A 236,303-nucleotide genomic window follows, 5' to 3' on the forward strand; every position below is an offset into this window, starting at 1 on the left:
AATAGGCTTATACGTGTCCTGGCTTGCCCAGATAATTTTTTTCTCATCTCCTTCCTTGTGCTTTTGGGGAGAAGCAACTGTGAGAAAGAGGACAAAGAAGCTGGTGCCACTGAGTCTAAGGACTCTGGCTTGCCCACTCTTGTTTCACTCCTGTTTACATCCTGGGCTAAACAAGGTACACACACTTGGCTCATGCCTGCCTTGTGCAAGGCCTATGTTTTACTCAACTTGCTTCAGGTGAACCAAGCCTGTGGCTTCATCTCATATGGTCAGTGTCGGCTTACTGCCATTCTGATTGGCTGTTCTGTGTCCAAAGGCCCATTGGTCTTGGGCTGTGTTGTTAAAAAGGAGAGATGTGCTCTGCCATTGTATTCATGTTTGCCTGCTGCTATTGCTCTCTGCTTCTGGCAGTGTTCTGCCTCACTGCCTTATTGCATCTGGAACTGCCTGGAAAGTGCCTGCCTTGAGGTTACCAGGAGCAGGCCCTAAATGCCTCCGTGCAATAGGCCTGCATAGCCAGCATGGCGTTGTGCTAGAACTGCACGTGGCAAGACATCCTGCCTACACCTGAAAGTCTCCTGCCAAGATGGGAAGTCCTGGAGGTACACAGATCATCCAGAGACATCGAGATAAGGTCAGAGATCGTCTGCCTCCTTTCCCCAGCACCCTGTGAAGTCTGGGAAGAATCAGAAGCCTCAGCGGCTAAAAAGACACTGACAGGACTCCCTGAAAGCATTTGGGAACTGTCTGAAGCTGTAGCTAGCCCTGCAAGTCGGGAGCTAATATTTGTGAGTGAATACTTAAAGCCTCTTGTAATTCATCCTTGTCTTCTGCCATAAGCAGAAAGAAGCTCCTTGCGTCCATCTAGTGGATAAATGGTATAACCAACCACAGGCAGGGTAATTAACTGCAAGAACCTTCTCTTCCTGTTCAATTAATGTTTCTGTTTTTGCTAGTTATTTCTTAAACCTTCTAGATCCTGTGCTATCATCTGTATAATGTTTCCATGACTGTTGCAAGAGAACCTGATTATCACTAAAATTCTTGATCAGAGGAGTGAGACTAAATACCAAAATTAATAAATATTAATTTTGAAAAATCATATCTCACATCAAATAATTTCCCTTCCATTACATTAGCTCACAATATTTAGCAGTGTTCAGCTGCAATAGTTCATCACCTTTTTGTCTTGGGCTTCAATTTTTCACAGTGTAAGATCATCTTTACTTTGGAGACACAGAGCTACTTTGTTCATCTTACAATGGTGCATGCCAGGTCTCTGGTCTGCTTTCTTCTACTGCATTTCCCAGGTGCCTTCCACTTTCCTACTAGTGCCTAGCTCGCCTCTTACTGAAACTGTCTGTGGGCTCTTTCCCTGAGAGTTCAATATGAATATCTGTTGGCATACAAGGCTTTGCACTCAGTGTTTCTCTTTATTTTGCCCCAGAAGTTCTTCAGAATATTTCAGTCCTTCTGCAAATGTTTTCTTCTAAATTCAATGCCCCTGTAAAGCTTCCTCCCTTTTCAGTTGTGTTGCAAATTTTGTTCATTCTTTGAGCTATAGTCAGTCTCCTAATGCTTGTTGCTATGTATTCTTGTTGTGGGGGTTTTGGCCCATTTTTGTTTCCTTTTTTTTCTTTTTCAAATCCAAACTGCATCATAATAGAGCTAACAACTTAATTTCTCTGTGTTCAGGCTTGGTAACTATGAAAATGCAATAACAAACAGGCATTGACTTCTGTCAATGTGCATAATAAAACTTGTCATCCAGAGAGATTAAATATGGAGCAAGACAAAGCTGGTATTCACTAAACATGAAGCCATGGTTACAGCTACCATTACAGCCCTATATTAAGAATTACTGTAAATGAACATTTTAAAGAGATGGAATTGGAAGCCTAGGAAAAGTTGTTTGTGCTTTATCAGAGAGCAAAGCTTTCAGTTATTCTGACTGAAGTATCCTGAAATTATTGCATTTTTCCCTCTAGTCAGCTGAAGCCAGTCACAACATGCTGAGACTGGTCTTCTCCTAATTGTTACCCTACAAAGTTTGCTTAAAGTAAAGCCAGGATCAAACACGATTTTAAACATCCCTGCTTCTCTCAAACACTGAGGGCAGAATTCTGGGAATGGCTACTTAACCTATCCTTTGGTACCTAGCCTGTGCTCCAGCCTGCACTGCAGTGTCAACTTGCATCAGATCTAAACACTTTAAGGTTTGGGCATATGTTGAAAGGTTGTTTCATACTTCAGTGTTTACTAAACTGTCTATTTTTTGAACAGTCACTTTTAAACTGAATGCAGCTGCATTTTTGCTAGGATGATGATATGCTGCTGAGCCTGAAGAAAAAAACACAGGCACAGACGTGATTGTTAGCAAGGCTGACAGCTCACAAATTCTAAATGAAAAAGTATTCTCCTGTTCTGGGATGCTGGGATCAAGCAGTCGTTTATAACGCTGGGATGAAGGTGCCAGAGGTTGCAAGATCATGTCTGTTTACTAACAACTAACCTTAAAAACAAACGTTGTTTATGGTGATGCACAAGCTTGGTTATCTAATTTCCTCTTTCATCAATAGCTCTTCCTCTGCAGAATTAATTTTGAAGATCTTTTGCTAGCTGATCGAAACAGAGGAACACGGAGTTGTATAAGGTATTCCTGTCTTTCCTAATTGCAGGTTTCTTTTGCCTGTGGAGGCGGGGGGAGAAGGATACCTTCAAGTGTCAGACGCTTTTTCAGCCTGAGGTTTCTGTCTGAAGGTACAAGTACTGTTGCAAAGTACTCTTATGGAGTTTGAATATGGAAGTACCGATGGAAACTTAAGGTGTTGTGGTGTGTAGCTGGATGTACAAACAGACAATTTTCCAAACTCAAAAAATGCTGGTAAGACTTCAACCTCATCTAGGTGTACCTTCGTTAGCAGAGGGTTGGGTTAAATGATCTCCAGAGATCCTTTCCACCCTCTAACCTACGATTCTATGATTGCACCCTTTACAAATGATAATCAGCTAGTCTGCCAAGATGCAAAGAGGGGAAAGCTCACTTAGAATTTATGTAATGAAGCAATTAAAATTTGCACAATGAGACAACACGTCCACCAAAGTCAGAAGCATAAATACTACGTTCTTTCCTTATCAAAGGTGAATTAATTAGTACTAAAGTGGTTTGAGTCTGCTGGTAATTTCCATTTGCTTTTTTGCAGAGGCAATGTGATTTTATTTATTTATTACTTTAAAGTCAAAATTACTAAATAACCTGTTTAACATCACAAATCATTACGTGTAAATCTGACACAGGTAAAAATTCAGTCAGCACAGTACTGGATTTCCTTCTGAAGACAAAATAAAAAAGCCAGAGAAGCAGAATGCTGCATAAGGCAGGGTTTTCAGTAAACAAGGTTTGTGTGTAAATGAGATCAGTGTTTTTATGCCTGTCTTGTCTCATATATGAAGATTTTTTTTTTCCCATGGATGTAAAAACGAGTAGAGGTATCCTCAGAGGGAAATTAGCATCATAAAGGGTTCAGGGAGTTTTTTCTTGCTTGTTTAGCTTGGGATTTCTGAAAGCTGCTCTGTTAGAGGAAATTCCTTCCACTCAGTTTACTTCTCAAGGATGCTTTAGTGGAGATGAAGTGGTCCTTGCTGAGAGGTAAGCCCTTCAAGGACTCTCTGGCACCTGCCCTTCGAGCAGCTGTATTATCCAATTCATTACACCCTTCTATTCTTCCTCCCACAGAAGGTAGTAGCTTGATTCCTTTGCCATGAGCCATCATGGCTGTGAGGACTATTTCACCAAGGTTCTTCCAGTGGTTCCTCCTAGGCTCTAACTGAAATATGTGTGTTTTGTACACAGCCTCTGACCACACCATGTGGCCCAAGTTTTACAGACCTGCCTGCCCTATATTACTGCTCCTCAGGGCCTTGTAGCACAAGGATGAAGCTGTGGGTTGAAGAGTGAACTACCAATTGGATCTGTGATGGCCACTGGGTCCTTCCAGCTCTGCCTTTAAGGTGTACTGGATTGCCCATAAACAAACTGCACAAGGATGTCCGTCAGACATTAAGAGTGAGTGGTTTGCATGAGACTAGAGCTGAGCAAAAAGTCTGAGAAGAAGGGTCGAGCCAGAAGCTTGTGTGCCTATTTGTAAAGAAAGCCTGTTTTAATAATCTTGGTATTTTTTGACCATCCAGGTTTTAGTCATGTGGAAATCACAGAATAAATATTTGCCTGGAAATGCTGCATTGGAGGCCACTGTCTAGGGTGATACACATGTTGATCTACTCAAGGCAGAAATCCATCTTCTGTAAGATTTTTTTTTTCCTGTTGCTTTGTCCCTGTGTGTGTGGATGCCTCATTGACACTACTCATCTTGAGGAAAAGTTCAAACAGGATCTTACTACTGTTCTTCCTCAGCCTCCTGAGTGCCCACCAAGGCTCTTTGGACATACAGACACTATCCCTCTACTAATGTAGTGTAGATATGTGATCTCAGAAAAAGAAGAGGATAGAATATGGGCTTTGGAGGAAGAAAAGTAACGAATTACTGTAAGAAGGGGAAGAAGTCTTCGCCTTCTAGCACCTATAAAAGCTGTCAGTAGTAAGAAGAGGAGGATTCAAGATATGCAAAAGATCGAACAGAGAAGGAATGCTTCTGCCCAGTTAACTTTGAGGTTAATAATCTCTTTCAAGATCATGATGCAGGTTAGTGATATTATTAGTAGTAGTATTTGTATAGTTGTGATATTTGTGTAAATTCTTTCCAGTACATGAAGTAAAACTATTACTCCAAAGCATTTGTGCTCCAGGAGAGAGATCTGGAGTGTAACTATCTCAGGGGCGACTTTCTATGTGCCAGGCAAAGTATTCCTTAAGGGATCAATTCAGTACCAACTTTGCACATGTAAGAGAAATATCAGAGAATTTACTTCTCCTTTACACAATTTTTATTTGCACAGGAAACAATCTGCACAAAACACTTGAGCTACGGCAGAAAATGCAGATGTCTCTACAGCTCCCCTGCCCTTCTATACAATAGGTATGTTGAAGTACAAGTCATATGTACAGGAGCTTTCTGGAGTTCTTAGGAAGAAAACCCCAGGCCAGCCATAACAATGCATAGGCTCAGTGAAGCACTGCTCAGGCTGGTTACCAAGTATTTGGGATTTACAAACCCATGTAATCAAGGTCTTTCACTAACGACCGGTAGTTATTTCAGTCTAGCTCTACGTGCAATCTAGTTCTTTCTGTTTTTTAACCAGTTTCTGCATCTCACAAATAGTTTACTTGCATCATAAAGCCAGTCAGCTTATGGCAAACACATACTGCTATGAAGTGAGTGACCTGAATCTGCAAAAGAAAATTAACATCGCTGCAACAACTTTCCAATTCCCCCTTCCTTATTTGTTCTTGTAACTGAGGAAGTGGACAAGGGTAATAAACTGTGTTGTGTTGTTGTATTTGTCAAATTGATTTAACTTTATCTTGAAGTCTGAATTGTTGTAACATTTGTGAGGGAAAAAAAATTTAGACCAACTGTACTATTCTTGATACAAGTGTGACATTTATTTTATATTTCAGTGTAAGGTCTTTCACAGAATCACAGAATATATTTGATTGGAAGAGACTTTCAAGATCACTCAGTCCAACCTTCAACCCCAGCACTGAAGGGTCAACACTAAACCATGTCAGTGACCACCAGGTCCACATGCTGCTTAAACACCTCTAGGGATGGTGACTCCACCACTGCCCTAGGCAGACTATTCCAATGTTTGATAACCCTTTCAGTGACAAAATATTTCCTAACATCCAGCTTAACCCTCCTTTGGTTCAGCTTGTACCCATTTCCAGTAACTGATACTTCTTTCTTCTTTTCTCCTTTTCTCTTTCTTCTTTTCTCCTTTTCTCTTTCTTCTTTTCTCCTTTTCTCTTTCTTCTTTTCTCCTTTTCTCTTTCTTCTTTTCTCCTTTTCTCTTTCTTCTTTTCTCCTTTTCTCTTTCTTCTTTTCTCCTTTTCTCTTTCTTCTTTTCTCCTTTTCTCTTTCTTCTTTTCTCCTTTTCTCTTTCTTCTTTTCTCCTTTTCTCTTTCTTCTTTTCTCCTTTTCTCTTTCTTCTTTTCTCCTTTTCTCTTCCTTTTCTCCTTTCTAGCTATTTGCCTCAAACTGCAAAATGAAAGTACTTCTTTTGTACTTTTCTTCTACTTGGATGTGGAACTTACTTTAAAGCCTGTTAAAGCAGACTGACTGTTTCCATTAAATAATACTGAACAGTTGATAGAGTAACAAATTCCAGCTTTCCTAAGTTTTCTGATTCCACAGGTTTTCTGAACATACAATACGCAGTGAGAATTTTGCCTGAGTGGGAATGATTGAACTGTTCCCGGGGGTGCCACAATGAAATAATTCATGTGCAGATGCAAAGAACTGTATCTGACAAACTTAACGTTTAAGGAAGTAAATGTGAAGAAGACTTCAGATGCTCTGAATGTCAAAGGTCATATCTTGTTAATTTTTTTCTGCACCTCATGCAAGTCAAGCTAGCTAGGCAGTGACAAACATATAGGCAGGTACTGAATCAAAATTGCTGTCTTATTTTCTCCAAAGAAACCTAGAAATGGCCTAGACATCAAAAGAAATGTATCTTTTCATGTCACAGTGCAAGTAGGTATGGGTAGAATGTGTGAGAACCCTAAGTTTTAACTGCAATTTTACTGCCTGACAAACCACAGAAGTCTTTCTGTCTTGCTCCTCCATTCTGTAAGGTGGAAGTGGTATTTAGCCCACATTTACTCTATGTCAGTGTCACGATGGAAAGTAAAAATCTATGAGTGGTTTGCAAATGTTATCACTACCTAAGTACTGTTATGCATTATTATTATATGATTCATTAATCCTCTAATGGATAACTTGCTTCCCACTTACACACTCAATAATCTACTACCAGGATATATGATGGCTGAAAGGAAATTAACTTTTGAAAGCTTTTTCTTGGGTGTTAAAGCAAACTACTGTAGATGCATCCTGTAATTCACTAACTCTCCTGGAAACCTTTTTGGTTTAGCTGTAACTCTGAAATAAAACTTCATTCGTGTCACCTGGATAAGACTCAAATTAGAAACTAAATGAAATTAAGTAAAAATTCTCAAACCCATTTTCATCTGACTTTAAAGAGCTACATTTTCACTTTAAAAATATTTCAGCCACTCAGTATATTTAACAGAGTTGTAACTTATTGTGCTGGTTTGAGGCTTCATCAGAAGCTTCATTTTTTTTCTCCCTTTCTTTCTCCCTTTCTTTCTCCCTTTCTTTCTCCCTTTCTTTCTCCCTTTCTTTCTCCCTTTCTTTCTCCCTTTCTTTCTCCCTTTCTTTCTCCCTTTCTTTCTCCCTTTCTTTCTCCCTTTCTTTCTCCCTTTCTTTCTCCCTTTCTTTCTCCCTTTCTTTCTCCCTTTCTTTCTCCCTTTCTTTCTCCCTTTCTTTCTCCCTTTCTTTCTCCCTTTCTTTCTCCCTTTCTTTCTCCCTTTCTTTCTCCCTTTCTTTCTCCCTTTCTTTCTCCCTTTCTTTCTCCCTTTCTTTCTCCCTTTCTTTCTCCCTTTCTTTCTCCCTTTCTTTCTCCCTTTCTTTCTCCCTTTCTTTCTCCCTTTCTTTCTCCCTTTCTTTCTCCCTTTCTTTCTCCCTTTCTTTCTCCCTTTCTTTCTCCCTTTCTTTCTCCCTTTCTTTCTCCCTTTCTTTCTCCCTTTCTTTCTCCCTTTCTTTCTCCCTTTCTTTCTCCCTTTCTTTCTCCCTTTCTTTCTCCCTTTCTTTCTCCCTTTCTTTCTCCCTTTCTTTCTCCCTTTCTTTCTCCCTTTCTTTCTCCCTTTCTTTCTCCCTTTCTTTCTCCCTTTCTTTCTCCCTTTCTTTCTCCCTTTCTTTCTCCCTTTCTTTCTCCCTTTCTTTCTCCCTTTCTTTCTCCCTTTCTTTCTCCCTTTCTTTCTCCCTTTCTTTCTCCCTTTCTTTCTCCCTTTCTTTCTCCCTTTCTTTCTCCCTTTCTTTCTCCCTTTCTTTCTCCCTTTCTTTCTCCCTTTCTTTCTCCCTTTCTTTCTCTCTATATCCTTGATGTTTGACTTCAGATCTACAATGTATACAGAGAAGTATTTGAGAAGTAAAAATGACATATTGGCACAAAATATGACTGGTCTTACTAGTGAAATGATCAGGTCCATAGGGAAAATAAATTATGTAACCTTGTTGCTAACACAGTGAACTTTTTCCACTGTGAGGGTGACAGAACACTGAAATCAACTGTCTAGGAAGGTTGTGGAGTCTCTCTCTCTTGAGATATTCAAGAATCACCTGGATGCATTCCAGTGTGATCTGCTCTAGGTGATCCTGCTCTGGCAGACGGGTTGGACCAGATGATCTTTTGAAGTCCCTTCCAGCCCCTGAGATTCTATGATTCTATGATTTCAGACCTTTGCTTAAAGTAGAAATCTCTGACAGTGATAAAGATATGAAAAAAGCAACTTGTTGGTGTAAGCTGGCATGAAATCATTCCTTTTCACTGCTAAAACCATTTGCATCTTAGTGCACACCAGTGCCTACCAAGACCCCAGAGCTGTTGAAATTAATGAAGTTTCTTGGTAAGTTGCTACCTAGTGCTAGCATTTGGATTTGATCAGTAAGCATATGTCCCTCTCAAGTTAGCTGAAATGAATGCCCCTTAGATTTAAAGATGACTCAGAAAGAGTGGGAGCAATTCCACACACTCAGTTTAAAAATGTTTTGATGAAGCAAAATTGTGTGATGTAGATGTAAATCTGTAGGAAGGATTTTGCAAAGACACAAAAATGATTGCCAGCTCCTAAGCAGACTTGTTGCTCTTTTCTCTTGGCAATCTAATTTGCAACATTTCATATTATACCTGTTTTTTTAGAAATTACACCTAATGAAATTACATATAATAGTTGAATAGTGGAGGAAAGAGTGAAAAAGCATCCAATTTATACAATGTTTGTAGACATTATGGATTTTATTGCTTTAATAATTACTGCTCAAACTGATAACTTGTTAAAGTCCTACTAGACTAAAAGCACACACATTTCACTATCCTCAAGAACAAACTCATCAGAGAATACATTTTAAAGCCAAATATAAGACATAGTTAGGAACCTAGCAAGATGTGGAACTGATTTTCTGTTTTAAGTTTAAAAAAATAGAATTTTCTTTTTAAAAACACCTCTTTTGGGGTTGTGGTTTCGAAATATCTCTGGAATACAGAGAATGCCTCAAAATAAGAATGTACATGGAGCTATTTGTGAGTAAAGCCCCACAACCATGTTCTTATAAGTACTGTTTTTCAAGTTTTATGGAGTAGGGAAACAAAGATGTGAAAAATGAGAACGCATTGAGTCTGTGGCAAATAATACCTCATTATTATGCGGGCAACAACAGCAGTGATGTGTTTCCATGTGTTAATAGCTAGAAATGAAGCTGACTTCATTATTTAAATTAACCTCTCAAAGTTATGTAAAAAATGGTGGACAGAAACATTTCTCTTAGCTTTTGCTATGGTCTCACTACATTAATATCTGAAAAGTTCTTCACTGTTAATGCAAGTTACTGTTTCCATTCTGTACCCAGGGAGGCAAATCAGGAAGGGTTTTGTTCATATTTCATCACTGCTGATTTTGAGGAAATCCCCAGTGAAGCCTGCCAGTACTTGGATTTCTGCTGGATGTGGTAGTACCCAGTTGTTCAGGGACTGCCTGAGCAATAAGCTATCAAGATTCATTGAGACAGTTGTCCTTTCAAAGTGTTAAAGGGCAGATAGAGCTCTCTATAATCAGTATGTTCCTGAATTGTTAAACTATTTTGTTTTGTCATTCTGATTGGCATAGTTATGAATTATGCATATGACAAGTTAGATCACTTGAATAGTCTTGACTTCTTAACTGTCTTTTCACTAACCACCAGACTCTGCTATGTTCAAACTATGTCATTATTTCTACAGAAGAAAATGCTTTCTGGCTGCAGCTTCATCCTTCATTACCAAGAGCAAAAAGCTACAGCTTCAATGGTCTCAGTTTTACTGCTGAAACTTACATACATTGGTGGAAAATTGGATTGATTGATGTGATAATACAGATTTTTAAAGTCCATTTGACATTTGTGTGTCCAAGCATTTAAATAAGTCTTCTGATGCCGGGACCAAACAGATTGTGTCTATTTATCTTTGAATTTCTTACAGTCTGTTAGTTCAATGTGACTTCAGCCTGCTGTCATGGAACAGCAAACTGATTTTGTTCAAAAGCAATAGTCTTAAATAATTACACTCATCTTATAAAGCTTTTTATATAAATTCTGTTCAGATTTTATTAATTTAAATCCACATTAAAGGCCTTCGGGGCATGTTCAGAAGTGATTTTTATCAGCTGCTTTTGCATTGTGTTTATTTCTCCTTAAAAAAAGAGTCCCCTGAGGCAGGTCTGTGTTCCCAACACATTTCAGACTTCAACTCTTGAGCTTTGGCCTGTTTTCTGACATATATATCCAGTTTAGTGTTGCCTGTGCATAAGTCAGACTGAACATAGTGAAGTCCCAAGTAAACCCTTGGCTCTGGGCTTCTCAGTGAGGAATCAGAATCAACCAGGTTGGAAGAGACTTCCAACATCATCCAGTCCAACCTATCACCCAGCCCTATCCAGTCAACTAGACCATGGCACTAAGTGCCTCATCCAGTCTTTTCTTGAAAGGAGGAGAGAGAGGTTGTGATGTACAGGAACAAGGAAACTGAGTGGTTTCACTTGACTTGCTTTTCTGTGGTGAGGCCAGAGTAGCTTTGGGAAGTGCTTCCCTGTGTGGAGTGGCATCTCTTCATTTTAACCTGCTATTTATTTAAATAAAAAAATACGTTTTAATTAATTAGGAGCAGTTTGATTGTATACAGACCTGCATCTAAATAGCATTGCTAGAGATGAAAATGAGAAAGGAGGCACTGGTGTCATTTAGTGAAAAGTAGCAACCAGTCCTATAATGAGGAAAAAAATCAAATTGTACAGTACTGAGATTGTCACAGGCTGTGCTACCATAGTATCAGGGGTAATAAGAGACGGGGAGAAGGCTTAACATAAGTGAGTTCCAAATCTGTTTATTGCACCCCAAGCATGGGTTTACATAATTTTTTTGTCAGAAGGCTACATAGTAGGATTACAGCATCATGTTAGATTCTGATTGGTTATACACACCTGTGTTAGGACTACGTTAGGATTACACACTGCTTGGCATAGACATTCTTCATATTCTCTCAACAGCACGTGTATTGTGTCTGGCAATTCTAAGTCAGCAGAGATAGGTGAAAACCACAGACTCCAGGCTTACACTTGTTTACATTTGCTACACCATTCTCTAAGGTCATTCCAACCTTCTATCTCTAACTCAGCACTTACTGAACTCTCTCCTGTCCATGGCTGGACAATAGCTGCACCACAGTAAGACAATTCTATAAAATCACCGCATTTAATATTACTATATCCAACACTGAGATTGCATCAAACATCTGAACAAGCAGTGCTCAGACATCTCTGCTTCTCACAAAACATTTTTAGGCAAATAACAAGCATGGATGTTCTGGTATAATAGATAACTATTAAAAATGCTAATTGAAAATGGAATCACAATGGAAACATTTCTGTTTGAAATCCTAATACGGGTGAAGGTCTCAGGGCATTAAATAGGTATTGTTCTTTTCAGCCGGCTTGTGAACAGAAGTAGTATACCTGGTCTGTTTGGCACCAATCCGTTGCATTCATTAGTAAAACATTCAGTGTGACAGCCTAGTAATTTGGTTAAATGGCACTGATTTCACTGTACTGCCCTATTACAGCAGCTTTGAAGAACTTTGTCATTTTTCCCCCATCAGATATTGAGGTTATTGTGAGCACAGAATCATAGAATACAATTGTACTGTATAGCATATACTGTGTCTTCCTGGAAATTCTCATGTTGTGAGAAAAAGTAAAGCACTGGTTTAATCTCCATGACTGATATATATAGTGTTTATGAAGCCTCTTTTAGTCCATTCAGAACTAGAGGTTCAAGCTATTTCTATGTCTCTATATCTGTTATTTCTGGGCTCTTGACCTTCAAAATATCACGTCTTATAAAACAACACAGAAGTTTATGTAAGTTGATAGACAAATGAGTTTCTATTAATAGACTGATTGCTGTGGCTGAAAAATGTAGTTATGCAAATGAATAGCCTCTTCATCTCTGCTGAATTAATTATTAAGGAAGAAGAACAGACTGAAACACAAATTTTAGCAGTGGTATAACTTAATGTTTCCTGATCCTAAGTAGGACTCTGCCCATCCTCCTGCAGCCATGTCCATCCTGGTCCATGGACAAAAGCTGCTCGTGCTGGCCAATGTCTGCCTCTGAGAGCCAGAGAAGTTTCACTTCTGCTCCTTATTTCCAAAACACATGTTTGGTGTCCTGAAAATCCTCCTGAAGGGGTTCTTTGAAACCAAGCACGCCGAATTGTATCAACTGCACGTTTTGGTCACCTGAATGGAGGTCAGGCCTGCCTAAAAGTGGCAGGGAAGACTTCATCCTTTCAAACTGACTGAAAAAGCATTGGAAGTTGATGAGGAAAAATAATCTGGCAGCCTTGGTTAGTTTAGGGTTAAATGAATCAAAGTCAAGCCCAGCTTGCTAAGCTGCTGCTAGGCAACAAGTAACTTTCTGCTTTCAAAAGTTCCCCACTAATTGATTCTTCACACAATTCCCCATTGGTTTGTATAAATAGAGAGCTGTTGCTGGGGGGAAGCAAGGAAAGCCAGAGTGGAGAGTGAGCACCTGGTTCTGGCATAGCCCCACCAGGTGGGTGGGATGTGCAGAGGATCACTTGCCATGGAGGAAGAGGTTCAGATGCTTATAGGAAGGAGATTGCAACTATCTGGGATTCCTATCTGATAAAGCAGTACTGGTGCTAAGGAGAACATAAATCTATAGAAGCCACAATAAATATTGCAGTTTGTTTGCCCTTTAATATGTGTCCATGAAGCACAAGTCTTGCATACACTTGTTTCTTGGTGATATGTATTCGACCAACAAAGGAGTAGGAGCCTACCTTGCACAACTAATAGTGAGTGTGGTGTCAGCAGGAGAGCCTCTGTGTGGATGTCTAAAAGCATATGGAGAGGACAATTGGAGCAGGGATTGGAGGTACTGAGAAAGTCAAGCTAGTGGAAAGAAAGGAGTTCAGTGAAGGAGAAAAGCAAGCCCAGCAAGTGTCTGAGTACCAAAATCCTCTTTTATAAATGTCTCACTTCTGGAATTTTTATTATAACGGATCTATGCCTAACCCTGATAAGATTTTACCCTCACCACCAACTGCAAGACTCAGGCATTTAAAAGCTTGCTTCCTGAGTTAAACTGTTGTTTCTCATAAATAAATTCTAATTCTTTTTTACTCTCATGCATTATTTATTTCACAGAATCATTTCCTATCTCTTTCTTCCGATGCAGAGAAATGAAAGGCAGAGAAGGAGGAGTACAAAAATAAAAAGAAGGAAAATGAGATGTTTCAAAGATGGTGGGAAGAGTGTGACTGTGTTTTGACAATGTTGAAAATTCCCTTTTCTGACACAGAGGTTATTGGTGGATGTTCATAATGCGCGTGCTAGCACTTGAATAATATTCTTTACTTCCTTTTAGCATAACAAAAGGACATGTACTACTGCACTCTTTCTGTATATTTCCAATTTTTGTGAGACATTGGAGGGTATTTCTTTCTTCTTTGATGACCTCTCGTTGTGCTTTGTTGCAATAACACTGGTGATGTGCTACTCAGGTGATGTGTTTCCCTACGCCGCTAAGAGGATGGGAAGTGAAAGGAAATAGTCTCTCAGAAATACATCAGTTTTGCAGGATATTCAATGATAACAGAGAACACTTTGGATTTTTGGATTTCACTTAGCCAATACCTTAAAACAGGGTTCCATTGTTGAGGGAGTTCTGTCTAATTGCTGATGAGCACATTCATACCCTTGCTTAGAAGAGGTGGAACTATTTCCAGTGAGCACAATCTTTTTGGTAGTTTCATTTATAGATTGGTAGCTGTTCTGTGCATGTTGGAGAAACTGCAGTAATATATTTTATCATGCTTTTCAAATATGCTGCAAATGCATATTTTATATCTGATTATTTCTTACTGCCTTTCTTTTTAACGGTGACAAAATCTATTTAAAGAGCAAATAATTTTTTTTTCTTATTAGAAATGAAGATTGTTTGTGTAAGGTATGTGACAGAAGAATCAGGAAACTTGACTAACATGCATTCATTTATAAGTGTATCCAGGTACATTTACCCTTTTTAAAACAGGAAAGTGTTCTATAAGTACTTAGGCAAATTTGGATCCTGACCTCTGCTGTTTGTGATTTCCTTGTAGAACTATCCAAGAGAGCAATAAGCAGTTGAGATAAAAATCAAGCTGACATATTTGTTCTTTTTTCTTTTTAAATTATGTCTACTTCTCTCTTGATGCAAAATAATTGTGCTACCATTTCACACAGGCTTACAAGAAGAGCTGAATATACTTTCCCAAAACCACTTCCTTTTTTAGATTCAAACCCATTTTATCTCTAAAGTTACGTAACAATATCAACTGCATATAATCTAATTTACACTACCTTGTTATTCAGAAATGCCTACCAGTCAGGTTAGTGCTCTTAAACTAATCTTTTGAACATACCAGCACTCCAGCACTGGCCCTGGGATCTTTATGGTTTCTGAATATTTAGGATTCACTCTGTAATACAAGTTTACCTGAACAAAAATGCAGTTACTATTCGCAAAGACAGAGCACATGACAAAAAAACAGTGGGCTACTGACTCTCTCAAGAGACATCTTAGAAGCTCTTCAGGGAGATACAAAGATTTATTTCTAGTGTAATTACAGGGACTCCTTAGAGATTTGATACTTGAGACCAATTAGTCATGGTGTGTACATTCTCATTGCAATATTTTTCTGTTTCATTTCTCTACCACACTTTGCCACTTTTTGCAGTATCTTTTTAGTCTTTAGGATGAAATTTTCAAACTGTAAGATGGAGATGAATTCAGCATTAGATAAAGTAAGTTGAAGCCACCATAGGTGGTGAACCTGTGAATACCCCAGTCAACTGTACACATACCTTTAAAGAATATTTTTATCTTTGACAAGGGCAACTAAAGTGGAGACAGCCACTGTTGCAGGTAAAGTTTTGCCTCTGTTTACCTTTCTTTAGGAAAGAAAATGCAAGATAATTGATGCATCAATATTCTATAATCAATCTGTATTGTCAAATATTGTTTCTGTTAATAACTATTAAGTTTATTGTTATTATTAAAATATTGGTTCTCTACACTAAAATGTTAACTGATGGCTTAAATGTATCACAGAATATTTTAGCTCACCTTTCATAACGCATCTTAGACAGTAATTGCAGTGATGACTTTGAGTAACCTCAGCTTAATGAAGGAATTGTGCTTGTCTGCATTTGGAATTCTTGCAAGGCAATCATGTAATAGATAATAATATCTGCTGGGTTCTAACATCACTGTATAAGCATTATTTATGATTGCCTGCTGGCAAAGCAGTTACTCCATTTTCCAAGCCAAGTTGCAGTGAAAATTCTGGCAGCAATCAAAGAAAAGCCTCCAAAAATATCTATGTGAAATAAATTAGATTTCAGTCTTTTAGACATTAACAATAAAAATTGGTGAATAGTCTCAGACTGTTACTCTTATTTATCTCTTCGCACTGTCACTGATTTCCCTCATGCTCTCAAGCTCATGGTTAACATTATCAGTCTAGGAGACACTTGCCAGAGAGGATGTCACCCTGCCCAGAAGCCTCAGAGCTACAATGGTGAAACTGAGTACAATGAAGAAAGACAAGATAAATATTTCATGCTTGCTGCAGTGTGATTTTCGAGCAAACACAATTTCACAAAAGCAAGAGAAAGATGAGTCAGCAACTGATTTTATAATTAGTGTTGGAATCTTTTCAAGAAGGGTCTGTTATTGACACAAGAAACAGAATAAGGAGATACTTGAGGCAGAGTCCCTGGGAGTTTTAGAAATCTCAGAGACGAACAGACGGATGCCCATAACACCAGAACAGCCACAAAGATTCACAGACATTATGTGCACATGGAGTAAAGAAAAATAATACAATATCTCCAAACTCATGTCTGTAGGGAATGACACAAAGCATGTTGTGTGAGTCTAACCAAGCTCCTCATGCACAGCAAGTTGGAATCTCACACCTTACCCACCCTTTCTTGACTGCTGTAATGTTCTATATCAAATAACAGAGTAGAATGTAAACCCTTCAAAAAATAAATGCTGGTGATCACTCTAGAAAGCACATCAAGACAAGCAGACAGTCCCAGATGAAGCTGTACAACAGCAAATGTTTTCAAGGTAGGAAAAAGAGGTACAATTGAGAGGAAGGAGAAAAGTATGCAGACAGAGGAATTTGCTTCTTGAAAAGTTTTAACAATCAATTTAATTCTAAACAGGATATGGATCAGCTAGTTTGGGATGGGAGAAGTGGCTTGTAAAGTCTTTTGCAAGATAATTTTCAGGCTACTAAGAGTGATTGTTGGTTGTGCTTACTGTAACTGTGTAATTGTAAAGTTTTAACTTCCAAAATGTGTGGGATATGAAATACCTTTGGTGATGATATGCCTTGCTGAAGACAAAAATGGTCTCTGCCTTGCCCACTAATCATCTGCCAAAAAGCAGTTTGCATTGGAAATGTTACATTTTTATGCTAACACTACTTGACAGTAACTGAGATTTCAGTGCTGGAACCTATGTAAACACCTCAGGAGAAATTCAGAATTGTCTGTCTTGGGGATGTGAGAATGTACAAAATACTATTTTTAAGGTTATGATGTGGCTGTTTTAAAAACAGAACAAAAAGTCCTCACATATTAGAGCCTCAGAGTCTGCTCATTTCCACCGTTATCTAATGAAGTCTGTACAATACATAACCACAATAAGGCATAATGAACGTGAAGAATTATAGCTATCAAATTAAGTAGCAAATACAATTTATAGCTTAGGAGAAAATAACTCATTTTTAAATGAAAAATAATCGATTGAGGGGTTTGTTTGTTTTCTTTTGTATACCATTAGTTTGTAAGAATTACAGTTGACAGACGTAAAATATTCAAGGAGAACCACAAAAATAGATCATCTTTTGTAGCGTTCACATTTTAGAAAGAGAAACAAAGAGACGTTGATAAGGCAGGTTAAAAAGCAAAGGAAAAGTTGTTTATGTTTCTTCACATTTTTTTCTTCTTTTTTTTTCCCCCATATTTCAGAAGTTCAAAGTTAGGAATGTTAAAATGGCATAAGCACATACGTCAGTACTGAGTCAGATCTTTTCCCTAAGAGCAGCCATAGTGTTACCTAAGGACAAATAAATAGAAAGCCAACAGTTATAGATGATATGATGCTTCACAAGTGTGACTGTGATTTGTTTTTACTGCTTGGGGGGGTCAGTATTTATCAAATGCCATATTTGTGTTCTTCAGATAGCTATACCAAAACAATTAGAATTGTGCTCAGAGACATAATTCCTGTAGGATAAAGAATTCTCACTAACAAATACTTCTGTTGATCAAATGACCATTATGTTTCATACTATATGCATGTCACTGCTTGAAGAAACAGGTATCTTCTACACCTGTACATGAAAGTGTAATACAACTAGCAAATTATCATTGACATAACCTTTTATTCTCATTGTAGTGGTTGAGAAATATTGAACTAAAAATTCAAGCACTGATAAATATCTTTGTGATACTAATGATGTCAGTGTCACATACATCGAGTCTTACTTGATTCTAACATAAATCAAAAGGCTGATATATGGTGGTAATGAACAGAAGCAAGAGACACTTGTAAAATGCACTGTTGCTACCAATACAATCTTTCTCTTGTTTTAGCTTGCTCTGCTCAGGGTACATTAGCTCTTCTGGACTTTGCATCCAGAGATCACTCCTGTGGCCAGGTGTGCATGCAGAGTATCCACACGATCTCTCCTACTGCCTAATTCTATAGCCTGTAGCGAAACAGCCTTCACAGTTAGCAGGCAGTGATGATCAAAAAAATCCTCTCTGTATAGGCAATCTGATCTCTGTATCATATTTGCATCATGTACTCCTCTGGATCTGGTTTGTAGTTTGAAGCGATTAATAAGCTTCTCACCTAATTTTTTCACTAGATCGATCTGATAGCTCGATCTAATACCTGTTTATAGGTCTTGTCTCCCTTTGCTCAGGAAAGCTCCACCAATCTGCTAAATCTATTTCCCTCTAATTTCAGTATTCATCAGGTCTAGAAACAAATAGATGCTGTGCTAGTTTGAAACTAGCTAGAATGTTTTGGTGAGAAAAACAGATTACAGGCTGTGAAAGGGAAACAGTGGTGGTCTACTTCACTCATAGGCTTGCTGAGAGAATAAGAAAAAGGATCCAAACATAGATAAGGCACTTCTTTTTGGGGCATTGCCTGAGCTGCACTTCTCTCTAGCCTCTCTGCCATCTCTCTGATTAATCTGCTTTGCTTCCTAACCCCCCGGCAGAAGCTCCATTCTTCCTTGGGACAGGGGTAAGGTTGACAGAGGTGCGAGAAGGTGAAAGGGTGGTTGGGAGCCCCTCCTGGGGACTCAGGTTTCTGGGAGGGGAGTTGTGTTTCTGTATTACCTTTTACTTTGTACATTTCTGTCTATAACTGTATATACTGTAAACATCTGCTTGTATATTGTGTTAGCTGTAAGTATAAGCTTCACTCATATTTCCAGAGCTGGCTGAGTCTAGTCTGGGTGATTTCCAAAGTGTGGGGGGGCAGGGAACACCCAAACCACTACAGATGCCCATCTTGCAGGAGATTCCACCACCAGGTCCACTTGTCCCCCACATAAACAACTGCTGAGGAAAGTTTGGAGAGGAGCTGTATACACGGAAGGGATTGTTCTGAATCCTCAGCAAGCCCTGTGTGCTATGTCCATGTTGAACTAAGAGACCTTTCAAGCTGGAAAAAAAGCAGCTGAGTAGCAGTACTAAATTACTAATAGATATCCTTTACAGCTAATTGAAGGTCAAAAATTTTTGTATGTTTTAATAAATGTTACTCTTAATAGGGAAAAGCACACATTTTCATTTTCTTTTCATTCTTTCAGACATTTCCTCTAGCCTTTTTCTGTATTAATTCAGAAAACGAACAAGCAAAATTAGTATTTATTCAGTCTTGAAGTACTTGGAAGCATGGAGAGCAAAAAAACCTATGCAATTAATGAGTTATAGTTGTTAAATAGACCACTTTATTATTACAATGTGCCCTTTAGTAATTCAAGGTTCTCCAAATTAGTAATAATTATTTCTATATTGACATATGGATGTGCAGAATCTATGCCCTGTGGCTCCTGAAAGGGTGATCTGTGTTTCAGCTGTCAAAGCCTAATGATAACCTCAGTCTTTTATAACATTGATATAACACTTATTTTTATTAACTGTTCTGAAGACAGTGAATTGTATATCCAGAGTATTACAACTCCTGTTTTTAAACCAGCCAAGCCTCCCAAAAAATTTGCTTCAGGGACCATTGGCAATGCTTATGTAACTAGTGAGTATAATATTTTCCAGTTTTCAAACCAAGGCTACATTGCAGAGCTAATTAATGACTGCAAAAAAGTAATGAGGTCCATTATGTAATAACAACAACAATAATAACGAATTAATAATAATAATTACTATATGTGAAATGTACACAAGGAAGTAGTCCTTTTTAAAGTCATTTGAAAGAATATCCTTGTTGAAATATAGACACATCACAACATAGCGTGTGTATACAGCAATAATATTCAATTCAGTGGTATCACAGTATCACCAAGGTTGGAAGAGACCTCATAGATCATCAAGTCCAACCCTTTACCACAGAGCTCAAGGCTAGACCATGGTACCAAGTGCCACGTCCAATCCTGCCTTGAACAGCTCCAGGGACGGTGATTCCACCACCTCCCCGGGCAGCCCATTCCAGTGTCCAATGACTCTCTCAGTGAAGAACTTTCCTTCTTCCTTTACCTTTTTCTCTCTCTTTTTTCCCTTCTTTCTTTTCCCTTCTTTTTCTTCTTTCTTGTGATTCTTTACTTTGCTCATGTTTTTTTTCCACTGCTTTTAATAGAGGAAAAAATATGAAGCTAGTGTAATTGAATGATCTTCATTAGTCTCAGCATTATTTTCTTGGCAGAAGAAAGACTGCAGCATTGTTGTTAGAGATCCTGCCAGATGTTTTTCTACTGCTGTAATTAAAATACCATGTCTGGCGCTGCCTGTGAAGGTCTTTTCAGATGTTTCTAAGGTAAAAAGCAAATGGAGGATCTCAATTTAAAAGAAAAATATTTTCCTCATCAAATGCACAATGCAGAAAATGATCTTAAAAGGCACATTCAAAACTAGATTATCAATGTTTCATAGAATGAAGTATACTTGCTCTTTTTCCAATAGTATGTGTGTGCTTTTCAAAATAACCTTTGAGAAAGGCAAAAAATACTACTGCAAAACTAAATAGTGAACAAATACTTTGATATTCCAGGTATAGAGCTAATGGGTTTTTTTTTGGGTGGAGAACAGGTGATCTTGAACTTTCCAAGAGCAGCCAGAGGCCGTCTGGTTCATCTTCACCGCAGTTTGCAGCTGCCCGCTCTGGGTCACTTACAAGCTGCCTGTGGGATCACACACTGAGCAGTTGTATTACTAGAGTACAGCATGGTCATGCCACATCTGTCTTCCTAATCCAGCTGTCTAACCCTGTGCAAAAGGATAAAAAACCCCAAAGGCTTAAATTAGGTGACTGGACAGAATGTAATTAGAGTGAAACCATAGCTAACAGAGTGTAAAACAGTCTCTGGATAGATTTTCTAGGTCAGTTTTTGTGCCATAGTATAGCAAAGACAAAAATAAAGCTTGTTGTGACTATACCTATACTAAGGATAAATACAGACACTCTCTCTCTCTCTCTCTCTCTCTCTCTATATATATATATATATATATATATATATGTATGTATGTATCACAGATGTTCTGTTTAGGCAGACCTTGTACTATGACCAATTATGTATTTTTCCAACTAATGTAAGGATTACTTGAATTTATTATTTTGGATTTTTTCCCATATCTAATGCAATAACAAGACCTCATATTTGTCTTTAAAAAATATTGCATAGTGAATGCCAGGAAAAAAAAATACAGAGAGAGAGAAATTAGCATTTGTGCAAATGATTTCTGCAAATTTCCAGTTTGCTGAAAGGGTGGCTGCAACCATTGCATGGAAGTGCTTGGATTAAAGCATCACTAAGAAACAATTCAGGTGTTGATGTAACACTTTCATGCACACATTCTAAGAATAAGATGGTCAGGTAATTTCAAATCCCTCAAGGAACCATCTACATTGATCAGCAGGTCAGCAGTCTATAGGTGAAAGAAAAGCTTTTGAACTATTTACCCTCCCTAGTGCCTTCTATGAGCATGAAACAAAGAAAATGTCACAGTTCCTCCTTTATGACTGAAAAATGCTTTTTAAGCTAGGAATTTGCTTGGTATAGCACACACATTTAACTTTATACAGTTTGATTTTATTCCTTTGGATGTAGGACATCTGGACTAAAATTGTAATTCTGCAAAAGATGTACTGAATTTGATGAGATAAAGCTGGTTTGTAGATGGTAGGACACATTGTATTTGTCTATTTGTTTTGGTGTATGATTTTGAGGTCATTTACAGTCCAAACTAAAATAACAAATCCAGACTTCACTGAACTTTTGTTCAGATTTTTTGAAATAGATTTTCAACCCATCACATTTTCTGCCTCCATTTAGGCATTGCCAAATACTGTGTCCTGACTGGACTTCCAGGAGCTCCATTAGCCCTTCCCTGGTGCCCCTGAGGAGAAGCTATACCCTATGTCGTTTCTGACAGATGTTTGTCTCTTAAAAGCCCCAGGTGACAGTCACTCTGCTGCATCCCCATGCACTCTGCTCTCACGCTGTTCTACATTTGCTTTTGGAGTCTTTCTAACCTAAATGTCCCTTGACACATTTTTTATCCATTATTTCTTCTCCTGCTCTCTATGGAGATAGAAAATAGATTAATTACTCTCTTTATCCTTTCAGTTGTCCTTTAGATAACCAAAGTTTGTCATCACATTCCCCCTTTGTCTTCATGATCTCCTCAAGAAAGACATTATTACTTAGCACATTGTGAAATGATGGAGGCCATATATTCTGGGAATATTTATATAGTTATTGTCAAGGGAATAGTCTTTTTATGTTATCAATTTCCAGTGGTATTTTCAATGGGATTGCATTAGGAGAAATTATAATGCTGTTCCTTTTTCTAGTTCTGTGGGGATAAAATGGTCTAATGGGAGCAATTGCAAGAGACAGAATCCTTCAATGAATTTTTGGGCTGCAGCTGACTGAGAGTTTCTCTTCCAAAGAAACAACAGTAATGACTTACTCTGCTCTTAGTGTAACAGCATGGGAAGGGGAACTTCAGGTGTCAAAACAAAAAGTAAAGGTTGTGTTTTCTAAGTGAGTTTTGGATGCACGTGTGCTTTCTGAAGGTGTGTCCTGCTCCTTTGCATACATTCATGTCAAGTCTTTATGTCCCTAGGAAAGAGTATTACCAACAATGAGAATAATTTTTTCTAACCACAGATTCTTCAGCACCTGAAACAACTTCTTTGCTCTCTCACAGTTGTGTCTCCAATGATTTTGAGTAACATGAGCACCTTTCAGCTGCCACTTTAGAACTGAGACCTGTCTTTTAGGATAATAACGTGAGCAGGAGCCTTGAAAACCTGAGTGTTTTGGCCCTACTCTGTGCTGCCACCAAAGAATCCTTTTTGCCCCACTCTGTATACAACTTTGACTACAGTGCAGAATTCCAAGGTGAAGGAAGAAACAATATTACATCACAGTTTTCTTACTTTTCATCTCACTGTATTGTTTAGGGGAGTCCATTATGGTTATATCACATATGCCTCCATGGTGCTGGCATGGAATGTCAAAACACTTCTGATGAGAATGTTATTCTACAAATCTCAAGAATCTTTTCTTAACCTTTACATTTATGCTTACAAGATGTTTTGCAAAGATGACTCAAGATCTCTCCTGGTGTTTATATTTCAGAGCTCATTCTTTACATTTCTTGAAATTTGGAGCCATCTCTATGTTTCGCTGTAAGTTGAGTCAATGAGTCATAACAGCTTCATCTAAATTATAATTGCTATTACTCAATGATCTTGAAAGCAGTAAAATCAAAACTATGATAAACAACACAGAGAGATTAAACTCAGATGTTCAATGAAGTTCTTTTAGTAAGTTTTCATTACAGAACAGAATGCTCTGTATAATGCTTTCTGATATATAAGTACCAGAGCAGCATTTGGCATTTATAAAAATTTACTTAGCAGCTAATTTGCAAATGGATGCATAAAGATGCCAGAATATATTCCTTCATTTGAAACCAGGACATGGACTGCTGAGATTTTTAAAGAGCTAATACAGAACTGAAAAACAGAATAATATTTTAAACACTTGTCAACCCCTTTCTTTTAAGGGGAATACATAAGCCACTATTAAGTCTATGCAGGAACTATGCAGAAGTCTTGTGGCTGATGCCACCCCTGTCCACACTTCATACTGTTCATCTGATCCACCATGCAGTCAGACCTGGCTGTGGTTCCTCAGCCCTTGTTTACAGTGAGGATCTGTCTACCCCGTGAAAAGTCACTGTTGCTCATCTTTTGCATATCCTGGGTTGTACAAGTGCCTGAACCCAGCTTCTTCCAACAAAGAGATTCAGATGTCTGTTTTCCTGTATTTTATTAACTACTTTTGAGAGTAACTCAGAGATTGCCAACAAAGAACTCTGAAAATTATTAAAAGGCCAGGCATGTGATTTCCCTGTACTTGTTCAAGGTGAGAAAAGCATGGTCAGGAAGGCTGTCTTCTCAGATTAAGATATCCTCCAGGAATTGCTGCAGGATGAGATAAAATGATACATTTTCCATTTTAAAAGTCTTTTCTCTCTGGCACACCTTATGAAGAAAGAGCAACTGTGCCTCAAATTCTAGTTAAGAGTTATGTCTCTTGTTTGGTGCTCTTCTGAGGAAGGTCAGCTATTGCCAAAGTATCAGTAGATGTTCATAGCTGAAGTGTCAGAGGCCACGGAAGAGATGCATCTATCAGAAATCCAAAGTTGCCGGTTTGTGAGGTGACTTCTGATAGGAATGATCATTAGATGCACTGTACGTGAGAATCACAGAGTCCTTGTGATTCCATCTCTCAATCCTGAAAATTGAAGCAGCTGGATTGCCTAACAGCTGTGGAAGATGGCAAACTACCAGACAAGTCTCTTCTGCTCATGGGAATGATGGGCTCCTCCAGTAATTAGATGTTGATAAATGGGTTAGGTGGGTTCCTGTGCTGAAAACCAGGCCTAAGTAGTTACATTAGTTCACCCTCAGTGGTAAGCTTTGACCTTTACTCTTGCTGTCTTGTACATTACCTTCCACCCTGAGCATGATTTTGCATTTGCCCCATTTTCCTATGGAAAAAGTGTTGTTGCAGCATTAAAGGTATTACTTGGTGGTCACCATAGAGAAGCAAACATTGAAATGTACAGTGATGAATATTTTATCATTCTCAATTTGCTGAGTTAGTTTTTTATAGCCACTTTCCATAGAAAGTTCTGTGTCTTTGCCTATGTCTCAGTACAACTCATAACTCAGGAGCCATTTGCTCAGCTCTTGGAGACCATCTCATTGTCCTGATGCAAATATGACATAGAAACTATTTTCACCCATTTTCCACATACTGCTCAGAATACAAATCATTAAGGAGACTTGAAATTTCCCATAAAGCCCCCTGATAATTGCATTAGTCTGTGTTGCTTTCTGTAAAGGTATAAAATAGTATCCTGAGAAGATTTTATGGGTATTTTTTCACAGTAACTATGAAATTTATTTACCTCACCACAATATGTTTGAAATTATGTTTAAAACTTCATGTGATGTTTATTCAGTTCCACACAGCAGCGAGCCATGCTCATAAAAATAAGGCTCATTTTAAACTACTGCCAGTGCACCAAATAAAATTTACAAACCTGGAAATGTGTTTTAAAGTCTGAACATTTTTTATTTCTCTAAATGTTAAATGAAAAACACTTTTATTAATGTATGTAGTCCTCTGTTGAAAAAGATCTCAAAGAAGATAAAGGCTTTTTTTGAGCCTCATCTATTGTGATAAGGACCAGAGGTAATAATAGTTTATTATTGGGTTTTTGTTTTACTTTCTTTGTGAGAAGCAAATATTAAAAATGGGAAAGTCAAAGTGCTGCTACTTGCCTACTAGCCTAGCACTAGACCTATGGCTTACATCATTGGCAGCTTGTGTATTTTCTTCCATCAGGAGTGTTGTATTTTAAGGTGCCAGTCCAACATAATCAAGTACTCCATTAGTCCACACTAAAGTTGAAAGTGATTGCTATCAGACTTTGAGATTCATTTGAGGTCAGTTGAGTTTCAACTCTATATCTGAAACACAATAACAGAAGCAAACTCTTCCACCAGTCTCATGACAGTGTTTTTAGGCGTGCAATTAGCTGACTTCGACATATTCTCAGTTCCAACTTTACTTGAAGTAAAGCACTTTATAAAAACTGTGGGTCAAATATCTGAGGGCACATTCAATACTTTCCAGTACTGATGTGCATATTTGGTTCTTAGTATATTGTCTGTTAACCAGTCAGAAAAAGCTTCTTTTTTGCTGTGATTGAGGTTCACCATTGTTGCACAGTAAGAATCATATTTGATTTCAATATCTTCTTGAAGATACATGCAGCATCTGTTCCTCCTGTTCTCTTTCTCTATTCCAAAATCCCCATGGATTCTGATGTAATTGTTCATCAGACTTCCCAAAGCTACATTTAATGTAAAAGAGCTCCATTAAACATCACTCATCTCCTGGAAATTAATCTATTATACTATTCATATGTAATGCATGGATGAGTCTAAATTAATAACTCTTTCAATGCACAACTGTAATTGGTTTCTTTATATGACACTCAGAGTTTACCATTTATATCAAGCACATGTAACTGTTCAGGTTAGAACTAAAAAGAAACCCAAAATCTCATAGAGGTAACTACTTATTGCAAAGAGTAAGTGCCTGTAAGTGTCCTGGATTTTTTATGTCCTTAGGCAAATCTATGTCATAATTTCACAATATATAAAAGAGAAATGATGTCTCATGACCTCTATGATAGTCCTTTGAGTTTTTATTTTACTGGAAATGTTATCCCTGTTGTTCTTCAAGGAATGAGCCTATCATATAGAACTGTGGAGAAGCTTCAGAGAATCTTGTGTGTGATTTGCATATCAGGCATGAGAAATGCCATCTCTATTCCTACCAAAAGCATAAGTAAATAGGACACAGATTTTTCCTCACAGAATTCTGCAAATGAAGAGGACGTTACACTATTTAGGCTGCTTGAGTATTGCTAGAGAACTTTCTGGTTGCTTGGCTGCTGAGTTTCTTTGACCACAGGAGAGCTGCAACTTACTGTAACTCACAGGTACCATCCTCTGTCTAACTCTATCACATACAAGAAAACCACAATTATCTTTGTCACTCCCCACCCCACAAAAAAAACAAACAAACAAATAAAGCACATAAAAATAGAATGATAAATCTTCAAAACTTGTTACGTGAAACTTAAATTTGAAGCAACCCAACAGCATTCCTCATCACTGGACCTGCAGTAACCTATCTTCAGGACTTGAAGAATCTTAGCAAAATAGAATCGTAGAATCCTTGTCATACCAAGGTTACAGCAGATAACTGACTGCAGTTCTCATTTGTAATGAATAAGAGAGTTGGATTAGTCACTCTGTCTCTTGCCATACATCTTTACAGGGGAAGATACTGATAGAAGAGTTATCATGGATGTACCAAAAATGCAATTATTATTATAGCTGCACAAACTTCAGTATTATATTCCCTCACATTTCTATCAGTCTCAATAAAATTGTCTCCATGCAGCTACATGGTATGAAAAGATATTCCATACAATGCATTTGCATCGATTGAAATTTCAATTACATCAATGAAAATTTAATTCTTAATTGTAACAAGAATATTTTCTAAGCTATTTCATGGAAAACAAGCTGGTTTGTGAGAGAGGAGATAATGGAGTTGTGTTTCTGGCGGATTTGTGACTTATCACATTTCTCCCATTAAAAAAAAAACATATTCAAAGTCTCAGATCACCTTCTGATGCCTTTCATCACCTTTTCTAAAACAGGATTCTCTGCTTCATCTCCTGATATTTATTTGTCTATTCTTGGGCTGGGGAGATTTGGTTGGAATTACACACAGTGGGTAGGCTTGAGGCACGATATCAGCTGGCTAATGTCTGAATAAGAAGAACTTTCCAAAAATTATTTACATTCCTGTCCCTTGGTATATCAGGAACAGAGTCCTAGTGAGACCTCCAGCTTTGTCAGATTTGCCTTAAGGTGGCTAACATACTAAAAAACAATATTAGGGGAGAACAGACATATGATCCTAGGAGGTTAAACAGAAATCTCACTATGCCCTTTTCTACTCCAAACCCTGAGCAAATGTCATCACCACAAAATGCATCCCCGTGTTGGGTCACAATAGCTTAGAGTAGTGAAACAAACACTATGTTAGCTCTTGTGCTAGAGAGTCCCAAGGGTCACAAAATGGGCTGGAGCATCTCCTGTCTTTTTACAGTATCACAGTATCATCAGGGTTGGAAGAGACCTCACAGATCATCAAGTCCAACCCTTTACCACAGAGCTCAAGGCTAGACCATGGCACCAAGTGCCACGTCCAATCCTGCCTTGAACAGCCCCAGGGACGGCGACTCCACCACCTCCCCGGGCAGCAGCCAGAGGCAGGAAAACAGGACAAAGAAACCCAGATAGGCCTTGAAAGTCTCCATAGAAGGAGATCCCACAACCTAAAGGTTCAGGTTGGAAAAGACCCTTGGGATCACCAAGTCCAACTTTTATCTCTACTCTACAAAGTTCTCCTCTAAACCATATCCCATAAATCATATTCAAATGGCCTTTAAACACGACCAGGGCTGGTGACTCACCCACATCCCTCAGCAGCCCATTCCAATGCCTGACCACTCGGCCCATGAAAAAACTAATCCTCATGTCCCACACAGTTTATGATTAATATATGGGAGAATCTATTCATATCTCTTTCTATACATTTTTGCCATAATATAATTAAGGTCATGAAAATGTCACATGCAAAAAGAAAGCTTATTTCACTGTTGGTCCTGATTTCAGACTGGTTTCATCCGGTCGCCTGAGAGGGGTTTCATAAGGCCCACGCCCCTGTCGCGTGCAAGGCCTATGTGCCCCCCGTGTTTGGCAGACAGCAGCCTGTGGGTTCTGCCTTTTTGGGGTCTGTTTGGGTGATTGCCAGAGGTGATTCATAGAATCATAGAATCAACCAGGTTGGAAGAGATCTCCAAGATCATCCAGTCCAACCTATCACCCAGCCCTAACCAATCAACTAGACCATGGCACTAAGTGCCTCATCCAGGCTTTTCTTGAAGACCCCCAGGGACGGTGCCTCCACCACCTCCCTGGGCAGCCCATTCCGATGGGAAATCACTCTCTCTGTGAAGAACTTCTTCCTAATATGCAGCCTATACCTACCCTGGCACAACTTGAGACTGTGTCCCCTTGTTCTATTGCTGGTTGCCTGGGAGAAGAGGCCACCCCCCACCTGGCTACAATGCCCCTTCAGGTAGTTGCAGACAGCAATAAGATCACCCCTGAGCCTCCTCTTCTCCAGGCTAAACAGGCCCAGCTCCCCCAACCTCTCCTCACAGGATTTGTGCTCCAGGCCCCTCACCAGCTTTGTTGCCCTTCTCTGGACATGTTCCAGCACCTCAACATCTTTCCTGAATTGAGGGGCCCAGAACTGGTTGGGTGAGTGTGTGGCCAATGAGACCATTAGCCTTGGCCATTGTCCTATAAAAGGGGGTGAACAGGTGAATAAGTTGCTTGCCTGCTCCTTCGTTCTCGCTCCCCTGCTGCTCGCCTGCCGCCTCAGCCAGCAGCTGATTGCACTTTGCAGCCCAGGTGGAATTCGCCACAGGACTTCTGTTGAATATTTTGCTGCATATGTTTTGGGCCACAGACATTAGGACTGGTGAGTATTCCGAATTCTTTATTCAAGTTGCTTAAGGAATTTGATTAACCTCACAAGCGGTGCATGAAGCTGCCAGACTCTCTAGCAAAGACATTTCTAGAACCTTTCAAAATTCCATTGCATAGACATTCTGTAAAACAGTTCTGATAACCACATCCAAGAGCTTGTGTGGATAGCTGTAAATAAGTTTGGGGGAATTATCTTTGTATATATTAATAAATTATTTAATAACTTGTGAATTGACCTCATTGCATTTCACCCCAAACTCAGATTTCAACTAGTCCCTTTGTAACAGCTCTGGAGGCATTCAAAACCCACCTGGACATGTTCCTGTGTGATTTACTCCAGGCAATCATGCTTTATCAGGATTTTTGGACTAGATGATCTTCAGAGACCAATTTGAACCTCTACCATGCTGTGACTGTTGTTCTGTGAAGACCGCTGTTGCAGAGCTAATGTCCTTCAGCAGAGCAATATCTTATCTGACATGCACTGTATAATTGTATGCACACTGCTATATCTCCGGAGCTGATCTTGATGAACTGGACTGGTACTGGAAGAGGGGAAGTATTTTTCCTTTGAAATTGAACTGTATAAAGAACAATGTGGAGATGTCACAGTATGCAGGCACCACTAGCATTACCATCAAATACTTGTATTGACGGTACCCTCCACCTACCATCTAATTGCTCACCTGAGTGAGGACTGATCCTCCTTGAGCAGAATCTTCCTGACATTTTGCTGTATTGCTGCTAGCAAGAATTCCCTAGCAGAAAGGAAGTGCTAGAAACTTGCAGTTTCCTCCTATTTTCTTTAGTAAAAGGAATGCCAGCACTGTCTGGTTCCTTCATTACAGTCCACTGTTCTTTGGTGGTTGTGAAGAAGATGCAGACACTACATGCAAGCTGCATTTTTCTTGCAGAATAGATTAAAAAATCCAGGCAGGGAAATGTTAACCATCTTCTCCAAAAATGGTGAGAAAGGGATGATCTGATTTTCCCTTGGTATACTTTCACATGTTTTGGCAATCTTCCTTCCTTAAAAGACTATAATCAAGATATAGGACCCCAAGGCAAGATCTTATAAGTTTCTGCAGCTACCAGAAAGAAGTCGTGTTGGTGTCTCCTCTCCAAAGTAATGTGATCAAGCAGACAATAACTCTTGAGACAGCAAATGACAAATTCAAACCACAGGTTATACTGGGAAACAGTTTTAATTACTTTTTTTTTTTTTTACATGATGTGTGCTATTGCAAGCACTAATGTATGAAGTGTCACTCTGGAAACATTTGGGAGGTGCTGATAGAGAGGAACATTTAATAACATTTTTTCATCCTATTTTGCTTACATGTCACATTCTCTAGAATTATTCACATTATTGTATGGTAAAGATATTGAATTTCAATTTTATGCCAAACTATCCATCTTTAGCCATCCACTATTGAACTCATATTAGAAATGATAATGGAATTGAGAAAGTAATTGTGTGCAGGATTTTTAATATTCAAAAAGAGATATTCTGCTTCAAGTGAATCATGAAAATGGTAATAACCTTTGCATGTTGTGCACTGCTTTGTACTGAAAAATACTGAAGCATATTTTTTTTAAAAGAAATGTCAGACACAGTCCACTGTAGGTACCCAAGGGACAAAGGTCTTCAAATTAATTCATCAGGTTTCTATGCAGAATGGCAATTCTTCAATAAATGTCAAGAAAGTTCCATAGATCATGACTTTAAATTAGCCTGAACTTCAAGAAGAGTATTGCTTCTTTAGGGACTAATAAATACCACCCTAATCAAAACCAGACAAATTCTCCACTGCTTCTAAGCTACCCTGAGCAAAGCAGAAAATGCAGGAGATAATGTGAATTCTGACAGAGAACTGGTTAAATCACCCCGATTCTCTGACTCAACCAGGCAGCAACTCAGAAGTGTACTAAAGATCTGTATCTTGTACACTCTTGTCTGCTGAAGTAGTAATCACATTTCAGCTGGGTACAAATGAAATGCAAAGTCATGTTTCAAGTTCCAAGAGGAAAAAGATAGTTTAAATACCTTGTTAGTTTCCTTTTAAGATTTGCTATTGGCATAACTTTCTGCTGGTCTTGTATATATAATTCTTTGTTGCTCTCTACCTCAAGTATGAAGCCTAGGTGTTTACCAGGAGGCTTTGGAATTCAGAAGGCAATAAATGTCTAAATGTGAGGTGAATACTTCAAGGAACACCTATAATTTCAGTGGTGCAGTACCTTGAGGACTCTGCCAAGCTACAGATGTGTAAAAACAAGGCTTAAGGGTGTTTTCCATCCTTAACATGTCTTGCAAAAGCTACCCTAAAAAAGAACCATACTCCAAAGAATTCAGCCTGAAACCATGGCGTGATTTTTTTCAGCAGCAGCTGTTGAGATACAACTCACCAGGATGTCAGTAAAAAAATCCTCATAGATTTGGGCTTAGAATAAAATCTGTCTTTTAGAATAGGTTAACATATTTTTTTCTGCATAGTGTTCAACTATGCTTGGATCAATATAATGTATGTTTTGCACAACAACAAGGAGAAAGTGGAATCATTTACTTGGACAGTGGGAATTCTTTACAAAAGAAAACCTTTATCTTGCTACATTTTAGCTCCTGGATTCTGATGAAGCATTTTTACTATGTGAGCAGCTCACCTACTACATTTCCTATTGGTTTGGAGAAATGTCTAATAACAAAGCCTACAGGAAATCAGTCTCATAATTACAGATGTAATCACACTCTTCCCCTTTTCCTGGATACTTGAGATCGTAACCTGGAATGCCAAAAGTATGTCCAAGTCTAATAACTACTGATTGTATTATCCCAAAGCACTTAATAGCTACCAAATATCAGTGCCTTTGAAGTTTAAAAGTTCAAGTCTGGCTAAAGGCAACAATATAATGGAATCCTGAAAAAACACAGCATTAGATGAATTCCTTGGCAGTCAGATATGCTGGCTGACCAGATTTCTGTGGTTGAATTCTAACAAAAAAAAAAATGCAACAAAAAGCTGGTATCTCTTTTTGTGTAGAAAAGTCCTGGGTTTTCATTTGGCTTTTCTTTTTTGAGTTTGGGCTTTTGGGTGCTTTTTACTCAGAAACATTCTAAATTTTTAACATAAACATAGCTATGTTTCATAATTTAAAAGTAGCATATTAGATTTCTAAATATGAAAATTGCTGAATGAAAAATGTAACAGATAAGACAGTGCTTCTATACAGCAGATAAGGAAATGAGTATGGTTCTAGCTGAACAATTAAAATTGCATTTGAAGTAGAAGGAAGTTCCAAATTGATACAAGCATTTCAGTCTAATTGTATGTGAGACAAGGACTGTTCATAGCAGCAATGTGTTTTTGCCAGACAAATTCTCATGCACACAAATCCTTCTCCAGATCTGAGGCAGCAGCAATAGACTTGGGAGTTAAATGTAGTCAGTGTCTTTTAAGACTAGAGTGAGATATGTTGGAGAGCTCCCCTTTGAGTGCAGTGAACTTGGGTGATGGGATAAAATTGTGTGACAAGTTGAAACTTTAGTGTTTGAGAGGAAGTGATATGGCTGTTGAGAGTTTGGTAATATGTCGCTAGAATTCATACGGTTGATGCTCTTCTATGTTGAGTGTGAGGATAAAACATAGCCACAAATCTTCTGTTGTGATGGATTTAGACAGGTCAAATCTCCTACAATTTTAATAAGAATATAGGTCAATTATTTTAGATATCGAGAGATGAAAGCTGTGTGCTTAAAACAGACACTGTGTCTTTTAAATATTTTAAAACACCCCGTGGTCCATCACATTAATTATCCAGTATTGTCCTGATTTGGTAGGACAGACTCACAGGCCAGCCACGGGCTACTGGCCACTAGCCGTTCTGAGTCAGCCAGCACAGCTGACTTGATTTGGCTCAGAGGTGTATCCCATACCAAGGAGGAAGCATGGTAAGGAGAGGGAGTTTTCTTCTTGGACTTCTGCTCTGCTCCTCTTCCTGCTCTTCAGGATTGCTTTCCTGTTTAGTGAGACTGCTGCATCCTTGCTGTGCTGAAAACAGCTTTATATTGTTTGTGTTGATGTTGGTACCAGCTTGGCTATTTTGTTAAATATGTTTTCACTTGAACCTGTGGCTCTTCATTACTTTTCCTGATCGTTCTTTCCTGGGGAGGTGTCATAAAGTGATAGAGTAAACACTCTATTTTGGCCATGGATACAGGCTACACATACACAAGTGTCTTCTATTGCAGGATTAAGAAGAGAAGGGGTTGCTAGAAATAAAATATGATACATTTTAATGTCTTCATTTCATATTATCTGAAGCCGGTGACAAAGCTGCTGTGTCATGTGCAGGATTAGTTGTTTAGAAAGCATAACTAAGAATAAGGATCTTCTTCGGGTGAATGGTAAATGCATAACAGTGAAGACATAACTTTATCATTTTAAAGGAACATAGGACTCCTGTAAGGATTATCACTGCAAAATTATGCCTTACTATTTAAACATTGCAGACACTAAAAGTCTTCTTAAAATTGCAGTTTTAACTATTCAAACCAGTCACATGAATTAATATGGTGCTTCTACCTCATTTGACTCATGTATTTTTATGTTTGTTTGTTTGTTTCCTAAGAGCATATTGTGCTTTGAATATGCAAATACTTTAATATATGCAGAACAGGGAAGACTTTCATGTTTAAACTCAAGGCCCTTTTAACAGTGTTCAGTTGAAAAGTGGACCTCAGGTACTGCTGGAAAGCTCCAAGCTCTTCAATGAAACATAATCATATTGGATTTACATCTTTCTTGGTGCACGCAGATTGACGTGGCAAATATTACGACTGTGAAATAAATCAATTGATGCATACACACTTTATTGCTAATGAGAAAATATTGATGTGAAAAATTATTTATACTTGGGATACTAAAACAGATTTCATAAGGAAGCCAAAGTAATTTGTGACTTGGGATTTGTGTTAATACTTAATTCTGGGATTTAATCAGCTATCACTTTTGTCTGGAAGTGTCTTTGGGGAAAACGATACTTTCATTCTTGTTCACTTTACCAATGCTTAGACAATTCTTATTTATAGAAGCTTAAAAAAAAAAAAAAAAAGAAAGCAATAATCATCATTTACGTTTACCCCCCAAAAAATTAACTGTTGTTTTTAATGAAGGGAAAAAATCCAAGGAGAAATACGGATAATCACTCTTCATTATCACTGCATCTGTACTGCAAGCTTTGTAAAAACATTTCAAATACAATATGTTCAGCAATGTTTGATCTGATTATTTTCCACTGCACTTCTCTTGGCTAATACTACTAGAATATTTCATATTCTGCTTCACTTTGTTGCTATGCAAAGAGGCTTTCCCTTAGGAAAACACAACTTGCCAAACTACAGTACTTGAGTAGCACATTTTCAAAACTTGCTTGCTCTTGTGAAAGTGCTGAAAAAGGCAATTTCTTTCCTTTGAAAATAAAAGCCTCTTCTTCACAAGCAAGCAGACAAACAAATTAGGTATTCAAATTTTTTGCCTATAATTTCCTTAGTATTGATCTGAGGAAGCACAAGATTGAGTCATCTTTAAAGGAGGAGTTAGTCTTTATAGAGTATCTCCAGCCACAGTATTTTCTTTATACCAGTATCGGGGGATGATTCTTCCAGTCCCTATGGGAAAATCAACACAGATATCTTTATCTTTAATGTGTGCCATATGCCAAAAAATAAGTAATAATGCTACAGGATTGAGAGCATTCACAAAATTAAAGTTTTATTGTACAGATAATAGGCATGACTTGGACAGAAACTTGGCTTAATAAACAAAAGTAATTTGTGTTGTTAGTGGCTTACAAAGATTTGTGCTTTCCCGGTTTCTAGACAGCAGATGTGCATAGCATTAAGTATTCATAATTGACATCATCTAAATCTAGAGGGGTAAATGTGCATGAAAAATGAAACACCTTTCTTCATCTCCTTCCACTTAATCACAGATCTTCCAGTCTGGGAGATCAGACGCACAGTAGATGATGTGAAAGAGGATGCCTGCAATGCAGATAGTTGTGCAGCTGGATTCTGCAGAGAGCTCTGAAGCTGTGCAGCTGCCAGTCCTTTCTTAACAACTGTTTTTCTCTGAAGTTTTTGTTTGTTTGTTGGGAAGTGGAGTCTTAAGGAAAACAAGGAGTAAGGAGACAACAAAAGACTAGAAATCTTTGCTCTATAAACACAGTTCAGCTTACTTCAGTCCTTTACCAGAAGGACTCTTGCAAAGTGTGACTCATCTGCAGCTGAACAGGCCCATCAGGTACACCCAAGTGATTGTGTTTCAACAAGAATTTGCATCTAAGGCAACCTACCAGAAGTTTAGGTTAAGACATCCTCAGGAAAGTGTTTCAAATGGGCATGACTAAAAGCAGGTAATGGAAGTGGTGATGGCAGCTTGGTATTGCAGTGGACTCTTTCAAACCATTAGTACCTGGCATTTTTACTAGAACCATTGTTTCACCTGTAATGCACAGGTGCAAAGACTAATAGGTGTGAGGCATAAGTGTGGGAGACTTAGGATGTAGTGCTATAGACCTTCACTCCATCTGGTGTTGTTTAATTGCAAAGTGCAGGTGGCTGTGACAATTTGGTACTTTCCACTCTTGCCTAGTGAGGCACCAAGTTGAAACAATTTGGCATCTACTTTCTTGAAAAAAACAAATGAAATAATGGAAATGAAAAGAACCAGAAGGAAATTTGAAGGTAAAGCAGTTTGCTCTGGGTGTGTGAGATTGCTTAATGTATTGTTTAGCATATTTTGCTATCTTTCTCTGTAAAGATTACTTTCTGTTCATAGGGAATTAATTGCAGTGCTAGAAAAGATGCCATGCACATTTTAATTAAAATATTGGACATGGCTGAATAACTTAAAAGGTTTTGAAACTGAAGAAACTTAATGCTCCCTCATATGTGTTGAAAGGGAGAAATGAGGGAATCAAGAATTACTTCACATGAAACCTCAAGTACCTACTTAAACTCTGAAAAGTAACAGACCTATCCGCATGTTTTTCAATTAGTAAGTCCTCCTTTTAGAGATCTCATTTTTAATCCCACTCATTTTTTATAAGTGCTATAGAAAATCTCCTGACATAATGAACAGTCTTTTCACTTTAAGATTGTTGACAAGAACTCTGTGCTGCTCCTATGACTAGGACCACGATGGATGCATTCATGAACATACAGGAATTCCTCAGTCATATTATTTGAAAATTAACATGCTACAGGACCTTATCAAGAGAGCTATTATGATTAAACAATGACACAATAAAACTCAAACAATGGGTCAATGCCCAGCAGGTGGAATTTGGAGCAAAGGAGCAAATCCTCTGCAAGAACAGCCTTGGCTTTTCACATTTTAGAGGGTCTACCATGGGGAAGTACTTAAATGTTTGAATTTATGTAGACCAGGTGTGACTATTCAGGACAAGTTAAGGTGATTCAATATACCACTACCAGTCAAAAATGTACTGTAGCATTTGTTATGAGAGCAAGTGATTGGAGTAATACAAGATCTGTTAAAAGGATTAATAACTTGAATATTTTCCTACAAATTCACAGCTTCCTTGAAGGCTTGCAAATCCACTCAATTCCATGGAACTTGAAGTGAGTCTTAAATTGTCTAAAATTCTAACCCCCTTTTTCCCCCTCTAGCTTAAATGCAAATAGACTCAGAGCTTGAAGTATGAACTGAAAATTTCTTTCTCTGCATGTGATTGCTTCCAATTCAACTTTAACTAACTTGTGTAACAGACAAAAACAATTAGAATCAGGTTTAATAGGCTGATTTCCATTTTCAAAGGAAAGCACTTGTGCATTTTGTTGAACAATTTGGTTTTACAGGCAGTTCTAACACTGATCTTACTAACTTGTGCCATTAAACCATGTAGGATGAGGTAAATGAAAAAGTAATTGAACATGGGATTGTACTGTAACTGGAATCCATGGTTAACAAGTTTGGAGGCAGATTTAAACTCATGTCCTCTGTCTGGGAACCTGAGGTAGACAGGGTACCATAATTTTCCACAATTGCTTCAACTTCTTTTAACAATTCAGTCCTGCATTATTCCGAGATATGACAGTCTAGGTATTATAGGCATAAATGAAGGAGTAATTCATCTGAATGAATCACTGTTCAAAATGAGGCACAACCTAGAGGAGCTGGCATCCATTATTCTAAAATTATTACATCCACCTCTGGCTTCAAGACATTCCTAAGTTTTAGTTCTGTGTTTTTAAACAGCCCCAAACAGTATCTTTCTGTTTTGTTTTAGTCAATGAGCTTCATGTGTTCTCAAGTGCATTGACATTATATGTGGCTGATGCAGCAGTGTAATGTGGTTCCTCTGGAAGATTCAATGACAGCAAGTAGGGCATTCAGTTGCCAAGGAAATGGAGCATTCAATATTCAGATGGCCTTTATAATAGATAGTTCACTGAGCATATCAATTGTATCTCTAAAAAACACTGATTAATATTATAACACTACTACTAAATTCCAAATCTATTCACATCAATAATAAATCCTACTTCATATTTGTCAGTGTTTCCAATATTACTACAGAATTTAGTAGCAGCAGATCTTGGTACAAGAATGGAAATAAATGACTACGTTAATGGCATTCTGTCTGTGTATGTAAAGGAAAAGAAGTTTCAAGCATTCAGAGATTTAAAATGCAAATTATAAGTTTTCAAATGGAATTTTCAACACTTTTTGAGTTGGAATTGTTCATATATACTGTTCATAGTAGAATTCAACAACTTCTGTTACCTTTGTTTTATATGAACTCTTTTTCACTTTCTTTCCCTTACAAAAGTCACCTAGCAAAACTCTCTAATTTACAGAATAGGTTATTAGTCTGTATCTGCATATTTTGCTATTAGATAAAGCAGTTCCTTATATTCTAAAGATTTTTTGATGCTTTTTGAACTATTAATTTCCACAATTTTCCATGGTAAAAAATATTATATGATTGTATGACAAACTGTGTGTTACATATTGGAAAATCATTTATAACACTGTTGTTACACTTGTCTCTGAGCTGAAAAAAAGAAAAGATGACTTATGCACAACATAGTATTCAGAGAGCTTAAAAAACATCCACAGATCTCTGGGAGCTTTACCATTGAGGCAGGCCCAGGTCATGAACACATTAAGCCTCCAGAAAATCATTAGATGACATTACCTACTGTGTCTAAATTCTTCTGCTGTGTCACTTTGTTGTAGGAGTAGAAAGTAATGCTTTCAAAAGCATCTGATGAATGTAGAAAAGCACTGGTGAATACTTTTCTAAGCAGACCTCTAAAACGGTAATGAAGTTTCCAATCAAATGCACATGCAAAGGAGTGAAATATTCTGGTATACTGATAAGAAGTAAAGTTCAGTGTGCTAACATTTTTTTTTTCTAAATGGCTATTTCCTTTTCACAAGTAATCTTTAATCTCACCTCATAAAAATTATAGTCTTCAATGGTTAAATTAATTGAGGCAGGTTATGTGTTACAAAGAACCTATCAGGGAATCTCAATTACTATATAGGTCTTTCAATCAAATTCAAGGTTTGTAAAGTAGCCTACCAAATTATCTAAAATTGCCTTAGAAATATGTTAACTCATGTAAGTTTCCTGTTAAAGCTTTCATTTAAAGACAGGTTGAACTAAGAACTGAAGCACAGCATGTTCATGCAGGAAACTGTTTACTGTATAGCTATGCAATATAAATTAATATCAATCTCTTCTTTAATGTATTTTTTTTATTATTACCTATATCCCTCAAAGAAAGCCCAGTAAGTATTAAAGGGCATAATATTATATAGCTGAATAGCTTCAATCTTGAAGAATGATTAAGAACATCATTAACCATATGTTTATATATGACTTCAACTTCAATAAGTAATAACCCACTGTCAAAGTTAGAAGCTGAGATGAAAGTAAGTATACAGCATAGCACTAGATTGGAAAACATTTGTTTCTAATTTGTGGGGTTTTTTTTTCCCCTAACAATATTCAGTATGAAAATTCTGTGGTCAGTTTTGTTTCCAAATATATTATAACCTGGGAAATAATTTTATATATATTTTTATTTCTTTGAGTTTGAGGCAGAGATAAGGTGCACTTGCTGCCCAAATGCCACATTAAATGGCACTCCACAAAAGAGGATGGAATAAGATCCTGATGCCAGAAAGCATTTTACAGTCATTCTCTTATCTCAGCAGCCGTGCCTAAGAGTGGTTGTGTGCCCTGCAGGTGCTGGGAGCCCTGTAGGTGAGGTTACAAGAGTGATCTGAGTATTTGTCAGCTTGATCCTTAGATCTGATTTTTCCTTTGCAGAGCCTTCACTTGGAAACAGCTATTGTACGACAGACAGCAGTGTTCCTAAGAGCAGAGATCTCTTTGCTCCATTCCTCAAAAGTATGCTTCCTTTACATGACTGAATTTGGATCATTCTGTCACCTCTAAAGGCAGCACCATCACTACAAAGCAGACACACTTTTGGGTACTAAACAGCCCTGTGTCCTCATTTGAAACCTCATTTGAAATCCAATCTGTTGATCCCAGAAAGAAGTTTAACAAACCTAACACATTAGGCTAAAGAGAGGCACGTTTGTCTCACAGCAATAATCCTTTTCAGGTGCTTCTGGTGAAACTGTCAAGCATACTAATTCTGCTGACATTTTATCAGCATCTCGGCTGAGGCTTTTTTTTCAGCCAACACCTTTTATTGACCTGTTAAAACTTGAGTGCTGTAATCCAGCAAAATGACCTTCTCCTTTACTGTCAGAGATGAAGCTTGTCTCCTCATATCATTAATTATCAGCACAGGCTTCACAGAACATCTTACAAGGTAAGAGCCTTTATCATTAAAGCCATACATTAAAAAGTCAAGAATTACAACTCCTGCGTGGATGTTCTAAACACGCTTCCAGGAGCATATTTAAGTTATCACAGAGGAGTCAAACTATTTTCCCAAGCTAAAAGAATTTTTTCTTTACCTAGCTGTGTCAGGTTTAGATTCCCAGAGGTAAAGAATGAAGGTAGCATGCTAATGAGCTTTTTCTTGTAGATAATTGTGGGCAACAGTCTGTAGCATATTAGTTTGTTTAGAGATGCTCTTCGGCAGAAAAGCTGCCGGAAGCTGTTGAAAAAGCAGAAAGAAGACAAGGAGCAATAACATTTGGTCAGTAATTTCCTGTTGATTGCGTTTTTTGGAGTGTCAGGGCAGGCGCTGTCAGCATGGCTTTGTTTCTTCATTTCCACACCTTTAGAAAGTGAAGCATCGGTGATGTATGATAGGTTGTATGCCCCAGACAGTACTTATATATCGGCAATTCTCCTGTCACTGCTGTTTTTCTTACTCATCAGCTGAAGTGACTGTTAGACACTGACTTCTAATAAAATACTGTCTAAATATTTGAAGTACACTCCTTTACTTAGTCCTTCTGCACCAAGCAGCCACTGTGTAAAGATACACAGTTTCAACAGGAAAGTTTTTCAAGTGCAGCTGTTTAAAAGAAACGAAAACTGGAGAAAAAAAAATGGAGCACAAGACACTCCTGGGAAGATTCTGACCCAGATGCTCTTTAAAAAACAACAACTTGATTTTCTAGCCAGCGCAGATTAAAATACATTGCTTTGCCTCTGCATTCACTGATGGTTCCATCTTTTATCATTACCAGTAAATTACATCACTCCTGCTGCATTATTTCTTTTTTGATGTGGTTAATCAATGACATCCTGGGGAGCTACACCACACATAAGAGGAAAGATGTTCCTCTTTCCTTTCCACTCACACATATGCAGATATGATCAGCGGGTTGAAGCACCTCTGCTGTGGAGACAGGCTGATGGAGCTGGGGTTGTTCAGCCTGGAGAAGGGAAGGGTCTAGGGAGACCTAATAGTATTCCACTACCTGAAGGGGGCCTACAAGAAGGATGGAGAGAGACTGTTTCCAAAGGATGAGGGGGAATGGCTTCAAACTAGAGAAGAGTAGATTTAGACTGGATGTTAGGAACAAGTTCCTTACCATGAGAGTAGTGGAACACTGGAACATGTTGCCCAGTTGAGCCTCATCCCTGGAGATATTCAAGGTGAGGCTCAACAGAGCTCTGGGCAGCCCTGTCTAGTTGAGAATGTCCCTACTTACTGTGGAAGCACTTAGACTAGATGGGGTCCCTTCCAGCACAGAACTTTCTATGATCCTACAATTTTTCCTCTATGACCCTGAGTCTGTGAAAATACCTGGACCTGAGTAAGGCATTTGACTCCTTCCCACATGACATCCTGGTCACCAAACTGGAAAAACATGGACTTGATGGGTGGAGCACTGCTGGATAAGGAATGGGCTGGATGGTCACATGCAGAAAGTCGTGATCAAGGGCACAATGTCCACCTGGAGACCAGTGACAAGTGGCGTCCCTCAGGGTCAGTGCTGGGACCAGTGCTGTTTAACACCTTTGTCAGCAACGTGGACAGAGGAATTGAGTGCACCCTCAGCAAGTTTGCAGATGGCTTCAAGCTGTGTGGCACAGTCGACTTGCTAGAGGGCAGGGATCCATCCAGAGGGACCTGGACAGGCTGGAGAGGTGTGCCCAGGCCAATCTCATGAGATTCAACAAGGTCAAGTGTAAGGTCCTGCACCTGGGTCAGCACAACCCCAAGCACAGATACAGGAGGGGTGGCAAATGGCTGAGAGCAGCCCTGAGGGAAAGGACCTGGGGGTCTGGGGTGAGGAAAAGCTCAACATGAGCTGGCAATGTGTGCACCTGCAGCCCAGACAGCAACTGTGTCCTGGGCTGCAGCAAGAGAAGCATGGCCAGCAGGACAAGGGAGGGGATTCTCCTTTACTCTGCTCTCTTGAAACCCCACCTGGAGTACTGTGTGCAGTTCTGGAGCCCCCAACACAAGAAGGACATCAAACTATTGGAGCGAGTCCAGAGTAGGGCCACAAAGATGATCAGAGGGCTGTAGCACCTCTGCTATGAGGATAGGCTACAAGAGCTGGGGCTCTTCAGCCTGGAGAAGAGAAGGTGTCGAGGAGACCTTATAGAGGCCTTCCAGTATCTGAAGGGGGCCTACAGGAAGGCTGTGGAGGGACTATTTACAAGGTCTGGTAATGACAGGACAAGGGGTAATGGGTTTGAACTGGCAGAGAGGAGATTTAAACTAGATGTTAGGAAGAAGTTCTTTATAATGAGGGTGGTGAAACACTGGAACAGGTTGCCCAGGGAGGTTGTGGATGCTTCCTCCTTGGAGGTGTTCAAGGCCAGGTTGGTTGACGCCTTGAGCAACCTGTTCTCGAGGGAGGTTTCCCTGCCTATGGTGGGGGGCTGGAACTGGACATCTTTGAGGTTTTAAAAATAATATCCTACTGTTTTCCAGAAGTTACAAGTATGAAACAAAAAGTCAAGAACCCTAGGTTCTCCCCTTGACTTTAAGTGGACGTTTGATGTGGCATTATTGTCTCTGCCACAGCTTAGTCCTTCACATTAGAAAAATATTATTATTCATGCTTTTTAGGCTGAGTTCTTTAGAGAAAAGATGCCACTGAATAAGCAAATTAAATAAGCCATGTGTCCTTTAGACACTTTTGCATTTTGTTGAAACCAGAGAATAAATGACTATAAATACTCTGCTCTTACCTACCTATATAATGCAACTGCATCACAGATCTCATCTTTATTATTGACAAAAATGGTCAGTTCAGGCATTCAAACTTTAACATTGATGAAGCTTACAAAAATTACATTTAGAAGAGTGAAGTGCTTTTCTTGTCTGTGGGTATTGTAATGAATTAAATTAATGGGTAGATTGCTAGAACTTATATATACATACATTTAGCCTAATTAGCAAATGACATCAGTAATCAGATGGCTGAAGGGAATCAAATGTTATGTCAAAGGTTATATTAAAAAGCACAAGCTAAAATCTTTGCATTAGCCTTAAATCGCAGTAATGCAAGGCCAGCAAGAAAAGGGTGCCACAAAGCTTCCTCATAGGACAGACAAACCATCTGATCACTGCAGTAGCTGATCAATAGGGTAATGATTGGGAAATAATGCATTCATTGCACATATCCCACACGTGCTAAACTGACCTTCTCTCTGGCAGGCAGGGTTAGAAGGGAAATAAGAGTGGTGTAGTTTCTCTTGAAGGAGTTGCCACATGATGCCTATTTGGCAGGAGTACAACCTGTGCTAACAAATAGCACTGATTTTATCGTAACTGTTTGGGGTTTTTCAGTGCTAATTTGGCATGACAATGTACAATGTCACTGGGTCTTCCACCAACTGCAATCTAGAAAGGATAGATGGTCTAAAACTCCTTGAACCACCACCCATAAGCCCTCATTCTCAAGTAGTCTCGGAAATACTTCAGGGTGTTGTATAACTCTGTTTCTTGACAAAGGAAGGAACATACTATAAAGGGATAAAAGAGGAGCTGTCTTTAATGAGCACACATGGCTCTCTGTCATAATAAATTACCCTGTGATGCTCGTGATTAATTGAGCTGCCACTTGTACGGCAGCACAGGAATGCTATCCAAACAAGCACAATGCAAGACTGTCTGTAAAATCAGTGAGCTTTTAAAAATTAGTGTTTATCACTGTCTGCTAGTTGTGACAATCCTTCAACATGTATGTGATCTTGCCTGCGGTGTCCTGAATTAAAATGGATTGTACAGAACCCTGGTTCAGTTCAAAGCCAGCAAACCTATCCAAGATGATGAGCCAGAAGGTGCCTCAAATTAAGATGGATTTGTGCCAAATCTCTCTTGATCTAGGTGTGTTATTACTACATCCCACTCTGCCTCTCTGTAAGATGTTCTGTCATCATGCTTTTCCAACTATGTCATCTTCTTTTATTCTCTTCATGTATTTTATTGAAATACATATGCTTTTCTTTCTTGTACCTGTTACATTGTGCATCTGTTTCTAAATTACTAATGTGGTGGTATTAAAAATGAGCTAAAATAGCATCACAGAAATCCAGTCCACATGGGATATGAATTCTTTGTTCAAAGCAAAATATCAGTTCTGGGTGAAAATTGTAATGCTGGGCTACTGACATGACCACTCTGCATCAGATAAGCTATTGAGATATATATATATATATATATATATATATATATATATATATATATATATATAAAGAAGAGTACATAATCTGAACAAAAAAAGTTTCTAAAATACCACAAATCGATGCTTATTAATAGTTCATCTTCTGGCAGTTTTGATGTTGCTTTTGCATTTAAGGCTGCTCCTGGTAAACTCAAGGCAGGCACTTTCAAGGCAGTTCAGGATGCAATAAGGCAGAACACTGCTAGAAGCAGAGAGCAATGACAGCAGGCAACAGCAGGCAAGCATGAACACAACAGCAGAGCACGTTCTGTTACCTGCTCATCTCTTTCATTAGTACAGCCCAAGACTAACAGACCTTTGGACACAGAATAGCCAATCAGAATGGCAGTTAGCAAAGCTTGACCATATTAGGTGAAACCATAGCCTTGCTTTCCCCAAATTTGGGAAAACATAGGCCTTGCATGAGACAGGCACAAGCTAAGCATGTGTACCTTGTTTACTACGAGATGTAAACAGGAATAAAAGAAGTCTGGGCAAGGCAGGGTCCTTAGACTCAGTGGCTTCAGGTTCCTTGTCCTCTTTCCCATGGTTGCTTCTCCCCATAGCAGAAGGAAGGAAATCAGAAAAATATGTCTGGGCAAGCCAGGACATGTATAAACCTATTTTGGACTATTCAGGCCTACCATGACAGATATTTACAGAGCTTTACTCTCCCTGAAGCTCTGCCATTGGAATAACAATTCAGACAAACTGAGTGGTTTTGAGAAACCCTCCTTAGAACACTAAAGGAGGGTATAACCTCAGGTTCCAAAGTTTGACACAGATATTTCTGTTGTTCAACCCTAGCATCAGTAGCTAGCATCACTCAGCAATTTCCCCCTCTGCCTTCTGGGAGAGCAGGTCAGTAACAGAGTGATGTGAATTTCTCTCAGCACTGTAAACATTGCAAACCACTCCATCTGCTTTTGTGCAGTTGTGTGTGCAGGTCTAAGAGGGCAAGGCTTTTAATTGTTCACTTAGCAGAAGGATGTTTTGTTTCCATTGAAACAATCATTCAGCGAAGTGCAATCAAGGACAAAGTGGTTTGTAGAGTTATATAGTAAACTTGGACTGCTACATGGACCAGAGTCTATTTTAAAGAGATTAAACTTGTAATTCTGTCAGTGAAAATGCACTGCTTTTTTTTTTTTTTTTTTTTTTTGCTAGAGTAGGTTATCCCAAAATTATAGAGAGAGGTTTAGAAGAATTATTACAGCTCAGAAGTTTCTCTGAGAATGACAGAGATGGATTTTTCAGAAGAAATACTGAAGCTCTGCTTCCAAAAGGAAATTCATTATTAATGGAGGACATACAAGCACCAATCTAAACCAGCAAAGAGAAAAGTCAGGACAAATAGCTGTAAAAATAGTTATTTCAGTCCTTTACTGGTGTTTGGTTGTGGGTTTTATTGGGGGAGGTTTCTTTTTCATAACTCCTGAATTGTTTGGTGAGCAGATATCTATTTTACATATGGATCATGATACTTACAAGCTGTAGAAATGCACCAGCATTGACTCAGGTCCATGCTATTTTTTCTGGAGCTCTGAGCTGTCAGAGAAAAATTATGAACTCCAGATATATGATAAATTGGGTGAGTTAGAAAAGAATCCACTGATGCCAATGGTCCATTAACAAGGGAAACAATGAAATGTATGTTTAATAAATCCAAGCCTATTTTTGTGTTTAAGTGCTTTGCTTAACCCTCTCTGTGTTGCTCCCAAGACAAAGTCACAGCTCAATGTTATAAATACAGCAGCTCACATTTAATTCAAGTAATTGGAAGAACATGAAGTGATTCTGTTCTTTTAATGCACCATGGAGAAGCAAGCAATTTTTTTCATAAAATAACTCAGTAGCCTGGGTACAGCTCTAAATCCAGAACCAGGACCAGATCCAGATTCAGTTGTCTCAAAAGGGTTTAAGTGTCTCCTTGGCAAGTATTTTTACCCCTTGACCAAAGGTTGCTCTGAGTCTTGAGGGACACTGCAAATAAAATTCAGGTTGCTTTGGCCAAGAAAAAAGTGTCAGGATGTTCATTTGAAAGAGCAAGAGATGGGCTCTAGCAGCTAGGATCTGAGTTTCCAACAACTTAACTGTAACCCTGTAGGGCTTTTAAAATGTCTTTGAGAGAAGCTAAGAGACCTTGCAAACAGATAATTTAGACAGCATTTTCAAATGAAATGATTGTTTAAAATGTATACATTATATATATATATTAATAGCTTACCCAGGGCTCACTAGGGCAATGCTGAAGTACTTGCCTAAATTTTCTAGCATTCATTTACATTAATTTCCATTAAACATCCCAATTCCAAGTCTGGCCCAAGCTACAAATGACCACACTTCACTGAAATATTTCACATTCTCCTGCACAATTCCTACACACATTTCCAGAAAAGTGGTTTGTGTTACTCCTGGGCTACCAAATCTTGTCACTCCTGCTCAGGTTAGTGGTGTCTCACTTGGCAAAAGGTTATGTTAATTTTGAGCACTTCCTCTTCTCAAACGTACCCTGAGCTGCAAAATCACAGTGTCTTTCAGCAACTTGATGATGACAGCAACTAAATCTGAGAAGTTCTGCCAATAATTCTTCACTGATCAAGATGCACTGACTTTGCTGTGAGGCAAGAGGAACTGTCAGAGCAGCAGTAAGCCCTTCTGGCAATCTTTCAGTGCCTTGCTCTATACAGTTGAGTTGCTGTTTTCTTAGGTTGCATGTGAAAACTTCTTTATTCATGTAACTATATTATGTTGAGACACGAAGAAGACCCACTGTGAGGAAAAAATGTGTAGAGTGTCCTGCAGCTGTTTCCAGACCTTATATCCATGTCCAGGTTTTGCCCCTACTTCAAGGAAGCAATGCAGACGGTCCCGTTATGCAATGCAGACCCATAGACTCTGGCCTGTATCAGGAACAGTGTGGCCAGTAGGACAAGGGCCATTATTCTTCCCTTGTACTCAACACTGGTCAGGCCACACCTTGAGTCCTGTGTCCAGTTCTGGGCTCCTCAATTCAAGAGAGGTGTTGAGATACTGGAAGGTGTCCAGAGAAGTGCGACAAAGCTGGCAGAACACAAACCCTATGAGGAGAGGCTGAGGGAGCTGGGGTTGCTTAGCCTGGAGAAGAGGAGGCTCAGGGATGACCTCATTGCTGTCTACAACTACCTGAAGGGAGGTTGTAGGCAGGTGGGGGTTGGTCTCTTCTCCCAGGCAACCAGCAACAGAACAAGGAGACACAGTCTCAAGTTGTGCTGGGGGGAAGGTCTAGGCTGGGATTTTAGGAGGAAGTTCTTCCCAGAGAGAGTGATTTGCAGTTGGAATGGGCTGCCCAGGGAGATGGTGGAGTCGCTGTCCCTGGAGGTATTCAAGAAAAGCCTGGATGAGGCACTTAGTGCCATGGTCTAGTTGATTGGCTAGGGCTGGGTGATAGGTTGGACTGGATGATCTTGGAGGTCTCTTCCAACCTGGTTGATTCTATGATTCTATGAAAAAAAAAACATAGATCATTAAAGCAGATGCAGTAAAAGCTGACACCATGTCAAGTGGAACTTTGACCCTGTTCCAATTTAATTATTAAACACCACAGTCATTTTCCTTATAGCACTGGAATCTGTATCAATCCTGATTCTGACATCACCTACCCTAGAGTGCCTATATTTGTTTTAACATAATTTTACATCAAATGGGGGCAGAAAGGGGTCACAGAATTAGCTGTGACTTGCTACAGTATAATTCATTCTTCAGCACTAAATATAAATTACTAATTTCATACTTGTTAAGCAAATTTCAGTCCTTTTTAATAAAAAACTAATTTTGGTGATATATATTATGTCTCAAAAAGCAGGTTATTCTTTACTCAAATGTCCACCAATGGCTTTTGTTTGCAATGATCATGGGTGATATGTCAAAAACCTGTGAGAAATAGATTCCTTATAGTTCAGAAGCATGGGTTACCAAATGCTATCTGATGCTACATGATAAATATAATGTACTTGAAAAAAATCCTTACATATTCTTTCATTTTATTCTGTAATTTTCTGATTTATGTCAAATTTGAAGCAATAAAAAATAAAAGGTCAAGCTCTGACATCTTTCTGCCTCTGTATAATTACCCTCTGTCAAACTTCTTGTGATTATATTGATTGAAATTTTGTTTCATTGTTGCTTGTAGCTGAAACACATTTCTCATTTATAGAGGTTGATTTGGTTTCTGTTATTTCACCATGTCATAAGCATATATTTAATGTTTATTTATAAGGATGAAAGAGAGTTCTATTACAATTCAGTAATTGAAAGAGGTATTAAAAACCCATTTTCTATCAGCATTTTCTGACTTGCTGAATTCTGTTTCTGTGAACACAAGAAAGAGAGTTTAATGTGACACACTATTTTTCAAGGAACAGGAATGCACAGACATGCATACAGTGTCATGGTTTTAAAATGTCATGACTCAAAACTTAAGATTTTTTGATGCTACATCTCCTCCACCTGTTTCTGACACCTGCAGAATCTGTCCTTCCAGAGTATAGCCAACCTGGCTGCAAACCCTCTGGTTTTTTCTGACTTTTCTTGACTCCCTATGCTTTACTAATCATATTTTTTGGTTTAAAATATTAAATTAAAAAATCAAAGGACTATTATTTCCATCTGACCGAGAAATATGCTGCAGTATAGTCCTTCTGGCTGCAGATCAAGACACTGTTGTAGTTTTTAAAGAGAAGATGACAGAAATTAAACTCTCAAATCAAATTGGAGAGAAAATGCAGAATTATATTTAGAAAGAAATACAGTGATAGATATAACAAAGCAATTACCCCATCCATGGCAAACCCCACTGATTTTTTTCCCCATCCCAAGAAAACTACGTCTACAGTCCCCAGTGCTCCAATCCTGCCCTCCCCAACGCCTCTACCATCCAAAGAGGCCTAACCAGGCCTCTGGTGGCCTACCGCTTACATGTTCTGCCCAATAAAGTGGCTCCCGCCACACACACAGGGCAGGAGGAGGAGGAAAGGAGAGCGAGCTGACCTTGTGAGTCTACAAAGAGAGAGCAGAATTAAGAGATTGAATAACAATCTTCCAGTCCCCAGAAAAAAAAAAATAACCCTATAGCCTCAACCTGGGACATTCCACCCCTATATTCAATCCCGTAATTCCTGCACATCACACTACTCATCTAACTAGAAACAGACTCTCGATATAGTGAACAGTGCCATCCAAATCCTGCAGTTCTGCTGCTTTTCTTCAAACCCATCTGTCGCTCAGATCCTGGACACAACTCTTCTCATTGAATGGGACTTCTCAGATGACATCAACTATCTGAAAGAGACTCAATAACAACTTGTACATACTTTAAACTCAAACTGTCTCAGTCCAAATCAAAACTTCTTTGCAGAGCACACTTATCTTGCCACCCTCCTGCATTGCCCAACATACATGTCCTGGACTTCCCCCACCAGGAAATAACCACCCCTTGGACAGGTTGTATCCCCACCCAAAGGCAGAAAACACCCATACGATTTTCCCAACAAATCCTTTTCACAAACAGGGGACTCTATTTCCACCTGCATTGTGCTCAGCAGCACTCAACATCATATAATGGACAGTCCCAGTCCATTCTCACTCAACATTTTGCAGTCCGTGCATCCAAGCAACTGCCCACGGCAAAGTCTCAATCACTCATTGCAGATTCCCTTAGAGTCCTTCTTGGCACAATCTGGCTCAGTCCACAGCCGTCTCAACCGGTGTGTCTCCACCCCTGGGGCACTCAAATGGGGCAACTAAGTCCAGTTCATATCCATTTTCTTCAAGCTGTTGCTCCAGTTTGCTTCTCACTTATGCAGGAGTGAAGATCCCTTTGTCACAGATGAATTCCATCTCTCTGTTGCAGATGAGTTCCAGTATATACGAGAGTCCCATGCTTCTACTTGTCTCTTGTACCAGGCCACCCACCACCCCTGGGTGTTCCGTCCTGCAGTTCCTCTGCTCTAGCTGCACAATCAGAAGTGAACCCCCACACCACCAGTCCGTGCTCTTATCTTCCTTCCCCAGTCTGAACAAAATCGTTCTGAATTTTATTCAACCTTTCCCAGCACCTCTCCCTCCACCTTCTCAACAGCCAACTGAGAAGGAGGAGGATCTATCTGGTGGTGGACGAGGAGCAGGTGGCAGAACTGGGAAGAAAACGAAATCAGTGCCATTCACAGCACCCACTGCCTGACCAGGAGCATCCATCCTCACCACTGCCTCACCGGCCGGAGGAGACGCTACCGTCAGGGCACCCTTGCGGCTCTCCCTGCCGCTTGAATTCGGCTCCAGGGCTGCCGCTGCCGCTAGTCCTGGCTGGCTACTCTGTGCAGAACCAGGCAGTGTGCTCGGGAAGCGGGGCAAACCCCCTCCCCCTCCCATGCTCGGTACCGCCAGTTCCGCCACAGTAGAGCGAAGGCTGAGTCGCAGCCGGGGAAGGGGATCCCCATCGCCGCTCTCCGCATCTTCGCCAGCAGGACGCACTCCAAATGCAGGCTCGCCGCCTGCAGCCTCAGCCTGCCCGCACACGCTGCCTGCGCTGGGACAAGAAGGGTACGGAGGCACAGCCGTTTTTTCTGGAGTCACCAGCTCATTGCCTGAATAGCGGGTGGCTGCGCCCAGCAAGGGGATGGCGCAAGCGGCACTCAGCCCCACGCCTCCAGCTCGCCCCGGGCAGGGCCGCTCGGCACCCTGCTGTGGGACAGCGCAGGCCGTGGCCGCTTCAGGGGCGGGGGTCCCATAGCATCAGCCTCAGACCTTTCAGCTCGCTTCTGGCCGCTTCTCTCTCCCCCTCCGCCACCCAAGAGGGGAGCGGCTCACTTCTCCAGGCTTTCCAGTTCTCCATGCCAACTTCACTAAGAGGCACCACTTTTCCTAGGCTTTAATTATGTGTATTTCTCCAATTCAGTCCATGCAAACCCAACCATCTCGATCCCCCATAGGGGCCACCAAAATTCTGTCACAGTTTTTGAAGAGAGCCGACAGAAAGTAAACTCTCACATCAAATTGCAGAGAAAATGCAGAATTATATTTTAGAGAGAGAGAAATACAGCGACAGATACTACAAAGCAATTACCCCATCCATGGCAAACCCCACTGAATTTTTTCCCCATCCCAAGAAAACTACGTCTACAGTCCCCAGTGCTCCAATCCTGCCCTCCCCAATGCCTCTGCCATCCAAAGAGGCCTAACCAAGCCTCTGGCGGCCTACCGCTTACATGTTCTGCCTGATAAAGTGGCTCCCGCCACACACACAGGGCAGGAGGAGGAGGAAAGGAGAGCGAGCTGACCTTGTTGTGAGTCTACAAAGAGAGAGCAGAATTAAGAGATTGAATAACAATCTTCTAGTCCCCAGAAAAAAAAAATAACCCTATAGAATCATAGAATCATAGAATCAACCAGGTTGGAAGAGACCTCCAAGATCATCCAGGCCAACCTAGCACCCAGCCCTATCCAGTCAACTAGACCATGGCACTAAGTACCTCATCCAGGCTTTTCTTGAAGACCCCCAGGGACGGTGCCTCCACCACCTCCCTGGGCAGCCCATTCCAATGGGGAATCACTCTCTCTGGGAAGAACCTCTTCCTAATATCCAGCCTATACCTACCCTGGCACAACTTGAGACTGTGTCCCCTTGTTCTGTTGCTGGTTGCCTGGGAGAAGAGGCCACTCCCCACCTGGCTACAATGTCCCTTCAGGTAGTTGTAGACAGTAATAAGATCACCCCCAAGCCTCCTCTTCTCCAGGCTAAACAGGCCCAGCTCCCTCAACCTCTCCTCATAGGATTTGTGCTCCAGGCCCCTCACCAGCTTTGTTGCCCTTCTCTGGACATGTTCCAGCACCTCAACATCTCTCTTGAATTGAGGGGCCTCAACCTGGGTCAGACACCATCCTCCACAGTTTGTTGTCTCCAAGATGTGTTGCTGCAGAGATCCTGGCCTCACTGATGAGGCAAACAGAAGTGGTCCTATCAGTTCTGCATGCACATCCCGATGATCCATCAACTGCCAAGTTCATTTTAAGGACTTCTTTTAAATCCAAGGACTCTTCAACAAGCTCTATCTAAAATGCCTCCACCTACTTTTCCAACAGTTGTTTGCTGTTATTCAATATCAGGATTAAGAAAGGTGAAAAAATTATTCTTTTAAGCAATTTCTTTTTTAAGTCCAACCTCTAAAGTTCTGTGATTCTGATTCTGTGATGAAGCAGTTACAAGGAAAGGAAAAGTTTGAAACTGAGAAACTGTGGCATGTACAAACCAAGCACCCGCAAAGCTCAGGGTCCTAACAGAACCTGAGCAGGGAACTGGGGCTTGCTAGAAGCTGGTGAAGATCAGCTTGATGCTCCTGACACCTGTGTCTTGCTTTCCTTTGCTTGAATAACCTGGTCCCCACCGCTAATTAAGCAACTGACTGTGATCAAACTGGCAGGTGTATAAATGGATCACTGCTATGGAGACTCTCTCTATGGACCTCTTGCTCTTGCTCTTGCTCTACAGAAGCAGCCTTTGCAGCTCAGAACATTTCCCCTTTAGAATGGAATCTATGGAACCTCACCCCCTGGCCAGCTTGGTGAGTATATATGTATATATTCATGGCAAATTTTCCTTTTCTGAGTTGTGTGCAGTTTTGGTTCATCTCTCCAAACAGTTTGATAGTTTAATTAGTGGTGCAATTGACATCTGAACTTGTCATTTTACTATGTTGGGGGAGAACAGAATTAACTGCAATAAATCAGTGGCTGTTAGCTGCACTGTAGTCAAAGCTGTAACAGAGTGGGTCAAAAAGGATTCTTTGGTAGCAACACAGAGTAAGGGCAAATACACTCAGGTTTTCAAGGCTCCTGCTCACATTATTATCCTAGAAGACAGGTCTCAGTGGCAGCTGAAAGGTGCTCATGTTAGTCAAAATCATTGGAGATGTGACTGTGAGAGAGCAAAGAAGTTGTTTCAGGTGCTGAAGAATCTGTGTTTAGAATCAAATATTCTCCTTATTGGTAATACTCTTTCCTAGGGACATAAAGACTTGACATGAATGTATGCAATTCATGCGCTGGTAAATATCTTTGTAATACTAAGGAAAACACACACCCTGCCACAAAAGAAGCAACAACAAAACTAACAAACAAACAAACCTCCCCTAAAACTCAACCAACCAACAAACAGAACTCTGAACACTGACAATCCTTACTGATGCATCAAGCAATTTGATCATGATCTTAGCTGCCAAAATGCCATTGCCACTTAATAGCCTAGCTACATCATACTTTGCAGTTTGTATTCCCATTCTTACCTTCTCAGTACTTCATTTGCCCAGACCTCTAGTACGTTCTGCACTATGTATCTTTAACTTTCTTAATCAAACTTCACAACTCTCTGAATACTCCTACACTGCTGAGCCCAGTTCCATCCCCTAATTTATTTCTGATTCACTTTCCTGGTGCAAGTCATATAAATTAGTTACCAGACTTTGAAGATATGTTGCTGATGGGTGAGTTTTCAGATGTTGTAATTAATCTTGTTATTTTTTCCAAGACTTCCTTCTCTGGATGTTTTAGATGGAGGTGGGAATTTTGTGGGTGACTGTGCTCTTTCTGCACTTTCCAGTATACATTTAGTGATCAAATTGTAATTTAAAAAAGTAAAATAATGAACCCATTGACTCCAGCAATTGCAAACAGCTGTGCCTCCAGGAAAAGAAAATCTCTTTATGCTCAAAGGCAAAATGCTAGATTACCAAATCAATCAGGGAGAAAATTGTTGTCTGGATTACTGCTTGGCAAGGAAAGAAAAGAATAGTCAGGTGTGGCGCTGAACTCTGGTTCAACGATGCATACAGACATACATATTCCAGCAGTCCTACATAATACTGAAACTGGTATTTAGTTGGTGCAAGGGAAATAACCACATCAACACGTTTAGTCTCTTTTTAGGAAGAATTAACAGCCATCAGTAAAAAATCATGTTACTAATTGAAAAAAATATATCAGTTTGCAAGTCAGCCTCTGAAATGTGTATAGGTAAATGCTAATACCTTCCCCCCCCCTTTTTTTTTTTTTTTATCAAGCAGTTGTGCCACATGAACAAGCAAGATTGCACCATTGCAGTCTGAACATTGGTTTGGCTTCAGAGCAGCTCAAACTGCTTAAGTGCTGAAAGGAAAATCCTTGACAGCTTCACCATAGAGGCAGTGTTGTATCACTGCAGATGGCAAAAGGAAATCCATCACCTTTGAGATTTTCTTGGAGTACCTCTATAATCAAATAAATTAACCAATTAAGCTCAGAAATCTCTTGTTAAAGAGCTGCAACAATGCGTGGAAAAATAACCTCTGTGCTAGGAGGTTGAATTTGATTTGAGGTTTTGGTTGGTTGGTTTTGGGGGTTTTGTTTTGTTGGTAATTGTTTGGGATTTGTTTGTTTTTAAGTTTACCTTTAACTTCACTGGTATTCAGTGTGAAAAGATGCAAGACGTGATTCTGTTTTGGTTTATTATGATATATTGCTTTTAATAGAGTCACTGAGACTTTGTTCCTGAGCTGCTATTTCAGATACATATTATACGGGTTTTTTTCCAAGCTATTAGTGCTCTGCTGAGATTCAAGCCCAAAGCGTGTTTTCTGTTTTAATTAAATTACATTTAGAAGATAACACAAATATTAATCTTAATAAGAAGGCAACATTCTGCATTGGTCAGGCCAGCTGTGATATATAATACCCTTTTGGCAAGGCTTGCTAATTTTTACAGGTTTTATCGATCTTCCTTCCAGTTTCAGTTGCTACTCAATAGCTGAATTACAAACCCAGTTATTTCATTACAAGTGATAAATAGTACCTCTTTTAGACCTACAGTGCCCTATTTAAGATTCGGATTCAATCAATACCAGTTCAAGCAAAAGGCTATTCCTTCTTCATGAGGAAAACATTAGCCTCTTTGGATGTAGTGCCCCAGGATGGACATATCCACCACTTAGGTTTGCCAACAAAGTTCAAAATGCAAGTATTAATAGTCAAGAGCATTATAGTTTGGAAGCTACCTGGAGGATGTGTCTAGCAACTTGAGCCTGTAAATCCTGCCTTCATATGTCTGCTGCCAAAGAACAGTAAAATATGCCTACGCTCCTTATGCTATCACTCAGTAATGTCAAGAGAATCACCTTTCAGTATGAATCAAGTCAAGCAATCTGCTTTTCTCCTGTGAACAAAGGTCTGTATAATAAGAACATTATGCAAATTTCATAAGTCTAGTCAGCTAACAGAATAGCTAGAAGCTACTTAAATATCAGCTGGAGGTGTTCTATTGACAATGCCTTTCTCAATCAAGACCCAGATATACCATTGTTTGAAAGTAGACCAGAGTGTCAATAAGTCTTTGAGCTGAAAACTTCTCAATGTACCTAATTCTTCTGATGCTATGCTGTTTTCTTAGCCAACATATACATGGCTAGATGTGGTTTTGTATACTTCAAAGGTCTAGATGCCAAAGATTTGCATCATGTTCCTTGTTCGTTTCTGGCTAGGAGAGGAAAAAAAGGATCAAAATGAATGAAGGCACTTAAGCAATAAAACTGAATCCAACTGTAATGGAAAGGCACCTGGGGACATCCACTCATTTTTGACATTATGGCATTGACACTGCACAGACTAGCAATTATACCCTGCATGCAAAATGTTCTTAAATAAGTGAGGAAAAAGTAGTAAAGATCAGCCCTTTATCAGAGTTTTTTTTAATGTAGTCATAAATACCTCCATAGCTACAGAGATAGCTGCAGACAAAATTACTAATTTTTTCTTGTCAAATGCTGAATTATTTTTTTTTTTAATTGGCTAGCTCTGAAATTTCTGCATTCATCACAATAATTTCTTATGCAGGCTAGTAGACCTACTGCTGAAAAGTATCCTATTTTTCTGATCAATTCAACAAGAGATGGAAATTTACTTTTCACTCCTTTCTCCAATTCTTGTCTCTCTGCTATTTCTAATTCCCAACACAAGGCATTGTTTTACTAATTTTTGAAGTTACTTGCGGTGTATTTATTTTTAAAACTGAGACAGGTTCAGAATCTTTTTTTTTCCCCTGACCTATAAAGATCACAGGAGACAATAAACATTCTGTCCACAAATGCAGTCATTCCAACAGTACAGTTTTACCAGTTGCATCACTTAGTAAATATAGTTGCCACATTCCCACATATGAAAATGTGAGTGAAATAACCCAGATGGAACCACATATGCTGACATTTTCCTGCGTCATCATCCAATCAATCTTAGTTAAGCACACAAAATGAAGAATCTCATTCTCAACAAGGATCATGCTGTATTTATTAGCAACAAACATTAAGCAAATGATTGCCCATCAAGAACATGATCTCCTGCAAAATTTTATCTTTTTAAGTGCCTTAAGGTTGGTTATTTTCTTGTACAGGTGTTCTGGCCCAATGGATTACAACTGAATATTGTATTTCCAAAGTCTTTGGAGTCCTACCAGTTCACTTCTAATAAATACCACCAAGAAACATGCAATATACAGTTGCTTTCACATTACCTCTCCCCATATTTGGCATCCTTGTCCATATGAGTTGCTGGTTAGAAAACCTTTCTCAGCATATGGCTGATCCAGGCTTTTAACTGACTGGGTTTTAATGCATACAATCTGTCTGTGAATTGTAAAGTCCTAAATCCCCTGCTAGTTATAAATTAAGGTTCTTTACTGCTTCTTCTTAGACAAGGATAAAATCAGTCATGATCATCTGCCTCTGGATCAAGAGAATGAAGAAAGACATATCATGATTCCATAGTTCAACATTGAGAACACTAACCTGAGAACACTGACTTGATATGGGAAGACTTAACTTTATTCCCATCTCTGAGAGCTACTTATAGGTCATTTTTCCAAGTGTTATGTAAAGGCAGTAGGATTAAATTTGCACATAAAAAACAGCCTTGAAAAGAAAGTTACACATCCATGGAAAAATGCTGTCATTTCATATAATTTCTGATAGGAACACTCACCAAATTTATATCTGCAGTTGACAGTTATCGTTATCTTCTTCTCTGTTCAGTATATAACATCTGTTCTCCAGAGAGTAATCTGGAGAAAAGGAGGAAAAAAATCAAGACTCAATGACCAAAAGCTGAATGTGAACCTTCTTCTGAACCACAACATTTGGCAAATTCTCCTGTTCTTGCCCTGCTTTAAGATTGCATATTTCTAAACACTAAAGCAACCCCTGACTGAGAAAACTACAGTAAAAAAATTCTACCCCAAGCCTACAGCATTTTAACACACCCTCTTCCATGCAGGTTCTGCAGAGATTTTAATCATTGTAATATTTACAAATAGAACTTCCCAGAAGTGAGATGATGACAGATTTTAATAAGAACTCCATTTTGAAATCTGTGCAGAGACAGAAGAAAAATCCAAATTCTTTAAAGGGATAATATACCTGGTGCCAAAGTTAAAATCTGAAAAACATTACTTTTCTTCAAGTCTTTCAAGAAAAATCAGACTGTCAGCTGAATTGATATTGACACTCAGATGAATTAACCACTCAAAAGCATATCCAAAGTAATATAAAACAAATGATCTTACGACATTTCTTTATCTAGAAAAACTTATAAAAGTGAATAAAAGAGTTAACTATAAGGCTGTGGACACATCATCAGAAAAATCACCTTAAAATCTATTTGCAAAGTTCCAAATCAATTATAGTAGCATAGTGAAAAGTCTATACACTGAGAAGATTAAGTTGAACTAATTAAAGGTGCAGCTGCCAGACTCTACTAGCAATGACACAAAGTAAGAGTAAAACTTGGTAGTAGAAAATATTATCTTACTATGGATTGCGTGAAAAAAAAATTTGCTCTAGGGAGCCTCCTTTATTCTTTCACAAAATTTATGGACAATTGTACAATTCCAATGAAAGAAAATAACCATTACAGGATTAAGAGGCAAGGAAAGAAATTATTCTTTCAGTTCTAATGCATAAGGATCTGAAGACCAGTGAAATGTATTGTTTAATTCTGAATGTTCAGCAAATCTAATTGCTTGCTTCTCCTATATACTTTGGCTATTAACCACGTTGAGAAACAAAATTATCAATGTGGCTCACTGTAGTGTCACAATGTTCTTCTTCTTTTTTTTTTTTTTTCCCCTGTATTTTTCAGTAGTAGCAGGATGAGGGTAATTAGATGTATTTTACAAGAGGTTGCTTGTCGGTTTTCTGACACCCTTGCATTAATCCAGCTCTGACTGATGTTCAGGGATCAATGTTTAATTCAGGGTAAGAAAGTTCAAGGGATAATAATTCCTCTCCATTTGCGTTTTGTCTTTCAGTGGTACACTAAAAATTACAATTCTCCAGTGATTCTCTCTTTCTCTTTTTGTTTGTTTTTTTTTTTTTTTTAACCACAGCCAAGACAACATCATTACCCAATTGACTGAATTACTCAATGACCTCTGAGCATATTGATAACACTTGTAGCTGTTCATGATGGCGAAGTATTTAATCTACTTACCCATCACTGTTTAATGGTAAATGCTCTTGTACTTGTGCTCATTTGAACTGTATGAATAGCATCCTACTTATTTCTTAGAGGCATATCAGCATTTATTCCTTGAATTCTATTTACCATTTTGTTCTCCTAAACTTTGATATTCTGTATTTAAAAATCACTTCAGTTCCGTAACAAAAAGGATTGTGTACGATTGCTCCAAGTGGATGTAATTTTAAAAATAGAACTACTGTAGTAAAATTGAATTAGCAGATACCTGTACTTAACAGGGAGTTAAATATACTCAAAATTATTCAGGGTCTGGAGCTCTCTGAAAGGGCTTCTTTCTCACGTTCATACCAGACTGAGGTAGTTATTGAGAATTGTTGCATTCTTTACACTGCCACCATATTTAATGGAATGAGAGGTGAGAACATTGTACTGTAGTGTGAAACTCCGCATTCTTTGTCACTTATAAATTGCTTATTAATGTAATGTGATACAGTGGCAGGGGTTTAAAATTAATAAATATAGCTCTACTTACATAGGAGTTTGTAGTCCCACTAATTGGCCTGTTCTAGATGCAGTTTTGGTCATTCATAATAATAGAGTATTTTTTAAATTAAATGGAAATGTTAACATCATGGTCAAATTAACTGTAAAAATGTATTCCTAATCACACACAGAGTCACACAGAATGTCAGGGGCTGGAAGGGATCTTGAGAGGCCAGCTAGTCCAGCCCTCCTGCCAGAGCAGGGTCACCTATACCAGATCACAAAGCAATGCATGCAGGCGAGTTTTGAGTATCTCGAGAGAGGGAGAGTCCGCTCATGCAAAAATTGGACATTCTTAAATGAGGTTGCACACAAACTTCTAGAGAAGTTACCTTCCTTTTTCAGTAGGAAACAATGTTTCCCCCTCTTTTTCAGCAAAAGGAAGAAGAACAGATTTAGAGAGTATTGTGTTACACTGCCCCAGGCAGGACTGTTATATCAGGTGCCAGACAGGACATAAAGTCTCATTTACCTAACTGAAAGACACAGTCAATATGCATTTGCATGTATGCTTAAAAAGGAAGCATCTTTAAACCCACACATTATTTCTCTGCAAAGAACTAGAGTGCGGCAAATGTTACAAAACAAGTGTAAACAACCATGTAAAATAAAAGGGTTTAGACTAAACTAAAACTGTCTGCAACAGAATCCTTTAGCAGTGTTTTCCAGTGATCCAAAATTACAAATAGGGACAGTGAACACTTCTGTTGCTGCCTCTTTGAAGAAATGAGGTTTCATGTCAGTCGTGTCATTAACCTCCATGAATTTCCCTGGGGCTAAATCTGAAATTTCATCTCATAGCATCTCATACAAAGTTATAAACATTTGAAGACAGGAATGTATCACGGAAATTCCTTTTCAGCCTCACAGAATTTCCCACTGGAATCTTGCCCTTCCAAGCATACAGAAATTAAGGGCAAACACAACCACCAATGTATACTAATACAAACAAAATATGGCATGAGACATATTTTTGTTCTTCAAAGTAGAGTTTATTTCAGAGTAACAGACACCCACAAAATGAACCTGCCTCTTTCCATTTTCACCAGCTTTTCAACTGTGAAAAATCTTGGGATTCAACCTAGAATAATTTTTTTGAATAATAGTGGTTCCAACCTGTTCAGATATTTCCTGAAAGCACATACTGTATCATTATTTTTAAAGTTACCAGTTGAAAAGAATTAACTTCAGTGCTTGCTAGGAGTTAACAATGTCCAATGTCTCAAAGCAGCTAGCAAATAATCCCAAAACACTTTGATTTATATAATCCTAGTTTGAAGTCTGAATTCACCATGTTTCATAATTTATGTTTTCTTGATCTGTGCTGAAATTCTGATTACTGGATACCTTTCTGTCATTCCTCATAAAATACAGGAAAGATATACCACAGCTTCAGCAAAAAAAACCCCATCAAATTGTCAGACATCAGTACTAAAATACCTTTAATTTATTTTTTGCTTCTTATTTCCCATCATAAGATTGATGATCTAGGGTAAATGTGCTGCTGTGTGAATCTGCAAGAAGTGGTCTGCTTGTGTAGTTGGGAAAGATATTTCACTTTCATAAGTTTTTGTTACTGTAGGACAGAGGAAATATCTATCTGGCAACTTGGCAACAAAAATGCTTCCCACACACCCTTAGTCTTGCTATCTCACACCTATTCTTTATATTTTCTTTTATCCAATTCATGGATATACAAAGATCCCTATGTCTAGACCACTACTGAAATGTTTCTTTCTGTCATCTGTGCAAAGAAAAGCCTGCGACAATCTACCACAGTGACTACTGAAAATGTATTATCTCTCTGAAAAGCATAAAACTTTAATGCTATTGAAGAATTAGTACATAAGATTAGTGCTTCTAAGGTTAGTTTTGCACTTTTAAGGCTCAATCACAGAACTCTCTGATTTTCAGTTTTTATATGTGAGAAGAGCACAGTTTCTAATCACACATAAACTTTGACCTGAGAGCTTTTGTGATACAATTCAAGAAGCTTAACAATCTCTGACTTTGAACATAGGAACACTTAAGTATGAACATTGGAGAAAATGCACAAAATGTTGAAGGGCTGATGATTGGATTTCTTACACATAGTCCTTCCACTGCTTGTCATGCTGCAACATGCTGTTATCTGTTGCTAGTTCCCTCATCTTCCTCACAGGTAGACTAGGATGTGTTGAAAATGTTTACCTTCACCAAATGCATTAGAACAGAGATGTTTTCACAGCACAGGTAAAACTTCCTAAACAGAAATATTCAGTGCCATCATGCTCTCTTGGCTGTGTATTGATTCACGATGAAAAGAACGTAAACATTTACTATAAAATTGTTTTTTAAGTTGCAAAAACAAAGAGTAAAAGACACCAGATATATATTCAAGAGTATTTAAAGCATCTACCAGACTTTGATCTACATCTGCTGAGACTAAGGATGGACAAATCAAACAGAGATAAAACATTTATATGATCCATCTTCATTAAAATACTTTGTGGTGCATTTAAATCTATAGATGTGAACAGCACCTCAGAAGGAAATAGAACCACAAAAGCAAACACATAGAAGAGAATAGCCGAATAAGGATGTTCTGTTACATGCAAAACAGTTTAGATAAATCAGATGTCTCCAACTAAAGTGTTTATTTTGTAATGGCTTCATTTTCCAAAATGTTCTTGCAGCTTGTTTTTGATTGCTTTCCCTCTGAATCCAGTACAATACCTGCATTAATTGAGTACATAGAAGTGGTGTTTTTATTACTATTGAGTTCTAAATAATGTTACCAGATATAGTCTAAGGGAAATGAGTTTATTTCTGTGTATCATGTCTACTCTTAATAGAAATATTGTAGGCAGTTGAAGCACATAGGAAGGCAAAAAAGTAAATCGATCCACTATAATTTTTTTGCCCATATCCAAATAAACTATTACATGTGGGTACTGTAAATAGACCAAACATCTTCTGTTCATACATTATACCAATTTGCATGTGCCCAGAGTCTACTTAATATAATCAGCTGCATTGACACTGTAAGAGGCCAATCTCCACATTTGTGAACTAGTGTCCTAGCTTGATCTTATCCCTGTGAACCTGCTTGTTGACAAGCACCTGGCCCTAGTTACACTCACTGGACCTGATTCTGCAAGTGGAATGACTTCCCAGGTTGACCTCAGACCTATCTCTTCACCACAAACCTGCCTTATGCCCTGAGATGGGGTTGTCCCCAGCTGATCCCTGTGCTGTGTTTCCCCACAAGGAGCCCTCACTGCACCCTCCTGCACTGGCATATCTTCCTCCTTAGATGAAGTGGCTTGGACTACCCAGCTTGAATGACATCTATGACAATTGTGCATTGGCCCCGTAGTCACTGTAATGTGCATCTTCCCAGTCTCAATCCCGGTAGAGTTGGTTTCTCCCCAGCCTGACTGACAGTCGGCGATATCGGATGGGCCATGTAGCCAAAGATAGAGTCTAACCCTGACAGCTCTGAAATGGCTCTGTTTGATGATGCAGCAACTTGGACATGTTTGTCAGGAAATCTGAATGCGAGCAGAAAGGGCAGAAATTCCTCAGAGCAATATTAGAAAGAAAAAAGTTTAAAGAAGTGTCCTTTTCAGAAAAGATGCTTTGGTAAAAATTGGATCTCCTTTAAGAAAAAAAAAAAACAAACCCATCTCTGTACATATTCCGAGTATGCTGAGTCTGGAAATAAAAATAAGGTGTTTGATGCTATGTGTTCCCATTTGCCCTACAACAACAACACAGATAAAAGACTTAATTAGATTTTATTCCTTCTTGTGCTTTTTCAAGAAGTTTTGGGTTTTTTGGGGGGGTTGTTTGTTTTTATTTTGTTGGTTTGTTTTTTTTCTACACCTAATTACTTTTATCTGCTGCCAGAGCAAAGCTGGATAAAAGAGTTTGTTACATAGCTGTCACCGGTGCTCTAATTTGATATCTATTAATGGTGAGGATGAACAAGATGGAAAGGAGTCATCTTGGCTCCTGAAGCTCACACTGGGTCACTAAGGCTAAATGCTGTAGGACGAAAGTTACATATAACAGCTTTGATTCAATTAAGAGCTTATCCTCACGGTTAACTTTAAACATATGTGGAACCTTTCTGCTTTGTAACTTTTTCATGTGTGATATATCATTCTCAGAGGCAAAAACCACATAGAGATTATACATTTTCTGTATAATAGTATTTCAAGAATAAATACACTACAATCTCTGGGAAGCTTAAACCAGACCAATACAGAAGAGCATAGATTAACCACTTATTTGGTATTTTCCTTCCCATGATTGACCTGACATGAGAAAGATGAGCAAGATGGAATCTTGTGATTCCGGAGTATGATCCATCATCACCTTATCTGAAGTTTCATTAGTTCATAGTCTTGTGATGTCCTAATGTCATAAAATAACTGCTTCTAAACTGCAGAAATGTACTTGTGCCATATTTAGTGAGCACTGTTGCCTAAGTCAGTACTGTAGAAGCACTGAAAGACCTCTGTTAGAGCTCTCTTAAATTTGTCTGCTTTCATTTGAAAGCACCATGTAGTAGCTGGGGCAAAACTGCAGTAATTTAAAGCATTCCCTTCAACAGCCTGAAATCTGGGATGTCACTTTTCACACCCTTTGGACAATGTCTTCTGTTTTGTAGCATGACCCATCTGCAACTTGTACAACTTTATTTCAATGAAGATGTATTTTGAAGTTGCCATTTATTTAAGTAGCTTTTAGAAAAAGTCAAAAGAGTCAGGGAGAAAATAATGTTACAAAAAATAACTCATCGCAACTCAAAAGTATCTAAGAAGCCACTGTAAGAAAATCTATGTGATTCAGCAATATTTAAAATTATCAAATTAGATTTGTATTTTAAAATCTTATTTGCAGGCATTCTTAGAGACTTGTTCTGTAATGGGATATGACCATGATTGTAAGGAACAATAAGTATGAGGAAGATAATCACTTAACAGAAGAACAGATAGATGTTGATTTTTTTAGTTATTCAAATCAGAAACTGGCTGCTCCCAAAGTTTCTGAACAATTTAGTACTAAGCAGTTTTGTAGAATATCCAAACTGGGAAGGAAAAAAACCAAACAAACCAAAATAAAACCTTGAAAACCCCACACCTATCTTAATGTCAACCCTCTTGACATTACAAATACTAATTATTTCTAATATGGGCACATTGTTTCAGCTCAGCAGGATAAATGTAATGAATGTACCGAAATAGAACTTTTCTGATGGGGAGAGAGAAAATAAATTGTTTAGACATAATGTATGTTTTTGTCAAATAAAAATGTCAGAGAGAGACTATATGAGAAACACATAAATTCTTTAAAACCTCTGCTGATATGGCAGCTTGGAGATTTGAGATGTTATCATTCTGTACAACTATCTGAAAGGAGGTTGTAGTAAGGTGAGAGTCAGCTCTTCTCTCAAGTAGTAAGTGATGGAACAAGAGGGTATAGCTTCAAGTTGCAGCAGGGAAGGTTTAGGTTGCATATTAGGAAAAATGTCTTCAGCAAAGGGATTGTAAAGGATTGGCACAGGACAGGCTGCCCAGGGAAGTGGTTGATTCAGTATCATAAATAAATGTAAGGACAGAAAATATATAAGACAGAATAATAGGACAGAAATACACAAATGTATCTCTAATTAAAATAAGCTTGCCTGATCTCAGATCTATGGGGGTAGAGAAATAAAGGGTTTATGAGGGGTTTTTTTGGATTGCAATACATATTTGAAAAGTTTGTCATAGATACATTCACTGAGCAAAGCAATGTAGAAGTGAAGCTTTCACAGTCTACTTGTGCATATTTATTTAATGTATAGCAAATTCTGGAAAGAATAATCATCCATGGTCTTTTCGCTGTGTAGTGTTAGCTGAAGCAAACCAGGTTAACAACAAACCCTTCCTTTTGTGAGGCCAGTTTTAAACAGACTGCAGTGACAGGAGGTGCTCTGCAAACCTCTCTCTCCTCACTAAATTCACTATAGGCACCCACCAACGTCCTTTGCATTTAAATAACACAACTGTAGGTCTCACTCCCAACTGAACACTCAACCTAATTTTCTTTGCCTTTTCAGCAGTTGCTGCACTGGCAGCATAAAAGAAAATCAGAAATTTAAAAGACTGTTTTGTTTCTTCATCCAAATCGTTGATGTTTATTCAGCACAGTCAATGTTCTGTAGTTCATTTGGATGGATAAACAGTAATGGCCTGCAGCAACATATAAAAGCTATGAATAGGATCAAGAAACATTTTTATGATTGCTGGCCTGACATAATTTTCTCGATACAGACCAGAGAGGCTGTTTTATCTGCTTGGTATTGTGTGTTCTGGACATTGATTTTTGTATTGAAGCATTTCAAATGTAGTTTAACCAATCTTTGGTCATTTATCATTGACAATCGCTTGTGTGATAGATGACTTACTGGTCTGTTAATTGAACAATCACAATCACATGTGATTACTGTTTTGGGTTTTTTTCGATCTGTGACCCAAAAACCTGCTTTGAAGTTATCAAAACTGCAAAGATAACAAAAAACATTGCAAACAAAACAGCAATTATAAAAAAAGCTGCAGAAATTATGAATACTCTTCAACAGCAGGTTTATACAGTACATAAACTGACCTAGAAACACAGAAAATGCCATTTCTTCAAGTATGAAATCCCTGCTGTGCAAATGGCCAACAAAAGAACATAAATGGTGATGAGACTTGCCTTCCTGACCTTCCCTATAGGGGGTGAATTTCACTTCAGGGATGCAACGACATCCTGTACACCTGCAGCAGAGTACTTTGACACCAAACTTGAAAATAACTAGCTCTAGCTTTATACTGGTAATGCCAACCTACGTGTTTTGTTATTTCCATTTTAGTCCTCAAAGGATTTTGTATTTGGACTGTTTGTTTGGCTTGTGGACAGGGGAATATTTGACCTTTTAAGTTCACTCTTCTTCTTTCCTCTTGCCCTCTCTGCCTCTCAGTATGAACTGCTTCATACAATTTCTTTCTTGAAAAGGGAGGGCAAGGCTTCACCTGCTTGTGATCACTTACTAGCAAACTGGGTAAAACACTATCATACTGACACCTCACTTCATCCCCATCTTGGAATGAGCAGCCGTGTTTGACTGTTCCTGGAGCTGGCGAAAAGCTTTCTCATTCCTAAAACATTCTCAAAGTCTTCTGAACCTAAGATGCCAAGTTAATCCATAATTCATGCCAGTGAACTCCAGAGGAAGTGAACTCTCCAGACAACTACAGATTACTCTTTTTTAAACTGTAATCCAGTGCCAGTAGAACTAGAGGTTTTAAATAGTTTCTTATGTTACTCCCCACTCCTCACAATTTTTTTCTGCTTAAAATATTAAAATATAAAGACAGAGTTGACACTAGGAGGAAGAGTAGTATTGGATTCAAAGCAGACAGATCAAGAGGAAATATTTGCTTAGATGCAGATTGTGAGCCAGGTTCTCATTTGAGATGAAAATCAGATAAATTCCATAAATTTATACTAGAACATAGAGAATAAATTAGACAAGACAACAGACTGGACTGCTTATCTCTGTTCTCCACCATTACAGGTACATAAAGGTTTTACACTAAGTGAAGTATGTCAAAGCAGATGTGATTTTTAAGAGAGACCATTCAATATTTTTAATCAGCAGTTAAGGTCATTATATAGCATCAGAAAGTACACTCTTACTGATTGTATCACAAAAGAGGCAGAAGTAAACTTCTATTTGTTTTGGAGAAGGAAGAGTTACTAAAAAAGTATCCAGTAGAAGTGAGGCAGTACGGACCACAGCACTTTCGCCCTGTATTTCCTTTTCATTTGGAGCTAACTCAAGAAAACTGATAGATCTGTGTAAACTCATCATTGTCACTAAGCTGAACATCCAGAAGGACAGCATTGCTTGTGTCCCAATCTGAGTATGGGTGTTCTAGGACAGGGAGACAAACAGAATATACATCACCTGTTTCTGTTCTACTGAGGTGTTTTCAAGGCCTTAATTTTCTGTTCTGGCTTGTGTTAGAATGGGTTTGAGGTACCAGTAAAAGGAACACTGAAGGAAAAAAAAAAAAGTAAAAAAAATAAAAAAGAAAGACAAAATACTTCTCTTTTTCAGTCAGTAAACAAAACTTGGGGAAAAAAGTCTATGTAAGAAAAGAGCTATTTGGATGATTTGAAGAACAGTGGCAGAAAAATTAATACAGAAAATCTGTTTACTGAGTTTGAGTTAATAGAGATGGTGAAAAGAAAACAGTCTTAATATGTCAAATAAACTACCAGGAAAACACTGATATTAGTCTTATATAAGTATATGCTTACACTAGTTACACACATATATGATTAGACTGCCAGTCAGGTTCCAAATATGCTATACTCTTCACAGCAGTGTAGAACCACCAAGATCGCCAGTTTATTTTGTGCTAAGCCTTAAAGGCAATCAGTTGGTAACTTTTGAGGAAGCTCCATTACTTACACTCACAGCATCATCTGATGATGTTCTCTTAATGGAAATGAAGAAACCATTCTTTCCACAAAAATCAACTGACCCTTTTTCGGATAGATTCCACTCATTGGCATGTGCTGCTAAACTGCATGTCAAGCAGGAACTTCATTACCTGCAGAGAAAGGGGATTTTAAAGGATAAATCAGTAAATTCATTCAACCTTCATTCCTTATAAAACCCAAAATCAAAGATTGTTTATTTCTGATTAATACAGTCTCCCACTTTGGTTAGTCTAATACTTATACACAACTCTGAAAAAAATGAAATTGTAGATTTTTTTTTTCCCAATTTTTAAAAGAAGATATTTTATATTCAGAGCTAAAGCCTCAGACATCCCCATTTATCTTCTAAAATGTGACTGAGATGAATGAATATACTGTGACATGAGCTGATTTACATTGTGTTTAAATGCCTCCATGTCAATACAGAGAGAATTAAACCTACAGATTTCTGCTAGCACTTACACACTTCATTTTGACTTTGGAAAAAAAGAACCATGGGCTGTTCCTTCAGGAAATTCAGCTTACAGTCTATGAAGAAATTCTACAAACTACTCAGCTAATTAGTATCTAACTAAAAGTGAAGTCACTAAAAAAAGCTTCAATTCTCTTTATTGGAGGATATGTAGGAAATTCAAGTTCCACAGAAGACTGCAAAAATGAGTCACTCCAGATGGAGTATATTACATTCCTAATTAAAGAGCACACACAGTACTTCACGATTTTAATGCTCTTAAACAATCTCACTGGCCATAAACATTGTGCTAACGTCTGTTGTGGGGAAAATTGCTTCTGACAGTGACAGTATGTGTTTGGGTGGATAGCAACAGAACCACTCTATGATCTATTCCTGCAGATAGTTCTTAATGTTTGTTTGTTTGTTTGTTTCCAGAGAAATCCAAGGCATCTGCTGAGATGCTACTAGATTTGAATTAAGATGTAACACAACAATGTGCACATTAAGATAACTCACCTGTTTTAAGGTGAACTTGCAAGTAATTATGAGTTTGGATTTTACACTTCATATTATTCCACTGTTTAAAATTAGAACTGGGTGAAGTGTAGAGAACTCAAAGAAGAAAACCATATCTTTTATTTAAAATAATGTTATGCATGCCTATGCTTACACAGGCACCCTGAAGCATGTGTGGAACACTCCAGCTGTTGCTCCTTGTCTTCCTCCTTTTTTTTTTTTTTTTTTTTTTTTTTTTTAAGGGACAGTTTTTTAATGTAGTAGCTGAGTCATTTAGTTTGCTGTGATGGTTTGGGTGTTAGCCGTCCCCCCACACTTAACAAAATCACCCAGACTAGACTCAGCCGATTTGGAAATTAGATTGAAGCTTTACATTTACAGCTTAGGACAATATACAAACAGGTATTTACAATATATGCAGCTATATACAGAAATGTACAAGTTTAAAAGGTAATACAGAAACACAGCACCCCTCCCAGAAACCTGAGTCTCCAGGAGGGGCTGCCAAACACCCTTCTACTTCCTTTCCACCCCTCTACCTTATTCCAGTCTTTGCCTTACATTCAAGGTGAATTTGGAGAATCGGCCAGGGGAGTTAAGAAGCAGAGGGATTAGTTACACAGACAGCAAGTTAGGGAGAGAAGGGAGCCAGCCAGAGCCAGAGAGAGCAACTGTTATCTATGTTTGGGTTCTTGATATTATACATCTCAGCAAGTCTATGAGTGAAGTAGACATCATCATTGTTTCCCGTTCACAGCCTATAATTTAATTCTTCTCACCAAAATGTTCCAGCTAGCTCCAAACTAGCACATTTCCATCTAATGTTCAATCCTTTGTGTAACTGCTTTCTCAGCAATATGAGAGAATTTATGCTAACATTCCACTTGGCTAATAAAAAATACTATGACACCATTTATTTAGATACATATAAAGCAAGGACTCCTTTACAGTCTTCAGCTTATTCTTATCACTCAGTATAACTGTTTCATGTTGTTCTTGTTTTCTTGGTGGTGTTTATTTGTTTGTTTGTTTGTTTTTAGGTACTCATTGCTTCTTATTTGTAGGAAGACATTTCTTACCCAAAAAACCTGTCCTTCTCCAGTGCTTCCCAGGGTCTTTCTAACTTGGAATATCCTCAATCATTTGAGCAATAGATCTGAATGGCAATATACAGGCACCACCTGCCCCTGACCAGCATAAAGAGCATAAAATTCAGGAACATACACACATCAAGCAACAGAGCAAATAATAAGCATTTTTTAACTAACAGAAATTGCTATCTTCATTACTGTCTGTTAAATACAGATCTGAGCTCTCTCTTGAACAATGAGACATGTTCTTTATGTTATCTCTTATTTGACTGTAGTCTGGTGATGAAGATATTTTCTTAGTAGGTGAGGTATATATCTGAGTCTTATTACAAAGGAATCAAGTAAATGCTAGTTTGGATTACCACCATCAGACATTAAGCCAAGCAAACTTCCACTTTTCACATGAGGAGTCAATCATTTACCCATTTTATTTGGAACAGGAATGATAAAAATTTGAGCACAGATAATCTGAGGTTAGTTGTACCCCATCTTTTTTGAAGATTTTGAAAATGTTCTGATATACATAAATACATCTGAATTACAGCAGGAACATGCATGGCATTCACCCACATGAGTGTTCCAGTAACTAAATTAATTACAATGTCAATCTCTCTTTTCTCCTCTCTTGCCCAATTAAATATTAATTTCTGAAAGCTAGAATAATTACAGCAAATAAAGACACATCTGCCCTTCCATAGTCCACTAATTAAAGCATGATCATATGAAACCAAGAGGAGCATTAGGACACATGAAATCCTCTCTTTAAAATGTATTTCCACAGCAGCATAACCTACTTTGAATTTTATCTTCTCACTTAGAGATAATATCTCAGCTGAAATTAGAGATTCACATGATTTGTTTTATATATCCAATGATACGCATCAGCAGTAGTGATAAACTTGATTGTTTTGTTCAGCCAAATTCAGCACCCTGAGAGTGATGACTATTCTTTCTTGCTTGGTTTCGGTTACAGTTTTCAGGTTTTGTAAAATGGTAAAACATATCTAATTTCAAGCCAGATTTTGAAAGTAAAATGAAATTAGGCTCACCTCTCGTGATGAACACCTCAGCAGAAAAACCTTGCACTGACTTATAAGTAGAACTGACTCTTTACAAAGTGCTCAGCTGTAAACAAGGACTTAAGCCACCATTTAACACTAAGAATTCCTATCAGTTGAAATACAATCTATGTCACTCAGAATTTAAGCATACTATCAAAACGTTTATCATTTTAATTGTGTCTAAATACACTTTTTTTACTGAAATACATTAATTTATTGTCTTAAGTAGACAAAAAGCAGGATGTCTACACTACTGTTGAAAATATTTTGGTGTTGCTAAGTGCAAAGAAGCCAGAGAACCAGCAGACTAAAACAGTGTTTGCATTCTTTAATAATCTGGAATAGTTTTATTTAAGAAAATGTTTTCACTGACTTAAATTCAAGAATCTAATTTTGCTTTGAATGCACCAGACACCACCTCAAAAAGACTCAAAAGCCACATCAAAAAGATTAGCAGATTAGCAGACTCATCTCCATTCAAGATGTCAACTCTTCTCAGGGCTCAACCCCATCTGACATTCACCCAGAAAAGTCAGAAAATGCTACAGAGAAAAGGGAGAGGCAGCAACTTCCTGAAGCATATCTGACACTATTCTTTTTGCAGTTGCTCTGCTTGTACTCTGACCTCCCAGCTGCACTTCTGTTTGCCCCTCCAATGTGTCCCTATCCTCCAGCTGCATAGTGAGTACCATACGGACAATGGATGCTGACTATTTTAGCAGAAGTAGTAGAGCTGTTCATGAGACAGGTACAAAGGGGGAAATGAAGTAAATGTGATTTTGTTCATTCCCCAAACTTTATCTTTGATGTAATTTTAATTGAAACATTTTTTTCCATTTTGATGGAAGGGGGAAAATTACTCCAAGGAGTAAATATCAAAAATACTACTGTAATAAAAACATCGAAGGACTGAAGCATAGTAGGGCACATATACTGTGATATGTGGGGGAAAAGCATAAAACTGGAGCAAAGAGATGTGCAGCATTGGAGAAGAGCCTAAATCAGATCTGAAGAGAATTGAGGTTGAAATGTTTAGAGTTAGAAGACTGGCAATGATAAAGAGCCAGGGAAAAAGGCGTTTGGTGGAATTGTGGGCTGGTGAAAGTGAGCCAAGAGACTAGTTTATAAGCAGAAGTGACAAGAGTTGGCAACTATTATTGCCCATTTTTGTCTCCAGAGTTTAGAACCAAAATAAGACTCATGAGTCTCACCATTCATTTAGCATCACCAAACACTTGTCAAATTAATAGGCAAAACTCTTGTTCACCAGCTATAATCTGTCAGTTCAAGTACCAGAATTCCAGCTCTTCCTCTTGCCTTCTGTTCTTGCATTCAGAGTTGCAGAGGAGTAAGGTTGGAAAGAAGGACACTTCAGTCCTTGACATTTGAATGCTAAGAATATTCTTTCAGTGCAACATTTGTGTGTTATATTCTAGGAACTAAAGTTGGGGGATGGTGGAGACGCCACCCCTGGAAGTTTTTAAAACCAGGCTGGATCAGGCTCAGTACAACCTGATCTAGTGTGAGGTGTCCCTGTCCTTGGCCAGGAGGTTGGAACTGGATGATCTTTGAGGTCCCTTCAAACCCTGACAGTTCTGTGGTTCTCTCATGTGTGTTGAAGGAGCCTGCTTGCAGGACTTTTGGTTGTTGCAGATTTTAGAAAAAAAAACATTAAAGGAGGAGTACAAAAGGTGGTCCCAAACTTAAGACTTCAAACTCACTCTGAGAAACTGCTTCTACCACAGGATTTTCATGTGCTGCTGGTTTGAAAGATCATTTTTTGAGTAGTCTGACATTATATTATGTGGCATTGTAAGGCTCAAAGAGATTGAAACAAGTAAAAGTTCAAGCACTATTTATGTACACTCGTGACTCCCATTACTACCCACCTGCATAAAGCCACCTTTTGCTCTTATCCCCCTTCTGCAGAAACTCTTTTTACCCTTGTAACAAGGAACACTGTCACTCTTTGATAAAGGTCACACGATATCACCTCCAGGGTGCCAAACACGTCTAAATAACCAGACCAGGCATAAAGTATCATTGTAAGTCTGATTTTCTGGTAAATACTGTAGAACATTTGTCTTTTCAAGCACAAGACAGATCTGAAGTAATCTCTGATTACTCACAGTCGCCCATATATGAATTTCCAGAAGGCTGGTACATCTGGAGTTAGCAAACATGTCTTCCAGGCAAGCTTCAGGCTCCTTCTGCACTACATGCACAGATAGATGCAGTCTCTGTGCCTTAGGGCTTGCATCCATGTAATGGAATTAATATAATCTTTGTCTTTGTACACAAGGTGCCACGGTGAGTTAACTGCTTTCTTGTGTGAAGCACTCCAGCACTAGGGTGATACCAATAAGCACCTGAATAAACTTCCACTTCTCCCTTCAGAGAGCATCTGAGCAATCTGTAACTAACAGACCATGACACTGCACGCTGTACACCATTTAACACATGCAAAATATTAAATACCATTTTAAGGGCAAAATTTATTCTGTCATTTCCTACATTGCAGATACTAGTTTCTGCAACCTTAATCTTATTTTAATATTGTTTCTCAGTATAATGTGTTTATAAAAATGCTAGCTAAGTACCTGCCCATATCATTGCTTTTTTTTTTTTTAATGTCAAAAGACATACTGGTATTTTGTTGCAGATAGCTAATTGAGGATTTTATGCAGACTGTATATATATTATAGCTCTCTTGAGCATCTTAAACTAAAGAAGAATGTCCATCCACCTGTAAAATTTCATTAAGTATTGATGGAGACATCTATCACTCCCAGATTTTATAAACATTCTCATGTCTTCTGTTTCATAGAGGTACTGTAACTTGTTCATTTAGCCTAGCACCCTTAGGATGTTCTCTTTATTTGTATTAGGCTCAAATATGAACACGTATCATTTTGGACTGCATTAATGGATGTCAATAGTAAGATTTAAGATATTTAGACACTGCTGCAGCAGAAAATTTTACTTGTGGTCCTGTCTCAGTAGACCTATGACTGTGAAGGTCACATTTACAATAAAAATGAAGGGACAAAATGGCTTTTACATTTCTTCCAATACAATTGAGATACAGTAAAACTTTCGAGGATTCTGGCTGGTTCATCAACACCTGCACTTAATTTATCCTTATGCTAGTCAGCAGTGCTTAAAAAACCTATCCAATGACACTTCTAATTGACAGCATGCTCTGTGATTATAAACCAATTAAACTCTATGATCCCTTATTCCCTTGTAAATGCTTGTCACCTTTCCCAACAGAAATTAATCAGCATTATTTCCTATTCATGTATGTTGTGTTGTTTTATTGAGTTAAATTTCACTCCTAAACTCAACAGCAATTCCCATTTATTATCATTATCTAGTCAGTACAGCAGTTATTTCTGTTAACGTATCTACATTTACTAAAGCAGATAGACTGAGTCAGGTTGGCCTAAAAAGATAAAATAGAGATGTCTTCTTCATTAGCAAATGTGTCTTGAATCAGTGTATCGTAGTAGTAGTAGTAGTACTCCTATTGACTATTCACTCAAGCTGAAGAGAGATGTTGCAAGTTAAAGCATCTGCAGACAGCTCTCAAAATCAGCTGAGATGGAGTCTTTTCAAATAGTAACTGTTCAGCAATCATAAAATTAAATATTTAATTTTATGCATTAAGTTTGGGACTTTTCTAATTAATGCCATCTTTTTAGGACTGTTTTTTGCAATGACTCAGTCAACAATGCCACAGTAAGACTGTAGAGTACATCACACTTCTTGTGAAAACACTGCTTTTCTTACTTGAAACTTATAAGTAGAAATTCTTTATCAGGTTATCAAACCTGTGCTCTAACAGTATCTCATTAATGTCAAAGTCAAGTTCTTGCAGAAGGAGCCATAGTGGCATAGATTAAAGAGTTGTAATTAGTCTATGAGGACTCTAGTACTGATGACAGCAGAGGTGTGGTGCATTAAAGACCGCTTGTGGATTGGAAGGTACAAATCCTGGGCAGAACTTGTCTTTGTAATAGATATAAAATACAAATATCACAGATTTTTCACTCCTTGTTTCCATAGAAACAAACACTGAGTGCAAAGCACAGACAAGATTTAAGGTCCCCAGCCTTAGATGAAATAAATGCACCAGAGTGCCCAGGTTCAATTCATATTCTACCCTCAATAGATCTCAGGGCCAATGGCCTATTTTCCCTAAATTGGTCAGCAAGTCACCCCAGCTATTGGAAATTACACTTATTTCTTGCTTGAATACACTAGGATAAAAGATACTTGCCTCATTGAGCCTCCACAGTTCACCTGGACTCTAGCAGCGCTTCTACCATATGACTTTGATTTACACACTGAGAGCACTCCTGCAGTCTTTGAATTATGAAAAATGTGAACTATTGAGGAATAAGCAGAAGATCTGGACGGAACAATTTTGATTCTGTGGAAAGAAATGCAACATCCTTCTTGAATTGAGGGGCCCAGAACTAGAGATAGAGTGTACTCCCATCAAATTTGCTGATGATACAAAACTGGCAGGAGAAGGCTATGCTGCCATTCAGCAAGACATGTACAGCCTGGACAGCTGGGCAAAGATCAATCTAATGATAAGTGTAGAGTCCTGCACCTGGGGAGGAATATATCATGCACCAGTACAGGTTTGGGGTCAATCTGCTGAAGATTCACAGAGAAGGACCTTGGAGTCCTGGGTGATAATAAGTTATCCATGGGACAGCAATGTGCCCTGGTGGCCAAGAAGAATGTATCCAGCAGGTCCCAGGGAGGTTCTCCTCCCCTCTAGTCAGCTCTAGTTAGGAATCTGGAATATTGTTTACAGTTTTGGGCTCCCCAGTTTCAGGACAGGGAACTACTGGAGAGAGTTCAGTGTAGGGCTACAAGGATGATCAAGGGACAGGAGCATCTCTCTTAATGAGGAAAGACTGAGAGACACGAGTATCTGTAGTCCGGAGAAGAGAAAGCTGACAGGGGAACCTTATCAACATCTACAAATATCTGACAAGTAGCTGTCAGAAGAAAGAAGTCAGTCTCTTTTCGGTGATACCCAGTGATAGGATGAGGGGCAATAAACATAAACTTAATCCCAGGAAATTCCATGTAAACTTGAGATGAAACTTTTTTACTGTGAGTGTGACAGAGCACTGGAACAGGCTGCCCAGAAAGGTTATGGAGTCTGCTTCTCTAAAGATTTTCAAAATCTGCCTGGCTGCATTCCTGTGTGACCTGCCATAAGTGGTCCTGCTTGACAGGGAGATTGGAGTCCATGATCATTGGAAGTCCCTTCCAACCTCTAGCATTCTGTGATTCTATGATTCTGTGAATTATGGAAACACGTGGAGTGATCTGACATGAATGTATACAACCGAGTCAAAGCATAGAACAGGTTAGATTTACAATGCTTAATATGATCTTACAGACTTAAGAGGTTTTCCTGAAGCCATTGCAAAGTAAACCTTAGAAAGGTATGTGAAAGTGAGTTTGATCTGTATTCATTCAGATTTCTTTGAAGGAGTAAATGTTGGTAGAATGAGACAGAGTGAATGGCACTTGACAGGACAATGAGTAGAGACACTTCTCTGATGCTGGCAGCAGTAGAATACAGAGGACAGATATTGGGAAGGTTGCTTGGAGGAAAGGCAGTGGAGGAGGAAAGTGGGGGTCCTACAAGTCCTCATGCCAGCAAACCAGCACCTCAAGTAAAGGAAATATCTAAGCTGTTACACTTTTTCAGTAGCTCACAACACCACAATACAACTTTTGTGTGTGTGTTTTTTTTTTCCAAGTGAGATGATAGCAGCAAAAGGATGAAATATTAATTAACGATATAGCATTAAAAAGCTGCATCTGAATTAAGTTAAATTGCATTTTTTCTTCCTAAAAAAAATTAAACACATTTACACAGTCATGTGAGCATAGTGGAATGGTTAGGGAATTAACTTTAGAGAAGAACCACTTTCTTCATTTTGCAAACTGGGAAATCATTGCCTAGGTTGGTGTCATTCTCTGAAGTTTCTTTTGTCCTTAGACCTGCACAGTCATGCTGAGACTTTTCTAGGATGTAGTCAAATCCTCTTTTCTGTGAATCTGTTTGATTTGACTTCAGAAGAATCAGTTTCTTTTTCAGTTCTGTGTTTACACTATACAACATCTCTGCGATCTGAGAGGATCAGGAACCCTGAACAAGGGCCTTTATACCCCACATTACTAACTTCATATTTAGGTTATAAAAGCCACGACATTGGTCTGACAAACCCAAAGCTAATGTCTGAAACATTCAGTAAGTGAAATAAAAACCCAGTAAGGGAAATCAAAACCTGGGGATGATTGAAAGTGAAAATAGGTGGATGCAGTAAGAAAAGGGGGCCCAGTGAAGGTGGGATAACATTTTTCTAAAGCCACACTTCTTTATCTCAAATAACCATGTAAAGAAAGGAAGAGGAGAATTGTCTCTGTGGATTTCCTTCCCCAGTCCATCTTCCCCTTACTTTACAGAAATGTCAACCTTTATCTGGGACATGGTCCTAGATGGAGAGATTTTAGTTACATTTTCTATCACTGATATTTGTTAAATTGGAGCAAAAAACTAAATGCAAGCAAAACCTCTAGTTTGTTCCCAGTCCTTTTCCATTACTACTGATAACAAAACCCTCAAGTCTGCACAATTGTGTCTCCATGGAGCTAAAGGTACTGTTTTACAGATAGAGATCAAAAGAGATTGTTTCCCTCTTGAAATAAGTGGAATCAAGGAGTTGTAGCTCAGTCATAATTCCCTACCTGACCTACTCCCTGGGTATTACAGCAGCATGTAGCCCACTTTCAGGACATAAAAATTCACTACATCACCCTTAATAATTGCTGTGGGCCTTTGTGATTTTGTTCTATCATTTTATAAATATGAGCAACCCGTGGTGCTCTGATAACTGAATCAGCATTTTTAACTTTGATCCTATTTTCAGTGTAGTATGTACAATAACCTCTCAGTACTGCCTCAGTCCTCGCTGAGACTGGAGAATGAGCTAGCTTCCAGCAAGAATAGAGGTCATTTCGACCCTGGAAGGTGCTTTCTGAAAGGAGTTTATTTGAAACCTCATTTAATGTAAAGAGCACTATCAATAAAATGAAGATTTTTAGTAACATTTGATGTATATAAAAATAGAGTTACCTCCTTGGATATTTTTATCTTCACAAAAATGTCTCCTTCAGAATCTATTAGAAAGTGGTGTTAGCCTAAATTTTGTGGTTTTCTTCAATAAGTATTTGCATTTTTAAAACTGCTGCAAAATTAAGGTTTTCTAATAGGCAGGTGTCATTGGTAAATTGTGTAGGTGATTCCTGGAAAATAAGAAAGGACAAAAAAGGGATTGGTGCTGTTTGAATGTCATACTCCAGCCAGATATATTTCAGTACAATTAAATACAGTATTATATATCTAAATTAACAATTCAGCTGTTTTTTTTAAAGCATAAATGTCTCAAAAACTAGTCCTTCACACATGACTTACAGGTTATTGTTTAGCTAGCTACATCAGTGTGAACTCTTCCTATGATGTCTTGCTAAACAGGCAAGTAAATTAATTAGTGTTAGAAAAATGAGTGGTGTCAAACAAAAGTAGGAAAGCCTTTGTGCCTCTGTACATAGCACTGGTAAAAATCAGTCTGGAATGGCCCTGGGAAAACAAGTAAGCACTGAATGTAGAAGGGAAGCCTGTAGTTAAGTAATTATAAAGCAAATGCATGATGTCGGGCTGTTCAGGATTAACTATGCTGTTTACTTAAGAGGTTGAAAGGTGACTTAAAGTGTATAGTTATTTGCACATGAAAAAGGCATTAGAAGAAAGACCTAACAAGCCTCAATGGCTACATTAAAAATCAGCAAATTTGAAATAGGAAAGAAATCTGAGATGTGTATATGCAAGTATCAGAACAACTTGTGCAGGGGACCACACACTTTTCAAGACAAGACTGTATATCTCACTAAAACACATCTTACTGACATTCAGGTCACTCTCCAAATCACTGAAATCTCCTGCTGCATGAGAATCTGTAACTTCACTATTTAAGCACTATTTAATGGACTATTGGAACTTGTCAGTTTCTCAAAGAGGTATCTACAGAATGATAAATGTAAATTGATTCAAACAACTTAACAGAAGAGTATTAATTTTCCTCCATTTTGGGATTTCTTGTGAAACTTTCTGAAGAAGAAGAGCTTGAAGCAGTACGGTGTGCTTACACTACCCAGACAAACAGAACACATCTGTTCCGTGAGACAATATAAATTACACTGTAGAAAATTAATAATACTATTTTTTAAACAATTGCCTGGAGAGATGGTCAGTTACGTTGTCATTTGCTCTTCAGTGTACAATCTGCACTAATTCCCAGAAGCAGCATCTTTGGAACAGAGTTTTCTCTCAGGCATTGATCCAAACTTCCTGATTACAGTGATTACAGTTATTCTCCATCTGCATGATATATCAAATCCCTCAACATTGTCCTCTAAAGGAATGTTCAATGTGTATAAGGCAACCCAAGCAATCCACTATTCATTCCCTGACACCAGCACTGAGGCTCTCCCAGCTACAGGAGTTTAGCTTTTCCTCAGCCCTCAACCTGGCAGTTGCACTCATCGGTCATACTTAAGTCCTCTTGCAGACATTAACAAGACTTCTTTGAAAACAATTTTTTCCCCTGAGATTTCTCAGAGCAAACAATATGAATACAGGTGGACAGAGGTCAGTGAGGATATCCTCTCAGGCAGTGGGAAAAATGGTCTTAGTATCAGGCTCCAGGCCAAAGTACCTGGTCTATGGGAACAGGTGGAGTAAGAGAAACCTTTTCTGTTGCTCTAGTACTGTGGGTGTGTTTTAGGCACATGCACAAGGGAATTTTGACTACAGAGGTTTTAGCAGACTAGCTTATGGCCTGCAGTCTGATATTGGAATTTAACATTTTTGGCTGCTTGGTTCTTTTGTTGCTTCTTTTTTTGTCTGCAGAGTTTCACTAGCTAAGTTCCTGATGATGTGTTAGGAGTTGTTGGAGGGTGTAAAAATCTCATGAGATTTCAGTGTTACCCATCTTTTGCTATCATTTCTGCTGATGTAGGAAAGCATTTGAAAGACAAAATTTGAAACTAGGAAAATATGAATCAGAAATTCAACAGTTTTTTTTGTATATAACTTGTAATTTACTTGGTCAGCTTACTGTACAATTGTAGCAGAGTTGTGAAGCTTTAGAACTTGACTGTTTTTCCTAGATTGCATCCCCCCCATACTTTCCTTTGGTTATCTTTCTATGCAAGGCACTTGTATTTTAGAGACTCATGAAGTTTCTTTAGAAGGCGCATCACACCTTGATGCCGAGATGAAATGCTACCTTGATGCCTCACCACAGCAGTGCTGTGCACAAGCAGTGGACTCTGCAGGTGTAACTAATCTGTCTTTGGCCCCCAGAGCAACACTGCTTGAAATCTCTGTGACTGTGAAGGCTCTGTGCTGGTTTGGCCACTCTGGGTAAGGAAGTTATAGTATCAAGTCACTGTAAGGAAGAAATGAATAGCCACTGAACTGCTAGTTTATCCATCACACTCCTGTTACATTCCTCATTTTCTACATCATCCTGAATATGGTTGTTTTGCTTTCTAGATAATAGAGATGGAGATAACACTCCTTGAAAACACAGACTAACCAATATGAAAGTGCTTAGAAAACTGCTGATCAGAAGCCTTTCATGAAATAGAACAGCTTTGAATGTCATCTCAGGTATCACACTATACACACACTAAGGGAAAATCATTTATTTTGGCTCTGCATTTTGATCAGATCTAGTTCTGTGTTGTCTCACATTTATTTTTTCAAGGGCTCCTTAAAGGCACAATAATTTTCCAGGAACAATTTGAGATTAATCAATCAGAAGGTAGATACTTTATGTAATACCATCTTTAACAGACTATTAAAATATTGTTAATCGATACAAGTAACTGTAAGAGGTGGTGTTGTGTCCTTGGAAGTGATAGACTGCTCTAATACTGCTAACATATAGATGTACTATAAAACCAAGATGAGGGAGGAAAAAAAAGTACAGTGCAACAAGCTTAAGTGAGGTAAGACTGAATTTTAAAACTGCTCAATTGGATTATAGGAAAAGAAAATACCCAAAACAAGCAAGGAAAATCACATCATCATGAGATGGACACGAGAACAGTTCAGTATGAAGCAGCTATAACTTGATAATTACTGCTAACTATAGCACAATCATTATACTGTTTGTCCAGACAACATTGCCACAAATAATGAAGACTAAATATAATTTCATTCTTACATACATGCATTAAGATCCTAACCCCCTAATAACAGAAGATTTGTTAGTGACTGTAACAGGGATAGTAGCTTAAGGTCGAGATTTTGTGTTCAAAATTCCAAGTCAATCAGCTGTGATTTGCTCAAATACAAAGACAAAAACCCTTCTCCAGGAAAATCCTCAATCTATCTTTAAAACTTGGCATTAATCTATTTTCTAGATGGACTTTGAATTGTGCCAGCTCATGTCAAACCAAATTTGGGCTATACTATGTAAATATTAAAAGAATTTTACAAGCTATTTGGGTTTTGGCTGTTAAGTGAGGTTTTGTCAAAGATCACCTGGCAAAGAGTATGCTCAGTTGTTCCAGTTGGGGCTTGTTGATTTGTTTTGTTTGTTTTGTTTTTAATTGAGTGTGGCTGACCTTCTGTGATTAAGAATGCTGGCTACATTTCTAGCAATACATATTCAACTAATTATCTCAGAATATAGAAGAGGGCACTCTGCTTTGGCTATGTGCTCTAGTGCAGTTGAAAAACCCAGGAAAAAAATTGTCATATAAAAGTGGTAGGAACAAGAACATGAAAAAAACATCTCAGCTAACACATTTCTATGGTTGTGTTGCCTCTGCCCAGTCCATGCCCCTTTTTATTTGCTGAATCACAGAATCAATCAGGTTGGAAAAGACTTCTAAGATCATCGAGGCCAAATTATCACCCAACATTACCTAATCAACTAAATCATGGCACTAAGTGCCACATCCAGTCTCTTTTTAAACATTTCCCAGGATGGTGACTCCAAACCTTCTTGGGCAGCCCATTCCAATGGCCAATCTTTCTGCAAAGAACTTCTTCCTAATATCCAGCCTAAGCCTACCCTGGCACAACTTGAGACTGTGTCCTCTCTTTCTGTCGCTGGTTGCTTGAGAGAAGAGACTAACCCCCACCTGGCCACAACCTCCTTTCAGGCAGTTGTAGACAGTGATAAGGTCCACCCTGAGCCTCTTCTTCTCTAGGCTCCCTCAGCCTCTCCTCATAGGGCTGTGTCCCAGGCCTCTCACCAGCCTTGGTGCCCTTTTCTGCCCTTCAAGCACCTCAACATCTTTCTTAAATTGAGGGGCCCAGAACTGGACATAGTACTCCAGTGAAGCTGGAGCGGCACAGAGGATGGCTAATGTGCTTCTTGGGTCACTGGAGACTTCTACTGTAGCTCAGTTCCCTGAACAGTAAACTTGCACTTTTCACAAGTACTAAACTAATTCTTGAACTTGTTAGAGAATACTATTTTTGTTGTTTTTTTCTTTTTGGTTTGAAAGAGAAGTTACTCCTGGCCTGAAATCTTACAAGCCAAGGTTCCGCTCAAAACGTATTTTACATCTGAGTTATTGCAGACCATTTAAATTCAGGATTTATGCTGGAATTGCTGACACAATCTTAACTCTAGCTGTTTGAATGGCACCACTGTAATTGTATGAGAATTTAATGATTTCGGTTGCAGCCGAACTGACAAGCAGCATAACCCAATAAACACCAGCACTTATGCAGGCTGTGAGTGCAGAAAGACATAGTAGCAGACTTGGGTAAATGCACTCATAGAAACCTGATGGAAACTTTGCCAGTTGAAAAATCTGGCTATAAATAAATGCCACCTTAATTTCCTTTTAAAGTGAAACAGAATAGAGTCACGATGTAGTTACACAGTCCTCCTCTCCCTTCTTATAAAAAGTGTGTGGGACCATGCAGAGAAACACAGGATATGTTAAATTACAGACTCATGAGTGACTCATCAATAAAATAAAAATAGATTTAAACTGAGAAGAGCCAAGAGAAATGTGCTTAGCAGTGAGTAGCAGACAGTGAAAAGCCAGTGAGAAGAATTTAAGTAGAAATTACTGTTAAAGAATTGCTAATGTTCTTTCCTATGCCACATACTAACTGGAGTTAAGAAATCAGCTTAGTGAATGCTGTGCACTCTTCTTTCAAAAGTAAAGCTCTTAGATTACTTGTGTCAAAAATTACCAAACCACCTTTTATGATCAATTGATTAATATGAATACTTATATGCATAATTTTGCTTCCCAGTTGTTTAGATAAAACTGTGTCTAATGAAAGCCAAGGTTTTGATACTGAGTAATAATATTTCATTTACATATTTTTCCATTTTAGTTGTGCATGTGTCCCCTCTGTAATTTATTCTGCCACAGATTCACAATCCCACTTCACACCTTCTGGGTAGCATTCAGTAAGTCTAGCACTTAAAGCAAATTTCCATGCAGTACTCCCAAATGGTATTACCTTGTTGGGGAGTACATGTGTGGAGCAGCTAGCTTTCCCACACATGCACCCCTTCCATTTTTTCAATTTTATTATCTTCTCAAAAAAGATTTTATCAGAATATCTGGGTCTGGCAAGAATTTGTGTGCTACTTTTTTTTTTTCATCAGATGTCTTGATCATCTTCTATCAATGGGATATGATACCCTTATTGATGTCACTCCAGAAGCTTACAGGATTTCATTTTGAACCCTTCAGATGAGAAAGCTGTATCATTGATTTAAGTGATTATAGCATCAGGTCTATATGTTTTGCTATCTGCTGGGGTTTTTTTATGTCACTGCTGTGTACAACTACCTGAAGGGAGGTTGTAGCCAGGTGGGGGTCAGTCTCTTCTCCCAGGCAAGCAGGAGGGGGCCTTTTTCTGGGGTTGTTCGTAGGTGGAGAGGGACTTTTTCTGAAAGCATGTAGTGATGCGAGTTGGATTAATGGCTTTGAACTGGAAGGAGTTAGATTTAGATTAGACATCAGGAAGAAATTTTTCACCATTAGAGTGGTGGGGCACTGGAACAGGCTGTCCAGATAAGTTGTGGAAGCTCCAAACCTGTAAGTGTTCAAAGTCAAGTTGGACGGCACCTTGAGTAACCCAGTCTAGTAGGAAATGTCCCTGACCATGGCAGGAGATTGGAACTAGGTGATCTTTAGGGTCCCTTTCAACCCAAAACATTCTATGATCGTGAAATAACATTCTATGATCGTGAAATAACATTCTATGATCGTGAAATAACATTCTATGATCGTGAAATAACATTCTAGGATTGTGAAATAACATTCTGTGATTGTGGGTTATTAACTACAATGGAAAAGTGTGTCATGGTGTACCATTTCCCGTTCTACTTTCCTTTCATTTTTATTTCAATCTTAAGCAGAAAAAGGCCTCAAAGACACGGGAAGATAGACAATTACATATATGCTGGATTGAGTGTGCCAACTCATTTCTTATCCCTTGTTTTTCTTTGAACACTGCTGACAAGCTTGTTTAACAAAATAGTAAAAGAAATCCATAACATTTTTACTAAGTTATGACTACCATTAATATCTGCTTTTAGTCTTGCTATTGTTATGGATTTAGACTGCATAGTGATCCTGAGGGAAATTTTGGCTCTGCTAGTGCTGCTGAAGAATCGACATGAAAATCAGATAAGTAATTATCTCAGCAGGATCTTGTGTTGAAATTTGCTTGGTATACCTAGTCCTTATACAGTTTCCTAAGAAGATGTAATTTCCTCATTGTCTTTATCAGTTTTTTCAAAATACATTCACACAGATGAGATGAAAAATTGAAGAGACACTAGTACTTGAAATTCTGTCTGTGTTTTAACTGAATATGGAAATAAAACATTTTTGAGTGTCAGAGATATTGTTATCTAGCCCTTTAGGTTTTAAACAGCTTCTATCTCCAGTTCCACAGTAATTGTCTAGTGAAGCAAATCCCTAAGTACCAACTTCAATTGATACATATTTATTGTTTTGTTATGATGAAACTGAAGATCATCTCATTTGATAAAGAGTAGATGAGATATTACATGAGCTGAAATAATTTGATAGTGTAGTGCAGACCTGCTTTACTTGACATTTTTTGTAATTATCCTCCACTGATATAAAGGAAGATAAACTTTCCTGGCTTTACCCTGCTTTTAAGAAAACTATGGATTTGACTTTATTATAAGACTGCTCTGCATTACATCTAGAGAGTGTATATATTATAGATACATATAAAACTCTGTGTGAAGTGTATGATACAGTAACTCAGTTTTGTATCTTCTCTTGGCCTCAAGGACCTGATTCACTAGATATACCCACAATGATTGGAGAGATTTGATCAAGAGAAGAGGAAGTATTTCTTTATTTTGTGATTAGCACAATCATTTGAGATACTTCCCAGAGGAGTGTCCAGGCTCTGCTTGACATCAGCCTACTAGATGGAATTATATGGACTTGTTGCTAGAAAGTTCAGGCTAACAAGCAAGCCCCTTTTCAGTCTCTACTACAAGCAATAAGTAACATAAATTACCTCAACACTGACTGAAGTGAATACTATAAATGAGATCAGACGAATGCCCTAACCACTTAACTGTAAATTTTCTCTAGTGCCCTGAATTTAATTATTCATTTCAAGGCTGAGCAGGAGATTTAAACAGAGCTCCATGCCAAACACAGCTGTTTTCTATACCTGGCAGTCTGCACGTTCACACCTCCTTATGCACCCATGTGATTGTACTTATCTTATTCTCAAATCTCTATCTTTCTCCTTATGTAGAAATCTTGAGTAATTAATTCTCTTCTTCAGATGCTGGAAGAGATGTGCTTGATGGGTTTTGCCCCTACTAACTTTCTGCTTAGATCTAGTTGCAATGTTTTAAGCCATCTCTGCTCGTGAGGTACTTGAGGTTCCTTTATTTGCCAGGGCCTGCAGGGAGGTGTACTGTAATACGCCATTTCATACCAAGTGTGACTTTAAAGAGAAAGGGAAAAGCAGATAGAAGATGAAAGTAGTAAGATCATATAGCTGCACAAATCATCCATATTCACTGTTAATGCTATCTGATGTATTATTTTTATCACTTCAAATTCCCAGGGTGCTCATCTGCTTTTGTGGTCTAGTTTCTGTTGCATTTCCTGCAAACTGTTTTGAGAAACCTGAACGTGAATGACAGTCTTATATGTTAATTCAAGGAAATTAGTAGGAGTACAAAAAAATTCAGGGTCTCAAGCGTGTTGTTTAAGCAATGCCAAAGAGCAGACTTAAAATGTAGGGCAGTTTACAGTTCTCATGACACATGGTAAACAAAGCAGTCATTAGAACTCTAGCAGTGTTTCTGGTAATTTTGAAGAAGGATGTAAGCTGTAAAAATGAATGACATGTAAGCTTTGCATCATGGGCAATGTGTGATTAAATGACAGCAACTTAAGACAGAACACATGAAGAGATCATTTTGCCATGCTCTCTGCTAAAAACATCCTCTCTTCTTCACCATACAATATAAAGCTGTCTGTTTACCCCCTACTCTTGCCAAATAAACCATCTGAGATTTAAATGCAAAATAAATGTATGTGCATATTCCCCTAGAGAAACAAGATAACTGCTGAACCTTTAAGGCTCATGCTGTAACAAGAGTTCAATCCTGTTAGAGACATGTGCTGACACCTTATTTTCTACTAAGTAACCAGTTGAAGAAAGTGTTATATTGCAATGCAAATCTAAATTGAGAAATACTTTACAACAGATTATCTTTTCAGAATGTTTAAAATAAATCTGTAAGCGACATAAAAGTAGAACATTTTAATTAAGAGATTTACCTTAATTGTGCTGTTAACAAATGCTTTGTAAAACATTAATGGAAAATCTGTTTGGAGTTACTGCACTATCATTTTTTTTTTTTCATAAGTCCCTAAATGTTTATTTACATAATAGATCATAATGGCTCTCAAGTGATCATTTATACCTACCACATAAATAGCACAAAGGTTTAGAAGTTCTTCATGACAGTTTGACCTGAATGTCCCAATATGCATATGAAACTTTGCTTTACATGCCCATTATTTCAGATGAATAATAAAACTCCCAGTATCAACTTAACAATACATAAATGTAAAGTAACTTTCTTTTTTCCATTTATAGTCACATTCCATGACAAATAGGAGTCTCATCAGAACGATTAATCATTAGCTTCTGACTTCAGAACTCATTTCATTCAGTCACAGTTTAAAGAGTAATCTGCAAGAATATGCACTGGATGAACTGTAAGATGTAATATACTGGTTACTTTGGAAGACTGAACAGGAATGCTAGGATTAATTACATTGTCAAGGAAATCATTAGTAAACTTGTGGTACTTTCTCAAACAATTACAATGAGCCTTTTAGCATCCAACATTTGCTGCTACTTACCTGTTCTAAAGAAGTGCAACTGATATCTGTGTGCAGAGGTGCTGTATACAAATCTGTAAGTGATCTAATGACACATCAAATTGTAATTTTTCTGAGCATCCAAGAAGAAATGATCTTTCTGTGCCTGACTGAACCAGAAAGAATACAAAGTACTTTACCACATCCTCACTCAGAGCACGCAAATGTTAGTCTCACTAAGTCATGGATAAAAACTATTCTGTACTTTGACTTCATAAAAATTAGATTAAGAAATGCAATTCTCCATTAGGCTTCTTTGTCTGGATCAGTAATTTATCAGGCCAGTTGGAATGAGCTAAGATTAAAAGCACTGGAAAAAGTAGAAAATACATCCAGAAAGCAAGCAGTGCCTTTGCAAATACTATACAAAATCATCACTATATTTAAGAAAAGAAATTTAGGCATAGTCAAATAAATGATATTGAAAGGTAAACAGTGCTTCCAAAAACAGTCTCAAATAGGCTGAAAATTCAAGTGAACCATATTCATGAACTCACTTGTGTTAACACATCCTTTTAGAATAAAAAGCTAAAGAAACACATTCTTTTAGAACAAAAAGCTAAAGAAACCCCTAACCAAATGCACATTTAACTATGTAGTTAAATTTAACCATCTGAATAAGTAAAAATGTACGTGTACACAAGACAAAAATACTCTGCTATCACTCTGTGAGTTTGATTTTCTCAATTAATAACAATCTAGAATTTCAAGCAGCTATAATCTTTATCTATGTATTTTCAGACCAAGTTACTTAGCCTTTAAATTCCCTTCCTAGCCACTGCAACAGAAATATATTCATGCCTTAACTCTTCTGGAATCAGTAGCTCTATAGTGCCAGCAAAATAATCCTATTGCTGTTAGAGATCATTAAAGATTTTACTTGAATTCTCTTACTAGCAGAACTGGAATCTAAGAAGTTGTCAACTAAATACTATCAACAAATTGCCAGAAAATATAGAGCAGTTGATATCCATTATGTAATAAGTTATTACAGATTTTGGAACTTTAAAAATTCACCTATAGTTCATAGGGATCACAGGATGTCAGCGGTTGGAAGGGACCCAAAGAGACCATTGAGTCCAACCCACCCTGCCAGAGCAGGACCATACAATCTATTTCAGGTCACAGAGGCATGCATCCATCCAGACCTTGAAAGTCTCCAGAGAAGGAGACTCCACAACCTTCCTGGGGAGCCTATTTCAGTGTTCTGTGACCCTTACAGTAAAGAAGTTCTCATTTGTGTTGAGGTGGAACCTCTTGTGCTGCAAGAGGCTTACACACATTGCTCCTTGTCCTATCACAGGAAGCAAGTTAGAAGAGCCTGTCCCCTGCCTCCTGACACCCAGCTCTCAGATATTTATAGACATTTATTAAATCCCCTCTCAGTCTTCTGTTCTCCAGACTAAACAGCCCCAGGTCCTCAGCCTCTCCTCATAAGGCATGTGCTCCAGTTCTCAAACCATCCTCATAGCCTTCCACTGGACTCTCTCCAGAAGATCCCTGTCCCTCTTAAACTGGGAAAGTACTCAAGATGAGGTTTCACCAGGGCAGAAGAGAGGGGGAGGAGAACCTCCCTTTGATCTGCTGGATACGCTCTTCTTAATGCACCCCAGGATCCCATTGGTCTTCTTGGCCACAAGGGCACATTGCTGTCCCATGGATAACTTCTTATCCACCAGCACTCCTAGTTTCCTCTCCACAGGGCTGCTCTCCAGCAGATCACATCCCAGCCTGTACTGGTGCATAACATGGGCAACATCCACTGCTCTCCCCTCATCTACCCAGATGGTTACACCATCACAGTAGGCTATCAGATCACTCACCTTGAAAATAGTTATAGTGGATCGTTAAGAACAGCTTCCTTGCTTCTTAGCAGTAAAATTCATGCTCAAGTCTACTTTTCCAGTTTATAAACTAATTATGATTTCAGAGATCATAGTCTGTATTTCCTTAGTAGCTATACACTCAATTTTATCCCAAATATGGTAATTCCCTTCAATTTCCTGATAGCAATCTGTTCCTCTTACTCACTAAAGATAGATGGATAAATCAGCTATTTAAAGTACAGTTAACAGCAAAAATCTGTAGCAGACGTTCAGTTTTGTGGCAAGTTTTGATGTTTTTATTCTTGCTTTTGGTTTATATTAGAATGCAAAGCAATACTTTATAGAACAGCATCAAAGGTGTGTTAAAATATCTATAATGAAGTGGGTTATTAAATTTGACCATCTTTTTTTTCTTTATTTCTTTGCTCTCACATTCTTTTTCCATTCTGTTAAACATTAAAAGCTAGCAGAAGGCCCAGGATTAAAGGAAAATAAATCATTCTTAGTGAAAATTGTGCAGAAGCAACTGTATGCCTGTGACATATCATATTCAATTAACCCATGTTTTGAAGACATTTAATTTAAACAAAGGGATGCTAGTTATACCTTTTTGTTACTATGCACGTCATCTCACAGGAGAGGATTGTGGCTTATTGTGGAGTATTATCACAAAAAAATGAGGTGAGGGCAAAAAGTCCAGAATGAATAGTTCTCAGTTGTTATGTATTTGTTCTAATGCCTTTCATAATACTATAGATAGAACCTTGTGCAGCTCTTGAGTGGGGAAAAAAAACAGTCTTAGCTCATTCTCCAGCAGCTAACTACAAACTTCTGCAAACTTATTGCATCTGTGTTTACACAAGTAAAATCTTTCCAGTACGTCTGTAGATGCTGCACATGGTAGTAATCTCTCTGCAGTTGCATCCTCTTCGCTGTGAACATCACATGTGTCAATCCAAGTGCAAATAAAAATCATGTTATACTTGGCTACAGATACTTTCTGAACTTTTAAGACAAAGATACTACTAACAATCTAATGTGGCCTTTAGATGGCCAATGTTACAAATGTGCTCTGTTCTCTCAGTTAAAAAATCATAGTATCACAGTCAAGGATATTCATGTAATTTTCCCTGAGCCAATACAACTCCTTATGTGTTACTCACAAAACTGAATCCCTGTATTCAAATTTCTATGTTATCTAGTACCTGATAGAACTTAGATGTTTTCATTGGACACAACACAGGCAAATATAGGTGCTTTTGCTTGCTCCTGTTAAATGTGGTGCTGAAGAATGAACAGACACCTGTAAGCTAAAAGAATTCAACTCGTGTCTATCAAAACCTGGAGAACCAGGTTCTCCTTTTTGTGAATCCAAAATTTATCTTCTGGCAATTCCATATTGAAAGTGAAAGAACTTGAAATTTGAAGACTTGAGTTTGTCCATTGCTCCACATGCTGTTTACCTCTGTGGTCTTTCCAGCTACCAGCTTGCTTTACATTGGACTGTCATATTTCCAAGTTTCTTTAGGTTTCGATCTTGTCTTATTTAGATGGAAAGATCAGCTTCTGCCCTGATCTAGAACTTCCTGCACCCCTAATCTCTGATCCTGGTTATGAACCTCTCATTCATAATTATGTCGTAACATCAGTAAAAGAACAAAAAATTCTTAACTTGCACTAGAATATTATTCTAAGTAATCTTTACCCCTAATTACTGATACTGGATGTTGGTAAACAATGTTCCTATTTTCCTCTTTTCTTTAAATAATATCACATATTCTTTTCCTGAAGACCTCAAGAAGAACCACTGCTGCAAGTAGATCTGAGATTTCAGATTCAGCTGATGGATTTTTTGTTAATGCTCAAACTGTATTCAGAAAGGATGCATATTTCACTGAGCTCTCTACTAGAGGCACTAGAGGTCATGGTATGTCTGTTTCAGGACTACCAGTTTAAGAATCTGATTCCAATAACACATTGTCCTTCTGCACATGTATTTACATATTGGGTGAATGTGGATCCCTTCTAACATGTTCTATTAAAGCCAGCTCTGCAGTAATTATTGAGCATGTTAATAATGTCCCCTGAGAGGAAAACAGTATCAGGGTTGCCTGATTTTGAGTCATGCATTGATCTTTGACTAAGTATCACATTCCAAGAACTCATTCTTTTCTGAAATGGAATCTCTCTGAACAAGTTTAGGAATATAGTTTCTGAGAACTGAGGGAATCTAGGTCAAGAACTGATTGCAGCAGAACTTACTCATATACAGGAGTGCATTTTTTCCTAAATAAATAATGTGCTTTCAAGCACTGGTGGAGGCAAAATAATGAAGAAAGCAGAGACAAGACAATTCAGTTTAAGAATAAAAAAATAAATACAGTATAAAATGCAAACTATATTACATATGTGGTTTATTTTTACAAAAGTAAAATGTTTTATTTCTTTGGGATTTGTGACCTAATCACATTCTGACAGATAGATATATATATATATTTCTGATGGGTTTCCCACCTGCTGTATGCTTTAAAGGCACAGTTAGATGTATCTTTTTATGCCATATGAGCTTCTCACATTCATTTCACAAACATTGAGACATTCATTTTCAAGTATAAATGATAAACATTTGTCTCCAAAGAGCCTAATTTTGAGTTGTAGCAATAAGAATCTAGCAGTAAGATTCCAGCAGTAAGATTCCAGCAAGAATATTGCTGTTCTATCAGTAAGATTCTACTTGATTCTGCATTTGCATGATAATAACGGACAGAAGTATTTTAATTCCTGCAGAAATCTGTTTCTGGCTAGATTTAGCCCACCTGCTCTCTGTTAAAACTGATGATTACAAATTAATGTAACTATCCCATGTATTCACAGCTTGAGATATGTAATATACAAGGAACAATCATTCCTAAAAGGGCCATGCTTATGAAAGCTGTATTTAATTAATGCCCAAGGGAAGGAGCAAAAGAGGAGGTGGAAATTACTGCTTTTGAATTTATTCTGGAATTGTAGTGATGCTAAACATTACATGCCAGGTTTAATGGCATGTATTCATCTAGCTAGCAGAGTGTCTTACTTGGAGCAAATGGTGCTGTCTGCCTTCAGGAGACCAGGATTTTGAAATGAGTTTGAGTGTGCACAGCATATTTCTATTTTATTTCCTCTATTGGCTTATGCTAGGCCTGCAAATACCCAAGCTCGTCCTGCTATGCAGATCAGCTCAGTACACATGCTATGTAAAATTCTTCTTTACCAGTGTAAAGTCTTTAAAATTGTGATGAGAAGCGTGCCATGCAGCAGCAATCTGTACAAGTCATAGCAATCATTTATGTTGAGACTGACACTTCATTTTTTTGTTCTGAGCTGCCACTAGTATATGTGAGAAGATGTAGATATGTGTGGTGTGAAAAGGGTACATGTAACCACTACATTCAGGAAGGCCAAATACTGCAGCATATTAAAGTTTGTCCTGGTTTAGCTGTAGCAATACCTATTCTGTTCAGTGATTTTGCTTTTCAACTCAGTCTCTTCTAAGTAACTGCACTTTCTAAAGCTTACAGCATGTTTCTGCAGACAGTGTTTGCTTCAGTGAAATAAAGCTTGATGATTCTGGCTACTGCTAAGAATCAGTACTTAGAAAGGCTCTTGCTTTTATTTGCTCCTGTGGAGACCAAGGTCAGTGCTAAATCTTGTGTACCATGTCGGGGTGCCATAGAATAAAGGGCTGCACACTCCACAAGGACCTGACAGGACGATGACCCAAAACTGACCAATATGGTATTCCTTTCATATACACTATGTTTAATACAAAGCTGAGGGATAACAAGGGTCGAGTTCTCATCTTCCATGGCCGTTGCCCAAGAAGGACCCTGTCTATTCCTAAATGCAATTCCAGAATTCAGCTTCTGAATCTGGTTCTGTTCTCTCACTGAGTTCAGCCTCAGACTTCTCCAGTGTCTGTCAGACTTTGCAGTTGGAGAAGAATTCAGTAGTTTTTCAGGAAGATTTCCCCATCTTTCACCAGGATAGATAAACTGCATCAGAAAATGGCAAAGCCTCTCTGAAATCCTGCTTTTTTTCTTTTCCAGAAGGACTTAACAGAACTGGCAGAAAGAAAAGCAACATAGTCAAAAGAATATGTATTTTCTCTGTGGAAAATGCAAAACAAATGAAATGCTTTACATTTTCTTTCTTCTTCTTTTTCTTTTTTTTCTTTTTTTTTTTTTTTTTTTTTTTGGGGGGGGGGGGGGGGGGGGGGGGTGTAACATTTCCTGAAAAAGTAGTGAGACATCTGTGGTATTCTACTTAGTCTAATACAATTACTAATATTGCTCTTAAAAAAGGCCACTCATAAGAATGGAACTGTTCCAAATCTGCAGACAGTGTCTTTTTCTGTATGCAACCACTGTGTTCTCTAGGCTAAAAAAGAAATAGGGCAATCAACTATACCACTGAGACCAAGAGTCAGACACTCTGACTCAAGATCCTGATTAGGAAAGGTAAGCTAATCACACTTCCTAGAGACACTGAGAGGTTAGCTAGCGATTGTGCAACAGCTGTGTGCAGCTACTGTATCCTATTCACATTCTGTCACATCAAGTAGTATCTCGAAAGAACTGTAACTTCCATGTAATGGAAGTGGCTTTAAAAGCTACTTTTTTTGCTTTTCTGCATTCTTCTGGGGATTAAATGTCACTTTGTTGAAGGTTCATTGATTTTCAGGGCTGAAAGGACACGACTATCTGACACGACGATACAAGTATAGTACAACAGACATCCACCCTGCAAAACACTTTTTTTTTTCAGATTAAAATAGTTTAACAATTATTTTCTTTTTTTTTTAGTGCCAGAGAGAAACAATTCAATTCTCAGTGCATAAACATTTTCTTTAAATAAATAACAGTAGTAATTTAAAACATACAGGAAAAAATATTAAAAGGGATAAAACAGCTTATAGTTTTGACCATCTAATAAGTTCATAGAAATGGCAGATACTGATTTAAGAGATTAATGTAAATTTATGTGCCATTTTACAATTATTGTTACTAGGTGGGTTTATGAACTTGCAACTACACTCTGAGATGCTGTTTAGGGGAAAGACATCATGAACAGCTGAGAACAATTTCTGAGAACCCTAAGATAAAAGACAGGTTCCACTATTTGCAGTCTTGCAAGAAAGGAGGGGAATAAGTGGTTTTTATTAATCAAAAGCTATTACTCAGAAGAAGACCATAAAGAGGAGGTTGTTGTGGGAGTTTTCTGTGGTTTTGTTTCGTTTGTTTTGCTTGGGGTTTTTTAATTTTATTTTTCTCTCTTTCCCCTATTTCTTCTGTAAGAATGCCTATACAGTTGATTTTTGAGAAGGGGCAATGTGACTGATTAAACCAGGCTGCTGCACTTTAAATATGCAACCAGTTACCATGGCAACAGCTTTACTTTGACACGCAGCTTATCTTGTTTTAAGGAGTGCAGCCTGTTGTTACAGCAATTTGGAACACTACTATTTTCTCCTTCAATGAAAATAATAAAGCACTAGTTAAAATTAGTTCAATAATTAAAAATCTATACCTCATTAAATATGTTGTAGAATGCTGTAGTTTCTGAAATGTAACTTGACTGGAGCAGAGGAAGAAAGAATGTTGATGAAGAAATAATGATAAAAGATTACATTTTCTATTACTGAAAGGCAAAGGTATACTGTAAAGGCATTTTGTAACAGATGAAATTTCACCTGTTAATCTACTGGTTTCTGCCTTCATGAAGAAACACATTACTTCTGTCTGACAGATTGCTTGAGGAGCAAAGTCTAAATAAATGGATATAGAAGGACCAATACAAATTATCCTCTGAAGCTCTTAGCATTATAAGTAGGATGAATATTCTATCTGAAATTTCATAAACAGTAACAGCAGATGATCTGAATTCTGTCCTAAAATAAACTTTTTCAAACAAGAAACATTAAGAACCAAAATGTACATACTTCTCCCTACTGATAAAAACACTGCACACTACATGCTAAGTAATCATGCACTAGCCTTCATATTTTAAATAAGAAGGAATTGTGTATGTCTTTTGCTACAGGCATATTGAATGAGTCTCTATACTTTGATCTTCAAAAACCTCAATTCATTTTTAAGCAAGAGCATGAATGGTCCTGGGAGTAGAGGATAAATCTGAGGGACATACAGTCAACCAGAACTTGGAAATAAAAAGATATTAGGATGGAACTTGGATCCAATTACACAGTCCCCAGAAAAGTAGGGGACTACATCAGGTAAGGAAGCTTAGTTAGCTTCCACCTGCTGGAATTAATTTTCTGGTGACATAGCCACACAATTTTGAAGAGAAGTATTCACTTATAAGTTACCCAAATTCTGAAGCAGATAAGCCACATATATTAGTCCCATTTTACCCAGTTTCTCATAGGAAAAATAATCCAAGAGTTCCACAGGAAAAAGGGGTCAGCACAAGATCTTTAGTAGAGTCTAGGCAGAAGAAATCTCTTTCAACCATCTGCCACAGAATTTTGTCTGCAAGGGTGCCATCCTTGGGTTTGACTGTCGTAAACATATACAACATGGTCTTTTTGTTATTTTTTTCAAATGTCTTTCAAAATATTAGTTTAGCTGAACAGTTCTTCTGGTTCAGTGTTCTGTACTCAAAACCAGCTATAAACTAAAACTTAGTTGAGATTACAGTCAGAGGGGGAATACTTTGTGCTCATCCATCACTTAGTTTCAGTTGAGTGGATTTCTTTGTTTAATAACCTGCCAACAACCTTCCTTGCAATCACAGTGCTTCTACACCTGGGTCCCTGGCTTGTATATGGCAGAGAGATATGGTGCAAGCGTTTTCTTCAGTTAAACGTTGCCTAAGTCCACCTCCTTTTATGGCTTTAGCATATTTGGGTTTGTTTGTTTTTTTTTTTTTTTTTTTTCCCTAAAATACAAAAGTTGTGTTGGATTTTTTAGTCTGTTTTAAGTTATGTATGAGTTTTTCAATATTGACCATGTTTTCTCTGGTTTAGTTGCTGGCAGTTCTAAATAACCCTATTGGTATTTCAGTCTTTACTGTGAAAAAGAAGCCATTCAGTATATGAGATTCATTGGCTTTGAAATATTTTTTTTTCTGTAAATATGCAAACAGAACTTCGTAGGTGTGATGTCTCCAAAAACATTTGTAAACAATATTCTAGCTTAAAAATACAGGTAGAAATGATGCATATGGCTATTTCAGTTCCCAAAGAGAGAGGCAGGAGAGAAAAGAGGAACTTTAGATTAAATCTGAATGTTATGCCCCAGGCCTCTCTCTTTTTCTTTGCAATACCATCAAAGTTGCTTTGAGTTTTCCAATTAGTTTCTTTAAAACACTGTTATTGCCTTGCTGTGATATGTCTTCTCTCCCTCTCTCTTTTTTTTCCTTCTTTGATAACTATTAAGAAGCATACAAGCTATTAGTCCCAATCTTGTCTCCTTTACACTGGTGCCTGTGAATTTAATTTCTTTTTGAGCTTATATATTTGAATGCTTCATTCCCTCCATCATTCTAACTCCTTATTTCTTTTTCTTAGTTTTTTCCAATCCTTCTCTTGATACATGTGGGTACTTGTGGTTACAGATGTTCCTTTCTCCTCCTTTAAGAAAATCCTACTGCTCCATTCATTTCAGAGAACATGAATTTGAAAAGACAGTGTAGGAGCCTTTTCTCTTACTACATATATGCCCAGAAAAGAAAGGAAAAAGTCAGTCTGACACAGTTCAGTATAATGCTGGACGTGGCTTACAAGATAAAATATATACGGCTGGCCATGGAAGAGGTAGCAGAGGCAGCTAAATGCCTTTTGACTGTCATTTTATGGGTGACTGCAGATGTGCAAGCGGCAGATGTTTTTCATCTTGCCTAGAGCTACACAAATCTGTGAGTTGGCAGTGAACACACACATGAAAGAATTAAACAGTGATCAGCTCATACAAGATACTAGCTTTAAGTATTTGGTATTTTCAAGCACTCTTCCAATATTAGCTATTAGTTCTTAAGAGAAGTTTATCTATCAGGGGATTACTGTTTACCTCTGTGCTCAAGCAGACAGAAGAAACCAACACTCAGGGGCGAGGTGCCTCCATTGATGCCTTTGAGTCTGTGGCCTAGGTGACTTGCAGGGCCATGCAAAGAAACAATAGCAAAAAAGTGGGTTTGGCAGTCAGTAGCTGCCTGGACTCTACCCATCATCAAGCTCCTAAGTGACAAGCTCTTCTAGGGGTGAAGATTTCAGTCACTGCTACTGTCTGAACTTTCTGTCAGTAGAAATTCAGCATTAAAAAGCCAGTTTAAATTACAGACATGCAGCAACTTCTAATAGTTATACAAGTAGACTGGGGAATGTTTATATTGAACAACTGAGAAATTCATCTTAGCGTTAAACATGTTAGACAACAGCTTCTAAGTTTCAGATTATTTCCTTAAGTTATTTGGATGTCAGCATCATGCATTCCTAATTGGAAGATTTCAGCAATATGACTATTGTTTCCAAAATAAGTTTTACTTATCACTTAGGTCTCTTGTTTGTTATCAGTGTTTTTCTACTTTCTTTTTGACTCCTGTTCTTGCAGTTTGCTTTTCCCTTGCCTTGCCCTTTCTTTTCTGTATTTCTTTGCTTTTCATTCTTCAGCAATAAATTTGGTGATTTAGCATTCCACAGATAATGGTATTAAAATACCATTTAGTGAAAAAGTAATGGAAGATGAACAAGTGATAACAGGGGGAAAACATTTTTCGTTCATTGGTTCAATAAGCAATTAATTTCTTCTAAATTCACAATTTCTATCAAGCCCATGTATTATTTTTCTATACAACCATGGGTTGTATGATGAAATCAGTAAATTTTCATTTGTCTCTTAAATTACTCTAATAATTTATCTTTTACATGGCAGCCTGATTTGGCTGGGAATTAATTGGCCAAGGCAGGAATTATAAAAATAGAATTATTTTTATTTTCCCCAAAAGCCCCACTCCTGAACTAAATACAGAACTAGTTAAGGTTTATTTACTAGTTCTAATTCAATCAGGAAACCTTCACAAGGATGCTTATGGGAAAGTTTAGTCATTCAGGAAAGTCAGAAAATGGAATAGAGTAAGCTACAACACAGCTTTACCCCACTTATAAACCAGGCTGAGCAGAGAACCTAGGGAACAGCAGACTTTACCCACAGAGGTGAGATAGGACTTTAGTGATGATCCTTGGTGAATTTCTCTGCAGCAACCTCTGAAACTGCAAACTCTATTCAATTGTGGATCCACATGGCATTCACCCAAGGTGAATAAAACCTGCCAAAGTCCAAAGCTTCCATGAGGGAAAAGAACATGGAGAGGCACTGTCTTAGAACTGCAGGGAAAAAGCCAGACTGCTGCCGTGTTCCCCAGCTCAGGGTAGCAAGCAGGAAGTCATGATATGGTGTGGTCCTAGAGAAGTCATGTCCAGGTGCTGCTGGCAGCTGTCTCTCAAATGGACCTAAGGGCTTGCCAAACTTTCAGACTTGTGGGTGAGTGGAATGAACTGTGCAAGAGCAGAACTGCACTGAATGGTGCGAGAGTGGGAGGGGTGCAAAGGCAGGAACTCTGCAAAAATGGGAACAGTCCAAAAGCAGGGACCACCATACCTTTTTCCTCACTCTATTTACTTTTTTATTTTCCCTACGGCATCCACTTGCCATATACACTGGGCACGAAGAATCCAGCCAGTCAGCAGCCCATTCCAGTGCGGGCATTACCACAAGTCAGTACCAGTGTGGAGAAGGACACCTTTGCTGTTCCTCTTCAAGCCCACAAGGGCAAGGGAGGAAAGTAGTTCTCACACCTTCTTCTTCCCCCACTCAAACCTCCAGGGACAGAGATGGGGAGGGGGGGGGGGAGAAGAGAATTGGAGTGCCCTACAACACAACCATATAATCAAATGCTAACTGTGTTATTTGCTCAAGCTACGGGGGGGAAAAAGGTAGCTTTCCTCAATAAAAAAAAATCATTTAGCTCTGCATCTTACTTATGCCCACATCTTTAGATTACTACAGCTGATGTCCAACTTTCCATTTATAGTTGATCATTATCACATTCTCCTTAACACTGTCACAAATGCTTACCTCACTAGTAAGTCTGCCTGTCCCCTAGTAATTACACTGAATAAAATCCAATCGCAGAAGGAATGTTGGTGAGTATGATATAGAGTTACAACAAATTGAAATGGCATTTCAAATTTTTGCTAGATTCTTTCTACTCAGGCCAGTCCAATTACTCAGCTTGTTCTCATTACCTTCTTTGATAAAAGTGTTTGATGGTTTGCTGCTGTGCATATTATCACATGGAGCTGGCAGCAGTTTGCAGTTGCTTTATGAAGAATTATTTCCATAAGGATGAAAAAAAAAAAAAAAAAACCAACACTGTGCAACCTGAAGTTGAACACCATAGGAGTCTGGCCTCAGATCTCACTTTTGCAATTTATTGCATGGGCATGAAAAAGTAAATTTGACAAAATCATCAGTCAGGTTTCGGTTTCAAGGAGAGTAGACCATCATTGCTATTACTGCTTCATTCTGAGTCACCAAAAATAGCAGCGAAACTTGGGATCAGACAACTATTTCCAATAATAATTTTACCTGTTTATTGAGCAGTTTTGTTAATAGCAGGATATTAGAGAGGGTGCAGGTTGGAAATTGTGTGGGACAAAACTAGTGAAGTAAGCAGAATCACTTTTAACTACAGTAGAAACCTGCAACATCAGCTATACAGGATGCAGAAATCTTTGGAATAACAATGTGATGTCCCTGTGGCTTCATCCATTGCTATATCATAGGACAGAATGTTTCTCTGGGGTTACTTGACTTCTGTGTCTATGGGACTAACTTAATGTTCCTTCTCGCTGCACACTGATCACCTCTTTCTCAGCACCGCTTAGTACAGCATCCTGATGCTCTCCAAAGGATACTCATAGCTTTACTCAGTATTTCAGTTGCCTTCATGCTCCAGAATTGTCTGCATGATGTGGCAGGAAAGGTTGCAGAGCTGCTAGGGCACAGCATTCTGTGTGCATATGGAATCAAAGAGAGGTGAAAGCATTAAAAAAAAAGGCTAGAAAATAAAGGTTTCCTTTCTTCTTAGGATACCAGTGTTCAGAAATTCTACAAAATGCAAAGAGTTAAACAAAATTAGCTTGCTAAAATGCACAGGCATGGTGCACACAGTCAATTCCTGTCTAGTGGAAATACACCATCTAGTAGAAGGAAAATTATGCAATAACTCCATATAAGAGGTAATTTGTATTAAAAAAAATATTTCCTAACATTTGCAATCTGCATATTTCAGAGAATTTATCTTTGCAGTTTGGTACTGTGTTGTAAAGAATTTCCTCTGATGGTATACTGACATTAGGTTTTGTGCACTATCAATAAAGAAACTGTAAAAGACATCCTACTCTTCTGCCATTCTGTCTCTGCTGCTCTATCTGCATGTTAGAATTGTTAGGTGGTGGTTTGACATGTCATTTAATTACTTAACAGTAAGGGACACTCAAGTGTGTTTTTTCTTGTCAAGAATTTCACTGTAGTCTACCATTAATTGTAGAATCATAGAATGGTTTAGGTTGGAGGTAACCTCAAAGATCATCCAGTTCCAACCCCCCACCACAGGCAGGGGCATCTCCCACTAGAACAGGTTGCTCAAGGCCTCATTCAACCTGGTGTTGAACACCTCCAGGGAGGGAGCAGTCACAACCTCCCTGGGCAACCTGCTCCGGTGTCTCACCACCCTCACTGTGAAGAACCCTTTCCTAACGTCTAGTTTGAATCTCCCCTCTGCCAGTTTAAACCCATTACCCCTTGTCCTGTCATTACAAGACCTTGTAAATAGTCCCTCCCCAGCCCTCCTGTAGACTCCCTTCAGATACTGGAAGGCCACTCTAAGTTCTCCCCAAAGCCTTCTCTTCTCCAGGCTGAAGATCCCCAATTCTTGTAGCCTTTCCTCATAGCAGAGGTGCTGCAGCCCTCTGATCATCTTTGTGGCCCTCCTCTGGACTCACTCTAACAGTTCGATGTCCTTCTTGTGTTGGGGGCTCCAGAACTGCACACAGTACTCCAGGTGGGGTTTCATGAGAGCAGAGTAAAGGGGGAGAATCCCCTCTCTTGCCCTGCTGGCCATGCTTCTCTTGATGCAGCCCAGGACACAGTAGGCTGTCATGGTGTTACCTGATTGTAGTTGTCGTTGCTTGGACTGCATATCACATTGCCTAGCCTGGATTAGTATAGTACTGTAATTTGGAATGGCTATCATGTCTGATGGGAAGAAGACATGAGTATTTTCATGCTCAGACTGCTTTGGAGGTGCTTTTGCCAAAATAGGATCTTCAAAAGAATTCTCAGATCTTTCTGTCTTTTATTCCATGGTAAGGTTTGTCTGTTAGTCTGGATTTTTGTGGTTTCAAACACTCTTCCTGTTTGAAGCTCAGGCATGTAATATCCTTTTCAGTTGTCTTCAACTGCATCCATCTTAATCAGGGGCAATTATCACTAGTTGTAGTGTCAAATATTAAACAGCCAAGCTAGAGAAAGTATTACAGCAGTTTCTAGATTACTCAGTGGAGAACAACCACAGCTGTAATTACAGTTAGAGGGATCACAAATGGGTACAGTAGTCTCCCACAGGTAAAGTTAATTTGTAAGCAGACCCTATATGGTTCCTTTCATTTTTTAATGATCAAACTAATGTTCCCTCCAAATGAGGGTTTGGTTTTTTCCTAATGGAGAGGGGAGTCTATGAAAGAATTCAGTTCCTTCTGAAATGAAAATTTTAAATTTATACAGAGCAGTCAAAAAGTACACAGTGGGAGAACAATTGCATGCTAACAGCATCTTAAAGATAATATGGAATAGACTTGGGATCCAAGGGAAAAAAACAAAACAAACCCAAAAATCCAACCAAAACCAGCAACAAACCAAAACCATCCACACCCAATCTGAGCTTGACTTTGTCTGACCTCTAGTCCCTGTCCTGAGTTAACTAGAGTCTCATTTGTGTTAAAAGGATGGAAGTAGTGGCACATTAAATACTAGAAGTCTGTTGTTTATCTGTAGACAGCAACTGGAGGAGGGACCTTGCCTGACGTTTTTCTCTCCCTCTCTGAATTCCCAGACAGACCTTCTGGGAGCCAGTCTGTGGCCTGGGGCTATGAGGAGCAGAAAGAAGCTGTTCTTCTCTGGTGAGTGAAAAAGGTGAACTGCTCAGCTCATTGCAAGAAGTTCATTGCAAAATTTTGTGCTTTCCATCCACTTTGATAAATTCTTTCTTTATATAACAATATTTGGATTTTAAAAACAGATCTTCCACATGGTACCTAAACTCTGCACTGTGAATCACATGCAATGATTCTTAGAGTGTGGTAGGGCCCTTGATACAACTGAGAAGTCCCGCTGAAGGAAGATACATGAACTGACAAGTATGGCAAGGATAAAGGGCCAAGACCTTAGCAGATGGCATAAGGACAGAGATGTATATTCTTCCAAAATCCATTTCTACATAAATACCACCTAACAGATGCAAGAAGCAGACTCCTAATATACAATTCTGCTCTGCAAATTGACTGTCTGTGCCAATGCACTAAAGCTAGTCTTGCTGTGCACTGTGAATCATGTCAGTTCATGTCAGTGAAAAGTTTTATACTGTATAGCTTTGGCAAAATCAACACAATTAAGTCTGAATGAGCTGCAGTACTAACCCCTATCCTATATCAATAGAGGTGTTTAATCTATTTAATCATGTCAGTGCCAAATACACTAAAGTGATTGCATCGTAGGCCTAACTAAAGAGCATCATTTCACTTAAGCTTTTTTATGACAAGTGATAATGTGCAACATGGAAAGAAGCCAAGAGTTTTTAATAGCCAAGACTGAGTTTGCTGAGCTGTATTTATAGGGGAAAAATCTGCAGTTGCAAATGTTATTCTTTTATGTGACAAAGAAATGCATACTGAGGATTTTCTTGTGTTGACCACATGAGTAGAAAGCAAAGTTAGTGCAAAGGGCATAGGTGCTTCCTAATTAGCAGAACTGAAAAGCAAAATACAACAGTATTCAGTGTATCCAAATCAGGTTCCAACTAAGTCTCTCTGAGGTCCTGAAGACAAGCTTTTGTTCCCTAGTGGACTGGTGACCAGAAGTTATCTGTGATATCAGAAAGCACTGCCTTGTTTCTTGACAGCACAGGAGATTGTCTCTTCTGTTCCTGACTGAAGGTGACATGCTGTAGAACAGGATGAGTGGCACCCTAGAACCTTGACCACTCACTAGATTCTAGAAACCTGCTGTGTTGGCAGACTGTTGACTTCCTCCATAACGCAGGCAATGTGTCAATGTGAAATTGTTCTGCCTCTGTGTCAAGGTCTGCTTCTGCATAAGTACTTGCAAGAGCTGCATCCGAGAAGCTGAGGGGTAAATGTATAGGAAATTATTTTAGACCTGAACCTCAACCACTGAGCAGTTGCTATTTAGTGGGAACAGAACTGCTGGAACAGATTTGCTGAGGCTTTTGCCAGGGAGGTAATGCCACATGCAAAAAATGTCACATTTTGACTTTACCTATTCTGGCCAGGACTAGTTGCCATCACAGTGAAATAGATCATTCTATAACTGGTGTGAAACCTGTCAAATCTCAAAATGAGATGCAGAAGTAATGATCTGGCCACTTCAAGGTCTAGCAGAGGCATTTCTCTATTCCAGGGAGACTTTTAAATCATCAGATTTGACACCAGGAAAACTAAATGCATCAAGAGTTAGTAACTCTCTCCAACTTATCTCAAGTCCTTCACTGCCTTTTTAAGGTAAAAAACTGCCTGAAGTCAGTGGTTCATGTCTGTAACATATCAGGTGTGTCTCTTTTGGCAGGGCACAAGATACATGTCTGATAAAAATACACAGTCTACCCAGCAATAAACAGTTGATTAGGATACATAACTACCAAACTGTTTCTTTGGTGTTCTAGTCTGTTCTGTTGAATTGTTATGAAGAATTTTTCCAAGGCTCAGTTCCAATGACATCCTCTGTAAGTGTAGAGAGACTTAGCAATTTTTAAACATCTGGTAAGAAAAATTAATATTTAAACCTCTGTTGCAAGTGCCCTTTCCCATCTCTGCTGAAAATAAGAATCAGCTACCTTCTCAGAATATTTACTATATCTATTTTAGGTATCTATGAAATTCATATCCCTAAAGGGAATGTTTCAGCTCGGCTGACATCATGGGATAATCACTTACTATGCATACAGTGCTAGCAGGCTTTTTCCATACTCCTGTGTGTTGTACTTCATTTTACAACACTTACTTATTAGGGTTATTACATTTTTATTGTATGCCTCTGCTGCTATGGTAATGCTGTCAAGTAGACTCCAGTATCCTAATTTGATTTCTTGCATTGTATTTGTCAAAGGCATCTGATGCTTTGGGAGGGCATTCTTTTTTATAAAGCCATGATCAGTCTACATAAATGAAGATCTACTTGTACTATGCATGATGTCAGGTAAAAAATAGCACTGAGAGAAAGAAACAAGAATAGATTATGTTAAGAGCAGAATAGTTACTATGATGCAATACCTATCTGCTCCTGTTGACATTTGGACAATTAAGAGGGAATGAATTTCACTACAGGCGATAGTAACTTTGTCCTTGACAAATGTAATCTCCAGAGGCTAGGCATAAGGTTAACCCAACTCTACATGTAACATCCAGGAGAACAGAAGTAACCTTAAAGAAGGCCCTAAGCTTAATATTTTTTTTTCTTAAGCTTGATTGAAAATGAGGTTGTACCCCAAAGGACACAAAGTATGCTACAGGACACAATTAAAGATGAAACACGCTGAGTATCACACACGCAAACTTCTAATGTCAGATTCTTGAACACAAAACTCAACCTTCTGGGAAGAGCAGAATTAAATGTACGAAGCCTTTTAAGACTTCCTTGACAATCCTTTAATTAGCTGGCCTATTCATTGTACTTTTGGACTTGCAGTACCTTGGGTAATAGAGCTTTAAGCTCACTTCCAATCATACAGCTTTGCTAAAATGTTTTAATTTTTATATGCTGATTGGGGAGCAATCCTAAATGGGAAATAGAAAATAAAAATACTAATGTAAAACCAGAAGGTTGCAACACAACACTTTAATAGCACTGATGCTGGCTTTTTGTAGTCATTTGTATTACAGAGTTTATTGTGTAGAACAGAAATTCTTCAAGCACCTGTGTGACTAGCTGCTTTTGAAAGCTGATAATGGTTACATTGCATGATCTTTAAACATAATAGAATGCTTTGTAGAACACACAGAAAACTTTTTATTATTTTTGGACGAGTTCTCTGGACTGTAAATCTATTTGGCACCTATCACTATGAATTTTCATAGAGTAATACAAAAAACTTAAATTGCATGATAGACCCCAGTAGCTCTGTCAGGGTTGGGGAAGGGGAAATTAATTGATGTGAGATTGTATTTTCCAAAATTAATATCATTTGTTTATTTTGCTATTCAGAACTCTTGCCACCCCTGACCGCTAATTTTAATAATATTTTGGTTCTTACATGGTTATGGAAACATTCTATGGATAATATCTACATCTAATAATAACCACCAAAATATATAAATATTAATTGAACTGGAAGAGAAGGTTCCCACTGTCAATACCACTTGCAGTCAATATACCGCTTGCCCAGTTGATGGGGTCAAGGAGCTCTTTCTGCAATGGAGAATTACAAAGAGGCATTGAAGTATTTACTCACAGATTATTATTATTACCCACTTGTGGATGCTAGCCACAGTCCAGACGGTGCCCAGATGCTTTCAGGGGACTCTGTCTTGTTGGACGTTGAGACTTGAATCTTTCCAGCTTCTGGGGGAAGGACGCAGACAATCTCTGACCTTGTCTCCTGGCTTCTTCTGGACAATCTGTGTATATGTCCAGGAATTCTAAGCAGGACCTTCAGGGGCAGAGGCAGGATGTTGTGCAGTCTCAGCATGATGTCACGCTGGCCACACAGGCCAATCGCATGCAGGCATCCGGGGTCTGCTCCTGGTAATTTGCTGCAGTGAAGTTTACCAGGCAAGCAATAAGGCAGTGTGCAATAGCAGCAGGGCTGGGCACAGCAGAGAGAGCACAGCAAAGAGCAGGGAAGCAAAAGCAGCTAAGCAAAAGCAGGTTGTTCACCTGCCTATCTCCTTTTATCAATGTGGGCCAAGATTAATTGCCCTTTGGACACAGAATAGCCAATCAGGATGGCAGTTAGCCAAACCATACCATATTAGGCAAAGCCACAGGCTCACTTTTCCCTAATTTGGGAAAAGCAGGGGCCTTGCACTAGGGAGGCACAAGCTAAGTGTGTGTACCTTGCACCACAGGACCCTGGGCAGGCCAGACTCAGCGGCTCCAGGTTCTTTTATGTCTGTTTCCAGTGCTTGCCTCTCTGGTGGAGCAGAAAAACATGCCTAGGCAAGGCAGGACACGTGTAAGCCTATTTTGGGTCTATCAGGCCTACCACAACAGCTAGATAAGGCAATATTGCTGTCACTGAAAAAGATAAATATCAGTGAAGATGTAGCACTATTTAAAAACTGTAGTATCCATATATGCCGATGGATAAAAATAACTAGACAAAAAGCTACAAATGAAAATCACAAACTTAGACATAAAATCTGAATTCCTGGACTTACAAAGAGATTAAATTCCATGAAGCAGTAGCTGTGTACTAAAAAGCTAACTTCTAGTTCTGAAAAACATTAAAGTGTGTCAAACAAAGTTAATTTACCAGACTAGCACACTGGACACAAGGTTTGTGTAAGCTACAGCATTTTTTTGTTCTCTTTGAGATTTAAAAAAAATATTGCAGGTAAATTTTGGAGAAAATCATATGAGGAGTGACTGAAGTAGCTGCAGCTGTTTAGTTTGAAAGGGAGGAGGCTGAGGGGAGACCTCATAGCTGTCTACAGCTATCTGAAAGGAGGTCATGGAGAGGTTGGTGCTGGTCTCTTCTCACAGGTAATTAGTGATAGAACAAGAGGGAATGGCCTTAAGCTGTGAATGGGTAGGTTTAGACTGGACATTAGGAAAAAAAATTTTCACAGAAAGAGTAGAGTCGGGCACTGGAATGGGGTTAGCTAATCCTTGAATGTGCCAGCAGATACATTAACAATCTTGAGAAAACAACCCCATTTGATTCCAAACACACATTTATCATATTTCACGATTTTCAGCCACAAGATTACTGATACTACCTTTAAATCAGAGCAAGCCAACAAGAGGAAAGAAAAGAGGTAATAGAAGACATTTAACAATTATCACACTTCTAGTAGTCCTGGTAAATTAAGACTGCAAGTTCTGTACACTGCAAAAATATCACACTGGTGTCTGCTGTTCAATTCCTTAGGGGAAAAACAATCCCAAGTTGTATCAGGCTCAGTTCCTTAAAAGGATAATTCCATTTCTTAGAGTGCATAACAATACACCTCTGACATCAGCATTACAGATGGTGAGCACTTCCCTTGTTCAAGTAGCTTCAGTAGAAGATATGCTGAGGAGAAGTGGGTCCTGCGTCAGGAAGATTTATGCAGAACGTTTAAACATTGCACAAACCTTCTACTGCAAGCTTCTCTGGCAATGTTTCAGCATTAGTCAACAATATTTATACCAGAATGGTAAATGCAAAAGTAAAATGCATTATTAAATATAAAATGCCAAGAGAAAAAAAAAAAAAGGCAAAAACAACAAAGAAAAGAAGAACTGCAGAACTGGGGGGGAAAAAAAAGGACTGATTCTTTTCCTTGAAATGATACTATAAATGACTGCTCAAGTGGATTAGTCACCTCATTATGAGAAAAAGAATATTCCACTTGGAACTCACATATTTTGACTGTTCAGCACATTTTTGAAGAGACAAATACACAGTTTGTTGACACTATAGCACATATATATGTAAAGTTATCTTTATAATCTGAAAGCAATGGCTACTCTGAAGAGATCTTCTTTCTTGTTCACTTACAGAAGAGAAGGACTGCACTCAAAACTGTATTAGTCTACAGAATACAAAACAGTATAGCTTTCAGAATACAAAGCTCCATATTTCATTGCTGAGGTTAGCGTGATTTTTGGACACCTTTGCATTCATTTGATGAATGCTAAGAAGTACATACACAGCCAAGCCAAAATTCTCACCATGGAAGAGTTTACACATTACAAATATGAAGTAACTTTTCTTTCAAATGTACTCACATGAAATCTGATGATAAGGAGACAATAGCACACACACATACAAAAGTTCAGGGGAAAATACTTGGAATTGTAGTCGCTTTAACAGTACAAGAGGAAAAAGATTATGATAACTCTTCAGATTACTCAAAGGAGAATGCTTTCTGACAGTTCTGCACTATTCTGCTCCACCAAGCTCCTGTTTGTGCCAGAATGAGAGATAAAACACACCATTTTCCATTTATAACTTTCTTACAGCAGTTCTAAGTTCCCACTAGATCATCACTATGAATAATATTTTTGATCCAGAGATGCTTTCTTAGAAATCAAAATAACTTATTTCCTCTACGGAACTGCTTGTTCTTAACCTGCCCAAGTGCAAAGCTTTCTTTGATCCTGTCTTCAGTACCTGCTCCTGAAGAGCTTAGGGCATTTGTTCTTTCAGATAAGTCCTTAGTTTAGTGAGCTTTTTTTTTTTTTTTTCCCATGGATATTGAATGAATTGTGGATATAACACTGATTTTCAAATTTTGAGTTGTAAAATCTGTTTACATCCACAGTTTTGTTCCTGACTCCACTCGGTTCAATGTTAAGTAATGGCAGTTAGGAAAAGAGAGAGATCCCTTACTGTTTGTTTTTTTTTTTTTTTAATGTTAAACACAAGTAATGTTGTGGGGTAGTGTTTTATTATTAAACAAACATACAGAAAGAGCAGCCGTTTAGTTTGGAAGCTGATATTATTAATTCTAAGGAAATGCAGCAAAAGGACAGAAGTGAGCAGGATATTGAGGATTTTATGACACTTTACTGTTCTCCGATGTCTATCTTCACCCCCTAGAAATTGATGTCCTGTATACAGAAGACTGCAAAACTCATTTGCAGTCCCAAGGAAAACAATTAGAATAAAAACTGACACAAATTATTTCATTGCTAAGGAACTCAATTGAAAGAGGAGAAATGCTGCTTTCATCACAGAAGTGATGAACCAAACAACTTATGAGTCTTGGGGGAGGGCTTGGGTATATAGATCTCAAGTGGACACTCTTGCTGTGTGGTTTCTGATAACCAAGCTGTGGAGTGCATTTTTGTATTTCGAATTGGTTAGCTCCCAATTCAGACACCAGGCCTGTGGTGGTGACTATGTGCGTTACCGTCTGGTGTTTGTTTAGAGCCGTACATAACCTAGGCCAAACACTTTGCACACATGAATTGAATGCAGGCATTACTGTTTGAGACACAGCTGCTATATGCTGTCATAGGAAAACACATTTTCAACTTTTCATTAGTTTTCTTCTTTCAAAGTAGTCCTTTTCAAAGCCTACAGCTAAAGGCATCACCATGAACCAAGCATCTCAAATGTTCTGAAAACTATGCTTGCAATGGCTCACAAGTAGAAGCTTGCAGAAGCTGACAATTTCTAAAGTCTTTAAATAGGTTGGGAATATCAGCTGGCTCCATATGTTCCTCCCAGACTAACCTGTAGGCTCGTGTGAAGAACATTTTCCAGCTAGAAGGAATTTGCTTTTAGAAGGGAATGCTAGATTCACTGTATTTTTCAAAAGCAAGCTGAATTTCTATTCCAATTTGGATAATTTAAAACACTGTTTCAGTGATGATTTATCCTGTGCCAGCCGTAGTAGGCTTCAGCTGAATATATTGAGGTTTGAAGGTCTATCAAACAATTCAAAGGTCAATTAATTCTAAATAGAAGGGTAAATTCTTTTAACGTGCTTCTCACTAAGTACCAGGCTAAAAAATCTGTTTTGCAGATTAGAACTTAGATTTGGGATAGCTGTTTTTAGTGACTAGAGTATGAAAGGTGTCACATGGGGAAACACTGGTCCAGCAATCATCATGGTGCACAATGTCAGATTGCTTGTGCTATTCACTCCATAGTTTCACAACTTTTAAGGCTGAAAAAAAGATTAATTCATCTCCTCTGACATGTAGTTCATAGTTCACTGCATTTCACTGCAATCAGTATCAATATTTTTATTTAGACCATCATTTTTCAATCCTCCAAAGACTTTTTAATGACAGATGGAGTGTAAGAGAACACTGTGCTTCATAAACATAGCCTGACTTAGAACAAAAGAACACTCAAAGCATGGCTTATTCACCACTGACAACCCTCATTTAGTTTTGACAGTGCCATATTCCTTAAGAGAAAGGTGGAGAACATTTGGGCAACTGTACATCATTCAGCATGATCCAGGAAGGCTAAGTCACTGCAGAACAAGACTTACACGATGGCACGAGCACCAACAATTTGTGTGCGTGCCTTTTGTAAAAGCTTCTAAAGCTTTAGTGGGGTATCAACAATTAGAGACAAAACATGAAGAAGCAAACTGGAGCAAATATCCTAGAAGAAGTGCAAACTACTAATCAAAAGTATGACATAAAAGTATGCAAACTAGAATAATACCACGTCTCTTGACATACTCTAGGTCAAGTCTATTTTTGCTCAATGAGAGTAAGTAACCCCCATATTTCTATGCAGAATATGAATTTGTGACACCTTTCCTCATATTGGTCCAGTTTCACCATTGCACCAGATCATGCTGCAGAAAAACAAAACCTGATGTTTTTCTGGCAACTAGTAATTGCTTCCATGCTGTGAACTAGAAAATGTTGAACCTTGCTGTGCACTGGATTGTAGCTGCACTCCTTCAGGTCTGTACCTAAGCTAAGAGGGCAGTTCTCCCTTGCTTACCGTTATGCTGCAGTCAACATGGGAGATGGTGCCTGATTTCCGGAGTTCAAAGTGAAAGAACAGGGGAAGAGGAGGAGAGAGGAAGCAGTCAGGGTCAGCTGTTGCTGTGTTCTGCAGAAAGAAACCACAGACCTCAGTGTCATTTTTCTGGTGGTTTATTGAATACTCTTGCTTTTATTCTTTACTGTTTGCATTATCAAACAAGGAATTTTGCTCCACTTTCACTGTGCTTTTCTCTGTTTTTCTTTTAATTTACATGCATCTATAGTCAGAAATACAGCAACAGTCTTTCAGCTCTCTTTTCTTCCTGTCGGAAAGAATTTATAGCTAGTTACAACGTTCACTTCCACAAAATGTAGCTTTCTTTTAAAGAAGGGAGCTGATATGCGAGGAGGAGCACTCTATTAATACAAATGGTTTTAAAATTACTAGTGAATTTTAATACTGATCCAATTATTAGAATATTACTTCGTTCTCTTGGACTGGAGAGGGAAGACTTTTTAACCATGCATTACAAATTCAGCCTGGTAAGTTACTGCTGTATGCTTCAATAATTTATGAAACTTCAGGAGTGCAAAGAAGTATTGCCATGCTGCCCAAAACTTTGAATCTGCATTTTGTGTTGTAATATAAGTGAGGCTAGACAGGGCTCCTGGCAACCCAGTCTAGCTGAGGATCCCCCTGCTTACTGCAGAGGGGGTTGCATTAGATGACCTTTGGAGGTCACTTCCAACCTAGAACATTCTGTGATAAAATTTGCAGCCTATCCGACTTCTGATTAGGATAATTTGCTATCATTCCCTTTACCCAATTACAGAGCTTTTATAGAATGAAGATTTAGTTGTTTACTTAGAGATATCCCTTTCTGTACCAAAGTGAGTTTCATGAGTTTAGCAATTTTTTCCTCTTTTTTTCTTCTTCTTTTTTTTAATAGGCTGAGGTGAAACCCGTTGCCTTAGATAAGCAGTTTTCTTGTTGACAGTTGCACAGCATTGACCACAGCGCTGCATTGACTTTAATGTGGCCATTATATGGTATTTCAGCAGCAAGACATAAAGACATATTTTTGTACAGTTTTCAGCAGTATTGAAAAATATATTAGTCTCTCCATGTCAACAAGCATGAGGTCGATAAGTATTAAGAATTGTTGCAAGCCTTTGCAAGATCTTGCCTGGCTCATAGATTTTCCTAATTTATTCTATCGTTGCAGAAACATTTAAACAACTTTGACAATACAATACTTGTTTACTTGCATAAGAAAACAGCTAAATCACGTCTAAATAAAATCTGGTCTCCTCTAAAAATGCAGTTTAGCTGCCATAATAGCTGTCAAAAACACCACTAGAAAAACATGAGCCATTTCCTTATTGCCTTTTGAAACCCATTCTGCCTGCAGCTGTACTTACTGGTGATGCATGCACAGGATAGAATGTGTGCCTCATTAGGAGCAACTTTGCATCTCAGATTCAGACACCAGTCTTGCCAAATCAGCTGCAGTTTCCTTCTAAGAATGAATTGTGTATGCTATTTCTCAAGAGGTTCTTATTCGTCTTCTCGTGGCTGAGAAAATATCAAGCAACATAATGTCTCTTGACAGATTATAAAACTGTGTGTAGGTATCTTTTGAAACTATGAGAATATTATCACCTAAGCTTTTATAAATACTTCATCATTGTACCCAAAAAGCAGTAGTCATCAAATTCTCATGACCCGTTTCCTTTTGTAGTCCTCATGAAAATCTCATGAGGGAACATGGCTAACCACAACATTTCAGTTCCCTGTATGGATTTGATCCTCAGTTTTTCATTACTAGGAGGAGCTATGACAGAATTTATAGCTCTCTTGACAGTATGCTGTGGACATACACAAGCTTGCTCTGCCTAAACCACTTGCTGTACAAAGGCTGTTTTAGTTTAGCCAAAGAAATGTTTCATTTGCTTTTAAAAAACGCTTCTTATAAGGAAATTTTAATTTATTTAACTTCTACAGAAAAAAAAATTCTATTTCATGCCCACCAAGGAAAGTTTACAATGATGAAACATCCAGCGGTACAGAATTTATCCTAGTTCTTTGGACTAGGCAGGACACGCACAGCAGCTGTAGAGCTCCCAAAATACATCTCAGGGTCCAGAGGGAAATATCCAAACACAAAACTTTTACTTGACTTTGAAGTCCTGAGGTAGTATGGATCCCTAGTAGATCCATTTTCTTTTGGCTCTATCTGGAACCTGACTGACTTAAATGTGCCCTTCTTTAGCGAAGTACAGGGTTCCTTAGGATAAGGTTGCTAAACAGAAAAATAAGCCAGTCAACTTCAATTCTAGATGATACTTTACAAGAAGTAACTATATGATTGAATTTCCTCTTTGCCAGTTACTTGCAGCTTCCAAGGCATCTCTCTTTTTCCTTTAAGGATCTTTCCACTTGCTTCAGTATTTTCCTCCCATAATTTATATAGAACTTCTTTGTCACATTGTGACATTTTTAAGGCTGTTACAACATTTTGGAATTCATACATAATAAAAGAAGCTTTTGCTGATTATATACCTCTTAAATGTTGCAGCCCATTAACATACTTTTAGTCCCCATCCAGAAGGCCACGTGTGACAAGTGAACTGCACAGATGGAGATCTGTCATAGTGCTTGGTTTATGTCACCTCTCCTTTCAACCCAGTTGCATCACATGCTTTCCCACTAAACTGTGACTTTTTGACAGCAAAGATATTGCAAATCACTAGCACAAAGTTGTGGAAAGAAATGGGACGAGACAGAGCACAGTGCTCTACTCTGTTGTAGCCTAGAGCTACAACAATAGCGTAAGGAAAATAAGTGGGTTTCTTACAGAAGGGATTGATGTCTCTAGCAAGACATCAAACTGAGCAGGAAAAGCTATCTTGGAAAGACAGGGAAGGCACCTAACCTGAGGAGGCTGACTGCATCCTGCCCAAACTACTTGCTCTCCCCACTCCACTGTATCTATACAGCTGTGCATCTGCTACGTGTATCTGCCATTTCTGAACAGGAGCAAAGTAGAATTGACACTGTAAGACAGATTGTTTTTCATAAGGCACTTCTGTAGTCAAGACAAAGAAGTCTGCTCTAGCAATATTTCTAGGTGCATCAAAAAGTCGAGGAGTTCAGAACAAATATTAAAAAAAAGACAACTAACCAACAAAACCCCCAGAAATAATCAAGCATCACAAATGTTTATTTTAAAACTATGAAGAATTAATGCTACCTTTTTTTGTTTGAAGTTGTGTTTAAATTTAGCCACAGCTTGTGTTATATAATACTAATATCAGTAAAACATTGCCAAAAAAAAAGGAAAATATCTGTACTTTTGTGCAAGTTTGTGCTAAGAGATTCAGACTTTGTCCTACTTATAAAACCACTTCAGATAAGGGTAGCCTACTTGCATCTTATTACTTTTCTGAAATAGCACAAAGCAAGGGGGGGAAAAAGATAACTTAAAAACACCATTAAGCAGGAAAAGGGAATCTCTTTCCTGGAAAATTATTCCAGATGCAGATAGCAAAAAAAATACATATAAGCAGAGTAAAGCTGTCACTAAAACACCTAGGGAATCTTACCTGGATTCTAGAATCTTTGCAGGTCCTCCACTTCTTCTCTTATTCCAACTATTTATCTATCTAGATCTATCTATTTAGAAAAACAAACCCAAGACATTTCAGGGAATATATTGATATAACCAGAAATTATAAGTGCACATGGGAACTCCCTGAATGCTCAAGGTCTGAAATTGTTTCAAACTGTGTTAAACACCTGATACAGATAGGATTCATGTCCTTATGCCTGTTTTTCTTCAAGAAGGCCATAGGGATAGTCAAAGTTTTCTTCTTTAAAACACTGGGTCCTAACTACTGAAAGGACACCTAGGAAATACTCAGATATGGGGTTTAGTGCTTTAAAGTCTCATTGTTCTTCCACGGTGATCTGTTGATATCTTCAGTCACAAGACAGGGTGTATTGCAGGGATCAGTTGCAGGTGACCAATGGATGCAACAAGAGTTGCAATGGATTGCACAGAACAAGGGGCCTGAAGCTTTAGGGAGAATATACTACAAAGAGTATATGACCTAAGTCTTTCAGGGCTTCAGGGAGTTCCCAGCTCCCACTCACTGGTAATAAAAGACATTTTAATTTGTTCAAGAGATGAATCAAATCCAGGCTAGATGCTCCCTTCTATGAGTATTGAGATCCATTCATTCTTTGGGATTCAATCAAAGCATGGTTAAATTGATTCTACTGAATCAAGAAAACAGCTCCCCTCCTAAAAGATCAACTACATCTAATAAAAAATTAACTTTTACTAACAAGATCAGGGTTTTTGTTCAATTTTGTTACTTAAGAACATGAAATTCACCTTAAAGAATAGTTACTTGGGAGAAGAGACCAATACCAGACTCGCTACAACTTCTGTTCAGGTAGTTGTAGAGAGCAATAACATCTCCCCTTAGCCTTCTCTTCTGCAGACTAAACCACCTCAGCTCCTTCAGCTGCCTATCATATGACATGCCCTTCACACCCTCATCAGACTCATTGCTCTTCTCTGGACACACTCCAGGAACTCAATGTCTTTCCTATACTGTGGTGCCCAGAATTGAACACAGTACTCAAGCTGTGGTCTGACCAGGGAGCACAACCACTACCCTACTCCTACTGGATGCAGTTTTTGATACAGGCCAGGATGCCCTTAGGCTTCCTTGTAACCTGGGTACACTTCTGGCTCATATTCAGCCAGCTGTCTGCTGGCACCCCCTGATTCTTTTCCACTGGACTGCTTTCCAGATGTTCTTCCCCAGGCCTATAGCAGTTCTTGAGGTTGTTGTGGCCAAAGCTTGGTCTTGTTGAACCTGCTTCTGTTAACCTCAGGCCATAGATTTAAGCTGTCCAAATCTCTCTGCAGTGCCTTCCCACCCTCAAGCAGATTGACACTCTCACTCAACTTAGTCATCTGCAAACTTGCTGATGCTGTGCTGGATTCCCTCATCCAAATAGTTAATAAAGATATTAAACAGAAATTGCTTCAATACCAAGCCCTGTGGGACTGGCCACCAGTTGGATTTAACTCCATTTATCCCACCTCTTTGGTCCTGGCCATCCAGGCAGTTTTTAATCTGCCAAAGAGTACACCTGGCCACAAGTTTCTTGAGAAGAATACTGTGGGAGATGATGTAAAAGGCTTTACTAAAATCCAGGCAGACAACATCCACAGCCCAACCTGCACCCACTAGGCAGGTCACATGGTCATAGAAGGAGATGAGGTTGCTCGAGCAGGACCTACCTTTCATGAACCGATGCTGGCTGGGCCTCATCCCACAGTTATCCTACACTTGCCATATGAGAACACCCAAGATGAACCACTCTGTTGTCTTCCCTGGTACCAAAGACAAGCTATCAGGCCTGTAGTTCCCCAGATCCTACTTTCACCCCTTTTTGTAGATGGATGTCACATTGGCAAGCCTGTAATCATCCTTTCTTTCATAGATGGGTAAGGGAAAAATGCAGAGGTGTTCTTAGAAGGACAAAATTAGGAAAATATCTCAAAGTCTCATTTCAGAAGTTGAGATTCTTTAAGGGTAGTCAGGCCATATATTCAGGAAAAAAATTAATGGTTGATACATTAATTTTCTTCCCATAATTTTCATTACAGACTAAATTTTGATGCCATTATGAATGCAGTACTGTAAAAAATTCACATAGGTTTCCAGAAAAGAAGGTTTTCCCCTCCAAGCACTTGACATCAAGCATTAGACTTGCTTAAGGAGAATGCATACCAAATAGAAACACCCCTGTTCATTGCCAGGGGGTGCTATTAGTCACCACAGCAAAAACAACCAGAGAAACTAAGGTCTGTATTAACACGGATAAGGTGTAGGTTGCTGCCAAAAGTTACTAACCTAAACGCTGCAGATCAAACATTAAAGGTGACATCACTGACATTTTGAAAGCAGCGTGAGGCTGGAAGGACTCCATACCTGTGAGTGCTATCAAGTGCACGTTTGCAGCATGTCTCATCTGTGACCCTGGATAGGCACCTGCTTTCCACTGCTGTGCACAGAAAAGGTGAGGTCCAGTCAAATAACTCATGGTGTCAAGCAAAGCAGTCTTCACAGGAGCCACTTAAACTACACTGATAGGGTACATAGTTTAAGAAGTATACAGTGAGGACCCTGTGACCAAAGAGCAGCTCTTCATTCCAGCTCCCAGCTGACTCAGGTGCCAAAGCCTGTGGGTCAGCCTGTAGATCATCTCCTCAAGACAATCAGTGTGCGCACTGTTACTAGAAGGCAACATGGCAAGACACATGAGAACACACTGCTGCCTTTCTCCTCTAGCAGAGAGGCTGAATGCCTTATCTGGGCACCTCAAGAGTCAGCATCCAAAATGAGGCAGGCTGCCGGGCTCAGGCTTGGGCCAAGGATAATGCCCAGACATGCTTTGGGTGTGCTGTTCAAGGACATGCTTGAGGTAACCTGTCAAGGCCCCACAGTTCCTTCCTTGTGATCAGGAAAGTATTCATGGGTTCCCTGCATTTGATATCACTCATGTGTTTTGCTTTTTTTCTCTTGCCTGCTGTGTCTGAATTAGATGAGTCAAGCTCTGTCCTCTGTTATGCTAGGGAAAAACAAAAGAAGTCCAGACAAGATGAGAAGTTACTCCAGGTGGTATTCGAGGGTTAATGGAGTAAAATTTGCTTCTGTGCCTGCAGCTACTGCTACTCCTCTGCTTGAGTAATAGAGCCTTAAACATTTAAGTGATGGATGTTAGTGCATACCAGCTGCAAACCAACAGAGCAAGCTGTAAACACATTTTAGTCACTTCTCTCTTTGTTTTTTTAATGTGCTGTTTTTCTCAGCTGAGATTCCCTCCACTCTCCAGCACTGTATCACACTGACATGAATGGGCTTAGCCAGTTAGCATAAGGGGAGGTATGGCCTAATGTGAGTCATGGTGTTCAGCAATCTATACTCATCAGGCTTACAGCACAGCTATGGTTGGCATCCAGACTACAGCATTCCAAACATTGCAAAGTCCTCCTCCGTTGCTTCAGCTGTAAGAAGGCATTCTTGTGCATCTGTAGGATTTTTCATTAAGGCTGCTGCTGTAAAAAATATTTATGTATTCACATGTATTTCAGTAGGAATGTGAAGAGAAACGTTTTTCTGAGCCCATTAGATCTGAAGCTGAAGCTGTCCCATCTGTGGAAGTGATTCCTTTTTTTGTAGACACAGGTATCTGTTTCCTCACAGGACTTGAGCTGTCTTGGGAAAAATCTCATTGCTGCCCTGTGTCCGACAGAGCTGCGTTTCATAAGTCAGCTGTATCTCATAACTCCACATTTCAGACTCTTTCCTGTGCAGGTAAATTGTTTCACTAATAAAAACCATACTGTGCATGCCTAAACCATGGGGAACCTGCACACTTAAATGGCACCCTCAGCACACAGCACTCGGACCCAGACTTGCATGCTCTCATTCTCTCTCATATGTAGTCATCTCATTTACTGGGAAACACAAAAGAGATAAGAAGTGTCCAGGCCCAGCAGACACCAAGAGGCCCTAATTGCCTTGAGCAGTTTCACCTGGGCTCCCCGCCCACACACCTGCTGCTCATAGGCCTGTGGCAGTACTTAAGCTCAGACCCCAGGCCTGCTCTTTTGGGTTTTTTGAGCTGTGGTGTATGAGTGCTTGTCTCCAGATCTGTCTCCTGGCTGGATTGTAGACCTGTGCTGCTAGTATCTTATCTTCTATGTGAGGCTTGGGCCTGTGTTATACACACACAGAGAATGCTAGCGTTTGGAAGCGACTTCGAAGGATCATCTAGTCCAACCCCCCTGCCAGAGAAGGGTCACCTCGAACAGGTCACACAGGAATGCATCCAGGTGAGTTTTCAAGATGAACCACATCCATACTCTCTATCCATCTGGTTATGTCCTCATAAAAGGCTATTTGGTTGGTTAGTACTGTCTAGCTTATCACCTATTGCTCCTGGTTGGACACTGGGCATGGTCCATATCCTCTACTCTTCTGCGGCTTAGTGGGCTATGGTGCCACTTCTGGCTCTGCCTCCCATGTCCCACTCATGGTACTGTGGCACAGTACCACAGATGAATACTCTCAGCTCCTGAGTCACTGTCCCTAAGAAAGTAAAAGACAAAGTTGACAAAGGACCCTGGGGACAATCAATGAAGTACTGCAGGTGGGTTTGTTTTGTAACTGTAGCACTTCCAAGGCTTATCAAGCCTCCAAAATGAGCTGTGTGAATCTTGTGGGAGGCAAGACTTTTCTGGGTAAACACACTGCTAAACAAGAGGTGCCTCAAGACACCTGTGTTCAGCTGAAATGGTGACAATATCCAAGTAAGTCTCAATTCTATTAGGCCAGCCTAAATAAACATTACTAACACTGAATTTTTACCGTAATAGGCTTCTCTAAAGGTGCATCTTCCTGTTCTTATAGTCATACTTGGTGACTTATTTTTCAAATTCTGACTCTTGAAATCAAAAGCCTGTGTTCAGTTTGATATCTGATTTAGCTACAGTGTGGTGTCAGTGCCCTCTTTCCCTCTTGCTTTTTGTTTTCTTGAACTCTAATGCTGACAGAGTAGTGGGTTAGTGTTTGGCCCTGGCGTGTTCACATTAGATTTCCATTCACACTGGAGTCCCACATTATAATGAAAAATTAGATTAATTCTAATGTATCATCAGTGCCATTTATTATTTCCCCTTCCTACATCTGCTCTTGGAGATTTTCAGTTCTCTCTGCCCTGGAAGCTTCTGACTATCTGTAAATAAGGCTGGTAGCCTAGCAACATTGAGTGAATTCATTTCCCTTGCTGAATAATGCTGGGCATAATCAAATCAGCTTGTTATGCTATCTGCAGCATTAACACTGAAAGTTGGAGACAAATACAAATTTTTCATGTATATTGGCATAATTTTGAATTATAAATTTTTTTCAGCTCCTTCAAAAGCAATCTATGCCCCCAGTGTGAAGTAGAAGTGCTCAAGTTAGTAACAAATAAACCATCTGCAGAGCCAAGTTCAATCATCAAAATGAACTGACTGATTAACTTGACCCCTCAAGAAGACTAAAGAGAAGGAAAACACCATATCTGAGCACTTGTACTCACCAACACAGACAGTGTGACAGTTCGGAGCTACCTTGGGTAGCTCACATAGAGAACTGCCTTGTGATGCAGACATAACATTCTCCTAGGCGGAAAACAAGCCTGTGTCATAAAAATCGAGCAAACACCTAGAAAACACAATTCATAGCACAATCTGTAATTCCTAAGACTGTCTTGCTCTAAAGGGGAAATTTGAACTGTCAAATTGCATTTACTGCAACATAGTTCAGTATAGCCTTCTCCCTACACTGTCATGCTTACATGTGTGAGGAGTAACACTGTTCTGAACTTACTCGCATGTGAAGAGTCGCACCATTCTGAAGGAGGAACCTCCTGCCCTTCCCGTGCTCTGTAGTGTTAGATTACTTGCCTCAGTACAGAGGGTGGTATAGGTGGTCTTAACCCTTGTATAGCTAGTTAGACTATTAAAAGCTATCAAAGTCATATCAGAACAAATTCTTCTGTACGGACTTAACATCTTCTTGGAAACTATATTTGATGTGAGAAGAACTTTGTTTTCCAGCTACTACATCATTTCAGAACAAGGAAAGCTTTTTTTGCTCTCTCTCTCTCTTTTTTTTTTTTTTTTCTCTTAACTGACCTTTTTAATCTAAACAAGTTTGACTGGGCAATGAATGAATGAATGGTTCCAGCGTAATGCTATCACAAGACAGAGTTGGTGAGGCCAAGCACAAAAATAGCTTTGGCTTAATCTCCGCCTTGTATCCTCCCATCACTGATTAGCACAGACATTAGCAGACAGACAGCAAAAAATCTGGTTTTGCTTAAATTTGTACAGGATTTAGTACTTTTTTTATTGGCTGGGAATATGCCTAATTCTATAATTAAAGTAGCCAAATCTCAGAAAAAAAGAAAGAAAATTCACTCTAGTATTTTTGAAAACATTACTTATAAATAATTTGATGTAGCTTAATATAATTTTAGTTCTCAGTGATATAAATAATCAAAAGAATCACCTCTCTTTCTTTTCTTATTCAGTTCTCTCTAACTAGCTTATATTTCTGAAATATGGCACAGAATGTGATTTATAGCCTTAGCAAAAACATGCTTTGGTCTTTGCCACAAACTTAAGGCATGTCTCACTCCTCTTTAACTTTGCACAGAGCCCAGCATAGATGGGATTGGAGATCATAGGCTTGTAAGACAAATGCATTTATTGCCTGATACCTTGTTCCAGGCTCTGAAAGCTAACCCTGTCTACTGCAAGCAATTGTATTTGTTGTCATTTTTTTCTTACGAGGTGGCGAAGATTTCTAGTTCAATAAAATCACTGCTTGCCACCCTGACACAGAGACCTAAGAATCCGTGATGTGCATGTCCTGAGGTTATTGCAATGTAGGAGGTAAAACCTGATCTTGCTACTTTGGATGAAATTGGAGTTTGGTAGCAATTTTGCAGAAACCCTAGGAGATCCATCTACTTGTTTCTCCAGTTATCTCTACAACCTATTTGCACCACAATGTCACTCCTATCTTAATGGTTACTTCTCTTGCTGTCAGCCTTTCCTTCCCTATTACCTGGTGAGAAACCCCAGCAGAGTTACCAGAGGAGGGCTGCAGCCAGGCATCTGAAACAAACGGGATGAAGGTTCCATCCTTGAGAAAAACCTATAGCAAACAGAAAAGTGTATGTGTGAGGAAGAGCACAAAAATGAAACAAAGGAAGTATCTTGAGATATAGATGGAGGATTAGGAATCAAAGGTGACACAGGACAGACAGCAAGCAAAAGGAGAGAGGAAACTCCCTTGAAAAAGGAGGATTAAGGGACAGAATAAGTGAGAGGAATTAAGTGAAGAGGAATAAGATGTAGCAAGGGTCAGAGCAATAACATGGGAAGTGACAGAGTAGCAATATATTAAAATGTCTGAGTGGAAGATTATAGACAATTGGAGTTGAAAAAGAGTGTAAATGCTGTGAGTGGGAGGAAAAGCAGAAAAATAAGGAGCTGTATTTTTGATATGTTTTCTGATTGTAAAGGTAGGAATGCTGCCACACCTGTGCACCGTGTCTCTGATCTGCTTTTGAGGTTCACAGGAAGAAGTTTTCTACAAATAATCACAAATTCCCCCTTGACCACCTCTTTCCCCATTTTCACTATAGAGGAGATTTTTTGTTTTCTGTTTCCTTGCTGATTTCTTAAATGAGAGAGCAATTACCTCTGGTGAGATTTTTCTCTTTCCCTTGGATGCAGAGGAATGGAGCTGCTCATAATGAGGTAAAATATTTTGTTAGAGAAGGAAGGAAAAAATGTAGGTTTTAGTAAAACATTAAGCAAAGAATGACCTCATTGAGATTTATGTCATGGGCAGATTAACATACTGGAACTACAAAACTGAGACCTCTTCCTCCTTCTACCTGTCTCTACATGTTTGGTGGGCAGAACTAGCTGTGTTGTGTTCACTAAAATCTCAACACATAGTGTAAGGAAGGAAAAAAATCAAGTACCCATGTAAATGAGTATACATGAAAAGACAACATTAAACATATTTGAGACTACACAGCCTGCCTATATAAAGGTTTGCTAAGAGCTTTGCAGGGCTATATAAAGCTGTAGTACTGCCAGATGAAGGGGCACTGAGTGTGCCATGTCAGTAATAAATGACTGGTGCTCTGCTGTCTTCTGATCCCCCAGCCTCTCCTCATATCTGCAAACATTGATTATTTTCTGGAATGTCCCTCTGAAGCAAGTTTCTTCCTTAGTGTTGCAGTGCCCTCCAGTGCTCAGAGAAAATGCTTTGGCTTCCATTATCAGGAATCCAAAAGGCAGACACCATTTTATATCTTAAGACTGAATTATTCATGATATTTCAGATAACTCTTTGATTTCCAAAGCATAAATACAGTACTGTAGCTATACCAGCCTTTCTTTTGCCAGTGCCCTTTGTCACCCTGATCCAACCAGAGTAACTACTCTCAGAAAGCTGCCTGCTGTTTAGAAACCTTCCCCAGAAGATGCAGGACACTAGTCAAGTGTCTCTGAATTCAGCTGCACCACAGCCAGATAACAAGAATGTGTCTCTGCTTGCTGAATGAGACTGACTGTGTCTGTAACCTGGAGCATATACCTGCTGCAGGGCTATCGCTCCCAATAATATTTGCAATCATTTTCTTCTCCAGGGCATCTCTTCTGATGCTTAAAATACAATCTGTCTGAGGTGAATAATTATTGCCTTCCTGAGTCATATCTTGAAAGTGGTTACAATGCTCCAATAAAAGTATTAGGAAAGTTTATGGGCTGTAGTTCAAGAACTGTGTTTAGGGTAGTGAAGTTGTCCTAAACATTTGAGTTTTTCTTAAAAGAAAAGTCTTGATTAAGGACAAGCGAGAAAGGCATAGTGTGAGATTGAGTTTCCTTTGTGAGTTACACTTCTGCCACTGCCTATTTCTAATGCAGAGGTTTAATAAATTCCACCTAATCTATTGCAAATATTTTCCTAAATACAAATAAGGAAATCTATAAGTCCAGAGCAGCTCAAAACAGACACCTGATTAGATTAAAAAATGTTTAAGATGGGTATTTCAGCAGAATACAGGAATTTGACTTCAGTCTTCCATCAGATTGTAGTAAAAGCTGCTCACAAAAAAATACAAACAAAAAACGCACACACAAAAAAACCCCAAACCCTGATAAGTTGTGGAAAGCTTCATTTCAGTATTCTATGTGTTTTTCAGTCAAGAAGCCACCATTTTAGAGAAGATGCCAGGTGACCTAAAATTTATATAAGTAGTCCAGAGAGAGCAATGTTCCTCCCCCATTCTTCATTCTCTTCCAACCATTATATATCTGAAACCATAAAACTGACAAACTTGCGGTCAGCCCAAAAGCTTGGAGATAAAATATGCAGCATTTTGGGAGACAAGATCACTCAAATAAAAAGAGGTTGGGTAGTGGTTGGTGTACAGCATATACAAAAATACTTAATTGAAAGAAAGTAGGAGTTCAGAGACTAAAATATATACTTGTCTTCATGGGAGAGAGACAGAAGCAAGATGATAACATTCAATCACCCTCTACTTTCTGGGTTCACAATAGGATTTTGTAATATTATGACCAAGTAATGTGATAGGATAGTATTTTGGGGAAAGATTTAAAAATAGGCTATATTTTCTGCAGCATTTAAGTGTGAATCTCATCCTAGGAAGAAGTATTTATGCTTTCAAGGTGTTGGATATAGTAATATTAAATTCAGTGATTTTTATAGAATTGTCTGACTGTGGTACAGCTATTGGAATATTATACAGTGGAACACAAGCCATGGATAGGCAAGAGTGCACGAGTTCAGAAGTACTGATAGAAGGTTGGAATGGCCTTAGAGAATGGTGTAACAAATATAAACAAATGTAAGGCTGGAGTCTGTGGTTTTCTCCTATCTCTGCTTACACCCAATATATGTGTTGTTGAGAGAATATGAAGAATGTCTACACTAATTAGTGTGTGATTAGTCCTAACGTAGTCCTAATGCAAGTGTATGTAGTCTAACATGATTTGTAACCCTGTTATGTAGCCTTCTGATAGCAAGTATATAAGCCCATGCTTGGGGTGCAATAAATGGGATTTGGAACTTGCTTATGTTAAGCCTTCTCCCCGCCTCTTCTGTACCCATGGTACTCGGCCTGTGGCATTAAGGCTCAGTTTTCAGTAGATTTTATAAATATGCTAGTAGTGATTCTGATATGATGGAGCATGTCAGTGTTCACAGCTGATTAGGAGCAGACGCTTGACAGTCATAATGGACTGCATTTGACTAGTAGTTATCCTAGACAAACTCTCATTATCTGTGCGTCACCCTTTTGTTGTTCGCAAGTCAAGAAAAGCTGTAGAATTAGACCTCTAACCAGAACATATAGGCCTATATGCCATCTCCAAAATAGTATCTTCTCCTGTGAGTGTCTTCACAGTTTGTCCTGGGCACTTGCAACAGGGTGGGGTATTATGAGCCTGTGTACAGAAATGCCTCATTTTTACAGAATTGATGGGACTTTACAGAGCGTGTTCTAGCTGTAGTTTTAAAGGATTGTTGCTGTTCACATAGCTGCCTGCACATACACTGTGAAGCAGTTTTCTGATCAGTTTAAAGCAAACCCAGGTCTAATCCAAACCTGCAAAGGTACATTTATACATGCATAGCATGGCAAGCCCTTGTTCAGAGCTGTTGGTAAGGCACAAATAGAACTTGCACAGATCCGAGTAGAAAAGCCTCCACCTAAAATGCAATAATATTCCAAATGTTTCAAATGAGCTTGAATAGAAGCACAAATAAAAGGTATACCTGTTTTGTCAGTAGTGTATTGTGTAGTTCAGTTCCTCAGGCAGTAAGAGTTGGCCCAATGCAAGGGGTATTCTTTTAGAATTTGAGATTAATTTTAAGCTGGCAAGCTTTAGCAGTATTGGGTTCAGTTTTGGACACCTCATTATAAGAGCGATGTGGTGGTGCTGGAGGAGGACAATGAAGCTGGAGAAGGGCCTAGAGAATAAATCTTATGAGGAGTGACTGAAGTAGCTGGGGCTGTTTAGTTTGAAAAAGTGGAGGTTGAGAGGAGACCACATAACTATCTACAGCTACCTGAAAGAAGGTTGTGGAGAGGTTGGTGATGGTCTCTTCTCACAGGTAAACAGTAATAGAACAAGAGTGAATAGCCTCAATTTGCAACTGGGTAGGTTTAGAGTAGCTACTAGGAAATACTTTTTCAGAGAAAGAGTGGTCAGACATTGGAATGGGCTGCCATGGGAGGTATTGAGTCACCAATCCTGGATGTGTTTAAAGGCTGTTTGGATGTGGTGCTTGGGGATATGGTTTAGGGTGCACTTTGTAGAGTAGGGTTGTGGGTTGGACTTGGTGATCCTGAGGGTCAATTCCCAAGCTGAATGTTTCTGTGATTTCTGAAAGCCATGGGCACCACAACTTGAGAAGTTTTATGCAAGCATGAAGCATGTGCAATCAATAATGTACCATCTTCTGCAGACCATAAAAGGCAGCACATAAATTCGTAGCTGATTATTTCAAGTAAATTACAGACCTTTTTTTTCTTTCTATTAAACAAGCCCCTTATCATTTGCAAATGAATGTGATTTGTGTTATTGCATGTGTCATTACTATAGAAGAGCATTGACTTACAAAATTAGAAGTCTTTAATATGAAAAATTAATCTCTAATTTTGAACCTACATTAACATGCTCCAAGTAAAAAGATATTAATTGCATCAATAACGCAGTGTAACAAGGATCATTTGATTTAGGACATTCTTTTTGGCAAGACTGCTTTTATTGCTCAGTCTGCCTAGCTATATCAGTCTAATATGGTAGACACCACTGTTTTCACATTTCTCCTATGTCAAACATTGAATGCATACCATATAATGTAATACATCAAAGAAAGGTTGTCTTATGCTAGTATTTGTTAATGACTGGCCTCTATTAAAGAGCTATGCTGCAGTAGTAGTGCATGTTAGCCATAACCCTCCAGAGTTCATGTACACCCTCTCATGTTATGGATAGATAGTTTGGGACAGCTATTTTCCTCCGGTAAATATCCTTTTCAAGCACCGTGATTTTCAAGTTCTTTATGTCCCAAACTGATCCTAGAAAGATGAATTCTGATTTTTTATGTTTATTATAAACACATATATACTCAGGTACCATGTTGCAGACACATTCTTGTGCTCTTTTAATAAATGCTCAGACTAAAAATATTGTTTTTGTTATATTTCAGAAAACTTTCCTGCCATAACAATCTCATATTACCATCAATTTTATTAGATGCTAAAATACTACATACTTTACAGAAAGATGCTTAGTCCAAGTATTTTACAGTTTTGGAGTGTTGATACAGATGATGTGTATTGGTATAGTTGTAAAGACCATTTTCAGATTGGGTTTAACCATTGCTTAAGCAAGAGTTTAATATTAAAAAAAACCTCTCCAGACTCTGGAAGGATGTGGTAATTATAATTGGAGATGGAGATATAGATATATATGTATAAAAATAATCATTTATTCTGTCACGGGTTTTTGTGCAAGAGCACAACAGACTGAGATTATCTTTTTTCTTCCTAAGGAAAAGGGGCAGTGAAATAATAATGCTGAACTGGAGAAGAAAAATACAGAAAGGTTGTATTTAAAAATGTGCAGGAAAAGATGCACCATACATGAATCCTTAACACCTGGTACAGGACACATGAGAATTCCCTCAAAACCTTCACCCCCAATCAAAGCAAAAAACACCACCGAAACCCCAGTGCTCATTTTCTCCCATTCATCATTGTTTCACATTTAGGCCCCAAACAGGCTGAAATTGACTCTAGGCCACAGCCTCGAATGGTGCTGGCCTATGGGTACCTCCTACATGGTCACCTAGTTACCCAAAAAGATCCCTCTGGAGAAGCTGGAGAGGCAGGGAGAAAAGAGAGCGAATTGACTTTGCTGCATGCTTTTAACGTATTTGCAGGATTTATAGCCATAGATTCTGGCGTATAGCAGGAAAGGTGCTGCTGAATTGTTACTGCTGCAGTAACTATAAAAATACGTTCATTAGATAAATAAGTGTAAAGATAGTCAAATACTTAAAAAAAAAAAATCAAAATTAGGTTGGATATTTTGTTCCCTTAACAAAACCAACTTTTTGTATCCTTTCACTAAATATCTTTACTGCATCCTTTGAAGTCCATTGGAATGGGCTGCCCAGGCAGGTGGTGTTCAAGAAAAGACTGGATGAGGCACTTAGTGCCATGGTCTAGCTGATTGGATGGGGCTGGGTGATAGATTGGACTGGATGATCTTGGACGTCTCCTCCAACCCGCTTGATTCTGTGATAGACCCAAGACAAAAATTTGTCCAGATGTTACAAATATTCTTGTCTACATTTTTGTTCTCCAAAAGTGGCTGCTGTGTTCAGAAATGACACAATAGTTGCCCAATACTGAACTGAGAAAACTCTCAGACATCTTCCATCCCTTCAGAGCTCCTTGATGTGACTGGGTAGCTCTGTGTTCACTTGGGTCATATGACAAATTTTTCCCATAGTTAATTAACTTAGCTTTTTCTCAAGTCTGGCGTGGTGCTGGGCATCAGGGTTGAAAAAGGAACGCTCTGGGCTGCCTTACTGCAATGTGGTGAAGAATTCTTGCTTCAGAGTGCAGCAGTAAATGAGACACAAATGAACAAGGGGAAAAGTAAACAATAAAGGATAGGAGGAAGAGGTTAGGAATTATGTGAGGGTAAAATAGCAGCCTTTTTCAGAGGGAAATCAGAAGGGACCAGAAGGAGGAAAATATCTGACAATGTGCTTTTTATCCTGAATACTCAGCATGCCTGTACTAGAGGATGTACTGAATTGTCTTGGCTTTGCAAGCACTAGCCCTCAGATTAGCAGAACTGTGAATGCAGAGTCTCTTAGATTTTTGAATCACTGACTTGAGCTGAAAATGTTGTGACAATGCAGTCTCTTTTTTTCTTTAGTGGTTGGACTTTTATCTCTTTTCTTATTTGCTGGTCCCTAGATCTTGGGATGCTTCCAGATGGTACATAGTTTAGGAGGTTTTCCAGGAATCATATTTTTTTAAATGAGCCTTAATTTGTAAAATCCTTTTCCAGCCTACATTAAATGGTATTTCTTGTTACTTCACTAAAATAAGGAGATTCATTGGCAAGACCTTCCATTCCGATTCTACGCCAGGGCAAGCCCCTGAATTTATACCAAGTATCATTTAGTTTGTCTTCCTCTGCAGTATTAGCTGCACAATAATATATTGATATCTACTTTATGCTCCAAAGTAATTTGTCAGGTTACATGGCCATTTAAAAAAAAAAAGGTTGGAACCAGAAATAAAGACACTAGATGGCAGCAAACATCTTGAAACTGAATTCTCCGTAGTCTGAACCTAATATAGCTGTAGGTAACCCTCCAGCTGGGACATGCCTCTTAGGACTTTTTCCATGGGTCAGCTATTAAAAGAGTGTCTTGCCAAAAGGCCAGCGTTTTCTCAAGCATCTAACACAAAATGTGAAGCCAGAGCGTTGCTAGTGCTGCTTTCTGGATAAAAATCAGAAATTAGTCTTTTTCAGTATCCTTCTCCTTCTGTCTCCAACATACCTATAATTAATTTAGTACTAATGATATATAATTGAAAAGACTGAGTTAAAATGTTGTCTGTACAAAGCCTTAGGTGTAAACAGATGTGGTAATTTGGGATGATCGCCCTGTTAAATTGTAGCAGTATTGTATTTAGTATCAGCTCACACTGCTCACTACGATCACATTTATTTTCACACTATTTTCCGTACTTCAGCAGCTTTAGGTGCACGAAGTAAGCATGCCTGTTTTTTGTGGGTCTGTCACTGCAATTTGCCTGAGCAAGATGATATTTACAGCTTAGTGAAATACTCCTGTTAAAGCTAATAAATAGTTCTTAAGCTGCTAAAGAGGGAGTTAACTATAGACTTCCTACAGATTCTGGGAAACCAGATGTTTCCTAAAGATTTGGTTTTCCTTTATTTGGAAAGAATTGGGCAATATAGGTTTTGTATGCCCCTTTGTAAATTGTTCTTCCACTGAACTAATTCATTAGGCAAACTTTCTAATGGTTATTTTTGCAAAATGTGCAGGTGTCAACTAAGGATGTGCAGGGGGTAAGACTTAGCATTTGCAGAGCTTGAGGAGTCCGAGAACTTTCTATTTGCTTACTTCATGAAGATGGATCTTGTGCCTAACGCACAGGCAGATATGGAAGCAGCACTTAAATGTCATGCAAATTCCTAGGAAAGCTTTTAAATTGTTTAACACAGACCACCTGTTGCCTACTGCATTACTATATTGCTCATTGTGTATGGAGGAAAGGTCTTTGGCCTAGCTTTTAACAACAATGACAGGTAAATCCAAGAAAGTATCAACTTCTGTCAGGCTTCTGTGTCTGGATGATGCTTATTTTGTCGAAGTCATACACTGAGTGTCTTTTCTGCAAGAGAAACTGGAGACCTTTTAGCTTACTTAGGATCTCTGAAGAAAGTGCAGGCTGCAAAGGAAAGGTGTACAGCTGGAGTAATAGCTGAGGAAGGAGGTTAGATGTGACTCCAACTGCTTTGTTTTCCAGCTCCATGGGAATACCATCCATGTCTGAGACTTCACCTTTTCCTTTCTGGGCCCAACTCATAGTCAGAGCCTTCTCTCCTATTTAGTTTTATTTCCCACATTTTTTTTCCACCCTTCTAGTCAGAGATTATTCTTTCATAGGCTTTCAGTCTGCTCCATAGCATTGCTCCCTTTTGGATAATCTCTCTCTAATACTTTCAGATTTTTGACCTGCTGTTGCTATAAAAACATGAAACATTTCCCCTATTTTTTCTTTACTTGTCACTGGGCTTTTACCCATATTTTAAACCTCCCCTTTGCCATAAATAAACCAACCACCACCAGAAAAAAAAAAAAAAGCTTAAAGCCTGAAAATGGGGAGAATGTTTAAACAGAAATCTAGAGACATTAAGTTTTGTTCAAATGAAACTACTGAAAATGCTGATCGAAGCAATACTTCATGTCATATGAATTTATCCCAGGGCTTGGAAACAGATCCTGCAGGAACCATAATGTCCAAAATTTAATACTCAAACTGCTGCTTTGGATCTAAATTCAGAGGCACAGTCAATCAATGGAGTACACAGATTTCCAGCTCTTTCTTACAGGACAACTTCTGTAATTGCTGCTGTTCTGGAAGATGTACTAGTCAGCTGCATCAAATTAAGACCTTGTGTCAGACCATGCAATTACGTATGGCTTTTGTTATCCTGTAAATATTTATAAAGCTGCATCCATTAGTGAGCTATATACTTTGCCTTGTTACCACTGCTCTGTGTTACACTCTACCAAGGCAGCTTCAGGAAACTTTTGATTAGGAGCACTGAAATCCTTGTTAGGTTTAAATATGTAACTATTTACATAAATAATAATTAAAAAAAAAGTCCTTGACATGGCTTGTTTATTAACCATAAAGAATGAGCTTCTCAGGATGAGTTAAAGGAAGAGTCCTTGTGTTCTGTACTGCCAGCCACAGAGAGAGGTTTACTTCTTCCCTAGTTCCCTGATCCTTTAAAAAAAAAAAAAGAAAAAAGTTAAAAAGTAGAAAAATACAACCTTGATTATATCTGAAAAAGCAATGAAAGGTTGGAAACTGTTTGCCAAGTTAAGCTTGTTCCCTTATAAGGAAATGCAGTTTGGGGAACAAATAGCATTCCAGTCTTTTTCCCAGTGGGCATTATGCCATTGTGCTTGCAGACATTGTGTCATGGAAATGTGTAAGAAGGTCTGAAACAGCTAAGAAATGCATTGCCTAGTTATGTATTTGTTTTCTCCTACTTAAAAGCTACTGTCTAACTTTTGTTCCACAGTAGATAGGACTTATGGATTATGTTCTGCTTTATTGACTTACTGAAAAGCTGAAATGTACTTAATTCTGAAATAGTTAATAAATGTAAAATATGTTCTTACTGGAGTATTTTAATATTGGTAGAATCATCTTAAAGGAAGCAGCTCTGTAGATGATTCCCATATTTCTTCTTTATAGACATCTTAATTAAAATATTAGTGTTTGCAAGAATTGTAAAGATAATTCTCTTTCAGCACCTCCTACTTATACACCAGATTTTAAAATACACTTGAGAAAATAAATAGAAGATGCTCATCTTTTGACAATCTATTGGTGTTTTGGGCAATACAGTTTTTATTAAAACATAGGCCCCTCTACAATTCTCTAATTTTCAGCAAGCAACAGTTTCAGTTTAGACAGTATTTTTTTTCTGACCTAATTCAGGTTACCTCTCAGTATTGAGCAGGTTCTTGTGCTTTCTCCAGCCTACTGCTCTTTGTTAATTGGAGGGGAACAAATTTCCATATAAGTGGGATATTCCTAATTCCAGCATCCTCAGCCATCTTGTTGACAATGAGATGTATCTGAGATAAGCCTGACACTGAATCATAAGTACCTTCCATAGCACTGAGTTGCTCGTGATACCTTCAGCATCTGTTTTCCAAGACCCAAAAACCTACATCAGGAAGAAATTATACTCTTAAACAATTGGTACAGATGAGGTACTGATCATTTACAGCACAATAATATTTCTTCAGAGAATGAAGTAGATGGTTTAGTGAGTTGTGTGCTGCAGTTTGCCACTCTCAGGATAACTGTAAGAAAGCATCCAATGAAGGCATTTCCAACAATATATTGGAGAATTCTGAAGCTGATCCTATTTTTGGTGCTCCAGGAAAAGATGATTTGTGAAGTGCTTTTGACCATGATGGTACATCACTTGCATGATGGTATAAGTGTGTGTGAGAAAGTACAACAGGAATTTATACCTGCTATTGGAGAAGATTAACATTAAAGCACCATCAGGAAGTTCCTGTACCTTCTCCATTCCAAAATATGCACAACAGTATTTTAGTGATAAGATGAACTTTAATTTATTTTGTAATTATGCTATCAGTGTCCCTGCACATTCTTTCCTATTAACCCACATTTAAATGAAGATCCAAGCTAGCCAGCTCTTTAAAGTTTTGCCAAGAGCAAAACAAGAATAGATGAAAGCCCACAAAATCCCATGGTTAAAGTTTACATTTTTGGTGCCCTGCTTTATGTGGCATTCAGAGACTTTGCATGCTGAAAGGAAAAAGTGACACTGGTGGACATTGCAATTGTTAGTACTATTTTGGGCTTAACTCTAGCATCAACTACAATTATAGCAGGGCTTCCTTTGGAGGGATGTGAATGATGAACATGTTTCCGTTTCCTTAGGCTTAATGTTCTCTTCAGTATCACAGTAGTTTTGTATATGCTAAGGACACAATATTTTTAACTAATAGAGAAGTTAAGTGATTTTCCACTGTTCAGTCCATAGACTTCAGTTCCATGAAAGGAATTGTTCTCTAAGTGTCACCACAGGACGTAGGTCTTTGTTTCTTAATAATCACTGTTTTTTGGATAAGTATCTTTGTCCACAATTTTTTTTTCTCCTTATTTTTTCTGACAAGTTGATTCCCACTCCTTAGTAGCTTGGTGAATAAATTTAATTAAATTCATGCTGCTCTAATTCCATAGAGCAGTTTCAAGATTAAGTCCTCAAGTGATATGTAAAGCAGTTAAGACTTTGCACAAGTTATCCAAGTGGTGATTACTAAAAACCGTTTTGCAGTAGTCATAAGAAAATCTCTGTCATTCATTTTAGCAACAGTCAGATCTGAAGCTTAGCTTCTAGTAGCCAAATTCAGATCACAAATATGGATAACAAAATTATCAAATAGGTTAATACATTTTTCAGGAAAAAAACCCAACAACTTATTTCTGAGTCTCCTTCAGCTTCTATTCCCAGTAAAAAAGCTTGGGTAAGAGCACATGGATCAGTCCTGTTCACTAAATCTTTGTAACAGAGAGAATTTTTTTACTCTGGTAATTTATACACTTGCTAGTAACAACATATATATAAATGTAAGTATATATAAAATCCAAAATAGCTTGTGTTTAGTGGAAAAAAAAAACACCCCACCTGAAGTTCTTATCTGTGGTAGCAAGCAGCAAATAGGAGGAAAAAAAAATACAACCTAATGAAAATTCCTTTGCTCTCAGAAGAAAGAAAATTAATTTAAATGGTTGAATTATGACCAGAAATACAAATTAATCTGGATAGAATAACAATGCTATTACAGATCCAGGACATCTCTTCTGATGGCTGTTCAGTGGCTATCAACAATTTCTGTATTATCTACACATTCATGGAGAATAAACAGAAGCATTTATCAAGCTGCTAAAACAAGCTAAGAATTGCTACATTTAGTTTGTAAATTGTCTTCAGTATGTGAGGATTTGTGACGCTTGTCATTGTGGCCACTACTGAGTACAGTGGTCTTAAATTGTCACCACCACACCAGGAAACATTTTTCAGAAGGACATTCTGCATTTCTGTGAGTAATTACTTCTGTATTTATCTTCCCAGTCATTGCTCATGGTCAATGAATAAGCTGTGTGACAGCCATCATTTGCCAATTAAACGTGAATGGTCTTGGGATCTTGCAAAATTATATCTTCTCTTCCTTAAATGGAAAAGGAGCCCCTTCTCTGCCAAAAGGGGCTGCATCAGACCATGAGGCTGAGATCTGAAAGCTGTGGCCCATATGAAGGATGTGCCACACCCTGGAATCTGGTGGACAGAAAAATAACAAGCTGTTGGCAGCCATCTAAATTTATGTGTCCCTGGGCAGCAGGGTCAAGGATTCAGCTCAACAAGATGTATATACTGTTTTCCTAATTTAAACCAAACAAAAATGTTTTCTTGATGAATGTATTTTCATCATTTCATTCTTGATATAGATCTTCTCAGAGCAGGGCTCTACCCAGACAGTTTTTCCCTTTTAGCAAACTCATTGTATTTGTGGGTTCCTTGGGAAATTATCCATTAAAACACAATTGCTCCAAAGTCCAGGATTGACCAGCCACGTGGCTTCAGCAAAGCAGAGCAATCAGGAAAGCTGCAAAAGCTAATTGCTCTAGGAAGGTATCACTTTGCCTCTGCAAATATCTCTGATAGATCCACAGCAGAGTATACATAGCATCAAAGTTTCCCCGTTCTTCCCCTCACGGGGCCTTAACAGACTCTGAGGAGGCCTCTAAAGGCAGTAGTAATACAAATCATGTCTGTATTATCCTGTATTCATTAACAGCTTGTATGAAAGTTCAACCTATTTAAACTCCTACAAAATGTAGCCCATTATTATTTGATTCTCAGGCAGGGTTCTGACCCAAGAAAGCAGCATTGTGAAAATTTCGTAAGCACACTGATGGAACAATATGCAGTTTTCAAAGGCAGGTGAGATTTGAAGATACAATTCATAAGGGCTATTTTTGCTCACAAATTTTCTTTGGTTATCTGTCAAAACTGATTGATATTATAGATGCTCAAACCAGTATTTAGCAATTCCTGCTCTTTTGCTTTTTCTCTTCTGGCCAACCCACCAGGAATTCTTCATATTGATTAAAAGATTAATTAGATGGTTTCTCAGCAACTTGGACTCTTGCTGAGCCTGACAATGGTGCATGAAGGAAATTTCTTGAAGCTTTTATGTGTTAGCCAAACACACCCAAAAAACCCTTTATAACACAAAATTGAACTAGCTTATTCACTCTTTTGTCTCTTTCACTGCTAGACACAGAACAGAATTCCTTAAGATTTTACCTGTTTGGGGGGGAGAATAAAAAGAGTCATCCTTTGTTTAGAAGTCTCATTGTTATTGTCAGATGCTTATGACAAGACTATTAAAAGTAATACATTTCTACCTTTTCTTTTTAAGGCATCTATAATCTGAACTACTTTCAAAGTATTTTCCTAGTGTCAATTAAATAATCAGTGATCATGAAACATTAGTAAAGGAAATAGAAAAGTCAGGGCTTCAATTTTGTGCATGCACACATGCTTGGACCTGACCCTTTTTTTCATATGGGTGCTAGCATCAGAACGTTGTTTCCTGCCTCCTCTGTGTCTTCTCAGCCACACATCAGAAGTGTCAGAAATGCTAGGGCAGTGTTCAGTTAGGGCAGCAGTTTGCCATCCAAATTCATTCCCATCTGACTGAGCATGTCTCAAAATGTCCTTGCAATATGTAGTTAATTATAGGTTTCATAACTTTACCTTCTCAAAAAAATTTTTTAACTAATCTACTGGTCTAGAATGGGTTTTGCAGTAACCGCTTTGATCAAAGTCCTGAGTAAACACAGCCTGAACATTGGCCACTTGCCTGATTTACGCGTTTCCTTCAGATATTGCTGAAGGATCTAATCTCACCAGCTTCCTATGAGGCCATAAGATAAATCTTCCTTCATTTCAGGACATAAATGTAAGATTAATTGTGCTTTCTCTCTAATAATGGAAGCCATATAATTTATCTTTTATTAAAGGTAATAGTCATACATGTAGTCTTATGCTCAAGATCCAGAACCTATTGTTTTTATTATCAGAAGGTTAAAAATAAGTTGTTTCTCTCTAAACATTAACTGTTTTCACCAGAATGATTCACACAGTAAAAAGCTGTAAGGGAAAGAAGTCTACAAATACTTGGTATCTGTATTCAGTATAATCACAGCCCCTGTGTTTTGACATTGTTTTAGTTAAGACAAGTTTATTTCATAACATCTAGTACCTTTGTGGAGTATTATTCAACTTGGACAATTCAAAGTGGAGCACATTGTTAGTAGAGACAGGTAGTAATTTTCATTTTCTGCTCATTTGTAAACAATTTGATGTTCAAGAGCTATCATTTGAGAGCTCAAACATGATGCATTACTCTTCCTACATTTGTCAACTGTTCCTACTGTAGCTACACTGTTGTGTGTAGCTTCACTGATGTCTTCAGAATAATAGATTGTTCCTTTCTCTGTTGTGCATTCATCAGGAAGCCAAGAAATGTTTTGACAAATCTTTTATTAAAGACAGCATCAGCCACAAAGACAGACATCGTTATCTGCCAATTTTTGTTTCTTCAAACAAGAAATAACCTAGTGCATTATTGCCATTACATAAATCTCAACCTCGGACAAGATGCATAAAGTCATTTATGGACTCTTGAGAAATAAAAAACCAGTACTTTATCCTCATAGCAAGATAAATTACTTGTAGAGTAACACTGGTATGCTTTAATTACTCCTTCAGAGACCACTTTGTCATCTTCTATATTTTCATATTTCTCTGAAAAGGATGCTGTAAAGTGTGTGATGGGTTGGTTTTTGTTTTTTTTTTTTAGAGTAGTTGTAAAATAATTTCTAGTATCTGTCTTGAATGGTGGTTTATATTGATAATTTACTGTCAGCAGCTAGGGAACCTCCACATAAGTCACAGAAATTTCTGCAGCAATTATTATTCATTCACTGCTGAATAGTGAGTTCAGTCTTTTTCTGGTAAATGCTTCTGTTCTGCAGACAAAGATTTCATTTGGACTTGTTGATGACTTGTTCACAGTCCAGGTAGAGCTTATTCTAAGACACTGTATCTTCTAAAGATATTTAGATCAGGGAATATATAAGTTGGTTTTCTTTAATCACCTTTAGATATTAAAAGGTATGAAATATTGAGATGAGATAGTTGAAAGGGCAATGTGCTTTCAGAAACCAGTTTCAAGCAAGGAGTTATACACAGGAACTTGATTTCAGTGCTATCTCAGTAAGTTGGTACTATCACAAAATAAACAGATTGTTAGAATGTAGAGTTATTGCTTGTGAATTCTACAGCAGGTCATGATTTAAGTAGGAATTTCATTGGTTTATTCTTCTGGGATGAGTGAATTAAATACAGTTCTTTCACAAATAGATAGATGATTTCTCTAAAAGTATCAAATGGATTGAAGAATGAAGCAGGGACAAAAAAAACCCAAATTTTTAGATGGTCTTTATTTTGTTAGGTGATATCTCAGTTTATATGGATGGCAAAAGGACTCTAGGCCCCACAGTTTGTGCAAGGTTTGCTCGAGGAACAAGCTGGGAAAGAAAAAACATGCATGAGCCCTCCATGCTTTTTCCCTAAGATCAAATGAAAGTTAACAGATTTAAGAACACCTCTACCTTTCTTTTTTGAACAAAGTGTCTTGCTAAGCCTTTAGCTGCTTGCTACTGAGGTACAGTAATCATGTGACCTTCCAAGACAAAAAGAAGTCTTCAGCAACCTTCGCAGTAAACACCTATCCCAGAAATATTAAGTGAATGTCACTGTGCTCTACTGCTTTTGTCCCAAGAATGTTTCCAAGCCCATAAGAGATTTTAACAGAGAGCTGTACCTTCATCTTTGCAGAAAATTATTTGTAAGCATCTTTCTTGCAAGGTTACATTTTCTAATGGGACAAAAGTTCTGGTTCAATCCACAGGGTAGTTTTGGCTTGGTGAGTCATGTTAACTGAAAATCTATTAATGAAATGCACAATGACATGAAGAAAAACAGAGAAAGAAAGAAGGAAAAAATGTTTTACTTGGCCAGTTATCTGCAGCTGGGTATTGTACTTTGCAAGATGGAGACAGAGGAGGGTGAGAAATGGTACATTCATGCTAGCTTTCAGGTTTACTTCAACTCTGAAACTACCTTACTGTGTTCAGTACAGTTTAACAGATATTAGACAAATTCCTAGTCTTCCCTGTATCTTCATTTTCTTGTAGTTGAAGGTGATACTCTACAGTGTGCTTTGCACACAGATCATTCCTTTCAAATACTGCAACCAGTGTGATGCTTATAGAAATATTATTCTTGTGATTTGAGTTTGATAAAGGCCAATGAAGAGAGACATCAAATTTCCCACTGAAAGAGCCATATTTTTTTACCACGTACACTCAGTTCAGTGTCTCTGATTAAAAAACCTAGAAGACAAAAGCTTTTTCTTAACTAGGCACTCCTGAGTAATTCCTCAAAAATGGCATAATTTTGCCTTCCTTCCTGCCGATTACCAGGAGGTTACATCAGGATGATAAGAGATGGGTAAGCATTTTATATAAAGCAAATAAGAAAACAGGAAGCATATAGCAAGAGTGGATCTAGATAAGAAACCACTAATGAGTGCCTGTAAAGACATTGGATAGTCACTTGACCTGCTCTAAAACTTTCTAATGATATTAAAAGTTATTTCCACTTATGCAAAGAGACAGCTCAGGGTAACAAAAATAACTTGCTATTCATAGAAGCAGGGCCAGTGAAGCAGTGAAAAAATGCCTTCTCACAAAACAGGCAAAGGCTAATAAATCCCCCAGTATTTTGGATAACCCTGCTTGCTCTATTTCCTCTCATCTCTCCAGTCTTTCATTAGAGACTTCGAGGTAACAGGTTCTTATTTTCTCCTGAGACTTCTCTGCCTAGGGCTATTGCTGCTGTGGCCAACACTGTCTGGCAGAAAAAGCTCCATTTCCAGGATTTACCATCCAGTACCACACAAGATCCTTCAGTTCATCTGACCTTACATCCTCTCTCATGTCTTTCATATCACGATAGCACTTGGTCTATGTGAAAAGACTATCTTTTATAGAATCATAGAATCAACCAGGTTGGAAGAGACCTCCAAGATCATCCAGTCCAACCTAGCACCCAGCCCTAACCAATCAACTAGACCATGGCACTAAGTGCCTCATCCAGTCTTTTCTTGAAGACCCCCAGGGACGGTGCCTCCACCACCTCCTTGCGCAGCCCATTCCAATGGGAAATCACTCTCTCTGTGAAGAACTTCTTCCTAACATCCAGCCTATACCTACCCTGGCACAACTTGTTACACCACTCAGTTTTAAGAAAATTAAATTCTTATTTGTAGTCATCTGATCACTTCAGAAAATGGTATTATTTTCCATGAATGAATCCAATTAGACATACCAATCTAATAGGGTCTTATTTCTCTACTTGCCAGAAGACTGCAACAGGCTTTTAGGTAACAGCTTTGCAAACATGCTGCCAAACACAAATGCTTCCATTGTAGCACTCCAGCTATTTCACTTGTAGAAACCGACAAGCCTGAAACCACTCAGTTTGCAGTTTGAGCAGAAGGCATTTAACTTCTGACAAAGATTGCTTGCCATTCTGAAGTTATGAAGATTCTTTGTGATTTATGCACACTTCCTAAATTTATTAAGATATCCTCTAACCCTCTAGCAGTAACTAGATACTGCTAACCTTTAAAGGGTTAGCAGTATTCGAATACTTGCTCTCAAAAAAAGTGTCCTTCTTAATATAGTCTCAAATGCTTCTCTGTAATGGGATATAATGTTTTTTTTTCTGGGTGTGGATTTGAAGCTCAGCCAACTTTCCTCTTTTGTTAGCTTAATGTCCACTTATGACTGAACTCATAACCTATATTTAGTGTTCTAATTTAAGAAGTCAGATTTTTGAAGCATTGGAAAATATAGGAACTCTCAAGTTTGAGGCAACATTTGAAACCGTGGACCATTGAGTGCTTAGAGAAAAAGAGAGAAAAATCATGTAACCAGGTGTCTGGAAAGGATTTAGGAGACAAGTTTAGGGTAATCTATTTTTAAAGTTTATTTTAAAACCTTCCCTTAAAGAAATAAATGAACCAAACAAACAAGGAAAAAAAAAAAAAAACCCAAAAAAGTTGTGTTCACAATCATAATAAAACCCAATCATATCTTTCCCAACCATGAAGTCTTACGGCAAGAATATGTTTCATGAAGAAAATTATGTTTTAAGGTTTTCTTTCCTTCCCCCCCCGATCTGCATTCAGTAATGCTGAGTAATATTTACTGCTTTTTTAAAAGCTTGTTGTGGTTGTTTTAAGTGAATTTTTGTGATACATTTCCTGTAGCCATTGCACTTCTAAGGCAATGGATCTTAAACTGCTTAGACAGCTATCACACGAGGAGCTAGCATGAAGACTGAACTAAACTGAGGTATTTGTGAATGCAGTAAAATAAACTATGAGCAAATAGATTCCGTTTCTGCTTTATGTGCTATTTTTTCTCTTAATTGATAGGAATTATTTTAGGCATGTGTTATTTAAAAGCCAGAGACTTCTAAATCCAAATGTCTTAGAAATTGTAGTGACAGAAAAAGCATTGAGAGATTTTTCCTCTATAGAGCATAAACAAAATCCAAACTTCTAACTCTGCAGTTTCCTGATATTCCAAAAGATTTCTTCTTCATTAGCACTGATGTTAGTTCCAGCAGCTGGGGTTGGACAAGTAAAAAGCACATTTGTCTTTGAAACACCATCACTGCAGTTCTAGTGAAACACTCTGTGATGGTCACTTGTTTGAACCTGTAGTAAATGATCATCATGACACATAGTTCTTTAACCACAAGCAAATTATAACAGTGGCACCACTTAGCTCTTCTGTCACTTCTGCCCCTTTCACCTCTTCCTGCAGCTACTGGCATTTCTGTACTTTTCTTTGGCACAAGAAACAGACACTTCATCATTTTCTGATTTTAGTCCTCAACGCTGGGAAAAGCTTTCATTTTCATTGCATGGTCATAAACCAAATTATCAGTAGACAGGCAGGCAACCACTTACAGCTACAGGTTGAAATCTGTACTTCTTTGTGAATTACACAAGGGTTTAAGGTCAAAAGTATTCTTTTGGTGATTCTGCTCCAAAGGAAAAGTTTGTATTCGAACTTCTCATATCTTTCAATGAATAACAGAAAAATTCATCATATAAACTTGAAATTGCTACAATGATAGTTTTTCAACAAATAAATGAATGAGCTTATAGGGGGAAAAAAAAAGGGGGGGGGGAGTAAGAATCTTGTTTCTTTTAAGCACTTTCTTTTGATATAAGCTAGGTAGTTCATAACAGGAAAACCTGAAAACTATCCATCAGCCCTAGACCACAAATGCACAACCTGAAACATATTTATGAGCTGGTACCCAGAAATCCAGGACATGTCTGTCAGACTCATTCATGAAATAACAAATGGCAAACCTTCAAAAACTTCTTTAGACAGCAGTTTCATTTTTGACCAACTATTCTAAGAAATTAAAGGTATTTGCTATCATTTCAGAAGTTCCTTAAAACGTATTTCCTTTTAAAACTGTCTTACTGACCCATAAAACATATTCATAACTTCAGTGGGGAAAAAATGTAAAAAAACCAGTTATATCTGAAATAGTCTTTATAAATCCTCCCATTTTCCAAATGTCAGTGATTTACAGACTTCCTGAATGAGAACCAGCATAACAGCATCTAACCCTTCAGCTGCTTGTGTCTGCTAGCTGGGCACAGAAGAGAAGACAGTGGTTGATAAAAAGAAAAGTGGACACAGTAAAGGACAGCGAGGTGGAGCTGAATCTGACAGGAGGTACTGGAGAGTCACAGGAGTACTTCACTGATGTGAGAACTGGGAGCTATGCAAACTCTCATTAGCCTTTGGTCTTTGCTCTCTGCTAGCTTGACTTCACAGCTGGTGTATCTACTGCACGTGCATGGTGTGTGGCAGCCAGAGAGCAGCTATTAAAGGCCACTGAATCAAGGGTTATGATGTTATAAACACACAGACAGCAAGATTTAGGGCTCCCTGCTGAGGTGCACACAAGTTAGATGGAAGCACGCAGGAAGCGAAATGCTAAAGGAACGACATGAGGGTGCCAGCTAGTTATCAAATCTTCATGTCATATTTTATCACCAGATGCTGACCTATTACTTGTAACTTTTAGGGCTGTGACATCTTTAAGACCGATTAATTTTGAGCTCTGTAAACCTTTCCAGTGTCACAAGTAAGCCTCGTCAGTGAATAATAGCACTGTTCTATCCGAGTCAACTGATCTAATTATTTCTTGTGGCTTAGCAGGGATTTCAGATGTTCATATCTGCTTACACACAGCATCATGTTTTTAGTATGAGAAAAAATGGTGCTAAAATTCCATGGGATTACTACAGCTCAGGCTAAAATGTTGCTGTTTTAAGACTGGACACATAATTCTAATTCTCCTAATTCCTGTGTGCTCTTGTCCTCCTCCTAAGGACCACTTCTGTGTAACTTATGTTGCTCTTCTCCACAAAGCCCAAAACACATCCAGCTCTACTTTGGTATATCTATGAGAGGTCTCTAACCACAACAAACTTTTTCACCTACCTTGAAGTAACCGTGAAATACAAAATAATAGCAAATATTGATGTGTAAAATCACTCATGTTCTTATTATGCAATCATGTTATTAGAGATTAAATCTATACATAGTTCAGCCATTGTTTCTGTGACAGACTTAGATATTTTTAATGAAAATTTAGGGATTACTTTTGGCTCACATAATATGTGGCAGTTGCAGTAATGGTGTCCATTGCCCTTTCTGACTCTGTCCCCCACCACCCTTCTGTGCAGCAAATAAAATAGTGCCTTTTTTCACTACTCTGCTGTGCAATCTAAAGATAAGATCCAAAACTGCAATATGTAATAGACACCACTGACTATAGAGCCTCATGTCCTTCTCCACTGAAATTCTTGCTCTATACATAAGTTCATTGCCTGAGAATCCTGTGCTGGTAGAAGGCAGAGTGTGCCCTAAGGGTGCTGCCTGCTTCCAGCTGGACACACACATCATTGGACCTGAGAGCCAGGTCCCAGCTCTTGGCTCTCTTGCAATTGAATATGCTGTGGATTAGCTCCCAACCACAGCCTCAGCTCTTGGTATGGGCCAGTGTTTGTTCCTGCCTCAGCTCTGATTAAGCAGTGGAAGAAACTGGGACCTTGGACTAGTACCTGATGCCCACCAAGCTAGCATGGTAGGTGTGCCTTGACATAAGCATCACTGTCACTGCCAGGTATGTTTTAAAAATCCTTTTCTCCATAAGCACCGTTGGGATCATCCTGCTCTTGTTACATTCTCAGGAGCATATAGGTTTACCATCTCCCAGAGTTCATAGGATGCAACCACTTACCTGTGAGTACCTCACTGTACTCAACTAAGAAATGTTGCTCTGGGCTTTTTTCCTTCTCTTACTTCATGTCCAAACTCCCCATTCCATTTTTGCTGTTTCTTGAAACCTTTCCAGGTTATCAGTGTGTTCCCTCTAATGCAGTGCACTGAAATCAGTGTGATTGTTTTAACTTAGTGGCATTAGATTAACATGGAGAAAAACAGACCTCTTCCTGGTTTATCAGCTGGAATTCTGATATAAGCACCTCAGCAAAGATTTGTGGCTCAGTTTGACTTTGGTGTTTTCCTTCAGATTTAGACTTCTTTCTTCATTTCTCATCAGTATAATTCCTTTGTTGCTATATTTACAGAGAATATCCTTACAAGACTCTTCTTTCCTTCAGAGATGTGACATTAAAAAATCATTATTTTTATAAATGCATTGGCTTACTTCTCTTCAACATAGTACCATTTTTTCTGTTGATGCTTGTTAGTCTTAGATTCTTTGTGCATTTTGCTTCTTTTCATTGATGTTTAAATGGTTTACAGTTGTCATTTGAATTTTAATTAGTGTTATTTTATATCTTAATTCAGATCAGCTATTACAAAACCCATTACATTTGAGAATTAACATTAAATTACTGGCTAGAAACATTTGGAAAGAAAATGAGGAACATATAAATTGTCTCCTTATTTGCCTTACAGTTTTCAAAAAGCAAAAGAAATGAGGAAGGAATTCTCCAATAGATGGACTTTGAAGAGCAGGTTTACACTTCATTTTAAATCTCTTTATTTGTTCTTGAGACACTCAGGATTTGTGGGAAAAAAAATCCCAAAAGATTAAACAATGCAATTATCAGTCTTCTTATGCCCTAATAGCAACAGATGAGCTGCTTTTGGGGATGGCAGGATCCCTTACTCTAAACTCACAGCTGAAGATGGAAGATTTGGAAAGGAAAACAAACTCTTTTTTTCCCTAGGACCAGTTAAAATCTAACACTTGGTCTTGCCTGTGTGAGAAAATTTTTTCCAGTGTAAGTCATGATATGACAGGAAACACGTATGGCTTGCAGCTTTATGTGCCACATTTTGTTTTGGCTGATCCTATGTCATTTTAAGAGGAGTTTTACGATGCACAGCACTGCATATTGACTCCTGTGGTAATTACGCTAGTACAACTGAAAAGCTCTCTCTTGCAGGCAGACACCCAGTTTTCCTACCTCTGATGCATAGGAAAAGTATCTCTGGCTTCAGGAACATCCTGAAAGAGTCACCCCAACAAATCTTGCCTAAACAGAGTTTTGATCTGTCTGCTGGGAAACATTGCATTGAATGGTTCACTGTAATAATTCTAATCAAACAAACAGAAAATCTAATTAAGTAAATAGCATTGGTGTGATGGCCTTACAATTTTCCTGTTAGACCCAGAAGTTTGTGCCTACTTGGATGAGCAGTGATGAAGAAAAACCCTTCTCTCCATTTCCTCTGGTAAATAAATACCTCTGTGTGTTCTTGCAATACGTTTGATATACATCCAACAGCTTATTCAGGTTTTCCAGTGTTACTTTACATCTTTCAATAGATCTGCCACTGATCTACTGCTTTTAACATTTTAGCATAAAGAAAATATTAATCATCAATCTTAATTTTCCTGTATTTTTTTCTACCCTGTAAGTAAGTTATTGCAGTATGTCTGATTACTAGGAACAAGGAACAAACATTTCCCCTCTGTGAAGAACAGGAAACAATGTTTGGAGAACAATCAAAATTCTGCAAGAGGAAGAAAAAAAAAATAATAAAAAAGAAGTAGCGACAGGGGAGAGGCCTGATCTTTTTCCAATTAACAAAAGAAAAACATTAAAAATCAATTTTCATCTCAGGAAGAGGAAATCATCTCATGTATTCACCCAGTCTGACCTCTTTTCTCATTGTAAAGTGTATTTAAATATCAAGTATAACCATGAAAGGAACTGAAATGCTAGGAGTTTTGGACTAAGTATTTTGCTTTTATCTTGTGACATTCTGTTTCTATCTGCCTGCCGTGGTAAATTATGTTTTCAGCTGAACATGAGAAAAATGCACAAGATACAAAGAGAGGCCATTCCTCTATGTGGAGGACACATGCCACCTGCTCGCAGCTGTAGTTTACATGGGGGAGTTAGCCTGGGAAATAACATCATCAAAGGCAAATCAACTGCTCAGACTGCAGTCCAGCTGAGGCCATGTAAACATCAACAGTTCTCTCCTCTGATTTGAGTTTTCAGTTTAGATCTGTACTTTTCCCCAACATTTATTAAAGATCAAGGGGGAAAAGAAGAGACAAATGTGTATAGCTCTAGCACATGCAGTGGTGTGTGCACTGAGTCCCTTAACCTGACATAGCTTGAGGTCATATGTGTATGTATGCCTTCTGTCACCTGTCTCACCCTATTGCATTTCTACTCTAGGTTTCTTTTATATCACAGAGTTTTTCCCTTTGGACTAATAATTAATCCTTCAGCGTGGTGCAGTATGTAATTTTGTTGCCACAGCAGCTAAGGAGTCACAATATGTTTCCCAGTTTGGCCCAAAGGGAGGAAGTAATTGATGCCAATTTTTAACTGATGAACAATACTTCCCTGTGTGTCAGCTCAGACATGTGGTTTGTGCATCTGGGAGCTAAATACAAGGCTTAAATGTTCCCACTTGCACACCACACAGCAGAAAGTTGATGGAAATTTTTCTCCTCTCCCCTCTCCTCAACAGCTGTGCTGACAGTCTCATTGCTGCCATTAAGAGCCCTGGCCCCACAAGTGCCATGAGAACACTGACATCTCCATACATTGTGTTTCACAAACAAAGGCAAATTTACCATCCTCACGCAGCAACCATATTGCCAGAGCTTAGATTTGTAGTACTAGTTTTACCTTTTTGGGTAGGGTGGTATTTCCCAATGTGCTGACCAGTAAGAAAATCTCAGGAAGGAAGATTTTTTTTTTTCCCCTCATCTTTTTAAAGGTTATTCCTAGATCTTCTGGTTAGGGGAAAAAATAAAAGAAAAGGCTTGCAAACTCAAAACACACAGTTGTTAGAGCACAGAAAATAGGGGGCCACAGTGAAGAAGCTACTATTAATCATATTTTTTTTTATCCACTTTTTTTCATCTGAAAACATTTCCATGAACAAAATAATGGGTTGTAGAGTCCAGGGTTAATGAAATAACAAATAAAAATTACTCCTTGCAGTACCTCTGCATTCATAAACTGACACATTTCCATCCCCAGGCTCCCAGCCTTCGTGCTCACTTGGCAGGAACAGCATAGCTGCTTGGGCCTTACCATGTCCCATCCCAAGACACTAAGAGCAGCAAGAAGATCAAAACTATTTATCCTAAAGGGAGAAAGACATATTGCAAAGGAAAATGCAGAGAATAGTGCCTTACTGCTATAAATTCCTGCCCAAAGCTCACAGGAGTCTGAGGAAGCAAGGTTCTTTAGAAGGACTCTAGACTGGTAACCTGTGAAACTCGTGGCCATTAGACACTACAGATCTCAAGACCTATCAAGAAAAATACCTATATCTTTGTGTGAATTCAAGCACTGGCATGCACAAGGACACAAAAGATCTGGGGTGAATTTGACCTGGTGAACTGGAGGGTGTGAAGCAGTATCTGCAGTATGCAATGATTATTTTTTTTTCGCACAGAAATAATGTTTTGTTGGTGTTTGCCAGAGCACTCAGCCACCATCTGACAAGAAGTGGAGAGCTTTTTGATTAATATGTGTAGGGTAACCTTTCTGGCACGTTTCTTTAAAATTACTGGTTGCACTGTAGGTGTGTTTCAGATTTTACTCTCTCTAGAATGAGACAGTCTGCCAAATGCATTCAGCAAATAATATGTTTACTGAATTTCATGATGTATTTGAAAGCTATTATTCATGGGAATGTTCTCAAAGGTTCATTCAGCTCTGGTCAAGGCTCTGCTATATGTACTGTTATTGACTGAATCTGCAAATCCTCCTACACATGCAGCAAAATACCAAGGCATCACAAGAACAAGCTAACTTTATAAATCTCTGTCACCTTTTCCCTTTGCTCTAAACAATGTTGTTATTGTCGTCTTTGCAAAATTCTTCTTGTGATATAGCAGTCTTTAGTCTCAATCTATCACTGTACTGCCACAGAGATCTTAACTGTTGCAGTCTGCTTGCAAAATGAACCAACTAAGCTTGCAAACTCAAAACTCCTCAAAATATTTTTTCATGCCAGAAATCTGGTGTTTAGGGGATATTTTATCAAACATACAGAGCAAATGTTGACAGTAGTTATTTCACAGTCAGGACAGAGTGAAAGACAGAAAAGCGTATCTTAGAGATTGTCATAAAGTGTGGGAATATTCTAGCAAGTAATAATTAGTATTCATTGATCACAAAAATTGATTCAGTTATCTTTCTGCATTCCATTCAGGTTTTAGTGTATATTATGGATGGAATTCCGCCTACTTTGTGGGTCCTTTCTATTTTATCTCATTCGATTTGTACAATCAGAGTTAACAAAACAAAACACAAGTTGTCAATTGTACACTGTTTTGTGTCTCTGTAGTCATACTAAAGGAATTGCGTATTATCCAAGTTGACTTCTATTTCCACTGGCACTGGGAAAGCATTTCTAAATCAGCCCTACAACAAAAGAAAAAAAATAGTGTAATTCTATTTTATCCTCTGGGTGTGCACACCAGTGGCTCTGCAAGCCCTTCTTGAGGCTCCTGAAGGGTCTGGATCACACAGCGTGCGAGGAGTGTCTGAGGGAGCTGGGGTTGTTCAGCCTAGAGACAGAGAGGCTGGCTGAGGGGAGACAATATAGCTCTCTGCAACTACTTGAAGGGAAATTACAGGGAGGAGGGAGCCAGCCTCTTCTCCTTAGTGGCAAACAATAGGACTAGAGGAAATGGTTACAAACTGCGCCAGGGGAGGTTTAGGTTGGATATGAGGAAAAGCTTCTTCACTGAAAGAGTTATCAAACATTGGAATGGTCTGCCCAGGGCAGTGGTGGAGTTAGTGTCCCTAGAAGTGTTCAACTGGTATGTGGACCTCGTGCTTAGTGACATGGTTTAGTGTTGAGACCCTTCAGTGCTGGATTAAAGGTTGGACTGGACGACCTTTGAGGTCTCTTCCAACCAAATACATTCTGTGATTGGCAGAATACTGAATCCATTGATTCAAACTTTGTTTTTTGTTTTGAGTGGGGTTTTTTTGCAATACTGGGTCTTGTTCTTTCTGTACCTCCTCCTAAGTGTCAAGGTATTTTGGCTTTTTGCACAGTACAAATTTGGTCTATCCATGGACCTGTATAAGAGGTGATCTTCAGTGAAAACAATAGCGATACCATTTCTTGTCTGGCAATGAGCCAGGCACAACCAGTCAGAGCCTGTTGATTTTGTCACCAATACATGGTAGAATTTGTCATAGAAATATTCCATAAAAGTTCTTGGAAGAGAGGACACTGTTTGCATTTGGTGTGTTACAGAACTGAATGCTACTGGTAAGACCTAGAAAGAGAGTTGCTACGCTCACAACCTTTGCTAGTAGTGTTATGAATGGCTGCATATATGGCAACATAGCAATTAGCAAGTGCACCCCAGAGACAAGAGAATCCACACCCCAGGGCTCCAGGCATGATGCAAAAGATGTACAAAGCTCTTACCTGTAGGTGGAAGAGAGATGATTTTACCTTTGAGAAGTTGCATAGAGGGACTGTAAAGCTGAATTTGACAGCAAAGTTGTAGACTAGGTGACAAGCCAGCTATTGGTGCTGTCCTCAGTGACAGAGGAGTTGTCTGTGAAATCTGAGGAAAAAGATTAACATCTTCATTAAACTTTGGTTGTTGGCAAGAAACCCATGAGATAGTATCAGGCAGAGAGCAGTCAAAACAAACTGAAGGTTTGGTATTTCAAGTTAGCTTTAAAAAAAATAAACCATGCAGACAGTGAGGAATTGTTTGAAACAACAGTGAACTTTCAGAACACTTCACAGTTTGTCCTGATTTTTCCCTATAGAACACTCTTGGTGTGAAAAAGGGCATACAAAAGTGAACATTTCATACATGTCTGCATTTTCAAAGAATATTAAAGGGTACTGAAGAAATACCTAGTTGGTGCAAAATTTGATCAAGAATGACCTGTGTTTATAAGGATTATGTGAAATATACAGTATGATTTTTCCTTAGCCTGCTATTCAATTCCTTCAGATATCTGTTGTGTTTAAATCATTATGCTCTTTACCATCTCATCGTTGTCATGACTGAAAATCCTTCCATAGCAAAAGTACGGTTTCACCTTAGAAGTCTTTAAATTACAGCTTCTTCCAGTATTTTTCTTGTCCTTCCTGGCATTTGGCAGCTGAACTTTACCTCATTTCCACATACCAGCTCTGCAGAGACAGGGCATGGAAGCAAAACCACTTTATACAAAGTGGCTGGAGTGGAAGTGGAGATGGTGACAATAAGGCTCAGATGAAAGGCCAGGAGGGAAAACAAAGCTTTACATCCTAAACTCTTTTACCCAAAAAAAGCCCTGTGCCTCCTATTTGCTTTAAAGGAATTGTGTCTCCAAGTCCATAGACATCCATCGCATGCATTTAGCTGAGTTGTGTCAAGATATTCCTGAACCTCACTCTTATTTTCTTGACTACCATCCCATACATCATCTTCATCCTACTAAAGACACTTGTTTCCCAGTTCCTCTGTGGCTGGGTGGTTACACAGATGGTGTGAACATCCTTCAGCATAAAGATTTTGGTTCTGGCCTTATTCATCTCACTATTAGACAATGTCTCCTTCATTTACACTAAGTTATTCAGAGGTTTTACAAAGTTTTGCATTCACTTCCTAGAAGACCAAGAGGCTCAGAGAAAGTTTTACTGATCAGTTCTGTCAGAGTGAGCAAATGTTTTCAAGGAGAAACTTTATGGCATACACATAGCAGTCACTGTCTTAATTTGGCATGCTCCATTAAGACAATCTTGCGTACTAAGCAAGCCTCAGAAATGGCAAATCATGTCTTACAGTCATTTAGACACCACCACTTCCCAAAACCTAAGATTAACTCCTATAGGATATGTGCTGGCACAGTTCCAAGCAGCTGGGCTTGCACAAAGTAGCCTTTTCTCTTTCAATAGATTCTAGTATTCTAGAGATATTTTGTCCCTGTCTATAAAAATTGTCTGTAATATCCTGGAAATAGAAGCAATTGAGCTTTCTCTTGATCTGAAGGAAATGCAAAAAAAAGATAAAAAGATCACTTTGTTATGAAACCTAATTAATTAATTTATGCTCTCAAAGTTCATCACAGGAACTTTGTTGAAAATTACTTGGGAAAGCGAAGGAGGCCTGAAAAATGTTGTTACTTTTCATGGATTGCATGGCTGTTACACATTCTGATTCCCAGGGAATACTCTGGAAGCTTTCTGTGTGCAACATTGCACAATGGTATCCAAGCCAGGCACAGGATATCCTGATGCTCTGCAGTTTCATGCTGAAGAATTATCATAACAAAGTATTTGCATGGCTTTCTGGGATGTAAAGCTGGGTTCACAGCAGCATCGACAGGTTGCTTTTGCAAATGCTAGACTACAGACAAGCCTGCCATGTGCTCTGAGCAGAGATGCTCATCTTGCATGAGTTTTATCCTATAGCAAGGATTATCTGTCAAAACAATCACGCTGTGTTCAGTAGTCAAGGATGTTTAAGGATGTATTTAATTTTAATTCAACATTTTCTAATTTATTCTGGTTTTTTTTTTACTAAGATGAGCTTGAAATTGCTTATAAAGCAAGTTCAGAAGGATCAAACGTTGAACTGTAAATGGTTCAATCACAGAAAAATAAACACAACTAATCCTATTAACATAGTTGCCTATTTATCCTTTGGAGTTTTTAGGGTTTTTTTGAGGGGTTATTGCTTTTTGTTGTGTTTTGGTTATTTCATATTTTAAATACTTATCTATTTTGGGGTTTATTGTCCTGTTTTGAGTAACTGAATACAAAACTGAGCATCTGAATTTTAAGGACATCTCTAATTTATCCCTAAAATTATATATATTTCAAACCTCCAATAGTTGCTGAAAATGTGATCAGATCAGGATTACAAAATTGAGAAGAGGCTAAGGAAATATTGAGTTGGCATGCAGAAAGAAGTCATATATCTGGTGCATGGCTCCCTTTATTAAGCATCTTAAATTTTGAGCAAGGCAATTTCAAGAAATAGGTGATAACTTCTTAGAAACTATTTGATACACCTGGGGAAAAAAACATGCAAGCTTTTAAGCACAGAACTTTGATCAGTTGTAATGTAATGGCACCTCTGTTACAGTTTCTGATTAATTATTATCACTAGTCAGTACATCAGAAAAGAGTCATCACTTCACTATCTGTGAATCAAAGTACATGTGCAAATAAATAATGATGTTGCTCTAAGGCAGAAGGAAAATGTCATGGAAAAACAGTTGTGTAAAAACTGGAGCTAGAGTTCAAACAAAGTCTACGCACAAACTGAATCTTGATTTGAGTGCTTCCAAATTAGGGACTGTTCCTAAAAGTCCAATAAAAGCCATCTGATTTCATGTAATTTTCACGGTACTTTGTTTTTGCAGTCCATCATATTTCATAAATGCTCTTTTATGTAACTGAAATGTCTTGGATCTATGAGAAATTTTATACCTTTGAAGTTCCAAACCATATGAAAGCTCCCAGGAAACCAGCCCATTTAAAAGGAGAGAGTTCTGTGTAGCTATAGATGAACCACCTCACAGAAGAAGTGCCTATGATTGTGATGCTGAGCCTTAACACTCTATTGTTCACTCCAGAAACACACTTTTGTCTCCTTTCATAGTTACAGTAAAAAATAATCACAAGAAACCAGATAAGAGATGAAACCCACAGAAAAGTAGATGAAAGGGGAAATGTGTGTTAACAAGAGCCAGTGGAAGCATCCAGGGCATTATTAACAACCGTTTGGTCCCTTGGACCTTTGCTTTGCCACCCAATACCCCCCACCAGAGACAACAAGATGGCCAGTGTCACCTCTTCCAAAGCATGGCTCCTAGTCAGAATGGCTTAATTAAAGATCAATGCTACTTGCCAAAAAAAACCCCAAAAGTGTTTCACATATCTCAGAGAATGAATAAAAATATTTTAATGATTTTAGAAGTAAATTAAAGCTGTCTGATTATATTTCAGCTTCAGGAACTGCAGTTATTTACCTGCACACCCTGTGATGATAGTTTTGAAGCTTATTTGAAGCTGTATTGCCCTCTATTGTGTTTTGTTTTGTTTTTTTTTTCTGTTATGCCAGGCAGAAATAACATTTGTTTTATGCTGAGAAGAAGTTCTGCTCTCGGGATTCATTGAGATGCTCACACGCACATTGTGAGTGCAGATTTCAAAACAAACAGGAAAACAGCTTTATTTTCCAGATCTGTTTTGGCTATTCTGAAAAAGTGATAGATGTTCAAAGTTTCCCAACATCTGTGTGTTGTAAGAAAATTCACCCACAAAAAGCTGAGCTTTCTCCAAGAAAGCTGCCTGGTTTCTAAGTTTGTTTCTTTCACTAGCTTTTGTTACTATATTTAGATTACATTTGCTGCATTGTTTTAAACTTCTTTGGGCTTTGGCTTTGATTGTCTGTTTGGAACAAGTTTCTTAATGATTTTATGCATCCTTAGAAATCAGAGATCTGGCATTATGCTGGAAAGCATAGATTAGCTTGACTCTCAAGTGAACATGAGTCACAAGTGAAACATATGTAAGTGGGACAAAATCTAGCAAAACAAACCTTACCCTGTGTTGCAACAGTCCTATTGTGGCTTCAAGACTCGTGGCTACTAGACTGGTGCCCAGGGATGGGGTCTAGGGAAGGGGAGACTTGAGCCAGCTGCATGAGAAAGTGTGGCCTCCCTTTATCTGGATGCCATAGTGAACATCGTCCAAAGTGCAGGAGTTTTCCAGGCTTTTGTCTTCGTACAGTGGCAGGGAGCATAGCAGCTTATAACATATTTTATTTGAGGAAATTATCTTTGTTTTCTTTAACATTCATCCAGTCTCTTAAAAAATAGACCTGCCATGATACTGAGCTCTACAAGTTGTTTTTGCAAAACTGAATGACTATCAGATCACATTTTCATCTCCACACTTCTGAAGTATGTTTTTCTCTGACGATTTACAGACTCTCCTTACAAGTTACATTTACACAGTTTTTGGCTGGAGTTCTCCCCCACCAAAGAGGGAATTATTTTTTTTCCTTGATTGTTACACTTATTCTTAAAATCAAGGAATGTGAATAGGCTGAAAATTTGACTATAGCTCCCAAGCTATACTTGGGAGGCAGAGTGCCAAGAAGTACTGAAACTCATGTAAGTTCTGTTTTCTTAGCAGGAAAGGCAGCAATTGTAAAAGGTTGAGGATATCTACCCTGGGGGGCAAAGCTGACAGCAGGAAAATCCAAGAAATCTTAGCACTAAGGCAACAGTGTAACAAAAAATACAAGTCAGCTTTCCATGGCCATGCAGATTATCACTCAGATAATACTGTGATGGAGAGCAAGGATTCTTTCCCAGTATGCCGTTGACACTGCATAAGCTTTAATCTATTTTTCTTTGCCTTTCAGATCTCTTGCTTGGGAACATAAACATGAACAGGTTGACAAAAGCTGTGTTTGCACATTATAGCTACTTGCAAACTAGCATTTCAAGTTCAAGTTTAGAGATAGGGGTATGCAAAGCAAAATGAAGTGGAAAGCTGTGATTTTAGTGGGGATTTAATCTCTTTTGTTCTTTGACCTTTTGTGACTCTCAGAATACATCAATGCTTCTGTCGCATGAGTTGTCTTACTGCCTTTGCTCATTCTGATACAGCCAAGTGACTAGAAGTGTAGGGTTTGGTGGTATTTTACACTCATCCTAGCAGCAAGTGCTATAAGCACTGCCCCATGGGGTACAAACCTTGAGAATCAGCTCAGGCCCCTGCTGCAATTTCAGATGGAGAGAAAGAGACTCAAACTGCAATTGGAATGCAACCTTATAAAGCAACTGCTCAGGTAGCTGGCAGTGCACTGAGTAAGGGGGAATCAAGTCTGCTGAGCAGAAAAAAGTAGATCAGCACTTAGAACACAACAGAACTACAACATCTCATAACACAGCTCTTTCCAGTCTGGTTATTAAGAAAACCATACACTGCATTTTTAGTGTATGTAATAGGCATTTTTCATTTCCTCTTCCCTTTTATGCTACAAAATTTTCTCAACTAACAAGTAACCAAAAGTGCAACATGAACTGAATGACTAAAAAAGGAATCCATAATAGAAAGGAGCCCACAGTAGGAGGTGGGAGCTAGCAGAGGCTCTCCATAAAGGTGATCAATCAAGATGGAGCCAACGGTATTTTGTGGATTACCTGTGTGACATCTAGTTTCACATTCTGTTATAACTGAATCTTTTAATTTGTTTTTTTTAATACACCACCACCACCAAACCCCTCGGGTTTCTGAGATTTCTCATCACAATCTATCTTTTATCAATGCTCTAATCTCAAAAATCCAGCTAGATACACTCTAATAATAATAGATATTAAATAATTTTGGATATTCTCTCCTGGCATTCATGTATCCAATCTGGCACTTCATGTCTGGATAGTAGCAGTGAGGTTTGCCACAACAGGAATAGGATATGGAAGAAAAAGATCTAGTAAGAAAAAAAAAATGTTAGTTCTATATTTGAAATCTGAGAGATGATTGGTACCAGTTGGCACATTGGTACCAGCTGGTACTGACTGGTACATTGGTGAAGTTTGCCAAGAGAAAAACAAATGGCTGTCTATCAGCTACAAAAGACACTTGCATCTTGTGTAAAACTGCAGGTGTAGTTTTTCAGTGGTTCAGCCCCAGAAGGAGTAAATGTCAAGCCTATTATGAGGAAAGAATCGGCAAGATTTGGGGGTATCCTGGATATGCAAATTTAGAGAGCTAAGTTCAGTAACCTTCACATGATAGGCCAGTGACAGCTGTAATGGTAGAATTGTCCATATCATTGTGAAAAGAGGTAGCAGAATCAGTGAAACTGAGTTTGGGTAGAGATCTGTTACAACCACATGGGTCTGAGCATCCTATTTGCAATAAAGAGACTCAGATGCTTTCCTCACACAGAGAGGTTTTTAAGATAGGTCTTGTCATATCTAACAGAACAACTCTTTCTATTTTCTTTCAGCATGATGCTATTATAAGGCAGCTCTATCTTCTTTTTTGATATCACCAGTTTACTGCAACTATGACACAGCTGCCTTCAGAGTATGCTTCAGACAGTTCTCACTTTCTATTTTTGACTAGATATTTCTTTATTTTCAGGAGGTAGGAAAAAATCTAGGTGATCAGATAAAACATCTTTTCTTAGGTAGGTGATATATCCATGTATATCTGGAAATTAAGATGTGTGATCTGCAGTTGTTTCAGAATTCCCAGAGCAGAGCAGCTTGCAGGATTGCCAGCTTCCACCATCTGTCAAACATAGTTCTCACACTTCATAAAGCTGGCTTTCATACTGGTACTCTTTTCCTTAACAGTTAATAAATTCCATCCAAATCTCAAAGTGTTTCACATAGCTAGCTGAAGAATACCTCTGATAAGGAATGCTTGTGCAGCTTAACAGACCTCCATGGAATGTCATGCCAGCTTTTCCATTGAAGGAAATACAGATAATGTACCTTGAACAGTGAATGCTGAAACTGAATGATTAAATAGAAGTACTGCAGAAGGGTGTAGAAGAAAGGAAATAACTGGAACAGAACTAAGTTTTAGAAAATGCCATTGGTTTCAAGATCTGATCCAGGTTGGTATTTCCAGTGCCAAATACAGATAGAACAATACAACACAGTGGGGAGGAAAAGTGTTTCTATATTTTGTGTCTTTTCCAAGAGATCAAAATTCATGGAACTTTTTTTGGGAAATTATCCTTATGCATTAGAAGGTTGCCGTCTGCTGTCTTTCTTTTGTTTTGTCAAAGACAAAGCAGATTCACAATAACCACCCATCTCCTTCCTTGCAAATAAAGATAAATGTTATGCTCTTAGAATCAGGGAAAAGGTCTGAACAATGTACATCATTGCAGCTGCTTGAAAAACTTTCAAGTATAATAATACATGAAATTTCCTTCCAAGTCCCACCAGTGGGCCACCTAGCCCAGTAGTAGGTGCATCTTAGGCTGCAGCAATCTAAGCTGAGCATATGAGCTTGGGGTAGCATCTGTGGCCTCTTTTCCCTAAACTCCCTAGCATCCAGAATTGCTGTATAAGGAATGTTAGAGGAAGAAAGATTGCCTAAGCCTTAAAAAGTCCATATATGAGCTTACTACCTTTTGAATTTATCTAATTCCCTTTGAATCTCCTGGTACTATCAGTTTCCACAGCCCCTTCTAGGATCAAGTTCCAGAAGCTCAATACCTGCTGTGTGAAGGACTTTATCTATTCAAAATGGATACTGGTTTCAGGGAGTGCTCCACATCTCTGGTACTGTAGGATTTGCTGCATAAGCTTTTCTGCTTTCACCTCATCCATCATACTCATGACTGGATAAACCAGCCCCTCCAGCGTTCTCATCTTCCAACTGAAGAAAGCTCTACTTACAAGAGAGCTGTTTCAGCACCTTGATTACTTCAGTTGCTCTTCTCTCTCTCTACTGACTCCAACTTTATCTTATATTTTTTGAGAGGTGGAGACCAGGCTGCACACACAGTCCCAGATTTAGAGCCTCTTCAAGGTTTTAAACAGTGATTAAGTAAAGCCTTTATGTAAATCCATACTGAAGCTTACCTGCCAAGTTTGACCCACTCAGTTTCATGGCTTTCTTCTAGAGTTCTTCACTATGAGTCTGCCATATGAATGAGCAGAGGAGCTCAGTACTTTTTGCATTCTTGGAAATGCCACTATTGACTGCTTGCTTTATGGCAGTGATAAAGATGATAAATGAAATCAGTTCCAGCACTGATAGCTCGAGGATCCTGCTGCTTGACTCTTACATTCTGAGAAGCTCTACCTTTTGATTACCATCTTTTAATCACTTTTCAATCCACAAACACAGCATTCTTTATATACCATGAAAAAATATTTCAATGGGGTCATTTTGAAACCTTTAATATGTTTCAGGAGACATAGAAGATACTGCTTCACTGCTTACTTTATATCAAACACTTATGTTTGGCTAGCTGATGACTTCCTACGACGTGTTTCTTTCTTTACAACACGTTTGTTTCTTCACAGAAAACATGTAGATCCTGCTTGTAGCCCACAGATATTTGTTTAGAGAACTTGCATGGCAAGTTCTATACCCATGCTATATCTTGAGCAACTCTTTTCTTATTTATTTGTCACTCTACTAAGGCCTTTTCACCTTAGGGTTCAATTCTCCAGCTTCTGAGAACATGGACTTAAAGTGGAAGTGGAATAATTAAGTGGAATTGTAATGAATTTACGTAAATGTATCTGAGAGAATTTAGCCTGAAGTATGCAGTAATGTGCAAAAATAAATAATGATTTTAATAAAGCAAATCAAATTACTTTGTGTGGAAAAGAGAACATTGAAAAATGTTTCAGCATCTTTGTGTTTCCCATTAGTCTCTTTTGGATCATGTAAAAAATGTAAACTTCAGAGACCAGAAGTTCTTAGGCTACTTTAACTCCGAGTGATTCTCTCTTCCACATAGAATTCAGTATCTTTCTCCTGATCTTGTACTTGCTCATGGTCTATTATAGAGTTTCCCACTCATTGATCAATACTTTTGCTCTGGCATCAGAAATAGGCATGGCCTTTTCTGCTCCGTATTTGTGTAAGGAAGCATTGCCAGAATGTCTGAAGAACACAGTAAATGTGCCAGAAAGTCTGCAGAACACAGTGCTGCAATAACCAGAAGCTCCAACAGCTTATTATTATCTTAGTAAGAAAGAGTTACAGGTATCCTGAGTAAACAGCTACAAAATACTTCCACTGGAAAAGCCTCTTGACCTGGTTTGGCTTGTTTTCTGAAGAATTGGTGTCAAGGCCACAGGTCTTTGTAAACAGTATCTAATGATCCATATATTACATTAATATGCATGACAGTTTTGCAATTGCAACTTAGAGATCTGAACTGAAAATATTATTGTTTCATTTTCGATGTTCCTGGACATTACATGGCAATAGCAGCAAAGATTCAAACAATTCATTACTTGTGATAATGCTTTTAGTGTTACTAATAAAAAGGGACAAGTACTTTTGCTTTTAAAATGCACAAATTTTAAAAGAAAAATGGAAACTCAGCATATAATATATATATAAAAAAAAATCTGAGCTTCTATCACTCAAGCTACACCAAGAGCTCAGGTACAAACATTGCTCTTTTACTCTACGATTGTAAGTAGGAAGCCTTTAACATTATAGAAATGTGTTAGCAAGGGAAGAGTTAATCCTTTGAGAGCAAAAATTTCATCCATAGTAATGTTTTGTTTAAACTTGTGTATACTCAAAATGGGGCTAAAACTCACAAATACTACTCCACATACAAACAACAAATTTCATATACAATTCACTCTTTATTAACCAAACTGACCATTTAACAGTAGCAAGCCACCTCTACATACATCTATATGCTGATGTTTGCATACACATACAAAAGCATTTCCAGAACTGCCACTGGAAGTTTGTCCCTTAATGTACCCTAAACCTGTATTTGCCTACTTCAAACCATGGAACTGATTTTTATTTTTATTAATATAGTATATTGCAGAATACACACACAAAAGAAGGGAACTGCTTTCACAGCAGTCCACAAAAGTCCTCATGTGTTCAGCTTCTGAAGCATTTAAGATTATTAGCTTGCTGGCAGGTTCCCAAGGAATTTTAAGGCTTCTGTGCCTATACTACTCATTTTAAGCTCTGTCTTCCAGTGTTACAAAATCAGCAAATGCTCTTGACTTTCTTAGTAATTTCATTTCATGTGGTTCTGGCTTTTAGGCAAACTCAAAAATGACATAATCGTCTTTTCCCACCCGCAGGTTTTGGACTGCTGCTATTGGTTACACCCTTCTGAGTAATGTGCAACATGAATCTTTGATCCCGTATGCCCATAAATAGAAGGCAGTTCAGCAAAGATGAATAAAACAGGTTTTTTGCATTCTCTTTTTCACCATCATAGGCAAAGTAAGGATTCTTTGGGTTTTGTTTTTTGTATCAGTTAACATGACTTAAGCTGCAGTGCAGGAATGTCAGTCCAAGATCATGCTCTTTAAAAAGAAAGTGGACTGATGTCCCAATAAACTTTACTCCTCTTTCCAAAGGGAGAGCAGATATCTTGAATGTACTAGCAGTGACTATGCAAGAACTGCAAAGTGGGTTTTCTGTATTCTTTACTGGAGTATCTATGCAAATCCACCTTAAAAGTACAGACTTCTCCATTTTTATTAAAAAACCCACATACACACAACCCCAAACTTGAACTGGGATAGTGCACACTCATAACCACTACCACAGTCATACTTTACTCACAGTTCTGAATCCAAATACCAACCTGCACAGCAACAGAATAAACATTTTCCAGAATTAGTTATCAGCATTAGAGAATCAGAAGCAATCTACAGTCCAGTCCTACTGCCCAGTGTTACAAAGCCTCTCCTGACTTCCCTGAGGACTATGATAGCGTTTGTGTACATAAGAAATGGCACATTAACACAGTATAGAAAGTAGGGCCTCCAGTTGTGTGTACTGCAATGTTAAGGTACCACTGTAAGGTGCAAGGTGGAAAAAGCTTTGCCCTAGACTCAAATGCAGGTTTTCAGAGAAATTATTCCTTTGCCCTTGGAAAGTGTAACATGTGCTGCAGTGACAGAGGTCAGTCTGCCTTGGTTATTCACTCTGGGATCACTGCTCCTTGAAGCAGTTCTGAGAAGACTTTTATGTACCTGTCTCATCCGTATCAGAAAGGACAGGGAGATATATGTACGTACTGCACAAGGCTCAATACTGTTTTGCCCTGCAGATGAGCATTAATGATAACTTGATCTGTATGCTTCTGTCACCAAAAAGTCTAATGAAGATCACTCATTTCATAAGGACATTCACTTGCAGGAATTACCTCCAGATTATCTGCTTTTGCAGTTATGCTTTTCAAGATTGGTCAACTTTTAAAGTACAGTACAATATCACAGTTATTCAGGCCTTTTAAAGTCAGGACTTTTGAAAGGCATTGACCCAGGTCAGCTTCAGGGCAATTACTTTATTTTTGGCAATTGCACTGCTGCTTTAAAAATTGGCACTGAACTGCCAGGCAAATAAAAAAGCATTTATTGTGCTGAAGGAGAAGCTAGTCCCTGTTCAGAATAAATGAAGAAGAATGGATCAAGTTATCATCATAAAAATATATGACCTAACCTGAAGAGATTAAAAAAAAAAAAAACCAACAACAAGTGATTTCTGATTTAATTTTCTTCTTGGACAATGAGTCAATTCTGGAAAAAAATACAAGTGGTCAATGTGAGGCAATGACTTGGCATCAGGATGCACAGTCTAAAGACAGAAGAGAAGAAGCTATAGACAGAGTTCTTCTAGGACTTTAGTTCATGATTTGGTACTCTCTTGTATCTCCACTTGGTCTTCATCTAAGCTAAGTGTAGTTAAGAGTTGTGCCTTTCTCTTGCATCTGGAAGAGAGTGTGGCTCCACTTAAACAGATGTCTAGCAGGAAGAAAACCATGAGACAGGTTAGAAATTGAGATTGATTGTATTGGTCATTGAAGAGTGGCACTTGGTGCAGCAGGAATTCCACGTGAAATGCATCCAAAGGATTATTTCTTTCTCTAGGCTCTGTTCACAGTGCAAGCTACAGTAATGTTTGTGTTTCTCTGATAGAAATTTCCTGCCTAGTAAGTTAAAACACTTTACGACAGGGATAATATGAAAATGCTATAAAATCCTATAGTGGTCCTATTAAAAGGTCCAAAGCATTCTAAAATATGTCCTCTCATGGCAATAGTTAAGTTCTAGGAAGTTTTTACAAATTTATCTGCCCTTTCTTGACAGAATGAAAGAAAAGATTATTTAGATGGCCAAGCTCTTACAATTTTAGAGAGTATGATTAACTATGCCTATAATGAGATCTACTTCTTCTAGTAATGCAATTATTGTTAATAGCTGTTCTGGAACTAAGAAAGAAAATCTGTTTAAGCTGCAGTGGAATGTAATTATTTAAAGCATTATATTCACCCATCCTCATTAACATTGACATGAAACATTTTAGCTTCTCATTAGTGCCACACAAGCACTTTCCAAAGTATTTTAAAATCTTACACTTCCTTTTTTTCTTTTTTTTTAAAGTATGCACAAAGTGTAGCTACGAAAGTATTCCACTTCTGCCATTATCTCATGGCAAGAAGATCATATATATTCCTCTGGAAAGATGCTAAGAGTCTTTCTAAGGCAGGGGGAAGGTAAATGTCATGACAGACTACACTAACTGATATTTTATTTCTGGAGTAGAAGAAAATTAATAATCTGATGTGCTTCTCCATCCTCTTCCAGCTACCTTATCTGTGGGTATACTTGAGTCAAGTTTGCAGATAGAATCTTCACCCCACAGTGGTCAATTTTGATGGGAACACCAAGCATAAATTGCTGGCTAGAGCTAAGCATACAGCACATGCATTCTCTGTGCTCAGCTGAACACTCAGGGCCTTAGTAGGCTTGCTGTTTTTATATATGCTACCCAAAAAAATGTCAATAATGCTGCAAAAAAACCAAAATATGCACTGATTTTGCAGCATGTTCACACAAAACCAAAGCTCAGTTTCCTACAGGTGAATTTCTTTCTTTTTTTTTTCTTTTTTTCTTTCTTTTTTTTTTTAACATAGTGATCATAAAGGGCAAATCTATGAACAAACCCCAGTTAAACAATAGACTGAAAATATCAGATCAGCCATTTACACATCAAAACAACCTCTGCTGAAAATAGTACATTGTTATGAGTGACTCATGATGAATTGAACCCCATGAACATGTAAAAACTGCATTTGTGAAATTAAATATTATTGTTACATAATATGTTCACCTCACTCTGTTGTCAAATTTCCCTCATGTCCAGTGCAAACACTTCTGCATCTAAAGGCTGAATTTAATCCTCAGATTTCAGAAGACCAAAAGAAAATAAAACAGAGTAAGCCTTTGGAAATATGGGCATTTTAGCATTCATAATACAAAAAGACAAATTGCTGTACTAGGTATGTTTCAGCAGGTAGATGCAAGGGCAAGTTTCATCAAGGTATTAAGTGCTTCCAAATCTCTGCTCCCATTTAAATTTGCAACAAAACTTTTACTGGCTTAAATGAGGGAAGAAATAATAATCCAGCCTAAGGTAGTGAAAATCCTGTTGATAACTTTTGGTTTAACAGAATGAATGTTCATGATGCGTACATATTACTACATTAGTTAAAGTACCACTTAGTTATTTTTCATTTCATTTCACCAGTGACACAGAAAAGACTACACTGTGCTGAGCTGCAGCTGACAGTTAACTGCTCCTTTTAAAACATGCAAGATTTCTTATTTAAAAATTAACTTGGAAGTTGGGGGGAGGGGGTAGAAACCTATAAATTAAATCAGTTTTACTGCCAATTTTTGCCTCATCCAACATTTTAAAACACTACTTCTCAGATAGACTGCTTCACTCATTCATGGGCAATACTTTGGCTCCATGTGCATTTATATAAGTGAGAAGAATTTTCGACCTCCTCTCTACTACATCAATAAGTTTTTCAATTCCTTTTCTGCCTCCTTGGCTCTCCCAGTATATTTTGTCGAGGAACAAAGACTGAAGCAACTTCTCACGTAAACGCTGGCTTCTCAGCACTGAAACTGCAGACTCAGGGAATCTGGAAAAGCACAAAGAAGTTCATCAGCTTTACTATGAATTGCAATATTTATGCTGTGGCTTAGTGATCAATTCTATGAATATAGACTGCAAGTCAGCAACAGAAGCCCATGCATGCCTAATGATATGTGTGTTAATTGCATCTTTCACAGCACTTTGATTACTTTTGAGATGCACCCTGTAAATGCCTTGGGATGGTGATATTTATTCCAGTAACTCAGTGTCTTATGCTTAAACAGGGAAGAAATTATCAGTCTTTCTAGAAAATTATTACTTTAAAACTTACTCATTGATTCCTTGCAGTATTTTGAAGTCAAGATTGTCTTCGTTTCGGTCAAAGAAACCTTTATTGTCGATAAAGGCCAAATGTCTTCGGTCATGCCCTCTCTGGACTATGTGCGTCAGTTCAATGGCATTCTGATCACTACATTTCAGCTTCAGTCCTTGCTGCATGCAGGAATCTTCTTTGAGAGGTTTGAATCCACAGCAGTTTTTGTCTAGTCGATTATAGATCTAAAATAAAGTATAGCAGAGTGCCAAGTGAAAACAATATCAAAGCATTTGGGGCAAAGTGTCACTGTAAGACATTACTTATTAACAGCTGGCAGGAAAGCAAGTTCAGGACAAACGTAATTGAAGTCAGCAGTGAACTGGCATTGAGCACTCAGTCCGCATACATCACATACTGTTAGAAGCAATTTCTCAGATTGCCTATTTTACCCGTATTTTAGCCACATTTTCTTACATCAGTAACAATTCTTTGAAAACAATGTAACAATATCACTGTGTAACTGGAATAGCAAAATGGTGAATACAGTTCTATTTCTTTTCAGAACGCTGTAGTCTTTGCACGTTCTCTTTGCTGGAGAACAATAGAAAGAGCACAGTGTGATGCACACAGTGGGTCTCCATTTTGTGGCACCTACTATACTAATAGTATGCAAAATAATTGAAGGATTAGTAAGTGGCATAGCAAACCATCAGAAGCTACAAAAAGCAAGAAGAGTATATTTATAATCAGAAAGCAGCCTCCCCGAGTTGCAGTGTTGTGTATACTTTAATGACACAAGGATCTAGGCTATTTTTTCCCATGCAAAGCCTTGTTTATTCACTGCACAGCACTTAGCTGGAAGGAATACATCTGGTCTAACTTTAGCGGTGTAAATGTTAAGCATCTCTTCTGACTCAGTCATTTATGTTCCATTTCATAAACAATGACAAGAACAAGACACCTCCAGAGGAAAGGATGCCATTTTAGGATAACTAATACAGGAAGGATAAATCACTCCTTGAAAGTACTTCTACCTCTGTTGATTAGATGAGAGCAAAGGGCCCTGAGTGCACAAACAGCCTGTTATTGCCCTAAGCAGCCTCTCCTGGTACCTCTACACAAACCTACTCTCTCTGTGGGCCCAAGATCCCCGGTTAAGCTCTGGACTGGCACCTCAGCCACCCTTTGAGCCCTCTGGAGTAGACTTTCTGTGTCTAGTGCATGTGTATACCTAATGCTTGTCTTGCTATCTGATGTTCCTGGGTTGCTGCTCATGGTCCCTGCTCCTTGGCTTTGGAGCTGGCTAAGTGTCTTGTCTGTGCCTAATGCCCACTGGGTTATCAATGGGAACTGTGGCTTCCACCACCTTTTCTGTTCGGTTGCCTGGGCAGAGCCCTTGTTTGGTCTCATTTGGAGAGGCAATGATTATGTGCAATATCTAACTGAGGAACAGAAGTCATATTCATCAGTTGCTGCTCTACTCTTCCCTTACTAAGCTGCTCGCCAGGTTCTTAAAAGGAAGGAAAATGTAACACTGTAACTGCCATCTTGATTCAGATTTCAGCTGACACATATCACTTACATTAACTCTTGGGGCTAAGGAGGTGCAGGAAAGACCACATAATAAAAAACAATGGTTTAGTGTTTTGAACATAGTGAAAGTGTCCAGGAGAAGCAGATGGTTGCCTCAAGTTGTGTTAAAAGAAGTCTGAAGACAAAAGCAGTCAGTTTCTTTGATCTCTTCTTCAGCGAGCTCTTTCTCTGATTGCAAGTTTTGGATATTTTAATTGTAAGATACAATCAGAGTTCAAACTGTACAAATACATCTCTTCCCCACTTTAAAAAAGACAATATAAAAATAAAAAGACTTTTCTAGAAGTCCTGTGTGTGCTCGTGTGACTTTGAAGCAGAGAGCTGCATTCAGTAAATCTTTTACCTGCAGAAGAAAATCAAAGAGTGCCATCTTGGACCACTCGTGATGATGGATCTCAGTACAGCCCCACTCAGCTTTGGGAACTTTACCATTCTGCCAGCACTTCTGCTTTAATAGCAGCTGATATTGCCCCCAGGTTAGCCTCACTGAAGAATGGGTGTTACTATCTGTTGGACTCAGTGAGGAATCCCAGAGAATAACAGGACGGGCTTGACCATCTGAAAAAGGAAAACCAAATCATTGGCATAGTGTAATACTGTCAAATTTACTTGATCATTCCCTAGATATTGTCTGAGCATCAATAATTATACCATTTTATCAAATAGATAAATGCAGCTGAAACTATCTGTCTTTCAAATGCCCATGAAGCCAGAGATGATCCTGAAAAGAAGCTTTTGGAAACTTTCATGAAGGCAGCAACATCCACAGCACACTCTCCATAGCAAGCCAGACAGAATAACAAAGAGGTATTTATGCCAACAGCAAAGTAAAAGCTGCTAATGTGAACGCTCCATCTGTAAGCAAATCGAAGCCAAATTAAAAGGCAACTTGCTCAAAGGAAGCTGAGTTGAAACAAGAGATGTTATCTTTGCCCATACTTAGTAATGAATCACAACATATTCATCAACAAAGCATGAAAGTTCCCACATGTAATCAACCCCAAGAGAAAAAGTAGTCTTCTAAATGGGAATGTATATCCTCTTAGACATGACTTACACATAGAGACAATTCCTCTCAAGCCAATCCATTGTGTTCCACCAGCTCTTTAACTTCCCCCCAGTTGCCCAACGTTTCCTTGGGAACACAGAAAGAGTCCTTCCACGAGGAACATCAATCTCTCTTTTTCATTAGGATCAGTACTACTTTTATCAGCACCATGTTCAACACTTCACTGGAAAAAAAAAAGTGCTGAGCAATCCTAAAAATCTGGCTTCTACTGAGGTGTCTGAATAAGTATTTAGGAAATTAATTTGGGAAATCCTAACCATTTCTCCATCTCTCACATTCTGGCTTCATCACTTACATTTATATAACTTCAGCCAAGTCGGGTCAGCTACTGTTTTGGAAATTGAAAAAAGAGGGGGGGAGGTGTGGAGGGCTGGGAAAAAGACAGCTTTCTTAAGATCAAGTCTGATTATTTTTGTATCTCCAAGAACAGCTTAATGAATTTTTCTACAAACTAAATACTTAAATGGGCTTCTAACAATACAAATGACTCCAGTCTACACAAAAGGGATGTGATAAGCAATAACAAAATAAATACTAGAAAAATATGAATAGTATCTTGCCAGTTTCCATTAAGACACAAAAAACATTTCTAAAAGCTGAAAGCTAAATACAGGAAATGTTTGCATTTCAGAGGAAATGGGGGCAGAAAAGATGAGCCAAAATAAAATCTTTCAACTTTGTGATATAAATTGAACTACAGGAATATGAAACAGCAGCTTCAGTAAAGAGCAGTGACTCAATTTTTTGGCATTTGCAGGAAAAACACGAAGCTGCTGAATTAAAGCAGATAAGGGGTCTGATTCATAGCTGCATTGTCATGACCCCATTGAAATCAGTTGAGCTCTTCTGATTCCAGTTTTGTGAGGATGTGGCTGAGTTAACTGAATGGTGAAAACTAACATCTGGCTAAGAACCAGAACTTCCAGTTTGATGTGGCCAAAACTGAGGAGACCAATCACATTTCAGAATAAGTTCAGGGTTTTGTGCACATGCTCCTTTCCTGATCATCATAATATAACACAATGGACTACAGCTTTTCTGTTGCAACAGCTGCATCCCACTGAATCTCACACAAAGTTGATTGACTTCATTTTATTTTTATCTGCCATTTTCCATCTATATCTAAAGATGATCTGCTCAGCTGTGTGGAAAGACTTTTCAAAGCTTGTGTTGGGACCAGCTTCCTTAGAATTCATATAAATTTCTAAGCATCAGAATATTTCTAAGTATTTCTTAGGCACTAAGGAGATACTGGCTCAGGATATCCTAAGTAAGCCAACAGAGATGAAACCTCAGGCTTCTGAAACTGGAGTACCTATGGTACTCAAACTGCCTCACGTGTGGTTAGATAATGTAGCACTGCATGTTTCATGCAGCACTGGCATTATCTTAGGAAACCACACTCCACAGCACTTCAAAAAGCCTGTGTGTTCCTTAATCACAAATAGGCTATTGCAAATGTTACTCTTCAGTCTTATGCTTTAACTTATACTTTAACTGCAGCACTTTTTATAACTTTCTTGAAAATACTTTCAATCATGCCCATCAAAGATTTGCTCTTTTCAGTGATGTTCTCATAAAGTAGTTAAAAGCATTTCTCAAACTCTTCATTGTTCACTGTAAAATACTACTGTTTACCACTGCCATCTTTAAAGAAAAAGTTCAGTTGTCCATATATTAGAAGGAGAGGGGCAGACATACAGAGCATTAGTTGAATTTTTGAGTTTAAGATCTAAGGGAGGCAGAAGCAGAAATCACAGAGAAATTAGGTGATTTGGTTTTCTGTCTTTTCTCTACACTTTATTTGCAATGGTTCTATCCTGCAATGGGTAGACATATGGATGTCAGGATCAAGGAATGCGTGAAATGTGCATTAGTTGCTCTCTAGACTATGGACTGCATTACTGCTTATACATTAACTTCTCTATCCAACAGAATATTGGAAATACACCCTCTGGTACCACAGTGTAAGTCATTTGGGATTTTAGACAGAATGTAGGACAGATAAATTGGAGCATGCCAGAGCACTCTGAATGCTTAAGGCAGCATTAGTTTTTCTCATTAATTGCCCTGACATTAGTGGTTCCTATTATATCTACCTGCTTTTGGATAAATTGTGGTGAGACAGCAGATGCAGGCTGATATAATACAGAAAAACTTACAGTTCCACTTATCAGTAGAGGCCAGTAAAGCAAAATGGTAAACACAGCCAGTGGAATTATCCATTACAAGACATTTCTCTATTTGCAATTAAACAACCATGAATGGTGTTACTCAAATGAAGACATTCTCACAGTATTTTAGGGAAAACAGGGGTTTTTTGTTTTTTTTTTTTCCAATCTTTAGCTTAAGAAAGTCCAACTGAATTGAGTATACCTGTGCTTATTCTCACAGTAGAGGATAAAATACACTTAGCCAAGCTTATGGTATCAGCAAACCAGAATGGAAGAGCAGTGGTTGTAGATCAACCCAGAACACTGGCATCATCCCACCCTCCACACGCTGTCACTGAGAGGCAATACATGCAGTCATTTTACTTAGCTTTTGTGCAAATGAAGGTAGGGCTGTGACACCAAGCATGGTCTTCTATGCCTCTTCTGTTAGCTTGATCAAATAATGAATATTCTCAGTCCTGTGGTATTAATGTGACCATCCCACAGCTTATACACAATGGTCAGTCTCCATTTTTTCCAGAACAGATATGATTATTATGATTATTTTTGTTTTCAGGCTTATCTTTCTTTGTTTATAGGTGTTTTGGTGCTTTTGAGGTATTTCTCCCCCTATACTCTGCCCTGGTGAGATTGTATCTGGAATATTTTGTCCAGTTCTGGGCCCCTCAGTTCAAGAAAGACAGGGAACTGCTTGAAAGAGTCCAGCACAGAGCCACAAGGATGCTGAAGGGAGTGAAACATCTCCTTTGTGAGGAAAGGCTGAGAGAGATGGGTTTTTTCAGCTTGGAGAAGAGGAAACTGAGGGGTGACCTCATTAATGTTTACAAATACATGAAAGGTGAGTATTGGAAGGACAAAGCCAGGCTCTTCTCAGTGATATCCAATGATGGGAAAAGGGGCAACAGGTGCAAACTGGACCATAGGAGGTTCCATATGAACATAAGGGAAAACTTTTTCACTGTGAGGATGACACAGCACCAGACTAGCCTGTCCAAAGAAGTTGTGGAATCTCCTTCATTTGAGGACATCCAAAACCTCCTTGGACACATTTCTGTGTGACCTCCCCTACGTGCCTCTAGGTCATCCTGCTCTGGCAGGGGGGGTGGACTAGATGATCTTTCAAGGTCCCTTCTAGCCCCTAAAATTCTGATTCTGTGAATGACTGCTTTTGCATGACCCAAATCATGCTCTTTTAGACTGTACTACTGAGCTCAAAAGGGTTTTGCCCATCTGTACTCCCCAGACATTTTAGGCTCAGCCAATTAATTGCAAACATAGGAGAGAAATAGTTACCATAACTGACTTTTCCACCCATAATTGAAAAATAAGATAAACCATTAAAAAAAAAATCAGCTACCTGTTAAAAAAGTTTTACAATTGACCAAAGAGGGCAAGCAGACAGAGGATTTGAATATAGTATTTTGGTAGACCTTTAAAAAACATCAGAGGGCGATTTGTGGGAGTAGGGGAAACAGAACCTATACAAGGATTTAGTAAGCGGCTCTTTGAAACTGCTTTTGACAAAATGAATGACAGTTTTGAAAAGCCCATTTTCGAAGATATTAATGCTACATCAAACATGTCTCGTTAGATCACATCACAAGTGAGGCAAGCTAAAGGGATGTCACGGAGAGAGAGATGTCAGCCCAGAAATTGTGCACATTTATATACACAGGCACAAGCCCTAATCCTGCGTTGCTTTCTTTCCTATATGCATAACCATGGCTTACACAAGCTGCCCTGAAAAAGTGCCACCTAATCTTAATTTAAAAACATATGGGTTATAGAAATGAACTCACTAATTGCTCATGTTATTTTTAAGGATATATTTTTTGCTCATTTTCTCAACACAGACATTTTTCAGATTATACCAGACACAAGAATGTAAATAGAAATAAGCTCAATTAGATACTGGGCATCTAAGCCCCAGCATATTTCCACGTTCAGGAAATAGAGACAGACAAGGTACAGTAACTGTTCCTAATGCTCTGCTCACTCATTAGATGGAAAAAATGAAGTGAGACCAAAATAATGTTATTTCTCTTCTCATCACCTAGCAACACTTTTCATGATACATAGCCAGTTATGAGGAAAAGAAAACTAGAGGACAAAATGACACTCTGCCTCAGACAGTCCAACACATACTGTAAGGTGACGGGCAATGAGTCATACAATGCACAATTAGCTTAATAGCAGTTTTCAGAGCCTTGCAGTCTGTCATCTCTGCAGCTACACTGTGCAGAGTTTCTCCAACTGAACTACCTTAATGCCTTGTGACAGCTCTACAGCAGTAAATCTTGTTCCTAAAAATAAACTAGGCATAATGTATCTTCCATGCTCTGCAAGTATTAATGATATTCAGAAGCTTCCAAACTGCTGTTCCTAGAGATTCATTCACATTGAGCTGCCAAAGGGAAGGTTTACAAAGCAGGAAGGAATTGGAGATCACTGGGTTGTATCCTGCTGTCACATTTCAGAAAGTTGTTCTTGCAGTACATTTTCAAGAAATGCAGACTGATACAGAAGTATTTGGGAAAAGCTAATTTCAGCAGCAAGGAATAAACACAAAAACATAGCTAACCACTTTAGCAATGATTCATTAAAGTGCAACGTAATCCTCTTGGGTTGCGATTCGTGACTGTACAAACATAGTGGTTAGGCTGAAGACATTGAACAAGATAGCAGTTAGAAGCAGACTTCTAATGTACATCGAATATATATGAAATCCACTTTCAATTTCTCTAAAAGTTAAACCCCACATTTTTTGATTGAAAACTTTATCCTGATTGTGTCACAGGTATATTGAAATACTGAAATATTTCTTTTTCTGCATAATAGACAAATGTGAGTAGGAAACCTCAAAATGTAGAGTAGGATTCACTAAAAGGCAGTCGGGTTTGGTTTTTCTAATGAGCAGGGGAGAAGAAAGCACTTTTTAAAATGTTTCAGTTCCCAGAGGTATTACTACTCTCAAAGTAGCATGAAGCTGCTGCAGGAAGGTTCTATACCTCTTCAAGTAGAGTAACTGACTAAACACAAACCCTCTTTCCTGTCACCTGGTTAGAGGTGAATTCCTGTGTTCCTTTTCAACAATATTTTATTAAAATCAAATCTAAAATATGAGAACAGTTTAAAAGATGTTTTAAAATATTGATTGAACCACAGGATATTCCAGAATTTCTTTCACCAGTTTCACTTCGGACAGTCTGTACAACGTCATGCAAGCCACAGATGACTCCCTCTCTTTGTTCTCATTTCAGACTCTCATGGAAGGGAAACTGCTACTGCCCTCAGCAGCTCAATGGTATTTGATCTAAACTTCGGAGCACTACATCCTGTGGACAGGATAATTGCACTGCAGAAGTTACACATATATACCAGCTTTATTTCCCTGTAATGATGGGGTTAGCTCTCAGGCTCACAAGAGTTAAAGGTGGCAGCTACTGCACTGTGATTAACGTGGGAGCGGGAAGGAAACCTCAACATTCCACCTGCAAGCTGAAAATCATAGGAATGTGTTACCTTGGAAGAACTCCAATCTCCTGCTTACAGAAGGTAAGCTCCTGTTTAGTCCCAAGATCCTATCCAAATGAAAGGCAAACACTTCACTCATGTCAAGGGGTCTTTTGATGATGCCACAATGTCCCTGGTTACAAGCAGCTCCTGTGGTGTTGTGATCTCTGGCAAATACCAGCAGGACTGCTTTGTGAGAAGGTACTTCTTGGATGCTCTCTATCCGAGAATCCGCCAGCATGCGCATGTTTCGGATGTCATCTTTGCTCAGCCATGAGGGAGAGCTCTCACTGTAAATTCTGATGTTGCTTTCCTCAGGCAGAGGCTGTGCCTTTACAGGGATCCCCTCAGGTCTCCGGTGTCCCCTCTCCCTGACTGCCATTCCTTTTTGCCTGTGTTCATCCAGCTGATGCTTTCTCACATCCAGAGATACTGCTGCTTCCCTTGTGCCCACAGCATGTGTGGCCCTTCCTGGGTGTTGGGCAAAGGCCTTCTCCCAGCCTGTAAAAGTGGCTTCTGGAAAGCGCTGCCTGTAAGACAAAGGGGTTGCATGTTTCTTCCTGCGCTTTGGCTTCACTGTACCTCTGATATTGGCAGGCTTGCTGCGCTTGGATCGCAGGGTGATATAAACTACGTTGGGTGGCAGCAAGGTCCCATTGCTACCAAGCTGGGGTTCCTGGAAATTGGGTGGTGACAGGGTGCCATCCAGTGGGATGCCCAGAAAAGGAGATTGGGCTGCATCTTGGAGACTTCCGGAACGTATTTTTTGATGTCCTCCTTTGTGCTGGGGTAAAACATGACCCACTTGACTGATGAGGAACCCCAGGTAGATCACACACACGGTGCCCACTAGCAGATTCCTCCTTGTCCTTGGTCGCCTGCAAGTCCAAATCCTCAGCAACCGTGAGGGGCACAGGCAGCAAATAAACAAGTTTTTTATTTTACTTGGCTGATCAAAGGTAGTCATTTCTCTAGTGAATCCACATAATGAAAACAGCATAAAGTCTTCTGGATGTTCCAGACAGGATGATGATACATGATTTCCCTTCCCCGATTTCTAGTTCTCCTTTTCCAAATAGCTTCCAGCATGGGTGATGGACAGAAACTACTGATATGCCTGGGAATGTGTTTACCACTAGGGATGCTGACACTCCACCTTCTCAAGCCATTAAATTCTTATCAGCCACCAACAGAGGAAGTGATTGGCTTCAGAGAATGAATGGAGCCGGCTGCGTAAGCAAAGTTTACTGACCTGTAGTCTAAAAGATCTGAAGTATCTCCTTTGCAAACTGCAAAAAGAAAATAGTAGTTTTCTCACATATGGCATCTGTGGCTTTGTATTTTTAAGAGACAGGAGTTCTAGAGGAGACATCTAGAAATTTGTCAGGATGCGTTTTTCAGTTTCTCATTACAGTATAAATTAAACACCAAAACCACAAAACACAGGCACAATTTGCAATCTCATCTAGCTGTATCCCAGCATTACAAGAAAATCTTGTCAAACTCAGTTCATAGCCATCTCTTTCTTGAGACAAGGTCTTCACTAAGCCTATGTTATAGAAATGCTGTAAATTATACAATATTAACCACCAGCAACTGTAGTAGTTAAATATGCACATATTCACTAATATAGAAATGTGTTAGCAGTGCCAAGTAATTTATAAACACACTTTAAAGATGAAAGATTATTAATTCTCTTCACTCTTCTAACAAGATGAATAGGATCTAGCTAAAGTACTTCAAATAAAATACATCATTTCAAAGAAACAAAGACAATAATTGCACATTATGTATATTGCTATAAGAATATAAAACCTCTTACCTCTTCAGCTTGGCATATCCTTTGCTCTGGTAAACTCCTTAAGTTAATAAAAGTAACCTAGTAGAAGCTGGCGTCCACAAAGTATTCTAGCACATATTTCAGTTTTAAGTATGGATCACATTTAGGTATTTCATTGCAAGCTAAATACTGTTTGGAAGCTGACTCTACTGAAAAGTGGCTTGCATATAAACTCCTATAAACTTATAGGAACCTCATATTATTTAAAAACAAAACAAAACAACAACAACAACAAATCCCAAACTCAAACCCAGCAACTTCTATTTTAAATTCTCTTATGAAAAGTCTTGGTGAAGTATGTGCCTTCCAAAAGTGCATTCCATCAATTTCTAACTCCTGAGGGCCCTCTAGTGCACTGCATGCAAATATACTGAAGAAATTCCCATTTCTACGTCGGTATTTTTTTCAAAATTTGAGATACACAGCCCACACACTTCCCTGCCACCATAATTTTAGAACGTTTGGGAACAATATGATCTTGTGATGGGAAATTAAAACCAGATAGTGGCTTTTAAAACGCTATTAACGTGCTATTAAACAGCTCCGGAGTGATTCCTATTTGTGCTTTCCAAAATGAGGCATAAAATAGTCACGTCAGAGTTGGAAAAGCTGAGGCAGGGAGAAATTAAGGGGTTGTCCAGAGTAAAGAAGTGATGCTGGCAAAGCTCTGACTTCTGATTCCTTGTTTATTCTAAGTACAAAATAATAAAATGTAGCTCAAGCTAACGGTGGTGTTCTCTTCCCTATAATTAATATTAAGGGGAATAGATAGCTAAGGAAATGGTTTATGTTTCACATGGATCCAATCTGTACTTACAAAAATTTGTGAGTAGGTATTTTCACTAGCCATTACTTCACTTTTCTCCTAAATACGTAGTATCAAGTTAAGATTTCAGCATCCATGCCTGTTACTGGTTAAAGAACCTTCATATCATTTGCTTTTTCCAAATTTGAGTGCTTGAATGAATAGGGATTGTAAGGAAATCTCTCTTTTTTTAGTTCAAATTCGACTGAAGAGATATAGCCCAAAGAAGATAATCCAAAAAGCTCCAGAGAAGAGTATCAATAAAGTCAGGAAAGGTATGGTTACTGCTGCTTAACAATTTTTATAGTTTAAAGAAGTTGCCAAAGACAGACATTATGAGATCAGCCTTAGATGCTTGAAGGTTGCTCTGAAAGATGGAAGGTCATTACCAGAAGCACCAGCTTTGCAACCATTTGACCATTCTTCTGAAGCCAAAATTCCATACCTCTCTTTATCCTTGGACCCCTGAAAGAGTGTGGTTTCAGCTGGCCTCCTTATTTTATGTGCTCTTGCCTTCTATGTGCAGACAGTTCAATTAACTCCTTTACTAACATTTTTTGCCTGACTAAAATAATGTAACACATAGCTTACATTACCTTTGGAATAAGAAACACTTTTTATTCCAGGCTACATTTGTGGTTACTGTATGGGATAGTGTTTCTCTTGGATACACTATAGCTAAGCTGTTTCCATAGAGACACTCTGCAGCTCATCTCTGTCAGGCAGGGAGACATCATGTTAAAGCAGTTGATAAATGGTGCACTCCTTGCTTTAGTGAGTCCATGGGACTGAGAATTTACACTCTCGAGAAAATATGTACGTCCTTATTACAAGTAATACAGATTTGTTTGGCAAAATAGGAATTGTTATTGCAGAAATCTTGTGTTACGTTTGTAAGGAGATTGATCTGGGCTGCCATCTGGAAACTGAACTCCAAGAGGGCTGCACGAAATGTTTCTTTCGTGACTAAGCATGCTGACTAACCGTCTGAGCTTTAGCGGGTCTGAGGCAAATCCTTACAGGGAAATCTACATCTTGACATTGTGCAGATTTTTTCCTACTCAGGACTGTTTGTCGAACAACGTGGGAGTTTCCCAGGGTGCAAAGTGGTAACTTCAGGGCTTAGGGGGGAAAAACTGCTGTTTGCCAGCTGCCCAGCCTGCATGCCCTGACCTGGCAGGGAGCTTTCCCTGCCTTGCCGTTCAGCAGAGGGGCAGCGGACAAGAAGTGATCCTGCCTCTCCAGGATGCCCGAGGAGCTCAGCAGGTGCCTGCAGCCCCTTGGCTCCACAGCAGCTCGCAGCTGGCAAAGAGGCCAGAGAAGCTGTTGAGAAGTCTCACAAGAGGCTATCCTTTCTTCTCTAGTAGGAATGCTGTCTTCAAACCATGTCTGTGTTCCGGGAGAGAGGCTGCCAAAAGCAGACAGCTTTTTTTATCATGGGTAGCGTGGTAGCAGCAACAGCCTGCGAACCTCACAGGTGACCTAACACTAAAAAATGAAGTAGCTGGCTCATCAGCTGCCGTTTAAGACTCGAAAGGAACAAAGGGACCTTTATCACGACACCTGCGCCTGAACGCGTTAGTATTTCCACCCCGCCAGCAAGGCAGCCTGCGCCCCCCGACAGCCCCGCTCTGCCGCTGCTGCTTGCCACGGCAAACGCGCTGAAAGGCGGGCAAACATGGGGCAAAAGCCTCCCCCGCCCGCCGCAGGCTGCCCTTCACCCTCCCGTACGGCAGGGAACCGAACGGGCAGGAGGTGGACCGAGGGGAGGGGAGGGGCGGTGCAGACCCGGACGGGAGGCTGGAGCGGCGCTGGATCGGTGGGGGAAGGTGGAGACAGCCGCAAGGAGGGCCCAGGGCGGGGCTCAGCCAGTACGCGTCCGGCTGCGAGAGCAGAGCGACGTAACCCTCCGTGGCAGGGCGCTGGGGAAAGGTATGCGGCCGGAAGGAGGGGGATCTGAATAAGTTCCCTCGCAGTGTGCGTTGCTGAGCAGCTGGGCTGCCCAGGCGACCTCTTCTTCCTTCGGCGGCGGCTGTGGCCGAGGTCTGGGCCTTCCCCGTCGGCAGGCCGTGTCCCGCTTGCAGCCTGGGCCTCCACCGCGGAAGCGCGGAGGTTGTTTGCGTCGAAGGAAGCACCATCCGCCTGTGTGGAGAGCTCAGCTGCATGTTTTTCAGTGTTGCATGACACCACATGCAGAAATTACTGCCCAAGGAACGCCTTTCAAAAGCGTTCGTCTTGGGGAAGTGAAGAGACATTTCTGGAGCAGCCTCTCAGGTGGCGCAGTGTCACCTGAGAGCGTTGCTCCGAGCTACCTCGGGGCTGGGGAAGAATCTCCTAAATTAAGGACAAAAGTATCTGCTCTTACTAGGGAAAACATGCAAACAGTGTGACCTGCAGCCTCTGGAAAAAAAGTTCGACTGACAACAGTTGCTTTCAGATCTTGGTAACAGCTTGGCTCTGCCTTGAGGTGAAAGCTTCCACGGAAAATCTTGATTTGCTGCCAGTTTGCATAGGATGCAGCAATCTGTTGATGCACATTAAGTGTGCATCATAATATGTTGTGTTTCTGTGCAAGGGAATAAAATCGTGGCATAATTTTGAGGGAAAATGTGAAAATACAGAGAACAACCTTACAGTGAGGTAAACCAGTGAAATTAGAATGTTAGGGGTAAAGTGCACCAGCAGAATTCTGCAGTGTTTGCAGCTTGGAAACCACAGAGTGCCTTTGAGTTAGGACTACTTAGGGAAAGAAAACTCTCATTCAAGAAACAGCAACGGTTCCAGTTGTCTATACTTGAGTTTCAGGTGTAGCCAGTGTATCCTAATGCCTTGGGAGGCTCAGCAAATACTTGTAGCTTGGCATTTGTTAGCTACAAACCTTTGGAAGCATGTGTGGTGCAAATCTATCCAGCAGTAACATAGGATTGCAGAGAAGAGGCTTTTAGTGAACTCTTTGAATCTCTCTGGTGTGCACATGTGTGAAAAAAAAGTACAGTCAACTTAATGACCAATTGCAGTTCATTATTTGTACTTGACAGTGGATCATAAAATCTTAGAATTTCAAGTTTAGCTTGGAAGGGATCTATGGAGGTCATCCAGTTCAACTCCCTGCTTAAAGCAGTGCTGTCATCAAAGCTAGAGCAGGTTCTTCCAAACCTTGTATAGCCAAACTTTCTCTTGAGTGCCTTAAACAGATGTTGAAAATTGGGGCTGACATCTGGCCAAATTTAGAGCTAAGTGGCAAAGAAAGAGTTTTAAGCATTCATAATGAAGCATACTCTTTACTTGGAAGTTTTGTTTTCTTTCTGACTTTGGTGTCACGGTTCTGGTTCTCCAACTGCACAACAGTCCTCAAAGTGCACGATACAGAGATTTCTGGAAGGAGAAAAGCAAGCAGGAAAGTATATTGCCCTGCAGCAGAGATTTTTCTCTTAGAGTACTAACATTTAAAAAATATTTCTCTGTCTATTAACAAAATCAAAAAGTCAGTTTTGAAAAGGTCTTAGTATTTTACCAGCATGATTACTTACTTAAAGGCTAAAGTACTGCATTCTGCATTCATTATGTCTTACTTGTCCACTAAATGGGTTGTGTTCACTCAGTGAGTGAGTCAAGGTAGATGGAATGAAGATAGCTGATGAAAGCCATTCTCTATCTTAATCTATTGTAGAGTCACAGTGTTTCTTAGCCTGTGAAGTCAGGTTTTGAAGTGTCTTAGATTAAATGTGTGCCATAGACATGTCTTAATACAGTGAAAACTTCTTGGAGAAGCATATCTTTTAAGTAGGCAAGAAAGATGAAGAGAGAAGGAGAAAAATATAAGATACACAAAAATACCTGTGCTGTTGCACCTTGATGATGTCTAATAAATGTCATCTGTGTTACTCATAGGTATTCAAGTTAGAAATATACTTAAATCTTTCAAGGAGAACAGTTGTAGTCACTAAATTGTTATATTTGTTGTTATTCTGTGCTTTCCACCTACTAATGCAAATAATTAATTTCAGCTAACACCCATGGACCTGCTAAAGCTCTAAAAAGCAAAACCTCAGCAGATGCAGTTTTCAGTATCCTACGGACTCTAGAGAAGGTAAGGCTGAAGGTAAAATGAGATGAAAGAATGTGCTGCAGCTCAGCTTTTCCTTTTGTGCAGAAAGAGTAATCACAACACCCCTTACAGGACATGGCAAAATTTCCACCGTTCTAATTTCAGCTTTTTTCCTTCAGGCAGTAGCTAGTCCACCTACACTGGGGAATGTCAAGCTGCATTAGGATATCATTTGGGCCACTATAAATAGCATTACTTTGGCAATGGGATTACATACATTTTTCTATAAATGTGCACCTTTATACTTACAGCAGTATCTTGTTGGCATTTGAGGTTAAATTTCCAAATTCTTTTTATATCTGTTGTCTTTTGAGCATGGTCTTAAGATTACGTGTGCAAAGATCTTATAATTGTAGCCACCTTCTGTATCAAAGTCATACTCTATATTAAAACTATATATGTGGTGCTTCCTTCAGGTGTAAGCTTTTAAAAAAAGAGGTACTATGTGATTAAAAAAACCTCTTTATTTCTCATTACAGTTATGTGGAATGAACAAAGAAACATTAGAGGCAGCTTCCACACAGATAAAAAGGACTTGTATTCACATTTTATATCAGCTAGAGCAACACTGTGATTGATCTTTATGATGCTATTTTGATCCCACTGTGCCTGTTCCTGGTTTCTAGGCAACAGGTCTGCAAATTACTATAGCTTCTTCTGCCTGTTGAGATGTTGCCTGTGCCTTGCTTTTACACGCCCCAGTGTGACCTCTCTTTGGCTACAGGAATGCGGAATATTTTGATAGAGCGTCTCCCTAAAGTGTCAGGGCTTCTGATAGACATCATAATCTTTGAGTGCATCTCTTCATTCATGTCATTGAGTGTTTTCAGGCACTGATTATGAAACATACATCTGTTCTTAAGTTATTTCATTCACATTCTGTGGTAGCTTTTTTGGGGGTTATATGGTCTAGCCTTGAGCTCTGTGGTAAAGGGTTGGACTTAATGATCTATGAGGCCTCTTCCAACCTTGATGATACTGTGATACTAACTTCGTGTTTATTTCCAGCTTTTGAGAGATGGATAAGTAGAGTCCTCCAAGTTTCATACTTCTGACCTAGGTTGATGCTACGTTTAATTCCACTCTTTGATTTTCAGAATCTGTCAGGACCTGCAGCAAAGCATCTCCATAGAAAGAGCCATCTTTAGAACAAAGATGAACATCAGGAAACCTTACAGTACCTTTAATGTCAGCAATGGAACAGATCTAGCTATTGGCTTTACCTCTTCCACAATGGCTGTCCTTCTGTTTGGTACAAACTTTGTGCCTGTTAAGAAATTTGATACTGGTGATGGTAAACTTATTTATATTCTTCCATTTTGTTTGTGTTGCTTGGTTGGTTGGTTTTGGTTTTGTTGGGGGTTTTGCTAATGGGAATAATATTTTACCAGCAGATATGAGAGTTTCTATAGTTAGAGTTAAAAATATCACTGTCTTAATCTGTAGACCATGTTTTAATTTTCTTTGCTCTTGTTGAGGTGTAAAGTGGTAGTATATTGTGACAGATCTCTGGAAGAGCCTTTTAATGTTTTGTTTAACAATGATAATTAGTTAGTTAATTAGGTAATAGGTTGGGCTCAATGATCTTAGAGGTATTTTCCAACCTGGTTGATTGTGTGATAATGTGCATTTCTTTAGCATTTTGTAATGGAAAGCAAAATATCTTTTCTTCCCTTGTGGGGATTCTTAAATGCATACAGCTTTATTTATGCTGTTAAAGTTGTTTTGGAGTATTGTAGTGCCTTTCAATTCTGGACCTAACATAAACCCCCCAAAAAAATATTTAATACTTTTATCTGGTGATTTGGTATGAGGAAGCAACTGCTTGTACTTCCTACTTGGACTTTGATCACTTCACTGTAATAGGTTCATGTTGTATTTGCATCTTTATTTGAGGAAGAGTCATTTACCAGATCTTTAGATGAATATAAATCTACCATCATTTTACTGCAGTGACAGTATCTGTATTATATGTTGCATATAGCCTCTTTTTTCATCCCAAATATGGTCCTAACAACTAGGCTTTGAAATCTTAGCTCAGCCTATTTGACATTAGGGAATCTATATAGAGAAAAAAGAGATCTGCCCAAAGTTCTATCATCCTTGGTGTCCTGGGTTGGTGAAAAAGTGTGAGCCCTGAGCTTTGAAGGAGTTTTGTCCATTGCAGTTATCCATGCTAGCTGCTACTTGGGTAGTGGCAGAAGTTTGCAGTTACTGAATATCCTTTTAGTCAGAAGCTTGTTAAAATTTTCATGTGTTTGAAAATCAGGGCTAGTGTAATCTTTGTCCACTAAAATGTCTTTTGCAGCTACTTGTAAAGAAAATGTTGGCAGATTATTTAACACCCACCCTAAACCACTTATTATTATCATATTGTAACATGATTCTCTGAAGTTCACAAAATAGGTACCTAGCTTCCAATTTTTTCTGTAGTCTTTATCTATAATAGTATGTTAAGAGATTCACACATTCCATACTGTACAAGTTCTCTAGTGTGCATTTGCTTTTTCCATAGGAATGTTCTTCCAGTGGATTCTCTGTGCCTCCATATGGCTAGTGTCTTTGGTGGTCAATTTAATCCAGAATTGCCCCCAGTTTTGGCCTCTAGCTATGGTTGGGGGTTTCGTGTGGGCAACAGGTGAGAGTGAAAATTCTATTTCTTGAAACACAAAGTAATAATAACTTTTAATATTAAAAATAGCAGTAAAAAACTTTTACATATATAAAGTAGTCATTATTTGGGGTTTTTAAGTCTCATTATTAATGTACCCTTACAACACATGTTCTTTTATTGTTCCTTAATCAGCAACTTTTAAAATGGTATTGAGGAAAAGTGTGTTGAATGCATTTATTTTTTCTAAAAATTATTTGCTATGACCTCATAGTTGCTTACTTTTCTTGCCTTCTGAACAGTCACTAAAGCAAAAATATGCAAGATCAGAGTCTAGTATTTAACTGATTTTAATTTTGGTTTGGTTTTGTTCTGTTTTGTTTCAGGCAATGTTGCAGTTGTCCCTATTGTTAAAACTATTGGCTTAGCTCTTGGTCTTTTGATATGGGCTTCTTTTAATTTGCTGACAGGTTGGGCAAGTTCAAGGTGAGTGTGTTTAAGTCTTAAGTTATGCATTAGTAATGTCACTTGTTCTTCATTAATAACCACAGTGAAAACACTGTCACAAATAAAGAGGATCTATCACATATATAAGATTTTTTTCTCTCTTGATGGAAAATACTCAGGTTACATTTGCTTTTTTTGGTTTTGAGTTTTCTCAATCTCAGTATGAAAGAGAATGTGCAGTGATGTTCATTAACATAACTTAGTGAATAAATAATGTATTCAGTACTGTAGAAATAGTACACTGTATTTTCCATCTCCAACATGGGCTGATAAAATTTTATTATTTTTTAAAAGTCAGTGTATATTAGCATAAAGATTACTTTTGTACAATAGATGCAGCTTTGTGCAAGCCAACTGAAGCATAGATCCAATATTGCAAATTATAAACTTAGGCAGAATTATTTGCATGAGCAAAGATTTTGAAGACTGGGCTATAATTTAGCTATTTGTATGCAGTCAGTACAGCTCAGTGAAACTATTTTAAAATTCCAGATTTGGTTGGTTTGGAATTGACCCAGAAGAGGTATCAAGACCAATCTTAAATTCTGTTGGAGCTGGACTTTCATTATTAAGGTAAAATGATATCCTTACAATAAATTTCTGTAATAGGAGATAAATGTTTTGTGTTTTAACTAGAGGGCAGTTTTTTTGCAGGTGGATATACTGCAGAATTCATAAGCTGTTCATACTTAACGGGTCAGTGTTGTACTTCAGAATAGTACAATGGTGAAATGGTTATTCATGAACACAGAAATACATTTCTGAGATCAAATGCATGTTCAGGCAAAGCAGTGATAAACTTAATGTCTCCCTAGCTTGGTTATTCAAATGTTTCACTTTTCCCAGATTTCATGAGAGAAGAAAAGCTTACTAGAAAAATTTTAGTGAGAAAACCTCTGAAAGATTTGCAATCTGACTTTAGTCAGTAAGGGGTATAAAGCCTCACTAACTCTAGATGATGCCACAAGATTTCTTCCCAGATCACTCAGAGTCTGTGAAAAACCAAAGGCTTGCATTATCTGTTGTCCACAATAGCTCCCTGTCTTGTAACGCTTAAGCTTCACTTAGAGCAGCTTCCAAACAGTGTCGTTCTTTGGGGTCCTTGAAAGGGCTTTTTTTATTACTTGTATGAGTGCATGTTTTGGTCCAAACACAGAGGAAGGAGGATCTCCATTATGTAACACTGTTCTTATTTTCCAACTGGGTAGCCAGGAAGGTCTTTATAGGAACATAAGGATGGCTCTTATTCCCAGGTGTAGTAGGCTAACATCCTTTTATCTCTATTTTTATTTCTTCAGTTGGAGATAAATCCTTCAGAGACATGCTGTTTACACTTATGAGAAAGAATTCCTAAATTATTAAAATACCTTTCATAAAAAACAGATTCTGCCAGTTCGGTTCATACATATTTACCTGATTTCCTAGAGCCAGAGGTACGAGTAGTAGTGTTACCCTTTCTTCCTCATTTTATTAGCTTAGTGCACTGGAGTAGCTCTGAGCAATACCCCCTCTTCTTCCATGTGTGCATAAACCCCTGAAGGATCAGTATCCTTCACATGCAATAGAAGACTAAAAATTTGACTTTTTTCCTTGAACACTGATCCAGTTCAGTACAATTTAAGCTTTTCCATATAGACGTTTCAGTCAGATGTGCCATTGTGTGTGTGGTTTGGTGCAAAAGGAAGCTGTAAAGCAATATATGATTGTAACTGTACACTATAAAGAGGAGACATTTCAGTCTTCAAGCATAGAAGAGAGCTTATATAAAGTGATACAAAGACTACTTACTGAAGTTGCTTGTTAAGACTGTTAAAATTATTAACATTTATTGAAGTGATTTTAGGGTAATAATGAAAATAATGTACCTCTAAATGTAACTTTGGTGTCTGGATGCAGAATGTTACATCCTTATGAACTGACATGATATTTATTTCTGTATTAGCTGACATGATATTTATTTCTGTATTTTCTCTCCTGAGTGCTGTCATATTTCTGTTTATAAAAACTGAAGTCCAGAGTTCTTCAGCTTCATTAGAAAGCACACCTTTACTGAGAGAAAGTGTAAGTACTCTGCAGTTGTTATTTTACAATGAAAGTACATAACCATTAAAAAAAAAAATTGCTTGATGTTAAGTATATATGCTAGGATTTATGGTAGTTTACATAAAACTACCAAAATATGCGTTGATTATATTCAGTTTGTGGATCCTGTCTGTCCAGCCAAATGCAAGAAACAGAAAATATTTTCTCAAGTGTTCTTTCACTACTGTCAACTTTAAATGGCTTTGAAGACCTTTTTCATTATAACAGAGATTATATAAAAGACAGTGTATATTGGTTTTGTGTCTGAGAGGGGCAAACCATTTTAATTAAAACTAGAAGGGTAGTTAGAGGAAAGACAATAACTCTTAGTGACCCAATTTTTGATGCATTACAAAGGCAGGAGACAAGTCGCTGGTTCTCAGCATCATCTGTGGCATAGGTAGGAGGTCGAGGTGTATTGATTGAGTGTTGCTCCTTCTGGTGCTCCAAGCATGCAACAAAATGTAGAGAACAATAGGTCTCTTTTTACCAGTGTACTAGTCTACTTCAGCACTTGGTTGCTACCTGAGTAGAATCCCCTGCAGAGTTTTCTGGCTGTGCTTTGTGCTCACTAGAGGTTCTTGTCTAGTAGACTGAATTGCAGGATTAAAGAGAAACTGAACTTTCTTTAAGTTGCAGACAGGGATGTTAAATTTCTGAAAATGGTCTTATTCAGATATTAACAACCAAGCTGTCAACAAAAGACAAACCTGCATAATAAATCAAATCTACAGGTTGAATTACTCATCAAATTAAAAGAAGGACAGGCCAGCTCTACTCAAATGCAGGTTAAAAAATGCTAGTGAGTGCTTTACTATGTAGCAAAAAAAGAGTCCATATCCAAACTCATAAACTGAGATACTATTTTATTCAAAAACCTTCTTACTTTCTACAGTGTATGTTTGCAAAATCTTTTTGTTTCTCCTTCTATTTCCATTTTATTTTCTTAGAGCAAAACTGCTTGTTTTAATAAATTGTTGGAGATTTTTTAAAAAACTGTAACTAAACCAAACTTGTGTGAAATGTCTTGGTTTTTTTGCAGTCTATTAATGCTTCAGAAGATACCTCTGATGACTCATGGGTGGACAGCCTTTCTCCAGCAAAAAAGAGACTCATGCAAGTCATTAGCAGTTCTTTTACTGGTGCGGGCCAAGTTGCCAGAGAAAGTAGTTGAATGCAACATAAGAGCAGAATTTGTATCCTGTGCTTTTCCTAGTGCAGCCGTGCACTGATAAGTAATAGGTTTTAAATTGGTGTAGTGTGCATATTTATATATGAATATCTCCACAGTTCATTAGATTATTTCCTTAGCACTGTTGAGTATGCTTTATCTTACTAGTTTTTAGTTACTACTTGTAGTAACATTTGGCAAAGTAAATAGCAGTAGTGACCAAGTAATTATGGAGCTGGTTTTGTGTCACTTCGTTGATTTGCACTCCAGCCTAGAAGTAGCCTTTGCTAATAACATGCTTCCAAGTGAACACATCTGGAGGAGGCATGGCAGCATGGTAAGAAGACAGCAGAAGTGTTCCAAGGTGGAAACAGCAGCTAGCAAGGTACCTTTGTCAGGACTGGAGGCAGAGAAAGGGAGGCCTAAAGAGGCAGTGAACTTAGGAAAACTATTATAGAGTATGTAGGCTGAGCAGTGAAGCTGCAGGTGGGAGAGTTTTCACTATATTTTTGTTTCAGCCTAGCTCTACTTTTAAGAAATCCTAGTTAGGTGATTTTTCATTAATCTAGACTGCAGGCTCTTGGGGCAGGAATTACTTATGTTGCTTGTCCACAAAGTATAAGAAAAATAACATCTGAACCATTTCTACATTAGAAAATAAGAATGTGCTAGAGTGCACTATTTTTACCGTGTTTTTATCTATTTTTATATGATACATAGTCTTTAACTGCAATGCTGCACTTGTCTTAGTGTGTTGATACTTCCCTAATTAACAGTAGGCTATTTTCTCTGATTTTTGCTCTTTTTAAAGAGGATGTAGCCTGGCTGTAGTAGCTGGAGTACTCTATGGTTCCAGTTTTGTACCAGTACTTTACATCAAGGACCATGGAAGAAGAAATGAAACTGTATACACTGGAGCGAGTCAATTTGGTAAGGTCACTCGTACTTTTTTTTTATCAGTGGAGTATGTTCTGCTTTTATAAAGATGGTATTTTTGATATGCCTGAAAATATCACAGTATCACAGTATTATCAGGGTTGGAAAAGACCTCACAGATCATCAAGTCCAACCCTTCACCACAGAGCTCAAGGCTAGACCATGGCACCATCAAGTCCAACCCTTCACCACAGAGCTCAAGGCTAGACCATGGCACCAAGTGCCACGTCCAATCTTGCCTTGAACAGCCCCAGGGACGGCAACTCCACCACCTCCCCGGGCAGCCCATTCCAGTGTCCAATGACTCTCTCAGTGAAGAACTTTCTCCTCACCTCCAGCCTAAATCTCCCCTGGCACAGCCTGAGGCTGTCCCCTCTTGTTCTGGTGCTGGCCACCTGAGAGAAGAGAGCAACCTCCTCCTGGCCACAACCACCCCTCAGGTAGTTATAGACAGCAATAAGGTCACCCCTGAGCCTCCTCTTCCCCAGGCTAAACAATCCCAGCTCCCTCAGCCTCTCTTCGTAGGGCTTGTGCTCGAGGTCTCTCACCAGCCTCGTCGCCCTTCTCTGGACACTTAGACTGTGACAACTTATTAGTTCTGCCCTATGTTGTGTGTTGTCATCATCTCAGTACTTGCACTGCTTTTTTTCTCAGAAGTGAATTACACCACTAAAAGAACAGTGAGAAACAGCCCAGAGGATACCATACTTAACTCACAGATGCATTTCAAAAGGCATTAAATACTTGCACTCTAAAACCACAAAGTTCATATGCCTGAAACATGAGGTAAACAATGGCACAAGTTGTACCAATTGCCAAATTAGTACACCAATAAAGGAAGAGGAGAAAGTTGATCATAACTGATCATAATAACAATATAATAATTAATATTTTTCATTTTTTTAAATGGAAACCTCTTAACATAAGCCTAATTGCCAATTTTAAACTACATTTCCCAAGAAACATTTTCCTAAATATTTAGTGTGTAATCTATCAGGTAATACAGCAGCAGCTTACAGCTGAAGCTGCATAATGTTGCTGTTAAGAGTTTGCTTATTATGTTACATACCTTTTCTCTTGAGTACTGAAACTGATATATTCCCCAGCTAGACACAGCAGATGTTATCGTTACTGTACCTGCCTTTCCTGTTGAGAAATTGCAGCTCCCAGGAGACAGAGATCACCTTGCCAGATGCTTCTGCTTTACCATGTTGGAAATACTCTCTTGAGCACACCTGAAGTCCATAAGTTATTTGATATTGTTGATGATTATAGTGATCAAAACAGTGATACATTCTTCAAGGCACATAAAAGGCAAGACTGTTATGTTTTTAGCTTACAAAGTGCAATTGTCTTGGCTTTAAATGTATGGAAAAGAAACAAGGCTATATACAGGAATACACATGTAGATGGTTGGGAGAGGATGTAATTATGTGCAATCCCCACCTCAGTTTTGTAGCCTCACCTGAAGATTTTCTTAAGGTTTTAAGAAATTAATTCAGTAGTTTGGCTAATAGAATTCTAGAAATAACTCACAGAAATGCATAAAAGCCTATAATAAATCCCAGGGTCAACACAGCAGTTAATTCATGTTTAATATTGACCACATAGATCCACAGTCAGACTGGCAGCTGTGTTGGTCACAAAAGCAATTGAATTTGAGTCATTACCAATAGTACCTTGTGTGTTTTTCAATCTGTCTGACTGTTATCAGTGAAAGAAATTTAGGTAAAATTAATAACTGATGTTTTAGACTAATTTTGTAATTTCTCTTTCAGATTTAGATTATGTTTTTGCACATTTCAGTGGAATATTTCTTACAAGTACCATCTACTTTTTGATCTACTGTGCAGTCAAGAAAAATAAACCCAATGTTTATCCTCAAGCTATATTGCCAGGTATGACTGTGTTTTAAATTAGGAATTAATTTTAGTTATTTCTTCTGACCGTTTTTGCAGTTCGAGATAAGCATTCGAGTTGTAGTTTACTTTTGAAGTCTGCTTTTCTGCCTCTTCTGAAAGGTTGCACCTATTAATTAATTACAACTAGGAAACAATGATAAATTTGGGAGTTAATCTGAAACAAGAACAAAATGATGTTTCATTTGGCAGCTTTTCAAAAACTCACTCTGACAGAGTGGAGAGTAAAATTCCCAGAAAATTGTGAATTTCGTTTACAGTAGCTGATTTTATCCCTCGGTCTTTGGTTTTGTCAGAGCCAGCTTGTGAAAATAGTTAACATAGTAAAATACATATATACTGTTTCTGTACTGTGTTATAAATATAAATGTTCCACAAATTGTTGTTTATACCTTGCCATGCATGTTTTTGACTGGAATTTATTTTTCTAGGGTTTGTTTCTGGTGTGCTTTGGGCAATAGCCAGTTGCTGCTGGTTCATAGCCAATCACTATCTCAGTGCTGTGGTCAGCTTTCCAATAATTACTGCAGTAAGTATATAAAAGTTAAAATCTGTGACAAGATTTAGAAGTAAAGTTGTTTCTTACCCCCTCCACTTGTGAAATTAAGTTCTAATTAAGATGTGTCTAGAGCACTTTAATCAAGGGTTTACATTGGTTCATCAGCTTGTCTGTGCTAGCCTTTGATTCTTTAGGACCATAGAAGAGTGTGACAAGCACCATCCTGATCAACGCCTAGCATAAAAACCCAAAAGAAAGTCTTCAGATTATGCAAAAGCCAAAGCCTTTGTAGACAGAACTCTATCAATATCAAGTAGTAAGCTGAAATGATTAAGATAGAAAACATTTTATGCTTTCATTCCAGCAAGTAGATTTTGTTCTGGATGTTTTCATTTATGATTTTTTTTCCTCTAGCAGTCATTTGGCTTAGTTAAGTCAGCTATTTTTATGTTTTTTTACAGTTCTTGAACAAACAGAACAGATTATATATTGCTGAAAATAATGTTCTTATGCAAATGAAGGAAAAATAGGTTGGCCCATTTTGTCTTTTCTATTCCTATTTATGATACTGTACCTTTAAATCACTGTTAATTTCCAGAAGCTGAATAAATTCCATCACTAGGTGTAAAATAAATTTTGCCTTTACTCTTTTGCCAGTCTCCTAGGTGGTGATGCAGTATATTCTGGAAAATGGAAGTTCATAAATGTCAGAAGAAGTTTTGCTGAACAGCTGTACTTTGGAAGCAAACTAGTGAAACAACGCGAATAGGGATTAAGCTTTGCCTCAAGATGCAGTAAATCAGAATAAATTCTGCAGTATGCAATGAGAAAAGAGATCATTCTAATTGGAAATTGAAGGATTAATGGCAAGCAGCTTAACTAACATAGTTATCAGTATGCCTGAAGGGCGAGTATATAAAAACCACAAAATGAAAAATTTAAGGACAGCACTGATGAGAAAGTGCCTATCTGAACCACAGGTTCCAAGCTGCTGCTTTACTTCATCCTAGAGAGGATTTCAGACAGCTATTCATCACATCCCTATAATATGTTTCAATTCTAAAATGTGTTCCTCTCACAGCATACATTATCTAGAAAGCAAAATAGCATCTTGGCTATTATTCAAATAATAGTTGGCAATTTCACTGGGAAACAGCACCCACAAATACATTCATCAGGAGACAATGTTTCCTGCTGGCCTGTATCTGTGTCCTATCAGCTGTACTGGATGTAGAAAGAGGAAGATCGCTGTACAACGTCTATCAGGCATTTTTTTCTAACAGCTCTGATGGGAAGCGTTTTAACAGAGAGCCAGTTCTTGATTAATACTCAGATAATATGTTTTCATCAGTCATGAAAATTCAGATTGTAGCTCCCACAGGGGGAAAACTATATTACCAGCAGTGCCTGAAAGTTATCATTGTGTATCATTCTTTGCTGTCAGCTAGGAAATATGTACAACAACATCAAAGATAATCAGTAGTTTTCCTGAACTGGCTGGCTGACTTTGTGCTTTGACAGGTGTGTGCTGTACCAGAAATACATTCATGTTCCAGGCTCTTGGTGTCATACCGAGCAGTAAAATCAAACTTTGTCTAACTGTTAGCATGACTAAGAAACAATATGTTAAGAATATCCATGGTAGCTGCTGATAAACCTGAACTGTCCTCTCAAATGTGGTAACATTATAGACTGTAGTTTGAACTAAAGTGAGGCATGTTATTTGAAGCCTACTAAGAGAACATATATCACCCAGTGCAGATTCCACAGTGTCATTAGAGAGAAATTTTGCCTCATCTGAAAAAAAAAAATTCTCTTTCCTCTGTAGCCCTTCTTAAATATTTTATTGTGTCTTACTTCATAAAGATTCCAGTTATGTTTATGCTTTTGCTATGAATGCTGTAATTAATTTATTAACCAGACAAAATTCAACTACCCTGAGAAAAGTAATGATAAGGCAGCAGTGCATTTTAATGAAATTCTGTAATGTACAAATGAATCTTCTTCTTTAGGGTCCTGGCCTTGTTGCTGCAATGTGGGGAGTCCTTGTATTTAAAGAAATCAAGGTAGTCATACTAGGTCTCTTATCTAGTCTCTCTTGCTTGTCTCTAGAGCTCTTAAATTTCTCCTCTTGACAAGTATCACATTGTGAGACTGAAAGTTGTATCACGGAATACTGACTTTTCCAATAATAGAATCATAGAATGATTTGGGTTGGAAGGAATCATAGAAACCATCTAGTTCCAGACCCCCTGGAACCTAACTTGACATTAGAGATAATCTTTCGTAATGCTTCTGGTGACTGTGTAAAATGTGTTAGACATCCTTAGATCAGGAACTAGATGTTATGTTTGTTTTTCAGGTCTCTGTGACTCACCAAACCTTTAGTCTTTTTTTTCCAACATTTTAGAATAGTCTCTGTATAAGTGTTAATGCTGAAAAATAATCCGAAAGTAGACAAGTCCCTTAAACATACTTGTAAAAATTGCTGAGTCAATTTTGTGACTATTTTACAAGGTGCATTGCATCACAGATTACTTTATGAAAACTATTTTGAATGGCAAATTTGTTACAAACAATTTACCATTTCATGCAATGGATTTATTAATTTAGTCATAAAACAATACCCTATTTCTTCGTTGTATTTTATGTTTTGGTGAAGTGATGGCTATTATTGCAACATAATCTTTCTTTTTTTTCCTCCCTTTGCCTATCCAGGGACTGAAAAACTACATCTTACTGTCAGTAGCGTTTTGCATCATTTTGGCTGGATCACTCTCCACAGCTTTTTCTAAAGTTTGAAAGGACTTCTGGGCCAGTAGATGGTGCTACTGTTTTAATATCATCTGAAAGACCATAATGCTGTATCGCAGGACATAATACATTTCCAAATGTGGGTCCAGTATTTATGCCAACTTGAATCAGACAAGTGAAGAAGAAAACCTTTGCTAAATGTTTCCATTTTACATGATTTTTAAAAAAGCACTGGAAGTATTTTTTTCTGCATTTCTTGGAACAGGAAGAATAATGAAAGAATATTAAATAAATCTAAATGATTTTTTTAATGACTAATATATTAATTTCTTTCTAGTTCAGGTACTAAACTTCATGTCATCATAAACTGCGGTTCAGTATTGTGATAAAGGGATTTTAACGTTTAATCTGTAATACTGTAGGTATTTGCCATCTGATTTGTTTTATTATAATATTTAACTGAATCAAATAGAAAATATATCTTGGAATATTCTTTATGGAATTGATATGATGAAGATGTTAGGCTTTTTTTTTATTTAGAAGCATTCTTTAAAGTCACCAAAGCATAATCTTCCAATCACTTCAGAATTTTGAAGAAAATACAGGGGAATAAAAGATGCTGTAAAAAGAATTACTCATGTTTGCTGCTCAACTCTTTATTTAGTTGCAAAAACATTAAGTAGAAGTTGGGACCAGGATGCAAATAGTTGTGGAAGTTTGATTTTTTTTTTTTTTTTTCCCAGTTGCAAGTAAACATTTCTATGTTGCAGTATGACTTAGGTGATTCAGATTTTGTTTCCAAATAACTCCAAGCAGTTTCTGAATATTTTTCTATGTAGCATGTTTAAATCTTAAAGAATTATTAATAGCAATGTTTATTTCATTGAAGCATTTTGCTGTAACTGTCCAGTCGTTGTTCTGTACAAGGCAAGGTGATCTATATGCAAATCACTTCTGACAGTTGTTTTCAAACTTTTTTCTTTAAAAAAATAAAAAAGTAAGTTCCACAACATCTTTAGGCAAAATAGCCAGCTTCTAACTACCTATCCTTCTAGAAAGCCCTTCTCTCCAAAGGAAATTCCCTAAGAGGAATCTTTATGTCCACTGTTCCATGACCACCATTAATATGAACAATTGATTTTCTTCCTCATGGCAGCTAACTTTTATATATGCAAAACGTGTTACCTGAGCCTGCCTTTAGTCTTTCCTTCAGTTAGCCTTTACCTTCTGCAGTCTCCTCTTGTTTGTAGTGTACCCATATTTTTTCTTTCTCTTTTCTGAAATAAATGGATAAGATCTGTCTAAAGGAACTAGACATGGCAATAAGATTACAAGATCCAAGAAGAGCAGCAGTAAGTTGGGTTTTTTTCGTCCAGTTTGCAAGCTCTGTTCATGAGGACGTATCATAGTATGACACTTTTTGCTGTCACAGCTCAATATTGTTACATGTTCAGATTGTAATAATAATTCCTCTTTTCTTCCTTCCATCTTCCCTAGCCTACTATTTATAAGATTTTATCTTAAAACTGTTACTTAGCCTGCTTTTTCCTATCCCATATTTATTCCTGCCCAAGTGTCAAAATTTGATGTCTGTCAGTTTTTTTAACCCCTCAAGGCGTTTCTCTGTGTGTTAACTGTGTCCTTCAACAAGTTGGCAGTGGTTTCCAGCCAGATGTCATCTGCAAATTTAATAAACATGCTTTCTAATTGTTGTAAACAATTTATGAATATTATACCAGCCACTGCTTTTTGGAATCCAGTATAGTACTTCTTTTCACCCTGATGGGGAGCAATTGCTTACTCTTTTCAGTATAATTTTCCTCTATTTTCCAGTAATTAATTTAGGCTGCATTCTCCCAGTTTTGATGTAACATCTGAGGGAGTGGTTTCAAGTCAAGTTGCACAACATGTACCACCCCAATCGCTGTCACTGGAAAAGAAAAAATACCCAGGTCAGACAAAATTTCTTCTTGACAGATCCTTGACTGTTACTTACCTATCGTGGTAAGCCCAAATAGGCCTGAACTGGTCCTGGCTTGCCCAAACATGCTCTCCCTCTCTCTGCTGTGGGGAGAAGCAACCACAGGAAAGGGGACAAAGAACCTGGAGCAACTGAGTCTGAGGACTCTGGGTTGCCCAGACTTGCTTTGCTCCTGTTTACACCCTGTGAACAAGGTCCATACAGTTGGCTTGTGCAAGCCTCCTGCAAGGCCTATGTTCTTCCCAAATTCGGGTAAGGTAAGCCAATGGCTTCAGCTTACATGGTCAAGCTCAGCTGACTGCTGTTCTGATTGGCTCTTCAGTGTCCAAAGGCCCATGAGTCTGGGGCTGTATTGATAAAAGAGATGTGCTGAGGCCAGTGCTGCTTATCATCTTTGTCAGTGATAGGGTCAGAGGAATCGAGTGCACCCTCAGCAGATTTGCAGGTGGCACCAAGCTGTGTGGCACAGTCGACTTGCTAGAGGGCAGGGAGCCATCCAGAGGGACCTGCACAGGCTGGAGAGGTGTGCCCAGGCCAACCTCATGACATTCAACAAGGTCAGGTGTAAGGTCCTGCACCTGGGTCAGCACAACCCCAAGCACAGATACAGACTGGGTGGCGAATGGCTGAGAGCAGCCCTGAGGGAAAAGGACCTGGGGGTCTGGGGTGAGGAAGACTGCAACGTGAGCAGGCAGTGTGCATGTGCAGCCCAGACAGCAGCCGTCCTGGGCTGCGCCAAGGGAAGCAGGGCCAGCAGGGCAGGGAGGGGATTCTGCCCCTTGGCTCTCATCAGATCGCACCTGCAGTACTGTGTGCAGTTCTGGAGCCCCCAGTACAAGGACATCAAACTTGCAGTGAGTCCAGAGGAGGGCCACGAAGATGATGAGAGGGCTGCAGCACCTCTGCTGTGAGGATAGGCTACAAGAGCTGGGGCTCTTCAGCCTGGAGAAGAGAAGGCTTCGAGGAGGCCTTGTAGAGGCCTTCCAGTATCTGAAGGAGGCCTACAGGAGGGCTGAGGAGGGACTATTTATGAGGTCTGGTAATGACAGGACAAGGTGTAATGGGTTTGAACTGGCAGAGGGGAGATTCAAACCAAATGTTAGGAAGAAGTTCTTCCCAGTGAGGGTGGTGAAACACTGGCACAGGTTGCCCAGGGAGGCTGTGGCTGCTCCCTCCCTGGAGGTGTTCAAGGCCAGGCTGGGTGAGGCCTTGAGCAACCTGTTCCAGTGGGAGGTGTCCCTGCCTGTGGTGGAGGGTTGGAACTGGATGATCTTCGAGGTCACTTCCAACTTAAACCATTCTATGGTACTGTATTTTTTCCTTTTTATTGTTTGCAGAAGTTTTAAGTCTGTATAAAATGTCCCTCTGATAACTGGAGCTGGAAACACAGGAAAAGTCTCTCTTCACTGGGCCTCCATAAAATATATGCTGAGTAGGGTTTGGAGACCTCTTACATTTCTTCAGTGAAGGAGAACCAGAGCAGCATTGTTGAATTTCAGCAAATGGATTTTTCTGTAACTAGAGTGCATAAATATCTGCCACACACAAGGCAGAAAAAGCTTTCAGTGCTCTGGTCTAAATTGCTGCATTTTAAAAATAGAGGAGGCTGTGCATGAGGAATGTCAAAGCACTGATCCACTTGCCAGTCTTTTAATTTAGGCTCTACTGAAGAATGCAGAGTACAAAATGATTTCTTTTGCTTCTGTATGAAGATGAAATATCTTTCACTTAACTCTGCCAATGTCTGTAACAGACAAAAATCCTGCAGATGCCAACACTGGCTCAAGACCTGTTTAGATACACAGCAGTGACAAAAAGCAGAGTAAAATGTTAATCTCAAGAGAGGCAGGACTATAGATTGTCATTTTGTGATGTAAGTGATACGACTGTGAAGGAGACCAGAACAGGAACTTTATTTCCTTAAACTGCCACCAAAAAAAATAGGGTTGGATTGTTCTCAGCAATGCAAAATAATTAAGTAGAAGAAGACACAAGAATAGCACTGGGAGTCTGAAGACTGAGCAAAATAACGTAATGTAATCCAGGTAAATCTTGATAGGCCTAAGTGGGGAAAAGCCTATTGCTTTCAGGAGAAGTTAATTGATTTTGACTGGCTTCCAAGTCTAGTAGTGTTCAACCCACACTGTGGACTTCACAGGAAATTTATCCATACTGCCTAGAAAGGACTTAGAGTTGAAAAGATGTTTTTTACTGAGTTTCCTGATAGAAAACATAAGAGAAAGGAAGGAAGGAAAGGAAGGAAAGGAAGGAAAGGAAGGAAAGGAAGGAAAGGAAGGAAAGGAAGGAAAGGAAGGAAGGAAGGAAGGAAGGAAGGAAGGAAGGAAGGAAGGAAGGAAGGAAGGAAGGAAGGGGAAAAAAAAAAGAAAGACAGAACAAAACCCCAAGTGTTTGGGTTTTTTTGGACAGAAATTATTTGAAACAAACAGCAAAACTGCCATCACAGCTAATGGTTGATTAAGAAGTAGAGAAGATGAAAGCTAACACTGAAAGAGAGCACCTTTCACGCTTTTTCATTATACAAGAGGTGCACCTGCAAGCTGATTTTGTCTAATGAGTGTAATTAGTGTTATACATTCTTAATTGACTGTAATGAGGGTGCTGGTAGTATAAACTGATAGACTTAACATATAGGACACATGGATTTCTGAGGAGTTTGATATTCATAAATGATCCTAAAGAAACCTAAATGTAGATTTCATTCCATCTGTATTTGGGACACAATTTCATGAATTGTAGATGTAGATATGTAGATGTCTGAGGTATCTAAAAGGATTTAAACAATTGTATTCCTCCTTATAGCTGTGAAGAAACAATGGGTGCTGAAATCAACAGAAAGATCTAACATGCCCTGGTATTTTAGAAAATCTTAGAGGAGAATTTGCATGGAGATTAAGTAAGTACTAAATACCTTTTTAAATTATCTCTTTTGTTCTGCTCAGTTCCTAAATCTATTTTGAAAGTGGGAATTCTGATGAAAATTTGGTGCATCTTAATTTAGGCAAAGAAGTTAAGAAGCTGTGTCACTGAAAAGGTGGTATGAGTTTGATTCATAATGATCAAAGTTGTCTTTGATTGCTGTGTGCACAGTATTGACCTGTATGCAGTTCCATCGATTTCTCAATGCCCCAGACCAATATCTGTGCTTGTATGCAGTTCCATCAATTTCTCAATGCCCCAGACCATTATCTATGCTTGTTTAACTTGCCAGGCAGTATGTCTTATGAACTGAAATAGCACAGCTTCATTTTTAAGTAGTTTTAGCTTAAATTTATTTTTCATGTGTAGCAGTGCTGTTCTGTTACAGTTAAGATGAAATAATTCAGAAAAGCTCCAGAATAATATTTGTCTGCAGATAAAGCTTCTTCTAAAAATGAGTTTCTGCTTTGAAATCACCTTGATTTTTAAGAGGGCTAGGAGACTCACAAAACCTCTGATGACAAAATACCCCTTTAAGAAGACTTTTTTTTTTTTTAATCTATTCATTAATTTATGCCAAATGAAATAGTACTTTTGGGGGGATTTACAAGTTTAAAAAAGTAGATTTCATCTTAGTTTGTCCTGACTGTATAAATAGCAATACAATCTAGTAGCCATGTTATGGTACTTGCTTATCTATTCTGGAAAAAAAATAGCCAACTAACTAAAAGCTATTTCAGACTAAAACTTACATTTTCATTTGTATTTAGGTATTATTCAGTAACATTTTGCCATTTAATGTGTCAGAGTAAATTTCATCATTTCCAACTGTTTCCTTATCTTTCTCATGCTTGGTGTACTATGTAAAAGCTGAAGAAGTGCAATAATCTTCAATACTGATTTTATTTTTCTTATTACTGTAATAGATTTTCTTGATTCTTGAATCCAAAGACAGAACACAAAATTATCCTGTTGAGAAAAGGCAATAGTTACAAATACTTGTTATTGTGCTTATTTTATAATCAACGCTTCAAAAGAGAAAAGTTCATCTCTTGACTCTTGTCTACCTCTTCTAAAGAGTGGCCAATAAATATTGGCAGACAAGTACAAGTCAATTTTGCTTGAATTGTCCTGCTGAGATAAATGCTTGACAGTGAGAAATAACAGGAACAGAGGCATCTGTGGTTAAGCAGGCTCTTAGAAATTTTATTTATTAAAAAAAATTAAAAACCCACCACCCCCAAACACTACAGACATGGTCTGTGGTTGCAGTATATTCTTTTTTTCAATGAGGCAAATGAGTGCTGAAGATGCTCTACATTAAAAGCTGTAGCTTTTACAGCTATATGAAAACACAGAAGCACTGAGTTTTTCTTTGCAAAGGTTATGGTCGTTGTCGTGTGTGTCCCCCCCTCAAAGTTAGCTAAAAAGGGGGAAAGGCTTTTTTATTGTAAAAGAAGTTAACATATGGATGATATTCAGAACACATCAGTAAATCTTGATATTACAAGTGGTATTAACTCACAGTTAATCTGTTCAGTTTACAAGATGGAGAAGAGAATATTAGATGAAAATAACATCAATATTGAAATACAAATCTATCAAATCATCAGATTTTGGAATGGGTCATAAGATGTGAGTTAGGCTGCTGGCATCCTCTGACATGTCCTTTCAGCAGATCTGCTTTGAGCATTCTGCACGAAACACCATTGCTCGTGAAAAGTACCCTCTTACTTTGCCAGAACTGCTGTTCAGAACTTTGGTGTTCCATCTCCCCTTGTCCCAGCACTGGAACAAGAGATTCAGTCAGGGGCCGATTGGTTCTTGATTGTCATGATGTTATTTTTAAAAGAAAATAACCATATCTTATTAAATAGCATTTGAATTCACATGCATGTGCACGGGCAGTATTTACCATTTAACAGTAAAGGATTACATTAGACTATCATGTGCTTGAGCATCTTTTAGAAATAAAGAGTATATGTTAAGATGCTACCTCTTACATCTAAACTTTTTCAAAGCGTAGGTTCTCGGGTGTAATCCTTTGCAGAATTTGCCACTCCAATCATTTCCAAGTTATTCAGTTCCATACAAAAAATGAATTTTCAAGTATGTGTAAAGTGCTCTTCCAATGAAAAATACTCACTTCAGCAGATTCTTAGGAACAGAACATGACTGCCTGCAAAGAAGAACTGTATTCTTCTTGAGAGTCTGCTTTAAACATCTATGTTGCCAATTTTCACCTCTGTGCATCTTCACTCTGACTTCATTTATATCACAAGCTAACCTTTGTATTTTATTTTGTTTACTGTTATGAAGCAGTCCAAATTCCTTCTCCTCCCCCCCCCCCCCCCCCCCCCCCCCCCCGTCTCTGGAGGTTTGAATGGGGAGGAGAAGAAGACGTGAAAAACTGCTACCCCCCACCCCGCTTTGCAGGCTTGAAGGGGGCAACAGCAAAAGGCACCTTTTCCACAGGTGTACTGACTCATGTGAAAGCTCATGCTGGGAGTTGGATGGTGGTTGTCGGGATTTTTTGTGCCCATTATAAATGGCAAGTGGACACATTGTCTAGGAAAAGCATAAGTAGAGTGAGGGAAAAGGAACAGGGTTCCCACCTTGACAGAGTTCCTGTTTTGCAGTGTTCCCATCTTTGGATGATCCCTGCTTTGGGTGGCTCCTATTTTTGCACAGCTGCCATTTTTGCACTGTCCCTGGTTTTGCATAGTCCCCCACTTCTGCACCATTCTGTGCAAATCTGCAAGCTCAGCAAGTCCTTAGGTCCATTTGAGAGAGAGCTGTCAGCGGTACCTGGACCTGGCTTCTCTCAGACCACACACGCGACCTGACTTTCTGGTTGCTACCCTGAGCTGGAGAAGACACTAGAAGTTTGCCTTTCCCTGTGCTGCTGAGGCAGTGCTGTTCCATGAGTCTTTTACCTCATGGAAGAAGTGCCTGAGACACTTCTGATGTTGGTGTTTTTTCCACCCACCTTGGACTTTTGCCAGGGGGATCTGCGTGATTGAATATTGCTTATGTTTGAGAGAGGCTGCTGGCAGAGAAACTCAGCAAGGGATTATTGCCAATTTCCTATCTCACTACCTTGAGCAAAGGCTGCTGTTCCCTTAATTCTCTGCTCAGCTTAATTTGTGAGTGGGCAAAGCTGTGTTTGTAGCTTAGCATTTTCCATTTTCTGACTTTTCCTAAATCTCTAAGTTTGCTCATAAACAGCCTGTGAAGAATTCCTGACTGAATTAGAGTCTGTAAATAAACCTAAACAAGTTCTGTATATAATTTGGGGATGGGATTTTCAGGAAAATAAAAATAATTCTATTTCGTAGTTCCTGCCTTGGCCAATTAATATGCAAACCTCTACAACATCTGGGCATGGAATTTAGTGTAAGGTTATTGAAGAAAATGTGGGAGAGTTTAGAACAACAAAATATGGACTGGGAAAGTGTGGGGGGGTTTATATAACTTAAGTACATATAGGGCTTGTGAAGTACAGTGCTTATTAATCTTCCAGGTCAAGATTTAATAGGAAAACATCATAGAATCATCTTTTCAGGAAACAGCATTTTAAAGTTCAAATCTCATCATGTAAGTCCTGTCCTGACAAAGTGTCTAAAATCTGCCTTTTTATATGATTCAGGGAAAAGGAAAAGTTTCCTTGGAAAACTTAAAGTGTTACAGGTGCAAAAACCAGAACAATTGGGAATGCAATCTGTGAGAAGGGCTAACTTTCCTTTGCTCTCACGGTTTAAATCAATTAACTGAAGGAATATAAAACGAAGTGGCACAGGGCTGCCTTTCAGAAACTTCTTTCTCTCTCTTTCAAAGACTTTGAAAAATCTTCCCTTTGAGGTGACACTCCTTCAGGGTTTTTTTGTTTGTTTGTTTTTATTTTGCTGGAAGTAATGCCTTATTTTCTCCTTTACACTGTATGTGAAGTTCAGTTTGTAGAGTAGCATAGGAAACTTACTTGTATGCACGTTCAAAAATAAAAAGTTGTTGATTGCTTTGTAAGTTTCAGATGCTTGGCACATTTAAAAATGTTTTATTGCAAAATAGGCAAATACTTGTGCCTTGAGATTATTATCCCTAATTATTTGCTGTGAACAATTTCTCTAATTCTTATTCTAAAAGGAACTACAGTAGCTAGCTCAGTTATTTCTTCTTAAAAGAATGCTTAAATATATAGAACAGATGTGCTATATGACTTGAAAAAAACCTATAAAATTGCATAGATGGATTCAGCTGTTAAAAACCCATGTGTCTATTTTTCAAAGCCAGTTACAGCATACTTCCCCTTTGCCATTTTTTTTAAGCATAGTAATTTTCTCTGACACTTTTAACTAAATATCAGGAGCTTTTGGTTTTCAGCTTGATAACCTCCTTTATAAAATGTCAGCTTCCAAGGACTCCGTATTTGAGTGAAATAATGTCATAACATTTTCCATACCTATGATGCAATTATATTTGATATATTATCACTGCGAGAGGTTGTGAATGCCTCACAAGAAGTGTGACCACTAGTGGTGTTCCCCAAGGATCAGTGCTGGGCCCGTAGAACAAGGGAGGTTATTCTTCCCCTGTACTCAACACTGGTCAGGCCGCACCTTGAAACTGTGTCCAGTTCTGGGCTCCTCAATTCAAGAGAGATGTTGAGATACTGGAACATGTCCAGAGAAGGATGATGAAGCTGATGAGAGGCCTGGAACACAGCCCTGTCGGGAGAGGCTGAGGGAGCTGGGGTTGTTTAGCCTGGAGAAAAGGAGGCTCAGGGGTGACCTCATTGCTGCCTACAACTACCTGAAGGGAGGCTGTATCCAGGTGGGGATTGGTCTCTTCTCCCAGGCAACCAGCAACAGAACAAGGGGATACAGTCTCAAGTTGTGCCAGGGTAGGTATAGGCTGGATGTTAGGAAGAAGTTCTTCGCAGAGAGAGTGATTGGCATTGGAATGGGCTGCCCAGGGAGGTGGTGGAGTTGCCATCTCTGGAGGTGTTCAAGAAAAGCCTGGATGAGGCACTTGGTGCCATGGTCTAGTTGACTGGCTAGGGCTGGGTGCTAGGTTGGCCTGGATGATCTTGGAGGTCTCTTCCAACCTGGTTGATTCTAAGTGTAAAGCAATAGCAAAGCACATTTTATTTGTACAAATGTAGTGTATTTCAAAATGTTTCTATGTGCAAGTTTTCCTTTAATAAATATTGTACTACAGATGTATGACACCAGTGGTCAGAGATGTATGCAGTGAGAGCCATGAAATTATCTAGCCATTTCTTGACATAGCTGTTTCTTTAACATTCAAGAGAAATTAAGTCTCTCCATTACCATCTGGAAAAAAAGAATTCATTAGGTTCTCAGTCACCTGCAAGGCCAATTAGGCTGTTAGTTATAAGTAAAGCACCTGACAAGCACAAGATTTCTTCTTCCTCAGGACTTATTTACAAACTAACATTCCTCTTAAGAAAGCTGTAATTCACAAATATCATTCAAAACAAATTACTTATATTCACATCTTGAAGGTCCCAGAAGCCATCTGAGAATTGGTAAGCATTTCAGTAAGGAAAAAAAAATAATGATTTGTGTTATGTTGTGCTGTTCGTTTTGCTGAGCTGGGAGACTGGGCTATTTCAGTTCTGAAATACTGATCTTGTCTCAAATTCTGATGTGAATCTCCTAGGTTTTATTTATGCATATTGCAAAGATGTCTGGTGTGCACCAACAAGTATTGAATCCCATCACTGAATTCTTACTGTTGCTTCTAGAATAAGTCAGATATTTCACGGTGCAAACTGAGAATGGCTTTCAGTGTTAGACTACTAGGGTCATAGGGTTATTAAGGTTGGAGTTGAGCTTTAAGATCATTGAACCCAACCATAATCCACCTACCATGACCACTAAACTGTATCCTGGAGCGCCACACCTACATGCTTCTTGAACACCTCCAGAGGTGGTGACTCCACCACCTCCCAAGGCAACCTGTTCCAGTGCCTCACCATGCTCTCAGTAAATAATTTTATCTAATGTCCAATCTTAACCACCCCTGGCACAACTTAAACCTATTTTCTCTCATCCTGTTGCTAATTACTTTAGAAAAGAGAGCAATATCATCCTCACTGCAACCTCTTCAGATAGTTGTAAGAGCAGTAAGATCTCTGCTTAGTCTTCTCTTCTGCTGACTAAACAACCTCATCTCCCTCAGCTATTGCTCCTTTGACATACCCTCCAAACCCCTCAACAGCCTTGTTGATCTTCTATGGACATGCTTTAGGCTTCAATGTCTTTCCTATACTGTGGCTACTTAGAATAATAGTTTTTTTCCAACTTATCAGAATATTTAGTTCCCTGAAAACAAAGAGAAAGACTAAATCAATCAAGCAAACAAAACCCCCTTATGTTTTAGCATATGAAAATTCAGCTAGTAAATATTAATTGTGAAGGCAGTCTGCAATCTTGAAATTTGTTATTCTGATGAATTAGAAGAGTTTGTCCTCAGATATAATGAAGGAAAATCCCAACTCAGGACAGTCTTTGAAAAGGGTCAATTAAACAAAAGTAATCAGAAAAGTTTTCAATTTCAGTTTGTGCTGCTTATATAAGGGGATACACTTGCTGTGCAACAGACTTTATTTTGTGGAGTGTTTTTCCATAGCTTTAAAGAGGAAAGGCTAATCTTATATGACAGCTAACAGGCATAACTAAACTCTTAGCTGTCACTATTTTTTAATATAAAGATACTATTTTTTTCTGTCTAATCTGCTTTCAGACACAAGTATAGAAAGTCTGTATTATCAGAATTGACAGCTATTTGTCAACACACAGAGATCAAATTATCAAATAATTTGAGCAGTTGCACAAGGTTGTATTACATAAATCTTGGACATTCTTGGAAACTCTTTTGGAACTGGTTTATGTAGCTGCTTATGGAGAAATTTTTTCCCCCTTGAATATCTGCTGCTCTCCCTGGAGGAGCCTGTACTGACTTGATAAGATAAGGGTATAATTTAATTAGATATTGATCTGCATGATCACATAGTATCATCACTTGGCAGGATTACTTCTTGGAAGGAATTCAACTTGCTTGATAAATACTCCTCCCTATGAGTGCTTGAAAACCTGTGAAAATGGTCCATTTTCCAGAGTTGCAAATCTTTCTTTACTCCTATCAGAGCTCTGTACATCAGGTGTAACTGATTTTTTTTTTTTAATCTGGATCTTCTGGGTATAATTTCAAAATATATAACCCAACAAACTTTAAAGTTAGAAGTATGCAAATTAATTTTTAAAAATCAGACTAAAATATCCCCTTGGTTTTATAAACCTGAAGCTAGCACAGAATTAAGTCTGCTACCAAAAGTGGTGCTGATGTTGCCTTGTAAAATTCTTGCTTTTGGTTGATAGTTCAAGAGATGTTTTGTGAGTTTATTTTCAATAGTATGAGGTTGCTTTTTTCACACTGCCCAGTAAACTTCTGATGTCTTTTCACGCACTCTTGGCAATGGAACAAGCATGGTTTATTTCCATAGTTTATATTTAAGTAGCAAAATCTCTAATTATAATCATAACTCTAAATGTGTCAGCAGTAATTAAAAGTTAAGTTTAACTGTGACTGCAAAATATAAGGACATTTTATATATGTGTGTGTTGGAAAATGCACTGAGCAATAAAATAACTGTAATCACCCAGATTCTTAATATAAATCATCATGCCTTCATTATTTGCAATCACATTGGATGAATCCAGCTCACCTTATAGTACAACACCTAAAATGTGGGTTGAGAGTGAATTTTGGCCTTTTTTGGTTCACAGCTTTCCAGATTGTGTCTTTATTATGAGAATAGAGTAAGACTTTTTTATATGCACCCTTTAATGAGAGGAAACATGATATTGTCTTAGACTGAGATGTCTAGGAGGTACTCTACCTAAATAACTAAAAAGGGATAATAGAGGACATTCTGCTAGGCTTTGTTACCGCTTGCTAAGGTGATGAGAAATGCAAGACATAATGTGCTAGACCTTGATTTCCAAATTCTGTTAATAAAAAATTGTGCAGTGTTATTGCCTCAAGGATCTGGCTGCAGAGGATAAATTACTTTGCAAACACAAGAGTAAAGTATACCAGAAGGAGACCTTGCAATGCCTATAAACTAGCTTGATGGGGTTTTTTTTCTGTGACTATATAATTTTACATCTTGGAAGTCAGTTTTTCTTTTTGTTGATAAAAAACTGACCACCTGCCAGATTGATGCAGGAGAGAAACTACAAATTTTGGGTTTTTGAGGGCTGGCTCAAGGCTGCTCTGATCCTACCCCAGTTCAATTAATTTGATAACTACCTTCAGCAAGCCCCTTCCAAAGCTGAGAGTAGATACAGCTCAGTGACATTGGCACATCAAAGGGTCTCCTCAAGCCAGAATAGGAAGACCACAGCATAGCATTGACTATGCTAACTACCTGCTTCTTTAGAAGTCTTCTAAACTGTGAGAAAGCCAACAAACAGAATAAACAATCTTCTGTTTTCCACTACTTGTACATGGATAAATAATTAATTTAAGGAGAAAAAAAGTAGTTTGTGATCTGAATTACATATTACAGAGAGGTGCTTTTCACTTTCTGAACCATTTCAAAGACATCTGAAAGGTAACTGCTTCATAGTAGGCTTCAATTTATTGTAAATGATTTACACTTTCACTTGTTGGCACTTGACAAATCAAAAACTGTTCAACACTTCTGCCGAGAGATTTTGTGATGTAGGGAAAAGGTAACCTGTAGGAATGTCTTGGTCCTAATCAAAACAGGTACTGCTCTGCAGCATATCACTATTGCTAACATATGATTTGGGATGTAGATACACCATCAGGTGCACTTTTTTGAACAATTATGTCAGAAGAGCTTAAAAAAATTAGCCTAGAAATCTGAGAATGTTGCAAATATTCATCTCCTGGGAAATTTGGACAGAAAAAAGAATAAAGCAATGAGCAATATGTTTTTCTTTAGTTTATATTAATTTGTTCTGTAGCACTCCAAAAGGTCAGTCAGCATGTGGAGAATAGCTGAATAAAAAAGGAGCTAACAATGTCAAATGCCTGTGGATAAAGTGAAATAACAAAGCAAACACATGTGTTTTTTTTAATTGCTGGATATTGTGTCTTTGTGAAGACAACTAAGCATATTAGTTTAAATAATACCTTTTGCATAATGGGAATCATCACTGGATGAAAAGGAAGACAAATCAGTTCAAAAGTCGTTCTCAAGCTTTCTAGTCAGGCAGTACAATAAGAGATTGAGCTCCTCAGCTTAATCTCCACTGCACATCCCCAGCAAAGGGTAAATACCTGCTCTTTCCAGAGCTGCCAGGCCACCAAAATAAGTCCTACATAAAAGAACACCCTGCAGGTTAATGTCAGAGTTTATTCAGTGTTTATAATATCACCCTATTCTTAACCACCTCACAGGGCTAGGAAAAGTAATTAGATCATTACATGGGGAAATGTATTTTCAAGCAAAATATCATTTCTCTCCATTCAGCCTCGTCTAGGTCTTTCCTGAGACATTAAAAAGAAATTATTTCCAAAACTTCTTTAGGAATCTTTAGGGCGGACTTGGACATTGCAAGTGTCCTGCAGATATCAAGGAATCATATTTCACCTGTTACAGGGGGTAAATGAAATTTTTAGGGTTTATAATAAAACTCCTGTGACCTAGCTTCAAATTTCTCTTTTCAGTTGATTAATGTATGTGGTTAATCTTTTCCTAATGATGGAGGCAGAAAATCAGCATGTGTTTCTCATACTTTGGATATTGGGTTCAAGAATGAAACAGTATTTTAAAACTGGATTATTATTTCAGAAAGCTGATTTTCAAGTTTCTGTAGAGAATAAAAAATGCTTAGTGTTAGGATATTCTGATTTGCAAAATCTACTTGCTGTTAGTATTGAAAAGTCTGGTTGGGTTTTTTTTGTTGTTGTTGTTCTTTGTCTTTTGAAGTTTGCTTTTTAACTATTTTCTTTCTGCTAGTGTGTCTTGTGCTACTCTGTTTTCATGACCCTTGTGCCTAAGAGGCTAAAAATTTGGAGAAGCTGGTATTTGATCTCTGTTTTCTCCTGCTAATTTCTGTCACATTCAAATCTACAGTAAAACTGGCTTAGTGGTAAATACAAATTTAATGAAAGACTTTCTAAAGTGTGTTCTGATTACACACTCTACTCTGGTTTGCAAGGCATGTTCCTGTTGTAGTCTACTTTCATTCACTCTACTCCTACAGACCAGTGTTCCTGCCACCTGAGATAGTCGGAAAGACAATGGGGTTTTAATTTCAGGCCACTGTGTGGCTCACATTGAAGCTGTTGAAAAAAGAAGAGTTTTTTTCACATAGCATACTTCCTGATGGAAACCAGATTTATTGTTTAAGTGACCTGACCCTTTTCACAGCTGGGCTCAGCTTGGTAAATTTTGTGAAGGATTGTACATCCTAGGGCAGCATGTCCTGTTGATACAGTAAATGATCTGTCCTACATTTTAGATGCATCAGAGCAGTATTTAATTAAAATGCATATGTTCTGTATAATGTGGTGTCAGTGAGACCAACCCTGACTCCCAAGGCAGTTATCTACACTAACCAAAAGTTATTTTCCCTCTGCATAATTGTTTCTTTTATCAAACTTACTAAACCCATTCTAAGCTTTGATGTTCTGCAGCTTTTTGGCTGATGTTTTCATCAGACATTATTCATCCTTCTAAGGAATATATTCTTTCAGAGCAGATACTGACACAGCTTAGTAATTTATTACTGTTTAAAATTCAGCACATTTAAATGGCTGACAGAGCTGGAGATGACAGCCGCCTTTGCTTTGGCCACATGACAGTAAAGGTGCAAACTGCAATAGTGTCAGCTTTTCTTTATTAACCTAAGCTACCACCTGCAAGTGAGATTGACGGTTTGTTTGTTACATTCATATATACATATATATAAGTCCTTGCACCCTCCCTGTCAGGGGCGTTAGCTGGTTCCTTTCCTCTTACCATGAGTTTTACTGACCTTTTGTGGTGAATATCCTCATACCTCTTCTGGATGAGAAAATTTATCAGACAACTTAGGTTTCATACAGGTAGGAAACTAATCACAGAAGCTGATTCCTTTTATTCTGCTGTGTGTAAGCACAATGGGAAATGTTCTAGGTAATCGATTCCAAACAAGTTGGTAAATAAATCTGGTGTTGTTCAAGGAGGCAAAGGTTCTACAGTTAGGACCTGGAGATTTTTTTAAATCAGTATGGATAGAGTCTCTAGGATTACTTAGATAGTGAAAAATAGTTTGGGCCCCAATGAAAATGCAATGCCACTAAATTTTAAGATCATCTTATGGAAGACATCCAAATAGTCTTCATTCTGAAACCAGTAAATTATAGTTCTTGCTTTTGAGATATACATGTTTCTGGATTTTATTGTTATGAGGATTGTGTTACAATATCCATATACAAATACAAAGAAATGATTCATTTATTTGAGTCAAAGGTCACACTATTTTTGGTGGAACTCAGAGGAGCTGAAGAGGTTTATGAACAGTGAAAGAAGTTCAGGTTGCCGCAGAGCGAGCTGTACGTTGAAGTGAACGTAATATGCTGGTCTTACGGTTAGGTCCCATATTTTTCTTTTCCAAGCAGAAAGTGGCTACTTGCTTGTTCATTTTATCTTTTACAACTGCAGGTAAGTAAGAGTTAAAATGTGCAGGTACATACTGTACCCACATGTTTTTAGAGCATCAGATACTTTTCAGATATGGCATCTGGGATATATTTCACAATGAAATTTAATTTCTTTTTCAATCAGTGTTAGTAATAAAGCAGCTTCAGAGTTTAGACTGGCATTTTCTGCTGCTCTCATCACACCCAACAACGTTGTATTATCACTTCCAGACATGTAACAAGTACTTCTTGACTATAATCAGTTTTCTCATCTCTGCTGTTTTGAACAGATAGAGGTTCACAATCTTTTTTACTAGCATGGCTAGAAACTTTCTCCTTATACCTTGCATATGACCACTATATTCTTATTTAATCTTTAAACAGTACAGGTTTAGAACTCTTTCTCTTCTTTAGCATTTGATCCATCACATCTACCTAGATGGATTAAGTTTATTCCTTTTTTGACTTTATTTTCTGTTCTGTATTTTCCCAGTTTCTTCTCTGTCCTGTTATATGAACAGACTGTGTATTTCTTCTGCTAGCTGTCCTAATATCCCTTCCCCATTTGCAGAGATATGGCTTTAAAAGGTATCGCTCAGAAAGAAAGGTGAAGTTTCAGCTAAATATTTTTTATTTTGTGTTTGCAATGGAAGTGAACTTTTGGCAGGGTATGTCAACTATGAAGTGGGCACCAAAGGATTAGCAGTCCTAAACTGGACTCTTTAACCTGAATAAGGCAACAGACTTTGGAGAAGTTGAGGAGGGGAGAGAGTGAATCTCTGGAAGCTAATCAGAGAAAGAAGGAGAAAAACAAACAAAAAACCAGCTACTTCACTTTTCTAAGTCTATAATTCACTAGAGGCAGTAGAGCTTCTGCCAGACTGATCATGGAAAGAAGCTGCCCCACTGGGACTAGGGAGAGGGGAGGTGTCCATCTGAGGGGGAAAGTGGCTAAGTGCCTTGAAGCGAAGCCAGAAAATTGGACAAAGGCTACTTCCGGTTTGTCTGGTGGGGAATAAAACTGAAACTGATTGTAACTATTTATTTGGTGCTGTCTAAATGTGCTGCAAATATTTTTCCTTAAGAATAACAAAAATCAGAATGTCTTTGACTGATGCTAGCCTTAGATCATAGTGTAATGGCCAGTTCTAACTCAGGTTATGTACATCTCTGTTTTCCCTGGAATTTGCACTAGAAGCAACAGATTTCCCAATTGTCTTAGAGATATTGTGGATCCTGTTGAACTCTGCCATATAATATGCCAAAGACGGGTTGCTTAGGAATATCTGATGTCACTACTCAGTGTTGCTTTGTGATGGGGAAGACATCTTTGAAAGCACAAGCATCACATAAAAAAATATTTTCTCATCCTCAGAGTGAAAAAAAACTCCTTAAGGTCTGTTTGTAATATGACCATTGACAGCCAAACCCTTTAATTATTGCGATGTGATAAATCTGATCATGTTCCACACTCACCCTGTTCGATGGCTGTTTGCATTTCTGCACTTCATCTATTTTAATTTATAATGCTATTACAAAATTGTCACAGAGAATTTATAGTAGTAGTGCCTATCTTTCTTAATTGTTAGAGCTGCTTCTTGTAAACTGAGTGTTTGGGCTGCTTCATGAAAAGTTTAGAGTTCCACCAGACACAAAACCCAGTTCTGTGTATTTATATATTACTCAGGATAGCTGTGGTAGGAGGCAGCATTTATAAAACTCCTGGAATGAAAACTAACATCTAATCAACAAAAACTCTTTGTAAAGTGGCTGATTATACTGACATAAGTAACAACTCCTACTTTAGAAAAATTATAGTGAATTATGCAAACTATCATGGCTGGACTTCTGTCTTGAATGAGCTCTTCTGAGTTGCTCTGTGAGAGTTCCTGTGGAACGAAAAAAGAATTGTCAGCTACAAGGAATTCATGAAGGTAAATTTTTAGTACTCACAGGAGATAAGTGGATTGAAACTGGCACCAGTAAGCTTACTAGTATCGAATCCTTCACCTATTTCTGCCAGAAGTTCTTCAGATTCAGACTGTTTTCTGGCACCACAATTAAAGGTGCAGCTGGAACTTTGGCAAACGCATTCTAGATAGGCATGATATGAAACTAGTTACTTGCAGTCTGGGAACTCAAAAGTGTGTTGCAGCAGTGCTAATCTTCCTGTATGCCAGAAAATAAACAGACTGAATGAAAGCAGAGCTCACAAGTTGTGTTGGCTGAATTCTGGCAGCTGTTGGACCTGAGAGCTGCGCAGCCATCTGTTGATGCCAGCTCTTCTCTGACAGCAGTGGATGCAGAGCGCATGGGAGGTGTTTGAACATTTCTGTGCCTGACATTTCTTACAGCTCCAAATGCTACAGATAAAAAAAAAAATTAAAATATCTTTAAGTCTGTTCAGTGTCTCTGTAGAGGAGTCATGAAGTGTATTTTCTGATGCCTAACTTTTAGGATGATGTTGGCTGCTAATTCTTCTCTACCCACACTGCTCTTTGTGATCTGAGAATACTAATAGGCCTCCAACATTTTTTTTTTAATTTCTGAAGGACAGCAAATACTTCTCTCATCTAAATAGTATTTTTCCAGGAATCTGTCTTCTTTTTTTTCCAAAGAAAATAAACCATCTTCTTACTTTGTAAATCTCTTGTCTCTATGACTGTTTTGCTTCTGGACTCTCTATTTGGCTTTGGCATTTCAAACTGGTTGTTGTCTTGGCCCAGTAAGATCCCATCAGTATCAACTAGACTAAAAGAATAAGAGCTTTCTCATGTGCTTATTAATATACAGCAGGGTGCCATGCTGAGATTTGCCTTTTTTTGCAAAATCTTATCTGCTGTAGATTGGTTCATTGTAACACCAAAATTATTTTCTGCCCAGTGTTTCCTAGTCAGTTATCTTCCTCCTCCATGTATGTTTCTGTCTTGTTCTGAAATGTAGGGTTTCATTTCTGTTGGCTTCTACCTTCCATTTCTGGGCTTTCTGCCCAAGGTAGCAGTTCCATGTTGATCCTGGTCTTTAAAGCTACTACAAAACCCCCAAACCCTTCCCTGTTTGCTCTCTAAATGTACAGCTCTTTCATTATTCAAGTATTAAATAATGGTAGATGTATGAGCTACTCTTCTTCACATGGGGACATTTAACAGCAAATTGCATCTGCTTTCCTTTAGGATGAGACTTATACAGTACCTTTGTCCAAATCTTTGTACAAATTGTCCCTGACATTCTCATAAACTCTTGCCACAGACAGGGTATAGTTACAGTTCCATTCATCTTGATTTGTTTGAGGTGGATCTGTTTTACTCAGCCCCCTTCCATGGAAGGAAGGAGATTTCATTCAGACATAAAAGATACATAAATAGAAATAATACTGGTAAAATTTAATCAGAGAGACAGTGGAGATGAAGAGTAGTGTCAGTATTAATTTAAACTTTGTCTTAGAACTTGTGGATTTTTGTAGGGTTTTGATTATTGTTTTGTCAGAGGTTTGGTTTTGAGGTTTAGAGTATGCGAAAATTCAAGTAATGAGGAACTCATGGAATAAAATCAGGTTGTAGTGGATAACTTACTTTATGCTGACTTGTAGTAGTTCAATATTAAGGATCTTTTCTTCTAGATTTTCCAAGGAATGTGAATAATGAGAACACATAAGGGCATGCTTGCAGCACAGAGGTTGCAACAAGTAATGTTTTCTTGTTACTCTGTGTAGAAATCACTTTTCCAGGAATTTCTCTTAGCTCTTTTTTTTTTTTTCTGGTTACAGATATAAGAACCAATTCTACAATGCTTTACTCAGACCTCTTATCTGAACAGATCTACTGCTTTGAGAATGTTAGTAACTGAATAGACCTTACTGAGCTTGTATCAGAGTCCATCAGCAGTGTGCTTTGGTCTTTGACGCCTCAACAGTCAGCATAAACAATGTTCATTGCAGTGGTGAGTGGGGTTAGGGTGACTGTCTCTGTCTCCTCTTTATGTAAAAATCTTTATATAGAAATTTCTACCAATCATCTGTAATTTTTGAAATCCCAGCTGAAGGAAAAATGGGGACTATTATATACTCTGTCTTTCTGGGATGATCGTGACTGAAATAAAAAGCTTCCAACTTTTGACCAATTAGGAACACACTTAATTTCATTGAATTACAAAATTAAAGGTATTTGATTAATTCAAATTGCTCACTTTCAACTGCTCAAAATCTTTCAGGTTAAAATGAATTTTTTTTTAACTTAATCCAGCTTTCTGAAAAAGAAAAAAGAAAACCTCAAATACTTCACCTCTAGTTCTGCTTTAAGTGAAAGTTTAATGAGATTTCCCTCTTTCTTGAAATCGTATTCCTCCCACAGTGAAACAAACAGTCAAGAGCTATTACTTGAAACTGTTTGCTAATAATCAGTGGACACAGAATAATGTTTTCTCAAGCTACTGAATTCTAGCTTTCACACTGAATATAGTGAAACTGATAATGAAGTCCAGGCAATTTAATGTTATCTTTAATAATTTTGTGTGGTTGGTGATTTAATAATTAAAGTAACCCCAGCAGAACTCTTGCATTAATATCTTGGCTTGAAAACTTGCCATCCTTTAATGGATTAAGAGGGCAGTATGTTTTCCTGACAGACATCTCAGAGCAACACCAGCACATTTTCAAGAACCTTAAGCCATGAAAGTGCTGTCATCTGCTTTGTTTCAAAACCATTTTATGAGGTTTTAACACATAGGACAGTGCTTCCTAAGAGAATGAGTATGCAGTTTTAGCCTGCTTTACCCTCAAAATGTTAAAGTCAAGTTTGAGGTACATTATAGTTAAAGGTGATGGGTTTCTATTGTCTTTGGCAGAGAATTGGTCTTGTTGCACCTCATCTACTTTCTTTTACTCTAAGAGAGAAGGGCTTTGAGTATGTATGTGTGTATATATATACTGTGTTAATGTCCTGCTTCTCTGAATGATGTTCTGGATTTTACTGCCACCTCTACATATTACAGAGTTCACTCATTTGAGACTGAAAGTGTAGTTTTTGTATCCATTGCCTATTTTGTGTTGTGAAAAGAAAGAAGGAATTTCTTTCCACTTGAATATGTCACTCTTCTATTGTGATAATTTGTTAGCAACATAGTTGCTGCACAATATTATACATTGTTCAACAACATGGAGTTGTAATTATGATTATTAACATAGTTTCTCCAAAACCAATATTATTCAGAGTTTACTGAAAAAGGGCATCTTCAAAAGGATTTGGTTCTCCTAGCAAATCACACTCTGCCCAGCCATTGTATATCAGTTTATTTTATGAAGCATTGCTCCACAAACAGCATGGGTCAAGAAGACAGCTTGATCCCTAGCAGCACAGGAGGGAAGTGCTCTTTACAATTAAACTATCCAAACCAGCAAATAGCTAGAGACTACAGTGATGGGTGCGTTGCAAAACCAGTCAGGCAAGCATCTGTCATTGTTAAACGTAACTGGGCATCTTCTGCAGCAGCAAGGAAGGCTCTGCAACAATGTGAAGCCATCCTGCTCGCCAGGCAAATGAGTCACTGGTTTGTTATGCACTTGCTCATTGGCCTTATAAAATATCTTCATATGCACAGATTAATATATTTGTCTGAGGTGTCTTTTCTATTTCAAATATGGCATCTCCAAAGTAATATCCAATGACCACTCCTCAGTAAAGGTGCAGATTAGTTGGAGGTCAATCTTAAGTTTCAGTTGTTGCTGCAGATCATCTAGTTACTGTCAAATTTAAAGTACTATAAGAGATATTGTAGAACATGCAGTCTTGCAGAAGTTTTTGCTCAAATCTGTCTTCTACTTCTTTCTACAACATACACAGGACTCGTGGACTTACTGTACTTTTGTTCCTTACCCTTCTAATTGTTTGGGGTTGTTTTTTGGTCAATGCTTGACTAAATTTCTTTTTCAATACAAGATAATCTAAACTGATAATCTAAATTGCTTTATGCATGATGAGTTTCCACTTTGACTCAACTGGAAATCGTACAAAGCAATTCTAAATCTTATGAGAAATGCATTCTGGTCCACATTCAGCGTTTGTTCCTTGAATAAATAATATGCCTCTGCATACTGCCTGAAAACTTCCACTACCCTCATCTTGTCAGTATCTATTTTCTCTTGTCATGCAATAAACATTATAACCATTCTTATTTATTTTCTCCATAGGCCTGAGTCATAAAGATCACTAATCTGATTACAGTTGTGCTGGATGTTTTTTTTCATGCTAGCCAATTGCTTCCATATTGTGAGAAAAGAACTTCCAAGAGATTTCTGTAAAAATCTACATCCTGAACATGAGATGTGCAGAGATCCAGCTCAAGAAGTACACACTCAAACTTCCTTATTCTTGTGAGGTTGCACAGGTTTCTCTGTTCCTTAGAACAAGGCATAATGTTTTTTTCTGAATGCAGTTGGCTGAGTGGGTAGGGTAAGGGAAGTAAAGCCTTTATCCTGCTTCATTCTTATTTTCTTTGGGACTGAAACCCACTTGTCTTTTATATCCCAAGAGTATAATTTCCCACTCTTTTCAGTTCCAATCTGCCCCAAAAAGATTAAAAAAGACTGCCTAAAACTCTCTTCTTTTATGTCCATGAAAGATTTTCTGTCTTAGACATTCTGCAACTGCAGTTCTTTTCAGGAGACTGGGACATCCAGTCTTCTGCATTTGTTGATTTTCTTGATATTTTTAATGAATCTCCTAAGTGTTAAGTCAAAAGTGTGAAATGGAGAGTGAGGATGATTTGAGACTACAGAAACTGGAAGTGAAACAAAAAAATCAGGCTTAATTTTAAATCAGTTTGCTAGTAGATGTTTTTTGTGTATGTGTATTTGGTTTGATTTGGTTTTATGTGTGGTTACTGAATACTTAGACTCTCAATAGTGGAAGAAATCAAAGGTATTAAAACCAAACTGGTATTCAGTGTGTGATGTGCCCTTCAGCATAAAGGCAGGTGCTGATGTCTTCTCTCTGGTGACTAGTGACAGAACATGAGGAAATTGTATGAAGCTGTGTCAGAGCTGTTCCAATTGGATATTAGGAAAAGGCTCTTCACTGAAAGCATGGTTGGTCAATTGAAGAGGATCCCCAAGGAAACAGTTATGACACCAAGCCTGTTCTGTCTGGATGACATTCTTAATCATAGTTTGGAATTGTCAACCTTATGGGTCTCCTCCAGCTTGAGATATTCTGTGATTACATGTCTGGCAAATAACTGTAAGGCAGAATACTGAAATTTTGAGTGGATCAGTACCCTAGTAAAGTACAGAAAACAACAGAGAAAGAAAATGTCCCAAGTACTTCATATTAAAATTGTCTTTAGTTTTCTCTTACAACTACCATTGCACAGAGGTGGGAGCATTTAAAAAAAAAAGAACAGAAGTAATAATATGGCTTTAAAGTGCAGTCTGAGCTCCATGACCAGTAAATGTTCTTTATTTAGATATGTATCCTGAACATAGAATTCCTTCTATTCCTGGACATTACTGGCTCACCTAAAGATCACTGCTGACAGTATCCCAAGTACTGCATTTCCCAGTGCTACCACCCTGTGAACACACATGGTTTGTAAAAGGACACATCAAGGTCAAAGCAAATAAATGCTTCATTGATAGGCCTTGAGGATAATTTAGTATTTATATTTATTTATGAAAGGCATACAGGTAACTCTTGGGAGATGTAAAAAAAAATTAAAAAATAGAAGTCATTTCCTACTCACAAGCTTTAAAAAAAACCTACATATATTCTCTTCATTGTTTCCCTTCTCAGTTTGAATCATTTGAGACAGGCCAGTCACCAGGAGCTACCTCTCCCACCTGTGAGCCCACAGAGGCTCCCTTCTCTTTCTGCAGTGGTCTCTCAATATCCTGCCTGGTTTTACAGACTTTTGTTGCGAAGATTATGCCTCTCTTTTTCATTCTCTCCCTGAGCACTTGAGACTAACACCTTCCTAAGTATCTCATCATTTGAGAGCCTTGAAATAATAAGCCTCACCATTCTGAATTGATAGATGGCCTCTTTGTCCTCTTTCCAAGGAAATGTCATAGTTTTCTAAAGTCAGAGTAGGCTGGACAAGTCTTCCTAACCCCAGCCATTCTGTTGTTCACATACATCCTTCAGACAAATGCTCACTGATTTTTCTCTTTGCCTGGTCTGAAAGAGATATGACTGTTGTGGAGACAGGGAATTAAAGTGGCAGAGTCAGGAATATATATAAAAATAGAATTCTTTATTTCCCTGAAAACCCACCCCCAAAACTATATACAGAAATTAATGTAGTTTAATTAGCAGACCCAGTTTCATTGAGAATATCTTATAAAGGACACTATAGATAAATTTTAGAAGTCAGGAAATGGAAAAAGGCTGAGCTATAAACACAGCTTTCCCAGTATCAATCAGGCTGAGCAGAAAGTTTACTGCTCACAGGTGAGCCAGGCTGTCTGAGAGGAAGGGTGGTCCAGATGGTTGTCAGCTCTCTTTCTTTCAAAAGACACCTGAGGCTCGTTAGGCTTATTAGGATTGCACAGACAATGCTTATGGTAGGGAGCTGCCCAAAGCTCCCTCAGGAGACTACCACATTCATCTAGACTTTTCAAGTTATGTTTATAAAGAGGCTTCACAGAGGTGCTACCTGACCTGATCTGACCAGAATTCCTTCCAAAACTAGACCTGCAATGCCCTGGTAATCCTACAAATGTATCTTCTTTGCAGTAAGTACTGTACCTAAGTCCTGAGATGCATGTTATAGAAAGCTGACAATAATAAATTCATCCATTTATGAGAAATGCTTTTAAAGAACTTTGATGTAATAAGAAACTAATAGCTTGGTTTTGCTGTTGCCAAGAGTATGTAATTTGTTCTACTGTAAGTATTTAACTGCTTTTCATTTTGTAGTCAGAGGCAGAATGGTGTGTCTTGTCTTCTAGTTGGAATTGTGTTTGTCTACTCGGAGTACAAAAGCTCCTAAAAACTTGACACCTACAGAGCTATTAGCACATAACTGTTTCAACAGTGTCTGTAACAAGTCAGCTGGTTTGGACAATGAGTCAGAGTTTGGTGAAATATCTTGAGCAGCCTCCCAGGGAATTTTGCTTTTATTCATAATTAGGGAATGTCATAAGAAAATTAACCTCAGCTAGTCTCTGCTTGTGATCTCCAAACCTCATGCTAGTCAGTACCAGAAAGAAAAGGAAAAAAACATGCTCTGTAGCTGAAAAACTTTTAAAAAATCTTTAGGGTTTTTTACTATTTAAAATGTTTTGCTGTTGTATTTGTTCTGGTGATAATAGAAGTAGCCTGTAGTTCTTGCTGATTAAGTGTAGCTGTTGCCAACCAGCTACTGCTCCTGTGTTCCTGTATGTAGTGCTATTTGAGTATACATACCATGTCTGTGAACTACTCCACTATGTTTCTGTGCCCTGTAAGCAGTCCAAAGGATATACTGTTAATCAGAAATGTCCAAAAGATATTGTCCAAATCTCCACATCTCCTTAACCCTGAAACCTTATGTCTTGTATAGGATGAGTTTTTTGCTTCGTTTTCTAGTGCTGTAATAGTACAGATCAAAAGAAAGCCTAGAAGGAAAGCCCTTTAAAAAATAACTAAATCACACAATTAACCAGGTTGGAAAAGACCTCTAGGACTATCGAGTCCCACCTATCACCTAACCCTTCTAATTAACTAGACCATGGCACTAAGTGCCTCATCCAGCCTCCTTTTAAACACCTCCAGGGATGGTGACTCCCCTGTCTACCCAGGTAGCCCATTTCAATGAGCAATCACTCTTTCTGTGAAGAATTTCTTCCTGACGTCCAGCCTAAACTTGCCCTGGTGCAGTTTGAGACTGTGTCCACTTGTTCTGTCTCTGGGTGCCTAGGAGAAGAGACCAACCCCTGCCTGGCTACAACCTCCTTTCAGGTAGCTGTAGACAGCAGTGAGGTCGTCCCTGAGCCACCTCCTCTCCAGGCTGAACAACCCCAGCTTCCTCAGCTGCTCCTCCAAGGGCTGTGCTCCAGCTCCCTGACCAAATGTTTCATTAGTATTTACAGTGTGCTACAGATTTGTGACTCTGAGGCCCGCTGATCTGGAAATAAGCCTTTTGGTTATTTGCCAAAATACCTGAGGGCACAGATAATTGTATCATAAAATTTATCCCATAGTCAACAGTTCTCATCTAAAAACCGCATTGGTTTTTATATTCATACTTACTTGGAAAGCAGTTGCACAGGCTCCCTGCAGCAATGGTTTGATACCTTCCAAAGAATTACACTGGATTATTTCTATTTAAACTTTTGATACCACTATGCACCATGTATTTGCAAGCTGATGTGGTTGTTGTCATAAACAGGTCTCTTTTACATTCCCAGTGTTTTATGAAGATGTCCACCCCCTGCTCCTGCACCAGATGTTTTCAGAAAGTAGCTCCAGCTACTTTTTGCCTTAGGTTCCTTTTGCCTTTTTCTCCTGAAGGAGATTTTTCCATTCTCCTGACCATCTTCATAACTTTTCTGTGTAACACAATCTTAATAATGTGGAATGACACTCACTGCACAAGAACTCTAAACATCACCATTATAAACATTTTCCTGCCATACTAGAAATAATCCCTCTGAAGAACCACGTTAATTTCATTTATAGCTTTCAAGTGAAACTGTGTTCCTCTTTTGCTTTTAAGCAGTCAAACTAAATTTAGCTGAAATATCGCTGAGTTCACCAGGCTAAACAATTTTTTTTTACCATCTGAAGCCACACAGTTAAAGTTTAGGGGGAAAAAAAAGCAATAACATAAAATTATTCCGCATTTAAATCTACTGAGCAAAGAACTTCATTGTATTGCTTTTGGATAGAATGGACTTCATTTCAGCCAAATTTGATATGACTTTATTAGCCATAGCTAATAAGCAGTAGTTAGCAGTTTCTTTTGTGCTTCTGCAGACAAATTGCTCAATGTAACTTGTTGGTATGTTCTGAAAGGCTGAAACTGTTGGTAGGAAAGACAGTACTGCTTCTGCTGCCTACAACTACCTGAAGTGAAGTTGTAGCCAGGTGGGGGTTGGTCTCTTCTCCCAGGCAATCAGCAACAGAACAAGGGGACACAGTCTCGAGTTGTGCTGGGGGAGATATAGTCTGGATGTTAGAAGGAAGTTCATCCCAGAGAGAGTGATTCGCCATTGGAATGGGCTGCCCAGGGAGGTGGTGGAGTCGCCGTCCCTGGAGGTGTTGAAGAAAAGCCTGGATGAGGCACTTAGTGCCATGGTCTAGTTGACTGGACAGGGCTGAGGGATAGGTTGGACTGGATGATCTTGGAGGTCTCTTCCAATCTGGTTGGTTCTATCATAGAATCAGCCAGGTTGGAAGAGACCTCCAAGATCATCCATATCATATCATGATAATCATGATCCATCCATAATCATTCATATAATTCTATGAAGCTGATGGGTCTGTGCTGTGGACTTTTTTCCTATAAAAGCATTGGTACAAAAGCTAGCACTGGTATTAAAAAACTAGTTTAAAAAAAGAGGTAAATCTAGCGAGGTTATGCAATGCTGTTTTCTGCCAGGATTTTATGTAGCTTTTGATGGAAAAAAAAGTTTGAAAGCTTCATGCAGTAAAGGAAATGGCAACTAAAAATTTGTTCAGTTTTAAAGTTGTGGTTCATTTTCTTTTAGAACTCTAAGCTGTAGTTGTTTTTTAGGACCTCCCAGGGTTTGGGGTTGCTTTCTGTTGTTGTTGGTTGGTTTTTGGTGGGGGTTTGGGTGGTTTTTTTTTCCTTAATCTTGCAATCGTGTTGCATCTTTACATGAAGCTTTTATCCATCTGTAAATCAGCTACTCACCTCACATATATCTAGAGATGCAAAGTTATTGTGGTTTCTGTACTGGATGTAACCCCGTGTAACAAAACACATCATCTCTAAAACACAATTATTTAAAAATTGGTACTCCTTCAAATTGACATTTTCTTTTTTGACTGACTAATTATAGACCACATGGATGACCATGAGCAACTTCTATATGTCTATTCTAACTGGCAGTTGTAGGACAGAAATTACTGTCTCTTGGCAAGGCATTCCACACCACCTTGCTGGAGATCTTAGCTGACATCCAAACCTCAGCAGTGAAAAGTGGGCATGATAATCATTGGTGTTGAAGCCACTAATAATTTTGGTAGAAAACATAGAGCAGAGCTTGTAAAGAGGAATTAGAATTTTGCAGAAGGCAGAGAATTATTCTAAGCATGAAGTGTTATGAATAAAGACATAAATTCTAGGATCTAGCTAGGGAGCTAGGAGACTAGTGGGTAAAAGGCCTAAGCAGTCAGCAAGAGGTAAATATGATAGATTTAGGAAATACCAGGTTGAGACAAAAACAGATGAAACTGCAATGAGCGAAGATTTTAGCACAGGGTTTCAAAGGTAGGTAGGTAGGGTTGATCTGACACCAACAGGCATTATAACCGTGTCATTTTGAAAGGAAAACAGGTGGGGAAGGAAAGACTAATAGAAAGTTTTTCAATGAAAATTGTAAGCACAGCAAACAGTTAAAGTGCAATAGGAGAGTTTTTTTACTTCATGAGGAGGACACAGTTACTTTAGGACGAGTGGAGTGACAAAGATAGAGGCATTACTGGAAAACAGAAATAAACTATGCGTGAAAGCATAGGCTCTGGGAAGATGGAAACACACCTAAAACATCACAGTATCACCAAGGTTGGAATTTGTTTACCAAAATCACACTTTCATGACATCTCATTAGTTTCCATTCCTTCTGAGAATGTTTGGTAGGGGCTGCAGAAGGTCAGTATCTTCTAAGTTCAATATTCTGGACTCTTTACTGATTGTTCTGTACTCTTAGATATCCCTAAAAAAAGGCAAGCTAGAGTGTTTTGGGTTTTATCTTGGAAATCAGGGTGAGCTATGGAGTGAATATTTGACTTTTACCTACATAAATTCCACTTTTTAAATTCTGTGTTGGGTGGACACACATGAATTTTATATTCTAAGTCAATTTATTCTTAGTGTGGAGGTGTTACCCATATTTCAAATCGTTGTGTCAAATGCAGCTGCTGAGGTACATGGCTTTTAATGCTTAGCTTTCCAATCTTTTCAATGGTGATAAGAGAAAAGTGAAAGAAAATTAAATAGTTATCATCAAAGCCCACCTTGCATAGAGCAAATTTGTTCCCTGAAACCTACTTGGGGGAAGTTGAAGAATAAAAATTACATCATTTTCCTAGTATCTGTTTCTTATGTTATATGTTATTAAATAAGGAAATATATCTAAATAAATAATATAGTGTTAACATTTACTAGGTAGACAAATGGTTGATACATCTGTTTTAATAACACTGTTTTATGACCTGAAATCATAGGTGTGTACCCCTGTGCACAACACTAACTACTTTGCAGTATTTGAAGAATTCAAGATCTGAGGTACCAAGTAAATATTAAGATATACAAACCAGTTCTTGTTCGTCTGCTATGACAACACGCTTTGATCACATAATGTCTGCATGCAGACTTGCCTATGATTGAATTAGCATATAGGAAATCAGTCTTCTTTCCTCCTTCCTCTTTGAAGCCCAGTTGAGGTGATGGATTATGAAACCTATTGCAGTACTGATGTTTCATATATTACTAACCTGTTTTGACTGTAAACAAAACGAACGGAACTCTCTAGTAAGTACATACACATTGCTGCCATATAAGTAACCAGATTGGACTAATTGTAGCCATTCTTTCAAGAGGCTGAGGAAAAGGCAGTCATCATGGTGATGGTTTGGGTGTTACTTGCCTCCTCTGCTTATGAAATCACCCAGACTAGACTCTGCTAAGCTGGAGGTTAAAGAACTAAGCTTTATATTTACAGCTTAGCACAATATACAAGCAGACATTTACAATACATACAGCTATATACAGAAATATACAAGTTAAAGGCAATACAGAAACACAACAGCCCTCCCAGAAACCTGAGTCCCCAGGAGGGGCTCCCAACCACCCTTCCACCTCCTTTCCACTCCTCTACCTTATCCCAGACTTTACCTTATATGGAAGATGAGTTTGGAGGATCAGCCAGTGGGGTAAGAAAGAAGAAGGATTAGTTACAGAGAAAGCAAGCCAGAGGAAAAAAGTACAGGTGCCCAGACACACACATACTCTGTCTTATCTATGTTCATGTTCTTGTTTTTATGCATCTCAGCAAGCCTATGAATAAAATAGACATCACCATTGTTTCCTTTGCACAGCCTATAATCTAATTTCTCTCCCTAAAATATTCCAGTTAGTTACTCTCAAACTAGCACAGCTGTTCACCAGTGAAGTAAGGGTAGGAAGCAGCAGCACCTCATCTAAACAAGATGACAGCTGTGGTTTGGTTAGTAGGAAGATGACAAACTGTCTGTGTCATTGTTTGTGTATGGAAAAAAATACTCACTTGGATAATATATGCTATATTTATTCTAATCACTTACCAAGAAACTATATTGCATCTTAAGTTTGCTTCATCTGTTCAAGAACATTTATCTTCTACACTATAAAAATTTGTCTAGCAAAATACAACTCTTGGATTATCTCTGGACAGGGTTCTGAAATGAAGCTTGAATTTCTGTTTCTGGCTTTGAGGTTGTTGGTTTTTGTTGCTGTTGGTTGGTTTTGGTTTTCTTTGGTTGGGGTTTGGGGTTGGAGGTTTTTTGTTGGTTGGTTTATTTTCATTTGGGGTTTTTGTGCTTTGTTTTGTTTTTTTTTTTTGGGAGGAGTTGGTGAGGGTTTTTTTGTTGTTGGTTTGTGGGTTTGGGTGGGTTTTTTTTGGGGGGGAGGGTTTGTTGTTGTTCACTGATGCCAGTGGCTGCTCTGTAAAATGCATTTGACTAGTTATATAAAAAAAAATTGTCATCTACTTCTGCTGCTTTTTATAACTAGTCAAATGCTAAAATTCTGAAACCATCTTGACATGTTTGTGTGGGTTTTGTCTGTTTGGTTTTTGGCTTTCCTCTCCCTTTCTTGAGGGTGAACAGCATAGTCATATAGTCCAGTTGAGGCTCCTACCACTACACCCAGCTGCTGGGTCACACACAAGTATTTGAATTGCAGCTTGCAAGACAGAAATTTTTGATCAATAAGAAAATCAATATAATATGCAGAAAGAAGAAAACAGAATAATATTAGCTAAGAAGATTCTGTAGTAAAAGACAAGTACAAGTAACAGTAATGGGAGGAAAATAAGAGTAACAGCACCATCTCTTCTGTTACAAGAATATAATAAAAAGATATGCTTCCTGAATTCATTAAACTGATCTCCAAAGTTCCTGTACCAAGGAATCTTTTATTGCTTCCTTAGGATAATCATTTTTATGATATATTAAAAGAGAATTACAGAGAACTACATTAACTCTTTGTAATATTGGAAGATGATAATTCCAGAAAGACAACAAAGCCCAAGTTTATTTCACATCTGTGTCAGAAGCAGAGCTGTTTATATCTTGGTCCACTAAGTCTGGAAAAATGGTGAATGAATCAATAAGCACTGATTGCTCATCTGGATCAGTGCTGATTGTCCAGCATACCTGAAGAGAGACAACATGGTGATTTTTATTGATGTCTTTTCCTCAGACTTAGAATGAATTGGCTAAGGGAAAAGTCTGCCTAGGAAAAGTGCTGGGCTTTTTAAAGAAGAGTCCCAAACTAAATCTGTTTTCCATTTTTGTGGGTTTGTATTATTGCCCTCCTATGTGCTAGCTAGAATTTCACACTGCCAAATCTGACTGCGGGATCAAAGTCATAGTTGTCTAACTTTTCTTGCAGGAAAAGCATTGCACAAGACATAATATTCTTCATTTATCTATCCCTTTAGCTTGAATTGTGTATTCTAGATAAAGAGAAATTGAGAGAAAGGGGGAGAGAGAGAGAGGAAGAGAGAGGGGGAGAGAGAAAGGGAGAGAGGGTGAAGGATCAGATTTCCAGAATCTCCAGAGAACTCACTGCTGCTCTTTAGGATAAAAACTGACTCCCCAAAGTCACAGCAAGTTGTGGCATTTTTCATTTGCAGATTCCAACATTTCTAAAACCTTTGCCAAATTGCTTGATTTAGTTATATATAGACATTCTGCAAAATAGTTTTACCAGCTGCATCATAGGATTTGTGTGGGTTACTTGTATATAAGTTTGGAAGAAAGTTCTCTTTGTAGATAGTAATAAATTATTCAATAACCTTTACATTGGCCCCATTATATTTCGCCCCAAACCCAGACTCAAACCCCTCCTTAACATCCCCAAGCAGCATGCTTGATTTAAAAGTTCTTCTGGGCAGAAGCTTGTATAGTTTTCTACACAAGGAGATCGTAATGTATGTTGGTTTGTTTTTTTTCCCCATGGGCAAAGAGAAGAAAAAAAAAGAAGAAACATCACAGGAGCACCGAGATGGTTGTTTTCATCAAACAGATTAACTCAAGCCAAATGGAAAGTGGTCTGGCAGAACTGAAGTGCAGTGTCAGCCGTGGTATTTGGTGAGTATGACTAAAAATGTAAACATAGTTACATTTTATTTTACGCTCTCCAGCATTTTATAATGACTCTCCAAGAACTTCTGGGAGGGAATGCATAGATAGAAGTAAACTGTCTATAGTCTGTTGATTTTCCCAAAAGAAACCAAGAAACCTTGACTAATCATTGTAAATTTTACTGGATACACAGGAACACCAAGTTCCTCAATTAGATGGCCAAGGCTGGAGTATGTGCATTACCTCATTATTTTGTATGATTTTTTTTTTTTTGAGAGAGAGAGAAGGAGCTGTTGATACTTAAGCCAGTACAAATATTCTTGTTTGTTTCTATGACTGAGTAACTGGGGATGCTAGGAAGTCTGTTATCCACATTTCATTGCCAAACAAAATTCTCAGGATGAAACAGCTGAATTGATCCGATACCTTTGCTTTGCACAAATCTACATTTAGAGCCCAGTCAGGACGACATGTCTCAATTTCATCCCTCTGCAGGAGTGATAGGAGGGCTTCTAAATACTGATCTCTGAAGCATTACAGGGCAACTGAGTTTCCCCTAATGGTCTTAGTTAAAGAAATTATGGCATGGTCATATATGAGTTTCATTAGAATCATTTGAAGAGTTTTTGTACATTACTGGTGTGCTGGATCAGAGCCTTGGATCTCTGTAGAAGCATTTTGTGATAGCAGCCCAGATTTTTTTGACTGCTGCTTGGAGAATTTGCTAACAGGTTAGACAGCAAGGATACTGACATGAAACATATGAAGAAAGCCCTTATACAAACAAACATTTCTTTGTCAGGACAAGCCTGATGTCTGTCCTACCATCTCACAAATCAGGAATACTTACCACATGCAGCCTATAACTTATCCCCGATTAGGGAGCTGCATGTTGTTTAGCAGTTTTAGAACTGTGGCCAGACCTATTGCACTATCTGCAACTAATTTTGGACTCTGGCTGTGAGGGAGAAGACCTAGATCTGTTTAAGATGCCTTACATTAACTGACTAAATGCCCTCTCTAGTGGGACCAACAAATGTAGTGACTGTAAAAGGAATTTCAAGCAGATGCCATATAAAGTTCACTCTACTCCTAAGAAAACCACTGAACAGCACACAACAGAAATCTGAGAATTTCCATCATATGAGTACTGGCAAATGTTGCTTGTAGCATGCTCATCTGCCACACTGTCTGTGTTCTCATTGTAATCGAGCCTAGAAACCAGTATCCAACGTTGTAAAAGAGGGTTAAACCTTCAAGATGACAAAGGAAATGAGAGATGCATCACACAGTCACTGTCCATGCCACATGGGGAGATTCTGAATGATCACCTACTATGTCACATGCCATTTTGCCGATTTTTGTTTTGGAGAAGCACATTGTCCTAATACACTTCAGAGCTTTAAAGTGCCTGATAATTGTATTTTTTATGCCCCTACAGAGAGGGAGCTGCTAATCTGTATAGGACATATTGTACTTGGTTAATTTTATAGACCACATTGAAGAAGGCTTTATGGCTTTGCTGAATAAATTTTCAAGTTAAGTGTAACTCTCTGCTTGCTAGTCTAGAAATGTGGGGTCACATTTAATTGGCTTACATTGATTGTTTGAAACTGCTTATTAGTTTAATATAGTGTTTTGACAAAACTGTAGCTTTCTGCTTCCTTTCAAACAAATGGAAAGAGGGGTTACTACCACAGGATTCCATTCAACTTTTCCATTTCCCAGCACGTGGATACATAAAAAGTGCAGTTCTTTTAACTGATACACAAAAGTGAATCCAAAAATAATGGAAATGTGGAGGCTAGCAGAAAACCATTACTTGTTTCCTCTGTATGTAGTGCTTGACCTATCTGTGTCCCAAGGAAATACTAGTGATTTTGAAAAGAGATGGGGGTAATTGTTGGGCAGGGGAAAATTAATTGATGCAAGAAGATATTTTCCAAAATTAATATTGTTTATTAATTCTGATACTCAGAACTCTTGCCAACCTTGACCATTAATTTCAATAGTATTTCAGTTCTTATGCAGTTATGGAAACATTCTATGGATAATATCTACATCTAATATAACCAGCAAAATATAGAAACATTAATTGAACTGGAAGAGACTGTTCCCACAGTCCAATGCCACTTGTGGCCAATATGCCACTTGCCCAGTAGATGGGCTCAAGCTCTTTCTGCTCTATGGCAGAAGGAAATAGAGAATTACAAAGAGGCATTGAGCATTTACTCGGATTATTATTATTATCCACTCGTGGGGGCTAGCCCCAGTCCAGACAGTGCCCAAATGCTTTCAGGGGACTCTGTCTTGTTGGACATTGAGGCTTGAATCTTCCCAGCTTCTGGGGAAAGGACACAGACAATCTCTGGCCTTGTCTCCTGGCTTCTTCTGCACCATCTGTGTATACGTCCAGAACATCTAAGCAGGACCTTCAGGGGCAGAGGTAGGATGTTGTGCAGTCTCAGCACGATGTCACGCTGGCCACACAGGCAGATTGTGTGCAGGCATCCAGGGTCTGCTCCTGGTTACTCACAGCAGTGGAGTTTACCAGGCAAGCAATAAGGCAGTGTGCAAGAGCAGCAGGGCTGGGCACAGCAGAGAGAGCAGGCAAAGAGCAGGGAAGCAAAAGCAGGTTGTTCACCTGCCTATCTCCTTTTATCAATGTGGGCTGAGATTAATTGCCCTTTGGACACAAGAATAGCCAATCAGGATGGCAGTTAGCCAAACCATACCGTATTAGGCAAAGCCACAGGCTTGTTTTTCCCTACTTTGGGAAAAGCAGGGGCCTTGCACTAGGGAGGTACAAGCTAAGTGTGTGTACCTTGCACCACAGGACCCTGGGCAGTCCAGACTCAGTGGCTTCAGGTTCTTTTGTGTCTGTTTCCTGTGTTTGTCTTTCTGGTGGAGCAGAAAAACATGCCTAGGCAAGGCAGGACATGTGTAAGCCTATTTTGGGCCTATAGGCCCTCCACAACAGGAATGCACCAAAAAAAAATAGGAGAGAGAATAGGAGCATGAAATATTCTTTACACAAAATTAATTATTTATCAAAGGTTGCTTGCAACACTGAAATTAGTTTATATTAAAAAATTTAAAACCTGCTGACCATTATTGCTTCAACTTTCAATTAAAAATTGCCTTGCCTGCTTACTAAGCAACTAAATATTATATAAATCACACCCTCCAAAGTGGGGAGAGAGGGGAAAAAAAAGCACAAATATAAACCAAATTAAATAGGTATCACTTGATTGCTTGAGCTTGCCTTGTTCTCATCTTCAAGAACCTCTGCTGAAAAGGAAAGAGAAATCTTGACTAATCTGAACTTTGCCGCTAGTTCATCTTTGGAAAATTGTCAATAATATGAACATTTCCTTAATAAAAATCCTTAACATCACAGTGTCATAGCAGAATCTTTATAGTTAAGTCTTTGTGGTATGCACATGGGAAAAGATGCTTCTTGTTACCTCTGTGGAGTGGTTAATATGGACTGTCAGAGATCTTGTCACGGTGAATTCTGCTTCAAAGCAAGTTTTCAATAGCACTATTGACTTAATTAAAGCTGTTTATTCTATTTTTACACCAGCCTTACCTGCTGGCTCCAAATAAATTACAGATTCACACCTGAAGATGCCCCTATTTTCATCTCTTGTTCACACTTTTCATTGACAGCTCTTTTGAACTATTGAGTAACAGTACCAAATAAACTGTTATGTGGACTGTTCTAAACTTTAGCTTGTATTATGAAACTTACAGTTTCATATCCTAGTTTGGACTTTTGCTAAAAGGGACCACTCTCTAGTCAGCACTAAAAAGACTGGACTATTTTGGGTTAGCATTATTATGTTTTCATTCTTTGAAATAAAAAATATTTTCTTTTTCCAAATTCTCAGTGGCTTCTGCACAGCATTTGTGATGAATGTGACTCCATAGTATAGCATCTGGTATACCACTATAATATGTTTGTACTTAAATGACATTTCAGGCTTTTATAAACTCATTATAATTTTAAAAAATAGCAGAAAAGTAGTCAAACTCTGATCAGGTACTAAGTAATGAACATATATTCTCTATTCTGAGATGTAATCTAAGGCTCTTGTGTAATGTCGTGGTCCCAGATGTTGTTTGCAATATGAACAGATAAGGAGCATTTCAGAGGTTTAAAGTCCACAAACAATAACTGTAGGAAAGAGGGGATTATAGAAATTTCATCATTTGAGCCCAAATACTATGTGTTTTGACATAAGCATGGTTTATGCAGTGCTTCTTGTGGTCATTTATTACACTGAATAATTATCTTTACTGATAGAAAGCCAGGCACTTGTTTCAGCTTGTCTGGCTTTCAGCTCTTAACTGCTGTTGCATTAGATAGTCCATTAGTACCTAACAAATGTAGTGTTTGCATACCATAAGCAAGTTACCTTTTGATCTCTATTTTGATAAACCACAGATAATTACTCACCACTGCTCTCTACTATTTTTTTTTTTGGTATGTTCTCAGCATATTTTCCTAGTTTTTAATTTTCTCTTTCATAAATTTTAATGGTCAGGTTAAGTATTTGTGCATTTGCCTGTTTTCAAAGAGAACCATAAACCTCTCTAATTTACTCAGCCAGACATTCAAGGCAGTTTAGGGTGAAGATCACTGGGACAGAGTAGTGGGAACATATTTGACTTATTTGCATATAGCCCAAACATTCTTTACCTTCTTGATCCATTTTTGGTTTCACTGTGTTGCGTATCTGACTGCAGTGAACTTTGGAGTGAAAACAACCAGATAGAGAGCACTTAACACTAAAATTCAATTGTACTAAATATCCTTTGCAAGACCTTTATCAATAAACACAGCCCCAGTCCTGTCCTTTCTTTCTAAATTATGTGTCAAGCAATTTCTCCTTCTTCCAGATGTCTCTTTTTAGTTGTATCTTGGTTTGTCCTTTTGGTTATCTGATTTTGACCATCATGTCTAATCTATATATTTGTACTATCTTCAGCAATGTGATTTCATTTCCTTAAGAGTCTCTCTTCTTATACTAGAAGACAACAAAAAGCTACTGATTAAACCCAGCTGATTTTGCTATTACTCTGCCTTTCTTCCCCTCAGAATAGCATTGTTTACACTTTTATTCTAAACACCATATCTCTAAGGAGCTGCCAGATTTCTTCAGCTTTTTTTTTTTTTTAGATCTGTATCCCAGAAAAAGCATCTGATTTATGAAGTCTGCTTTATGAAGCCTGCTATTTTTATTTTGTACTGCAGCAGCTTTCCAGAGCAGAGCCTTCTCACAGCTGCTTTTTTTCCAAACATGTCAACATTTTCAGACCATTTTTTGTTTTGCTAAATTACACACAGATGCTATAAAGACACAGTAACAATTGAGTATATGTAATAAACATGCAAGGAAGTATGCCTAAAGGTGACAAGTTCCTTCTTGAAGCATGTTGTGATATTTTTTATTTCATTTTGTGAGTCAATAAACAAGAGAGGGAAACTTAACCCAAAGGCAAGCTGAGTACCCGCTGGGTACAATGTTTGGGCTGAAAGCAAGTGCCCAGTCCCCCAGCCAGGCCATTCTAACAGAATAGGACCTGTGAGACTGCTGGATACAAGAGGAGAAACTTGTGACTGTGAGAGGTTATGGTGTAAAAAGCTGCTGAAAGTAGCAGACATTGCCACTGAGGTGAGGTTGCGCTTCACTGGAGGGGAAGGTTTGGAATCCTAGTTTCCGTGTCAGGGCCACTCTTAAATCTGATGGCACTTTCCCAGATGATTCCTGATACAAAGAAATATCTCATTCTTCCTGACATAGAGATGCTACTCTCAATGCCTCTAGTACTGTAGGATTTGCAAGGAGGAATTTGACTTCTATCCTATTATTACTCAGGGCAATGCCTTAATTAGTGAGTAGTTAGAGGCATAAAAAGTATGTACTTTTTGTCCAGTGATGTTTAAAGAGAAAACACATAGTTTAAGGTGTGAGAAAAAACTATTTCAAGGGAGATGCAAGGCAGCAGGCACTGCTTGCTCCAGTCCTGGGACAGGCCAGACTATAAAGCACTTTATTCTCCTCAGCATTTCCTAATGGCTGCATCAGGAGGGACTTGCCTCAGGGGCTGCCATTTTTTACCTGCCTTCATCTCCCAGTGTGTTTCACATGGCTGTGTGGTTCAAACTGTTGCTATGGCGAAAGTTTGAGCACTATAGTCCTTCAGTGATTGCAGAGATGTAGCATTAACTGTGACAAATGTGTTCATGCAGGTGACAAAATAAAGACAGTAACCTGTGGCAGCTGAAGGTGCTGCTGTAAATTGCATAGATTAACCTAAGCCAGCTTTTCATTACACAGGATGGGTACTGTACAGTGGCCTTTGGAGCATATCCCAAAAGCTTGGCTGGTTTTACAGTTAAGCTGTTGCTGTTTGTAGCATTATTACTGAACATGAGTCAGCAGTGTGGCCAGGAGAGCCAATGGCATCCTGGCCTGCATCAGGAATGGTGTGGTCAGCAGGAGCAGGGAGGTCATTCTGCCCCTGTATTCTGCACTGGTTAGACCACACCTTGAGTACTGTGTTCAGTTCTGGGCCCCCCAGTTTAGGAGGGACATTGAGATGCTTGAGCGTGTCCAGAGAAGGGCGACGAGGCTGGTGAGAGGCCTTGAGCACAGCCCTATGGGGAGAGGCTGAGGGAGCTGGGATTGTTTAGCCTGGAGAAGAGGAGGCTCAGGGGTGACCTTATTGCTGTCTACAACTACCTGAGGGGTGGTTGTGGCCAGGAGGAGGTTGCTCTCTTCTCTCAGGTGGCCAGCACCAGAACGAGAGGACACAGCCTCAAGCTACACCAGGGGAGATTTAGGCTGGAGGTGAGGAGAAAGTTCTTCACTGAGAGAGTCATTGGACACTGGAATGGGCTGCCTGGGGAGGTGGTGGAGTCGCCATCCCTGGGGCAGTTCAAGGCAAGATTGGACTTGGCACTTGGTGCCATGGTCTAGCCTTGAGCTCTGTGGTAAAGAGTTGGACTTGATGATCTGTGAGGTCTCTTCCAATCCTGATAATACTGTGATACTGTGATTATGAACATCTAATTTTATGGTTTTAAAGCCAGATGTATCATTGTATAGGTTCCCATCACATTGTCAGAAGGCAAGGTACAGACACTTTCTATAAAAGGAACAGATTTTCTCACCTCATTCTCAAAGGGTACCAAAGTGCCTCTGTCTGTCCTGAATGTGGACAGTCCTTACACTGAATGCCTTTGGCATAAGGCTTTAGATTTGCACTCTGTATTATCAGATTTAAATTATTTATGCTGAAACTATTTCATCACAGAGTTGTTGATTCACCCTTCTCAATTAGAAATGTAGAGGTTTTATATATTGATAGAGAAATATAGATCTGGAGGAGGCCAACACTGCCACCAAGACATTTAAACCATGCCTGGATTAAGCATACATAATTTAGAAATGTAAGAGTTGTTGTTTCTTAGAATTCTACCCAATTGTTCCTATTTATTTGTTTTAATATTTTTGGCAATTACCCAGTTAAAAAAAAAAATTAATCTCAATTTCCTCAAGGGCCTGAAGGTAAAAGCCAATACATAGAAATGTAGGCAATCAAAAAACTTACATGAAATTGGTGAGACCAAAACGTGTAGAAATGTGCCACCCTTTTCAAGGAAGCAATAGGGGCTGAAGTTAAAAAAGGCATCAGGCTGTTCAAATCACCTAACATCTATAGAAGCAAAATTCACTTTGGAATTGCTGCTTCCGGGCCACTGGAGACATCATTTGTTGTCTTCATCTTAAAGCACCTGCGAGTTCTATTTCACTTCTACAGGTTCCAGAAACTGGGTATTCACCTACTTAAGCCCTCTGAAGACTTAAAGTCAAACTTCATACAAAGCCTGATGATGGCCCCTACTGTTTCCTTTAACATAAGTATATGTCAGCACCAACCAGTACTGATGGTATTGCCTCCTTTCATGTCATAGCCTAATGTTTAAAGCGTTTGAGCAGGATGTGGAAAATGTCAGTCAGTTCTCTTATATCTTAGAGGAGGGAACAGTGGCTCAAGGGGAAGCAAATGAGCTGTTTCTTTTAACTGAAGCTGCTACACACCTGAACAGAATATAATCCCAGACCAGAAAGGCAGCAGAAGATACAGCATGCTACCACAATGCTAGTGGCTCAAGCACTTGTCTAGGATTTTTGTCATATTATCACTGCCACAAAGGAATTTTCTAGAATCAACGTAGAAGTCACCCTGGCACAAAACACAAAACAAGGCTAAATGCATACTTTAATGTTATCTCACTGCCCATTAAGATTAGACTTTGCATTTTAGTGCTATTACAGCATTCAAGAAAACTAGGGAAAAATATCACCAAGCTGGGGGAAAAAAATGTAATGCAAGACAGCCAAACACTTGGGAAAAGTTCCAAATATTTTTACTTGAAAAGTTGATTTTGTAAAACTATCACTCAGTCTTGCAAACCTGGCAGGTTTAGCTGTATTTCAAAATAAAATCAGAAAACAAACAAGAGAAAAATGGAGATAATAACTTCATATGGCTTAACCACGCATTGTGCACAGTTACTTTGAAAGTATTTTCTCCACTTATGTTATTCCCAGTGCTTTAGGACTGTACCATTAACATTGAAATCAGTTCTTCATTTTGGCTCAAGCTGCTCGTAGAAATAGGTTTGTTTTTTATCTTCATGTACTGTTGAGTTGGTGGAAAGGAAGAAAAAGCTCACCTAAATAGAAAAAGCTCTGGGAGTATAAGCTCATTCACCACAGGCTATCAGCTGTTCCCAAACCCAACATCTTCCCTAGCTCTGTCAAGTAATTTGCATTTTACGCTTCTTGAAAGCTGCAGTATGAGATACAGACAAGTACTACACTTTGCTGATTGCATTAAGTGTGTGTGTGTTAAGAAGCAAATCTAAATAGCACTCCAGACAATGAAATCAATGTCCCAATGAATTTATTCCTCTGTATTTATGAACATTAGGAGAATGCTGAACATTAGGAAAATGCTGGAGAGCAGCCCTGTGGAGAGGGACCTGGGAGTGCTGGTGTATAACAAGTTATTCATGGGACAGCAATGTGTCCTTGTGGCCAAGAAAGTCAATGGTATCCTAGTGTGTATTAAGAAGAGTGTACCCAGCAGATTAAGGGAGGTTCTTCTCCCCCTCTACTCTGCCCTGGTGAGACCTCATCTTGAGTACTGCATTCAGTTTTGGGCTCCCCAGTTTAAGAGGGACAGGGATCTGCTGGAGAGGGATGATTAGGAGACTGGAACACATGCCTTATGCAGAGAGGCTCAGGCACATGGGGCTTTTTAGTATGGAGAAAAGAAGTCTGAGAAGGGATTTAATAAATGTCCATAAATATATGAGGGCTGGGGGTCAGGAGGGACACACACGCACTCTTATCGCTTGCTCCCTATGATAGGACAAGGAGCAATGGATGTAAGTTGCAGCAAAAGAGGTTCCACCTCAACACAAGGGGGAACTTCTTTACTGTAAGGGTCACAGAGCAATGGAACAGGCTCCCCAGAGAGGTTGTGAAGTCTCCTTCTCTGGAGACTTTCAAGACCTGTCTGGGTGTGTTCCTCTGTGACTTGAGCTAAACTGTGTGGTCCTGCTCTGGCAGGATGATCTCTTTGGGTCCCTTCCAACCCCTGATGTCCTCTGATCCTGTGTAATTTAGTATCACTTGTAATCATATAATTCAACCTTGTGATTTCTGAATTTCACTGTCTTTCTGCTCTTTCTGTTTTGTTTTCTGTAGGCAGTTGCAGAAAATAAAAAAATTAGAATTGTAAGTTCAGGTATTACATAGAAGCCACAGGATTAGAAATCACACCTACTTCAAAAAAGGTAGGATCATTTCACAGAGTGTTTTCTTTACAGCAGTGCAGTGGCAAACTGCAGGTATAAATAGTCCTGCAAATAACCTCTCATTCATTTCTACTTTTGTTAGTGTTTTCTCATACTATGTATTTACCTTTTAAAAAGCCCTGCTTCCTCATTCTGTAACCCTCTTCCTCCTCACTTCTTGTTACTTGGGTTTGGGATATCTGGGGGGGGGAATCATCTTCTTTTCCCCCTCCCCCCTGCTTTTCTCCATTTCAACATGTGTTTATCCTGTTTGTTTAACTGTCTGTTCCTTTTCTTGAATCTCAGTTAAATATTTCCTCAGTTCAGTTTATACTTCACAGAGAATGTTATGAATTCACATGTAAAGGTATGAATGAGTAAGCAGTCCAGGAGGCTCTTGGGCTGCATTGTGGGCAGTTTCTTAATCCAGGTAATAGACAGCCCAGTTCTGGAACCACACATCTATTTCTCTTTGGCTTTGTTGGCTTTTGTAGTTCTCTGGCACACAGATTTTTCCTAGGTCAGTTATCAAAATGCTTTGCCTGATAAAAACAGAGTGATTTTTAATATGATGCAGTTTATTCTATCAAAGTGTGGATTAGTTGTCAATGGTCGTGCTCTGGGTGCCATCTCATGTTAAAATATGTAAATATATTGCTAGTGAGCATTTTTATGAACTTCACATCTTCTGTTATTGTATATTCAGCTATTCATATTTGAGAGGTTTGCCTTTTTTCTAGCCTAGATGGTGTAGATCAGGAATTGAAATCCCCCAGATATGACAGTGATGAGATGGGGAAAAAAAAGTTACACTGAAAGAGCAGGGTGTCATATACAACTCCTATGACATTCCCAAATGCTATAGTAACTTACCCAAGCCATTAGCATCATATGTCTGTGTCAACCATAGAAATACCACTACAATCTTTAGTCAATTAAAATGTAAAAGACAGAAAATGGCTAACTAGGAAAATATAAAATTGGCAAAGCCTTTATGTTTGGTTGATTTGAAAGAAATGCACTTTCTGCATTCCAGCAGCATCTTTGAGTCTGAGCTCTGGTTAGCTGTTACTTGATTTAGTCAAAACACCCAGCTGTAACAGACATTTGGAGAAAACCAGAGAAAGTGAGGGAGTCAGAGTAAGTTTGCTCTGACTGCATTCCTGCACACCAGCTAGAGAAGGATAGCTGGACAGGGTCACCAAACCACCCAGCAGCAGAGAGTACTTTTGCAGAAGAAAAGAAAGCATTTCAATGAGTTCAAAGCTAGCCAGATACTGCTGTTTGGGCACCATTGCCCACGGTCAGTCTGATATTCCATTTACAAACAGAAAAAGATGTGTAAGGGACAAATAGTCATCTCTGAATTATCCTCCTCTCTGTTTTTTTTTCTTTCCATGGATAAGTGAAACTCATTGTTTGTGCTCCCCACCCCGTAGAAAGGAGTTAAGCTCACACTTCAGCTGGGAGCTGGCACTAGAGTCAAACGATACAAT

The 236,303-nt window shown here is 38.5% G+C and overlaps 2 protein-coding genes and 2 long non-coding RNA genes across 8 annotated transcripts; 3 read left to right on the top strand and 1 right to left on the bottom strand.

Annotated features, from left to right (window-relative positions):
• The first annotated feature begins 29,214 nt into the window (after positions 1-29,214).
• Positions 29,215-34,570, top strand: LOC135178444 (uncharacterized). The gene is made up of 2 exons (XR_010303533.1): positions 29,215-29,289; positions 33,136-34,570. It is a non-coding gene; the product is annotated as an uncharacterized LOC135178444 (long non-coding RNA).
• Positions 34,571-52,968: 18,398 nt separating this feature from the next.
• Positions 52,969-160,314, top strand: LOC135178139 (uncharacterized). 2 transcript variants are annotated; one of them, XR_010303379.1, is made up of 3 exons: positions 52,969-53,049; positions 102,723-102,789; positions 160,103-160,314. It is a non-coding gene; the product is annotated as an uncharacterized LOC135178139 (long non-coding RNA). The 2 variants fall into 2 exon arrangements; XR_010303378.1 differs by lacking the exon at positions 160,103-160,314 and adding an exon at positions 104,306-104,552.
• Positions 160,315-161,495: 1,181 nt separating this feature from the next.
• Positions 161,496-173,833, bottom strand: GASK1B (golgi associated kinase 1B). Its single transcript, XM_064148715.1, has 4 exons — positions 172,594-173,833; positions 166,172-166,386; positions 164,251-164,477; positions 161,496-163,965 (listed from the first exon to the last, which is right to left on the bottom strand). The coding sequence occupies exons 1-4, from the start codon at positions 173,582-173,584 to the stop codon at positions 163,758-163,760; spliced, it is 1,641 nt and encodes a 546-aa protein (XP_064004785.1). The 5' UTR covers positions 173,585-173,833; the 3' UTR covers positions 161,496-163,757.
• TMEM144 (transmembrane protein 144) lies at positions 172,518-193,536 on the top strand. 4 transcript variants are annotated; one of them, XM_064148718.1, is made up of 13 exons: positions 172,518-172,626; positions 179,237-179,319; positions 180,435-180,631; positions 181,853-181,975; positions 182,335-182,434; positions 182,948-183,028; positions 184,435-184,516; positions 185,580-185,653; positions 186,520-186,638; positions 188,423-188,542; positions 188,995-189,092; positions 191,075-191,128; positions 191,781-193,536. In XM_064148718.1, exons 3-13 carry the CDS (start codon positions 180,493-180,495, stop codon positions 191,862-191,864), a joined length of 1,074 nt encoding a protein of 357 aa, XP_064004788.1. In that variant the 5' UTR covers positions 172,518-172,626; positions 179,237-179,319; positions 180,435-180,492; the 3' UTR covers positions 191,865-193,536. The 4 variants fall into 4 exon arrangements, with proteins under 4 accessions (XP_064004788.1, XP_064004789.1, XP_064004786.1 ...); XM_064148719.1 differs by lacking the exons at positions 172,518-172,626; positions 191,781-193,536 and adding exons at positions 177,028-177,161; positions 189,524-189,592; XM_064148716.1 differs by lacking the exon at positions 172,518-172,626 and adding an exon at positions 177,031-177,161.
• The last annotated feature ends 42,767 nt before the right edge of the window (positions 193,537-236,303 follow it).

This window comes from Pogoniulus pusillus, chromosome 9 (assembly GCF_015220805.1).
Source record: "Pogoniulus pusillus isolate bPogPus1 chromosome 9, bPogPus1.pri, whole genome shotgun sequence".
Taxonomy (NCBI): Eukaryota; Metazoa; Chordata; class Aves; order Piciformes; family Lybiidae; genus Pogoniulus; species Pogoniulus pusillus.

Bases quoted from the DNA above. Each gene is read 5' to 3' on its own strand.
- GASK1B (XM_064148715.1), bottom strand. From the start codon at position 173,584: ATGCTGTTTTCATTATGTGGATTCACTAGAGAAATGACTACCTTTGAT. The intron at 166,387-172,593 runs GTAACACATTCC...TTCCTTTTTCAG, and splicing joins GAGATTGGAGTTCTTCCAAG to ATGGTCAAGCCCGTCCTGTT. The intron at 164,478-166,171 runs GTAAAAGATTTA...ACTTTATTTTAG, and splicing joins TCTTTGATTTTCTTCTGCAG to ATCTATAATCGACTAGACAA.
- TMEM144 (XM_064148718.1), top strand. From the start codon at position 180,493: ATGAACATCAGGAAACCTTACAGTACCTTTAATGTCAGCAATGGAACA. The intron at 189,093-191,074 runs GTAAGTATATAA...CTTCTTCTTTAG, and splicing joins GCTTTCCAATAATTACTGCA to GGTCCTGGCCTTGTTGCTGC. The intron at 191,129-191,780 runs GTAGTCATACTA...TTGCCTATCCAG, and splicing joins TTGTATTTAAAGAAATCAAG to GGACTGAAAAACTACATCTT.